General features: G+C 48.8%; 16 protein-coding genes, 1 non-coding gene and 1 pseudogene across 32 annotated transcripts; 9 read left to right on the plus strand and 9 right to left on the minus strand.

Annotated features, from left to right (window-relative positions):
* Window positions 1–7,309: 7,309 nt before the first annotated feature.
* Window positions 7,310–13,027, minus strand: WFDC10B (WAP four-disulfide core domain 10B). Its single transcript, XM_012467200.2, is given in 4 exon segments — window positions 7,310–7,609; window positions 8,883–9,037; window positions 11,181–11,321; window positions 12,966–13,027. Coding segments are annotated over 2 exon segments (222 nt in total). The 5' UTR covers window positions 8,974–9,037; window positions 11,181–11,321; window positions 12,966–13,027; the 3' UTR covers window positions 7,310–7,478.
* On the plus strand, window positions 11,197–17,750 carry WFDC13 (WAP four-disulfide core domain 13). Its single transcript, XM_064382902.1, has 3 exons — window positions 11,197–11,284; window positions 13,513–13,663; window positions 17,741–17,750. The coding sequence occupies exons 1-3, from the start codon at window positions 11,197–11,199 to the stop codon at window positions 17,748–17,750; spliced, it is 249 nt and encodes an 82-aa protein (XP_064238972.1).
* A 14,002-nt stretch (window positions 17,751–31,752) lies between these two features.
* Window positions 31,753–49,109, minus strand: WFDC3 (WAP four-disulfide core domain 3). 2 transcript variants are annotated; one of them, XM_012467176.2, is made up of 6 exons: window positions 48,922–49,109; window positions 45,893–45,969; window positions 45,218–45,346; window positions 44,416–44,562; window positions 32,885–33,070; window positions 31,753–31,985 (listed from the first exon to the last, which is right to left on the minus strand). In XM_012467176.2, the coding sequence occupies exons 1-6, from the start codon at window positions 48,930–48,932 to the stop codon at window positions 31,969–31,971; spliced, it is 567 nt and encodes a 188-aa protein (XP_012322599.2). In that variant the 5' UTR covers window positions 48,933–49,109; the 3' UTR covers window positions 31,753–31,968. The 2 variants fall into 2 exon arrangements, with proteins under 2 accessions (XP_012322599.2, XP_064238545.1); XM_064382475.1 differs by lacking the exons at window positions 44,416–44,562; window positions 48,922–49,109 and adding an exon at window positions 47,925–48,253.
* On the plus strand, window positions 36,221–36,345 carry LOC135277133 (U6atac minor spliceosomal RNA). Its single transcript, XR_010344732.1, has one exon. It is a non-coding gene; the product is annotated as a U6atac minor spliceosomal RNA (small nuclear RNA).
* A 58-nt stretch (window positions 49,110–49,167) lies between the features above and the next one.
* DNTTIP1 (deoxynucleotidyltransferase terminal interacting protein 1) lies at window positions 49,168–68,057 on the plus strand. Its single transcript, XM_012467298.2, has 13 exons — window positions 49,168–49,323; window positions 49,906–49,976; window positions 51,139–51,235; window positions 53,792–53,890; window positions 58,806–58,874; window positions 59,136–59,192; window positions 59,759–59,817; window positions 61,369–61,414; window positions 63,386–63,444; window positions 63,547–63,607; window positions 66,442–66,513; window positions 67,519–67,574; window positions 67,688–68,057. The coding sequence occupies exons 1-13, from the start codon at window positions 49,219–49,221 to the stop codon at window positions 67,824–67,826; spliced, it is 990 nt and encodes a 329-aa protein (XP_012322721.2). The 5' UTR covers window positions 49,168–49,218; the 3' UTR covers window positions 67,827–68,057.
* Window positions 68,058–69,639: 1,582 nt separating this feature from the next.
* UBE2C (ubiquitin conjugating enzyme E2 C) lies at window positions 69,640–73,763 on the plus strand. Its single transcript, XM_012467300.2, has 6 exons — window positions 69,640–69,755; window positions 70,228–70,255; window positions 71,054–71,140; window positions 71,897–72,101; window positions 72,213–72,272; window positions 73,507–73,763. The coding sequence occupies exons 1-6, from the start codon at window positions 69,655–69,657 to the stop codon at window positions 73,563–73,565; spliced, it is 540 nt and encodes a 179-aa protein (XP_012322723.1). The 5' UTR covers window positions 69,640–69,654; the 3' UTR covers window positions 73,566–73,763.
* A 7,371-nt stretch (window positions 73,764–81,134) lies between these two features.
* TNNC2 (troponin C2, fast skeletal type) lies at window positions 81,135–85,509 on the minus strand. Its single transcript, XM_012467303.3, has 6 exons — window positions 85,400–85,509; window positions 82,985–83,036; window positions 82,707–82,850; window positions 82,504–82,618; window positions 82,207–82,343; window positions 81,135–81,300 (listed from the first exon to the last, which is right to left on the minus strand). Exons 1-6 carry the CDS (start codon window positions 85,400–85,402, stop codon window positions 81,269–81,271), a joined length of 483 nt encoding a protein of 160 aa, XP_012322726.1. The 5' UTR covers window positions 85,403–85,509; the 3' UTR covers window positions 81,135–81,268.
* Window positions 85,510–93,001: 7,492 nt separating this feature from the next.
* On the plus strand, window positions 93,002–99,944 carry SNX21 (sorting nexin family member 21). Of its 2 annotated transcripts, XM_012467314.1 has the most exons (4): window positions 93,002–93,016; window positions 93,276–93,546; window positions 94,027–94,184; window positions 98,847–99,944. In XM_012467314.1, exons 2-4 carry the CDS (start codon window positions 93,282–93,284, stop codon window positions 99,519–99,521), a joined length of 1,098 nt encoding a protein of 365 aa, XP_012322737.1. In that variant the 5' UTR covers window positions 93,002–93,016; window positions 93,276–93,281; the 3' UTR covers window positions 99,522–99,944. The 2 variants fall into 2 exon arrangements, with proteins under 2 accessions (XP_012322737.1, XP_012322736.1); XM_012467313.3 differs by lacking the exon at window positions 93,002–93,016 and having other exon boundaries at window positions 93,282–93,546.
* Window positions 99,941–116,500, minus strand: ACOT8 (acyl-CoA thioesterase 8). 2 transcript variants are annotated; one of them, XM_012467316.2, is made up of 6 exons: window positions 116,284–116,500; window positions 114,546–114,682; window positions 107,318–107,543; window positions 102,812–102,969; window positions 102,059–102,253; window positions 99,941–100,175 (listed from the first exon to the last, which is right to left on the minus strand). In XM_012467316.2, the coding sequence occupies exons 1-6, from the start codon at window positions 116,409–116,411 to the stop codon at window positions 100,057–100,059; spliced, it is 963 nt and encodes a 320-aa protein (XP_012322739.1). In that variant the 5' UTR covers window positions 116,412–116,500; the 3' UTR covers window positions 99,941–100,056. The 2 variants fall into 2 exon arrangements, with proteins under 2 accessions (XP_012322739.1, XP_064238547.1); XM_064382477.1 differs by lacking the exon at window positions 114,546–114,682 and having other exon boundaries at window positions 116,284–116,482.
* ZSWIM3 (zinc finger SWIM-type containing 3) lies at window positions 115,442–134,895 on the plus strand. The gene is made up of 2 exons (XM_012467304.3): window positions 115,442–117,076; window positions 132,088–134,895. The coding sequence occupies exons 1-2, from the start codon at window positions 116,922–116,924 to the stop codon at window positions 134,021–134,023; spliced, it is 2,091 nt and encodes a 696-aa protein (XP_012322727.1). The 5' UTR covers window positions 115,442–116,921; the 3' UTR covers window positions 134,024–134,895.
* On the minus strand, window positions 132,038–142,946 carry SPATA25 (spermatogenesis associated 25). The gene is made up of 2 exons (XM_012467320.2): window positions 141,969–142,946; window positions 132,038–141,582 (listed from the first exon to the last, which is right to left on the minus strand). The coding sequence occupies exons 1-2, from the start codon at window positions 142,021–142,023 to the stop codon at window positions 140,960–140,962; spliced, it is 678 nt and encodes a 225-aa protein (XP_012322743.2). The 5' UTR covers window positions 142,024–142,946; the 3' UTR covers window positions 132,038–140,959.
* On the plus strand, window positions 136,260–140,009 carry ZSWIM1 (zinc finger SWIM-type containing 1). 3 transcript variants are annotated; one of them, XM_012467312.2, is made up of 2 exons: window positions 136,260–136,496; window positions 137,613–140,009. In XM_012467312.2, the coding sequence occupies exon 2, from the start codon at window positions 137,761–137,763 to the stop codon at window positions 139,129–139,131; it is 1,371 nt and encodes a 456-aa protein (XP_012322735.1). In that variant the 5' UTR covers window positions 136,260–136,496; window positions 137,613–137,760; the 3' UTR covers window positions 139,132–140,009. The 3 variants fall into 3 exon arrangements, with proteins under 3 accessions (XP_012322735.1, XP_012322734.1, XP_012322733.1); XM_012467311.3 differs by having other exon boundaries at window positions 136,294–136,349; window positions 137,511–140,009; XM_012467310.2 differs by having other exon boundaries at window positions 136,303–136,349.
* Window positions 142,947–143,052: 106 nt separating the features above from the next.
* Window positions 143,053–146,288, minus strand: NEURL2 (neuralized E3 ubiquitin protein ligase 2). 2 transcript variants are annotated; one of them, XM_012467318.2, is made up of 2 exons: window positions 145,302–146,288; window positions 143,053–143,295 (listed from the first exon to the last, which is right to left on the minus strand). In XM_012467318.2, exons 1-2 carry the CDS (start codon window positions 146,047–146,049, stop codon window positions 143,180–143,182), a joined length of 864 nt encoding a protein of 287 aa, XP_012322741.2. In that variant the 5' UTR covers window positions 146,050–146,288; the 3' UTR covers window positions 143,053–143,179. The 2 variants fall into 2 exon arrangements, with proteins under 2 accessions (XP_012322741.2, XP_012322742.2); XM_012467319.2 differs by having other exon boundaries at window positions 143,053–143,309.
* A 49-nt stretch (window positions 146,289–146,337) lies between these two features.
* CTSA (cathepsin A) lies at window positions 146,338–153,176 on the plus strand. Its single transcript, XM_012467309.2, has 15 exons — window positions 146,338–146,440; window positions 146,630–146,811; window positions 146,963–147,074; window positions 147,310–147,360; window positions 147,443–147,529; window positions 147,768–147,923; window positions 148,258–148,349; window positions 149,352–149,436; window positions 149,991–150,082; window positions 150,163–150,241; window positions 150,333–150,472; window positions 151,355–151,430; window positions 152,101–152,190; window positions 152,386–152,490; window positions 152,747–153,176. The coding sequence occupies exons 1-15, from the start codon at window positions 146,387–146,389 to the stop codon at window positions 152,828–152,830; spliced, it is 1,485 nt and encodes a 494-aa protein (XP_012322732.2). The 5' UTR covers window positions 146,338–146,386; the 3' UTR covers window positions 152,831–153,176.
* On the minus strand, window positions 153,107–181,549 carry PLTP (phospholipid transfer protein). 4 transcript variants are annotated; one of them, XM_012467307.3, is made up of 16 exons: window positions 181,355–181,549; window positions 168,289–168,517; window positions 168,092–168,191; window positions 166,563–166,691; window positions 166,138–166,293; window positions 164,757–164,820; window positions 164,608–164,671; window positions 162,930–163,021; window positions 160,957–161,133; window positions 160,815–160,874; window positions 157,231–157,395; window positions 157,058–157,125; window positions 154,135–154,177; window positions 153,971–154,034; window positions 153,811–153,887; window positions 153,107–153,402 (listed from the first exon to the last, which is right to left on the minus strand). In XM_012467307.3, the coding sequence occupies exons 2-16, from the start codon at window positions 168,446–168,448 to the stop codon at window positions 153,280–153,282; spliced, it is 1,542 nt and encodes a 513-aa protein (XP_012322730.1). In that variant the 5' UTR covers window positions 168,449–168,517; window positions 181,355–181,549; the 3' UTR covers window positions 153,107–153,279. The 4 variants fall into 4 exon arrangements, with proteins under 4 accessions (XP_012322730.1, XP_012322729.1, XP_012322728.1 ...); XM_012467306.3 differs by lacking the exon at window positions 181,355–181,549 and adding an exon at window positions 169,015–169,085; XM_012467305.2 differs by lacking the exon at window positions 181,355–181,549 and having other exon boundaries at window positions 168,289–168,704.
* An 8,755-nt stretch (window positions 181,550–190,304) lies between these two features.
* On the plus strand, window positions 190,305–203,211 carry PCIF1 (phosphorylated CTD interacting factor 1). 4 transcript variants are annotated; one of them, XM_064382481.1, is made up of 18 exons: window positions 190,320–190,426; window positions 191,961–192,098; window positions 193,327–193,494; window positions 194,855–194,997; window positions 195,089–195,213; window positions 196,335–196,472; window positions 196,667–196,797; window positions 196,913–197,067; window positions 198,291–198,438; window positions 198,534–198,617; window positions 198,857–198,956; window positions 200,056–200,218; window positions 200,889–201,061; window positions 201,206–201,292; window positions 201,377–201,561; window positions 202,255–202,348; window positions 202,444–202,619; window positions 202,719–203,211. In XM_064382481.1, exons 4-18 carry the CDS (start codon window positions 194,874–194,876, stop codon window positions 202,948–202,950), a joined length of 2,115 nt encoding a protein of 704 aa, XP_064238551.1. In that variant the 5' UTR covers window positions 190,320–190,426; window positions 191,961–192,098; window positions 193,327–193,494; window positions 194,855–194,873; the 3' UTR covers window positions 202,951–203,211. The 4 variants fall into 4 exon arrangements, with proteins under 4 accessions (XP_012322752.1, XP_064238551.1, XP_012322754.1 ...); XM_012467329.2 differs by lacking the exon at window positions 191,961–192,098 and having other exon boundaries at window positions 190,305–190,426; XM_012467330.1 differs by lacking the exons at window positions 190,320–190,426; window positions 191,961–192,098 and adding an exon at window positions 190,941–191,062.
* Window positions 203,212–203,839: 628 nt separating this feature from the next.
* ZNF335 (zinc finger protein 335) lies at window positions 203,840–229,748 on the minus strand. Of its 4 annotated transcripts, none has more exons than XM_064382479.1 (28): window positions 229,680–229,748; window positions 228,766–229,016; window positions 227,003–227,243; window positions 225,472–225,549; window positions 224,913–225,218; window positions 224,673–224,810; window positions 222,609–222,755; window positions 220,525–220,777; window positions 220,263–220,440; window positions 218,843–218,955; window positions 217,643–217,661; window positions 217,393–217,509; window positions 217,228–217,304; window positions 216,987–217,147; window positions 215,723–215,952; window positions 213,485–213,578; window positions 213,236–213,330; window positions 208,531–208,790; window positions 207,440–207,551; window positions 206,985–207,359; window positions 205,618–205,760; window positions 205,387–205,541; window positions 205,136–205,239; window positions 204,974–205,051; window positions 204,668–204,751; window positions 204,516–204,581; window positions 204,352–204,433; window positions 203,840–204,262 (listed from the first exon to the last, which is right to left on the minus strand). In XM_064382479.1, the coding sequence occupies exons 2-28, from the start codon at window positions 228,964–228,966 to the stop codon at window positions 204,135–204,137; spliced, it is 4,035 nt and encodes a 1,344-aa protein (XP_064238549.1). In that variant the 5' UTR covers window positions 228,967–229,016; window positions 229,680–229,748; the 3' UTR covers window positions 203,840–204,134. The 4 variants fall into 4 exon arrangements, with proteins under 4 accessions (XP_064238549.1, XP_064238550.1, XP_064238548.1 ...); XM_064382480.1 differs by having other exon boundaries at window positions 203,840–204,259; window positions 224,673–224,813; XM_064382478.1 differs by having other exon boundaries at window positions 224,673–224,813.
* Window positions 229,749–233,268: 3,520 nt separating this feature from the next.
* LOC105727367 (ferritin light chain-like) lies at window positions 233,269–235,805 on the minus strand (annotated as a pseudogene).
* Window positions 235,806–259,946: the final 24,141 nt, after the last annotated feature.

Below are 259,946 nucleotides of genomic sequence, written 5' to 3' on the forward strand. Positions count from 1 at the left end.
AAGTGGGTTAAGCTATATTATTGGAAATAATTTCAAAGTTGCAGGGGTAAGAATAGTACAAAGATGATCTGCATACCATTTACCCAGATTCACATATTTGCTCTCTCTCTCTCTCTCTCATGTTTTTTGAACAATTCAAGAGTAAGTTTTATTTATCATGGCCCTCATTTTTAAATATTTCCATTAGTACTTCTTAACAACCTGAGCATTATCTTACATGATCATACTACGGTTATCAACTTTGTTAAATTTAACCTTGATAAAACATACTTTTATCTATTCTACCATGAGTATTAAATTTTATTAATTCACCCAATAATGTCCTTTGTCTTTTATAAAATTCAAATTTTGGAAGAATACAGCCAGCATTTTCTTCGAACTGAATAGTCCTCATTTGGAGTTTATCTGAGATTTCCTTAGGATTAGATATAAGTTATGTATTCTTGGTGGGAATAGCATGTAGGTGATACTGTGTCCTCAGGATATCACATGTGGAGGCACACAATGTCCATCCATGTTATCTCTGCCTCAGTTTCTCCATTTGAACAACATAAACAACAATTTATTCCATAGAGGGATAGTGTTGGCATGATACGGGGGCATGATTTGGACAGGGAACCCATCCAAGCAAAACAAAGATGAAAGCTTTTACAGGTTCACACTTCCAGTCCCAGGACGCTGACCCCCACCTACCTTTGAAGATGTCGGAGTTGGAGGTGCTGATACCTATTTGGCTGGTGGCTCTTCTTCTTTGCCCCTAGGAATGTGGAGCCCCTACACAATGGGCATGTGGTGAGCAGAACAAACCAATTATGCAGATCTTAGTCATGCTTCTGGTTGTGGCAGATCTGTATGTTCTGTCCCAAACCATAAGCTGGGTACATACCGAACATTGTCCCTGAATTCCTAAGTACTTTCTTCTTTTTGCTGCAGGCAATATAGATAGAGACAGAACACCATGGACCTGCAGAAGCCTCTCCTCCCCTAACACACACAGAAGTCTGGGTGATTGTGGAGTGGAAGGAGGAGCTACGTATCTATTTTTCTCTAACATTGTGTGAGGATCTTCATAAAGTCTCATCCATATTTATATTAACTTCTCATTGCTAGCATCAGCCTAATACCACCTTGATAAGATTGCTGATAGCAATCTCTTGTGACTTTTGTAAGGAAAAGAGAGATCTCCTCTAAGAGGGCTTAGAAATTTTCACATAACATGTAGATTTTAAATATGTAAACTTAAACTATACTCAAATCCTACCTCCCAAGTAGTCTAGGAAAGTCACTAACCATGTCTGTGCCTCAATTCCCTCATTTTTAAAGTGAGAATAGCAGCACTTTCTTCATAGGATTTTTATGAGGATTCCATGAATTACTTTGTGTTAGGCTCTGAAAGCCAGTGTCTGGCATATAGGCAGTGCTATGTATGGTTTGTTAAACAAACCAATAAAACACTTATTGAAGTATCCAGAATCACCCAGTTGAACACCAAAGTCACTGTGAGTCAAATATTTAACATGTATTAATTAATACTCTCAATGACCCTGTGAGTTTAGTGCTAAATATTTATATTTTGCAGATGCAGAAACTGAAGCACAGAGGAGCTAACAACTTGCCCAAGGCCACACACCCAATAAGTGGTAGACACAAGATTTGAAAGGAAGTGAGTCCAGAGCCAGGTATGACAGATGGTGAAGACCCCAGCTTCTCCTGGACCTCAGAGCCAAGATACACCTTGGGCTTATTCCCATCGCCAAAAGCACTCTCTCCAGGTACCCTTACAGTGCTAGCAGAGGGGCATAATGGGAAGGGAAATTCCAGGGGCTGAGCTGACTATGAGAGCCTCTGAGTAAGTCTTGACTGGGTCTGGGAATATTCCCAGAGTTGTTTGGTTGGGATGAGAAAGTGGGAAAGTGGGAAAGAAGCAAAGCCTGTGGAATGCCCTAACATTTTCTTCTCCAGCTCTATTTCCTTGCCTCTTCCCACTTTAAACATACTCCTGGCCTTGGCCTCTTCATGGGACCCCTTATCACTTTATCTCATTTACTTCTCTCTGTAGAAAAAAAAAAAAAGGTTTCTTTTCAGGATGTAATTTTTTGCTCTGGTATTAATAAAAGAGCAACTCATGCTTAATGCATAAATCTTGTAAAAATATGAAAATGACAAATTTTAAAATCACTGTTAATCTTGTCAACCTATGCTAACGCTTATGCAGATATTCTAGGGGACTTTTTCTTGTGTATATATATGTTTTTAAATAGTGAATAATCCTGTAACTATTTTTAAGTCTAATATTTATGATATGTATTTTCCTGTATTCCTAAAAAGATTTTCAAAAAACAGCAATGGCAGACTACCTCAATAGTGGTGGACTGCCTCGGTAATGGTGGATGCCCCTCCCCAACAGAGCTGGACTGTCTAGGGTTTAGCTGTGCTTGCTGTGAAACTCTCAATCCAGAGCGTTTCAGATTGCTGTTTTTTTGTGGGGGTGGGACCAGCCAAGTCTGATCACCTGGCTCCCTGCCTCAGAGCCCTTTTTTTGTTGTTTTTTCAGTTGAATGGGTGACTCTGTCTCCCAGGTGTTCCAGTCGCCTGTTGAAAAGGCGCCAGGATCTCTGTGATTTCCCATGCAGCGACCCACTGCACTGGCTGAAACAGTCGCAGGGAGATTCATGGTACTTTTTTGCCCAGGAATCTGCTGGCCTGTCTCCGTTTCAGTCCCCTTTTTTATCAGTTGAATGGACGACTCTGTCTCCCAGGAGCTCCAATTGCCAGTTAAAACGGTGCCCAGACCCGTGTATTTTGTGCGGAGACCCACCGCGCTGGCCAAAACAGCCCACTGGTGACCCGTGGTGCTCCTCCGTCTGGGAATCTCCTGGTCTGTGGGCAATAAAAATCTGTCTGGAAATGCAGTGTCCACTCACCCTCTGTGCTTTTGCTGGGAGCTGCAATCCTGAGCTGCTCCTAATCAGCCATCTTGGATCCATTGGACATGGTGGCAGGTGCCTGCAATCCCAGCTACTTGGGAGGCTGAGGCAGGAGAATTACTTGAACCCAGGAGGTGGAGGTTGCAGTGAGCTGAGATCAAACCACTGCACTCTAGCCTGGGGAGACAAGAGTGAGACTGAGTCTTAAAAAAAAGAAAAAATGAGATCATGGCCTTTGCCACATGGATGGAGCTAGAGGCCATTATCCTAAGCAAATTAAGCAGGAACAGAAAACCAAATACCGCACATTCTCACACAAGTGGGAGCTAACCATTGAGTACACATGGACACAAAGAAGGGAACACTAGACACTGGGACCTATTTTAGGGTGGAAGTTGGGAGAAGGGTCAGATTGAAAAACTATCTATCATGAATTATGCTTATTATCTGGATGACTAAATTGTCTGTACACCAAACTTTCACAACACACAATTTATCCATCTAATAAACCTGCATATGTACCCCTTGAGCCTAAAATAAAAGTTGGAAAGAAAGAAGAAAAAGAAGAAAAATACTTTATTGCTAAAAATGTTAATGATCATCTGAACCTTCAGTAAGTCAATATCTTTTTGTTAGTGTAACGCCTTGCCTCAATGTTGTTGGCTGCTGACTCATCAGGGTGGCGGCTGCTGAAAGTTAGGTAGCTGCTGAAATTTCTTAAAATAAGACAACAATGAAGTTTGCCACATTGATTGACTGCCCTTCACGAACGATTGTGCTGTAGCATGCAATGTTGTTTGATAGCATTTTGCTCACAGTAGAACTTCTTTCAAAATTAGAGTCAGTCCTCTCAAATCCTTTCATTGTTTTATCAATTAAGTTTATGTGATATTCTAAATCATTCGCTGTCATTTCAACAGTTCATTTTCTTTCTCAGCATGCTTACCAGGGGAAGTTTGTATCTTAATAAACCACATTCTTTGCTCATCCATTCAGGTTTTATCATGAGATTGCAGCAATTCAATCACATCTTCAGGCTCAACTAACTCTAGTTCTCTTGTTGTTTCCACCACAGCCACTGAAAGCCATTTACTCCACTGAAGCCTTACACCCCTCAAAGTGATCCATGAGCATTGGAATCAATTTCTTCCAAACTCCTATTAGTGTTGATATTTTGACCTCCTCCTATCAATCATGAATGTTCTTAATGGCATCTAGAATGGTGAATTATTTCCAGAAGGTTTTCAACTTATTTTGCCCAGATCCATCAGCAAAATCGCTATCTATGGCATCTATGGCCTTATAAAATGTATTTTTTAAATAATAAGACTGAAAGTCAAAACTGCCCCTTGCTCTAGGAGCTGAAGAATGGACATTGTGTGAGCGGGCATGAAAACATTAATCTTCTTGCACATCTCCGTCAGAGCTCATGAGTGACCAGGCACATTGTCAATGTGCAGTAATGTTTGAATGGAAACTTCTTTTCTGGGCAGTAGGCCTCAAAAGTGGCCTTAATATAAATCATGATGTAAATCATGGACTTAATATAAATCATGTGCTATCATCCAGGCTTAGTTGTTTCATTTCTAGAATGCAGGCAGAATAGATTTAGTATAATTCTGAAGGGACCACGGATTTTCAGAATGGTAGATGAGAATTGGCTTCAACTCAAGGTCACCAGCTCCACCAGCCCATAACAAAAGAGTTGTCCTGTGCTCTCTAGCTATGAAAGTTCTAGATGCCATCTTCTTCCAACAGAAGGCTGCTTCCTCTACATTGAACAGCCGTTGTTTAATGTAGACACCTTCATCGCTTATCTTAACTAGATCCTCTGGGTAACTTGCTGCAGTTTCTACATAATCGCTTGCTACTTCACCTTGCTCTTTTATTTTATGGGGATGGCTCCTCATGAACCGACCATTGCTAACTTTTCTTCTGCAGCTTCCTCACCTCTCAGCCTCAATAAAATTGAAGGGAGTTATAGTCTTTCTCTGGATTAGGCTTTAAGAGAATGTTGTGGGTGGTCTGACATTCTATTCAGACCACTAAAACTTTCTTCATATTAGCAATAAGGCTGTTTTTACTTCTTATCATTCATGTGTCCACTGGAGTAGCCGTTTTGATTTCATTCAAGAACTTTTCCTTTGCATTCCCAACTTGGCTAACTGATGCAAACGACCTAGTTTTCAGCCTGTCTCAGCTTTCAACATGCCTTCTTCACTAAGCTTTATCATTTCTAGCTTTTGATTTCAAGTGAGAGATGTGTGACTCTTCCTTTCATTTGAACACTTGGAGACCAGTACAAGGTTATTAATTGGCCTAATTTCAATATTGCTGGGTCTCAGATAATACGAAGGCCTAAGAAGAGGGAGAGAGACGGGGAAAGAGCTGGCCAGTGGAGCAGTCAGAACACATACATTTATCAATTATGCTCATCATCTTATACAGGCACAGTTCATAGTGCCCCAAAACAATTACATTCACATGGAAAAGCAGCATGGTCTGGGAGACAGAAAGAGAACAAATAATGCAAAAGCAGTGGCAACCATAAGACTATGTGTTTGCTCTCAAACAGAACAGGCCTCATCTGTGATTCTTTTCAGGCTAGAACTTGACATTTTGGAGATCCAAATTTTGGAAGAATTTGCATTGGCTTCTTCCTCTGCCTCCAAGATGTTCACGTTCTTCTAAGGGGCCTCACTACCGTACTCTACATAATATGAGGGCACATAGATGTTTTCATACAAGACAGAGCACACAGTCATAACCAAATGGGCACTCCTTTCAGCTGTGAGTTCCCTGGGGCATTGTGAGCTGTCCAGAGAGCTCTCTGGAACACAGGTCAGGGCACCAGTGATTAGAAGAAAGCAGGGCAACTGCTTCCAGTAAAATTCATAGTCTCTGATGCTTACGCCAGTGACAGGGAATAGGTCAACCGGACACCCAAGGCATGTCCACATGGTACAGTGCACTGAACTTGAATGGGGGAGGTTATTCTCTATGTGGTCCCTAACAGGTAAATTTGCCTCTCTAAATAGTGTCTCCTAGCCATGTTTGGAGATGGCCTGAGGTAATGCTTGCTAAGGGAGACTATCCGAAGAAGCACCAAATAAATCTCTTGGAGACCATCCCCCTACAGCCCACCTACCTCTGGTGATGTCTATGATGGTGGTTGGTCATGATCTCTTTTCTAATATGCCCTTGTCCAAGAGAAGCTTTTGGCAGAGGTGAAGATGAGCCTGAAAAAAACCCGGAGCTCAGTGATGCCTCTGAGGTGGATCACGGCCTCTGGTCTGATGGGAAAATTTTCTTCACTGATGTCTCTTTCATTGAATGGCCCAGCAAGAAGCACTAGACTGGAGCATAACACTGCACACCTGCCTCTGGGCATGACCTGTCCACTTGAAACCTCTTCACATTTGACACATAAGTGGCCAAACCCAAGATCATTTCAGAAGAGTTGTGATTGCATAGAGTAAGAAAGAGTCTCTACCGCAGTGATTAATTTCCACCAACTCACAGTAGAATGATAGACAAGACCCACAGCCACTCTATGCCAATTACTCCTTAGCAACAGCAGCATGGGCAACATGTTTCCCACTGCTTGGACTTCCTCTTGATCAAAAGAAAAGAGAATGAGCCCCTAAGAAAGAGGGCTTGGGAAAGATAGGGACTATTCAGTTAATGGAAGGTGCTGGAGTGTCAGATCCTGAGACCCAAATTGGGTCCCATCAAAGGAGTAGCCATGTTGGTGGGTGCTGGATAGGAGGAGCTTTGGGGTTGGTGTAGGCACTCACTCTCACTTGGATGCCTCTGGTCTCAGGTAATGGAGAGAAGTGAGCAAAAAGGGAGCCTAGAGGAAACACCCTCTTCCAGCCACATCATATCCTCTCACTCTCTTGCAGTCTTAAGCATGTCACTGGCCTTCCTGGGATTCATTATCCTCATTGTCAGAGACAGTAATCTGAACCTCAGAAAGAGATTGGGGAATATGAGGTGGGGGTGCCCCAAGGCTAAGGAGAGCAAAGCAGTGCTTTGGGGTCTCCCACTCTTTACCTCGGGTTCTAACCACCACCCATCTCATGCTTAATGGGTCCTTCTGACTCCAAGGTGAAAAATATTCTCCTTAGCATAGGGAGATGCTGCGCACGAGAATTTTCTCCCCCTGGGGGTACTGGTTAAATGAGCAAAACAGCAAGGGGCTGAGACTCCTGAGGGCTGGCAGGGATTCATGGACCACAGAGGGAGAAGGAGGGTAGAGAAGCATGATCAGGGAGAGAAATCAAAGACCAAGACCCGAGAAGAAAGGGGCATCTGTGGGGGCTACAGTGGGCTCTCAATAATCACCTGTAGTGGCAGCAAAAGAGGCAGGATCCCTGGGTATTTGTTCTGGTTTATTTGACCGGGACAAGGAGTTCAGGCAGGAGTGGGGGCGATATTCATGTTGAGTTCTTGTGCTGGTGATTTGAGGTCCTTGTGCTTTGGATGTGGGCACAGTCTCGGATAGAAGGGTGCAGGGAGCAGAATGCACATCCCAGCCCACTCTCCTACTCACAGGATGCTCATGCAAACGTTCCCGCAGAAGGCTGAACAGCATATGTTATCTGCTTCACACTTTTGGAAATAAGAACAGTGGTGGATACATAGATCTATGCTGGGTTGCTTCTTACAGATCTTGATTCCTGAAATGGTGCAGGAGCAGTCAGTGAAACCATGCACCTACAGAACACCCTTCTCAAGCTTGAAGCTCCTCCAAGGCAGAACCAAGCCTCCCACCCCTCCCCCGCCATGACTCTCCTGAACTTTTCAGGGAACTTCCTTCTAGCCCATCCTAGTGATTGGTAGTATCTTTATTTTTTTATTTATTTATTTATTTTTTTTTAGACAGAATCTCTTTCTGTCATCCAGGCTGGAGTGCAGTGACGCGATTTCGGCTCACTGCAACCTCAGCTCACTGCAACCTCTGCCTCCCGGATTCAAGCGATTCTCCTGCCTCAGCCTCCCAAATAGTTGGGATTATAGCACCATACCTGGCTAATTTTTGTATTTTTTTTAGTAGAGACGGGGCTTCACCATGTTGCTCAGGCTGGTTTCAAACTGCTGACCTCATAATCTGCCCACCTCGGCCTTCCAAAGTGCTGGAATTACAGGCATGAACCACTGCACCTGGCAGTAATTGGTAGTATCTTAAATCCTGTCTCCCCACCCTGCCATCTCACCCCAGTAGACCTCAATACCTGGGCTTCCTGGACCCTCTTCATACATGTGCATTCAGAACTCTGTCTCCCTATTAATCATGGCCTTGGTGAAGTCACTCCCACAGAATCTACAGTCTGACCCTGAGAGCTCAAAGAAGCCTGAGACATTTCCAAACCCTCCCTTATTCTCCAGAATTTGCAGAGTCCAGAAAAGAAGATGAACTTGCCTCTCATCCCTCTCTCTCCTCTTCTCACTGTCACTGTCCCTAATATCCCTTCCCACCACCCCCTGGCCCCTTTGATGATAACCTTAACTTTGTTCTGTATACTCCAACTTTTCATTGCTGTATGTCCTTTTTACCCTACACTTATACCCATTTCTACACCTACACCTAGCCTCATAACCACTTCTAGATGTTTACTCCTCACAAATGTGCATAAATCAAAGAATAATTGTCCTGCTTTTCCATCGGATTCTCAGCCCTGACTCACCTTTCACTATGAGATCTACCATTTGTCTCTAAGTATTGGGAATGAACAAAAGATGTAGGTTCCCCCTTCATTCCCATTACTATTTCTAGGGCCAGCTAAGGGACTGGAGGGCCATAGTTTGGAACAGCCCAGAGTCTGCACAGCATTGCGGTCAGAGCTAGATATGCAGAAAGGTTCCAACTCCTAGGTCCTACTCAGACTGAACACAGCTCCTCCATTCCCCCTACCCAACTGCCCCTCACCCATCCAGCAGCCCATCACCTACTCTGCATCCTCTTCTTGTCGCAGTATCCTCCCTGGGCCTACAGCAGCAACACACAAAGAACCAGGACAGGCAGCAGTGTCTGGAATGGCATGACTCTGACCAGAGCGTGAGCCCTAAGTCTGGCCAGGCAGTCACAGGCTTCCCTGCAGAGTTGCCTGTGGAGAAGGAAAGAAAGAAGGAATGATCCTCAGCTCCTCGCTGCCTCCACTGGCCAAGTCAGGGCAGAGCAAGAGTCCTTGCTTCCTGCCTTTGCCTTCTCCTGGCTCTGTCCTTCTTCATGTGGGATAGGGCTTCTGCAGGAAGGATGCCTCCTCCTCCCACATAACCAGTCCTGTGTTCTTGCTAACAGAGCTTTCCTTTTCTGTTAAAAGGAAAACTTTTATATCTTCTAATTACAAAATATATATAAATAAATATATCTGCTAATTACAAAATTCTTTACAGGAAAAAAGAAAAGAAAAAATATAATTTTTAAAAAGGCCCTTGGAATTAACCCATATTTTATTGCATTATCTTTTAGTTCCCCTGTATATTTAATGTAAATAATCTTTAATTTTCTCATTTTTGAATCCCTATCTTTTGTTGCCTACCTTCTGCCACTTTTATTTAGTCATGCAAATATTTACAAAGTCATTATTTCTCAAAAAGAAACGACATGATTTTTCTTCTTTTTTTCTTTTTTGGTGAAGGTAGCTACAGGAAGCCACTCCAATTTCCATAGTTGTGAAGTCAGACATTATAACATGAGCCCTTTTAAGAAGTGGCTATTTGCACATAATAGATGTGTTCATTATAAATTCTTCTTTTTTTTTCTTTTTAAGACAGAGTGTCACTCTGTCACCCAGGTTGGAGTGCAGTGGCACGATCTTGGCTCACTATAACCTCCACCTCCTGGGTTCAAGCAATTCGTGCCTCAGCCTCCTGAGTAGCTGGGATTACAGGCACGTGCCATCACACTCAGATGATTTTTTGTATTTTTAGTAGAGATGGGGTTCTGCCTTGTTGGCCAGGCTGGTCTCAAACTCCTGACCTCAAGTGATCCACCCCTCTAAGCCTCCCAAATTACAGGTGTGAGCCTGGGATTACAGGTGTGAGCCACCACACTCGGCCTAATTATAAATTATTTTTATCAATTCATTACACAAAACTCTATATGATTGAGCTATATTTTTGATATTATTTTAAGTTCCAGGGTAAATGTGCAGGATGTGCAGCTTTGTTGCATAGGTAAACATGTGCCATGATGGTTTGCCGCACCTATCAACCCATCATCTATGTATCAAGCCCAGCATGCATTAGCTGTTTTTCCTGATGCTCTCCCTCCCCTGACAAGCCCAGGGTGTGTTGTTTCCCTCCCTGTGTCCACGTTCGGCTCCCACTTATAAGTGAGAAGATGGGGTGTTTGGTTTTCTGTTCCTGTCTTAGTTTGCCAAGGATAATAGCTTCCAGCTCCATCCATGTCCCTGCAAAGAACATGGTCTTATTCCTTTTATGGCTGCATAGTACTCCATGGTGTATATGTGCCACATTTTCTTTATCCAGTCTATCATTGATGGGCATTTGGGTTGATTTCATGTCTTTGCTATTGTAAATAGTGCTGCAATGAACATATGTATGCATGTGTCTTTATAATAAAGGAATTAATTGAAAAGTTATGATAGCATTTCCTTTTAAAACTTCACAGTGATTCACACCTGTAATCCCAAAACTTTGAGAGGCTGAGACGGGCATATCACCTGAGGTCGGGAGTTCATGACTAGCCTGGCTAACATAGTGAAACCCCATCTCTACTAAAATTACAAAAATTAGCCAGATATGGTGGTGCATACCTACTAATCCCAGCTACTCAAGAGGCTGAGGCATGAGAATTGCTTGAACCCAGGAGGAGGAGGCTGCAGTGAGCTGACATTGAGCCACTACACTTCAGCCCGGGTGACAGAGTAAGACTCCTTCTCAAAAAAAAAAAAAAATTCAAGCTTCTGTGAATAAATATAACAAAGACATATACAATTTCCACAGGGAAAAATTATAAAAAGTGTTAAGGGACATGAATAAGATCTAGATACAGATGAGAGAGATAGCAAGATCAAGATTAGGGGGATACAGGGGATATGAAAACACTACGGCCCTGGAGTGGGTGTGATTGGGAGGTGCTTGGATTTCTGCCCTGCCTTTTTGATTGGAGTACACAGTGAAAGGCTAGTAGTCACAGCAGGCCTCTACTTTGCCCTTTCTCTCTCTTCTCCTCACAGCAGTGCCTGGTCAAACCCAGCAAGACTTGGCCCAGAACTTACTCACCTGGCCCACTGGCACCATGAATCCCGTGCTGCTTCTCCAGTTCCTGGTGGTGTTCTGCCTAGCACTGCCGCTGGTGCCTGGGAGTCTCAAGCAGCGTTTTCTGAGTAGGTGCTGGGTCTGGGCCAGGGAGGGAAGTAACACCTGTTGACAGGAGAGGATCTGAGGGCTGATAGTCTGTCACACCTCTTGGAAAAATACTGTCATGTTGAAGGGCCCAAGCTTTATTGTTGGCAAGATCTAGGTTTGAATCCCTGCTCTGTTGCTTACTGAGTGACCTTGGGCAAAGTATCTGGCCCTTAGGTTTTTATCCTTATAATGGATACGATTATATGGGGATAGTTGGAGGAGAACAAATAATGCATGCAGGCATAGCTCACTCTTACTAGACCATGGTAAATGCTCAGTAATATTAAATGCTGTAAATGTGATCAGTATTATCATCCAGCTTAGTCTTGCTTCCCGTGGCTCCTTCACGGATGCTTGGACTCCCTTTTCAAGCATTAAAACAGAGAGGCAATGACATTGGTAGAACTCATGCTGGAATCTACATAACCTTGGCCTTGGAGGATGTTTTGGAAGTTAGGGGAAAAACGGCTTGCATTTTATTCCACATTTTCAAACTCCAGAGGTACTGCACAATTACCAGTAATTCGCATCAATGGGACAGTGTAGAGTCCATCTCAGTAGCCACCACAGCCCAGCTCAACTCAAAAGAGCTCTGGCTATAGTAATGTTGACCTCAACCAATACCAAATGGGAAAAGAACTGTTATTCATCATACAACCACTCTCCTATGAGGAAAACATCTTCAGAATACTGGGGCTCAGAAGAGGGATATGTGTGGTCGCTCATGTGTCTGGGGAGGCTAGGCCCTGCTTTAGAAGTTTCAGAAAGGGCATGCAGGTTTGTAGGACTAAGAGGGACTAAGCAAGCTTCAAGAAAATAGGAATGCACAGGTAGAGTTAATTGGAGAATCAGAATTTGAGGAAAGTCACAAAGAGGCTTTCTAAGACTGGTAAGTGATGTGAGTGAAGTTGGGACCAGATACCCAGAAAAGGGGTCAAAACTTGAAAAAGGCAACCTCTCTGAGATCTCTGGATCATGGTGTCTATCCCTAAACTGTTCTACTGAGCCCCAAGCTCTTCAAAGTGTGGACTAGTTCCTTGCAGTGCCCCAGCTACAGGATAGCTGAGAGGCAGGGTTGAGTACCAGTTATTGGTCTCTGTTAAATTGTCAACAGTTTGGACCTCAGCTTCTTTTACCCTAATTCTGGTGCCATTTGCTGCTACAATTATAGTCATAACCTCTTTCTTCCTTCATTCCTTTCAAATCATAATATCCTATAGATTCCCTTCTAATTACAAATATCTGCATAGAAATAGACCCACAGATGGACAATAGAATGTCCTACTTTTGACTTTTGCCCCCAAAGAAAGGGCAAGTCACAGGTACAAAAATTAGGACCTGGAAGGGCTTAGAGAAAGGGGTTAGTGGGGCCCATCCTTAGAGTTCAGGAATAGAAAGGAGACTGTGGGTTGTGGTCTTAGGGAAGAAACTCCCAGGGCAGGTACGTCTTAGCTTTGAACTGAAATACTTGAGGGTAGGGGAGGAAATAGGAAGGCAACATAAAGATGCTTATTCTCCTCTAACAGTAGAAAGTGGGGCATCCTGGTGCTCTGGCCTCCTGATCGGGAGACATCGAGGAAGAAAATGAAGCTGAATCTTTGAACCCCATTCTGAATCTCCACCCTTCTTACCATGAAAGAAGTCACTCCCAGAACTTACTTGTGAATTGGGTCCCAGCTCTCTGATCCAGTAACTTCAGTTTACTGCGTGGTCTTCATCCTTTGCCAAAACTTATCTTTCTTTCATTCATTCTTCCTATACACAAATAACCCACGTTAGGTTAACCTAAGGGTAAACTATGTTGTTAATGAGAAGCTCTCTGACTTGCTGAAGACCACACGATGAGTCAGTGCAGAATGATTGTACAAACCTCTTTCTTGTTCACCATATACACCATTAATATCATTGATAGGGACCCAACCATGGCCCTATGGGGACTTGGCATCTGACCTACAAGGATGATGAATGACCAGTGGGTGCAGGGTTCTGCCAAACTCTATTCTTGATAAAAAAATATCCATGCCCTGCTTCCCTGCTCAGAACTCAGAGGAAGGCAGCAGCTGAGGACAAAACTTGATGCCACAACCCTGGAACCATGCAAGGCAGATGAGGGTGGCAGGTTTCCTGGCAGTTCCCTGGGCTTTCTGAGTTCTGAACATTACTCCAGCCTGTTGGTGAGACCCGTCTCTTACTTGTTGTGTTCCAGAGTACATCTTGGAACCTCCACCCTGCGTATCAGAACCTGAAAACTGTACTCAATGGTGTGCATCCCAGGAAGATTGCCAGAAAGGATTTCGTTGCTGTTCATCCTTCTGTGGGCTGGTCTGTTCATTAGGTACATTTCAAAAGCCTAACAGGTAAGAGACATCTCATATCCAGGCCTGATCCTAGAGGTGCTGGTGGGAGCCCAACAGAAGAGTCTCTTACTAGCAACTGCTGGATCTCTCCTTTTTTTCTCCCTTGGTGGCCATGTTGGCAACATGCCCCTTCTCTTGACCAGGGATAATTTCCATAAAAGTCCTGATTACAAAAGCCCTCCTCTTCCAATCACCACATCCCATTACTGTATCTGTGAATCTCTGCCTCTGCCTCTCTGAATACACCCACAATGACTTTATCCACAAATATTCCCCGACCCAGAATCTACCCTTATCCCAGGGACACTTTACATGCAAGTATCACCAAAATCCAAAAGCAAATTTTGCTTTACACTTTTGCTTGCCCTTCCTTCGCAAGACACCATCCTTTGGCCACCAGTGTTCTTAGGCTCTGGAGATCCAGCCCAAGGGAAGTTTTGCTTAATTGTTCAGACATTAACACTAGCCCCAAGCCTGCTAAATGGAGTGTGCTCCCAGGGCAGAGAAAGAACATGAGGGTGCTGATGAGACATATGGTGTCCTTTTTTTTTTAAGATGGGGTTTCACTCTTGTCACCAAGGCTGGAGTGCAGTGGCCCGATCTCGGCTCACTGCAACCTCTGCCTCCCAGGTTCAAGGGATTCTCCTGCCTCAGCCTCCCAAGTAGCTGGGATTACAGGTGCCCACCACCACACCCAGCTAATTTTTGTATTTTGGGTAGAGATGGGATTTCACCATGCTGGCCAGGCTGGTCTCGAACTCCTGACCTCAGGTGATCCACCTGCCCTGGCCCTCCAAAGTGCTGGGGTTATAGGTGTAAGCCACTGCACCTGGCCAAGACATATGGTTTTTAATCCCATCTTGCAATGTGACTTTCTATGACATTAAGTAAGACAATTAACCTCTTTTTTACTCTCTTTTTCTCATGAGTAAAATAAGGACTCTTGTTTTTTCCTGTTTGCAAGCCCCAAATGAAGTTTCAAAAGACCCACTTTGGAAGCCTCAACCACGAGCCTCTTGGAAGCCTGGCAGTCTTGTTCGTTGCTGTATTCCCTACCACAAGCAGAATACCCAGCATATGAGTTAATGTGCGGAGTGATTAAGCATGGGCTCAAACCTGAGCTCAAATCCTGGTTCTACCACTTCTTAGCTGAGTGACCTTAGACAAATTAATTAACCTCTCCCTGGTTAATTAACCTCATCTTTAAGACTGGAACAACAATAGCGAGGTTAAAATAGACGATCCATGTAAGCTTTAAACATTACTTGCCAACATAATTGCTGTGAATTTTGGTGATTAGCCAACCACTTCTCTTTGAAGACACTAGCCCCTGCAATTAAATTCCACATCTTTCAATGCTCTACATTGGGATGCAGAAGCGTAAATATGACTCTTTGGTGTCAGCGAGTTTTTTGAGATTCTGTCTTCCCTATGGCAAGAGAACTGAGCTTCGTGGTCTAATATTCATGGTGGAAGTAATTGAAAGAAAAAATTATATCTCTAAAAACAAAACTTCACCAGTTAATATTTGAAAATATTTTTCTTCTACAGAAACAAATGCAAGCACTCAGAAGTCATCACACCTGACAATTGAGGCACGTTTCCTAGAGCATTTTGTAAGTAAGGGGTTTGGTCTGGTCTTCCTCGTGTGAGATTCCCAGGGATGCTCACTTTCTTCCTCTAGCCTCACCAGGAGCACCGCATTCCCACAAGGTCAAAACGAACACTCATTGTCTGATTGCCTCTTCCTCCATCATTCCCCTCCAAGGGCTATCTTTGCACTCCCTAGGTCAGGGTTCAGTCCAGCATGAATTCTGCAACACAGAGCAATCTAATGAGCCAAGTCATGGCCCAAGGGGAACCAGGGCACTCAGATCTGAGGCTTTGTCAGGAAACAAGCTCTTCCAGCATCTGGGTCTGGTTGACAGCGCCCTGGGCAGGGAATCAAGCTGAGCCCTTCACACTCTGTGAGACTTTGGTCTTCTCACTGTACCCCCCGAGACAGTCACCTCCCTCATGTGAAAGATGAAGAAAGCATCATACCTCAGGGTATTGGGAGGACAGCACAATGCCATGTGGATGGAAGAACTTGGTCTCTGCAAAAGTTAGAAATCGTCAGCAACTCACAGGGTCACTCATTCTGGGTTCCAGTTCTTTCTCTTAAAAAAGAGGGAGTGAGAATCATCTTTGTTATTTTACTGATGTTGCAAGAATGGTGAACAAAATGGAGTCCTGTGGAATTCGACCACCAAAAAAATAAGAGTATTCATAAGTTGGTGGAGTTCATTTCAGAGTATTTGGTAAAAAAAAAAAAAAAAAAAAAAAAAAAAATTAGAAGCTTAGGGTCTTCTTTTTTCTTCTTCTTCTTCTTCTTAAGACGGAGTTTTGCTCTTGTTGCCCAGGCTGGAGCGCAATGACATGATCTCGGCTCACCGCAACCTCCAACTCCCAGGTTCAAGCAATTCTCCTGCCTCAGCATCCTGAGTAGCTGGGATTACAGGCATGCACTACCATGCCCAGATAATCTTTTGTATTTTTAGTAGAGGCAGGGTTTCTCCATGTTGTTCAGGCTGGTCTCAAACTCCTGACCTCAGGTGATCTGCCCCCCCCCACCTTGGCCTCCCAAAGGGCTTGGATTACAGGCATAAGCCACCATATCCAGCCAAGCTTAGGGTCTTCTAATGGTCCTTCTGATGTCTCCAGATGTTCCAAATTGGAATGGTGGTCTTTCAGCTCAGTCCTTTCATTAACCCTATATAAAGGAGCCTGATAAATAGTAGCAGGTAGAGGCCAGAGGAGCAGTTTAGACGCATGAGCACTTGCCCAGGCTCTAGTGAGCCTACCATGGTCCTGATGAGCTCCCACTCATGCTTCCAGGTTTCTATTAAATTAAACTTTCCATGGAATCTTCACCAGTTCACTCCAGACAGAATTGGTCCCTCTCTGTCTTTTGCAGTGCCCTATCTTTGACCTACCATAACCTTATCAGACTTTCTTATAATTGTTTGAGTTAGTATTTCCTTTGTTCAGAGGATAAGTCCCATTAAAGCACAAACTGTGTGTGATTTCTTTGCCACAGAACCCTAGCACCTAGCACCATGCCTTGCACATAGTAAGGATACAATTCAGACTTTTCAAATAGGGATGAGAAGAGGCTGGCAAAAAGTAGATTAATTCTAACATTTGATAAGTTTTTCCTACAAAGAAAATCTTCATTGAACAGTCCAAAGTCCCTCAAATATCAGCTGCCTACTATTTTTTAAAACTATATTTACTTATGAAAACTTACAATATGCAAAAAAATAAGCAAAATAAGAAAGGCTGATAGTATCCATTCACATGGGGTAATAGCTCTGTATTAGGGTTAAGGGTCCTAGCTACTTTGGGACTCAGTCCAGCTCTGGCCTGCTGACCTGGTGATGCTGGGCATCTCCTAAGTCCTAAGAGCCCCAATCTGTCCACCTGTAAAATGGAGATGGAAAATATCTAACCCTTAGCTGTGTCACCAAGATGCAATGAAATGGCACATGCAAAGCACACATAAGGTTGCTGGCGGAGAGTCTAAGAAGAACATGTTATTATCCACGTCTTGCCAGTCCTTCCTTTATCCAAAATTTTTGTTTTATAAAGGGATCACCGTGTAAACTCTACCTTAAACTCTGGTTGGTTGTTTGGTTGGTTGCTTTTTAATTTCTCTGAGTCAGTGATCAGTGAACACTGCTCTTGTTTTAAGTTAATTCAGTGTTTGCTGATCTTCAAAATATATTTTTCAGAGAGAACAAGGCATAGTTACCCAAAGTACTGCATCCTTGAAAGATAACGTGATTAAATCTCATGACAAAAGATTGACTAATTTAACAGAGATCAAATTTCCAGTGAGTGACTGTGGAAGACTTTGCTTCCCTCTGCAAATCTCATATGAACGTTACCAACCTGGAAATGCGTGGTCACCTGGTCCCACAATTCCACTTTTCTTCCCATTGCACCCCCTCTAAATGAACTTTTCCCAAGATAAAATTATCACAAGTCCATACGTTGCCTTCTCTTTAATGACACCCTTCTAATCTGACTCCCCAGTGACCCCTAGTCCAGAGCAGAAAAAACTGTTCAGAAAAATCTATAGACACTTTGACTACCAGAAACTGACCATATATGGTTCAAGCTGACCTGAGTGAGGCAGGTCTCTTACATACAGGTTGGCTATCGCTGTTTTAATAATTGAGTTTGATCTATCCAATACTGTAGGCGCTGATCACAAAAGGCTATTTAAATGTTAATTCATAGGAATTACAATAAAATAAAATATTCAATTAGTTCCTTAGCCTTACTTTCCATTTCAAGTGTTTAATAACTACATGTGGTTAGTAGCTACCATGTTACACATTATAAACATAGAACACAGAAAGTTCTAATGGAAAGCATAGGTTTAAGCTACATAATGCTGATGTCTAAAAAATGATGGCTAATTAAAGGTTATCATGACAGAGGACACCCTCTATGACAGCCTCATGTTAGGCTCCAGGAAAAGTTTTTGGAGTGATTTCTTTAAGTGGTTCCTAAGCATAGCCTGACAACACACAATTTAATGACAGTAGTTCTCTAGAGACCCAACAGAATGTCATTCATGGATGTTTAAAGAATCCAGAAGAATAATGGACTAATTATTCTCCCTTCCCCACAGGCCCCTACAATGTTTTCTCTTGGTTCACCTTTTGGAAGATACTGAGAAGCAAGAAATTTGAGGCCCAATATCTAACTTGCAAATCGTTTTTGAGCTTGGTGGTAAAGGCTAATCTACCATAAAACTCTTTAAGTTTAAGCTTTAGGTCAACACTTGCAAGAGCCCCTTCTAAAATTCAGCACAGTTTCCTCCTGGGATGAGGAAAGGAAGCAGAAACCCCCCTTTGGCTTAGAGACAAGCAGCACTGTTCCAGTCCAGGGACACTATCTGTGCCCTGGTAGTGGTCTTTTTTTTTTTTTTTTTTTTTTTTTTTGAGATGGAATCTCGCTCTGTCATCCAGGTTAGAGTGCAGTGGCGCGATCTCGGCTCACTGCAACCTCCACCTCCCAGGTTCAAGCGATTCTTATACCTCAGCCTCCCGAGTAGCTGAAATTACAGGCACCTGCCACCACACTCAGTTAATTTTTGTATTTTTTTAGTAGAGACAGGGTTTTGCCATGTTGGCCAGGCTGGTCTCAAACTCCTGACCTCAGGTGATCCGCCAGCCTCGGCCTCCCAAAGTACTAGGATTGCAGGCATAAGCCACCGTTTCCAGCCCTGGTGGTGGTCTTAACAACCTACCACATCAATATCTGGACAACCCTCACTGATTACCCACCCTTCGTTGCACTCATCAGGCTAATTGATCCCATATTTAACCTCAAGGAGAAATATCAACCAGAGACTACATGGCAACCTCCCTGGGGCCAGCCTTCAAGGCTTCATGGCCATATCATGAACCCAGGACAGGCACAGTAGGGGTGGTGAGGACCTGATAGAGCCAGATCAGTGACTAAGAGGCTGCAATAAAGGGCCATGAAATCAAAATCAAAGGACTAGAACTCTCCAAGATCTTCCCCCAGACATGTAGCACCACCTGAGCCAGAAACTGCAAAAGACATGACAGATGTGGCATTACTGATAAGTTATGGAAATGGAAATAATCTTTCCTAAGCTATCAATAATAACTTTAACTTTTTGTTCAACCATGCTAGAGCAAACACTGAATTATCCTTCTGTTCTCTATACAGAAATGATATAAAAATCATAGTCATAAGAAGAGACAATCAAAAATAATCAGCCACAAAATGTTAAAAAGGTATTATAAAGGTATTTAAAATAATAATAATAAAGTGTTTTATTTTTCTGGGATTCATGATATTTGATGTATTTGTAAGCTTTTGTAAGTTTCTAATTTGTTGCAATTTCTTTTTCATTTCAAATAAATATTCACTTACATGCCTAATTTTGTATCTGTAGTTCTGCATTATTTTTCTAAAACAAGGTATCCATAATTGTACAAGCATCAAGCTCCACAAAGCCTGAGCTTTTCTCTGCTTGGCTCCATTACTTCCAACTCTGTACCTGTGAGCCTTGTGTTCCTCTTTAGGAAAACAGCATAAGCAATTGTTCTTCATTTTCACAGGATGATACAAAAAGATCAAATAATATAGTGAGCATAAAAATATGTTGTATGCCCTGTGACAGAAATGTGATTTGTTATGATTATTGTTAACATTCTGAGGACTTACAGTTAGGTATACAAGCCATGTACCTCTATATAATAAAGGCCATATATAACAAGCCCATAGCTAACATCATACTCAATAATGAAAATCTAAAAGCTTTGCCTCTAAGATCAGGAATAAGACAAGGATCTCCACTCTCACCACTTCTATTCAACAAAATACTTGAAATCCTATCCAGAGCAATTAAGCAAGAAAAATAAAAGGCATCCAAATATGAAAGGAGAAGGAAACAGAGACAATAGGAAAATTGTCTCTGTTTATAGATGGCATCTTGCGTATATAAAACTCTAAAGCCTCAGTAACAAAAATAACTGTTAGAACTAGTAAACAAACTCAACAAAGGTTCAGGATAAAATAATATACAAAAATCAGTTGCATTTCTGTACACTAACAACAAACTATCCATAAAAGATATCAAGAAAAATAATTCCACTTATAATAGCATCAAAAAGAATAAAATTAAATATAACCAAGGAGATGAAGGATCTGTACACTAAAAACTATAGAATATTGATAAAAGAAATTATATGTGACACAAAAAAATGAAAAGATAACCCGTGTTCATGAGTTGGAAAAAATTAATATTGTTAAAATGTTCATAATACCCAAAGTATGCTACAGATTCAATACAATCGCTACCAAAATTCCAATGACATTTTTCACAGAAATAAAAAAAATCCTAAAATTCTTATAAGCCACAAAAGACACTGAATAGCTAAAGAAATTCTGAGCAAAAAGAACAAAGCTGGAAGCACCACAATTCCTGATTTTAAACTATATTGCAAAATTACAGTAATTCAAACAGTATGGTACCAGCATAAAAAAAGACACATATAGCAACAAAACAGAATAGAGAGCGCAGAATTAAACCCATGCATATATAGTTAACTAACTTCCAACAAAGGCGCAAAGAATACACAATGGGGAAAGAATAATCTTTTCAGTAAAGGAACTTGGAAAACTTACACCATACACAAAAATCAATTCAAAATAGATTAAAGACTTAAACATAAGACCTGAAACTGTAAAACTCTTAGAATAAAACACAGGGACAAAGTTTCATTGATCTGGACAATGATTTTTTTTATTTGAAACCAAAAGCACAAGAGAAAAAATTTGAAGAAATAGGGGCCAAGTGCAGTGGCTCATGCCTATAATCCTAGCACTTTAGGAGGCTGAGGCAGGTGAATCATGAGGTCAAGAGTTCGAGACCAGCCTGGCCAACATGATGAAACCCTGTTTCTACTAAAAACACAAAAATTAGCTGGGCATGGTGGCACATGCCTGTAATCTCAGCTACTCAGGAGGCCGTGGCAAGAGAACTGCTTGAACCAGGGGGTTGGAGGTTGCAGTGAGCAGAGATCATGCCACTGGACTCCAGCCTGGATGACAGGACGAGATTCCATTTCAAAAAAAAAAAGAAGTAGAAGGAATAGGAAACCATTAAGCAAGTTTACAAAGTAGTAACAATCTCCTAAAACAGAAAATATGAAGTCCACATGATTTTCAGAAAAGTTCAATCAAATCTTCAGGAATAAGCCATTTCAATCTTATATGAAATCATCCAGAGACTAGAAATGACTATTCATGAATTCAGTCTTTGAGGCTAATATAGTCTTAGTGCTCAAACCAAATAAGGAGAGCATGAGAAATGAAAATTACCAGCCAATCTAACTCACAAACATATGTAGAAAAATCTTATACAGTGTATTAGCAAACTAAATTCAGTAGTATATAAACAGATTATTTAGCATAAGCAACGTTATCCCAGAAATACAAGAGTAAAAATGAGAAGAATCTATAAATACAATTCACTGTATAACAGTTTAAAAGCCATGTGATTATCCCAACAGATGCAAAAAATAATTTTACAAAATTCAAATTTTGATAGTTTACATTTTCAACCCACTGGGAATATAAGAGAATATCCTTAACAAGATAAAATACAGGTATTTAAAAAAACTCTACAGTATACATCATGCTTAAAGGTGAAACTATTAGAAGCATTCCCTTAAAATCTGCAAAAAAGACAGGGATGACCAGTACACTGCTTTTATTCCACAATATACGAAAGATTCTAGCTAAAAATAGAAATTTAAAGCATTCATAATTGGAATAGAAGGCACAAAACCATCATTAGTCACAGATGATAACCGTGCCTATTTTTGTAGAAGGCAAGGAGAACCACATACAAATTATTTAGAAATAACAAGAGAATATAGGAAGATGATTGGATGTAAGATTAATATGTAACATGAATTGCATTTTTGTACACCAGAAAAAAATTGAAAGAAACTTAGTGTTTAAAGATACCATTTAAGATGGCCAATTAGAGGCAGCTGCAGTCACAGCACTTGTGCAGACGAAGGAGAGAAGCAAGTGAATTCACCACCTTCGTCTGAAGTACCCAGGTTCTCCCACTGGGACTGACTAGGCAATCAGCTCAACCCACAGAGACGGAAGAAAAGCAGGGTGGGGCGATAGCCCACCGGGAGCAACATGGAGCCAAAGGAACCCCAACCCCCAACCAAGGGAGGCAGTGAGTGATTGTGAGACCCTGCCTGGGAAACCACACTTCTCCCACAGATCTTTGCAACTCGCAGATCAGGAGATCCCCTCATGAGCCTACACTACCAGCACCTTGGATTCAACACACAGAGCTGTGTGGACTCTCAGTAGAGCAGTCACTCCAGCACACACAGAAGCATTACATACTCCGGCCCTGGGATCCCCAACAAGGGGGCAGATCCATCTGTACATTCCCCTAGGAAGGGGACTGAATCCAGGGAGCCAAGCAGCATCATTCTGCAGGCCCCACTTCCACAGCACCTCTTAAGTTGGGACCTGCTGGCTTGGAGTTCCTGCCACAGTGGCAGTAGGCTGAGTCTGCTTGAGACTGGAGGGAGTTCCAGGGCCTGGGGGGAGGAGCGGCTGCCATTTCTGCAGTTTGGTCAGCTCAGTATTTCAGCCTGCCAGCTCTGGACAGTTCAGGCAGTCTGGACTAGTCCTCTTCTATGCAGCACATCTGCTTTGTCAGATTGTGCCAGACGGCTTCTTTAAGCAGGACCCTGATCCATTCCTCCTCACTGGGTGGGGCCTCCCTGCTGGAAGCCCTCAGTCACTCCAGCCAGGCTTATATGGACAGAATTCTGATCTCACCCTAGAATGGAGCTCCTAGGGGGAAAAGTGGCCACCATCTCTGCAGTTGAGTTGAATCGGCTGTTCCAGCCTGCCAGCTCTGGAGAGTCTAGGTGGTCCAGACAAGGGAGGGTCCCCACCAACACAGCACACCTGCTCTATCAAAAAGCAGCCAGGCTGCTTCTGTAAGCAGATCCCTGATCCCATTTCTCCTGACTAGGTGAGACCTCCCAACAGGGATCTCCAGACACCTCCTATAGAAGCATTCAGGCCAGCAACAGGTCAGTACCCCACTGGGATGGAGCTTCCAGAGGAGAAGCGGTCTTTGCTGTTTTGCAGCCTTCACTGGTGATACCTAAGTTACAGGAAAAGTCAAGGCAGCTAGGGTCTGGAGTGGACCCCTAGAAAACCACAGCAGCCCTACAGGTGCTAACAGTCAGTGGCCTGACTGTTAAAAGAAAAACAAACAGAAAACAACAACAAAGACCCCACACAAAAAAAAAACCCCACTCAAAGGTCAGCAACCTCAGAAAATCTAAGGTAGTTAAGCCCACAAATAAGAGAAAAAAATCAATGCAAAAATCCTGAAAACTCAAAAAGCAAGAGTGCCTCTTCTCTTCCAAATGACCACCACACCTTTCTAGCAATGGCACAGAACTGGGCTGAGGCTGAGATGGCTGAATTGACAGAAGAACACTTCAGAAGGTGGGTAATAATGAACTTTGCTGAACTAAAGGAGAATATTGTAACTCAATGCAAAGAAGCCAGGAATCATGATAAAACAACACAGGAGCTAATAACCAGAGCAGCCAGTGTAGAGAGGAACGTAACTGACCTGACAAAGCTGTAAAATACAACATGAGAACTTCACAATTGCAATCACTAGTATCAATAGCAAAATAAACCAAGCAGAGGAAAGAATCTCAGAGCCTGAAGACTATCTTTCTGAAATAATACAAGCAGACAAGAGTAGAGAAGAATGAATGAAAAGCAATGAATACAAACTCTGAGAACTATGGGACTATGTAAAAAGATTGAACCAGCCAGGCATGGGCTCATGCCTGTAATCCTAAGACATTGGGAGGCTGAGGTGGGTGGATTGCCTGAGGTCAAGTTCAAGACTAGCCTGGCCAACATGGTGAAACCCTGTCTCTACTAAAAATACAAAAATTAACTGGGCATGGTGGCAGGTGCCTGTAATCCCAGCTACTCTGGAGGCTGAGGCAGGAGAATCGCTTGAACCCGGGGCATGGAGGTTGCAGTGAGCTGAGATTGTGCCACTTTACTCCAGCCTGGGCATAAGAGTGAAACTCCATCTCAAAAAAAAAAAAAAACCTTAACCTGTGACTGATTGGGGTACCTGAAAGAGATGGAGACAATGGAGTCAAGTTGGAAAACATACTTCAGAATATCATCCAGGAGAACTTTCCCAATCTAGCAAGACAGGCCAATATTCAAATTCAGGAAATGCAGAGAAACCCACTAAGACACTCCATGAGAAGATCAACCCCAAGAAACATAATTATCAGATTCCCCAAGGTCAAAATGAAAGAAAAATGTTAAAGGCAGCCAGAAAGTAAGGCCAAGTCACCTTCAAAGGGAAGTCCATCAGACTAACAGTGAATCTTTCAGCAGAAACCCTACAAGCCAGAAGAGATTGGGGGCCAATATTCAACATTCTTAAAGAAAAGAATTTCCAACCCAGGATTTCATAGCTGGCCAAACTAAGCTTCATAAGCAAAGGAGAAATAACATTCTTTTCAGACAAGCAAATGCTGAGAGAATTCAACGCCACCAGGCCTGTCTTGCAAGAGCTCCTTGCAAGGAGGGAAGGAAGCACTAAATATGGAAAGGAAAAATCACACTTCCAGTTACTACAAAAACACACTGAAGTACACAGACCACTGACACTATGAAGCAACCATATAAACAAGTCTGCAAAATAACCAGCTAGCATCATGATGACAGGATCAAATTCACACATAACAATACTAACCTTAATTGTGAATGGTTAAATGCCCCAATTAAAAGACACAGAGTGGCAAGCTGGATAAAGAGCCAAGACCCTTCAGTGTGCTGTCTTCAAGAGACTTATCTCACATGCAAAGACACACATAGGTTCAAAATAAAGGGATGGAGAAAAATTTACCAGGCAAATGGAAAACAGAAAAAAGCAGGGTTGCAATCCTAGTTTCTGAGAAATCAGACTTTAAACCAACAAAGATTTTAAAAGGACAAAGAAGGACACTATATAATGGTAAAGGGCTCAATTCAAGAAGAGCTAACTACCCCAAATATATGAACCCAATACAGGAGCACCCAGATTCATAAAACAAGTTCTTTTTTAAAAAATTATTATTAATATTATTATTATTATTATTATACTTTTAAGTTCTGGAGTACATGTGCAGATCTTGTAGGATTGTTACATAGGTACACATGCCATGGTGGTTTGCTACCTACATCGCCCTGTCACCTATATTAGGTATTTCTCCTAATGTTATCCCTCCCCTTAAAAATACCCTCCTTTTTTTTTTTTTTTTTTTTTTTTTGAGACAGAATCTTGCTTTATCGCCCAGGCTGGAGTGCAATGATGCAATCTCAACTCACTGCAACCTTCACCTCCCAGGTTCAAGCAATTCTCCTGCTTCAGCCTCTTAAGTAGCTGGGATTACAGGCACATGCCACCATGCTCAGTTAATTTTTATATTTTCAGTAGAGATGGGGTTTCCCCATGTTGGTCAGGCTGGTCTTGAACTCCTGACCTCATGATTTTTGGATAACTTGATAAACTGACTAAAATTTATATGAAAAGGCAAAATCCTAAGTTAAACAAAGTTCAAGAGATTAAGTGTGGCTTTGGAGTGGGGATATACAGTGGAGTGAAATAAAGAGCTCAGAAGCAACCCACATAATTAAGCAAAGTTATTTTGCAGGTGAATAGAAGAGGAACTCATTAATAAATGGGTCTGGGACCATTGAGAAATGAAAAAGGATCCTTATGTTATACCTTACCAAAATATCAACATCAGGTGGATTTAGAGGTAAATGTAAGCCAAAATTTCAAAACTTTTAGAAGAAAACAAATCCAAGATGTCCCCAAGTTCCTAGATAACATAGTGCAGTGTGACTAAGAACAAAAACTCTGAAGCCAAGTTCAAATCTTGTCTCTACCACATAATAAATGAGTGACCTTGTTCATGTAACCCAACCTCTGTCTCCATTTCATCTATAAATGATGGTAATAATTGTCCCTACTTCACAGGATATATATGATGAAGTATATACAAATTACTTAAAAATAGCACCTGGGTCGGGGCACAGTGGCTCACACCTGTAATCCCCAAACTTTGGGAGGCCAAGGCAGGTGGAGCACCTGAGGTCAGGAGTTCAAGACCAACCTGGCCTTGAACTCCAGCCTGGTGAAACCCCATCTCTACTAAACATGCAAAAAAATTAGCCAGGCGTGGTGGCGCATGCCTGTAATCCCAGCTACCTGGGAGGCTGAGGCAGAGAATCGCTTGAACCTGGGAGGCGGAGGTTGCAGTGAGCCAAGATCATGCCATTGCACTCCAGCCTGGGTAACAAGAGCGAAACTCCATCTCAAAAAAAAAAAAAAGAAAGAAAGAAAATAAAAATTGAAAAGAAAAAAATAAAAATCTCTTCACCATCTTTCAGATAGCAATTTTTTTCATTGCTTCCTCAGTGTAAGCAAATATTCTTTTACATCATCCTCTCTTCTTTGAACTTTTCTGTACTGTTTGAATATCTCAATAATGATTATGCATCCTATTTTTAAAACAACAACAAACTAAAAAATAAAAAGGAAAAAGAGGAAGGTGAGGAGGAGAAAAAGAATAACAAAAAAGACTTGTGATCCTAAGCATATAAACGGCTCTGAAATTTCAGGAAAGCTGAAAAAGAAAAACAAGAGAGAGGTAAAGGAAGAATGATCATTTATAATATTACTAAATTGGGCCAGACACGGTGGCTCACACCTGTAATCCCAGTACTTTGGGAGGCCAAGACAGGTGGATCACCTGAGGTCAGGCATTCAACACCAGCCTGGCCAACATGGTGAAACCCTGTCTCTACTAAAAATACAAAAATTAGGCATGGTGGCGGGCCCCTGTAATCCCAGCAACTCAGGACGCTGAGGCCAGCGAATTGTTTGAAACCAGGAGGCAGAGGTTGCAGTGAGCTGAGATGTTGCCTTTGCACTCCAGCCTAGATGACAAGAGCAAAACTCCATCTCAAAAAAAAAAAAAAAAAAAGGATTACTAAATTGGATTACATATCTTTAGAGTTGGTGGGATTTTCGTGAACCTCTAATTCAGAGATCCCCAAATCAGACCACACATTAGAATTCCCTGAGGGCTTTTTTTAAATATTGCTCTGAATAAACAAACAAGCCACTGCCTTGGCCCACACCATCTTTGACCTACTGAATCAAAATATTTGGAACGGGATTTGGGATCTGTACATTGACCAGCCCACTCGAGGATCTAAAACCAGCCCCTGGCAACCACTAATCTACTTTCTGTCTCTATGGATTTGCCTATTGTAGATGTTTCATATAAATGGAATTATGTAAGATCTGGCCTTTTGTGACTGGCTTCTTTCACTTAGCATGTTTTCAAGGTCTATTCATGTTTTAGAATGAATCGGTACTTCATTCCTTTTCGTGGCTGAATTAATATTTCATTCATTGCTATACCACCTTTTGACTCTCCATTCACCAGTTGATAGGTATTTGAGTTGCTTCCACCTGTTGGCTATTGTCAGTAGTATTTCTATGAACATTTGTGCACAAGTTTTTGCTTGAACATGTGGGGTTTTTGTTTATTTGTTTGTTTTTGGCTTGAGGTTGTTGGTTTTTTTTCAGAGATAGGGTCTGTTTGTCACCAGGCAGGAGTGCAGTAGCACCCTCTCAGCTCACTGCTGCCTTGTATTCCTGGGCTCAAGTAATCCTCCCACCTCAGCCCCTTAAGTAGCTAGAATTACAGGTATGGTGCCACCACACCCTGGTAATTTTTTAAATTTTTCTGTAAAGACAAGGGTCTCACTATGTCGCCCAGGCTGGTGTCAAACTCACATTTTTAAGTGATCCTCCCACCCCCGCTTCCTAAAGTACTGGAGTTACAGGTGTCGGGCATCACACCTGGCCACTGGACACCTGTTTTTAGTTCTTTTGGGTATATACCTAAGAGTGAAATTGCTGGGTCATATGGTAATTCCACATTTAACTTTTTGAAAAACCACAACTTTTGTAGGGTTTGGTTTGGTTTTTTGAGATGGGGTCTCATTCTGTTGCCCAGACCAGAGTGCAGTCATGATCACAGATCATTAGAGTCACGATCTAATCCCAGCATTTTGGGAGGCCAAGGCAGGTGGATCACTTGAGGCCAGGAGTTCGAGACCAGCCTGGGCAACTTGGTGAAACCCTGTCTCTACAAGAAATACAAAGTTTAGCTGGGCTTGGTGGTGCACACCTATAGTCCCAGCTACTTAGGAGGCTGAGGCAGGAGGATCGCTTGAACCTGGGAGGTCAAGGCTGCAGTGAGCCATGATTGCACCAGTGCACTCCAGCCTGGGAGATAGACTGAGACCCTGTCACAAAAAACAACAAAAAATAAAATACTACAAAACAAGTTGCATGAAAATGAAAGTCACTAAACCAAGAGTAAAAAAAGGTGGGAGGACAAGTAATAAAAGAGGATGGCGAGAAGGATCAATTTTGTCAGAAAAACTGAGTAACAACAGCTAACATTTATTGAGTGTGTGCTTTGTGTCAGGCTCTGCTAAGTGCTTTTTTTATAATCTTTTTTTTTTTGAGACGGACTCTCACTCTGTGGCCTAGGCTGGAGTGCAGTGGCGTGATCTCCACTCACTGCAGCCTCCAAATCCTGGATTCAAGCGATTCTCCTGCCTCGGCCTCCTGAATAGCTGGGACTACAGGCACCCGCCACCACACCCAGCTAATTTTTGTATTTTTAGTAGAGACAAGGTTTCACCATGTTGGCCAGGCTGGTCTCAAACTCCTGGCCCCAGGTGTTCCACCCACCTCCGACTCCCAAAGTGCTGAGATTACAGGCATGAGCCACCGCACCCAGCCAGTGCTTTCTTTATAATTGACTCTTCACAGCAATACTGTGAGGTAGGTGGTGTGGTAATGTTATTAGCCCCATATGCACAGAGCTAATAAGCAGCAGAAGGGTATAGATTCAGATCCAGGCCTCACTCCAAAACCTGAGCTCTCGGCACCCTGGTAGCCAATGCAAAGATGGAAACGTCGGCTCTAGAAAGCCCCTACCACAGAGGCTGGCAAGACAGATGATGCCCAGTAAGTTATTTCCCTGTCTATTCTCACATTAACTTAAAGAGAGAAACTTTGTCTTGATCTTGAGCTTCACAAGATTGGACCCTGTGGCTTTGTACAAGAAACACTAATAGTGGTAATGTCCCCCAGATCAATGTTACCAGAAATGAAGCAGCATGCCCATGATATGAAAACAGAGAGCATAATGTTAGGGTCTTAATTTATTAAGTGCAGTTCAGTCGGGATCCAGGAGCTCAGACAGTAGATAGCAAGCTTTCACTTTACCTTTTATTTATTTATTTTTTGAATACAGAGTCTCACTCTGTCACCCAGGCTGGAGTGCAGTGGTGTGATCTTGGCTCACTGCAACCTCCAGCAATTCTCCTGCCTTAGGTTCCTGAGCAGCTGGGATTACAGCCACGTGCCACCACGCCTGGCTAATTTTCGTTTAGTAGAGATGGGGATTCACCATGTTGGTCAGGGTGGTCTCGAACTCCTGACCTCGCGATCCGTCCACCTCGGCCTCCTGAAGTGCGAGATTACAGGTGTGAGCCTCCATGCCTGGTCCTCACTTTACCTTTTAGTCTCTTACCTGGAAATGGTCTATGACAGACGACTGCTGCCCTCTGATGGTCAGAGCATGAAGCACCCAGCAGTCACGTGGAGGCCTCTTCTTTGCTTATATGGCTGACTCTGTAGGAAGCTGGGCTTCTCCACACAATCCCTTGACGAGGCTTAGCTTGTATACAGAAGAGAAGACATCTCTCCCAACTCAAGAGCAACTCACTTCGAGGATACACTCTGGGCCTCCTGTCTTCCTCACCCCACATACGCCACTTAACAACATCATGTGCTGAGGGAGCAGTGGAGGCTGCAGGGACCCGTGGTCCTGCTGGGGCCAAAGGCACACGTGGAGTCTGAGATTTCTACAACCAGATGGTCAAGGAATGGGGTGGAGAAGCGGGGAGCTGCGTGGTTCTGATCAAAGAACGGGTCTTTCTCAGCCTACACTGGAGGACTGGAGACAGCCCCAGACATTCCTGCCCACAATGAGGAACCTGAGGAGCAGGGCGGGGGAGGAGGGTGGCTTTTCAACGTGGTCAGAGGCTAATTTCAGAGTACAAGATGAGGGAGTAGGATCAAGGTCCATTGAGACCTGCTCCTGGGTCATTTCAACCCCACGACTACGCTCAAATGGACTTAAACCCTGAGGAAGGAAAGGTTCTAACAGTTTCTCTAGTTTAGGGTACAACAGTAGAGAAAGCTGCCCAGGAAGAGCTGGGGATGGGGGAGAGGCCTGGGAATCTGGCCCCAGCTCAGCCTTTGACCTCCAGCTTTCAAATTTAACCCTTCAAGACTCTCCCCTCTCTCTCTCTCAGCCTCCCAAGTAGCTGTGATTACAGGCACACACCACCATGCCTGGATTTTTAGTAGAGACAGGGTTTCACCAGGTTGGCCAGGCTGGTCTCATACTCCTGACCTCAAGTGATCCTCCCGCCTCAGCCTCCCAAAGTGCTGGGATTACAAGCGTGAGCCACTGTGCCCGGCCACCGCTGAGTTTGTGTGCCTTCTCCCCCTTGTTTTCATACTGGCATGTGAAATTCTGGTTTCTACCTAGTTCAGAACATTCATCTCTTTTGAGTAGAGTAGACGTATGTCAATGTTGCCTGGTCTGAAAAAGAGTGGCTGGCATGAGCCTCGCAGTGGCCATCCCGGGGCACCCATGGCTCCAAGATCATGTTGCAGGGAACTGGGAAGGGCCAGTGTCTGTGTGATGGGCTGCTCAATGTTTTGGCAGATCCCTCCTCCACTGTTTTATCATTTTGTTGTTTATTTAAAAACTCAATACATGCACATAGTTTTTAAAAACTCAGTATGTTATCACACAACCACATCCAGCTAATTTGTGTATTTTTAGTAGAGACTGGGTTTCTACTACTTGGCACAGCTACTCAGAAGGCTGAGGCATGAGAACTGCTTGAACCTGGGAGGTGGAGGTTGCAGTGAGCCAAGATCATGCCACTGTACTCCAGCCTGGGCAACAGAACGAGACTATGTCTCAAAAAAAAAAAAGAAACTATCCACTCACCCCTGTCCCACCCTCAACCGACATTCTCCAGTAAAGAAAGAAGTTCAGCAGTTCTAAAAAAGGCTGACCTCCACCCCACCAGGGCTTGAGAAAGACATCTACAGCAGGTCACTCTTAGTTTACTTTCCACCCATCTCTCCCCTAGCCACACCCAACCAACACTCATTTTCAGTGTTCTCAGAAAGAACAGATTACTCATCTGTCCTAAATATGTAAATCATGTAATCCCACACGCGTGCTCATACCCTCTAGCTCTCCCGTATCATCTGAGCCCTCAAACAGCACAGACAAGAGGTCAGCACCAGCCTTTATTGGGAAAGAGAAGCACCACATACCCAATGCCCAATCCAGGGCTGTTTCCCATGCTCTGGGCAGCAGCAGGAGGAGAAGCAGAGCAGAGAGGGCCATGAGTGCCCCTGGAAATGTCACAAGCCCCAGGATGTCACCCTCTCTTGACTGCCAGGAACAGCTTCCAGAGTTACCAAAGAAGCTTCAGACAAATCAGCACAGCTAGGGCACCAGGATCTCTGCAAGTAGAAGAAATATCAAGTCACAGCTGTGCCCTCCTGGCTTCAGTTACCCAACGTGTTTCCCCTCCACCCTAGGAAAGCTTGGCCTATATTGTTCTCAGAAGTCTTACATGGCTCCTTGCTTTCCAGACAATCCAATCCCAACTAACACTGCAGGCTCTTATTATTCATATGTCAATCTTATATCTTCTGTTAAAAAAAAAAAAAAAACTGGAGATATGGCCGGGCGCAGTGGCTCACGCCTGTAATCCTAGCACTTTGGGAGGCCGAGGGGGGCAGATCACCTGAAGTCAAGTGTTCAAGACCAGCCTGGCCAACATGGTGAAACCCCGTCTCTACTAAAAATACAAAAGTCAGCCAGGCATGGTGGCAGGCACCTGTAATCCCAGCTACTCAGGAGGCTGAGGCAGAAGAATCGCTTGAAACCAGGAGGCAGAGGTTGCAGTGAGCTGAGATAGTGCCATTGCACTCCAGGCCTGGGTGACAAGAGAAAACTCCATGTCAAAAAAAAAAAACCTCAAGATATGTCTGTGCCTTTTTCCACCCTGCCCCCACTTCTCCCAAACATATCACACACATTCCGACTGTGTTCCTTTGCCAGCAGTCACCAGATTACCTGTCTGGCATGTTCCTGTGCTATCCTCACTTTGTCACATCTGCCTAGGCTTAAGGACCTCAATCAAATCCTACCTTTCCCACAAAGACCTTACCAGGGAGCCACACCTGGGAACAGGTGTCAGCCTGTACTGTTTATATGAGGGTTCTCATTTGTGACATAGGTTCTTTCTCTCCAGCTAGACTTTTCCTGGCCTTCTGAAGTCCCTTCCCAGTACCTAGGCCAGTGCTTTGCACACAACAGTTGTCTATTATTGTTGATGACAATGGGCAGTACTCACTTAATTCAGAATCAGACCTCACAGTCCAGTTGGGGTTCATGGTCGGTTTTGGGGGCAGGACTGGTGGGGCACAGAAGCGGCCACAGCCTGACTTGCAACACTTTTCTCCAGCTTGACAATTCTCATCCATCACACAGCCGACAATGCACAGGCCCACCAGAACTTTCGGACAATCACCGTCCCGCCCTGTGGGAACAACAGGCACAGGTAAAGGGACAGGACATCAGCTCTGCCATCTCCATGTTCCCATCTAAAACTTAGACACAGAGGCTCCAGGTCATTCAACCCCTGACCCTAACTAGACCCAACTCAACTGGCTGGAAACCATGGAGTTGGAGGATCTGAGAATCTTCAGGAACCCAAGAGACCTCTGAGCCCACAGTTTTCAAATGGTACCCCAAAGGGAGTTCCCAAGGGGTAACTTGGGGATTGACACCTCTGCAGGTTTGGGGTGGGGTGGGTGGAAGTATGTCAGGGGCAAGGCTCCCAGACCACCACCCTCTCCCCTTCTGCTTGGGATTCACAGAGTCACTTCCTCACGGTGACCTCCTCTGCCACCCTAGACAGGGTTTGATATCCCCCGCTTTGTTCTCCTGTAGCACCCTGTATGCTTCCTCTCATCAAACTTTACGGTAATTCATTAATTCCCTTTATGGTAATTCCTTATTTAAAAGGAATATGTCTATCTTCCCTGATAGGCTATAAGCTACATAAGGACAAGAGGCTGTCCCTAGCCTTGAGCATTGCCCGGGAATCTAAAGGGACTAAGATAGCACCAGGGTCAGTGATTCTTTAATGGAGAAGGCAGTGCCTGGCACTCAAAGTATTTGTTTTTTTAAAATGTTGAAGAAACAAAGGAATTGGAACAGGAATGCTTTTATCCATTTATATATATGTTTCTAACTAAGATTTTATTTGGGGTAGGGGAGAAGCTTTTTGTTAAAAATTAGATCTGAAAATCAATGATCTTGGGCAACTCCCTCATTTTACAGATAAAGAAATTTGGGCTAGGAAAGAGAGGTTTGCAAGGCTGGGTGTGGTGGCTCACGCCTGTAATCCCAGCACTTTGGGAGGCCAAGGCGGGCAGATCACCTGAAGTTGGGAGTTCGAGACCAACCTGACCAACATGGAGAAACCCCGTCTCTACTAAAAATACAAAATTAGCTGGGCATGGTGGTACATGTCTGTAATCCCAGCTACTAGGGAGGCTGATAAGGCAGGAGAATCACTTGAACCTGGAAGGTGGAGGTTGTACTCCAGCCTGGGCAACAAGAGTGAAACTCTGTCTCAAACAAAAAAAAAAAAAAAAAAAAGAGGAGTTTGCTTACCCAAGGTCACAGAGCAAAATGAGCAAAACCTCAGTAGGATCAAGATCATAAGCCACACTGCCTGTCTTCTAGCCCAAGTTCCTTCTGCCCCACAGTGTCTTCCCCTAGTTCTTTTAATGTCCACAGAGTTCCCTTGGCCCCAGAAGGAGAGATTGCTTTGTGTTGAGGGACTAGAGGGACAGGAAGAATAAGAACCCTAGCTCCTCCCAGGAAGGGAAAGAGAAGTACTCTTCTCAGGAAATACTCAAGGATTTCTTCCCAAAAGAGCCAACATACCTCCCTAAATGTCTCCGAGGCAGGTGTGGCCACAGCCGGTGCTGCAGCATTTATGCCCCGGGGACAGGATGCATCCCCATCACACAACTCCTCACAGGGAAGGGGGTTGGCAGGACATTCACCAACAAACTCTGCTACAGAATCAAAGCATTGGAACCCAGAGATGCTCAAGGCCACAGTATGAAACACGTTTTTCATTGTGTCCCATGTGCATGTTTATATATAGTTATATATTTATAAACATACATTATTACAGACATAATGTACATATTTATGTGTATCATATATCTACAATACATTCTGAATTTTTTTATTATACTTTAAGTTCTGGGGTACATGTGCAGAACGTGCAGGTTTGTTACATAGGTACACACGTGCTATGGTGGTTTGCTGCATCCATCCCCCCGTCAGCATTCTGAATTTTTTAAGACATAGTCTCACTGTGTTGCCCAGGCTAACGTGCAGTGGCACAATCATAGCTCATTGCAGCCTCAAACTCCTGCACTCAAGGGATCCTCCCACCACAGCCTCCTGAATGGCTAGAACTACAGGCACATGCCACCATGCCTGGCTAATGTTATTTATTTATTGTGTAGAGACAGGGTCTCACTGTATTGCCCAAGCTAAAGTGCAGTGGCACAGTCATAGTTCATTGCCGCCTCAAACTCCAGGGCTCAAGGGATCCTCCTGCCTCAGCCTCCTGAGTGGCTAGGACTACAGGCATACGCCACCATGCATGGCTAATTTTGTTTATTTCGTAGAGACGGAGTCTCACTATGATCTCAGGCTGATCTCTAACTCCTGGTTCAAGAGATCCTCCCACCTGAGCCTCCCAAAGTGCCAGGATTACCAGCGTGAGCCACCACACCAAGCCCACCCTGATGTTTTATATTCTATTTCTTATTTTCCCTAATTACTAAATTGCTTTCAGGACTCACAGTTTGCAAAACACCATTCAGGCCTAGCCCACTGTGGCAAACGTTCTCCCTGAATTCTCCCTGTGGCAGACATCTACACTGGTGGTCTCCAATGAACTATATCTCCTGGGATTCATGCCCTTCCATGCCTACTCTGGGCTTGACCATATGACTAACTTTGACAAATGGGACATTAGCAAATGTGATGTAAGCAGAGGCTTGATAAGCACCTGTATACTGGGGCTTGTCCACTCAGAATCCTTCCTCTTGGAAACCAGCTGCCATGTTATAAAGCAGCTTGAACTACGCTATGGGATGATGAGATGCCCCATGGAGACAGAACCTACAAGAGAGGTCATCCTGGACACTGTGGCTCCAGTTGAGCTCCCTGCTGAGCTCCCTGAATGTAGCTAAATGACTGACCACAGCTACATCATGTGGGTATATGAACTACCCAGCCAAGCACAGGCAACATACACAACTGTGAGAAAGAATAACTATATTGCTTTAAGCCATGAAGTTTGGGGATGGTTTGTCATGCAGCAATAGATACCTGATACCAAGTTTATTCTGAGAGGCAACAGGTCCTGCTAAAATGATTTGCTTCCCTATATTCTTTTGCAACTAGGGGTGCAAAACAAGGACATAAACTGGGAAAGCTCTGTATTCCTGACACAAGGAATACCCCTTTCAAACTGCTCCCTCACTTCTTTCTTCTTCCAGTCCAAAGACAAATATTACATGGAGAGGCAGAGCAGCCTTCTTTCAATGAGGAGGCAACTTAGCACAATGAAATAGTCAAGAACTACAAAGGAGTGTTGTATGAAAGGAGAGAAGTTAGCACTCCCCTCCACAAGGATGGAAGAGGCCCTTGGGCCTGACAACACACACACGGTTAAAGCGCTGCCACTTACTTTGTGGCATCTAACCATCATCGTTTTTTTTAAATAAATAAATAATAAAAATAAAATTACAAAAAAAAAAAAAAGAATTGCAAAGTAGAAGAAGGGAAATAGTTTCATCCTTAGCATCTTGGAGCCACCATCCCCAGCCTTAGGACTTCTTGTTACATGAGAAAAACCCCTACATGATTAATTTTCTGTTGTGTGCAGCCAAACACATTCCCTATGAAGACGATCAAACTCAGAGAAGGCTTTTGCCTGGAACTACAGAGTGAGTCAGCAGGAGGGCAGGACAACACTCAGCCTCTTGATTTGCAGTAAAGTACTTTTTCTATTACGCTATCCTTAAAACATACAGGCAACTGGCCAGGGCCCCAGGCGCAGGCACACCCAAAGAAGGCCACATCCAAACCAAACCGACTCACCGTGACTCATTCATCTTAGTGTTTATTTCAAGTTTCTTAAGAGAAAGGTGACAAGCAATTAAAGATTTCACAGGAAACCACGGCAAGACTGGCCCAATGCCTCTGAGTAGGAACAGGTAAGTATGATTGCATACAGCTGGCTCTGGGAAGTCTGCCATGATGGAAAAAGCAAGTATTGGAATCCAAGGAGAATACATGCAGCTAAACAACCAAGCCATCATAACCCTGTATCCTGGGATTTTCCTGAACAGCCCGTATTTCAAATATCCTGTGCTATTGTGAGATTACATCAAAACTATGTGTCCTGATTTTTGACTCGGAAAATGTGGTCACAGTAACCACCAAATCCATCTCCCTGTACCTCCCCACCCGCTTGACAAACACTGAAATCCATTTAACGAGGAACAAAAGCCTTCTATCCCACAGTTGAGAAGGCTAAGCGTAAAAATCTCCCTGGTGGAAAAACCTGGAGACATAAACTTCTCATGGAATTATGCCATGTGCCCTAGAAATTGAGAGCACCATACTTCCCAGATTGCACCCTTTTGCTGAGCTTGGCCCTGAGATGACCAATGCCAGGAGCTCTTGGCTACTCTCTGCCCTCATCCTCAAAACCGGGCATAGAGCACTTACCTCTATCCTTTTCCAGGCCAGACTTCTTGGAGGTCTGGAGGGTCATAGCATCTCCCTTTTGACCAGTGCCCAGCACCGCCACCCAGCCTGACACCCTGCCCTACACAAGAACCCCTGCCACACAATCCGTTTCTCTCAGCTCTAACACCTGGAATTAATGGGGCCTTACTACCTCCAAGCCTGGGTGACATCTTGCTTTGTCACCCAGCCTGGGGTACAGTGATGCAGTCGTGGCTCGCTGCAGCCTCAAACTCTCGAACTCCTGGGCTCAAGCAATCCCCCTGCCTCAATCTCCTGAGGAGCTAAACTATAGGCACACACCACCAGCCCCGGCTAATTATTTTTATTTTTTGTAGAGACGGGGTCTCACGATGTTGACCAGGCTGGTTTTGACCTTCTGACCTCCAGCAAGCCTCCTGTCTCAGCCTCCCAAAGTGCTGAGGTTACAGGCATGAGCTACCCATTCCTGGCCCTTTGTACCTCTTGATACTCACCTGAAATCTGGTTGGTCCTTTTCCTATCCCCATAGACTTACAAAAACCTGGTGGATGCCATTCTTTCAGCCAGGATCCTCTGTCTTTCACTCTCCTGGCTTTGCCATGATAGGTAAGCTCAGTTCCTCATAAGACATGTTCCCCAATCACCTCACAATTAGCTTACCAGGAATCAGAAAGAGAAATAGGAATGGTAGCCAGAATGGGGATGGCAGTTCCCCACCCTCTATCTATACCCATCCCAAGACCCCAACCTATCACCAAAAAAGTAGTGAAGCTGAAGCCCAGGAAATACTCACTCGCAGTCTGTCCTGCTGCCTCAGCTCCAACCTGCCACTATGTCTGAGAGAAAGATACCAGTTGCTGTTGGTAAAGTAAAATTTCAGCACTTCTTAACCCAAGAAGGGCCCTCTGAGCTAACAAACTTACTCCTTTCTCTTGCAAAGAGAGAGACAGACAACCAGAGAGAGCAATTGGCCTGAGGTCAATGGTAGCAGAACTGAGTCACAAATCCCCAGCTCTGACATAAGGTCTCATGCCCTTTAAACCACATCATGGGCCCAGCACAGTGGCTCACGCCTGTAATCCCAGCACTTTGGGAGGCTGAGGTGAAACATTTGAGGTCAGGAGTTCAAAATCAATCTGGCCAACATGGGGAAACCCTGTCGCTACTAAAAATACAAAAAAATTAGCCGGGTGTGGTGGTGGGTGCCTGTAATCCCAGCTACTGGGGAGGCTGAGGCAGGAGAATCGCTTGAACCTGGGATATAGAGGTTGTAGTGAGCCAAGATCATGCCACTGCCCTCCAGCCTGGGTGACAGAGTGAGACTCCATCACACACACACACACACACGATGATCCCCTACACTGCAGCAAGGATCACACGAAAACAAACCAAGAAGCACTGGGACTCACTCCGCTCAGTTCTGCCAAAAGAGAAGACCCAGTGGTAGATAGTTGTAGGAGTTGGGAAAAGTTATCCACCAGTGTGTAGGGAGTCCTTAAGACCACTTACTTTCAGGTTCAGGGATTCATTTGCGGGACTCAGTGTATAGTCATACCCACAGCTATGATTTATTACAGCAAAGGGGTACAAAGAAAAATCATCAAAGGGAAAAGACCAGAGGAAATCAGGTGCAGATTTTCCAGAGTCCTCCCAGTAGAGTCACAGGATGTACTTAATTCTTCCAGCTTGGAATTGTGACATGTATGAAGTGTTTTCTACCAGGGAAATTCATTAGAGACTCACTGTGAAAGGTCTATATTGGGGACTGGTCACGTAAGCACCTTCTGCCTAGCATGTACCAAGATTCCAGACTCTCAGAAGGAAAGCAGACGTGCAGCCTAAACCACAATGTTTGCACAAACAGTTTAGGCACAGTGAGCCACTCTTATCAGTTAGGGTAGTACAGACACCCCCAAAATCCAACTTCCCGGAAGCCAGCCAAGGGCCAACCTTGCCAGCAAGCCTTTTTTAAGAATAGCAGTCTCAGGCCTGCTATGTTAACTCTTTTCTGTACAACTGCAGTGAGGTTTTAGAAAAAGGTCAGCCAGACACACAGGGAGGCCATCAACCCACATTAAAAGATAATACATATGTGATAATACGCAAAACAGAGGGTCACAGGGGCTCTGGAGTGGTCAGGTTTCACACAGTGAGGAGGTGAGCCATGAGGGAGCCCAAGACAACTCTCAGGCCCGAATCAGAATCTTCACTCCAAAACCTCTTCCCCCCAGGTTATCCCTGTCTGAGTAAAGAGCACCGCCATCACCCAGCTGCTCAAGCTGAATATCTACCACCATTCTTGATAGCCCCTCTCCCTCAATGCCTACAGCCACTTACTTCTTCACCCGGTCCCATCAATTCTACCTTCACAAACACGTAAGCCTTCCATTTTTCTATGTCTGCATTATCTCCACCCCAGCCTAAGCCCCGATCATCTCTCCCAGCCTGCCACAATAGCCTCTTACTGGTCTTCCATCTTCTACACTTGCCCCATCCATTCTTCACATATTGGCAGAGTGGTCTTTTTAAAATGAAAACTGGACAAGGCATCTCCTGCTTTTAAAACCCCTCGAAGTCTTCCTATTGCACTTTATTAGAATAAAGCCTAAAAGAGAAGCCCTGAAGACCCCCCAAAGTCTGGCCCCTGCCTACCTCTCTAACCTCAAATGAAAGCAGCCTCCTTCTCTTTTCTTCCATCATCTTCATAGCATTCATCACATCTTGTGGTTATTATGTATTTGTTTTCTTGATTATTTCCTGTCTGTCACACCATGAGCAAGTCCCAGGGGGACAAGAACCATGGCTGCCCTGCTCACCACTGCAGACCCACATGCCAGGTAGGGTAGCCACACTCAATATATAGTGAATACATGAATAAGTGAGTGAGTAAACAGACAGGTCAGGCATCAGATAGGTGGGGAAATGGAGAATGGGTGGACCAGAACACAGAGGTACTTGGCATGACTATATGAGCTCTTGAGCATTATCTGGCAGTCTGCAGACTTTTTAAAATGCATTTCTGGCCGGGCACAGTGGTGTGTGCCTGTAGTCCCAGTTTCTCAGGGGGCTAAGGCGGAAGGATCACCTGAGCCCAGGAGGTTGAGGCTGCAGTGAGCCAAGATCATGCCACTGCACTCCAGCCCGGGTGATAGAGCGAGACCTTGTCCCCAGTAAATAAATAAATAAAATGTATTTCTTCCCAACTGCATTATCACTCTAGGAGCTATAAATATCCTTATCCCCATTTTACAGATCATAAAAGTGAGGTTCAGAGAGATGAAAGGACTTGCCTAAGGCCACACAGCAAGCAAGCAAAAGAGCCAGGATTCAGACCCATGTTTGGAGTAGAACAGCCTCATGAGAGCAGGACCCAACATCGGCCCTTGTCCTCAGGCAACCTGATTGGCCCTTCACTTTGCCAAACAGACCAGCACTGGCTATGATAAACCTCTGGCAATGTCAGAACTTAAGGAAAGCAGAAATTTTTCATAGCCCTGGAAGGACAGCTTCCTGTAGAGTTAGGTACAACAACCAGTCCTGCTGGGTGAGTGGCCCAGCCCTCCCATAGGGCTGGAGCTGTAGAAAGTAGTTCACTGCCAATGCAGTAGCCAGTATCACCTCCCTCCAGGCTAGGAACCCTGCTCCGCCCTGCAGGCTCTGGGACATCTGTGGGATGCCACTATTATAGCCTGCCTGCCAAGCTCCAATGGAAAAGGAAGCCCTATCTGGGCTGGCCAGGAGCTAGAGCAGCTCACAAGGTACTGTGCCTGGGTGCCAACCTCACCCTTAGCCCCTACTATTCAGCCATCAGCTTCAAACACTGGGAATATTGTACCAAGCTCTACAAGCCAGCAGTCAGTGACCTGCCTGAGCCAGATTCCCAGGCTGGTTCCAGAGCTGGGCCTCAAGAGTCCTGGCAAGGAGAACAACCTTCCATTCTCTCTAATGGGCAGGCTGCCCAAGATAGCTGCCTACGCCAGGCACAGACAGACCCAATGGGTACTGGCAAGGGGCCTCCTACCTAGGGAGGTTTGACTGGAAGGAAAAAGGTTGTCACATGTTATAGAGTTTCAGGGTCTCAGAGAGGAGGTGATCAGGGGAAAAGAAAACCATCCTGGTTTTGGATAAAGGGGCTGGTTGAAATTGTACTCCTGCCGGGCACAGTGGCTTACGCCTATAATCCCAACACTTTGGGAGGCCAAGGTGGGTGGATCACCTGAGGTCTGGAGTTCGAGACCAGCCTCAGCAACATGCTGAAACGCCGTCTCTACTAAATACAAAAAAACTAGCTGGTCACAGTGGCACATGCCTGTAATCCCAGCTACTTGAGGGGCTGGGGCAGGAGAATAGCTTGAATCTGGGAGGCAGAGGTTGCAGTGAGCCGAGACTGCACTATTGCACTCCAGCCTGAGCAACAACAGCAAAACTCAGTCTCAAAAAAAAAAAAAAAAAAGAAAAAGAAATTGTACTCCTGACCCTGCCCACTTAGGAGGTAAGAGGAAGAAAGTTAATATATACTGAGGGCCAAATACTTTATACACTTTGAATAATTACAGCAAGTCTCCGAGGTTTATTCTTTCCACCTTACAGAGAAAGGAACTAAGGCTCAAAAAGCAGAAGAGACTTGCACAGGGACCTGCTGGCCAGTAACTGGCAAACCTCAGGATTGAACCCAGGCCTCCGATAACCCAAGCCTAGGATTTTCCACTCTAGCATGCCATCACACACACTCAGATGAGAGAATGGTTCCAGTTCCTTTAGAAAACACAATGAGAGACATTCAAAACAGCAGAGAAGAAAGTAAAATACCTAGGCATAAATTTATGAAGAAATATTTTAACACTATAAAACACCCTGAAATATGCGAAATACACTTGATCAACAGGAAGATGTAAGGACTGAACGTAGGCCGGGCACAGTGGCTCATGCCTGTAATCCCAGCATTTCGGGAGCCAAGGTGGGCAGATCACCTAAGGTCAGGAGTTCGAGATAAGCCTGGCCAACATGGCAAAACCCCATCTCTACTAAAAATACAAAAATTAGCTGAGTGTGGTGGCACATGCCTGTAATCACAGCTACTCAGGAGACTGAGGCACAAGAATCACTTGAACGTGGCAGCAGAGGTTGCAGTGAGCCAAGATCACGCCACTGCACTACTCCAGACTGGGCAACAGAGCGAGAACCTGTCTCAAAAAAAAAAAATTGAACATTTCAGTACCATAAAACAGGTTGAATATATATATTCAACTTTATAATACCAGCAGTTCTCCTTAAGCTAGTTTAATTTATATATCTAACATCACTCCAGTGAACGTAGTCTTGGTATTTGGGAGTGAAGGAAGAAAAATAGACAATATTATAATAAAATATATTTGGAAGCACAAATAAGCAAAAGTAGCCATGAAAATCATGAAACAAGAGGAAAATAGGAAGGGGTTAGACACAGAAGACACGTCATCAATTTCTAACAGGTTTTAGGGGACTCTCAAGGGAATGGAGAAGGAATAGAGCAGAGAGCCCTGTCACTTCTACCTCCAAATTTTCTCAATTGTGTCACCTTTCTCCATCCCCACTGCTACCTCCCTAGTCTCACCGGTCTACATCCTCACCTGGCTTCATTCTCTCCCTCCCAATTCTACTCTAACCTTCCTAGCTTTCTTTCCATCTCTCAAATACAGCAAGCTCTGCACGTGCTTCTCTCTCTCTCTTCCTGGAATGTCTATCACACCCTTTACCCGGCTAACTTCAACTCCCCCTCCAGGTTGCAGCTTAAGTGTCACTCCAAACATACCATCCTCAACCACCCAATCCAATGTGAGTTCTTGGCCAGGCATGGTGGCTCATGCCAGGCTTTGGGAGGCCGAGACGTGGATCACTTGAGGCCACGAGTGTGAGACCAATATAGCCAACAGGGTGAAACCCCATCTCTCCTAAAAACACAAAAATTAGCCAGGCAGAGTGGCACGTGCCTGTAATCCCAGCTACTCAGGAGACTGAGGCAGGAGAACTGCTTGAGCCCGTAGCAGTGACCCAAGATCGTGCCACTGCACTCCAGCCTGGGCAAGAGAGCAAGACTCTGTCTCAAAAAATAAAAATACAAATAAAAGTGAGTTCTCCCCTTTACTCTGTCTCTCAGCACCCTTTAATTTTCCTTCCCTGTGCTTATCAGAGTTTGAAATTATATATTTATTTACATGCTTATTTGTTAAATCTCTTTCTCTCCCATGAGACTATGAGCTCCATGAAGGCACGCATGGGATCTACCTTGTTCGCCACAATATACCGGGAACCCATCACTGGATCTGGCAAACAGTAAACATTCAATAAATACTTGTTGAAGAAATGAATGTATAAATTGAGAATTAGGTCACTGGGACTCTGCAAAAGGGAGAATGAATCTCTTTCAAATACCTCTCTACCAGGACCAGAATGAAAAATAATCCGTTTCCCACAGGAGATGGCCCCACTGTGTGTGTACACTGGGACATAAGAATCTCAGGAGCAAGCGCCCTGTGCAGTGGCTCACGCCTGTAATCCCAGCACTGTGGGAGGCCGAGGTGGGTGGATCACAAGGTCAGGAGTTCAAGGCCAGCCTGACCAACGTGGTGAAACCCCGTCTCTTTTAAAAAAAAAAGAAGAATCTCAGGAGCAAATGAGTAGGGAAATGTGTGCCGCCTTCCATAGGCATCAAGATTCTTCTTTCTTTTTATTCCTATCTCTATAGATTCTTAGCCTAAGATTTTAACAGAGAATATCACAACTAACTATGGGAACTGGGAATTACCCAACAGCTTTCAAAGCAGCCTGCAAATGATGGTAAGCCAAGGCTGCCCTCTGGCACCCTCCTCTGCGTGCCCAGGCCACATATCCCAAATCATCATGGCTTGTATACCCTTTGTATATCTTTTTTTCTAAGTTCTCAGAATACAGCAGGCACTTTGAAAACACTTGTGTATTCAAAGCAAAGTAAAATCAACAAGTCGATATGTGCATATTTGAGAAAGAAACAAGCAGACCAAACAGAAAACCTGTGGGGACAGGGCTTCTTACCCAGCTTCCGTTTAGAGACTGGGACTACACAGCTCTTGCTGCAGCCAAACGTGCAGCATTTCTTTACACCTGGACATGTCTCATCAGTGATGCACCATTTCAAGAAGGATTGTTTCCGAATAACCCTAGAGCAATCTCTTTTCCTCCCTGTAGCAAAAAGGGAGACAGCCAAGAAAAGAGAAATAACAGCCACAAGCACAGCAGAAGGGAAAAACAGAAAAAGGAAGCCCTGAGCTTCATTTTAGCCTCTGACCCTGGTGCTAAGGCAAAGACACAATAATAACAACGATGGTAACAGTAAACATTTACTGTAACATTTACTGATGTTTACCTCGTGCCATGAACATCTCATTTGATCCTCACAATTATCCCCATTTTATAGATGAAGAAACTGAGGCTAAAAGCTTAAGGTTTACAAAGAGCTAAGGCTTATTTAAGGCTTAAAAAGGTCTGCTTGGCTCTAGGGTCTACTCTCTTAAGGATTATCTTTTTTTTTTTTTTGTCTTAATCATTATCTTAAACAGGCTTCTCTTTACAACTCTTCCCTCCAGCCTTCACAGGAACTTTGAGTCCAAAGTAAAAGATATAGATAATCATTGATGTATTCTTTCTTGATGGAAGGCAAAGAACTGGGGGCACTGAATAATTAATGGAGGAGGGACCCTAAAAGAGTAAAGAAGAAGTACTCTAGGCAAGCTAGACTTCAAGAGGCAACCTAAGAGGTGGGAAGCTCTCTGCTTCTGTCTATCCCAGAAGCAAGGTCAGAGAGTACAGCCAGACTTTACCCTTCATGCCAACATACCCTTAGGAATGTCTCGGCAGATCCGACCACAGCCTGTGGTGCAGCACTTCTGCCCAGCCGGACATGATGCATCGCCCTGGCACAGCTCTTTGCACGGGTTCTTATCAGGAGGGCATTCTCCCTCTTTCACTGCAAAAGATATATGAGTGTGGGGTAACTACCCAGGCCTCAGAAAATGGGGAATGGAGGCCAAACTATTTCAAGGACATTCAGCCCCTCCAGACATCTCTATCCAAAGTATTTCTGCACCACTACACTCTAGCCTGGGTGACAGAATGAAACCCTGTCTCTAAAAAAAAGAAAAATTCTGGAACCACCTTCCCCTCCCAGCACACAACTACTAACATACATCCACCACTACTAAAGGAGCAGCTATCCTGCAGATAATGAGAGAGAAAGGTTGGCATGATCCTGTTCTCATTTAATGAGTTCTAAGGAAAAGCTAGAACCTCTAGTAAGCCCAACTAGAAGTCCTATCTCCTCGTCCAGAGAGGGTAAAGAAAGCCAGGAAGAACTACCCAGGCCACCCTGAGAATCTGTTCATCCAGTCCTGTCCTACAGATGATCATCTCCACCTATGAGCAACCTTGCTCTGGGAGAAGGCTGGGGATGACTTCTCCTCTCCTCTAGTCACTTTCTGCTACTGTTGGCCAGGGATCCCAAATGATAGCTCACCGTGTTCTCCTGCAGTTATCCAGGATTCCAGGGACCCAAGAGCAAGAAGAAAGAGGCAGCCTAACATCATGATGATGCTGAGAGTTGGGATGAGAGCTCAGTTCAGGCCAGAGGTGTACACCTTGCCCGGAGTATCAGCTGAGGTACGGGCAGAACTAGGGATGGCCCCAAACCCAGACCCAAAGCCTTCCCTTTCGCAATACGCCCCAAGAATGTCTTCTCCTGACGAGAAGAAGGATTGGCTGCGGAGTGTGGGAAAATTCCTGGCACTACCAAAGGGCACATGTGATGGGAGGATCACACTCTATAAGCAATATGCACAACACTCCTGGATCATTAGGAACCTAGTGGGTAGCTGGAAAAATGGAGGGATGGCCACTGGAATAAGAATTAAAGAGAGCCCCAAAGGGCACTGGAAGGACACAGCTTCAGCCCAAATGACAGAGGGAGAAACTAAACACGATACTTAAGAAAATAGTCAAAGCTGATAACATAACCAAGCATAATAAAACTGTGGCTCCTATTCATCCTAGCAACCTAGAAAAGACAGAATGGAACAGACCACTCAGAAACTATCAGAGGCCGAGCTACGCAGATCACCTGAGGTCAGGAGTTCGAGACCAGCCTGGCCAACATGGTGAAACCCTGTCTCTACTAAAAATACAAAAATCAGCTGGCTGTGGTGGTGCATGCCTGTAATCCTAGCTACTTGGGAGGCTAAGGCAGGAGAATCGCTTGAACCCAGGAGACAGAGGTTGCAGTGAGCGGAGATTGTGCCACTGCACTCTAGCTTGGGTGACAGAGCGAGACTCTGTCTCAAAAAAAAAAAAAGAAAGAAACTATTGAAAACCTACAGAAAAGCAGTAGTTGAGTTTGTTAAGAACTAATGTAAAAGCACCAAACACCTGCATCTTTGTCCCTCTAGCCCACACAGGCCATTCTTGGACTGTATGAAGGCTAGCTGGCAGAATCCAAGAGAACAGTTGCTATGTCTGACTCAAATAGACCGCCCACACATACCTCCTTTTTCTTTTTCCTCTATTTCTTTTTCTTTATCTGTCCTGCTCATGCATTTGGTCAGCTGTGACACCTAATGGTATCCACTGGCACTGCTTAGTCCTATGGATAGAGGATATTCAAGGTACAAGGTAAGAAACCTCCTTAGTAGGGCCAAAAAGTTTGAAGCCAGGAAGTTGCCTTTATTGTTATAAGGCTGATGTGGCCCTGGAGATAATTAACATTTGATGATGACCTAACATGCGCCTAATATGCTTTTTGTTTTGAGACAGAGTCTCCCTCTGTCACCCAGGCTGGAGTGCAGTGGCCCGATCTCAGCTCACTGCAACCTCTGCCTCCCAGGTTCCAGCAATTCTTGTACGTCAGGCTCCCAAGTAGCTGGGACTACAGGCACCCAACATTACCCCTGGCTAATTTTTGTAGTTTTAGTAGAGATGGGGTTTCACTATGTTGGCCAGGCTGGTCTTGAACTCCACCCACCTTGGCCTCCCAAAGTGCTGGGATTACAGGCATGAGCCACCATACCTAGCCTGTATTATATATTTTAATCCTCATGCTTATCTTGCAGAGGTAAGAAAATGGATTCAGAGGAGCTAAGAAAAAATGCCCATAAGTGGTAGCCACTGGAATTTCATAATAGTAACTACAGACAGCATTGTTTGAGGGTTTACTCATGCTAGTTTTAAACACTTTACATGAGTTAACTCACTAATCCTCACTGCAACCCTATAAATTAGATGCTGTTATCCCCATTTTACAGTTGGGAAAAGAAGGCACAGAGAGTTTAAGAACTGTGGGTCACACAGCTAGTAAGTGGTGAAACAGAGGCAAGCAGTCCAATTCCATAGCCAGTCCAATAGCTAATTTTCTTAACCACCATACTATACCAAATTTTAACCCAGATATTTCTAACTGCAAGACTCATGCAATTTCCACTACTCTTGTATTGTGACCTGGGAAGAGTAACAGGCTCTACCACCATAAATGGATCCAATTATATTCAGGGATGTCTTACCTCTGAGACAGAGCTAAGGGAACCTCTGGAGAACTCCACCTTGTTAACTCCCTGCATCCCCAGCCCATCCCAGAATCACCTCTCTGGGGAGAGAGGCTCAGATCTTTGAGACTGGTCAACACACAGCCTTCATTCTGGTGCGTTCAGACACAAGAGGCAGCCACTGGGGTCGAAGCCTGGAGAGACCCAGTAAGTGTTTTGGGATGGCACAGACTGGATGCCCCTTTGTTGAGTGCCCCAATCTTCGCATTAGGCCCACTCCAATGTTGGAGGCTGAGGGTCCAGAATATTAAAATCTTTTTTTTTTTTTTGAGATGGAGTTTTTTGCTCTTGTTACCCAGGCTGGAGTGCAATGGCGCGATCTCGGCTCACCGCAACCTCCGCCTCCCGGGTTCAGGCAATTCTCCTGCCTCAGCCTCCTGAGTAGCTGGGACTACAGGCACGCGCCACCATGCCCAGCTAATTTTTTGTATTTTTAGTAGAGACGGGGTTTCACCATGTTGACCAGGATGGTCTCGATCTCTTGACCTCGTGATCCACCCGCCTCGGCCTCCCAAAGTGCTGGGATTACAGGCGTGAGCCACCGCGCCCGGCCCTTAAAATCTTTTTTTTTTTTTTCACTCTGTCGTCCAGGCTGGAGTGCAAAGCCGCGATCTCGGCTCATTGCAAACTCCGCCTCCCGGATTCAAGAGATTCTCCTGCCTCAGCCTCCCAAGTAGCTGGGATTACAGGTGCGTGCCACCACGCCCGGCTAATTTTTGTATTTTTAGTAGAGACAGGGTTTCGCCATATTGGCCAAGCTGGTCCGAACTCCTGACCTCAAGTGATCTTCCCGCCTCGGCCTCCCAAAGGGCTGAAATTACAGGCGTGAGCCACCGCGCCTGGCAGAGCATATTAAAATCTAGTTTTCAAAAACTGAACTGCAGGCGCCACTGTACCAAACGCTTCCCTCTGCTCCCCAACCCCAGCCTACAGAAACCTGCTCTCCTCCTCCTACCCCGCAGTCATCCACCGGCCTTGGCCCAGCGGGGAACATCCCTTGACTGAACCGCCACTGAACACCCACACTCCACAATTGAGGCGCAGCCCTCGCGGGAGGAAGCCCCAACGACCTCCACGAACAAGGCATCTAAATATCACTGTCCCCAGCAAGGGGCGGTGGCCCGATTCCCATGGTAACCCGGAGCTCCCGCGTCGCGCTTCCGGGCAGACGAGCAGCGCGCTCCAGTGACGTCACAGAGCCACCTTCCGGCCGGTGGTACAGTTGAGCGAAGTAGTAGGGGCCGGGGGCGCCATGGGAGCCACTGGCGACGCCGAGCAGCCGCGGGGACCCAGCGGGACCGAGCGAGGCGGCTTGGAGCTGGGGGATGCGGGCGGAGCGGGGCAGCTGGTTCTCACGGTGAGGGCGCCCCGGGGGAGGCCTGGGCTTGGGCCGGGCAGGGCCTCAGGGCTCCTGGGACCCTGGTCCGCGGGCGAGAGAACTCGGCGGCTGGAGCTGCAGAGGGGGTTGGCGTTTTCGCAGCCCGACGACCTGGATTCAAATTCTGGTGCCGCCCTCCTAGCTAGGTGACGTGGGCCAGTTCTGTCAACCCCTTGAGCCCCGGGATCCTCTTCTATAAAATGGAGATGATTAGTACCTGTCTCATAAAGTTGTGGGATGGGAAGATAAAGGCGGATACGGCGCCCAGCACATCACCTGGCACAGAGTTGACGCACGGTATACACTGCTTCCCTTCCTCCTGCCGTGCCAGAAAGGCGGGATAGGGACTTTTAAGGCAGGAAACTTCCTTTGTTCCTCTTTTCTGGCGCGCAAGGGGGAGGCCTTCCAACTATCATCCTCCCCCGCTACCCCAAGATGGGAGAGATGGTGTCGAATCTGAGAAGCAGGGATGTCTAGGTTTAACTTCATACCCACCCTCCACTTCCACCCCATCCCAGTGTCACCAACCGCAGTGACATTTGTTCCCTTGGCCCCCCACAGAGCCCTTGGAACATAATGATAAAGCACCGGCAGGTGCAGCGGAGGGGCCGCCGCTCACAAATGACGACAAGGTAAGGCTGGCCCTGCATGGGACTTATATCCCAGCCACTGGCTTACATGGCAGCTTTGGGATCCCCAGTGCACAAGGCTATGGAAATCTACAGCCAGTAAAAAGAACACAAGACCTTCTGTAACTCTGTGTGTGATCTTGAGCTAGTCAATTCACTTCCTTCTCTGAACTCAGGTACAAAATGGGGAAGGGCGCAAGACATGGGTTGTGGAGTAAACAATACCTAAGATCCCTCATATTCACTGGCTCTGTGGTTGAGGACTCTAAAGAGATCAGATAGCATGGAGTTTAAGAGCACAGGCTCTGGAGTCAGACAACTGTGTTCTTGTGCAGACTCTGATGAGCCCCTATTTTCTTAACTGTAAGAGTGATTAATAGTATCTGTCTCAGAAAAGGGAGAGAGCACAAGATGGACCTTTGGGATGCTGGTAGTGGTGAAATGGATGTTCACTATAATTACTCATTAAAGTGTATAGACTTTTCTGTATTATATTTCATAAAAACACTTTGATGGCCAGGCTCAGTGGCTCACACCTGTAATCCTAGCACTTCGGGAGGCCGAGGCGGATGAATCACCTGAGGTCAGGAGTTCAAGACCAGCTTGACCAACATGGTGAAAAACCCCGTCTCTACTAAAAATACAAAAATTAGCCGAGCATGGTGGCACACACCTGGAATCCCAGATGCTCAGGAGGCTGAGGCAGGAGAATTGCTTGAACCCAGGAGGCAAACGTTGCAGTGAGCCAAAACCACACTGCACTCCAGCCTGGGCGACAGGGTGAAACTCCATATCAAAAAAAAAAAAAAACACTTTGAAAATAATACCCACGGCTGGGCACAGTAGCTCACGCCTGTAATCCCAGCACTTTGGGAGGCCAAAGTGGGTGGATGGTGACCAACTGACCACCTGACCAACATGGTGAAACTCCATCTCTTAAAAAAAAAAAAAGAAAGAAAGAAAATAATACCCACTTCATAGAGTTATTATGAGAATGAAATAAAGTCATGCCTCTGTGATTTGCACAAAATCAGAGCATGTAGCTAGTTTTCAATAAAAGCTGTCTAGTATTGTCAAAGGATTCTATGTCCAAAATTGACTGGGCAGACTGGGAAAGAATATGTTTGGGACATGCCCCCTCACCCTGTCTCCCTCCTAAATGCAGTTTCACAGATCCTGCCATCTCCATGGATCTGCTTCGTGCTGTCTTGCAGCCTAGCATCAATGAGGAGATCCAGGCTGTCTTCAACAAGTACATGAAGGTGAGAGGGACACAGGATAAAAGAATAACAAAGGAGGCCGGGCACAGTGGCTCATGCCTGTATCCTAGCACCTAGGGAGGCTAAGGTGGGCAGATCACCTGAGGTTAGGAGCTCAGCTTGACCAACGTGGAGAAACCCTGTCTCTACTAAAAATACAAAATTAGCTGGGTGTGGTGGCACATAGCTGTAATCCCAGCTACTCGGGAGGCTGAGGCAGGAGAATTGCTTGAACCTGGGAGGCAGAAATTGCAGTGAGCTGAGATTGTGCCATTGCACTCCAGCCTGAGCAACAAGAACAAAACTCCATCTCAAAAGAAGAAAAAAAAAGTATTTATTGAGTGACTACCATACTACCAGGCACTATTCTAGGCACTGGGGATGTAGCAGTGAATAAACAGATACTCTCTGTAAACAGTGACAACAAGGTAAGGATGACCCTGCATGGGACCTATATCCCAGCCACTGGCTTGCATAGCAGCTTTGGGATCCTCAGTGCACAAGGCTATGGAGATCTACAGACAGTAGGAAGAATACAGGACTGGGAAAGAGGAGACTCTGAGCTTCAAGTGATCATCCCACCTCAGCCTCCCAAGTAGCTGGGATTATAAGTGTGCATCACCACACCTGGCTAATTTTTTTGTATTTTTAGTAGAGACAGGGTTTCACCATGTTGGCCAGGCTGGTCTCAAACTCCTGACCTAAAGTGATCCTCCCTCCTCGGCCTCCCAAAGAGCTGGGATTACAGGCGTGAGCCACTGCACCTGGCCTACTTGACATACTTTGGTCGTGTCTCTAAGTCAGTACATAATAGTTCCCCCCAATTCCTTTGTAATAGTGGCAAAGGAGTCTATTTGATGGACTAGCTTCCATAAGCTACCCCCTAGAATATTCAGAATGTTTTGTTTTTCTCTATGACAAACAATACTACAATGAACACTCCGTGAATGTACATCTTTGTTTACTTGTGAGGGTATTGCTGTGGGATAAATTCCCAGAGATGGAATTGGTGGGTATATGCAAAAACCTATCTTTCTGTCAAGAAAATTGCTCTCTAGAAAAGTTATACCAGCCTGGTGCAGTGGCTCATGCCTGTAATCCCAGCACTTGGGGAGGCCGAGGCAGGCGGATCATGCAGTCAGGAGATCAAGACCAGCCTGGCCAACATGGTAAAACCCCATCTCTACTAAAAATACAAAAATGAGCTGGGTATGGTGGCCCATGCCTGTAATCCCAGCTCCTCAGGAGGCTGAGGCATGAGAATCACTTGAACTCAGGAGGCAGAGGTTGCAGTGAGGCGAGATTGCACCGTGATTGATTTCATTCTCGAATCCTGAGATAGCTTATACTTACCATATGTCCATTACACTGCCCACCTCACAGGCTGGTTGTAAAGTACCTAAACTGTTTTAACTGGCTTTCAGTTAGTTGATATTGAACACCAGTATTGATCTCCAATTTTTAGGTTTTCTTTTTAAATTAAACTCATCTGATCATTTACTTTGGCCTGAAGTTTTAAGACCTTCCTCTTAAAACTCTTGAAGTTTCTAATCCAGTCCATTAGCACTCTTCTCCTTGGTTTGATGTTAACAACAGAGGCATTTAACCTTGCTAAATATGAAATGGCAGTACATTCCCATAATTGTCTCTCACAACAGAAGTACTGGGTTTAGGTTCCAGAATTTTCCTATACCCCAGAGAGAACTGACACTTCTTCTAGGCATTACTTGGCTAGACATTTTTTAGAGATGACTGTAAGAGTACGTTCTCAGGTGCCTCGCAGCTGTGTTTGGGACCTCATCACCTTCTCATGTATTCAGGCTCAAACTCTCCTGCTTACCCAGCAGAGAAACTTTTTTTCCTTCCCTTTTCACAGCCAACTGGGGTTGCAGACCTCCTGCTGCCCTTGTCAGGTCTCACTCCTCTCCATCCCATAAATGTTAATTTCAGACTGGGCAGTCAGAATTCAGTTAGGACTTTCTGCTATCTTAATATCTTCTGGCCTACCCTGGCCTATTCACTTCAGACACAGGCATTCTTTTTTTCTTCTACAGAAGTAATATATGTAAATTATAAAAAGCAAGAGGATATAGATAATCCAAGAGAAGAAAACAGTCACCTACAATATCCCCTCTGTTACTTCAGTATATAGCTCTAGGATTCTTTTGTCTCTGTGTTTGCTTGTGCTGTATTACATTAAAAGGCTCATATTTACCAAACTATTCTACAACCTCCTTTCTTCACTTTGAGGTATATCATGAATACCTTTACATGTCAAAACTATATTCTCTTACATCATCTTTATTGTGATTTTTAATATTTGCATAGCATTTCATGGTGTGGATATGCCATCATTTATTTAAGCTAATTTAGACATTTAGGTTATTCTTTGAAGAGCCTAAAATGTGAATCTAAATCTGACCAATTCCAAAGCCTGGCTCATAATCACTTTTTCCTTCTGTATGAGGCTAGGATAAAAGCTTGTCTTATATTCCGTTTCCTTTAGGTCGATGTGCATTAACAGGGCTTCTGACCTTGTCCTCTGTTGTACTGCCCTAGTTCTTCCAGAAAGCAGCACTCAACGTGCGAGACAATGTTGGGGAAGAGGTGGATGCCGAGCAGCTGATCCAGGAGGCCTGTCGGAGCTGCCTGGAGCAGGTGAGACCAAGGGGGTCAAGAGATGCAGGCACAAGGTTTAGCTCTCAAGCCTCTGACAAGAAATGTGATCTTAGGCCAGGCGTGGTGGCTTACACCTGTAATCCCAGCACTTTGGAAGGTCAAGGTTGGCAGATCACTCAAAGCCAGGAGTTCGAGACCAGCTTGGGCAACATGGGGAAACCCCATCTCTACAAAAAATATGAAAATTAGCTGGGCGTGATGGTGCACACCTGTAATCCTAGCTACTTGGGATGCTGAGGCACTTGAATCCCTTGAACCTGGGCGGCAGAGGTTGCAGTGAGCCGACATGCCACCACTATACTCCAGCCTGGGTGACAGTGCAAGACTGTGTCTTAAAAAATAAAAATAAAAAAAAGAAGGCTTGCCTGCGATGGCTCACACCTGTAATCCCAACACTTTTGGAGGCCAAGGTGGGTGGATCACCTGAGGTTGGGAGTTCAAGACCAGCCTGACCAACATGGAGAAACCCTGTCTCTACTAAAAATACAAAATTAGCCAGGTGTGGTGGCACATATCTATAATCCCAGCTACTCCTGAAGCAGGAGAATTGCTTGAACCCAGGAGGTGGAGGTTGCGGTGAGCTGAGATCACACCATTGCACTCCAGCCTGGGCAACAAGAATGAAACTTCAAAAAAAAAGAAATGTGATCTCATCGTCAGTGGTATTTTTGGGGAACGCCCAACAAGCCACATATCTAGATAGGCTTGAGGCTGTTGCTGACAAACAAGGGAAGGGAAGTAGCTACTATATGTCAGGTACCAGGATAAATGCATTATTTTTTTATGTCTCAGAAGAAACCGTGTACAGAAGATACCTTTTAATTCCTATTTTATAGATGAAGAAATTGTGGCTTAGCAAACTCATAGAAGATAAGAGTAGAATGGCAGTAGCTGGAGGGGAGAATAGGAGGATAATCAGAGGGTACAAACTTTTAGCTATAAGACGAACAATGACCACATGTCTCTCTTGTTGTTTGAAATTTGCTGAGACCATAGATCTTAAGTGTCCACACACACAAAATGGTAGCAGTGGATGTGTTAATTGATTTCACTGTGGTAATCATTTCACTGTGTATATCAGTTCATCACATTGTACACCTTGAATATATACCATTTCTGTTTATCAATTATACCTCAATAAAGCTAGAAAAACTTTTAAAACGCAAGCAAAAAAAAAAAGAAATGGCTTAAGACACACAGTAATTAGAATAGCTAAGATCTGTCTCATCTCTGCGAGTACTTGGTGGATCGAGTCATTACTGTTTGGTATCATGGGGACGAGCACCGTGCTGCCTCCCTGCCTCTCTGGTGTGGTCTGGAGGTATGACATCAGGTCTATAAATTACTGCTCCCAAGAGAGTAGAGAAGCTGTTTACATGTGTCAGCTGCTGTTATTAATAGAAATTGTTAGCATCACCCTTTTATAGGGAGACATCAGGAAAGGTCGCCAGTAGTCGCTGGCTCACTTTCTCTCCTCCCGTTCATTCTGTTCACTTTGTTTTCACTTCAGTACCCACTACTTCACTGCAACCCCTCTTGTCAGGGTCACTAGTAACCTCCCATGTTGTCAAACCCTGTGGTCCCTTACTGTCCGTAACTTAGCTTCACAGTGACATTTGTCACAGTGGATCATTTCGTGTTTCTTGGAACACTCCTCTGTTTGCTCCAACTTCATTGCCTACTCTTCTCCATCACCCCCTCCCAACCTCTGACTGTTGGTGCCTTCCCAAGTTCAATCCTCAAACCCTTTCTCTTACATGGTTCACTGTTTTCATAGGTGTTTTCATCTAGTCCTGTGGTTTTGAAGCCAATTCAGCTGCTCATAATTGACACATTTATATCTCAGTCCAGAGCTATATTCACTGTTACCAGTTCCAGCCATCTCACAGCAGCCAGACTGATCTCTGTAAAGATGAATTAGATCATGTCACTCTACCGTTTTTTTTTTTTAATGGAGTTTCGCTCTGTAGCCCAGGCTGGAGTGCAATGGCATGATCTTGGCTCACTGCAACCTCTGCCTCCCAGGTTCAAGCGATTCTCTTGCCTCAGCCTCCCAAGGAGCTGAGATTATAGGCATGTGCCACTATGCCCAGCTAATTTTGTATTTTCAGGAGAGACGGGGTTTCTCCATGTTGGTCAGGCTGGTCTCAAACTCCTGACCTCCAGTGATCCACCCGCCTCAGCCTTCCAAAGTGCTGGGATTACAGGGGTGAGCCATCGTGCCCGACCGTCACTCCCCTTTTTAAAACTCTTCAGTGACTTTCCTGTTGCAGGCAGAATAAAGTCCTAATGCCTTACTGTGACCCACAGAGCCCTACCTGGATCAGCTTCTGCCTGTTTTTTTAACTTCATCTCACCTCCCTTTTATTGACTATACTATAGCTGTTCTGAACTCCTTTCTGGTCCTCTAAACAAGCTCAGGCCATTTCGCTTGCTGTTCTTAGTACCTGGAGTAATCTACCCTTAACTCTATATAGCTGGCTCCTTCTTCATATCTTAAATATCAGAGAGGTCTTCTCCCTGCACTCCTACCTCTGCTTAAATCTTGTTCACCACTGTATTCCCAGCCTTGGAATGTGGCTTTTAGTATGTGTACTGAGTTTGCTGAATTATTGACTAAATGAATGAACAAATGATAAATGAACAAACTTCCTGTTCTAATAGAACTTACAGCCTAGTTAACAGACAGGTATGAATTAGATTACCACACAAATGTATGCACAGTTACATATTGAGACTTGTTCACTCTGAAAAGGGACAAAGTTTGGAGAAGAGCATGAATGCAATTATGGATTAGCAGCTTTGGGCCATCCAAGCATAGACGTGGCGCAGACTATTTGGTATATAAGTCTAGAGCTCAGACGATAACCTTTTGTCTACAGCTGAAGACTTTAAAAATTATGGAGTCATGGTTTATAGATATTAATTGAAGCTGTGAGAATTTCTAGATGAGAGCCAATAGAATATGTAATGAGAGACGATAGGGGAAAAGAACCAGACTGAGAAGGAAAACCCAGCGAAGAAGGCTAAGACTGGTCAGAGAAGTAGGAGGAACACAAGGAAGTGTGTAGAAAAGAGTGCTTCCAGAAGGGGGAGCCCTCAGCGCAGTCAAATGCCACTGGCAGAGGTCAGATGAACCCAATTCTCCACCTGGCTGCAAGGCCCCTGCTCATGCACCATCTCCCCTCTGCCCATTCCATCTTGTTCTTCCTCAAATGAGCGAGGGGTTCCCACCTTCGGGCTTCTGCACTCCTCCCTGCTGCTGAAACGCTTCTGCCCGGCTTTTTTTTACAGCCTCCTTCACACCTCAACTCAGAGGCCACCTTCTGAGCAAGCCTTCCCTGGCTACTCCCTCAAAGTAGCCCTCCCACTCCGGTGTTTCTCTGTCACATCTGTCTGGGTTTTCTTTTTTTTCTCACAGCATCTATCATGATCCACAATTACCATGTTTGTTTCTGTGCTTATTATCCAGGTCACCTACAGAATATAAGCTCCACAAAAGCTTGTCCTAGTTAACTGCTGTGTCCACAGCACTTAGGTCCTAGGTACTCAATATTTATTAAAAGAAAGACAGCAGGCTAGGCGCAGAGGCTCACGTCTGTAATCCCAACACTTTGGGAGTCCAAGGTGAGTAGATCAGAAGGTCAGAAGTTTGAAACCAGCCTGGCCAACATGGTAAAACCCCACCTCTACTAAAAATACCAAAAAAAAAAAAAAAAAAAAAATAGCCGGGCATGGTGGCATGCCTATAATCCCAAGCTACTCAGGAGGCTGAGATAGGAGAATTGCTTGAACCTGGGAGGCAGAGGTTGGTTGCAGTGAGCCACCACTGCACTCCAGCCTGGGCAACAGAGCAAGACTTTGTCTTGGAAAAAAAAAACAAAACAGCAGATTATTGAGGAATATGTGTGTATTTAGTTTGAAAAAGCATATAGTATGTATTTATGTGGGACAAGCAAGGAAGAATTTACATTGAAACATTAACAGTTGTTTATTTTGCTTTTTTACATTTTTAAATTTTTTCAGCTATGGTCATTCCTTAAATTTTTTTTTTAAAATAGATTTCTATTTCTATGCATTTAAATGTACACATACATGGCCAGGTGCAGTGACTCATGCCTGTAATCACAGCACTTTGGGAGGCCAAGGCAGGTGGATCACCTGAGGTCGAAAGTTCGAGCTCAGCCTGGCCAACGTGGTAAAACCTCGTCTCTACTAAAAATACAAAAATTAACTGAGCGTGGTGGTGGGCACCTGTAATCCCAGCTACTTGGGGCACTGAGGCAGGAGAAGTGCTTGAACCCAGGAAGTAGGGGTTGCAGTGAGCCGAGATCACACCATTACACTCCAGCCTGGGCGACAAGAGCAAAACTCCATCTCAAAAAAAAAAAAAAATATATATATATATATATATATATATACATTTTTAAAAAACATACACACACACATACACACACACATATATTTATGTCTTTGTATTAACCACAGAAGAGTTTTAACCCAGTCTGGAGTTATGTCTATAAAAATTGAAGCAGGGAGCCAGGCATTGTGGCTCATGCCTGTAATCCAAGCACTTTGGAAGTGGGCAGATCACTTGATGTCAGGAGTTTGAGACCAGCCTGGCCAACATGGTGAAATCCCGTCTTTTCTAAAAATACAAAAATTAGCTGGGTGTGGTGACACATGCCTGTAGTCCCAGCTACTTTGGAGGCTGAGGCATGAGAATCACTTGAACCCAGGAGATGGAGGTTGCAGTGAGCCAAGGTAGTGCTGCTGCACTCCAACCCGGGCAACAGAGTGAGACTTTGTCTCCAAATAAAAAAAGAGGGAAGTAGATAGGGTATGCTTACCCACGAAAACAGTAACTGGTAACACTTGCTCTTTTTCCCTTCAGGCTAAACTACTGTTTTCAGATGGAGAAAAAGTAGTACCCAAATTGACCCATGAGCTTCCAGGAATAAAGGTCAGAGTCACTGTGTTCTGGAGTATTGGAGGGGGAGGTCCTTCAGGCTGGGAAGCAAGTGAAATATGTGGGTCCAGGGAGGTCTCAGGTACCTTCCATTTGTAGGACCAGGTCCAAACGGCATCATGCTAGGTGGGCTTCTGGGCCTGGGTCAGAGCAGGGCTGGAGGGCTGTAGTCCAGGACTCTGTCTTCTGCAACTCCAGCAGACCTGCAGCTCCCAGGCATTGGCCTTCTGCTAACTCCCTTCCATTTTGTTTTAGCGTGGCCGGCAGGCAGAAGAAGAATGTGCCCATCGAGGAAGCCCCCTTCCTAAAAAGGTAAACCATTTCCTTGTTTCATTTTCTGGCTGAAAAAGGCTCTTCAGGCCAGGCGTGGTGTGGCTCATGCCTATAATCCCAACACTTTGGGAGGCCAAACTGGGGAGGATCACTTGAGCCCAGGAGTTTTGAGACCCGTCCCGGTAACATAGTGAGACCCTGTCTCTACAACAAAATAAATTAGCCAGGCATGCTGGCACATGCCTGTTGTCCTAGCTACATAAGAGGCTGCAGTGGGAGGATCACTGAGCCCAGGAGTTCAAGGCTGCCGTGAGATATGATCATCCCGCTGCGCTCCAGGCTGAGTGACAGAGGAAGACCCTGTCTCTCAAAAAGGGCTCTTCACCGATAAAAGAAAAAAATGGCTCTTCACTCCACAAAGTACTGGACTTCCTCAAAGCCTTTTTGAGCCTTCCTGGGCATGAGAGGCAGTTTTTCTCCCTGACCCTGTCAAATATCATTTGATCTCTTTGGAAAACCATCTCTACCAAGTGACCCCGGACCTGCCCACAGGGTATGGGGAGTAACCCCAGGGGCAGGCCTCTGACAGCTGTTCTTTGTGGCAGAGGAAAGGACGGCCTCCTGGACACATCCTGTCAAGCGACCGGGCAGCCGCCGGCATGGCGTGAGTAGGGACCAACAGTGTGGTGAGACCCTAAGGGAGCAGATGGAGAGAGGGGTCCTGAAGGAAAAGAGGCCAGGGTTCTGTGCCTGGCAAAATCAGATCCATCCGCTTAAGTCATCGTGGAGGGGGGTTACCCTGGTTTGAGGGGTGAGGACGGAGGGTAGCGAGGAGGAAATTGTTTTATCCCCTGAACAGCCTGGCCCAGTTTGATTAAACACCAGAGGTTTGTCATTGTTAGCATATATTGAATGCTTATGACTGATCTAAATGCCTTACGTACTTTACCTTTTAATCTTTATAACCACCCTCTAAAGAAGATATCATTAATTTTTCAGATAAAGAACAGACTCAGAGGCCGGGCATGGTGGCTTATGCCTGTAATCCCAGCACTTTGGGAGGCCAAGGCGGGTGGATCACGAGGTCAGGTGTTCAAGACCATCCTGGCCAAGATGGTGAAACCCCGTCTCTACTAAAAATACAAAAATCAGCTGGGTGTGGTAGCAGGTGCCTGTAATCCCAGCTACTTAGGAGGCTGAGGCAGAGAATTGCTTGAACCAGGGAGGCAGAGGTTGCAGTGAGCCAAGATTGTGCCCTTGCACTCCAGCCTAGGCGAGAGTGAGACTCCATCTCAAAAAAAAAAGAACAGACTCAGAGAATTACTTGCCTGGTGTCATATAGTTATTACCTCCAAAATGGTCATTTTCAAATATATATATATATATATTTTTAGACCTGTTTTAGGTTCACAGCAAAATTGAAAGGAAGGTACAGACATATCCCATATACTCCCTGCCCCTACACATGCACAGCCTCCCCCATTACCAACACCAGGCACCTGAGTGGTACATTTGATGAAGCTGCTTTGACTCATCTTGATCCTCAGGGTGCATAGTTTCCATGAGGGTTCACTCTTGGTGTTGTACATGAACGTAGACAACTGCATAGTGGCATGCGTCCACCATTCCAATATCACACAGAGCGCTTTCAGGGCCCTGAAAATCCTCCATGCTCTACATGTTCATCCCTCCTTCCCCCTCAACCCACCCTCCAGCCCCACTTTCTAAAAACTTTTGAAGCAGCAGAATCTTTTTCAAACAAAACTTTTCATGGAAGCCGAATATTTAAATCAAATCAAGCCACACTGGTCCGGTTCAGGGCCTTGGGGTTCGTTTGAAACCACTGGCTTAGTAGATGGGATAGTATTCACTGTCATACCTTAGACGTGTCTCCTACATGAAGCAGTTTTATTTCTCACAAACACAAGATAGGTAGGGCAGTTGCTGCTTTTGTCTCTTTTGACAGATGAGAAAACTGCCACTCATAGGTTCTTGGAGTTGCTCACGCCACTGTATAAGAGCAGAGCTAGTGCTAGAATAGCTTCCAGTCCAGTGCTTTTTTTCCCTTTGCTCCTCCTCTAATGTGTCACCACGAAGGAGGATGCCCAGGGCTAAAGTGAGAGTGTGTGAGGAACTCCTACCATCACCAGCAAGCCTGCATTCAGTCCTAGGTCTCACCTTGGAGAATTCACCTTTATTCTTTCCTTCCAAGCAGATGGAAACCAAAATCCTGTGAACCAATTCGCCGGGAAGGTCCTAAGGTATGATTATGTGAGCATGGCGGTGACCACTATCCCAGGAGATAGTCCCACTATCTCTGGGACCCACCACGAGGGAAAGGGGCAGAGGGCGAAGGATGCATGCACACCATTCCAGAGCCATCTTCCCCTCTCCACCTCCAGCCACACTGGCTCAGAGAGGATCCTATGTAGGAACTGGTATTAGAGCCAGAACAAAGAGAGGCCTTGAATCTTTGCTGAAGCCTTCTCCTTGTAAGAGCTAGTGGTTACTAACACTTATTCAATGCTTATTATGCAACAGTCAGTGCCCTAAATCTTTTGTGTAGACTATCTAATTTAATCGATTCTGTGAACCATTCTATAAATGAGGAGTCTCCTTTTCTGCCAACTTCCCTGTGGTCAGAAATTATTTTATTCAGTTGTGTTATACACTTACTGCACTTGAGACTTGCCCAGAGTCACATGGCTCGTAAGTGATTGAGCCAAGTCTCAAACCCAAGACCCATTGACACCAGATTCTGTGCTTCTAACCATTAGCCTCTGTTGCCTCCAGAGCAGTTGTTTGCAAACTGTTGTAGCAGTGAGATCCTTTCTTAAATAAAATCATCTATGGAACTCCAATAATGTTGATACAGCAGCCCTGTCCTCACTGAGGCTGTGTCCAGTAGCTGCTGTCCACCTCTTGTCTTCTGGCCCTCTCTGCTTTCACACACTGGTAATCATGCCTTTCTTCTAAAACTCTATTCGCTTAGAATAATGATCCTGCATTCCCTGAATCTTTGTGTCTGTCTCTAAACATCCCTTCTTTCTCATGCGTTCTTCCTCAGCAGTGACTTATGTAAATGGATGTTCCCCAGACTTCTCTCCTTGGCCCACTGCTCCATCTAAAGTAACTCTCTGGATAATCTAAATCATGCACTCATGGTTTCAGGAACCAGTATGTTCTAAAACTCACATACCTCTTTGTCCATCCCATGCCTCTCTTTCTACTTTAAAACTTGTATATCCTACTATCTGCTTGACCACTCTGCTGGAGGTTCCATAAGCATTTCAGACTCAGCATATCCAAACATGAAATCAGAATCTTTCCTGACAGCCCTTATCTTAATCATCTTTGCCTCCTCCTTTTCTCACCTCCCAACATCCACTCGAGTCCTGGACAATTCTTCCTTTTAAACATACTGCAGTTCCTATTTCCTTCTCTTCATCCTTACTTCTGTCCTAGCTCAGGCCATTAGCAGCTTTCCAACTGCTTTATCACAGCGGCCTCTCAACTGCTCTCCCTGCCTATTGTCTTGCCCCTTCAAATCCCTAGAAGACTAAGCTATCTTTAAAGTAAATCTGACTCTCACTCCCTATTTAGAGGCCTTCAGTAATTCCCCAATGTCTACAGAAGAAATAAAATGCAGTCCCCTCAACATAATCTCACAGGACCTCCAGCTCCTCTGGGTTTCCCTCTCCAGCCCCATCAATTGCTACTCCCTAATTTGTACTCTGTTAGCAACACAGAGTTACTAGTAGTTTCTCCAGCATGCCAAGCTGACTCTCTCTCATGCCAAGCTGTCTTTGTGCATGCTGCCGCCTGTCTGGAATTGCCTTTTCCTCACCTCCTTTACCCCAACTTGTGCTCACCCTTTCAGAATTAACTTGGGAAATGCCTCTCTAAGGAAGCCTTCCTGGCTGCACCCTCCCTTTGGCAGCCCTCAGACTCTGCACTCACCTGTGTCATTGCCTCATCGCATCATGGTATAATTATCTGTACATATGTCTGTGGTGCCCTAGAAAATGGAGACTGTCTCTTATTCATCTCTTTATCCCCAGTATCTAGCATAGACAGGGCCTAGCATATTGTGAGTACTCAGGGTCTGGAGTAAACTGTTGATTGAATAATAGATAAGGATAAGCGTGAGAAAAGGGCAGGGGGAGGAGTGTTTCTGTCCTGCCCACTAGTTTAAACTTCACCCTCACCAGCTTCTCTATTTTTTTCCATAGTGGGACCCAGCTCGCCTGAATGAATCTACCACCTTTGTGTTGGGATCTCGAGCCAACAAGTAAGTTTAAGAGCTTTGGCACTGGTAGAGGAAACAGCTCAGGAGTTCACTAGTAGGAACTGCACTTTCTAGAATCTTTACCACTTGGCTTTTACTTTTCAGGGCCCTGGGGATGGGAGGCACCAGAGGGAGAATCTACATCAAGCACCCTCACCTCTTTAAGGTAGGTGAGGGCTGGGAGGAAAGCAGGCCATGGATTGGGAGTAGTTTGGGAACTCCACATGGCACAGAGAAGCTTAGAACAAACACTGATCTGGGAGTCAGGACATCTGGGTTCTAGTTGCACCTCTGCCATTCACTTTTACCTTTCATGATTTACTCAGCACCTCTGTGCCTCAGTAATAACAGCTACTTTCCCTGCATGTTTATTGGATCCTAAACACAGTTTTAAATACCACACTTACATTATCTTAAAAAATAAGTATTGCCATCCTTATTTCACAAATTCAAAACAATCAGAGGTTGAGAAAGGCTGAGTGACTTGCCCACAGTTATTCAGCTAGAAGTGGTGAGTCAGGATTCAAACCCAGGTCTGTCTTCACCAAAGCCCAAGCTCTTAACCACTACTATATTTGGCTGTCTGTAAAACAGAGTTTCGAGTAAGGCAGGGTCCTTTGCCTTTTCAAAGAGGGGACTCCTGAGAGCAGCTATGTTTTTTGATCCCCACTGTTTGAGGGAATAATAAAGGAAGTCATAAACTCACTCACCCTCTTAGATGATTTTGTATTTTATCGGTTCACAACAGCATCGAAGTAGATTAGGAAAATAGCAGTACATGTGTGTTCCACACATGGTTTTTTGCACGTCTACATAAAGCTTGGCACCCCTTGCCAGAACTCCACAGCCCCTGTGGGATCCCAGAATCACAGCTTTCTCTGCCACATTCTGTGCAAGTTTTCAAGTTCTTTGAAAGGCATACCTGCTCAGTCTTCTCCAGTCTGATATCCTCGCATCCCAACACTTAACAGTTTGCCCAGTGGCTCCTTCTTTGTTTGCCTCTCTTGATGTCGTCACTCTTGCTATTCCCTTTACCTGGGTGGCTTCCTCTCCCACCCTTATCTGCCTGACTATTCTTTAAGATCTACCTCCTCCAAGAGCTTTCTTTGTATCATCCCCAAAATCAATACGCTCTTGGACCTACTTTGAATTCCCATTTCAGCATGGTTAAAAATATGGCTTCGGGCCTCATTCCATTACTGGCTGCGTGAGCTTGAACAAATGGCTCCACATTGCTTTTTCCTTTTTTTAACTAGCTCAAGTCTGGGAATTGATCCACATTTCTAAGTCTGTTTTTGTCCTTTATAAGATGCAAACAGTGATAGACCGAGGTTAATTGAGTGTAGTAAAGCACTTAGCATAATGCTTGGCACATAGTAAGGGCTCAATAAATGTTAATTATTATTAGCATAATTTCCCAACTCTAAAATCCACCATTTGTAATAAACTCCCAACTCACACTCTCATTACCAGTGGTTATTACCTCTCATTTTAATCTTTCCAGTCCAATAACTGGAGAGAAAATTTTTTTTGTTGTTTCACTTTACAATTCTCTCTCTTTTTTTTTTTTAATGGGACAGAGTCTCCCTCTGTTGCCCAGGCTGGAGTGCTGTGATGTGATCTCAGTTGATTGCAGCCTCCGTCTCCCAGGTTCAAGCAATTCTTCTGCCTCAGCCTCCCAAGTAGCTGGGATTACAGGGTTGTGCCACCACACCCACCTAATTTTTTTTTTTTTTAAAGACAGGGTTTCACCATGTTGGTCGGGCTGGTCTTGAACTCCTGACCTCAGGTGATCCGCCCGCCTTGGCCTCCAAAGTGCTTGGATTACAGGCGTGAGCCACCACGCCCAGCCTATAATTTTTATATTTTTAGTAGAGATGGGTTTTCACCATATTGGCCAGGCTGATCTCGAACTTCTGACTTCAAATGATCAACATCCTTGGCCTCCCAAAGTGCTGGGATTACAGACATGAGCCACTGCTCCTGGCCCAACTTTACAATTCTCTATTTGTGATCATAAGTATCTTTTCAGTCATTTAGAATATATGTGTATTTCTTCTGTAAGCTGCCTGTTATATCTTTGGCCCATTTTTCTGTCCTTCAGAAGATGTTATTCAAATATTTTTCATTTTTAAACTTTTTGATTATAGAAATAATATATAAACCCATTCTTGTAAAAAGATTCAGACAATACACAGGAGGTAATAGAGACCAAAACACAGTTTCTCAGCCAGGTGCAAAGAAACCCAGCCTAGAAGGCAGAATTTAAGCCTTATTTGGGCCAAGCATGGTGGCTCATGCCTGTAATCCCAACACTTTGGGAGGCTGAGACAGGTGGATCACTTGAGGCCAGGAGTTCAAAACCAGCCTGGCCAACGTGGCGAAACCCCGTCTCTACTAAAAATACAAAAATCAGCCAGGTGTGGTAGCACACACCTGTAATCCCAGCCACTCAGGAGGCTAAGGCAGAAGAACAGCTTGAACCCAGGAAGTGGAGATTGCAGTGAGCCACGATAGTGCCACTGCACTCGAGCCTGGACAACAGAGTGAGACTGTGTCTTAATAAATAAACAAACAAACCTTATTTGTAACTCCAAAACTGGGTTCTTAACCATGATGCTATTCTGCGTCTGACAATACCTGAGGTGTCCTAATTTTTGTTTTATTATCGTCACCATAATAATCACAGACATGATAAGCCACCTCAGATCACTTTTTAAAAGACGAAGCTCTAAAATAATAGTTATCAGTCCCACCAGTTGCTAGGGTGCTTTGTTTTGACAGAGGGACTGGGGATTGGCTCTGGGAATTGGGTCCCCTGGTCTGCCCTCTGGGCTTGGCTCGGCTTGCTCTGAAGAGATTAATGAGCCCTCTACATCCACCACGCTAGGAGACAAGGACTTTTGGTAAGGACTGCTCAAAGGGCAAGAGTATGCTCTAGGACCAAATGAGAAAACCCCTTACCTGAGGCTAATGCTCCTACAACTTCATCCCTTACAGTATGCAGCTGACCCCCAGGACAAGCACTGGCTGGCTGAGCAACATCACATGCGGGCAACAGGGGGCAAGATGGTAAGCATTATTCACATGTGCCATTGCCAGGGACCCACCCCACCTGGGAACCAGGATTCTGGCTGTGGGTGACAGCTTACCTCCAAATCCGACTCCCAAAGCCTGACCAATGTGAGAAGAGAGACTTATAAGGCCCATTGCTTCATGCTGAAGAGCACATTGTAATCCTCAGGTTCCCTTCCCTGTTCCTAGGTCTCCCTCCGCCCCCTCACCCTCTCACCATGTTCTCCATGTTGGTCACGCTGGTCTAGAACTCCCGACTTCAGGTGATCCTCCCACCTCAGCCTCCCAAAGTGCTGGGATTGCAGGCATGAGCCACCGCACCCAGCCCCACAGAAGGCTTTCTAATGTAACAAACATCTCTTCTTATATGTTAACGTTCACAAAAGGGACCTCACCCACTGTAGATCGAGGCATTGTGACAAAGCATTTCTACAGGCCCCAGTACAATACAGGCCAGTTATTAGACAGCAGGGCAGTTATCATGTTTTCCATTTTGCTATGAAGTTCTAAACCAAGTTATCTTTGTCCTCAGAGGGAACATATGGTTTCCTCTTCCTGATTTCCTGTTTCCATGTATATTTTGCTGACATTCTTTGCCATTTTGTCATAACCAACCTTGGGTCCTTTTACACACTTGATCTTAACCAAACGGTGGAGGAGCAATGGTGGGTCCCTTTTTTTCCCTTTATTTTTTTTATTTTTATTTTTTTAATTTTTTTACCACACCATTCAAGAGAGAAATGGGTCCTTTTTTAAAAGAGGAGGCTATAAATAAGTCACCATTCCCTACTCTCCCACCCATAAAGCATCTACTTTAGTAAAAGATTGTCTCAAGGAGCCATTCCCATCTCTCCCCACTTACTCTTCCTTACTAAATTGCAAACCACATCCCCCTCTTCCACCTAGTAGCAGGCCTTACATTAAGCAGATGTTTAATGAAGTGTTACTGAGTTGGAGTGAAATGAATCAGGCAGTGACCACTCTCCCTTGCTTCTGCCCCAGGCCTACCTCCTCATTGAGGAGGACATCCGGGACCTTGCTGCCAGTGATGACTACAGGTAAAACCAGTGGGCCTCTTGCCCCTTCTCCCCCTGCCTCAAAGTAGCCCCTAGGATGAGGCAGGACCTACATCCTCACTTCCCCCAACTTCCTTCTTCATTGTCTGTTCCAGAGGATGCCTGGACCTGAAGCTAGAAGAATTGAAATCCTTTGTCCTACCCTCCTGGATGGTGGAGAAGATGAGAAAATATATGGAGACACTACGGACAGAGAATGAGCATCGTGCTGTTGAAGCACCACCACAGACTTAAGCCGGGTCCCCTGGCCACACTTGGCAACCCTTCTTCAAAGCCCTCTTCCTCACATGGCTAAGGCCACCACTGGGACTGCTCCTAGATAGATCTCAGTGGCATTAATTTGTACCTGAGCAAGTTTGTAGTGACTCACTGCACAGCACCCCTAGACTGGCATGTGGTTCTTTATTTGTAAAGTTATTGGGATAAGGAGCAATTAAACAGTTTGTAATAAACACAGATGGTGAATCTGCTGTGCCCTCTGTCTTGCGGGAACTGACAGAACATCAAGGGCCCTAGAAGTGGGTGTAGGAAAAAGACAAGATAACCTCACCCATAACAGTATAGACCCAGGCTTGATGAAACCAAGCGGGGAGTACAGGTACCTTGCCCCTCTTTCCTGTCCCGGTTTGTAGTTTCTTTACCCAGCTAATGTAAGGACATGGCAGAATGTGATGGCTAATCCTGTGGGGTTTGACGACAGACCATATGAACAATAGAGTTGGGTTTTATTGCTCCCATTTTACGGGTTAAGATACTAAAGGATCTGCCCCAAGGTCACACAATACCCGTTGGAGAGGTAAGATATACAGGATATGAACCTGTGTTATTGAGGTTTTTGTTCGTTTGTTTGTTTGTTTGGAGACAGGGTCTTGCTCTGTCGCCCAGGCTAGAGTGAAGCCTCTGCCTCAAGTGATTCTCCCGCCTCAGCCTTGCCAGTAGCTAGGACTAGAGGCTTCTGCCACCTCACCAGCCTATTCTTTTTTTTTTTTTTTTTTTTTGAGACGTAGTTTCGCTCTTGTTACCCAGGCTGGAGTGCAATGGCACAATCCCGGCTCACCGCAACCTCCACCTCCTGGGTTCAGGCAATTCTCCTGCCTCAGCCTCCTGAGTAGCTGGGATTACAGGCACGCGACCCCATGCCCAGCTAATTTTTTGTATTTTTAGTAGAGACGGGGTTTCACCATGTTGACCAGGATGGTCTCGATCTCTTGACCTCGTGATCCACCCGCCTCGGCCTCCCAAAGTGCTGGGATTACAGGCGTGAGCCATCACACCCGGCCCTTTTTTTTCCTCTTAAGTAGAGACAGGTCTACCCATGTTGCCCAGGCTCGTCTCAAACTCCTGGGTTCAAGTGATCCTCCTGCCTGGGCCTTCCAAAGTGTTGGGATTACAGGCATGAGCCACTGTGTCCCAGCCTGAACCAATGTTGTCTTTTTTTTTTTTCTGTCAACTGCGGAGATGTATGAACCTACGTTTTCTAATAGGGAGCTTGCTGTTCTGGCCATCAGCCTCTAGTTTTTCCCCTCGCTGGGATTTTCAGATACTCAGGACCCAGCAAAGGTGCCCAGGCGATTATACAGTGGGGAGGAGCAGAGGTTTCTGGTTTGGGGGAAGGGTACCAGTGCGGCAGGATTGGAGGCACTCCCTTCCCGAGGTAGATGGGATCAAGGCTGGGCGTGCTGGATGTTCCCAAGCTGAGTAAGGCTTGTAGCCTTAAGGAGAGTTCATCCCACGTGGACGTTTTCTTGGCCCTTTAATGGTCAGCGTTTTCCAAAGGTCACCAATCCGCTACGGATTCGTTAGTTAATGGCAGCCTCGTCTACCAATCGGCTGTCAGAAGCGGCATCCTGCCGCCCAATACTGGTGCGCCAGTGGGTAGGTCTAGTAGTGACGCAGCGACAGAGCGCCCCAGCGCGTCCCATTGGCTGGATCAAACCCAAGCGAGCCACTGATTGGTCGATGCCCACAGAGGGTTACAATTCAAACGCGGGCGGGTGGGCCTGCAGCCCTGCAGTTGCAGTCGTGTTCTCCGAGTTCTTGTCTCTCTGCCAGCGCCGCCCGGATGGCCTCCCAAAACCGCGACCCAGCCGCCACTAGCGTCGCTGCCGCCCGTAAAGGAGCCGAGCCGAGCGGGGGCGCCGCTCGGGGCCCCGTGGGCAAAAGGTGAGTGATGCGGGGTACCACTCGCCGGGCCTGCCATGCCCTAGGCATTAGGACCCAGAGCAAAGATTTCTAGGACCCCCCCAACCTCCTTCTGGAGCAAGAGATAGGCGGGTGCAGGAGAACACGCCAGGAACTCGGGGCCTGGCATTCCCCTGGGCATGGGTGCCGAGGGCGGAGACTTCCAGGACTCCCACCTCCTTGCGCGGGTGAGTTTGGGAGATGGGGGACACACCAGGAGTTCAGATCGCTCTTTGAGGTTCTCCCTAAGGAGGATGGGAGGGTAGGTGCGCTGCCAGGTTCCTTCCCTGAGTGGGCTTAAATGAAGGCAGCGCAAACACGCTCGTGACTTGGCGGGGACAGGGGAAGGGAGAAGTTGACGGCTCCGCCTGAGAGATTCAGGTGGGAGGAGATGTACCATCTAGAGCCCTGGCCCATCCAGACTCTCAGGTAACCCGCAATGCTCTTTTTGCAGGCTACAGCAGGAGCTGATGACCCTAATGGTGAGTGACTAAGTGCCCGGAACCCCAGCCGACTGATCCACCCTTCCACCCAATTATCAGTAGCCTCCTTTCCTACATCAGCTTTTTTGCTAGACATAGGAATAAAAAGATGAATGTAATTTGCTCCCTTCTGGGAAGAAGTTCATGCACCCCACCTTCACCGTTTCTTCCTCCCAATTCCATCCCCCTACATGAAGTTATCTCTAAAGCACTTAACTGAAGTCATACAAGATCCTCCCTGTCCAATGTGTGCCTACTTCCCAGCCCCAACCAAGTTTACCCACACCCAACTTCCCACCCTTCTTGGTATTTCTAGCCTGTGAATGTGGTTGCTTTACTTTGGATAAGAGTGTGATGAGATTAAGGGGAGACCAGGTGCGGTGGCTCAAGCCTGTCATCCCAACACTTTGGGAGGCCAAGGTGGGCGGATCACTTGAGGTCAGGAGTTTTAGACCAGCCTGGCCAACATTGCAAAATCCCGTCTCTACTAAAAATATAAAAATTAGCCATGTATGATGATGCATACCTGTAATTCCAGCTACTTGGGAGGTTTCGGCACTAGAATAGCTTGAACCTGGGAGGCGGAGGTTGCAGTGAGCCAAGATCGTGCCACTGTACTCCATTCTGGACGAAAGAGCAAGTGTGTGTGTGTGTGTGTGTGTGTGTATTTTGGTAGAGATGGGGTAACCCCATTTATATCATATATATATATGAGATTAAGGAGAAAGGTCTCACCCACTGACTTTTGCTATGCCCCAAAGTGTACTCCACACTCCAGCAAATGTGTTTCCTCCCCAGATGTCTGGCGATAAAGGGATTTCTGCCTTCCCTGAATCAGACAACCTTTTCAAATGGGTAGGGACCATCCATGGAGCAGCTGGAACAGTAAGTGTAGGGCTGGGTTGGGTGAGTGTGGCTTTGCGGAGTCTGGGGAAAGGTGGGAGGTGAGATCCAAGTGGGAGCTCTGCTTAAAGCCTTTGGCGGGGCAAGACACAACCCCTGTGACGTTCACATTCTCTGAGTCATGTGGTCTTGTTCTTTTCCCCTGTGCAATAAGAGGGTGGGTTTAAAGCAGGGCTGTTTATAGGTGGCCAGACAGTAAGGAAATGGACGAAGTGAGGACTTTAGCCAGTAGGAGGGCACAGATCTCCAGAAGGCAGCTTCCCATTGCTGCAGATCAGGTTTAAGATGAGTCAGAAGTCCAAATCTGTGCCAAATATCCAATTTTTACATATTAGCAACTAATATTCTAATTGAACTAAAGCACAGGATGCCAATTTACATCTCTTAGACTGAAGAATCACTGATGTCTCCACCAGATAAGAGGAAAGATCAGGCCAGGCACAGTGGCTCACGCCTGTAATCCCAGCACGTTGGGAGACTGAGGCAGGCAGACTGCATGAGCCCAGCAGTTTGAGACCGGCCTGGGCAACATGGTGAAACCCTGTCTCTAAAATTAAAATTTAAATTTAAAAAATTATTTTAAAGGTAGGGGAGCATCAGAACCAGCTCAACAGTTTGTCTACTGTCCACTCCCAGAGAAACTCAAGGCTCCAGCAAGCCCCTTATGTGAGGCTTGGGTTGGGATATAAGGCTACTGCTGGAGCTTACTCTGCGTCTGTCTGTTTCTCCAAATGCCAGGTATATGAAGACCTGAGGTATAAGCTCTCGCTAGAGTTCCCCAGTGGCTACCCTTACAATGCACCCACAGTGAAGTTCCTCACACCCTGCTACCACCCCAATGTGGACACCCAGGGTAACATATGCCTGGACATCCTGAAGGACAAGTGGTCTGCCCTGTATGACGTCAGGACCATTCTGCTCTCCATCCAGAGCCTGCTAGGAGGTGACTTTAGAGACCACCCTCTTCCCCTCCCATGCAACCTGGGAGTCTGTCAGGACTCCCCAGGGTCAGCATGTTCTACCTCCTTGACCTTCTCTTTCTCCCCACCCATAGAACCCAACATCGATAGTCCCTTGAACACGCATGCTGCCGAGCTCTGGAAAAACCCCACAGGTGAGTCCTCTGTCCTCAAGCACAGGATGATCCCTCCCCCAACTGTCAAAGGCTCCCTCGAACAAACGGAGCCCAGTGACTTGGTTGGGGGAGGGCGGTGTGTTGGTGGCAGCCCACTTGTGCTTCTGCCCCAGTGTTCCTATTTGCTATAAAACAGCAATTATTTTATAGCAAAATAAAACATTTCATCTCTAAATAATTTGGGGAAATTATTGGGGAGGCCAAGGCAGGAGGATAGCTTGAGGCCAGGAGTTTGAGGTCACAGCGGACTATGATCACAACACTACTCTCCAGCCTAGACAACAGAGTGAGACCCTGTCTCAAAAGGAGGAAGGTGGGATTAACCCCTTCCGTATTAATGCAGGTTAAGAGGTTGCTTAGTAGATTGCCTGGCCTGTTCCCTCCAGTCTCACTGGAAGCAAGCCCTTCCAGAGAGCAGCCTGGGTGGGCAGCAGACGGAGAATGCCAGGCTGGGAAACCCACCCCTCCTCAGCCTCCTCCCACCTTTGCATCCCTGGTCAAGCTGCCCTCTTGCTCACCTTAATTAAGTCATTCTGGGCCAGCCAGGCACAGTGGCTCATGCCTATAATGCCAGCACTTGGGGAGGCCAAGGCAGGTGGATCACATGTGGTCAGGAGTTTGAGACCCGCTGGCCAACACGGTGAAACCTCCTCTCTACTAAATACAAAAAAGTTAACCGAGTGTGGTGTTGGGCACCTGTAGTCCCAGCTACTCAGGAGGCTGAGGCAGGAGAATCACTTGAATCTAGGAAGCAGAGGTTGCAGGGAGTGGACATCATGCTAGTACACTCCAGTTTGGTCGACAGAGTGAGACTCTGTCTCAGTAATAATAGTAATTAACAATAGGCCAGGTGCGATGGCTCATGCCTGTAATCCCAGCACTTTGGGAGGCTGAGGCCAGTGGACTGCCTGAGCTCAGGAGTTTGAGACCAGCCTGGGAAACACGGTAAAATCCCGTCTCTACTAAAAAATACAAAAAATCAGCCAGGCGTGGTGGTATGCACCTGTAATCCTAGCTACTTAGGAGGCTGAGACAGGAGAATTGCTTGAACCTGGGAGGTGGAGGTTGCAGTGAGCCGAGATCACATCACTGTACTCCAGCCTGGGCAACAGAGCAAGACTCAGTCTCAAAAAAAAGAAAAAAAAAATTAAAAATAGTAAAAATAACTCATCCTGTCTCCATCACTCACTGAGACCTGCCTGTTCTCTTCCAGCTTTTAAGAAGTACTTGCAAGAAACCTACTCAAAGCAGGTCACCAGCCAGGAGCCCTGACCCAGGCTGCCCCGCCTGTCCTTGTGTCATCTTTTTCATTTTTCCTTAGATGGTCTGTCCTTTTTGTGATTTCTGTGTAGGACTCTGTATCTTGAGCTGTGGTATTATTTTTGTTTTGTTTTGTCTTTTAAATTAAGCCTTGGTTGAGCCCTTGTGATGTAAATTAAATAAATGCATTTTGGTCATTTTTTTAGACAAGTCGTGCCTTGCAGTTACACTAGGGTTGGAGGTACTCAGGGTAAGCAGTTGGGACTTAAGGATGTGGGGCCGAGCAGTGGGGTGACAAGGATTCATTCCCTTGTACCTTAGTTATTTTATGACTCCGCATCTGTTTCTTCAGCTATAAAATGAGTGTCAAAATAATGCCTCTGTCTATGCCATTGGTGATGTGTACTGGCAATGCTAGTGAATGTTGGAGCTCCCCCAGCTGTGTTGCAAATGAGGCTGAGCCAGGCCTTAGGCTGAAACCCACTCCTGTAGCTGTAGAGGGAACAAGCGTGTGTGTTGAGGAGGATCAGCCACCCATGTTCTGCCCTGAAGAAGAATCCTCAGGTCACCCTAAGCAGGTCCAGGGCCTGGGGAGACAGCCAGGAAAAAAGGCCCTTCACTTTGTAGGACTCTGAAGGCTGACCTCTGGTCTCCAGGAATTAGCCCAGGTCCCCTGTGGAGCTCCACCTCCAAGGGGGCACATTCGCCTCCTGCTGCATATCCACCAGCAAGCCCCCAACCCCTTGGGCTGCCTCTTTCCCCTGGCCTGACGAAGTCTCCAGCCTTTGAACCCATAGGAGGAAACACCCCTGCTGACCAGCTGGGTTCCTGCACGGGTAGGCAGGGGAAAGAGTAGGCTGACATGATAGGGCCCCCCGCCCCCTCCCCCAAAGCCCTTCAGGAGGATCTCCAAGGTAGAGGTCATTACCCAGATGTGCTCCAATCTTACACCCAACTCCTTCAGGTCTGTTAGCTGGTTGCTTGTGCAGGCCTGAGGAGTGGGTATTGGGATGGGAAGTTGGGTTCCTTCATGTCTACAGTTGTGCTCTTAGCTCTCTCCTCTTAGGCCTTTTAATCTAACGTGCATACAAAAAACACTTGGGATCTTGTAAAATTAAAATCTTTTCAGTAGGTCTGAAATGGAGCCTAAGGTTCGGTCAGTTTATTTTAGTTTCTAAATAGTAGTTTCCAAGTGATGTCATTGCTGCAGTCTGATTAAGAATAAAACTTAGAGCAATGGGCTGGGCGCGGTGGCTTGCACCTGTAATCCCAGCACTTTGGGAGGCCGAGGCAGGCAGATTACCTGAGGTTGAGGGTTCAAGACCAGCCTGACCAACGTGGAGAAACCCTGTCTCTACTAAAAATACAAAAATAAACCAGGCATGGTAGTACATGCCTGTAATCCCAGCTACTCGGGAGGCTGAGGCAAGAGTATCACTTGAACCCAGGAGGTGGAGGTTGCGATGAGCCAAGATTGCACCATCGCATTCTAGCCTGGGCAACAAGAATGAAACTCTGTCTCAAAAAAACAAAAAAAAGTTAGAGCAATGTTCTTAGAATTGGTCCTTCCAGCAGCATCAGCATCACCTGGAACTTGTTAGGCAAATTCTTGACCCCAAACTGCCCTCCCGGTTTTGAGGCTCTCCCAAGTTTGAAAATCGCCAGGTTAGCGGATACTGGAGAAAAGCAGAGCTCAGAACCTGGCACTAAATTGGTTAATAAATGCTGGCCAGGGCCAGGTATGGTGGCTCGCTGCCTGTAATCCTAGCACTTTGGGAGATGGAGGCAGGAGGATTGCTTGAGTTTAGGAGTTCAAGCCCAGCCTGGGCAACACAGTAAGACCCCTTCTCAAATAATAAATTTTAAAAGAAAAATAAATAAATGCTGGCCAGGCATGGTGGTTCACATCACCAGTCCCAACATCTTGGGAGGCCAAGCGGGGAGGATCACTTGGGGCCAGGAATTCAAGGTTACAGTAAGCTATGATTGTAGCACTGCACTCCAGCCTAGGCAGCAGAGTAAGACCTTATCTCTAAAAGAAATGTTTCAAATGGTAACTGGTGGATGTGTTTTTGTCTGCCATGTGGTCCTTGATCATGGTGTTTGGCACCCTACATGGCCACATGGCCTACCTTGGCCCAGTCACAGGTCTAAACTGTAGCTCAGATCCAATCAGTGTTCTCTGGAATTAATCAGTGGTAAAGTTATTTTATTAATGGCACTGCTAAAAGAGAAGGGAGTCAGTTTCAGCTGCTGGGGGAGCCTGCTGCAGATGGAAGAAAGCCAAGCAGAGACAAATAGCTGGGACTGGGAGAGATCAACTGAGACTCTGGCCTCCAGCTCATGCTTTGGCATCCCAGTTCCATGAAGCAACAAATCCCTTTTTGGTTTAAGTCCATTTGATTTAGATTTCTGGCACTTGCAACAAGAAGAAGCCTGGTCAGAAAGCATTTGAATTTCTGATTATGATTCCCATTTTATTGAATTCCTTCAAGATAAAGGCCCTCTGCTTGGGGCTGGGGACAAAACTGAAAAGGACACAGCCCTTAAAGAGGCTGGAGTTTAGGGGATAGACAGGCCTATCAATCAACACAGGGAATAAGTGCCACACAGTGATTAAGAGCTCAGACCAGGGCCTGCGCAGTGGCTCACGCCTGTAATCCCAGCACTTTGGGAGGCCAAGGTGGGATCACCTGAGATGAGGAGTTTGAGACCAGCCTGACCAACACGGTGAAACCCCGTCTCTACTAAAAATCCAAAAAAAATGGCCAGGCATGGTGCGGGTGCCTGTAATCCCAGCTACTCTGGAGGCAGGAGAATCGCTTAAACCTGGGCAGCAGAGATAGTAGTGAGCCAAGATCGCCCATTGCACCACTCCTGCCTGGGCAACAAGATCAAGACTCCGTCTCAAAAAAAAAGAGCTCAGACCAGGTGGGTAGAACTGTTTCAGATCCTGGCTCCACCTTCATGTTGCCCGTAAACACACAGGCAGTTACATTTAACCTCTCCATAAAATGAAAATAATACTAGTACCTACCTCATAAGACAGTGGAAGGACCTTAGAACAATGCCTGGCACATAATAAGCATTCAATTAATGGTGCTGAACTCACATGCTATGAAAGTTCATAGGTGGGGCATCTAATAGAATAGGAGGGTTAGGGAAAGGTTTTTGGAGAAGGAAATTGAGCCCTAAGGGAGATACACATTCATTTGATAGCAAGAAGTTCAGGAGTATGGTAAGGAGAGGAATACAGAGCTGGGCACGGTGGCTCACACCTGTAATCCCAGCATTTTGCGAGGCTGAGGAGAGCAGGTCACCTGAGGTATGGAGTTCAAGACCATGCTGGCCAACACGGTGAAAACCCATCTCTACTAAAAATAGAAAAACTAGCCGGGCGTGCTGGCAGGCACCTGTAGTCCCAGCTACTCAGAAGGCTGAGGAAGGAGAATCTCTTGAACCCAGCAGGAGGAGGTTGCAGTGAGCCAAGATCGTGCCACTGTGCTACAGCCTGGGTGACAAGTGTGAAATTCTAGCTCAAAAAAAAAAAAAAGAGAGAGAGGACTACAGGATGGGGAAGTCGCATAGATGTCAGGTCATGATGGGCTGGAAGGCCATATTAAGATACTTGGGCTAGCCTGGGTAACAAAGTGAGACCCCATCTCTACAAAAAATAAAATAACCAGGGGCTAAGGGGACAGGATCACTTGCACCTAGGAGTTTGAGGCTGCAGTAAGCTATGATTGTGCCACTGCACTTCAGCCTGTGTGATAGGGAGACTCAGTCTCTGAAAAAAAAAAAAAGCAAACTTGGGCTTTATCTTGAGGCAACAGCAAGCTAATGAAGCCTTGAGCAGGGCAGTGACATGATCCGATTTGTTTTAATCAACATCTCCTTGGCTATGTATGGTCTGGGGAGCGAATGGCAGGAAGGAGATAACTCCTGTTATCAAGAGTCAGGCAAGCAATGGTGCTGACCTGAGTTATACTAATGGGCATGGAGAGGAGGGATGGAGTGGCAAGGAGACAGTAGTCGGGGGTAGTCAGTAAGCAGAGGTGGAGAAGGAGCACCAGAATTTCTGACTTGGGCCCTCAGGCCCTCCTGTGATAGAAAACATAGGAGGCTGGGCATGGTGGCTCACGCCTGTAATCTCAGCACTTTGGGAGGCCGAAGCAGGCGGATCACGAGGTCAGGAGATCGAGACCATCCTGGCTAACACAGTGAAACCCCGTGTCTACTAAAAATACAAAAAATTAGCCAGGTGTGGTGGCACGCACCTGTAGTCCCAGCTACTCGGGAGGCTGAGGCAGGAGAATCGCTTGAAACTGGGAGGCAGAGGTTACAGTGAGCCGAGATCGCGCCACTGCACTCCAGCCTGGGCAACAGAGCGAGACTCGGTCTCAAAAACAACAAAAGAAAAAAGAAAAGAAAACACAGGAGGACAAGATGGAGGGGGAGGGGAACTCATCAGATTAGGACTGGACAAGCCTGAAGTGCGCAAGACATCCAGATAGGGCCAGGCATGGTGGTTCACACCTGTAATCACAGCACTTTGGGAGGCTGAAGTGGGCAGATTGCTTGAGTGCAGGTGTTCAAGACCAGCCTGGGCAACATGGTGAAACTCCATCTATTTTATTATCTTATTTTCTTTTATTTATTTTTTTAAGACAGAGTCTCACTGTCACCCAGGCTGGAGTGCAGTGGTGCAATCTTGGCTCAATGCAACCTCCACCTCTTGGGTACCAGTGATTCTCCTGCCTCAGCCTCTCTAGTAGCTAAGATTACAAGCATGCGCCCAGCTAATTTTTATATTTTTAGTAGAGGGGGTTTTTTCCATGTTGGCCAGGTTGGTCTCAAACTCCTGGCCTCAAGTGATCCACCTGCCTCGGCCTCCCAAAGTGCTGGGATTACAGCCATGAGCCACGACCTCTATCTCTACTTGAAAATATGTGTATATTTCAAAAAAACAAAAAAGATATCCAGGTAGAACCAATAACAGGTAGATGGCATCAGAGTTAAAAGCCTTGCTCCTGTGCACACCACACAGCACATAGCAATACCACCTAGGTTATTATCTAGGTGCCTATGTACTTCACCTCCCTAGGCCTGAGTTTTCCGACTATAAAATGGGGCTGATAACAGCATCTGCCTCTAGGGATGTTAAGTGAGTGAATGAGACAATGTCTGTAAGCCACAGTACACAGCAGGCACTCAATAAATAGTAACGATTACCAAACACCAGCACTGATCCTGGCTGGAAATAAAAACGGAAGAACATAGGAATGGGACAAAAAGGCCAGGCGCAGTGGCTCACGCCTGTAATCCCAGCACTTTGGGAGGCCGAGGCGGGTGGATCACGAGGTCAAGAGATCGAGACCATCCTGGTCAACATGGTGAAACCCCGTCTCTACTAAAAATACAAAAACAATTAGCTGGGCGTGGTGGCGCGTGCCTGTAATCTCAGCTACTCAGGAGGCTGAGGCAGGAAGAATTGCCTGAACCCAGGAGGCAGAGGTTGCGGTGAGCCGAGATCACGCCATTGAACTCCAGCCTGGGTAACAAGAGCGAAACTCCGACTCAAAAAAAAAAAAAAAAAAAAAGGAATGGGACAAGAAAAGGAAGAAGAGAAAAAGACAGATGGAGAGGAAGAACTAAAGCAATGAGTCAGGTGACAACAGAGGCTGGGTGCAGTGGCTCAGACCTATAATCCCAACACTTTGGGAGGCCGAGGTGAGATGATCCCTTGAGCTCAGGAGTTTGCAACCAGCCTGGGGAACATAGTGAGACCCCATCTCTGCTAAAAATTAAAACAACTAGTTGGGGAGTCTGGGGATCACACGTCTGTAGTCCCAGCTACTCAGGAGGCTAAGACAGGAGGATCGCTTGAGCCCAGAAGGTCAAGGCTGCAGTGAGCTGTGATCACTTACTGCACTCCAGCCTGGGCAACAGAGCAAGACCCTGTCTCATTTAAAAAACCAAACAGAAGGCCAGGCATGGTGGCTCAGGCCTATGATCCCAGCACTTTGGGAGACCTAGGCAGGCAGATCACCTAAGGTCAGCAGTTCAAGACCAGCCTGGCCAACATGGTGAAACCTGGTCTCTACTAAAAATACAAAAATTAGCCAGGCATGGCACAGGTGCCTGTAATCCCAGCTGCTCAGGAAGCTGAGGCAGGAGAATCGCTTGAACCCAGGAGGTGGAGGTTGCAGTGAGCCGAGATCGTGCCACTGCACTCCAGCCTGGGTGACAAAAGCAAAACTCTGTTTCAAAAAAAAAAAAGCTTGCTATGTTCCAGGCACTGCTGTGAGCACTTTGTACACACTAACTTCTCACGACCTGAGTGTACTATCATTATCCCCATTTTACAGATGAGGAAACTGAGGAACAGAGTGGTTTAGTTTGTCACAGGCAGTGAGCACTCACACTCAGGCAGTCTGACTCTAAAGCTAAACTACCCCCTACACTTAATCAGCTGTGATCTGATACCCATTGTATACAAATCGCTATGGGAGCAAATAGCCAGTGAGGGCAGGGTTCAAGGGAGGAGATGGTATCTGAACTGGGTCTTGTAGGTTGAAGAATCTGCCAGCTTATAAGAAGGACAAGGGCATTCCAGAGAGGGCAAACAGCATGTGTAAAGTCCCAAGGGCTTGAAAATGTACCCCGCATCCATATCAGGAATAAATTGCCCAGAGTGGCTGCAGTCCTATGAGGACTATGGGAAGGAAGGGAGGGAGGGAGGAAGGGAGGGAGGAAAGGAGGGAGGGAAGGAATTTGGATCTCATTCTAGAAGCAGTGAGGAGCCTTGAAGTACTTTCAACAGGGCAGTGGCCAGGTCAGATATTTTAGCTCCCTGGTGCTAATGGCCCTCTGTAGAGCACACTGGCAGAGACCAGGTGGAGGCAGGGATCTGGGGTCAAATGATGAGATCAGAATCTCCTTTGTGGATACCTCCACCCTCCCCTACCACCACCAGCAGGAAGCCAGGAGTAAGCACTTGGAAGAACAGAGGAAGTAGGAGGTCAAGCAGAAACAATGCTGCCTGGCATGGATGAGCACCTACTTCCCCTCTCCCTAGCTAGGGAGCCTGCAGAAGGTGGCAGCTACAATACCCAAGACCAAAATGTTCCAGAAAAGATGGACGTGGGGAAGTGGGGAAGTGAGGGAGCTCCCCTGCTCCTCCCCTCTGATGGGGGTAGCTTCCTGCCACCCCCTCACCCTACCGGCCCTCTGGAGACCCCTCCGAAGTCCGCTGGCTCACCCTGACTCAGCTCCAAGCACCTGTGGCCTCCTGTCCGCCACCATCCAGCCACCACTGCGGCCGGTCCTCCAAGTTGCCCACGCCCGCGCTAGCTGTCGGGAGGCTGCCGGGAACACTCAGAGCGCATTGGTGATGCCCGGTCTTGGGCACTCACAGCCGCTGCCTTGGGCTCTGGGACCCAGCTCCCTTCCACATCCCACTGCTTCGACCGTTTCTCCCGGGGATCCCCGAGGGTGCTCCGGGTGGTACCAGCTGGGATGGCGCCCTGGACCGCAGCCCTTGAGACCCGCTGTCCCTGGTTCTCCTCTCATTCAGGCAAGTTTTGGAACATTTGCTTTTATTCCTTCCAGACAAAGACCCACAAAGGGCTGCACTTCCCTGGTGGGGACCCGGTGGAGCGGAGTCTCCCAGGCCTTAGGGATGCGCGATCTTGGTAGAGGCGACTGTCCACTCCTTATTGCACACCCTCCATCATCTTCAGGAACTCTGTGGGAAAGCAGAGGGAGAGGGTCACAGGTCCCACCTGGGGATGCAAAGGCTCAGGCCAGGGCTCCAGCCATTCAGAGGGGATGACTTTTTTGTTTGTTTTGAGACACAGTCTAGCTCTGTCGCCCAGGCTGGAGTGCAGTGGCACAATCTCGGCTCACTGCAACCTCTGCCTCCCAGGTTCAAGCGATTCTCCTGCCTCAGCCTTCCGAGTAGCTGGGACTATAGGTGCATGCCACCACGCCTGGCTAATTTTTTGTATTTTTAGTAGAGATGGGGTTTCACCATGTTAGCCAGGATGGTCTCGATCTCCTGACCTTGTGATCCACCCACCTCTGCCTCCCAAACTGCTGGGATTACAGGCGTGAGCCACTGCACCCGGTCTTGTTTTCTGCTTTTGTTGAGACAGGGTCTCACTCTGTTGCCAAGGTCTGTCGCCAAGGCCTGTCACCCAGGCTACAGTGCAGTGGCACAATCATAGCTCACTGCAGCCTGGACCTCCTGGGCTCAAGTGATCCTCCCACCTCAGCCCCTGGAGCAACTGGGATCACAGGCGTGCCACCACGCCTGGCTTTTTATTTTATTTTTTGTAAAGACAGGGTCTCATTATGTTGCCCAGGCTGGTCTCAAACTCCCGTCCTCAAGCAATCCTCCCGGCTCGTCCTCCCAACGTGCTAGGATTTTACAGGCCTGAGCCACCGCGCCCTGCTGCCTGGTCATTAATTGATAAACTGCACAGAGTCGTGGAGCGCTTCTATACCAACCCCCAGGAGACTAGGAGGAACTTGGTGAGGTTACGCCCAGCCCCGCCCACAAGGCCAAAGACAGCGCACTGGAGCCAGCGGCACCAGTACCCGCCGCCCCCGTGGCTCCCACCCTCTCTTCCCAAGCTGCCGCGGCCCTCACCGTCAAAGTCAATGCGGCCGTCGTTGTTCTTGTCCCCGTCTTTCATCAGAGATTCGATCTCCTCGTCCGTCACGTGCTCCCCAGAGGCCCTGAAAATCTCAGCCAGCTCCTCCGCGTCAATGTAGCCGTCTGCGTTCCTTCGAGTCCGAGGGATATGGGAGGGCTCAGGACCGGGGCGAGCTGCCCTGGTTACGCTCGACGCCCCGTCCCCACACCCCCAACCCGGGAACCTTCCGGCGCCACCGGTCGGGCTCTGACTGCTCAGCCCCTCCCTCGGCTCCCAGGCCCCCATTGCACCTGTCGAAGATGCGGAAGCACTCGGCCAGCTCCTCCTCGCTCTTCCCCTTCGCGTCCTCTTTCATCTGGCGCACCATCATGACCAAGAACTCCTCGAAGTCAATGGTGCCGCTTCCTGCGGGGAGCAGGTGGTGGACTGAGCCTGAGCCCGGCCGCCGCTGCCTCTCCCCACCATCCCCTGCCTCCGAGGGCCAGCCGCTCACCGTCCTCATCCACCTCCTCGATGATGGCGTCCAGCTCCTCCTTGGTGGGTGTCTGGCCCAGCATCCTCATCACGGTGCCCAACTCCTTGACGCTGATGTCCCCACCACCATCAGCATCAAACATGTCAAAGGCAGCCTTGAACTCTGCAAGGGAGAGCAGAGGGCAGAGGTGAGGCCGGCTGGACTGTCAGCCTCACACCTACCCCCCAACCCTGCCTGGAGGCCAACATGTTCCCAGCACACATCCACCCCGCCCCCAGCCTGCCGGCCTCACTCACCAGCGATCATCTCCTCGCTGAGGTAGGACCGGGCCTCAGCCTGCTGGTCCGTCTGCAGGAGACACAGAGAAAAAGTCAGCTGAAGAGGCAACCCTAGAGAAGCTCCTCACCTCTACCCCATTCACCCCAACCCCCACTCTGCCAGCGCCCCTTGGTCCTCCAGAAGAACAACTTCAAACTGGTCACATATTTGTGTGCCCCCATAGCACCCAATCAGTTTTGTTTTGTTCAGAAGACAAGGTCTCGCTGTGTCACACAGGCTGGAGATGTAGTATGATCACAACTCACTGCAGCCTTGACTTCCTGGTCTCAAGCGATCCTCCTGCCTCAGCCTCCTAAGTAGCTGGGACTAGTGTACACCATGCCTGGCTAATTTTTTAAATTTTTGGTAGCGATGGGGTCCGACTATATTGCCCAAGCTGGTTTAGAACTCCTGGGCTCAAGTGATCCTCCTGCCTCAGCCTCCCAAAGTGCTAGGATTATAGGCTTGAACTACTGTGTCCAGCTTCTGACCCCCGTTTTTTGTTTTTAGAGACGGAGTCTCACCCTGTGACCCAGGCTGGAGTGCAATGGCGGAATCTCGGCTCACTGAAACCTCTACCTCCCAGGTTCAAGCAATTCTCCTGCCTCAGCCTCCTAAGTAGCTGGGATTACAGGTGTGTACCATCATGCCCAGTTGATTTTTGTATTTTTAGTAGAGGCAGGGTTTCACCATGTTGGCCAGGATGGTCTCGAACTCCTGACCTCACGTGATCTGCTCATCTCAGCTTCCCAAAGTGCTGGGAGCCACCATGCCCAGCCTGACACCAGTTTTGAGAAAAAGAGAGGAGACAGCAAATTAAGCCCAAGGCCTTCTCACTTGTCAATTGAAGGCCAAGTCAGGAATCCCCCCAGTGACCTTAGGCAAGTCACTTAGCATGCCTTCATCTCTTCTCTGTAGCTTTTCAGGGATGAGATATCAGGGGTGTGAAAGGGCTTTGTAAAGGGCTAGCACCATTCCAGCACTATTTTCCAGTTTTCTCTAGCTCCTAATGGTGCCCAGTACTTTAATAGTTGCTCAATAAAATATTTGTTCTCAGATAAATAATAATGCAACACAAGCCGCGCACAATGGCTCACCCTGTAATCCCAGCACTTTGGGAGGCTGAGGCGGGTGGATCACGAGGTCAGGAGTTTGAGACCAGCCTGGCCAACATAGTGAAACCCCGTCTCTACTAAAATTACACAGAATTAGCCGAACGTGGTGGCGGGCACCTGTAATCCCAACTACTCAGGAGGCTGAGGCCGGAGAATCACTTGAACCTGGGAGTCAGAGGTTGCAATGAGCTGACAGCACGCCATTGCACTCCAGCCCTGTCGACAGTGTGAGACTCCAACTCAAAAAAAACAAAAAAGGACACAAAGTTATTGAGCACTTGCTGCATGTCAGGCCACAGATCAGGCACTGAGACCACCAAGAAGAGACAGAGGATACATCTTCCTGCCCCTCAGAGAACTGGCGGAGTCGGAGATCAGCTTCCTTCTTAGGATTCAGTCATCGGAGAAAAGGCCCCTCATATTGGGCAGAATGTGAGGGAGGCCTTGACATGAAAGTGAGATTTCTGTGGGGGTTTCCAGGTCATATCCAAGCCAGGCCATCTGGGTCGGAGGCTTTGGGCTGAAGCTGGCAGTAAGGATGGGGTGAGGCTTCCAAGGAGCTCTTCAGCCGGCTGGCCACCGGCCCTCCTCCTTCTCCCCCTCCTTCCTCTCTTCCTCTTTCCCTGTGCCAGGAGGGCAGGCTATTTTTAGTCAGGCATGGGCAACAGCAGCTGGCCTCTGGGATCTAGTTACTCCTTGAGGTGAAGTGAGGAGGGGGCTCTCAGACGAAAACCACAGCTCCAACTCAGAACCCCCTCTAGGAGAGCAGAGTTTCTCTAACTCTGGTCTGTTATCTTCTGTCTCTTCCCATCGTCCTCAGGGGTCCCGGAGCCCTGCATCTGAGCAGGCCCCACACCCTGCAGGCCTCTCGTCTTCTGGAGGAGCTTTTCTTCTCTCCATGATGTTAGGAGGGTTTGGCCAGGAGTCTGGCTCACCCCTGCCACTGGCTTGCTGGGTGACTCACTCTGACTCTCCAGGGTCCCCACTATGTGAAGGAAACAAGCTAAGAGCTCTTCACAGGTCTATGAATGACAGTGCTGGAAGTTTCCAAAGGTGCATAGGCAGTTAGCAAGCCTTGACCATCAATCTCTGGAACACCCCAGCCCTCCCCTTCCAAGAAAAGTCAAAGACCTTCCTCCAAGACACCTGGGTTCCAGGAACCTCCATGCTCCAACCTCAGACATCCAAGTTACTGCCCCACAGAGCACTCAGGCCTGGCCTCAAAGACGTCCAGAGTGTTCCCGCGAGTGAAGCCGCAAAGTCCCCTCTTGTCCTTACCATGGTTGCTGGTGTCCGGGTCTCCTCTGCTGTAGGTCGCCTCCTTTGCACTCCACCACCCAAAGATGCCCTGGCCTGCTCTAGCCCCTGGGATTTGTAGGGGCACCCTCCCCTCCCACCTCCCTGCTCCCCAGCACTGGATACCCTGCCCAATCAGATCCTGGGGTCAGCGAGCACCACCCCCCCAACAGTCCGAACCCATTACCTAATTTAGCCAAGGGCCCTTGCAGAGAAATTTAAGCCTCTGAGCAGGTGGCAGGCCTTGACGTCCTAGATTCTTGTGAGGAAAGCCCGCCCTGTTCCATCGCCTTGGAGTCCCCCTGCTCTCCCCGCCTCCCCGGGGAAGCACACTGGCTCCAAGATGGTAAGGACAATCAGAATAGTAAAGAGTGAGGCAGCATGATGAAATGGGGAAAGTACAAGCCTTGAAGTCCAAAACCCAACATTCAAGGCCAGCCTCTGCGAGCTGGGTGACCTTGGGCAGGTAGCAATGCCTCTCTGAGCCATTTCCTCATCTGTAGGATGGACCTCTCTGTGGGGTCTCCCTCACAGAGAAACCACGGTAAATGGGAACCCAGGTATAACTGACCTAGCTTGTGCGAGGTATACAGGGTTAGTGCTTGGCAAAAGGAATGTCCTGTCTTTGAACCATGGTGAGGGGTAGGGGATAGAAGGAGGAGAAAGTGACAGCTAGGCCACTGTTTACTGAACCTCCACGACGTGCCACACACTGTGCTAAGCATTTTAACATGATCTCACTAGTGCTCCTCCTATGAGATAGCAACTATTATTATCCCCATTTGACTGCAGAGCTTTGTAAATCATAAAGGTCTATACTCACTCTGTCACCAAGGCTAGTGTGCAATGGTGCTGTTACAGCTCACTGCAGCCTCAATCTCCTGGGCTCAAGTGATCCTCCCACCTCAGCCTCCCGAGTAGCTGGGACTAGAGGTGCACCACCATCCCTGGTTTTTTTTGTTGTTGTCTGTTTTGTTTTGTTTTGTTTTGTTTTGTTTTTGTATTTTTTGTAGAGATGGGGTTTCACCACGTTGACCAGGCTGGTCTCGAACTCCTGGGCTGAAGGGATCCTTCCACTTTGGCCTCCCAAACTGCTAGAATTACAGTTATGAGACACCATGCCCACCCATGTTGATGATTCTTCTTTTTCTTCATATTATTTTTTGAGATGGAGTCTCGCTCTGTCGCCAGGCTGGAGTGCAGTGGTGCGATCTCAGCTCACTTCAACCTCTGCCTCCCGAGTTCAAGCAATTTCCCTGCCTCAGCCTCCCGAATAGCCGGGACTACAGGCGTGTGTCACCACACCCAGCTAATTTTTTGTATTTTAGTAGAGACGGGGTTTCACCATGTTGGCCAGGATGGTCTCCATCTCCTGACTTCTTGATCTGCCCACCTTGGCCTCCCAAAGTGCTGGGATTATAAGCGTGAGCCACCGCGCCTAGCCCAGATGATTCTTATTATTAATTCTGACTGGAGGGAAGTTGGGACACAGTCCTCTGGGTACCTGTGCAGATGGAAAAGTGTATGGAGGGATGGAGGAGAGGAGGATGTACATTTGGAGGAGAAATGATCATTGAAAGCAAAGATCCCTCTTTCAAAGTTACCTTCTCCAGGGAAAGAGTGTTTGGATTCACTTTTTGGGGTGATGAGTAGGCAGGGAAAGTTTCTTTAAGTGGTAAAAGGGCAGCTGGTCCCTTCCTAGAGCTCAGTGAAGAAATCTGGTCGTCTGGGGAGTAAAGGGGTGGGCAGATCAAGTCCAGAGGGAGCCCACCCTCAGAATCCACGAGGTGCAGACTGGGCACTGGGGAGTAAGGCAAGGCTTGTGGACAGTGGCTACGTCGACAGAAAGAGCACCAAGATAACGATAGCAGGCTCTGGGGCCAGGAAAGCGGGGCTGGACACCAAGGAAGACAGATGGACAGTGGCAACTGGACTGCCCCCTTCCCCTATATATAGACATTCCCAAGGAAAGTTCGGCAGGGCCATGCCAAGCTAAACAAGGCCTCCCCAGGCAGGCAGGGAGCCAAAGGGTGAGACCCATGGGATTCCAATTCCAATTTGGTTATTTTTGCTTTTTGGGTTTTGTTTTGTTTTGTTTTTGAAACAGAGTCTCACTCTGTCACCCAGCCTGGAGTGCAGTGGCACAATCTTGGCTTACTGCAACCTCCACCTCCTGGGTTCAAGTGATTCTCGTACCTCAGCCTTCTGAGTAGCCAGGATTACAGACACATACCACCACACCTGGCTAATTTTTTTTTTTTTTTTTTTTTTTTTGAGACGAAATCTTGCTCTCGTTGCCCAGGCTGGAATGCAATGGTGCGATCTCAGCTCACCACATCTGCCTCTCAGGTTCAAGTGATTCTCCTGCCTCAGCCTCCCAGGTGGCTGGGATTATAGGCATGTGCCACCACGCCCGGTTAATTTTGTATTTTACGTAGAAACGGTGTTTCTCCATGTTGTTCAGGCTGGTCTCGAACTCCCAACCTCAGGTGATCCACCCGCCTTTGCCTCCCAAAGTGCTGGGATTACAGGCATGAGCCAATGCGCCCAGCCAATTTTTGTATTTTTCATAGAGACAAGGGTTCATCATGTTGGCCAGGCTGGTCTCGAACTCCTGACCTCACTCAAGTGATCCTCCAGCCTCCCAAATTCCTGAATGTGGCCAAGCAAGGTCCCACTGGCCCTTCTAATCTCCCTCCTCCTCCCCTCTGCATTGTGTTGCTGTCTGTTCTGGTCAGACTTTAAAATACTGCTCTAAACACCACCTTTTATGAACCTTCAGGCCTTTGCATGTGTTTTTTTCTGCCAGAAACTCCCATATTCCCTCTCTTCATCTGTCTACTTCCCTATCATCTTTCTCAGCTCTAGCATCACTTCCTAGGAGATCCTTCCTCCCGTATGTCCAGGCCAGGGAGTCCAAGGTGGTCTCGAGTGGTTTCCTCAATCATAGCACTGAGCACGCCTTATGATCACCACCCATTCTATGTTTCACAGACCATCACATTTTCCAGTACTCAGCACTTGCCACATAGCAGGTGTTCAACAGATATTATATTCTATAACAGATATATATCTATACGGGCCGGGCATGGTGGCTCACACCTGTAATCCCAGCACTTTGGGAGGCCAAGGCAGGCACATCACCTGAGGTCAGGAGTTGGAGACCAACTTGACCAAAATGGAGAAACCCTGTCTCTACTAAAAATACGAAATTAGCTGGGTGTGGTGGCACATGCCTATAATCCCAGCTACTCGGGAGGCTGAAGCAGGAGAATCACTTGAACCTGGGAAGTGGAGGTTGCAGTGAGCTGAGATCGTGCCATTGCACTCCAGCCTGGGCAACAAGAATGAAACTCCATCTCGAAAAAAGAAAAGAAAAGGAAAAGAATAACTGAACTGGATGATATTTAGTTCCATATAAGGGGGAACTTCCTAATAGTCATGGTTGAACAAAAATGGGAACAGGCGGCCTCAGAAGGTAATGAGCTCCCTGTCGCTGAGTATATGCAAGCAGTCGATAGATGACCATTTCTCAGGGATGCTGCAGGAGATATCCATACAGAGTTTAAAAATGGGAACAGTGGGCCGGGCGCGGTGGCTCAAGCCTGTAATCCCAGCACTTTGGGAGGCCGAGGCGGGTGGATCACGAGGTCAAGAGATCGAGACCATCCTGGTCAACATGGTGAAACCCCGTCTCTACTAATACAAAAAATTAGCTGGGCACGGTGGCGCGTGCCTGTAATCCCAGCTACTCAGGAGGCTGAGGCAGGAGAATTGCCTGAACCCAGGAGGCGGAGATTGCGGTGAGCCGAGATCGCGCCATTGCGCTCCAGCCTGGGTATCAAGAGCGAAACTCCGTCTCAAAAAAAAAAAAAAAAAAAAAAAAAAAAAAAAAAAAAAAAAAAAAAAAAAAAAAAAAAAAATGGGAACAGTGGCTCACATTTGTAATCCTAGCACTTTGGGAGGCGAGACCCTGTCTCCAATAAGAAAATAAATAAATAAAACAAAGAATGGTGGATGGTGGCTCATGCTTGTAATCCCAGCACCTTGGGAGGCAGAAGTAGGAGGATCTCTTGAGGTCAGGAGTTCAAGATCAGCCTGGGCAACATGAAACCCCACCTTTACAAAAAATAAAATATTAGCCAGGCATGGTGGCACATATCTGTAGTCCCAGCTACTTGTGAAGTAGGAGAATCACTTGAGCCCAGCAGTTTGAGGCTGTAGTGAGCTATGATCGCACCACTGCACTCCAGCCTGACCAACAGAGCAAGACTCTGTCTCTAAAAAAGGAAGAAGAGACCAGGCGCAGTGGCTCATGCCTGTAATCCCAGCACTTTGGGAGGCCAAGGCAGGCAGATCATTTGAGGTCAGGAGTTCGAGACCAGCCTGGCCAATATGGGGAAACCCCGTCTCTACTAAAAATCCAATAATTAGCCAGGCCTGGTGGCACTTGCCTGTAATTCCAGCTACTAGGGAGGCTGAGGCAGGAAAATCACTTGAACCTGGGAGGTAGAGGTTGCAATGAGCTGAGATTGTGCCACTGCACTCCAGCCTGGGTAATGGAGTGAAACTCTGTCTCAAAAATAAAAATAAAAATAAGGCTGGGCGCAGTGGCTCATGCCTGTAATACCAACACTTTGGGAGGCTGAGGCAGGCGGATCATGAGGTCAGGAGTTCTGGACATGCCTGACCAACATGGAGAAACCCTGTCTCTACTAAAAATACAAAAATTAGCTAGGTGTGGTGGCCGGCACCTGTAATCCCAGCTACTTGGGAGGCTGAGGCAAGAGAATCGCAGGTTGCAGTGAGCCCAGATTGCACTACTGCACTCCAGCCTGGGTGACAGGGCAAGACTTTGTCTCAAATAAATAAATAAATATAAATAAATTAAAAAGGAAGAAGAAATAAGCAGAAGGAGGAAGAAGGAAGAAAAAAGAAGAAGAAATAATAATAATAATGGAGAATGCAAGACCTTGAGATCTCCTAGTTCTGACCGTTTTTGTATGCCTGGCATAATCCTTCCCCTCACTAAGCCTCAGACTACCTATCTGTAAAATGGAGGTGACAGGCCAGATTTCTGAGGGGCCCTCCTGCTCTAACAACCCATGGTTTGATGAAAATCAGCTTTGTGCCCAGATATGTAAGTGAGCTATGATCGCACTTCGTATATGTAAGGCATATACGAAAGGACAAGTTAAATTTTAACCAATGGTTGGTGAATGAGTGAGTGTTGAATGAATGAATGAAGTGTGTTTTTTTGTTGTTGTTCCAATATCTTGCCCATAAGCCGAATGAAGGGGTAATTTGAGGTGTGAAATTGTGTAAACTGGCCAGGCATGGTGGCTTACGCCTGTAATCCCAGCACTTTGGGAGGCAGAGGCAGGTGGATCACTTGAGGCCAGGAGTTCAAAACCAGCCCGGCCAATATGGTGAAACCCCATCTTTACTAAAAATACAAAAATTAGTTAGGCATGGTGGTGCATGCCTGTAGTCCCAGCTACTCAGGAGAGTGAGGCAGGAGAATTGCTTGAACCTGGGAGGTGGAGGTTGCAGTGAGCTGAGACTGCATCACAGTACTCTAGCCTAGACAACAGAGCAAGACTCCATCTCCCTCCCTAAAAAAAAAAAAAAAAAGAAGAAAAAAAAAGAAAAGAAAGAAAAAAGGAAATTGCGCAAACTTAGGTTTAAATCCCAGCCTCTCTATTTCCGAGATGTGGATCTTGGGGAAGTCACTTTGCCTCGGTTTCTTCATCTTGAAAATGGGCCATTACTGTCCAGTTACAGCTTCTTCCCCAGGATGCTGTGAGGGTGAGATGTGACAGTATATAAAGTGCCTAGAGCAGGTTGTAGGAGACAGTGGACCCTCAGAAAATAAGAACCCCAGCCTTTCTGCTCACATGGAGGCAGGGAGCTGAAATACCTTCTACTTATTCAAAGGCATTTCCCCCCACCCCTCTCTCCTGTGCCACTCAGAAAGGGTAGGAGCTACTTTGGAGACATTTTGGTTTTATTTTTTGTATTGTATAACTATCAACATCTGCCCTAACAACTGATATCTAGGCTTTTTGACAGGAAGCCACAATAACTTTTTCTCGACCTGAAGCTGCCCTGAGAATAAAAGATAAAACAAAGCTGGGGGTCGGGCTCGGTTGCTCACTCCTCTGCATCTTCTCTGATGTCTCGGGCTCGGTTGCCTGTAATCCCAGTACTTTGGGAGGCCGAGGCAGGCAGATAACCTGAGGTCGGGAGTTTGAGACCAGCCTGACCAACATGGAGAAACCCCATCTCTACTAAAAATACAAAAATTAGCCGGGTATGGTGGCACATGCCTTAATCCCAGCTAGATCACGCCATTGCACTCCAGCCTGGGCACTAAGAGCAAAACTCCATCTCAAAAAAAAAAAAAAAAAGCTGAGGAGCCGCTGAGATGATCAGGCCTGCTGCACGGGAAAAGGACAGTATGCAGCAGGGGACCTGGGCTCCAGGCCCCATACTCAGAGACCTCTGGGTCGGGGCGGTGTCTCAGGCCCATAATCCCAGCCTTTACGGAGCCAGAGGCAGATGGATCTTTTGAGCCCAGGAATTCAAGACCAGCCTGGGCAATATAGCCAAATCCCATCTCTACAAAAAATACAAAAATTAGCCTGTAGTCCTAGCGAGGTGGGAGGGATGACCTGAGCCCAATGAGGCAGAGGTTGTAGTAAGCCGAAATGGTGCCACTGCACTCCAGCCTAGGTGACAGAGACTCCATCTCAAAAGAGAAAGAGAGAGAGAGAGAAAGAAAGAAAAAGAAAGAAGAAACAGAAAGAAAGAAGGAAGGAAGGAAGGAAAGAAAGAGGAAGGCAGGCAGGCAGGCAGGCCTCTAGCAAGCTGTGTGGCTTTAACCAAGTAACTCACCCTCTTTGGGCCTCAGTTTCCCCGTTTGCCTACTTCCCATGTGTGAGGTTCAAATGAGATTGTGCAAGCCTGCGAACACTGTAGAAACAATAATCATTTTGTAAGTGATCATTTCGTCAGCCCTTGCTGTATGTCAGGCACTGGATGAGGGTTCTTACAAGAGCTGCAAAATTAGTTTTAGCAGTATTGTTTCTGTTTTATAGATGAGAAAACCTAGGCTCAGCGAGGTCAGAGTCCAACCCAAATCATGCATCTTCTCCTGGCCTTCGTTTTCTTACGGGAGACATGGCCTCCCTAATACCGCATAATTACTTTGTGAAGTTCAAGAGCGTTGGGTGGAAATGAGTGTGGCAGATTGGAGCTGACGTGGGTCTCGGAAAGGGTGGGAGGACTCAAGGAGGGTACGCGCCTGGCCGAATTGGGATGATTCTGCGGCAGGCCTGGGACTCCCTCAGGCCGACCCAGGCTTCCCAAGTCCCTCCTGGAGCCAAGGGCCTGGGATTCTCGGGCGGCTCCGGCGAGCGGGCGGGGCAGGAGGCGGGGCGGCGGCAGGAAGCGGCCGGAGCGGCGCTGGGAGCGGCCTGTGCCCGGCGGAGACCCGCAGAGCCCCGCAGAGCCCGGCCGGCCTCCCTGGGCTGCGCGGGGCTGCACCGGGACCGCTGGGGCGCGGTGCGCTCCTGAGTGCACCGTGGGACTCAGGAGGTAGAGGCGCGCGAGGCGGCTCAAGAGACGTCGGGAGGGTCCCGAGCCCCTCCAGGGAGGAAGGCGGTCCTAGGCTGAGTGGGTGGGGGGAAAGCGACGCGGGCTGGGTCCCCTGGTTCGCAGGACAGCGGGCTGCCAGGGGGCGGGGCCTCACCGCGCCCCTCCCTCTCCGTTCCGGGCCCCGCCCCTCCTCCAGCGCCGGGCGGGGGTCCTCCTCCTCCTCCGGGACCCAGGATCCAGCGTGGTGCGCTCCCCCCAGGGTGCCATGGCCTCCCGGCTCCTGCACCGGCTGCGGCACGCCTTGGCCGGCGACGGCCCCGGGGAGGCGGCGGCGGCCAGGCCAGAGGCCGAGCAGTTCCCTGAGAGCTCAGAGCTGGAGGACGACGACGCCGAGGGCCTGTCCTCCCGACTCAGCGGCACCCTCAGCTTCACCAGCGCCGAGGACGATGAGGACGACGAGGACGAGGACGACGAGGAGACTGGCCCCGACCCGCTGCCCCCTGGGGACAGGACGTCAGGAGAAGACGCAGGCGAGTGCGGGAGGACGGAGGCGGGAACCCTGGGGCTCGGTTAGGCCTCCATCCTAGCCGCGTTCCCAGAGCATCCAGGGCGCTGAGTTGATCCAGCTGAAACTCCCACACTTAAAGCGCCTGGGCCACCTCTTGGCTGAGTGACCTTGAGAGAGTCTTAACACCCTTCTGAGCCAAGTTTTCCCTTGTGTCAAGTGGGAGAACTCACTCTCGTCTCAGAGTTGCTGCGGGCATTAAATGTACAGGGCCTGGAATCCGAATAGAAATGGTGTGCTAGCGATATTTTGAAGGTGGAGCTTTTAATTTATCCCCTACTGTCTACCAGGAATGGTGTGTGGCTCCTTGGTGCCTCTCTGCCCCTCAGTTTCCATTTTTGTAAAATGGGGATAAGTCCTGCCTCACATTGGGAGGACGGGTGAGGTCATGGCAGTGGTTGATATTGACCCTGGTCCATTGATGTGACTGGTCATGTGTCTGCAGAACGGAGCCCCCCACCTGATGGGCAGCGGGGCAGTCAGCTTTTGGCGCGGCAGTTGCAAGATTTCTGGAAGAAGTCCCGGAACACCCTGGCACCCCAGCGGCTGCTCTTCGAAGTGACCAGCGCCACCGTTGTCAAGGACCCACCCTCCAAGTACGTGGTGAGTGAGGGTCCAGGATCCCTGGGCTGTGAGTCTAGAAGTATGGCTACGAGCAAGTAGGAAAGACTCCCAACTTCCTGAGGGGTCTATATAGTTGTAAATGGCTACCTCATTTTACAAATGGGGAAACTGAGGTCAGAAAGGGGAGGTAACTTGAGCAAATCCTCATGTAAATGACGTAGTTTCCTTGAGACTGAGTAAAGTGGGGATTAAGGACCTTCCTCTTATCCTGGTTTTAAGACTAAGAGAACTGATGTGTGCGCTTCCCCACCTAGCCCACAAGTTTTCGCAAATTATAGCAAGATGTGAGATACAGAGACAGATGTTATCTGGGTCAAACTTGAAATCCCAGTTGCATGGGTTGGTGGTTAAGGAAATAGGCTTTCGATCCAGACCAACTTTGACTCCCACTTATTTCCAGTTGTTTGACTCTGGGTGAGTTTAACCTTGGTGATCTTCCGTTTCCTCATTATAGCAATGGGGAAAACACAGAGGATTACAGCAGGGGTTAAATGAGACAGTGGACAAAAAGCCCTTAGCAGTGTGCCTGGCATTAGGTACAATTAAATGGTAGCTATGTCATTATTATTTAACTTTGGGTTGTAAATGTCTTGTCTGTCATCTAGGGCCTGCTGTGTCCTTGTAAGGCAGGTGAATCAATTCTCAAGGACCCCACTCTGTACAGAATAGTCTTGTCCTAAGGGCTAGACTTAGGGGGTGGGTGGAGGTTAGGGTGAAGAGCAGTGTTGGCGAGGGCCTTGGAGTCCCTTGCTGTTTTCCTTGCTGTTGGGAGACTGACTTGGAGAATGAGGTCTGCCAGGTCCTGCTCCTTTAATGCTGGCAGCAACTCCTGCTCTGGTCACTTTTCAGGCCAGGCCTGAAAGCCAGCTAAGCTGGCCACTCCTATCAGTGGCAGCCCTCCATCTCTCACTCCTCTCCTCTTCATCACCCTTCTCCACCTCTGACTCAGCAGGAGGGGGCCTGGAGCCCAGTCCCACATCTGGGCCTCTCCACCCTTCTCTGTTGCTGTTAGTAAGCAAGGGCCACACCCATGGGGTGACTACTCCAATTTCAGCAGGGACCGATTCTGATTATTTAGTCTTTTAAAAAAAAGTTTGAGACAGGGTCTCACTCTGTCATCCAGGTTGGAGTCCAGTGGTGCAGTCACAGCTCACTGCAACCTCCAACTGAGCTCAAGCGACCTCCCACTTCAGCCTCCCAAGTAGCTAGGACTACAGGTGTGCACCACCACATGTGGCCAATGATGAAGTCTGAAGTGGCAAAAAGGTCTCAGAACTCTGGGGTGGGCGAGGTTTCATACACAGGAAGGGGACACCAAGGAACGATTCAGAGGCAGAGAGGAATGGGGGTGACTCTGGGTACCTGGATGGGAAGGGGATGAAGGGGATGACAAGATAGAGCAGGATGGCCAAGTGTTCCCCATTTAACATGTGATGTGAAGAGCACAGGCTTTGGAATCAGATCAACCTGGGTTTAAATCCCAGCTGGGCTGTTTTCCAGCTGTGTGACTTAGAGCAAGTCATTGAGCCTGCTTCCTCAGCTGTCAGAGATAAGGACACCTTCCTTGCAGTGCTGTCGTGATGATTAAATGAAAGCATAGATGTAAAAAGTGCTTGGTACAGCAGGAGGCACAGGGTAAGTGCTCGGGTAATGGAACTACTATCATTATCACCCATCTGGCTGCATGTTACAAGGATCAATGAGAAAATGGATACAAAATGTAAACTAGATGAACATAAAGGCTTATAGACCAGTGTGTCTTGAAGAAAACTGGTGTCCTAAAGTGTGTCTTGCAGAAAACTGGTTCCCTGGAATGTTAATAGCTGTTTCTAAATAAAGGTTTTGTAGGCAGTATGTTTTGAGAATGCAGTTAAATGAGAACATAGTAAGTTTTTTTATTATTAAACTTCTTAAGCCTTAATATTAATGCACACTGTGAATCTTCAGGAGGACAGAGTAGACAGACCTAACAGACCAGGGGTGGCTAGAATATTGTAAATTCACAGAACAAATGTGAGAGAAAAATCTGGATTTGGTGTTAGGGTGCCTTTAACATCTAACACTTGCTAACTCTCCTTTGAAACCTGTTGGCTCAGCATTATTATAGGTTAATCCATATTCAGGTTCTCAGACCCGGGAGGTGGGGAGCTTAGTGATCATCTTGTTCAGTGTTTTCCCAAACCTCAGTCATTCCAGTACCTCCCTGATACTTGTCCTGTCTAAAATGCTACTTGTGCCCTTTTCTTCTTAACATTTTTCTTTAAATGAACCTATTTTCTTCTTTTTATTGAGACAGAGTCTCACTCTGTTGTCCAGGCTGGAATCTCGGCTCACTACAACATCTGCCTCCTGGGTTCAAGCAGTCCTCCCACCTCAGCCTCCTGAGTAGCTGGGATTACAGGTGCCCACCATCACACCTGGCTAATTTTTGCATTTTTAGTTGAGATGGGGTTTCACTCTTGGCCAGGCTGGTCTTGAATCCCTGACCTCAAGTGATCTGCCCTCCTCAGCCTCCCAAAATGTTGGGATTACAGGTGTGAGCCACTGTACCTGGCCAAACCTATTTTTTTCTTAAATGAAGTTTGTTTATTTTATTGAGATGGAGTCTTGCTGTCGCCTAGGCTGGAGTGCAGTGGTGCCATGGTAGCTCACTGCAGCCTCGAACTCCTGTTCTTATATGATCCTGCCTCAGCCTCCTGAGTAGCTGGGACCACAAGTACCCAGCTAATTCTTTTTTTTTTTTTTTTTTTTTTTTGTAGAGACAGGGTCTTGCCATGTTGCCCAGGCTAGTCTCGAACTCCTGGCCTTAAGCAGTCCTCCTGCCTTAGCCTCCCAAAGTACTGGGATTACAAGTATGAGCCACACCACTGTGCCCATCCTTTAAATAAGTTTAAAAGACAACTTCATAGAACTACTGTATGTGGAAAGCCTCACTTGCCACAAAGAGAAGCTAGCTATAAAAATAAAAGTAGTGAAAATGAAATATCATTAAATCTTGCCTAAATGCTGTTGCCTGAAAGAGGCCCTGACCTGAGATCCACTTTCTGGCTCTTTTTTTTTCTTCTTTTTTTATTTTATTTATTTGTTTATTTTTAAAGACAGGGTTTCACCATGTTGGCCAGGCTGGTGAACTCCTGACCTCAGGTGATCCGGCCGCCTTGGCCTCCCAAAGTGCTGAGATTACAGGTGTGAGCCACCACACCTGGCCTCTGGCTCTTTTCTAAAAATGGAGATGAGAAGTGTTAGAGAAGTACTTTTTTTTTTTTTTTTTTTTTGAGATGGAATTTCACTCTTGTTGCCCAGGCTGGAGTGCAATGGTGTGATCTCAGCTCACTGCAACCTCTGCCCCCCAGGTTCAAGCAAATTCTCCTGCCTCAGCCTCCCAAGTAGCTGGGATTACAGGCATGCACCACTGTGCCCAACTAATTTTGTATTTTTAGTAGAGACAGTATTTTTCTCCATGTCGGTCAGGCTGGTCTTGAACCCCCAACCTCAGGTGATCCTCCCGCCTCGGCCTCCCAAAGTGCTGGGATTACTGGTGTAAGCCACTGCACCTGGCCCAAGAAGTACTTTTTAAAAACCAAACTGAGAGCTTCTCAATATGTAGTCAGAAAGATTAAAATAGACTTAGGCTGGGTGCAGTGTTCATGCCTGCATTCTCAGCACTTTGGGAAGCCAAGGTGGGAAGATTGCTTGAGGCCAGGAGTTCGAGGACAGCATGGGCAACATAGCGAGACACCGCCCATCTCTACAAAAAGAAAAAAAAAAATTTTAAATAACTGGGTGTGGTGGTGCATGCTGGTAGTCCTAGCTACTCAGGAGATTGAGGCTGCAGTAAGCTATAATCATACCACTGCACTCTAACCTAGCCAACAGAGTGAGACTCGGTCTCAAAAAAAAAAAGAAATTAAAAGGTGAACCACCTCCTGATTCTGATGCAGTGATATGTACTCTAGTACACATCACCCAAAAACCTCAGGTACCAAAACTTGTATATGTCCCATCTTTGGACAAACACTGGCCTGACCAAGCACTTCCTTTACTAGAAACAGAAGTGGACCCAGAGGGAGACTGCCTTGCTGAGGTCACACAGGGAGGAAGTAGCTGACCTGGGGTGGAACGTGAGTCCTAGGCCAGTATACTTTTCACAGTTATGGCAACTGGGGCTGTCTGCAGACCTGTCCTCTGGGTCTAGTTTGGAAGAGCCTGACCAGGGATGTGGAGGCCAGGTGTCCAAAGTGGAACAAGCTCCAAGCTGGTCCTAAAGGTTGGCTTGGAGGTCCAAGAGATTGGCTTGGGTTTCAGCTCATGTCTGGTTTTCCAGCGGGGGCTGTCAGAAGAACTAACTTGCCCCTATGGGAAGGGAGTACAAAGGGGACAAAAGGGGTACCAGCCCCGGGCACTGAAGCTCATCTCTGTCTTTCTCTCTTCTTGCTGCCTTGGGCCTGGGTAATTTCAGACAAACCTCAGGTAAGATGGGACTGGGCTCCCCCGCCACTGTGACAGCAGCTCCCGCCCTCCTGGGTGCTGTCCCAGGGGTGAAGGGAAGAGGTGGGGAAGCACAGCTGGAAGTGTAGGGGATGGTAAGGGAAGGGGTCCATGGATGACTTGCATTTGCCCTGACACCCACCCTCCCTGCAGCTCTACACCCTCGCCGTGATAGGCCCAGGGCCGCCAGATCGCCAGCCAGCCCAGATCTCTCGCCGCTACTCGGACTTTGAGCGGCTGCACCGAAACCTGCAGCGGCAATTCCGGGGCCCCATGGCTGCCATCTCATTCCCCCGAAAGCGCCTGCGCCGTAATTTTACTGCAGAGACCATTGCCCGCCGTAGCCGGGCCTTTGAGCAGTTTCTGGGTCACCTGCAGGCAGTGCCGGAGCTGCGCCATGCCCCGGACCTGCAGGACTTCTTCGTGCTGCCGGAGCTGCGGCGGGCACAGAGCCTCACCTGTACTGGCCTCTATCGTGAGGCTCTGGCACTCTGGGCCAATGCCTGGCAGCTGCAAGCCCAGCTGGGCACCTCCTCTGGCCCAGACCGCCCCCTGCTGACCCTGGCTGGGCTGGCTGTGTGCCACCAGGAGCTGGAGAACCCCGGGGAGGCCCGGGCTTGCTGTGAGAAGGCCCTGCAGCTGCTGGGGGACAAAAGCCTCCACCCTTTGCTGGCACCCTTTCTGGAGGCCCATGTCCGGCTCTCCTGGCACCTGGGCCTGGACAAACGTCAATCAGAGGCTCGGCTCCAAGCCCTGCAGGAGGCAGGCCTTACCCCCACACCACCCCCGAGTCTGAAAGAATTGCTCATCAAGGAGGTGCTGGACTAATCTAGGACGCTTGCCTATATTTAAGGCCACTATGAGGAGAGGGGCTGCCCCAGAATGCAGGGGAAGGACCTGATGAGGACAGAATAGCTGGGAGATTGCAGGGGGTGCTGGGAGCCCCTAGAAGTTCCAAAAGAGAATGTGAAGCAGATCAAGGAAACTTACTTCTGTTGAGCTGGGCTCAGGATGAGCTTTGGCTGGGGTTGCCCTAGGATAGTACAGGGAAGAAGTCTGACACAGCCTCTCCAGCTTATAAACAAACAGCTGGGGGGCTGTGGCACAGTTCAGGGGGCAATGTTCCCTTGTTGGTTGGCCCCCAAGCCGGTGAGGACTCCTGGCTGAAGGTCAGGTACTCTGCCCCTGGAGTTGAGGGAGGAAGGCAAGGCTGCAGGTCTGGCCCAGGGGAATTAAAAGCCAGCCACTTCAGTGGTATCCGTCTCTTTATTGGATGTGAGGGCCAGCAGGACTGTAACTCCTGTCTCAGAAATGGTGGTAGACAGGAGGTTATTGAACCCCTAGGCCAAGCTGGTACCTCTGGCTACAGCTTGCTCTCTGAAACCGGGGGCTTCACTCGGATCACACCCTCTTGGGCACAGGTCACAGCTAGGACTCCATCCCGACGCCACAGTCGCCCATGGACCAGCCCCCGAGAGCCACCTGTGGGTGAGGTGAAGGGTAAGGATGGCCTCTCTACTTTAGAACAGTCAAATGCACTTCTTTGTTTTTTTCTGAGACGGAGTCTCACCATGTTGCCCAGGCTGGTCTCAAACTCCTGGGTTCAAGGGATCCTCCCACCTCAGCCTCCTGAGCAGCTGGGATTACAGGCACATATCACCATGCCCGACCTGCAAGTGGACTTCTTGAAAAGGGTCTGGCCCAGGACAGGGCTGCCCAACACAAGGATACACTGAGTGTTGTGGCTGCTCCAAATGCCCCTTCATGAGCTTAGGGACAGTCATTGAGGAGTAACGCCACCCACAGGAACCCTGCTTGACATTTTAAAAGCACTTTCACACATTTGCTCACTTCCTCAAAAAAATCACAAAGGGAGGAGCTCTGAGAACAGTCTCCTTCAACAGCTTGGCCAAGCAGAACTGCTGTACCTCTGGCCACTTGTGTTAGGAAACCTATCGGCTCCCTGTATAATAAATCAAGCCAGGTCCTCCAAGTGGTAATTCATGAAAAATACCCCTATTACCACCACCAAGGGGAAGAAGGGGCTCAGCAGAGAGGACCTGGGGCCATGAGGTCTGGCCTCTTCCCTCCCCACCTGAAGATTCTTTCCTTGCTGGCTTGGGGCCTGAGTTTGATGTTTATGAGGGATGATTGCTGGTTTCCCTTACACATAGCAGAGCTCACTCTGTCTCGTAGTAGCCAAGAGAAGCAGTTATGTGTTGTCCAGTTTTCCAGACCATGACTGAAATCCAGAGGGGGTCAGGAATTTGGCCCCAGGCTGAAGCCAAATATGAACCCATGTCCTCACTTCAAGGTTATCAGTCTTGGACTGTGATGCTGTTGATACTTGAGAGTACCCCTTATCTGAGTATAAAGAGTCCATAAGTAAGTTTTGTCCTTGGCTTATCAAGCAAAGCTTTTTTTTTTTTTTTTTGAGACGGAGTTTCGCTCTTGTTACCCAGGCTGGAGTGCAATGGCGCGATCTTGGCTCACCGCAACCTCCGCCTCCTGGGTTCAGGCAATTCTCCTGCCTCAGCCTCCTGAGTAGCTGGGATTACAGGCACGCGCCACCATGCCCAGCTAATTTTTTGTATTTTTAGTAGAGATAGGGTTTCACCATGTTGACCAGGATGGTCTCGATCTCTTGACCTAGTGATCCACCCGCCTCAGCCTCCCAAAATGCTGGGATTACAGGCGTGAGCCACCGCGCCCGGCAGCTTTTCTTCATTTGAAATGTACTCCCTTGGAAAGGAGGTCAGGGTTCTCAAGCTAGACATTAATGAATGAGTCTCATTTCTCTCTCTCCCCTACGAGGAATGTCCTAGCAGTGAGGCCCTTAGAGACCACTGAATGCCCTGACCCCCATCAGGTTAATCAGAATAACTTAGAGAACTGAAAAATACAGTTTCCTGGACCTTATCCAAGACCTACTGAGTCAGAATCTTGAGGGTGGAATCAGAATCTATTTTGAAAAAGCTTCCCCAAATGGCTGGCTGATGGGCTGCCGGGTTTGGATACCACTGCTGTAATGTAACCTTTTGTTTAGATGGGGAAACTGAGGCTCAGACAAAAGATGTGATTTGCCCAATGTCATACAGAGAATCGGAAGTGGTTCTGGGACTAGAACTAGGTCCCTGAGTTAAAGTGAATCACATTCCCAGCATGTTCTAGAAATTTAGAGCAGAGCTGGTATCCTGGCCTCACCCTCTCATTTTGAAGATGAAGATGCCCAAGCCTAGGAGGGAAGGAAAGGAGGTGACCTGTGCAGCGCACACAGGAAGTCGGGGAAAGTCAGCATCACCCAAGAAAGCAGGCTCCCTGCCATCCAAGGTCAGTGCCCTTGTCCCACACGGCCCCACACTCACCAGCCCAGGGGCTCTCGCACTCATAGAGCATCCAGTGGTCAGCTCGGAAGGGGGCGTGGAACCACATGGAATGGTCCAACGAGACCATGAAGTGCACCTTGTGCTGGCACTGGTGAGGCAGCATGGCAGTGCCCAAGAAGGCATAGTCGGAGATGTAGGCGGCCACGCAGCAGTGCATCTTCATGTCACCCTCACCTGCAACAGGTCCCCATCAGCCCCGGGCTCCTGGGCTTTCCAGCTCAGGACCTGCAGGGAGGTAGGGGAAAAGGGACTCCCGTGTGTGGATGTGCAGACTGGTTGCTGCACAAGAGCACTTAGCCTACAGTCTGTGTGTGTGTGTGTGTGTGTGTGTGACAGGGGATAAGCGAGATGGGGACATGGGGAGGACAGGGGTGAGCAAGGACTGAAATCCAGTCTTCATTACCCAGGTCTCCCACACTGGGCCCCCAAAGTGGTGTCTTCCTCCAATTTGCACAGAGGCACTTTACGGTTATCAGCAGAGCTGGACAACAACCCCAGCGAGGTGCCTTGCCTTCCCCAGAAAGGCCTGGTGTTGGGATTATAGTCACCTCCACATTCTCCCCATGCAAAGGGCTGAGAGGGCCCAGTGAGAAGCTGAGCCAACTTCCTCATCATGCAGATAAGGAAACAGGCCCAGAGAAGGGAATAATGTGCCCAAGGCCACACAGCAAATGAGTGGCAGGCCTAGACCCCTTGGAGAGTGGTTTCCTCCCATCTGTGGGGTCCTCTTACCTATGTAGCCCTGGGCTCGCACCCAGAACATCTGTTTGGGCTCCATTCTCTGCAGCTGGCTCAGGGTGGGTGGGTTTACAGGCTTGATCTCAATGGGCACCTCCTGAGCAGCAATTTTGTTGAGCAACACTGGGTACCTCTTTTGGAGGTTAGGGTCTCTGAAAGTAAAGGGGAGAGGGACAGGGTGAGACCGAGGAAGAGAGGAAGTCTCATCTGCATCGCTCTTCTGACTCCCCTCATTCCTCCACAGGGACTCCTGATATCCCCAAAGCTCCCCTCCCCTCATGGCAGGCCAGATAGTGCAGGGTTTGAATCCCTTCTTTGCCATTTATGAGCCATGTGGTCTTGTGCTAATTAGTAATCTCTCTGAGTCTATTTTCCCATCTGCAAAATGTGGATAATGATAGTAACCTACTTCCTAACCAACACTGCAAAGACAAGATCAACGCATCATAGTAATAAGGCATACCCTATAATATGCACTGTTGAAAGCATTGTGCATCCAACAGTATTCCTCACAACAACCCTGTGAAAGAGGTACTATATTATCACCCCCTTTTAATCACTGAAAGAAGCACAGAGTCCATGTAGTTTGCTTAAAAATTGGAGAAGACAGGATTTAGACTCAGGCAATCGCGGTCCACAGTATGATTTTTTAAATTTTTATTTACTTTTTTTGAGACAGTCTCTGTTGCCCAGGCTGGAGTGAAGTGGCACAATCTCGGCTCACCACAACCTCCACCTCCTGGGCTCAATTGATTCTCCTACCTCAGCCTCCCGAGTAGCTGGGACTACAAGTGTGTGCCACCATGCCCAGCTGATTTTTGTATTTTTAGTAGAGATGGGGTTTCACCATGCTGGCCAGGCTGGTTTCAAATTCCTGACCTCGTGATCCGCCCGCCTCAGCCTCCCAAAGTGCTGGGATCACAGGCATGAGCCACTGCGTCCAGCTTATTTTTTATTTTTTTTAGAGACAGGGTCATCTCACCCAGGACAGAGTGCAGTGGTGCAGTCAGCTCACTGCAGTCTCCAACTCCTGGGCTCAAGCCATCCTCTTGCCTTGGCCTCCCAAGTAGCTGGGACTAGAGGTATACGCCACTGTGCCTAGATAATATTTTTACTTTTTTTTGTAGAGATGGGGTCTCTTTATGTTGCCCAGGCTGGTCTCAAAATCCTGGCCTCAAGTGATCCTTCTACCTCGGCCTCCCAAAGTGCTGTGATTAAAGGAATGAGCCTCTGTGCCCAGTTACTTCATTATTCTAAACACTCAAGAAATGGGCTGCCTGACTCGGCCTGAGTTACCTAACCCTACACAGTAGGGAACATTGTGTTCCCCCAGGGGGAGAAGCCCATTCCACAGAATTCTCTTCAATACAGTGACAAGCACCCATAGTGCTCTGCACAGGTACTGCCATTTTCACCCCCATCCGCTAGAGTGCTGCCCAATAGAACCTTCTGCGATGATGGAATGCCTATATGCACTGCCTACAATGGTAGTCACTAGCCACACCTGAAACGTGGCTAATGCAATTGTTCTATTTTTTTTTTTTTTTAGATGGAGTCTCACTCTGTTGCCTAGTCTGGAGTGCAGTGGCTCAATCTCAACTCACTGCAACCTCTGCCTCCCAGGTCCAGCTGATTCTCCTGCCTCAGCCTCCTAACTGGGTTTACAGGAACATGCCACTACTCCTGGCTAATTTTTGTGTGTGTGTGTATTTTTAATAGAGATGGGGGTTTCACCATGTTGGCCAGGCTGGTCTTGAACACCTGACCTTCAGTGATCCGCCTGCCTCAGCCTCCCAAAGTGCTGGGATTACAGGCGTAAGCCACTGCACCTGGCCCTATTTAATTTTAATTAACGTAATATAGCCACAAGTGGCTAGAGACTACCTTACCGAACAGCACAGATCTCAATTCAGGGTCCTTTAACAATGCCTTCCTTTCATTTCAGCAAACATTTGTCAAATTGCAACCACACACCAGGCCCTGTGTTTTTCCTGTTAATAGTGATATAACTACAATTTACTGCCATTGTGCTAGTTAGTACTAGCACACTAAATGCCTTATCTCTCATCTCACTGAATCCTCACAGTAGCCTTATGAGGTAGGAATATGATTAGCACCATTTTATAATTGAGAGTACTGGCTCGGAGTGGGAAAGCAACTTGTCCAAATTCGCACAGCTAGTAGGGACAAAGTCTAGAATTGAATCCAGGCCTTTCAGGTTCCCAAACCCACATCCATTCCATCATACCCTGTTGCCTTCCCAGTGTCTAGTACGAGAATAGAGACCCTCTCTCCTTATGATACAGCTAAGAAGTAAGCAAGGGCCAGGCGCGGTGGTCACGCCTGCAATCCCAACACTTTGGGAGGCCGAGGCGGGTGGATCCCAAGGTCAAGAGATCGAGACCATCCTGGTCAACATGGTGAAACCCCGTCTCTACTAAAAATACAAAAAATTAGCTGGGCATGGTGGCGCGTGCCTGTAATCCCAGCTACTCGGGAGGCTGAGGCAGGAGAATTGCCTGAACCCAGGAGGCGGAGGTTGCGGTGAGCCGAGATCGCGCCATTGCACTCCAGCCTGGGTAACAAAAGCGAAACTCCGTCTCAAAAAAAAAAAAAAAAGAAGTAAGCAGGGCAGAAATGAGCATTCCCATTTTTTAGGAAAAGAAACTAGGGCCCTGAGAGGCTGGGGAATTGGGCAATGTCCCACAGCAGGTGAGCATTAACAAAGGCACAGCCCTGGCTAGAATCCATGTCTGTCCTGTGTCTGGACCCAGAGCTTTCCCTTGCAGTAGCATTTTTCAAACGTTATTAGATGTGATCCAAATAAATATATTTTACCAAGTATTCCAAATATCTAACATGCTCCCTGGTGGTCTAATGGTTAGGGGAAAACGCATATTTGTATTTTTGTATGTATGTTTTATATACATAAAAACGTGGCCGGGCTCGGTGGCTCATACCTGTAATCCCAGCACTCTGGGAGGCCAAGGTGGGCAGATCACTTGAGGTCAGGAGTTCAAGACCAGCCTGGCCACCATGGCAAAACCCCATCTCTACTAAAAAAAAAAATACAAAAATTAGCTGGGCATAGTGGCATGTATATATGTGTGTGTGTATATATACACACACACACATATATGTCTCAGCCTGTAATCGTAGCTACTCAGGAGGCTGAGGCATGAGAATTGCTTGAACCCAGGAGGCAGAGGTTTCAGTGAGCCAAGATTGTGTCACTGCACTGCACTCCAGCCTGGGCAACAGAGCAAGACTCCATCTCAAAAAAAAAAAAAAAAAATGCACTAAGGCAAAGACAGTGACCAATCAAACATAGGCCATAGCTCTGCTGCAGAGTCCTAGAGGACACTCACTCCTGGCGCACATTAAGTCCTAAGCTGCTAGACCAGGGGCCTGAGGGCAGAGAGGGAATCACTTAGGGGACTGGGGATTTTATATATATATCCCCAGTCCCCTAAGCCTTGGGAGGCCGAGGCAGGTGGATCACCTGAGGTCAAGAGTTTGAGACCAGCCTGACTAACATGGAGAAACACCATCTCTACTAAAAATACAAAATTAGCCAGGTGTGGTGGTGGGTGCCTGTAATCCCAGCTACTTGGGAGGCTGAGGTGGGAGGATCGCTTGAGCCTAGGAGATGGAGGCTGCAGTGAGCTGAGATTGAATCACTGCACTCCAGCCTGGGCAACAAGAGCAAGACTCTGTCTCAAATTATATATACATATATACATACATATATATGTGTGTGTGTATATTTTATATATATATATATGGAGAGAGAGAGACGTGTGTGTGTATACACACACACACACACATATATTTTTTGAGACGGAGTCTTGCCCTTGTTGCCCAGCCTGGAGTGCAATGACGCAATCTCAGCTCACTGCAGCCTCTGCCTCCCAGCCTCAAGCCATCCTCCTGCCTCCCCGTCCCGAGTAGCTGGGACTACAGGCATGTGCTCCCATGCCTGCTAATTTTTGTATTTTTTGTAGAGATAGGGTTTCACCATGTAGCCCAGGCTGGTCTTGAACTCCTGGACTCAAGTGATCTTCCCCCTTGGGCTTTCCAAAGTGTTATGATTACAGGCACGAGCCACCGTACCCAGCCTTAGCCTTATTTTATTTTTAAATTAGAGATGGAGTCTTGCTATGTTAGCCAGGCTAGTGTCTAACTCCTGGTCTCAAGCAATCCTCCTGCCTTGGCCTCCCAAAGTGCTGGGGTCATAGGTGTAAGCCACCACACCCAGCCAAGCCCTTCATTTTATACCATGACCCAATATAGACACATATCAGAAACACACACAACTGAACCTCAAGTTTCACAAAAGGATTCCTGCCCTTAATACATACATATTATTCACTCCAATATCTTCTTTTCTAGTCTATATTTTTTAAATGCTGGTCAAGATCCACTAAACAATTCCATGACCCACAAAAAGATAGCAGCTATATTTTGAAAAATCTGCCCTGGAGCCTCCAGGTCTCTCACCTTAAATACTGGTCAATGAGGGCCTCAGAGTCAAGCAGCTCTTCTGGCGGTGGCACTGTGGGCATGGAGAACTGGTGCTGCAGGGGGCTGGGCTGGGCCTGCTGGAAGGAGGCCTGGCAGATGAAGATGGGCTTCCCATGTTGCACGGCCTTCACAGAGCGCACCGAGAAGCTCGACCCTGTTCGCGTCCGCTCCACCTGGTACAGTACTGGCACCTTTGGGTCCCCTGCAGTGGGCACAAGGGCACAGTGGATCCACAGGTACCATCATCATCACAACACCTGACAGGCACTCTGCTACTCATCTTCCATCCCATTTCAGCTTGGTAACTACTAACTGAGGTCTGCTAAAGTCCAGGCACTAGGGATACAGAGAGACCACCAGGTCCTGTCATCAAGCTGCTTCTGTGCAGGTGGAGCTCCTCTCTAATAGCACAAACAGCAGAGACATTGATAGATTCCCTGCATTCAAATCCTGGCTCTGCCACTCACCAGCTGTGTGACCCTTCACTTCTCTGAGCAACGTGCTCATTTACAAACTGGGGATCATCATGGTACTCATACCTTACAGGATTTGAATGATAATTAAATGAGTCCATAGTTGTAAAGTGTTTAGAATAATATCTGGCAAATACTGAGGGCTCTATAAGCATTTGTAAAATAAAAATTAATACTCCTTGCTTCTGTCTTGCTCTATCTGTGCTTGGGATCTTGTCATCAGTCCCAAACCATTATTCCAGATCAGTAGACCTAGCCTGCTGCCTGTTTACTGTTCCCTTTGCTGTTGTTCTTTTTGGAGAACAAACAAAGGCTATTTATTCAAAGCTTGCTTTTTGTTGTTGTTGTTGGTTTTTGAGATGGAGTCTTGCTCTGTCACCCAGACTGGAGTGCAGTGGTGTGATCTTGGCTCACTGCAACCTCCACCTCCCAGGTTCAAGCGATTCTCATGCCTCAGACTTCTGAGTGTCTGGGACTACAGGCGTGCACTACCACCAGCTAAATTTATTTATTTATTTATTTATTTTTATTTTTTTGAGACAGAGTTTCACTCGGCTGCCCAGGCCAAAGTGCAGTGGTGCCATCTGGGCTCACTGCAACCTCCACCTCCCGGGTTCAAGCAATACTTGCATCTCAACCTCCCAAGTAGCTGGGACTACAGGCGTGTGCCACCACGTCCAGCTAATTTTTGTATTTTTAGTAAAGATGGGGTTTCACCATGTTGCCCAGGCTGGTCTTTAACTCCTGACCTCAAGTGATCCACCCACCTTTCCCTCCCAAAGTGCTAGGATTACAGGCATGAGCCACTGCACCCAGCCAGTCAGAGCTTGTCATTAGCAGGAAGTCAACCACCATCACTTGCTTTTGGTAGAGACTCAGAGGCAGGCAAAGGAATGGGAAAGCTCTGTATGGGAAATACAGGCTCCAGAGATGCCCTGATTGGAGGCTATTGGCACAGGGAAGCTGTAGGTGGGCTAACTAGAAGCGGGACATCCAGCTGGGCGCAGTAGCTCACGCCTGTAATCCCAGAACTTTGGGAGGCCGAGGTGAGTGGATCACCTGAGGCCAGGAGTTTGAGACCATCCTGGCCAACATGGCAAAACCCCGTCTCTACTAAAAATACAAAAAATTAGCTGAGCATGGTGGCATGCACCTGTAATCCCAGCTACTCAGGAGGCTGAGGCAGGAGAATCGCTTGAATCTGGGAGATGGAAGCTGCAGTGAGCCATGATTGAACCATTGCACTCCAGCCTGGGTAAAAGAGCAAAACTTCATCCCAAAAAAAAAAAAAAAGCAGCAGGACATCCTATGTGATTGGTTAGGAGTGCATATTTGACTTTCTAGAGTTGGTCCTAAGTTGGAAGCAGGGGCAAAAATTAGGGAAGCTGTCAGTTATTAATCAAGTCCTGGCTCTGAGGGCCAACTGTTATAGTGGTCATTATTTGGCTTGCTGGACTGGTTGGTAAAGATAGTGGTCTGAGCTGGGTGCAGTGGCTCACACCTGTAATCCCAGCACTTTGGGAGGCTGAGGTGGGTAGATCATGAGGTCAAGAGTTCTAGACCAGCCTGGTCAACATGGTCAGCCCCTATCTCTACTAAAAATACAAAAAAAAAAAAAAAAAATTAGCCAGGCACGGTGGCAGGTGCCTGTAATCCCAATTACTCCGGAGACTGAGGAGGAGAATCACTTGAACCCAGGAGGCGGAGGTTGCGGTGAGCCGAGATCGCGCCATTGCACTCCAGCCTGGGTAACGAGTGAAACTCCATCTCAAAAAAAAAAAAAATTAATTAATTAATTAATTAATTTAAAAAATATAGTGGTCTGACTTGTGGATAGTAGGCTGGCTTCCTTTGCTGGTTGCTGCTATTGTGGATCAGAGTTCTGTTTGTTTTTTTGTTTTTTTTTGAGATGGAGTTTCACTCTTGTCGCCCAGGCTGGAGCGCAGTGATACGATCTCAGCTCACTGCAACCTCTGCCTCCCAGGTTCAAACAATTCTCCTGCCTCAGCCTCCCAGGTAGCTGGGACTACAGGTGTGCACCACCATCCCCCGATGAGTTTTGTATTCTTAATAGAGATGGGGTTTCACCATGTTGGCCAGGATGGTCTCGATCTCTTGACCTTGTGATCCACCTACCTCGGCCTCTCAAAGTGGTGGGATTACAGGCATGAGCCACTGCACCTGGCCTCAGAGTTCTGTTTTCATACATGGTCTAGCCACTGGCTGTTTGTATATTCAGCCTCTCCCAGGCAAGGGCTGCTGTCAGTCAGTCACTTCATGCCTGATGTATATGGAACCCTTTGGTCCTTCACTGTCAGGTGTCTCTGCTCCAAAGCAGAGTGGAAGGGCCTGGGCAACACAGGGAGACCCTGTCTCTACAAAAAATAAGAAATAAAAATTAGCTGGACATGGTGGCATGTTCCTATGGCCCCAGCTAATCAAGAGGCTGAGGCGGAAGCATCACTTGAGGCCAGGAGATCAAGGCTGCAGTGAACCATGACCGCGTCACTGTGCTCCAGCCTGGGTGACAGAGCAAGACCTTGTCTCAAAAACAACAACAAGAAGAACACCACCACCAGAGTAGAAGGCACTGGCCAGGGATAAGGCAGCCAACAACAAGCAGGTGAGGGAAGATTTGGAGAGGGAGCTTCCTGGTTTCCCTGAAGTTCTCACTTTGTCTGAGTCAGGCTGACCTTGGGGAACCCTGACATCTGGACCATGAAACATCTTGGGGATGACTTTCAACCTTCAGATGAAAGAAGCAGGTCTAGAGAACTGTTGCTTCCTCCACCCTGATCCAAACAGGGAGTCAAGTAGGCACCAGGGCTCAATCAACAGCAATAAACATCACTGTCTGAAGCCAACTGGCTTGCTCAGCTGTCTGTTATCAGGCACTGCCACAAGTAGGGCTTTTATCAGAATGGGAGCTCCTCAAGGTCAAAGATGTCTGAGGAGGGCTTACCAAGAGTCCAAACACCAGAGATAGCTACTTGTGCAGTCTGATTTCAGACACTGGAAGGAAGTCTCCCCTCCCTACCACCAAATTTGAGGGGAAAAACAAAAAAACCTCTAATCCAATCCTTGGTCTGTAGGGAAGCTAAAGTGCAGATTCCCTAGGAGGATCACAGAACCTTCAGTACCCTGGTACCTTTCAGTGTGAATGAGTTCCAGCCCTATTCTTGAAAATTATTATATGAAGAGAGCAGGTACGCCCTGAGGCATATTGAAGGAAGGGAACTAACCATTATGAAGTGATGCAAGGTGCCAGACAGCATTAGGCATGGGGGTATGTTTCCTCATGTTGGTCTCACAATAACTATGCAGAACCACTCTTACCCCCACTGTACAGATGAGGAAACTGCTGCCTTAAAATACAATTTTTTGTAATAAAGTCATGCTCATTTGTTTTCATATTGTCTATAGTTGCTTTCATTGGCAAAACCTGAAATATTTACTATCCAGCCCTTTCTAGAAAGTTTGCTGATCTTGTTTTGAATTCTTCAAGCTCTAAATTTGCCTCTGTAGAGAAAAACTAAAAACAAAACAAAATCCCAATTAATTAACATTCTTTCCTGGGCTTTTGGAAAAAGAACTGATATGATAAATGACCAAGGACCAACCCTCCCCCTCCCCTATAACATCCTTTCTTTAAAAATATAGTTAAGCTGGGTGTGGCTCATAATCCCAGCACTTTGGGAAGCTGAGGCGGGTGGACCACCTGAGGTCAGTTCAAGACCAGCCTGACCAACATGATGAAACCCCATCTCTACTAAAAACACAAACATTAGCTGGGCATGGTGGCACACACCTCTAATCCCAGCTACTTGGGAGGCTGAAGTAGAAGAATCACTTGAACCCGGGAGGCACAGGTTGCAGTGGGCTGAGATCACGCCATTGCACTCCAGCCTGGGCAACGAGAGTGAAATGCTGTCTTAAATTTTAAAAAAGGCCTGGCCCGGTGGCTCACACCTGTAATCCCAGCTCTTTAGGGGACCGAAGTAGGCGGATCATGAGGTCAGGAGATCAAGACCATCCTGGCCAACATGGCGAAACCCCATCTCTACTTAAAACACAAACACACACACACACACACACACACACACACACACACACACACAAAATTAGCGGGGCGTGGTGGCATGCACCTGTAGTCTCCACTTCTCAGGAGGCTGAGGCAGGAGAATTGATTGAACCTGGGAGGCAGAGGTTGCAGAAAGCTGAGATGGCACTTCCACCTGGCCATCAGAATGTGACTCCGTCTCAAAAAAAAAAAAAGATGTTTAAAAGAGATGGGGTTTCACCATGTTGGCCAGGCTGATTTTGAACTCCTGACCTCAGGTGATCTACCTGCCTTGGCCTCCCAAATTGCTGTGAGCCACTGTGCCTGGCAAAGAAACATCATTGGTTTTAATCTCTCATACAGCTGGCAGAGTCATATCACAAATTGCTAAGAGAGCTCTCCTTTTTGCCTTGCAGCCAGCAATCTCAGAACTAAATGTTGTATGAAACTGCAGTATGTCTTAGCCAAATTTTTTGACATGGATGATTTCTCCCAAATCCCCTGTTACTACCAGCCTGATGTCCTTTGACTTTTAATATTCTCATAATAGCTACCAATTATTTTAGTTATCTTGCAGCCTTTCAAGACACAGGCAGGGGCACAAATAATTATTATTATTATTTTTTTTTTATAGAGACGCAGTCTCACTCTATCGCCCAGGCTGGAGTGCAGTGGCACAATCTCAGCTCATTGCAACCTCGGCCTCCCGAGTTCAAGCAATTCTCCTACCTCAGCCTCTGAGTAGCTGGGACTACAAGCGCACGTCACTACGCCCAGCTAATTTTTTGTATTTTAGTAGAGATGGGGGTTTCACCGTGTTGCCCAGGCTGGTCTTGAACTCCTGAGCTCAGGCAATCGGCCTGCCTCGGCCTCCCAAAGTGTTAGGATTACAGGCATGAGCCACTGAACCCAACCAAATAATTATTAATTTTGAATTGGTAGCTTGGACATGGCTCATTTCATGCTGCTCCTAGATGAAGCATTTCCAAGAAAGAGGATCTTTACCCCAGAACCTGGGTTGAGTACCCTGGCAGCTTTCTCATGGTTTAGAATTATCGCCCAAGAGTTTGAGAGAAGCAAAGAAATAGGAAAGAGTTTGGCACTTCAAGACACATAAACCAGGTTCAAATCCTGGCTCTGCCTCCCTGGGCACTGTGGGAGCTGGTTCCAAACCTCTTCAGGTCCTTAGGTAAGAATGATGGCAGGAATGCCTGCCACCCATGTTTACTTATGAAGCCCAAACAAGATAATGCACACAACTATGCCCTGTATCATGCAAATTTTAATTATTCCCGTAAGTTAATCATCAAAAACTAATAATATTTATGGAAAACTAGATCATGCCAAGCCCTGAACTAGGTAACTTTACCTGCAAAGACTCACAGAATTCTTCCATCACAGGACAAAGAGATTCAGAGTTCAAGTCATGCTACCACCCCCACAGAACAAAACAGCCAGGTATTTCACTAGGCTAGAAGGATTACAATATCGAAAGGCTGGTACTTATAACCAAATTAAAGAAACAAAGCACATATTTACTCCCAACTAGTGTAAAGATGAGAACCTGGTTGAGGCCATGGTAAGTATTCAAATACTTTATAGCAGTGACTGGGGGAAGGGTACCAAGCAATACTCCCCAGGGATGAGGAGTAAGGGACATGGGGCAGTATGAAAAAGTTTATTTACTATTACAGGGATAACTTTCATATTTATTAAATGAAGGGGGAAACCCTACTATTTTCTTAATACAAATCACATACAGTAAGGGTCCACAAACTCTTCTCAGCTGAGGATCCACACAGAACACAGTGATTGTTAAAACTGGGGCATCTGCTCTAGGGGTGAGAGGGAAGGAGAGAAAATGGTGAGTTTTTTTTTTAAGCATAGGTTTTGCTTTTATTTTCCATTGATTGATTGATTGATTGATTGATTGACTGAGACAAGGTCTCGATTTGTTGCCTAGGTTGGACTTGAACTCCTGGGTTCCAACTATCCTCCCCCTCGGCCTCCTAAGATGCTGGGATTATAGGTATGAGCCCCCACACATAGGTTTTAAGTGATTTTCTTTATTGACCCCAGAGCTATAAGAAGCTGTGAAGATCATCCCACTAAAATACCCCTGGTCCTGCCCGCCTCCATTTCACAGGTGAAGTAAAGCAAGCCTTAGGGCAGGGAGCTAACCTCACTCAAGGCCGCGTGGTAAAGCGGAAGCTAGGCCCTACATCTTTGGTTTGTTTTTATTGACCCTATGCTCAGTTGACAAAAGAAGCCTTAGATCCCTTGATTCTCAGGCTGGTGCCCTCTTCTCCAAGCCAAGCTGCCCTACCTCCCCACCTCTAGCAGAGGTTACAGCACCCTAAGAACCTAGCACAGCACTTGGCATCAGGAGCTATGTTAAGAATGAAAGAACAAAAATCCAACAGGGAGCAGTTAGGTGACAGTCTTGTGTCATTAAGAGCCAGATATCAGGTACCCAGTGAGTCCCAGCAGGTGTGAGTTCCAAGGCTCTTTGTTAGCCCCAGACCTTGTTCCACTCTAGAGACTTCTTAGTGTCCTCCACCCCTCCTCTTGTCTTCCAGTCTCCCTCTCTTTCTTTTAACCTCAGCCCCCAAGGCCAGAAATGGCTGCTGGGCCACCAGGGCTGGGTTGGGGCAGGAAGTAGGGGGTTTACCTGCCCGAACAAAGTAGCAGTGCAGGGAGTGCACGTGGACGTCTTCACTCACAGACTTGGCTGCAGCCACCAGGGCCTGGCCCACGATCTGACCCCCAAACAGTCTCTTGGAGGCCGGTACCCAGTAATGCCTTCCTCTGTAGGGAAAGGGGGAAAGAGGGAAAGACTTGGAACTGGGCCAAATTCTACTACCCTTGATGAGCCTCTAGCACATGATCTCTTCACCTTATTGGGATTTAAGATCCCTTTGAGAATATGGTAAAAGCCACAGACCCTTTCCCCAGGCAAACATCCTTCTGCATAAAAATCCTCTGGGCCAGGCCCAGTGGTTCACACCTGTAATCCCAACACTTTGTGAGGCTGAGGCAGGTGGATCATTTGAGGTCAGGAGTTCAAGACCAGCTTGGCCAACATGGTGAAAACCAGTCTCTACTAAAAATACAAAAATTAGCTGGGTGTGGTGGCATGCACCTGTAGTCCCAGCAACTCAGGAGGCTGAGGCAGGAGAATCACTTGAACCCGGGAGGCAGAGGTTGCAGTGAGCCGAGATCACACTCCAGCCTGGGTGACAGAGCAAGACTCTGTCTCAAAAAATAAAATTAAATAAATTATAAATAAATAAGTAATATGAGCCCTCAGACATCAAGTCTAACTCCTTCAGTGTACAGATGAGAAAACTGCAGCTTGGCCCCAGAGATGAAAATGCTTGTGTAGTATATAGGCCCACTGGAAGCTGAAGAATTATGTCTCCAGCCTCCCACTTCCCAGCCTTTTGGCATTTTCCATAACAATGAATTACAAACAGCAATCCACCTGGCAGGTGGCTCTTGCCTGTAATCAATCCCAGCACTTTGGGAGGCTGAGGTAGGAGGATCACTTGAGCCCATGAGTTCAAAACCAGCCTGGGCTCCAAAATGGGGCCTCATGTCTAAAAAATAAAAAAGTTAGCTGGGCATGGTGGCACCCACTTGTGGTCCCAGCTACAAGGGAGGCTGAGACAGAAGGGTCGCTTGGGCCAGGGAGGTTGAGGCTGCAGTGAGCAATGTTCGTGCCACTGCACTCCAGCCTGAGTGACAGGGCCAGATCTTGTCTTCAAAAACAAAAATAAATAGCCCTCCAAGAAGTTACTTATAATTCCGTAAACCGAAGGCAGGGAGATCAAAGTAAGATAACTTCCAATAAAGCCAGAAGCAGCCTTGGTCAAAGCTGTTAGAAACCCTTGCAGTCAAGAACTTCAATGATGCTGGGAAGGAAACATGCTCAAGCCTCAGGATGAGTAATGAGATGCCAGATGCCAGACCCACCAAATGGTACTGGGGGAGGGATATTGCGAGAAGAAAAGGATACTGAAGACGCAAGATGCTGCATCGTTTGTTTTAAGCCTGATTGATCAGCTGTGTGCCCTTGGGCAAATCACTGCCCTCTCTGGGCTAGTTTCCCCGGTGAAGGCTTAGGGCAGGCTGACGAGTAGGCTCTCTCAGGTCACCACTGTATTTGCTCAGATCTCCAGGATTTCCTAGAAATGGGACTGCGCAGACCTCGCGGTGCGGAGAGGAAGGGAGGAAGCCAGGGTAGCGAGAACAGCTCTGTAGGGGGAGAGTTCTCTCCTAATTGCGGCAGAGCGTGCATCCCACGCAGAGCCATCCTAGTCCCGGAGCCAGCGGCCCCGGGAGGCGGCAGTCGAGACCAAAAGTCTCTGCCCTAAAGGAGAGGATGCTGGGCAGGAGCTGCCAGCTACCTGAAGAGATCCTCGTCCAGCGGCTCGAGGTTGAGCACGCTCGTGACCAAGACGCTACGGAGGTCCCCAGGGGGATCGCCGCGACCGCCACAGCCCTGCCCATCTTCTGGGGTCTGCGGGGATGACATCTTGTTCAATGTTGCCGGCCCTGCACACCCGCTGCGCGGAACACGCCGGAGACAAACACAGAACCTGGCGCTTCCGGCCGACTGCTTTAGTAACCGGAATTCTCCTGCAGACCTCTGGAAGGTGGAATCTAGGTTATGATTGGTCAGAGCTCCTGTCAGTCTTCTGGTGGGTGTGGCCCTCTTTCTCTAACAATTGGAGAAAATGAATGCCAATATGCGTATCCTGTGTGTGACTGGATGCGTCGGTGACGGGGCGGAACCTCGGGACTAGATAATATGGACTGAGTGTCATTTCCCCTGTCAGATAGCAAAGAAACCCCCTTCCTCTTGTAATGCGGTCAGTCCTAGGACTCCTCCTGAGTTCCAAAATAGGCCACCCAGTTGGGGCGGACCCTTAAGGCGTTCTGGGCCCACGACAGCCTGTAAACCCTCATAGTGTGACCTTTGACCCCTGGTGTGATATTGGGCCCGGGTTGGGACCAGCCCTTAGTGTGGGTTGTGGGGGCAGCCATGGAGCTGGGCAGCTGCTTCAAGACCTATGAGGACTTCAAGGAGTGCTTCAACGCCTACAAAAGGGAGAACAGGTGCTCCTTCATTCTCAGGGACTGCGTCTCCGTCCGCTTCCACAACCTCAACCATGGCACCTCCATCCGCGAGGACATCCTGTAAGGGCGGGCAGGGCGGGGTGGGGCGGGGCAGGAGGGTGGGGAGGAGGCTGGACCTCCGGAGGGCTGCCTGGAGGAGGAGGGGATGCACTGGCAGGCATTGGTCTGCGTGGCCATTCATTCAACAGGCACTCACTGAGCACCTGCTGTGTGCCTTGTGAAGAGAGCTAAGCCTCCACGGCCATCGCTTTTTGACCACCCACTTCACTTTCACTCCATTCACAGGCTTTTCTGGAATTTATAACTGCAATTTCTCCCATATTGTTTTGAGAAGCTGCAGTAACCCAAACACAAAGTATGACCTTCATAAACGGATAAAAACACCTTGGCGATAATTTCCTTCTTCAGTCTCCTCCTTACAAAACGGTCACGTGGTCATTTGAATGTTCATTCATTCGTTCATTCATTCATTCATTCAGTTTTTAGTTCTTACATATTTTTTGAAACAGGGTCTCTGTCCCCCAAACTAGAGTGCAGTGGCACGATCATAACTCACTGAAGCCTTCAACTGCTGGGCTCAAGCGATCCTCCCACCTCGGCCTCCCAAGTAGTGGGACTAGAGGCGCATGCCACCATGCCTGGCTAATTTTTTTATTTTTGTAGAGACTGGGTCTTGTTACGTTGGCCAGGCTGTTCCCAGACTCCTGGACTCAAGCGATCTTTCAGCATCTCAAAGTATCGGGATTACAGGCATGAGCCACAGCGCTGGCCTATTCATTCATTTTGTAAATGGTTTTTGAGCTCCTTATATTAACCGTTTTTCAAACACTTTCCATGTGCCAGGAAGTGTTCTCTGCTTTATGCATGCATTACCCTGCAGGGCTTTTTTTCAGAATTGTAGATAAATGTTATTTTTTCCCATTTGACAGATGAGAAGTCAGCCTTAGATAAGACAGAGGTTGAAAACTCAAATGCCTTCAGGGTTTAGGTGAAACTGCCTATGTAAGAAAGTTTTAACTTTGAACATTACTTTAAGAAAAAGAATGATGAAATAGCAACCCACACCAGGTCTTTGTGCTAGGGACGACAGAAGTGTGAATTGGGCAAAATGGAGAGCAGATGCCATCTAATCAGCTCCAGCTGATTGCTGCCATGTGAAAATAAAGATCTAGTGTTGCCAGAATTTTGGTCAAGAGTTGTCAGAAATCCATACTTTATGTGTATTTTTCCATTAAAAAAAATTGAAAAAAAAAAAAAAAATTGAATATCGCCGGGCATGGTGGCTGACGCCTGTAATCCTAGCACTTTGGGAGGCGGAGGTGGGCATATCACGAAGTCAGGAGTTCGAGACCAGTCTGATCAATATTGTGAAACCCCATCTCTAAAAAAAAAATAAGTAAAAATATAAAAATTGATCTTTCTGAACCACAGTTCTTAAGTTAAAAAAAAAAAAGAAAATAGAGAAAATAAAGATTGAATATTCCTTTTTTTTTTTTTTTGAGACGGAGTTTCGCTCTTGTTACCCAGGCTGGAGTGCAATGGCGCGATCTCGGTTCACCGCAACCTCCGCCTCCTGGGTTCAGGCAATTCTTCTGCCTCAGCCTCCTGAGTAGCTGGGATTACAGGCACGCGCCACCATGCCCAGCTAATTTTTTGTATTTTTAGTAGAGACGGGGTTTCACCATGTTGACCAGGATGGTCTCAATTTCTTGACCTCGTGATCCACCTGCCTCAGCCTCCCAAAGTGCTGGGATTGCAGGTGTGAGCCACGGCGCCCGACCCTGAATATCTATTCAAATTTTAACTCAGAGCATGTGGGCCAACTCAGAGTTAAAGCATACCTGAGTTTGAGATTTAGATTGAGATGCTTGGCTAAAGCTCCTCAATTAGAAAGCCAGGCTATATTCTTTCCACTATTCTGAAGTCCAGTGCTATGCTGGGTATAGATGACATAAAGATGAATAAGTGTTCAAACTCTCCCCAGGGAGCTAGAATAAACTTGAACTCAAGAAAACTTGCATGTGATAAATGCTTTAAAAGGAATGTGAAAAAAAAAAAAAAAAAGACTGGGCACGGTGGCTCACCCCTATAATCCCAGCTCTTTGGGAGGCTGAGGCGGGTGGATCACGAGGTCAGGAGTTCGAGACCAGCCTGGCCAATATGGTGAAACCCCATCTCTACTAAAAAAAAAAAAAATTAGCAGGGCGTGTTGGCATGCGACTGCAGTCCGAGCTACTCAGGAGGCTGAGGCAAGAGAATCACTTGAACCCGGGAGGTGGAGGTTGCAGTGAGCCGAGATCACACCACTGCACTCCAGCCTGGGTGACAGAGTGCGACTCCATCTCAAAAAACAAAAGAAAAAAGAGGAAATGTACAGAGAAAGAAGTGACAAATGACTGGGAGGTGGGGAAAGTCTTCTCACTGGAATTAATGGTTTCTCTGGGCTGTGAATGAATGTAGAATGCTAGAGTAGAATTGTGGTTGATTACTGAGTAGCATGGAGGCATTTGACCAGAAGTTGTTGTGCAGAATGACCCGCAGGAGCAAAGATAAGGATACATGAAAGAAAGTGGCATGTTAGAGAAGCAGTGAGCTATCCCATGTTTGGCAGGAGGTGAAGTCACTTGTAGTCTAAGGGTCTTTAGATACCATTGTGAGGTGTTTGGACCTTGTCCTTTATGGGTAGGATCTTGCTAAGTAATGAGAGGAATACAAAATAATAATAATAATAACAATTGCTCCTAAACACCCTTCAGGAAGACCATCCCCAGTGTCTAGCCACAGTGTGGTCCATAGCAGACATTAAATAATTATTGAATGAGTGAGTTATTAAGTGCTAACAATGTGATTCAGGGAAATAGGTACTGTAGGAACTCAGAAGAGAATAGTCACTGCAAGCTAGAGTCGTAAGAGTGAAAGGGAGGCTTGAGCTGGGTCCCCAAAGATGGAGAGCTGTCAGAGGTGTATTGGTTTTCTATTTGCCACTCTAGCAAATTACGAGTTTTTAGTGGTGCAAAGCAACACAAATTTATTATCTTAGAGTTATTTAGGTTAGAAGTCAGACACAGGACTTACCAGGCTAAATCAAGATGTCTGCAGGGCTGCATTTCTTTCTGGAGTCCCTGGGGAAGAATCCCTTTCCTTTCCTTTGCCACCTCCTCGAGGCTGTCCAACACACCTTGGCTCGTGGCCCCCTTCCTCCAGCTTCAAAGCCAGTAGTAGCAGGTTGAGTCATCACATCATTCTGACCTTGCTTCTGTCATCACGTCTCTGACTCCCTCTTTTGCCTCCCTCTTCCACTTTTAAGGATCCTCGTGATTGTATTGGGCCCACCCAGATAATCCCGGATAATTTCCCTATTTTCAAGTCAGCTGATAGCAACCTTAATTCTATCTGCAACCTAATTCTCCTTTGCTATGTAACCTAACATATTCACAGATTCTAGGATTAGGACAAGGACATCTTCAAGGGAACATTCTGCCTGCCACAAAAAGATCAATATCCTGGAGGGAAAAATGGTGTGAGTCAGTGCAGATATAAACATGATGTGCTTCTATTAGAAAACAGTGATGGGCCAGGCACCATGGCTCATACCTGTAATCCTAATACTTTGGGAGGCTGAGACAGGAAGATTGCTTGAAACCAAGAGTTCGAGACCAGCCTGGGCAAGAAAACAAGATCCCTGTCTCCACAAAAAAATTTAAAAATTAGGAGCCAGGCGTGGTGGCTTACACCTATAATCCCAGCACTTTGGTAGGCTAAGGCAGACAGAGGACTTGAGGCCAGTAGTTCTAGACCAGCCTGGGCAACATACCAAAACCCCATCTCTACAAAAAGTAGCCAGGCATAGTGGTGTGTGCCTGTAGTACCAGCTACTCTGGAAGCTGAGGCAGGGGAATTGCTTGAGCCCAGGAGTTGCAGGCTGCAGTGAGCTATGATGACACCACTGTACACTGCACTCTAGCCTGAGCAACAGAGTAAGATCCTGTCTCAAAAAGAAAAAAAGGGGGGCGCAAGCATATACAAAAGCCATGAGGAGACACCTGCTTAGCTAGAAGGAAGGATTTACGCTGGAGCAGCAGGAAAGGAAATTGGAAGATTTGATAATCAGATTGGTGGGTTGGGGTTTGTTTTGTTTGTTTTAAGAGACAAGGTCTCACTCTACTGCCCAGGCTAAAGTACAGTGGGAGGATCATAGTTCACCGTAACCTTGAAATCCTGGCCTCAAGTAATCGTACTACCTCAGCCTCCCAAGTAGCTAGGACTACAGGCATGTACCCTCATGCCAGGCTAATTTTTTAAAAAAAACTTTGTTAGAGATAGGATCTTGCTATGTTGCCCAGGCTGATTTCAAACTCCTGGTCTCAAGCTATCCTCCTGCCTTGGCCTCCCAAAGTGCTGTGATTACAGATGTGAGCCACTGTGCTGGACCTATTTTTGTTTTTGAAGGTGAACAATTTTAAAACTGTTTTTGGGCCAGGTGCAATTCAAACACTTGAACCCAGGAGGCAGAGGTTGCAGTGAGATGAGATCATGCCATTGCACTCCAGCCTGGGCAACACAGTGAGACTCTGTCTCAAAATAAAATAAATAAACAAAGAGTGTTTTTGTTTTCAAGTAATTAACATAATCAAATTGTTTTTCAAACAGTATAGAAGGAACTAAAAGGGTCACTTCCACTGCATTTTTAAAATCTATTTATTTCATTTTTATTCATTCATTTATTTATTTATTTTGAGATGGAGTCTTCCTCTGTCACTCAGGCTGGAGTGCAGTGGCGCGATCTCGGCTCACTACAACCTCTGCCTCCCAGGTTCAAGTGATTCTCCTGCCTCAGTCTCTCAAGTAGGTAGGACCATAGGCTTGCACCACCATGCCTGGCTAATTGTTACATTTTTAGGAGAGGCAGGGTTTTGCCATGTTGGTTAGACTGGTGTCGAACTCCTGACCTCAAGTGATCTACCTGTCTCAGCCTCCCAAAGGGCTGGGATTACAGCTGGGAGCCACCGCACCCAGCCTATTTATTTATTTATTTTTATTTTTGTAGAGACGAGGTCTTACTATGTTGCCTCAGCTGATACTGAACTCCTAGGCTCAAGTGATTCTCCCTCCTCAGTCTCCCAAAATTCTAGGATTACAGGCATGAGCCGCAGAGCCCAGCCCACTGCATTACATAGAGGCAATCAGCGTTACTTTCCTGAGAGACACTGAGGCTGAACAAACATGTCTTGTATATGTATATGCATCTTTTTGTTGTTTTAACACAGGTGGCAGCATACTATTTAGACATAGCCTTCTGTACCTGGCTTTTCTGACTTATCAATATATCTTGAAAATTATTTCACTATATGGGCAGTTTAATTGATTTTATTTTCGTGGTTTCCTTGATTTTTTTTTTCAGTTGTTTACTGAAAATTTGCTTCATGCTAGTGTCTGGAGAGACGTTGTTGAAAAAGATAAATTGAATCTCTACTCTTGTGGAGATAAACACTAATCTATAATCACAGAAATAATAACTTCTTTAAAGTGGTAGTAGAGCTCCAAAGGACAAACTCAGGGTGCTGTGTGGAAAGGTGATGGTGACACTTACTCTGGTTGTCAGGAACAGGGTAGCGGTGCTGGTTGACACCCTAAACCAATGCAGGCTCTTGCTCAGAAAAAAGCTGTCAGCCCTGAGATTTTGCAGCTACTTTACAAAGCACATTCACCTTTATTACCTGACCTGGTTCTCTGAATAGCTTTGTCCAAGAGGCAAATTTTGTTGTTCCCATTAAATTAGTTAATACATGTAAAGTGCTTACACAGTGCTTTGTAGATAACAAATAGTCCATAAATAGTGTATTATTTTGCAGATGGGGAGACAGAGCCAGGAGAAGTCAAACATTAAGAGACAAATAGTTTAGGGCCAGGCGTGGTGGTTCATGCCTGTAATCCCAGCAATTTGGGAGGCCAGGGTAGACAGATCACCAGAGGTCAGGAGTTCGAGACCAGCCAGGCCAACATGGTAAAACCCTGTCTTTACTAAAAATACAAAAATTAGCCAGGCATGGTGGTGCACACCTGTAATCTGAGCCACTCGGGAAACTGAGGCAGGAGAATCACTTGAACCCAGGAAGGGGAGATTACAGTGAGCTAACACCACTGCACACCAGCCTGAGCAACAGAGCGAGACTCTGTCTCAAAACAACAACAAAAAGAACTGAAGATTAGACCCAGCCTATTTACTGACAGAGCTCTTAACTGTTGTACTTAGCCACTGGGCTCTAATAGCTTTCTAATGTCACTTGTTAATTTTTCCCTTAACAAACTTGTAGTAAGAGGCTGAGTGTTTACCATGGGCCAGGAGTACAAAGATGAGTAAATTGTAGTCTCCAACCCTGAGGACAATAGTGGACTGAGATAGCTTAGGAAGTGGTGAATTCATGAGCAGCACAGGTCTTTAGCAGAGACGAGTTGACTGCTGGTTGTGATGTTATAAGGACATTCTTGAATCCTTTAATGCACACTGGCTCTGTGCAGAGCTCAGTGTCTTGGGCTTTTTGAGTGATATGGGGATGTCTTGGAGGACTGGAGGGTAGGTGGGGGGAATGTTTTTAGGAGGTAATTTAGTACATGTTTCTGCAGCCAAATACACATACTACTGGGTGGTCAGCTGAGATGATATTAAGCAAAGTGAAGCAAGTGAACTAATTTAAAGAAAACCATTTGCAAATGGATGTGGTGGCTCATGCCTGTAATCCCAGGAGTTTGAGACCAGCCGGACCAACATGGTGAAACCATCTCTACTAGAAATATACAAATTAGCTGGGTGTGATGGTGGACCTCTGTAATCCCAGCTACTCAGGGAGCTGAGGCAGGAGGATCGCTTGAACCCGGCAGAGGTTGCAGTGAGCTAAGATTGCGCCACTGCACTCCAGCTTGGGTGACAGAGCAAGACTCCATCTCAAAAAAAAAATGAAAATAATAGTGCAAATATTATATGGGTGGTTAGGCAGATGTAAAGGTCACTGGCAATTCTTTTTCTAGAAAAGCTGGCCTAACGGTTAAAAGGAAGAGCTCTGGAGTAAAAGAGACGGCCTTTGCTCTTGATCTGGGGCAAAACTTAACCTCCTGACACAGTTCATCATTTACAAAATGAGAAGGATGTGGCGATAAGAAAATTCAGGCTAAGGGCAGTGGCTCACAGGCCTGTGATCCCAGCACTTGGGAGACCAAGCTGGAAGGATTGCTTGAGCCCAGGAGTTCGAGACCAGCCTGGGGGCAACATGGCAAGACCCCACTTCTACAAAAAATAAAATAAATTAAACTGGTTGTGGTGGCATGCTCTTGTGGTCCCAGATACTCAGGAGGCTGAGGCTGGAGGATTACTTGAGCCCAGGAGTTTGAAGATACAGTGAGCCATGTTTTCACCACTGCACTCTAACCTGAGTAGCAGAGCCAGACCCTGCCTCAAAAAGGAAAAAAAATAAAAAGAGAAAGAAAGAAAAAAAAGAAAAGGAAAATGCATGTAACAGCTAAAACAGTGCTCAGTAAATGTTTACTGAAGCTGTAACTATAGCATATAATAGAAAGTAGTCATTATTTGAAAGAGAGTCAAAGAAATGTGCTGTGGGTATTACCACTAAATGACCAAAAGTTCATATCAAAAATAAAATCAGATCAAGTTAGAAAAATTTTTATTATGCACACAAAAGAACAGTTGGAGATTGGTAAGCTCCAGTCACTGTAGTGAGGGCAGTGTTAATAAAGCCTAAGGGAGGAAGTATTTTGACCTTTTTTGTGATTGGCTGTTATACATTAACATCTGTTTACAGCCAGCAGAGCTGTTCACACTGTTTTGTCTATAACCGATTCCTTTAATTTTACTGAATCATGCTGACAAGGATGTAAAGCTTTGTGTTTTGTTTACGATTGATTAGAGCTAGCATTTCAGGGACTCAGGATATCTTAAATTCTGGCTATGTGGCTGTGGGCAGTTGGCCTTGGAGTATATCTAAATGTGGCCTTCATTTTCATTTTTCTTGAACAGTGCTATCAACTGGGAAGAGTCTGTGACTTTGTGCTCAGTTTCCCCCACTCACATTTTTATGTCGGTTGTTTTTCTTTTTGTTATACCATTTAGAGGATTGATGTTTCTTAAACGATGAAGAACTCAGGTGTCTTTCTCCATTGCTGTTCAGGTTAACAGCCTCCATTTGTAAACACTTTGTGGGAGCTCATTCCCTTCTATGCTAGGAACTTGACAGGCATTGTCTCGTTTAATCCTACCGCGCCTTTGGCAGGACCCTTGTTATCAGAGTTTTCATTATCCAAGTATCCATAGTCACAAGGCTATATAGAAAAGCAAAACTCATCACACAAAAATCTTGCTAACTACTTACAAAATTAGTCACTACTTAACCATCCCTCTGTATCCCTGCCAGTCCCATTAACATGTTTGGTAGTCAATTTCTGGCTGATGAAGAAATTCCATAAGCCTCAAGATAATGCAAATGCAAATAAAACTGACTGCAGACTGAAATGGCACATCTCTCAAAAGTTGCAGGACTAGGTGAAATCCCTGAAAGTGATGATAGTAAACTTTCAGCCTTATACCAGTTAACAAAGGAAGAAGGGAAATCAACAAGGACAATGAGATGATAGAAACTTGAAAAGTAGAGGATTTGCCTAGCAAAAAATTAAATTAAGCCCTTGGGAAACTTAGTAAAGCTCAGAAACAGAAATATTTTGGCAAAACCATCCTTTGTATGTTGCAAAAGTGAGACAGGAAATGAAGTATGGTGTTTGGGATTTTTTTTTTTTTTTTTTTTTTTGAGACAGAGTCTCGCTCTCTTGCCCAGGCTGGAGTGCAGTGGCACGATCTCGGCTCTGCAACCTCAGTCTCCTGAGTAGCGGAGATTACAGCATGTGCCACCGCATCCAGATAATTTTTGTATTTTTAGTAGAGATAGGGTTTCACCATGTTGTCCCATGTAACCCCAGCTACTTGGGAAGCTGAGGCAGGAGAATCGCTTGAATCTGGGAGGCAGGGGTTGCTATGAGCCGAGATCATGCCACTGCACTTCAGCCTGGGCAACAAGAGTGAAACGCCGTCTCAAAAAAAAAAGAAAAGAAATGTTTCTGGGTATGTTTTTGGCTGCAATTAGCTGAAAACCCTGACTCAAAATGGCTTATAAATTGCAGATACTTGGAAGCCCAGAGGTGGGCCTCCAAAGATCATTGTCTCAATGGCCTGGACTCTGCATCTTTCCACTCTGCCATGTTCAGGTCTCAGCTTTGTCCTTAGGAAGGCTCCCCACATGGCACAAATGCAGGAGTCACATCCAGAAGAAAAAGCTTTTCTTTCTGGGGCACAGTGGCTCATGCCTGTAATCCCAGCACTTTGGGAGGCCAAGGTGGGTAGATCATGAGGTCAGGAGTTCGAGACCAGCCTGGCCAACATAGTGAAACCCCGCCTCTACTAAAAATACAAAAATTAGCTGGGCCTGGTGGCATGTGCCTGTAGTCCCAGCTACTCGGGAGGCTGAGGCAGGAGAATCGCTTGAACCCTGGAGGCGGAGGTTGCAATGAGCTGAGATTGCACCACTGCACTCCAGCCTGGGCAACATAGTGAGACTTCGTCTCAAAAAAAAAAAAAAGCCTTCCTTGATTTCCTGCTGATTGCCTATCAAGTTTCTTTGCCCGGAATTGGGCCAATATCCATGCCCATTCCTAATAAGATTACCTTAATTGGCTTAGACTAGCCCTGAAGCACATAGCTGTGTGGGGGAGGAACGATAACTGAAGAAAATAGGAAGGAAGGGACAGAGGATGTTGAGTCGGCAACCAACAATTCCTGTCATAGCCTTTTAAATTAATTCACTTTAAGTGGTACTGATTATTCATATTGTTATTTCCATACACACATAGATAAGAAATTAGGGGCTTGGAGGAAGTGAAGTAACTTGTCCAAGGTCATACAGCTAAGTGGAATTTCTTTTTCTTTTTCTTTTTTTTAACTTTTTTGAGACAGTCTCACTCTGTCGCCCAGGCTGGAGTGCAGTAGCATGATCTTGACTCACTGCAACCTCTGCCTCCCAGGTTCAAGCAATTCTCCTGCCTCAGCCACCCAAGTATCTGGGATGCCAGGTGTGCACCACCATGCCCGACTAATTTTTTGTATTTTTAGTAGAGACAGGGTTTCTCCATGTTGGCCAGACTGGTCTTGAACTCTTGGCTTCAAGTGATCCACCCGCCTCTGCCTCCCAAAATGCTGGGATTACAGGCATAAGCCACAGCGCCCAGCTACTGGAATTCATGATGCAAACTGTTCTTGTTTGCATCATGAATTCCAAACTTAATGGGTGCTAAGTTGAAGTTATTTTTTTCTGTTTCCCTTAATCTTCTATTGAGATATAACATGCATTGAAGCACAGAAATCTTTGGAAAGAACTCATTGAGCACCATAGTTTTATTCATCTGAACTTATTTCTGTTTCCCTGGTAAAGGCATAAACTCCCTTCAAGGTGGGGACAAGATTTTATTATATTTTTCTGAATCTCCTTTAGTGCTTATATCTAAGAGCACTTAACCAGGATCTGGAAGGAGTCAGCCAGTCTTGCTTCCTTCCAATCTACTCTGTAGGTGTTTATGTTTTTCTATTGTAACTACAGAGGTAAAGGAGCCAGTGGTGTCCCCAGTGTCTGGCACTGTGCCTGGCACATACCAGATGCTCTGTGAATGCACCTGTATGAATGACTGATGCATAAAAAGTTCTTTCTATAACATAAACAGTGTAGTAGGAAGATCAATTCTAAGAATTCTCTTAGAAGACTTGGCTTCTAGTCCTAGCACTATTACTCTTACTGACTACAACTTTGGACAAGTCATTTGTTTAATTTCAAACATTTACTGAGTTCTTTATACCAAACACTATACAAGTTGTTCAAAAGGCTACACAGATGGATAGTCTCTACTCTCAAAGTCTAGTCAGGGGAGAGATTACACAGGAGTGAAACTCCATCTCTACTAAAAAAAAAAAGGAAAAAGAAAAAAATTAGCCAGCCATGGTGGCAGGCACCTGTAATCCCAGCTACTCAGGAGGCTGAGGCAGGAGAATGGCTTGAACCTGGGAGGCAGAGGTTGCAGTGAGACGACATCACGCCACTTGCACTCCAGCCTAGGCAACAGAGCAAATCTCTGTCTCAAAAAAATTAAAAAGAACAGTATATTTAGAGATCCTTAAGAAAGTTTTGAACCTAACCAATGTGTTGGGAGTCAAGATGAGGAGGGTGAAAATGGGAATTCAGAGAAAGGAGAAATATTTTGAAGGAAGACAGGCAGCATAATGATTAAGGAGTCAGACTGCAGACAAGCAAGCAGTACAAATCCCACGTCCCCAGGTCTTAGCTGGAGGATTAAATCTCAGATTCTCATCCTTGAGAACCTCTTTAAGCTTTTTTTCCCATCTGTAAAATTAGATGATAATAGAATCCTTTTCCTAGTATAAAATGATGCACATTAGGGGCTTAATATAGCCTGATATATAATAAATTCTCCATACACATAGCAGTGGAAGGGAAGAATTAAAAGACTTGTTAACATACTGAATGTAGGTGAGAAAGAAGAATCATAAAGAACATCCAGTTTCCCACCCTGGGAGGGGCAGACATAAATGGAGCCAGGAATGGTACAAAAAGCTTTGTGGTTGACACTCACTAGTATCTTTCTTTGGAATAGCTCAACAAATGTTCACTAAGTGCACATAAAGTCAATATAACTTGATGAGCTAGAGTTACACACCTTAGCTAGGCTAAGATGTTGAGTCAGCAGAAGGGTAGTGCCCAATTAAAGGCTGGAGGAAGGCTTCCTAGAAAAGATAATGGGTGCAGGTAGTCCTGAAGGATGAGCAAGCTTTGAGAGGAGGGAAGACAGGAAAGGAATTACAGACAAAGGGGCAAACATGCACAAAGGTGAGACAGAGCATGGTGAATACACAAAGTTATAGGCATTTCTAGGACACAAAAAGCAAGATGATGGAAACAAGGCTGGAGAGACAGGCAGAGATCAAACAGTGGTCACCCCTGGCTGGCCTCACTATACTACTGGAATTCTCCAGCCCTTCCTGGCCCAGAGCTAGAGCTGGCACTACCCCCACACTGGGCGCACTATAGGCACAGACACTCTCAGCCCCAAGCCCCTCCGCCCTGTTACTGTGAGACTCACACATCCTGTTTTCCTAAGTTTTCCCCACAGGGTGAGCAAACTGGACCAACTGGATTAGAGTATTTGAAAAAGTGCCGGTGGGGCTTCTAGGCTATGCCACGTCAGGCCAGGGGTGAGATTTTTTTCCCCTCCCCTGGTCTTTGGGCTGGGGCACTCCCTGAGGAGGCAGGGGTGTGACCCTTCCCACCCACTGGTGGTCCATGATTCATTCATCCAGTACATCATCCATAAGCACCTGCTGAAGGCACAGCATTGTGTTAGATGCTTGGACTACCCTGAGGAATAACAATTCCGACACTTGAGGACATCCCCATCCAACTGGAAAGGCACTGGATAAACATCTAAGAAAATGTCACAAGGCATAAAAGCTGTGATAATAACAGCTAACTTGTATTTAGCATAAACAAAGGGCTGAGCCAATCTCTGGACTAAATATTTTGCCTGTGGCTCATTTAATCTTAATAACAACCCTAATGAGATTATCTCACTTTATGATGAGGACACTGTACACAGAGAGGTGATTGACTTGCCTAAGGTTGAACAGCTTATGAGTAGTAGAGCCAACATTCAAATCCAGTCAGCCTCCAGTGACCCCTCTTTAGCCACTAGGTATAAGTGCCACCCAGAGAATCTGCTAAACCTTATAAATAAATGCTATGAATTCAGGGGCAGGAGCAATTACTATGACTTCAGGGTATCCACAAAGACTTTCTAAGAAGGGGGACCTGATTTGGGCCTTGAAACTGGCTGAATAGAGATAGGAAAAGAACAGATACTCAATTTAACTGACCCTGTCTTTTGAGTCATCACTTTCAGCCTAGAATGATGAAGCTAGAAAAGACTAAATATCAGCTAGCCCATTGGCTATCAAATTTTCTTAGGATGTGGACATTTTTCTTTAAATGAAACGTGAGCAGAAGCCAGGGGCAGTGGCTCATGCCTGTAATCACTTCTACTTGGGAGGCTAAGGTGCGGGGATTGCTCAAGCCCAGAAGTTTGACCCCAGCCTGGGCAACAGCAAGACCTTGTCTCAAAAAAGAAAGCGGCCGAGCACGGTGCCTCAAACCTGTAATCCCAGCACTTTGGGAGGCTGAGGTGGGCAGATCACTTGAGGTCAGGGATTCGAGACCAGCCTGGCCAACATGGAGAAACTCTGTCTCTACTGAAAATACAACAATTAGCCAGGTGCAGTTCTGCAGGCCTGTAGTCCCAGCTACTCAGGAGGCTGAGGCCGGAGAATCATTTGAACCCTGGAGGCGGAGGTTTCAGTGAGCCGAGATCATATCACTGCACTCCAGCCTGGGTGACAAAGCGAGACTTTGTCTCAAAAAAAAAAAAAAAGAAAGAAAGATGAGCATTAATCTTGTCTCTTCAAGAGGAGGACCAAATATACTCTAACCTCAAAAGGCCCTGAAAAGTTCAGTTGAGAACCACTGATCTAGTCCAATGTCCTTGGAACCTCACTTTTATCTTTGCTATCTCGAGAAGGAAGAGACAGTAGTAGTTCCCAAAAGACACAAATGATGGGGACATTTTAAACAGGGAGTAACCAGCTGAGCATTCTGCTGCTGCCTCTTGTCTATTTCCTTGTGTCCTGCCTCAGCATGAATTGTGGGCAGCTACAGATGGCAACAGAGAGAATGGAGTTGGGGCTTAGAAGTGCTGTAGAGGCATATGAAGGGAGCTGTAGTTGGAGAGGCTCTTAAAGAGCTGACTACTTTGGGACTGGAGAGTTAATGTAAATCTCTTCTTGGTTCATAGGAATTTGTTGCTGTTATTGTTTTTTCCCCATGATACAACCCTCAGGAGATCCTGAGAACACATGCCCTGATTTGGGGGTTTTTTTAATTTAAAAAATTTTTTTTTTTTTTTTTTTTTGAGGCAGAGTTTCGCTCGTTACCCAGGCTGGAGTGCAATGGCGCGATCTCGGCTCACCGCAACCTCCGCCTCCTGGGTTCAGGCAATTCTCCTGCCTCAGCCTCCTGAGTAGCTGGGATTACAGGCATGCGCCACCATGCCCAGCTAATTTTTTTGTTTTAGTAGAGACGGGGTTTCGCCATGTTGACCAGGATGGTCTCGATCTCTTGACCTCGTGATCCACCTGCCTTGGCCTCCCAAAGTGCTGGGATTACAGGCTTGAGCCACCGCGCCCGGCCTAAAATTTTTTTTTAATTAGAGACAGTCTCTCACTGTTTTACTCAGGCTGATCTCAAGCAGTCCTCCTACCTTGGCCTCCTAGAGTGCTGGGATTACAGGCATACGTTACAGTACCCAGCTTTCCTTCTTTCCTTAATTCTATTAATATATAAATCCTTTACTTTAAAAAAAAAAAAAAGAGATAGGGTCTTGCTCTGTTGCTTAGGTTGGAGTGCAGTGGCACAAGCATAGCAAACAGCAGCCTCAAACTCCTGAGCTCAAGCAGTCCTCCAGCCTCAGCCTCCCGAGTAGCTGGGACCACAGCTGGTAACTACTACACTTAGCCCTGTGGGGTTTTTTTCTGTTTGTTTTTTTTGAGATAGGGTCTCCCTCTGTTGCCCGGGCTGGAGTGCAGTGGCATGAACATGGCTTACTGCAGGCTTGACCTCCCAGGCTCAAGCAATCCTCCTTCTTCAGCTTCCTGATTAGCTGGGACCACAGGAACATGCCACCACTCCTGCTGATTTTTAATTTTTTTGTAGAGCCAGGGTCTCGCCATCTTGCCCAGGTTGGTCCCAAGCTCCTGGGCTCAAGTGATCCTCCCACTCGGCCTCCCAGAATGCTAGGGTTCTAGGCATTAGCCACTGCACCCGGCCCCCTTCAGGGTCTTATCTTTGTAAGTGGTGGGGGGCAGTCAACACCTTTCTCATTGTCACCACTACCTTCCCTAGGTATGTGCAGGTGAAATTTGTCTGTATTCGGACCCAGTCAAACAGGAAGAGAACGCGGGAGGCAGACATGTGCCCAGCATACTTGCTCCTAAAGTACAACGAGAGACTAGATAGACTGTTTATCAGTGAACTAAACACACAGCACATACATGGTGACTCTAAAGTGGCTAGTCCTTCAGAAGACACCACTGGCAAATCTCAAAAGACAATGTGCCTGCAGAGACTCCAGCTTGTGCAGCCCACAACCAAAAAAGACCTTGACACTGCCGAGAAGTCCCTGGTTGAGCCATCGTTTTGCCTAGATAAGGTACAAGTGTCCTCAAAGCCAGAGCAGGAAGGCATCACTCCTTCCGACCTGGCCAAGATAGCAAAAGTGATGAAGAACTTCCTTAAGGTAGATGAGGGTTCCATGGCTTCCTTCAGTGTGGGTGACAGCCAAGACCTGGACCGGCTCAGCTTCCAGAGCAGTAAGATGAGTGACCTATTCATCCGCTTCCCAGAGAATCTCTTGCTACACCGGGTGGAGAACACCCAGGGCCACATCCTCTATGCTTTCTTGGTGGAGAACAAGGAACGAGAAAGTCGAGTGGTGCACTTTGCTGTGCTCAAGGCCGAGACAGCCACCTCCGTGGCCAAGATGCTGAGCATCTTCACAGAGTTCAACTCCGATTGGCCCAAGGTCAAGGTGGTCTTTGTGGACCCTTCATTCCATCACCGGGCTATCCTGCAGGAGATCTTTCCTGCAGCTCGCATCCTCCTTTCCATCTACCACACAACCCGACTCTTAGAGAAGAAGTTGCGTCGTAGCTCAGCAAATCTATCCTTTAAAAGGCTCATGAAGGAAGCCCTGCGGGAGGCTGTGTTTGTCACTTCCGAAGCCAGCCTGAAAAATCTCTGCCAGATGTCCCAGGCCCTGCTAGATGAGGATCTCTTCAACTTCCTGCAGGCCCACTGGTTCACCTGTGAACTGCTATGGTACATGCACGTTAGGAAGGGCCTGCTTGCATGTAACACCTATATGGACAGCCTAGACATTGTCACCAGCAAGGTGTCAAGCCTCTTTCGGGAACAGCAGTCCCTGCTGGACTGCATCCTCTGCTTTGTGGATTACATAGACTTCTTTAATACCAAAGGCTTGAAGAATTTGCCCACAGCTCCTCCCAAGTTAAAGAGAGCTCGGCCAGCAAGCATGCCACTGAAGTCCAAGAAGGCTTTTGGAATCTGTGGAGGGAGCCTCAACAGGCTCCCTGTAGAAGAGACCAAGCCAGACCCACAGCAGGTGCATGTGCAGCAGCAGTCACAGGTGCCGCCCTCGCAGATTGGCATGCTAGACACCTTGCACCAGAGTGGCTCTGAACTAGCCTACAAGCTGTGCCACAATGAGTGGGAGGTGGTACAGAACTCCACCCACCTGGTGGACATGGCTGGCTCCTCCGTGGACGTTCAGCTACTAGAGGACTCTCACCAGGTTAGCAAAGATGGCTGTAGCTGCAGCTGTTCCTTTCAGCAGTGGTACCACCTGCCATGCCGACACATTTTGGCTCTGCTGCACACCAGCCAGCAGCCAGTTGGGGAAGCCATGGTGTGCCGCCGGTGGCAAAAGAAGTACCAGCACCTCCTTGGGCCCAATGGGGAGCTCCAGGATCATGATGCAGTTGCAAACACAGGCCAGCCTGAGAAGCAAGGACGGAACGACATGATTCAGGACCTGAGCAGGGAGTTAGCAAACCTGCTCATGCAGACTGATGGGCCAGAGCTGGAAGAACGCTACTCCACCCTGCGCAAGATTGTGGATATCTGGGCTGACCCTTCCCAGCCATCTGAGTTCCTTCAGCAGCCAGGAGACTTTAAGGACGTGGGCCGCCTGCCTTTCCTCTGGGAAAAGCAAGAAGAGGAGGAGGGATTCCCTCCTGCTGCAGCTGTGATGCATTATTGAAGTACTTTAGCTAAGGCATTGGACCACAAACACTTCTCCTTGGAAGTGTGAGAGTTTAAAGTGGGCAGGACATGCTAGGGGTCAGCATTTTAGCCAATGTCTTCCTAGGTAGGGTGAGGAATATTGTTACAGTAGAGAGGAGAGGAACTCCACTGTGTGACAGTCCTTTCAATCTGCCCCTTTGCAGCCCTGCCTTTGGCATTCCTTGGGAGCCTCATTCGTTGTTCAAGGCCAAAGTTATCTCTGTGCTGCAAGGTCACCCTCTTCCTCCCCTAACCCCTGAGATCAGATCTGATTTGCCCTGCAAAAAATGAATCCCTGCCTCAGAATAGGGTGAGACAAAATAGGTCTGGAAAAAGGGCCTGTTTTCAGGGACAAAGGGAATGAGGGTGATCTTTGGCTGTTGCTGCTCTTTGTGAAGAATCTGTTATTTGTAACTTTTTATTCATATTAAATAAAATTGTTTTTAATAAAATCAAATAAGCAAGGGAAATGTGTTCTGCTTGATGAGGGAAGGAAGAGGAATTGCATAGCAATAGGACTCGACTTTACTGTCAGGAAGTGAGTGCTCTAGGGTGGATTTATTAATTTTGAAGAAAATTGAGGTTGGGTGCAATGGCTCATGCCTATAATAACAACACTTTGGGATGTAGAGATGGGCAAATCACCTGAAGTCAAGAGTTCAAGACCAGCCTGGCCAACATGGAGAAACCCTGTCTTTACTAAAAATACAAAAATTAGTCGGCGTGGTGGTGTGCCTATAATCCCAGCTACTTTTGTGAGGCTGAGTCAGGGGAATCACTTGAACCCAGGAGGCAGAGGTTGCAGTGAGCCGAGATCACAGTGAGCCAAGATCACGCCACTGCACTCCAGCCTGGGTGACAGAGTAAGACTCAGGAAGAAAAGGGAGGGAGGGAGGGAGGGAGGGAAAGAAAATTGAGTGTTAGCAACCTAATGGGGTTGTGGAGCCAAATAGAACCTGATGCCTCACATTCAAGGATTTAGCAATCTGCCTCTTACTTTGCCCCCTTCCTACAACCAAGCCTTCAAGGTTGATTTCAGGTTGCCTTATATTCTAGCGGGAAGAGGCCAAATAGACTAGGGGTGGGTGGGAAGAAACCTGAATCTTAGACTTGACTACCAGCAACTTGCTGGGGAACTGTGGGCAATTTCTTTGACCCGTTTCCTCTGTAAAAATTAGCATGTTGGCCTGTCCTAATTCCAAATTTCCCCTCTAGGTTTACATAACCAACTTTTTTGGGGGGATAGAGTTTCACTCTTGTTTCCCAGGCTGGAGTACAATGGCACAATCTGGGCTCACTGCAACCTCCGCCTCCCGGCTTCAAGTGATTCTCCTGCCTCAGCCCCCTGAGTAGCTGAGATTACAAGCATGCACCACCATGCCCAGCTAATTTTTTTTATTTAGTAGAGATGGGGTTTCACCATGTTGGTCGAGCTGGTCTTGAACTTCTGATCTCAGGTGATCCACACGCCTCGGCCTCCCAAAGCGCTGGGATTACATGTGTGACCTATCGCGCCCAGCCTATTAACATTTTCGATGTATAAGTGCCAACACTGATTTGGTGTTGCTAGTTGGTAATCTTAATCCTCCAAGGCCTGGTAAACACCTAGTTTTCTAAGTCTGCCATCTTCAAGGGAACTGAGGAAAAGAGACCAGTCAGTTGGCTTTTGCGCTAGTGTAGTAGGACCTTAAATAAGTCATGGCGCCATTCTGTAGAATACTGGAGGGGGTTGGGCTAGAGAAAACCAAGTTTTGGCTTGTTTAAGGGGATCTGGATTTCCTCAACTCTAAGAGTTGGACTCCCCATCCCCAAAGGAGCGCCATAGAGTCTGAGACCTGGAACTCAGTTTCTCCATAAGGTAGAACGCACTTTATGACTGCATATGCACCATTTCCTAAACCCAGGGGCTTTAGAATTTGACCAAAAAAACCCCAAAATCGTAAAACTGCTATTTATTTTCCTTTTCATTTTCTGCCCTTGAGGGAGTTTCCATAGTAACGTGCCCTTCCAGTCGTGGAGAGAGGCTGCAGAGTTCCAGCCTCAAAGATGAGCTCTCCCAGACGCCAAATATCATTAGGCTCTCATTGGTTACCGCCAGCCGAGCCCCTCGTAACCCTGGCAATACAGCCCGCCCACGAATCGTCGCGCTACGATTGGTCCGTAGCACTAAAGCCTGAAGGCGAATTCCTCAGACATTGGTACGAGTCACTGCGATGCTGATGCCGTGGTTGGTGAGTTTGGAGGTCAGTCAGAGTCGGAGGCAGGGTCAAATAGAGAGAAATGGCGACGGAGCTAGGCTGTGGGTGAGTGATTCCTGAAGGGATGTAAGTGTGAGACAGCGGATCTCTGCGATCAGCCGTCACACAACTCCCAAAGGGGTGGGAGGAAGGTTGTCTTATCCGGCTTCAGCCGGACTCTGGGAACGTCAGACATCCACATCTCCCACCCAGGTTAGAGGTGAGAGGTCAAAGGCCGTATTCCCTCACTGTTGGTTTTTGGAACCCAGGTACTGTGGGCAGTAGTCAGGATCCCGAACCAAAGACTCTACTTTCAGCTACTTACAGAGTAATGGTAGGCAAGTCACTTAGCTTCTTTGAGCCTTAGTTTATCATCTGTAAAATGAGGACAGTAACTCGGTCTGGGGCCAAATAGAGAAAACACTGGAATAGAGCATTGCTGCTAAAAGAGGGATATAGTAAAGGCTGGGAAGCTATGCACATTTGTTAGCCCCATTCTATGGTGGAAGGGATTGAGGCTCAGAGAGGGTCACTGACTTGCCCAAGATCACCCAGCAAGTTTGGAACAATTGCAGTTCTCTTGTATATAGCAGGACCAAAGGAAAGAATGGATGCCAATCACTTATAAATGTAAAACAATATTTTTATGTTGTTTGTTTGAGATGGAGTTTCGCTGTCACCTAGAGCTGGAGTGCAGTGGCATAATCTCAGCTCACTGCAACCTCCACCTCCTGAGTTCAAGCGAGTCTCCTGCCTCAGCCTCCCAAGTAGCTGGGACTACAGGCATTGGCCACCACGTCCAGCTAATTTTTTTATTTTTTTATTTTTTTACTTTTAGTAGAGATGGGGTTTCACCATGTTGGCCAGGCTAGTCTCAAACTCCTGACTTCAAGTGATCCGCCCACCTCCACCTCCCAGAGTGCTGGTATTACAGACATGAGCCACTGTGCCTGGCTGGAATGCTATTTTTTTTTGAAGGCCATATGCAGCTCTGGCCATACTATTTAAATCCCCTGGATCCATATCTTTCCATAGCTAACTTCCTATCATTTAGATCTCAGCTCCAATATCATCCTTCTCTCCTGAGAGGCTTTCCCTTACCACCTTAAAGTATTCCTCCCTTCCCCGTTTACTCTCTGACATGTTACTCAGGCTTGTGGTCTTTGTAACCTTCATTATTGGATATATCTTTGCTTATATATGTGTTTATTGTCTATCTCCCCCTAGAACAGTGCTGACACATAGTAAATGTTCAGCAAATATTGTCTGGATGAATAATTGAAGAGCCAAGTTCCTGTTGTCTCCTTAAACCTCTGTTCCTCTCCATAGGCCCATCTTTGGAAAAAGATCTGGGAACAATTGTCTAGTCTCAAGGCTCAACTTACTTGGAGCTTGAGAGACTCAAAGCCTCATGGACAGCTGCCCTGCAGAGACAGTATTTTGACCTTGGCATTTGGACATCTCCCATCCCCCCTCCATGGCCCTGACAATGCTGAATGGGCTCCTGATTAAGGACTCAAGCCCACCGATGCTGCTGCACCAGGTTAGCAAGACTGCCCAGTTAGATACCTTCAACTACCAGAGCTGCTTTATGCAGAGTGTCTTTGACCATTTCCCTGAGATCTTATTTATCCACCGGACCTATAACCCAAGGGGTAAGGTCTTATATACCTTCCTGGTGGACGGACCTCGGGTGCAGCTGGAGGGTCATCTTGCCCGAGCAGTCTACTTTGCCATCCCTGCCAAGGAGGACACTGAAGGCCTGGCCCAGATATTCCAGGTATTCAAGAAGTTTAACCCAGCATGGGAGAGAGTCTGTACCATCCTGGTGGATCCTCATTTCCTTCCACTGCCCACTCTAGCCATGGAGTTCCCCGCAGCTGAGGTCCTGCTCTCAGCCTTCCACATTTGTAAGTTCCTCCAGGGCAAGTTCTATCAGCTGTCCCTTGAACGGCCCGTGGAAAAGCTGCTCCTGACCTCCCTGCAGAGCACAATGTGCTCAGCTACAGCAAGCAACCTGAGAAAGTTGTATACACTCCTGAGCAACTGCATCCCCCCAGCCAAGCTGCCTGAGCTCCACTCACACTGGCTGCTCAACGACCGCATCTGGCTGGCGCACCGCTGGAGAAGCCGAGCCGAGAGCAGCCGCTACTTCCAGAGCCTCGAGGTCACCACCCGCATCCTCAGCCAGTTCTTTGGCACCACCCCATCTGAGAAACAAGGTATGGCTTCTCTGTTCCATTACATGCAGCAGAACTCTGCAGACAAGGCAAACTTCAACCAGGGCCTGTGTGCCCAGAATGATCATGCCCTCTCAGACACCATCCCTGAAAGCCCCAAAGTGGAGCAGCTGGTGGAATCCCACATCCAGCACTCCCTTAATGCCATCTGCACAGGACCAGCAGCCCAGCTCTGCCTGGGCGAGCTTGCTGTAGTCCAGAAATCCACACACCTCATTGGCTCTGGCTCAGAAAAGATGAACATACAAATCCTGGAAGACACCCACAAGGTACAGCCCCAGCCCCCTGCCAGCTGCAGCTGCTACTTTAACCAGGCCTTCCACCTTCCCTGCCGCCACATCCTAGCCATGCTCAGTGCCCGCCACCAGGTGCTCCAGCCCGACATGCTGCCAGCTCAGTGGACGGCAGGCTGCGCCACCAGTCTAGACAGCATCCTGGGCAGCAAATGGAGTGAGACCTTGGATAAGCACCTGGCAGTGACTCACCTCACCGAGGAGGTGGGTCAGTTGTTGCAGCACTGCAGCAAGGAGGAGTTTGAGAGGAGGTACAACACTCTGCGGGAACTGGCCGACAGCTGGATTGGACCTTATGAGCAGGTCCAACTCTGATTATTCTCAGCCCCCAGAGATGCTCGTGCACCTGTGCACACTCACATCTGCCCCTATACACACATACACACATAGTTACACTGTTGTACTTCCATGGTCCCTCCTTCCAGAATAAGGACAAGGTTCAAGGGTCTTCTCATCTAGCATGGCCTGCTACGTAGCATGTGTCTAGCTCCATGAGACAGGAGTCAGCAAATCTTATCTGTAAAGGGCCCGATAGTAAATAGTTTACTCTGTTGGCCACATACAGTCTGTGATGTACATTCTTGGTTTTAACATTTTCATAAGGTAAAACCATTCTTAGCTCAAAGGCCTTATAAAAACTGGCAAGCTGGCTGGGCGTGGTGGCACATGCCTGTAATCCCAGCACTTTTGGTGGCCGAAGTGGGCAGATCATTTGAGGTAAGGAGTTCAAGACCATCCTGGCTAACATGGCGAAACCGTCTCTCTCCTAAAAATACTAAAATTAGCCAGGCATGGTGGTGGGCGCCTGTAATCCCAGCTGCCCAGGAGGCTGAGGCAGGAGAATCGCTTGAACCTGGAAGGCAGAGGTTGCAGTGAGCCAAGATTCTGTTGCCACTGCACTCCAGCCTGAGAGGGTGAGACTCAGTCTAAAAAAAAAAAAAAAGAAAAAAACAGGCAACCCCCTGGTCTAAGATTAGAGATAAGACATCAGGTGGTAAGGTTGAGGGTTGGGGCTTGGTAGCAGTTGCCCCAGTCATGAGATGACTAACCTGACCCATCTCCTTTGAGTGAGCTGGGCTGGGAGGCTTCCTACAGGGAAAGAGGCCCCTCTAGGGAGCTGGCTCAGCCAGGCTCCCTGAACTTTTTTCCTTGTCCCATCCTGGGGTCAATAAAACTGAATGTTTCATATGCTAGTACTTGTCTAGTTTTTCTTTTTTCCATAGCAGATAGTTTAGGGTATATTATAGAAAGAATAGACTTTAGAGTGTTATACAACATGTGAATCCTGGTTGGTTCCTTCCCTGCTTATTTTTTGTGCCTGGTTCTGCCTTTTACTAGCTATGAGACTTATTAGGGTAAGTCACCTCTCTAAACCTCAACTTGATTATCTATAAAAATGGGGATCTGGGATCTTCACAGGGTAAGTTTACAGAGCAGGTGTACCTAGTGGGTACTCAATTAAGTATTAATTTTCTTTTCTTGCCTGTGGTCCTATGACCTGCCTTCAGCATGCTGGGAAATTTAAGGCAAGAGGAGAATTCACATGCCTAGGACTTAATATGAAATTCTGGGCAGGCCAGGCATGGTGGCTCACGCCTATAATCCCAGCACGTTGGAAGGCCAAAGGAGGCAGATCGGAGCATCCTAGCAACATGGCAAAACCTTCTCTACAAAAAACACAAAAATTAGCTGGATGTGGCACATGCCTGTAATCCCAGCTACTCAGAAAGGCTGAGGAGGTGGGAAGATCACTTGAGCCCAGGAGGTTGAGGCTGCAGTAAGCTGTGATCGTGCCACTGCACTCCAGCCTGGGTGACAGAGTGAGACCCTGTCTCAAAAAAAAAAAAAAAAAAATTCTGATCAAATCTTCAAAACAACATAAAAGCAGCCTCAACTCTCCAAGCAGGGGCCCCCATCTCAGGTAATTTCAATTGTATCTACCTGACAAAACCTATCTCCTGTCTTTGTGGTAACTAGAGATACTTTCTAAGGTATGGAAGTCCCTAATGAAGGACTGGAATTTGTCAGAATGGCTGAACCACCTGCTCTATCCCCATCCCTGCCATAGGCTCTTCTCCCAAGCCTGTCTCCCCAAGAACCATACAGAGCAGCCACCCTACATATCTGGTGCTATTTCATCCAGCTACAAGCAGGAGCCAGGAGGCTTGGATCTCAATAGGGGTACCTTCCCAGAGGCTGTGTGGGCATGCGCCTGCTCCCACCACGCCCCCTCCCCAGCACCCTCTGGCTCTGGATGGGCCATCATGAAAGCTTGAGCGGCCCAGATCAGGTCCTCTTCCCGCGCACCTGGGACAGGCACTGTGGGGATGCCGGCGATCATCATAGCGAGGGTGAGGATGCAGATGTCAGGCTGGGAGCTGGCCTCCTTCCCCATTGCCTCAAAGGGTACTGGCAGAACCCCTGGTGGCAGCCCACACAGCAGCAGGGGCCCAGGCCTGCTGGGGCCACCAAGGTCGGGGGCTTTGCTTCTGAAGGAGCCATTCTCCCGGCCCAAGCTCTGCAGTTGTCTTGCGTGCGGGAATTTGTGGCAGTATTGGCTGTATTCCTTCCTCCATAGTGTCTCCCAGGTAGTCCCCCCAGGGCAGCCCCTGGCTTGTGGCATTGCCAAGGCTGGGCCCCAGGCCTGGGCAGTAGGTGCCACCTGCTTAGTTTTCTGGCTCACTGGGCCAATTCCACCAGAGGCCACCACCGCTGGCTCTACAGGACTACAGAGGCCAAGGGACAAGCCTGGAGAAGCAGCCCCACCTGCAGAGACAGGAATGAAATGTAAAGTTATTCTCGGTCTCTTTGAGGAGGGGGCCCTGAGGGGCAGGGCATGAGAGTAGAGTTTGGGGGCATAACTGAGACCAGCCCCAGCGGACTGTCTAGAGGCTGGGCACTAGGTGTTACTCATACCCACACTCCCCGTCCCCAGCACAGAGTAGGTGATGGCAAGTGTTTGCTGAACGAATACTGAGCAGGCAGGTAGTTATTGATTGGCAAGCACGTTTAGAGTGGCTTTTCTTCTAAAAGAACTGATTCTAGGGCCAGCCCCTAAATGCCCAGTGGAACCGCCACCTCCATAGAGCCAGAAAGCAGCTTCTTAGGAGAAGCTACAGCACTCCATCCAATCACAGGTGCCCCCCACTCACCTTGGCCAGAAGACGGAGGACCTGGATGAGTTTGTGGAGTCCTGAAGTAGGACATGGCTGCCCCAAAGCCCCTGTTTGTGAGGGAATAGTGATCTGCCTCCTGTCCTCCCTTCTTCACCCTTCTAGAATGTCACCTCATAGACCCTCCCTGTACACTCGGAACCCACCTTACAGCATTGACCTGTTCCTTCTAGAACCTGAGTATGACAATAGGATAAGGTCAAAAGAGCAGCGGACCAAGCTGGGTGTTCTAGGTTCTTGCCCTTAACCCTGGACAAGTCACCTGCATAGTTTTGTTCCTTGATATCCTCATCTGTAAAGTGGGTCTGATGACTACCACTACCTTATTAGGAGTTTTGAGGATGAAATGAGATCATTTGTGTCGAAGTAAATGACCAGAGATGGAAATACAGGAGCCTTGCATGAGACCTGGGGTCAGACCCAGGTATTGGTATTTTTCTTTTTCTTTTTTTGAGATGGAGTCTCACTCTGTTGCCTAGGCTGGAAGGCTGGAGGGCAGTGGCAAGACCTCAGTTCACTGCAACCTCCACCTCCTGGGTTCATGTGATTCTCCTGCCTCAGCCTCCTGAGAAGCTGCGACTAGGCACCCGCCACCATGCCTGGCTAACCTTTGTATTTTTAATAGAGACAGGGTTTCACCATGTTGGCCAGGCTGGTCTCAAACTACTGACCTCAAGTGATCCACCCACCTAGGCCTCCCAAAGTGCTGGGATTACAGGCCAGGTATTGGTATTTTTCAAAGTTCCTCAAGTGATTATGATATATGACAAAGTTGGAACTGCTATTCCAGGAACATGCTTCTCAGCCCTGGCAACACATGAGATCTTGAGAAGCTGTTATGAAAAACAATGTCTAGGCCTAATTTCCCAACAAATAAAATACAAATCCCTAGAGATGGGCTGTGGAACACCAGCACTCTTTACGTATCCCAAAATGACTCTAACGAGCAGCCATCCTAGGGACCACTAGTCTAGATGGTATCTAAAATGCTCTCTTGCGCTGACCTGCAGTGATTCTAAAAGAAGTGCCTCTCATAGGCTGTAGGGGCAAGGAGACCTTCCAGTGATCAAGATGTCAGCATCAGCTGTTTATTTCTGGTCCTGCCTGGCAGCAGCGTGGCCAACTTCAGACCAGCCAGCGACAGGTCTGGGGCCCCAGGATGCAGTCCTGCTCCAGTGCGCTGCAGGTCTTCACTCATATTTGCAGAAATCCTTAAGTTCTTTGGGCAGGTGGAGCCCATCAATGGCCAGCCGGTGCACCAGGCTCCGCTGTATCACTAGGCGGCACAGAGTTTGCAGGGACGGCACTGTGGGAAGAAAGCTGTGAAAGGCAAACTGAACTGGAAGGTGGGTCTGAGGCCAAGACACAGAAGATCTAGGTCTTGGTCCCCACTTTGCCATTAAATGTGGGCAAGTCCTTACTGCTCTCTGGGCCCAGCCTGCTTCATGGGGCTGAGAGAAGCACGTCTTCCCAAGAGCTATTACAGTGCTGCAGCCCTGTGTATACCATAGCACTTAGCACAATCCCTTCCCAGTTCACTTAGCAGCTTCTGGGGACAGGGGTAGTGTCTGATTTGCCTGTGCAACTGCAGCCTCCAGCACAGCCCTGGCACAGAGAGGGTTCTGGTTCATTGAATTCATGAAATGTGATCAGAGGTATAACTAAAATTCTTACCAGGGCTATAGTGAACCATACCTCAGCATTAAGAAGCTCTCAGTCTGGGCTTTGTGATGCCTCTAAGCCAATATGCCCAAGTCTATGAGCATGTTTCTTTCTTTCTTTGTTTTTTTTTTATTTTTATTTTTTTTATTTAAAGAGGGAGGGTTGGCCTGGGTGCAGTTGCTTATGACTGTAATCCCAGCACTTTGAGAGGATGAGGCAGGCGGATCACGAGGTCAAGAGTTCAAGACCAGCCTGGTCAACATGGTGAAACCCTGTCTCTACTAAGAATGCAAAAATTAGCCAGGCATGGTGACACATGCCTATAATCTCAGCTACTTGGGAGGCTGAGTCAGAAGAATTGCTTGAACTCAGGAAGTAGAGGTTGCAGTGAGCTGAGATTGCACAACTACTGCACTCCAGCCTGGGTGACAGAGCAAGACATCTCAGACCAAAAAAAAAAAAGAGAGAGAGAGAGGGTCTTGCTCTGTTACCCAGGCTGAAGTGCAGTGGTCATAGCTCACTGCAGTTTTCAATTCTTGGGCTCAAGTGATTCTCCTGCCTTAGCCTCCCAAATAGCTGGGACTACAGGCATATGCCACCATACCCAGATAATTATTTAATTTTTTGTAGAGATGGGGTCTCACTTTGTTGCCTAGCCTTGATCATGTTTCTTTCTTTCTTTTTTGAGACAGAGTCTCGCTCTGTTGCCTAGGCTGGAGTGCACTGGTGAGATCCTGGCTCACTGCAACCTCCACCTCCAGGTTCAAGTGATTTGCCTGCCTCAGCCTCCCGAGTAGCTGCGATTACAGGTGCACATCACCACGCCCAGCTAATGTTTGTATTTTTAGTAGAGAGGGGGTTTCACCATGTTGGCCAGGCTGATCTCGAACTCCTGACCTCAAGTGATCACTGGTGAGATCCTGACTCACTGCAACCTCCACCTCAAGGTTCAAGCATTCTCCTGCCTCAGCCTCCCAAAGCGCTGGGATTACAGGTGTGTGCCACCATGCCCAGCCAAACATGTTTGTAAGAAAAGGGCAAACAATTCTCAAAGAGGCCCCTAATATCTAAAATTGGTTTAGAATCCCTGACCTAAGTGAATACAGGTAACACTGTCAAAACTAAAAGAGAACTTGTAGGACATCTTAATCAGCCAAGATGGGTACCAAGGCCCAAAGCCAGGTAGGGGCTTGTGCAAGAGCACAAGTATACGTGCAACTTGAAGCTAGATTCTCCCACTCCTTTTTTTTTTTTTTTTTGAGACGGAGCCTTGTTCTGCTCCCCAGGCTGGAGTGCAGTGGTGTGATCTAGGCCCACTGCAACCTCTGGCTCCCCGGGTTCAAGCGATTCTCCTACTTCAGCCTCCTGTACAGGCACCTGCCACCACGCCTCGCTAATTTTTGTATATTAAACAGAAACAGGGTTTCACCGTGTTGGCAAAGCTGGTCTGGAACCCCTGACCTCAGGTGATCCGCCCACCTCAGCCTCCCAACGTGCTGGAATTACAGGCTTGAGCCACCGCGCCTGGCCGATTCTCCCCCTCTTAAACTAGTGCCGGACAGACCAAGGCCTAGCAAGTTGGCTAGGGAGCCCTAGCAGATTCCTGTCCCCACACTGAGCCAGGAGGGGTCGCTGCCCAGGGATACCTACAGCCATACTCGAGCTGGACAAGGCGCACGCTCTTGGTGGAAGCAAACACGTCCACCACTGCGTAGAGGGGCTGCGCAGCTGGCAGCCCCCGCGCGCTCGGGCCCATGTCCTCGCCGTTGATGACAATGTGCATGTCGGCCGTGCCATCCGGGCGCGGGCAGAAGAGGATGCCCAGGCGGCTACGGCGCGCGGTCGGAGGCAGCACGTTCAGCTCATAGAGCTGGTCCAAGAGGTGGCTGTAGAGCCCTGGCCGGCTCCGGCCCACCAGGCGGTCCCGGGGAATGCGAAACTGCTCAATGCACAGATATGGTTCCACCAGGAGGGCCGGAGGTCGGCTAGGGGCCGCTGCCTCCGCCTCCGCCTCCGGGCTGTCCTCCCGGGGCACGCGGTTGTGGTGGCGCGTGATGGCGAAGACCCAGGTGTGGCCCAGGTTGACCAGGTCGGGCAGAGAAAACTCGGGCACGGCAGCCAGTCTGGCGGGGTCCAGCGCAGTCAGGCCGAGACGCAGATGTCCGCACCAGCCCAGCTCTTTCTCCTCGATCTCGACCAGGAAGACCTGTCCCGGGGCCAGCGGCTCGCGGCTGAAACACACGCCGTGGGCGAAGCTCTCCACGCGTGTGGCCCGCGTCCCAGAGGGGTCCACGCGGATGTTGGCACCGTGCACCCGATGGAAGCGGGTGGGAGGGGGCTCCGGGCGCACCGGTCCCCAGAATGCACCCGAATCCACGGGCTCGGAGGCGGCAGCCATCTTCCAGCCATGAGGCAGGCCAGCGGGCGCCCGGGGCTATTTTGGGCGCCGGGCTCGGACGGTGACCGCAAGGGGACCTTGTAAGGCATTTCCCCCGTGGCTGCCTTCCCCGAGCTTCTGCCCAGGGGTCCTAGCGCCGCTCGCTCAGCCATCCCGCCTAGAACTTGGCCGTCCACACCAGGATCATCTGATCGCGTGCGACCGGGCTACGACCCGCGAGGCCCGCAGACCTTGACCCGGCATTGACCGCCACCGCCCCCCAGGCCCGTAGGCACCAAAGTAGGGGCCGGAGGAAGACTGTCACGTGGCGCCGGAGCTCACGTGACTCGGAGTACACATGACTCCCAGTCCCCGGGCGCCTCCAGGAGAGGAAGGACGCGGGGGAGCAGAGGTGAGCTGGCACCGGAGGCTGGAGGGGTTCCCCGAGCCCGGGATCGGTGCGCGGTGGAGGAGGCTCGCGGGTGGGAGCTGGCGCTGGGGCCGAGGCTTCCCTTGCGGAGGCACCGCCAGCTCCTTCCCGGGGACTGCTGCGCAGAAGCGCTGAGAAGCGAGTCCACAGCCCCTCTGCTGCCTCCCGCAGATGATCCGAGCCTCGCCGCCGCCGCTGTTCCTGCTGCTGCTGCTTGTGTCTTGGGCGCCCCTAAGCGAGGCAGCCCCCGACCAGGACGAGATCCAGTTCCTTCCCGGGCTGGCCAAACAGCCATCTTTCCGCCAGTTCTCCGGCTACCTCAAAGGCTCCGGCTCCAAGCACCTCCACTACTGGTCTGCCGCCCTGTCTCTGGGCGGGATTGGGAGGAGAGATGATGGAGGAGGGGTGGGGGTAGTTCTGCAGACCCCTGAGGATGCCTGGGAGCCCGAAGGGCTGGAAAGGGCCCCTCCACCTGTGCCAACCCTGCCCTGACACCCCTCCCAGGTTTGTGGAGTCCCAGAAGGATCCCGAGAACAGCCCTGTGGTGCTTTGGCTCAATGGGGGTCCCGGCTGCAGCTCCCTAGATGGGCTCCTCACAGAGCATGGCCCCTTCCTGGTGAGCGGACAGCAGCAGGAAAGCACAGTTTCCAAAGCAAAAGGCTGGGGAAAGGGAGGAAGGGACTTTGTGATTTTCCAAAAAGTTTTCCTTGCTCCTGAGCATCGAGATTTTCCTCTGTGCCTTTGGCTTTGCTGCCTGTACCTCTGAGGGGTTTTGCCCACATGTAAAGTGCCTGTCATAGTGGCCCTTTCCCTCCACCATGGGACTTACTCAACCATCTCTTCCTCCTCAGATCCAGCCAGATGGTGTCACCCTGGAGTACAACCCCTATTCTTGGAACCTGGTATAGCTGGAGCTGTGGGTCCTGTGGGGGTGTCTGGGCACTTGGATGGGGTGGCGGTTAGCTCATTTTTCCCTCCCCTTAGATTGCCAATGTGTTATACCTGGAGTCCCCAGCTGGAGTGGGCTTCTCCTACTCTGATGAGAAAGTTTATGCAACCAATGACACTGAGGTGAGTCCTGTGCCTGCCCACCTGCCCCAGGCTTCCCGGTCCTCCATACATGGCCTGATGCTGAGAGAAATAGAGCATGGCCTTGGAGTCCACTTTTAGCTCTGTCCTATGTGGTATAGTGGCCAAGTCACTTCCTCTTACACAGACAGGGTGGATTGATGTCATTATCGCTGAGGTTCTTTCCAGTCCAGATACCAAAGCTTCCTGATTACGTTCTGTCTTGCTTTCCCATCCCCAGGTCGCCCAGAGCAACTTTGAGGCCCTTCAAGATTTCTTTCGCCTCTTTCCGGAGTACAAGAACAACAAACTTTTCCTGACCGGAGAGAGCTATGCTGGCATCTACATCCCCACCCTGGCCGTGCTGGTCATGCAGGACCCCAGCATGAACCTTCAGGTGCAGGGCGGCTGCAGGAGGGAAGGGAGGCACCTTGTGACCGTGGCCTTGCAGTTAGCAAGGTCAGAGTGGTCAGCATCCCCATCCAACCCAGTTTCCTGCATAACCTCCCTGCCGCGGCTGCCCTAGGTCTGTCTGTGTGCCTCCCATAGCAGGAAACTCACCTGTCAGGCTGCCAGCTCTGTCCTTTGCATTGAGTGGCCTCCCACCCCCACCCACCCCCACAAACCATCCTGGGTTTCAGCTTCCGGATTGCTGAAGGTCTGGGTGTTAGGTGAGGGAGGCTCCTCCTCCTCGTCCTCCACCTGAGCTGAGCACCCTGGATTTTTCACAGGGGCTGGCTGTGGGCAATGGACTCTCCTCCTATGAGCAGAATGACAACTCCCTGGTCTACTTTGCCTACTACCATGGCCTTCTGGGGAACAGGTATGGGATAGGGCAGTTGGGCAATCTCTAGGGTGGGGCAGGTTACATGATCTTGGGTCTGTCCTCCAGGCACATGATATGCCAGGCCCATCCCAGGCTTATGAGCAGCAAGTGGGTTGCAGAAAGAACTTAGTAGTGCCGAAAGATCAAAGAATAGAGATCAGATTTTCTTTTACTTTCTTTCTTTCTTTTTTTTTTTTTTTGAGACAGAGTCTTACTCTGTCACCCAGGCTGGAGTGCAGTGGCACGATCTTGGCTCACTGAAATCTACACCTCCCAGGTTCAAGTGATTCTCGTGCCTCAGCCTCCCTAAGCAGTTGGGACTACCACTGCTCGCACCACCACGCCTGCCTAATTTTTTGTATTTTTAGTAGAGATGGGGTTTTGCCATGTTGGCCAGGCTGGACTCGAACTCCTGGCCTCAAGTGATCTGCCCACCTTGGCTTCCCAAAGTGCTGGGATTACAGGCATGAGCCACAATGCCCAGCCAGAGATCAGATTTTTTTTTTTTTTTGAGACGGAGTTTCGCTCTTGTTACCCAGGCTGGAGTGCAATGGCGCGATCTCGGCTCACCGCAACCTCCGCCTCCTGAGTTCAGGCAATTCTCCTGCCTCAGCCTCCTGAGTAGCTGGGATTACAGGCACGCGCCACCATGCCCAGCTAATTTTTTGTATTTTTAGTAGAGACGGGGTTTCACCATGTTGACCGGGATGGTCTCAATCTCTTGACCGCCTCGGCCTCCCAAAGTGCTGGGATTACAGGCTTGAGCCACCGCGCCCGGCCCTCAGAGATCAGATTTTAAAGGAACTAAGGAGGCCTGTTTGTATGACCCTGGGGCACCTCTTTGGGAGCTAGCTTAGGTGATGTACAGACCACACCCCGTGATATCTTTCCTAGTCCCCTAGGGTCAGGGAGGTTGGTGGGAGGTGGGGGATATGCTCGCCTCCTCTGCCTTCCTCTTCCCACCAGAGGCTGATGTAGTTTTCCTCTCATCTCCTGCAGACTCTGGTCTTCTCTCCAGACCCACTGCTGCTCTCAAAACAAGTGTAACTTCTATGACAACAAAGACCCGGAATGCGTGACCAATGTGAGGTTCTGCCGTCACTTTGCATCAGCGCTGCCATCCCTAATCCTGAGAACAGGACCACATTCCCTCCTTGGGGACTCCTTGTTCTCCATCCCTCATTGCTTTCTTGTCTTGCACCTTTAAGCAATTTAGCGTTCCCTGGGACATGTGTCTAAGTGTGTATTCCCACCACCCACACCTCCTATGGTGGCAAATCCCATAACCTCCATGAGGGAGATAGGACTCCTTCACGTTTATGGAACACCTGCACTGTGACAGGCATTGTGCTGAACTGTGTCTGTGTAGATTATTTAAGCTTCAAGATTCCCCCTGAAAGATCATACTACCCACATGAATTTGAAATCACTGTCTGAAGTCACAGTGTTAGGAGACAGTGACACTAGGATTTGGACCCAGGTCTGGGAAGATTCCTGCCACTGAGCCTCAGTTTCCCTAAAAAAAAGTGGGTGAAGGGTGAAGAGGTGAAATACAAGAGCAATACATCTTGGGACAACTTGGTGGGTCGTGGAGGGACCGGGGATCTGGAAAGCATGGTGGCTTGGTGTGTATTGCAGCTTCAGGAAGTGTCCCGCATCGTGGGCAACTCCGGCCTCAACATCTACAACCTCTATGCCCCATGTGCTGGAGGGGTGCCGAGCCATTTTAGGTAGGTGCTGCCAGGTGCCCCTGGGGCCCACCCCAGCCCCATCTGGAGGCTCCACACTCATCCCCCAACCTCACATGCAGGTATGAGAAGGACACTCTTGTGGTCCAGGATTTGGGCAACATCTTCACTCTCCTGCCAATCAAGCGGACGTGGCATCAGGTGTGCAAGGGCATGGGCTTCCTCCTGGTGAAGTGAGGGTCGGGGGAGAGGCAGGGAGCAGAGGCTCTGACCCTCTGTCGGTGCCCTCCAGGCACTGCTGCGTTCAGGGAATCAAGTGCGCATGGACCCCCCCTGCACCAACACCACAGCTGCGTCCACCTACCTCAACAACCCGTACGTGCGGAAGGCCCTCCACATCCCGGAGCAGCTGCCCCAATGGGACATGTGCAAGTGAGGCTCCATGGCCACCCGTGACTTGGGTGGCTTAAGGGTGTCGGCACGTTCCCAGGGATCTTCTGTCTCAAGCAGTCCTCTCTCCTTGGCCTCCCAAAGTGCTGAGATTACAGGCATGAGCCCCCACACCTGGCCATCACATTGGTCATTAACAATATTACTTCCAGCTGGGTGCAGTTTCTCACGCCTGTAATCCCAGCACTTTAGGGGGCTGAGGCAGGCGGATCACCTGAGGTCAGGAGTTCAAGACCAGCCTAACCAACATGGTGAAACCCTGTCTCTACTAAAAATACAAAAATTAGCGGGGTGTGGTGGTGGCTGCCTGTAATGCCAGCTATTCGGGAGGCTGAGGCAGGAGAATCACTTGAACCTGGGAGGTGGAGGTTGCAGTGAGCCGAGATCGTGCCACTGCACTCCAGCCTGGGCAACAAGAGTGAAACTCTGTCTCAAAAAACAACAACAACAAACTATTACTTCCATGTCCAATTTCCTGTGACCTCCAACAAGTAAAAGGGTGACACTAGTCCCAGCAGGGGCTGCTCAGGTCCATTTTGATTGTTCAGTGGCCACACTCTCCCCTGTTATATGCTGTGACTCTCACACCTGCTGGCCCCTAGACACTAAATGCCAGTTGCATCCCAGTCCTCGTAACAACCGGAACATGTCCTGGTACATTTCTAAATGGGGGTGAGTTGAGGCTCTCTGAATCCCAGCCCATCATCCAGGGCAGTCCTAGAGAGGGTGACCCCCCAAAAAGGGGAGTGGAGCCCAGCTGTCTGCCTCCTGGGTTGAAGCTTGGAGATAGGAGAGGAGGTTTGATCTGTTGACTACTTTTTGCCCCTACCTGGTCTTCCTGGGGCCTGCTCGTGTTCCTGGCAGCTTCCTGGTAAACCTACAGTACCGCCGTCTCTACCGAAGCATGAACTCCCAGTATCTGAAGCTGCTTAGCTCACAGGTGAGTGGGGACAGCACAGCTGGATCCACCAGCAGCCTTAGGACCCCAGAGTGGCACAGCAAGCTGGATGCCCCTTTAGACTTCCCGTCAGGACGGGGGAAGCTGAAACTCTAAAAGGCAAAGCCCAGGGTCTTGTGATTTGTGGAGTCAGGATTTGAACCTGGGTTTGTCCCCGCCCATGCCACCCTGCTATAGAAGGTGTGCACCAGCCAAAGAGCCTTAAGGGTGAGAAGAGCTTCATTCATGCCAAAAACAGGCCAACAGAGGTCCAGGGTGGGAGGAGACCTTGTCCAAGTTCGTGTAGGAGGCACTGGCAGGGCCAAGTTAGGAGTAGGTTCTGTCCAGCACAGTGGTTAACAGCATGGGCTCTGGAGTCACATGGCCTGGGTGCGAGTCCCTTACTAGCCACATAATCTTGGGCAAATTTCTTAAATATCATGAACCTCAGGTTGCCCATCTGTAAAATGGGGATAATGATGATATCTACCTTCAAAGGTAAAACATTTAGCAGAACACTGGACATGCAGTAAGTCATCAGAAACCATGAGAATTCCCTGGTTCGTGCTATCTAGCTCATCCCCTTGAACTCCCTGAGGAGTAGGCCTCCAACTAGGGAAGAGCTGGGGCCTGGGCTTCTTCCACCCCTCATTTTTACCCCATCCTGCTTTAGAAATACCAGATCCTGTTATATAATGGAGATGTAGACATGGCCTGCAATTTCATGGGAGATGAGTGGTTTGTGGATTCCCTCAACCAGAAGGTAAGGCAGAGATTCCTGGCCCTGGGATAGGGGCTGCTGTGGAGGTTGAGGGTGGGTATGCCTGGGAGTGGCCGGCTGGTTGCCTGGCTGTGGTCCACAGAGGGCAAGTGGAGGAATTCCCAACCCCGAGGTCTTGCTGGCAGCTGTGAGCAAGGATGCAGCTGCCGTAGGCTGATGTCTTTCCTGGTGGGGCAGATGGAGGTGCAGCGCCGGCCCTGGTTAGTGAAGTATGGGGACAGCGGGGAGCAGATTGCCGGCTTCGTGAAGGAGTTCTCCCACATTGCCTTTCTCACTATCAAGGTAGGGCCCGAGCCAGCTGAGAGATAACTGGGCCAGAGGCGAAGGAGCAGGGCCCACCCGTCCTTTCCCTCCGGCTGCCTTTTATGCTGGGTCATGGGTCACCATCCAGCCCCTGTATGGGCAAGATTTTTTTGAAGAGGGGTGGGGAGGGTTCTGGGAAGAATAAAGGGCTTGGGATGAAGGAAGCCCCCGCGGGTGAGCAGTTATATGAGGAGGAGGGAATGGGGGTCAGGATCTCACAAACGTTGCTCCTCAGGGCGCCGGACACATGGTCCCCACTGACAAGCCCCTCGCTGCCTTTACCATGTTCTCCCGCTTCCTGAACAAGCAGCCATACTGATGACCATGGCAACCAGCTTCCCCACGGCCTGCTGCAGCTCCTCCTAGCCTCTCCTAGCCTCTCCTGCCAGGAGAGTCCTCTTGTAAGCAAAGTGCCCCTGCAGGGCAGGTTCTGCCTCTGGGACTCCCATAGACAGCCTGGGGGCAGGTTAGCACTTCATTCCTGCAGTAGTTCCTGAATGGGGTGGCCTGGCCCCCTCTCTGCCTAAAGAATGCCCTTTATGATGCACTGATCCCATCCCAGGAACCCAACAGAGCTCAGGACAGCCCACAGGGATGTGGTGGATGGACTATAATTGATGGATTCACTGATTATGGAATTAAATTGGGTACAGCTTCAAACCTCATCTTCTCTGTGGCACTGGGGTTAGAGGGGCCACTATAGGATACGAATGTGGGGGAAGAGGGGTTGGAGTCCTGAATGACAGCTGCCAGTTGGGGTTCGAGGACTCAGATGGCTGCTGTGGAGGATGGGGGGACAGTGGATGCCTTGACATCAGCAGGTCGGTTCTTCTCAATCACTTCTCGCAGCCCTTTGGCAAAGTGGAGATCAGCCCCAATGGTGAGGAAGCCCTGTGCAGGGGACAGAGAGGGGAGTCTCATTTATTCATTCAGTTACTGAGGCCAGTTTAAAGATGAAAGACACAGAGTCTTTGTCCTTCAGGGGCTCAATCTAATGGATAATTCCTTGTCAAGGTGCTAAAATGAGGCTTTAGGACTATAGACTATGGGTATCAAGGAGGGCTTCTTGGAGGAGGTGACCTCTGAGCTAAGACCTGAAAGATTAGTAGGTATTGGGATAGGAGAAGAGTGCTCCAAGGAGAAGTTACAGTGTGTGCAAAGGCTTTTAGGAGTCTTAAGATTAAAATGGGAGCTGGGGACTGGTAAGGGAGGAGCTGGGGTCAGTTGGTGGAGGGCACTGGGGAGCTATAGAGAGAGGGGAAGGCCCTGCCCTCCTTCCCCATCCCACCTCCCACTCACCGCATGGTTCTTCACCACCTCACGCACAAAGTTGATGCCCTCAGGTAGTGGGATCTGCACCCCACGCCAGGTCCGCTCTGTGGGTGGGAGCACCCGGCTCAGTCTGGGTCTGCCCAGCTCAGCCCTCCTTCTTTCCTCTGTCCTCACTCCCCAGCCTTACCATTGAGCATGGGCATCACCCCAATCTGCAGCAAGGTCTTCAGAGGGGCCTGTAGTGGGATCAGCTGGGAGGGGAGGGGGAAACAGGGCAGCGATTGGGGGGTGGGCTTGCCTTTACCTGCCCACCTTGACTCCAGCCCAGCCCACCCACCCTTCCCCACTCACAGCCAGCGATTCCAGTGCAGACTGGTTGGAATAGATTCGAAACCTGTGGGAGAGAAAGCCCTGTGGGCATGAAGCCTGGAAGCTCCCCTTCCTCAGGCCACCAGGCCTACCTGCCAGAGGTGCATGAGTTGCAGGCTCAGATGCCCCACCTAGGCACCTTTCCAGGTGCTACAACTTTCCAGGTGTCCCCGGGCCAGTCACTGCTCCCTCTTGGGTATCCTTTTCTCCAAGTCTGCTACTGTTTATTTATTGAGCACTTCTAATGTTCCACACTTCTGCTGGTAGCTTTGCAGGTGTTATTTATTTAACAAAACTCAGATTGCTTAGTTCCTGTCAGACACTAAGCATATTTATTTTCTTTTTCTTTTCTTTTCTTTCTTTCTTTCTTTCTTTTTTTTTTTTTTTTTTTTTTTTTGAGGCAGGGTCTCACTGTATTGCCCAGGCTGGAAGGTAGTGGTGCAATTTCAGCTCGCTGCGGCTTTGACCTCCAGGGCTCAGGTCAGCCTCCCACCTCAGGTTCCCAGGTACCTGGGACCACAGGCATGCATCACCATGACAGGCTAACTTTTAAATTTTCTTTTTTCTTTTCTTTTTTTTTTTTTTCTGTTTTTGAGATGGAGTTTCACTCTGTCACCCAGGCTGGGTCAGTGGCACGATCTCGACTCACTGCAATCTCCGCCTCGATTCTCCTGCCTCAGCCTCATGAGTAGCTGGGATTACAGGTGCCCACAACCACACCCAGCTAATTTTTTGTACTTTTAGTAGAGACGGGGTTGGCCAGGCTGGTCTCGAACTCCTGACCTCAGGTGATCTGCCCACCTCGGCATCCCAAAGTGCTGGGATTACAGGCATGAGCCACCACGCCCGGCAACTTTTAAATTTTTTTGTAGAGACAGGATCTCACTTTGTAGCTCAGGCTGGTATTGAACTGGCCTCAAGTGATCTACCCACCTCAGTCTCCCAAAGTGTTGAGATTACAGGTGTGAGCCCCTGCGCCCAGCCAACATGTTTAAAAAGTTAATATTAGTAAAATATTTTAAAATACAGTACCAACTGGTTTAGTCCTTATAACAAGCCTAAGGAGTAGGCACTATTAGGATTTGCACTTTATAGATGAGGAAAATGAGGCCCCGCAAGGTTAAGTATGCCTGAAGTCACACAGCTGGGAAGTGTCAGAACCTGCCTCTAGAACCTGGGGTCCTACATTATCTCCTGTAGTCCTAGAACAGCACTGTCGAGTCGGGTTTTCTATGAAATGTTTTGTATCTGCACTGTCCACTGCGATAGTCACTAGCCACATGTGGCTAATGAAATGTGGCTTAGTGCAGCTGGAAAACTATTTTGTTTTTTGTTTCATTGAGACACAGTCTCACTCTTATCGCCCAGGCTGGAGTGCAGTGGCGTGATCTCGGCTCACTGCAACTTCCGCCTCCTGGGTTCAAGTGATTCTCCTGCCTCAGCCTCCCGAGTAGCTGGGACTACAGGCACATGCCACCATGCCCAGCTAATTTTTTTTTTTTTTTTGAGACGGAGTTTCTCTCTTGTTACCCAGGCTGGAGTGCAATGGCGCGATCTCGGCTCACTGCAACCTCCGCCTCCTGGGTTCAGGCAATTCTCCTGCCTCAGCCTCCTGAGTAGCTGGGATTACAGGCACGCGCCACCATGCCCAGCTAATTTTTTGTATTTTTAGTAGAGACAGGGTTTAACCATGTTAGCCAGGATGGTCTCGATCTCCTGACCTCATGATCCACCCGCCTCAGCCTCCCAAAGTGTTGGGATTACAGGCGTGAGCCATGACACCCAGCCAAAGCTATTTAATTGTAATTAATTTAAATGTAAATAGTCACATGTGGCTAGTATCTACCATATTGGACAGCACAGCCCTAGAAGGCAGATGCTACTTTTACCTGTACTAAACACACGGAGAAAATGAGGCCTAGAAAGATGGAATGGGCTGGGTATGGTGGCTCATGCCTGTAATCACAGCACTTTGGGAGGCTAAGGTGGGAAGATCACTTGAGCCCAGGAATTGGAGACCAACCTGGGCAACAAAGTGAGACCCTGTCTCTACAAAAATATAAAATAGTCAGGCATGGTAGTGCACACATGTAGTCTCAGTTACTTGGGAGGCGGAGGCTGTGGCTAGAGGATCACTTGAGCCCAGGAGGTTAAGGCTGCAGTGAGCTATGACTGCACCACTGCAATCCAGCCTGGGCAACAGAGTGAGACCCTGTCTCAAAAATAAATAAATACAGTAAAAATAAAAGAATAAGGCCGAGTGCAGTGGCTCACGCCTGTAATCCCAGCACTTTGGGAGGCCAGGGCAGGTGGATCACTTGAGGTCAGGAGTTCCAGACCAGCCTGACCAACATGGTGAAACCCTGTCTCTACTAAAAATGCAAAAATTAGCTGGGTGTGGTGGTGCACGCCTGTAATCCCAGCTACTTGGGAGGCTGAGACAGGAGAATTGCCTGAACCAGGGAGGTGGAGGTTGCAGTAAGTCAAGATCTCACCATTGCACTTCAGCCTGAGCAACAAGAGCAAAACTCCATCTCGTGGGGGGAAAAAAAAGGAATAACATTTTTAAAAAAGAAAGATAAAATGGCCTCAAGGTGACAAAGCTGTGTTGTGCTGAGGTTTTTGTCAAAACCCATGTTCTGATCTTTGCTGCGTGACTGTGGCCATGTTATTTAACCTTGTGGACCCATTTGCTCATCTCTCATAATACCTGCCCTGCCTGCCTCTGGGATGTGTGAGAATGCGGAGGAGTTAGGCTTTACCAAAGCACTTTTGCGTGCATTAACAAAGACAGACCCCAGCTCTCAGTGGCTTATAGGTATGACTGAATTTTAGCTCCAACATCCCAGTGGACAGGTGTGATTGTCCCCAAGACACTGAGGTGCAGGGAGGTGTGCCTGCCTACCTGCGCAGGTCCAGCTGCGTGCGCAGGGCCTTCCCCCGGAGAGCCATCTTGGCGCTGAGACGGGCATCCTTCAGGAACATGGGGAGGAGGATGTTACTGACCCGAAAAATCAGTGACCCACAGCCCATTTCTCCCTGACCCCTGGCCAGCAGCCCCCACTCTGGGATCCGCACCATAGTCATGCTGGACAGCTGGACCTCAGGTTGGTCTGGTGGGACCAGGGCAATGGTGACGCTGGCAGTGACGGAGATGGTGGTCCCAGCGGGCTTGATGGTGCAGCGTGGTGGGGCCAGAACACGCAGCTCCAGCTTCAGCGGGGAGTCAATCACTGCTGGGCTCTGGGGGTGGGCAGCAGGGGCGGGTCAAGTCCCCACTGTTTCCTGTAGAGCCCCCAGGGAAGAAGGGGAAGGAAGGCAGGTGCAGCTTCTGCCCTCTGGGGACCTGGGGACTCAGATACTGCAAATACAGTGACAGCTCTGGCTTCCAAAACCCTCAGAGCCGCATCTAGACTTAATGCCTTTGCCACACAAAGGAACAGGAATGTATTCTTCTCTTCTGCTTCCTAAATACATCTCAATATTCAGGTCCATCTCCAATCCAGACTCTTCATGGATGTCCTTTTTGCATTAGTATCTCAGCCCCTGGCCATATCTTTTTTTTTTTTTGATACAGAGTCTCACTCTGTTGCCCAGGCTGGAGTGGAGTGGTGCGATCTCGGCTCACTGCAACTCTGTCTCCGGGTTCAGGTGATTCTGTCGCCTCAGCCTCCCATGTAGCTGGGATTACAGGTGCCTGCCACCACACCTAGCTATTTTGTGTTTTTAGTAGAGATGAGGTTTCACCATGTTGGCCAGGCTGGTCTCAAACTCCTGACTTTGGGTGATTCACCCACGTCGGCCTCTCAAAGTGCTGGGATTACAGGTGTAAGCCACCGCGCCCAGCCCCCTTGCTGTATCTTGTTGCTCTCTCCTTTTTTTTTGATACGGGGTCTCTGTATCAGGCTGGAGTGCAGTGGCATGATCATGGCTCACTGCAGCCTCAACATCCTCAGCTCAAGCGATCCTGCCACATCAGCCTCCTGAGCAGCTGAGACCACAGGTTCATGCCACCACACCAGGCTTATTTTTGTACCTTTTTTTTTTTTTTTTTTTGTAGAGATGGGGTTTGGCCATGTTACCCAGGCTGGTCTCAAACTCCTGGGCTCAAGAGATCTGCCAGCTTCAGCCTCCCAGAGTGTTGGGATTAGAGGTGTGAGCCACCGTGCCCAGCCATATCTTCTTTCTCTAAACTGCTATGCTTTCTTCTATAGGCAGTGTATGAATACTATAAGATGCAACTGCCTAATCTTCACCAAACATGATTCTAAACACTGTGTATGTGTTGGCTCCTTTAAACCTCATAACAAACACTTGAGGCAGGTATTATTACTGTCAATTTTGTTGTTTGCAGGGGGAAAACCCTGCAAGAGCCAAGGCGAGGGTCTGAAGCCTCAGCATGTTCTCATATAAATATAGAAAAGAATTAGAGATATAGTTAAATAGTTATTCCTGTATATATAAATAATCACATAGCTATTTATATGTAATCATAAATATTTACATATATAATCTTTAATCTTACTAATAAGTCTCAGGTCATGAAGTATGGGACTGAAGAGGCATTGGAAAAGAGGTGACCCTAAGGCAAGATGCCCTAAGCCCTCTGTCACGCCCGCATAAGGACTGCTGGAGGGTGCCTCGGCTATGCGGCAGCGGCAGCGCTGGGAAAGCGCCCGCTGTTTAGCCTGGCCAAGACGTCTCCTTCCTTGGGGGAGTGAGGAGAAAACTTCGCTCTCCCAAGCTCTAGTGGCAGGCCTGATGGCTGTCAGGGAGACCCACAGACATCCAGGGACTTAACTGTCTCTCTGTGGTGCTGTGCTTCAATGGTCACATTCCATAGCTACTTTTAAGTTCTGCTTCTGCACCTGGTTCCTCTTTTTCTTTGAAGATAAGAATTAGTAATAGTAACATAAATCTTAGTGACCTTATTTCTTTACAAGTATGAAAAAAGTGCTGACGCCTTAGGTTTTCTCCTTGCCTTGGCTTCTTCAAAGTCTTGGGCCCCTGTCTTCAAGACACGTGATTTACCTGACCCTATCACTGACCACCATTACCTCAGCCTACCTGCCCTGCCCCCTGCTGTGTACTCAATAAAAGTCAGAGCGTCCAGGGACTCAGGGCCACTGCCGGCTTCTGCACCCCCTGGGCCCAAACTCTCTTTTCTCTCTCTCTGTGTCTTGTGTCTTTTATTTCCACAGTTTCTCATTCCACACCAGCAGAGAGGGACTCACGGGACCCTGTAGGGCTGGACTCTATAGTTGTCGTTTATTTTTTTTTTAATTTATTTTTCAGGCTGGGTGCCGTGGCATAAGAATCGCTTGAACCTGGCAGGCAGAAGTTGCGGTGGGCCAAAATTGCGCCACTGCACTCCACCCTGGGTGACAGAGTGAGACTCTGTCCCCCCTCCAAAAAAGATCTGACTAAAAATTTATTTTTCAATAGGGATAGGGTCTCACTGTATAGCCCAGGCTGATCTCAAACTCTTGGGCTCAAACAGTTTTCCCACCTTGGCCTCTCAAAATGCTCAGAGTATAGGCATGAGCCATCACGCCCAGCCCTATTCCCATTTTCGAGATGGGGAAATTGAGGCACAGGGATGTTAATTAACTTGTAGAGCTTATGTAGTTACTCAGTTCCAGAACTGGGCTTGAAGCCCAGGCAGTCTGATAACAGAAACCCTGCCCTTAATTGCTTAGCCATAAATTTGATGATGACAATGACTGAATCATTTCTTCTAAAATGTGTAACTCTGTTGGGCGTGGTGCGTGGCTCACACCTGTAATTCCAGCACTTTGGGAGGTCAAGATGGGTGAATCACTTGAGCCTAGGAGTTCAAGGCCAGCCTGAGCAACATGGCAAAACTCTGTCTCAACAAAATATAAAAATTAGCGGGCCGTGGTGGCACGAGTCTGTGGTCTCATCTACTCACTCGAGGCCGAAGCAAGAAGATGGCTTGAGCCCCGGAGACAGAAGTTGCAGTGAGCCTAGATTGTGCCACTGCATTCCAACTTGGGCGACAGAGTGAGACTCTGTCTCAAACAATAATGTATAACTCTCACTCCCTTCCCCCATAAACAAAAGAATATGTTAATTGGCTGGGCACGGTGGCTCAAGCCTGTAATTCCAGCACTTTGGGAGGCCGAGGCGGGTGGATCACGAGGTCAAGAGATCGAGACCATCCTGGTCAACATGGTGAAACCCCGTCTCTACTAAAAATACAAAAAATTAGCTGGGCACGGTGGTGCGTGCCTGTAATCCCAGCTACTCAGGAGGCTGAGGCAGGAGAATTGCCTGAACCCAGGAGGCAGAGGTTGCGGTGAGCCGAGATCGCGCCATTGCACTCCAGCCTGGGTAATGAGCGAAACTCCGTCTCAAAAAAAAAAAAAAGGATATGTTAATTATTCTTAAAGCCCCCATACTTGCAAAGCTTGAGTTCTTTCTAATCCTCAGCAACTCTGCGAAGGAGACAGGGCAAGAAGGAGCAGGAAGGAACAGCTTCCTTCACAGATGGGAATGGTCATGACAAGGCGACGGGGACTGACCGTAGACAAGAGACCAGGCCCCTGTCTGTGTGGCTGCCACTGGGATCCCCACCTGGACCCCTCCCTGGTCTCACTGGCATGCAAGTGGCCCTATCCCTGCCCCTCGCCAGCACTCACCAGCAGGACAATGCTCCCAAAGTAGCTGGCCCTCAGCAGCATGTCCAGGTCATGGGGCACCTGAACAGGGGAATCAGGAGTGAGAGAGTGGGCTCTGTCACAGACCCCCTCTTGCCCATCCCACAAACAGGCCCTGGCATACCTTGTCCCCCACCAGCAACAGCTGCAGGGCCCCTGCCCGGAAGTAGCTCTCCATGGCAGAGTCGAAGAAGAACTCAGAGAAGGCCACATACACCATCCGCTCCTCCTCCTGGAGCTGGGGCTCCACCGCCAGGTTGGGGAGGCTCCAGTTCTTTTCTGTCAGGGGGAAGAAGGCCCCCTGGGGTGGGGCGCTCAGGGTCAGGGTCGAGGCAGACTGGGCCGGCACCTGAACTGACAGCAGATACCTCTTGGCCCTGTGCTAGGCATTGTGGGGGGATGGCGGAAACCCAGCTGCTGTTCTTGGGGGACTCACAAGCACATCTCTTGTTTTTTTTGTGTGTTTGTTTGTTTATTTGGTTTTTGAGAGTCTCACACTGTCACCCAGGCTGGAGTGCAATGACGCTATTTTGGCTCACTGCAACCTCCATCTCCCGGGTTCACATGATTCTCCTGCCTCAGCCTCTCGAGTAGCTGGGATTACAGGCACATACCACCACACCTGGCTAATTTTTTGTATTTTTAGTAGAGACAGGGTTTCACTATGTTGGCCAGACTGGTCTCAAACTTCTGACCTCGTGATCCACACACCTCGGCCTCCCAAAGTACTGGGATTATAGGCGTGAGCCACTGTGCCAGGCCAACAAGCACATCTTTTAAAAGGCATTGGAAGGAGGACACCTGCTACAAGGTAGGGGGAGCCCGTCAGACTGGAGGCGGGAGGGTCACGAAAGGTTTCATAGAAGAGGTGACATCTGAGTGGGCCTTGAAAGCTAGAGGCAGTAACGACAGCTACTGTTTACATATACTGTGCAGACTCATCATGCTTCTGTGCCAAGTTCTCTAAGCTGTTTACGTAGATCTACTCTAATCTGCATAGCAATGTATGCTTTCTTACCAGATTATTTCCATTACACATTACACAGACACTGAAAAGTTATGCTTAGGGCCATGCAGCCAGTCAGTGGCAGAGCTAGGATTTGAACTTTACAGGTGTTCTTTTTCTTTTTCTGTAGAGATGGGGTCTCACTATGATGCCCAAACTGGTCTCAAACTCCTGGGCTCAAGCAATCCTCTCACCTTGGCCTCCCAAAGTATTGGATTACAGGCATGAACCACTGCACCCAGCTGATTCTAGCTCCCGAGTCTGCACTCTGAAACTGCTATACTCCTCTGGGAGACCAAAGGTAGTGTCTACACAAGAGCTATGTGGCCTTGGGCAAGTGATGTCACCTCTACAAGTCAGTCTCCACATCCCTAAAATTAGAATGATGTTACTACCTGAGTCACAGAGTTGTGAGAGGATGAAATGAGATTATTTGCGTAGAGATTTGTGTCCAACTCCTTCAGGGGAGCTGGGGAAAGGCCATGCATGAGCAAAGGCCCTGAGGTGGGAATTGAGGGGTCAATTTGGGGGAAATTGACCCCAAAGAAACAGGATAAGATTTAAAAGATGGGGCCAGGCAGGATGCAGTGGCTAACACCTGTAATCCCAGCACTTTGGGAGGCTGAAGTGGGTGGATCACCTGAGGTCAAGAGTTTGATGCCAGCCTGTCCAACATGGTGAAACCCCCGTATCTACTAAAAATACAAAAATTAGCTGGGCATGGTGGTGCACACCTGTAGTCCCAGCTACTCGGGAGGCTGAGGCAGGAGAATTGCTTGAACCCGGGATGCAGAGGTTGCAGTGAGCCCAGATCGCACCATTGTACTCCAACCTGGGCAACAAGAGCAAAACTCCACAGTCTCAAAAAAAAAAAAAAAAAAAAAAAAGGTGGGGCCAGGTAAGATTAACAGGGCTCCAATGCCAGACCCAGGAGACTGAACCTAATTCTGTAATAATAGGTGGCCATAGCATTCTCAGTAATGAGAGTCGGTTCATCAGAACTGTGCTGTAGGAAGTAAAATCATGCAATCTAGCAGAGAAAGAGGTCTCGTTAGGAGGTCAGAGGTTATACACCAGCCCAAGCAGCTCACCCGGAAATCCATGTCCAGGTTGCTGGTGGAAGCCACAGGATCCTTCATGAGGGAGTAGTCAATGCCAACGAGGTCATCCACAGAACTGCGCACTGCAGGAAGGGGCTCAAGTCACTCACAGCTGTGTGATGTGGGACAAGATGCTTAACCTCTCTGGGCTCAGAGTCCCACCCATAAAATGATGATACATCCATCCTTCATAGGGTTGTCATGAGGGTCATAGTTTTTTGTTTTTTTTTTTTGAGACAGAGTCTTGCTCCATTGCCAGGTGCCAGGCTGGAGTGCAGTGGCACAATCTCGGCTTACTGCAACCTCTGCCTCCCGGGTTCAAGCAATTCTCCTGCCTCAGCCTCCCGAGTAGCTGGGACTACAGGCATGCACCACCATGCCAAGCTAATTTTTGTATTTTTAGTAGAGATGGGGTTTCACCATGTTGGCCAGGATGGTCTTGATCTCTGCGTCAAATTAGTTTTATGGGAAAGCACTTAGGGCCTGGTGTGTAGTAAGTGCTCATTTTTTAAATTATTTATTTATTTTTTATTTTTTTATTTTATTTTTTTTAATTTTTTTTTTGAGACGGAGTTTGGCTCTTGTTACCCAGGCTGGAGTGCAATGGTGCGATCTCGGCTCACCGCAACCTCCGCCTCCTGCGTTCAGGCAATTCTCCTGCCTCAGCCTCCTGAGTAGCTGGGATTACAGGCACGTGCCACTATGCCCAGCTAATTTTTTGTATTTTTAGTAGAGACGGGGTTTCATCATGTTGACCAGGATGGTCTCGATCTCTTGACCTCGTGATCCACCCGCTTCGGCCTCCCAAAGTGCTGGGATTACAGGCTTGAGCCACTGCGCCCGGCCAGTAAGTGCTCATTAATGTTATTCTTATTACTACTTCTACTACAGAGGTTTCATCAAATCACTAAACAAGACGGCATGGGGGGCCAGACATGGTGGCTATGCCTATAATCCCAGCTCTTTGGGAGGCCAAGGTGGGCAGATCACCTGAGGTCAGGAGTTCGAGACCAGCCTGGTCCAACATGGTGAAACCCTGTCTCTGCTAAAAATACAAAAATTAGCCAGGCATGGTGGTAGGTGCCTGTAAGCCCAGCTACTCAGGAGGCTGGGGCAGGGGAATTACTTGAACCCAGGAGGCGGAGGCTGCAGTGAGCCGAGATTACACCACTGTACTCCAGCCTGGGTGACAGAGCAAGACTCCATCTCAAAAAAAAAAAAAAAAGGGATGAGGTTCCTTTCCCTTGGTTTCTCCTACCTCCTCCTTCCCTTCTCATGCCTGTGTGTGGGTGTGATGGGACAATATCTTTGCCCCACAGGAGACAGAGGTCATGGCTTAGAAAAAGGGAATTTATGTTAATTGAGCACCTATTAGGTTCTAGGTGATGAAGACTAATGGGATGCCAGTTATCAGCACGCACATATTGAGGACCTTGACAGCTATTCTCAGATAACCCTCACAGCAACCCCAGGAGGAGGTACTGCCAGCCAAGTGAGTAAACAAGCACTTTGCCCAGAGAGAAAACAGCACTTACCCAAAATCACACAGCAAGTCAGCTCCAGAGGCCACATTTGAACCCAGGACTGTTCAACAGCAGGGCTTGGAAGGGGCCTGCTCTGAGGTGCTGCATGACAGCTGCACACCTGGCCTCACCCCCCACCAACTCACCAGGCATGGTGTCCAGGAGGGAGTTTAGCAGGACCGTCCCTGCATGGTAGAGTACGGGGCAGATCTGCGAGGTAGGGGTCAGAGTCAGGGCCTTCTCAAAGTGAGAGAATGCCCACCCTTGCCACCCCACAACCTGCTGCTGCCCACACCTGCTGGTTGAGGAGGAAGCGCATCCCTGAGGTGATGAACGTGGAGAGAAACTCATACACCTTCCTGCGAGGAGAGGAGAGGCTGGGTGAGCCCAGAACCTGCCCCTGCCCCAGTCCAGGTCCAGGTCCAGGAGGAATCAGTGACCAGGGAAATAGTGGCAGTGGGAGTCCTCAGCTTCAGCCTAAATAACAGCTTCTCCATGAAGGTTTTCCAAGAACCAGGCCCAAATTCCCTCTTCAGCCTGATTCTCAAGACCTCCCGACCCACTCACTGCTCCCACCAGCCAAATGAATCCACCCACAGTGCCTCAAACCCGCTCTGAGCATCCCCACATCCGTCCCTTCCACCCTCTGCATTCCTACCCTGTAATTCCCCATCTGAGCTCGATGCTTCCTCTTCCAGGCAGTCTTCCCAGATTCCCCTCCTCTGAATCCCCAAAGCATTTTCTTAGTCCCTCTCTCCATGCCCTGACCACAAGTGTTTTTTACTCCAGATGGACTCTGAGCTCCTTCCTGCATTCTCAGAGCCTGGCATATACTTTGATGAATAAATAATACTGTCAGTGTACTAGCACCAGGTGATAATCCACCATGTTCTTTCCCCCACCCTCTTCCAGAACAAGAACCATATCTCCTTCTCAGCAGGAAAAATTAAAAAATAGGCCAGGCACAGTGGCTCACACCTGTAATTTCAGCCCTTTGGGAGGCCGAGGCGGGCGGATCATCTGAGGTCAGGAGTTTGAGACCAGCCTGGCCAATATGGTGAAACCCTGTCTCTACTAAAAATACAAAAAAAAGTAGCTGGGCATGGTGGTGCATCCCTGTAGTCCCAGCTACTTAGGAGGCTGAGGCAGGAGAATTGCCTGAACCCAGGAGGTAGAGGTTGCAGTGAGCTAACATTGTGCCACTGCATTCCAGCCTGGGCAACAGAGTGAGACTCCATCTCAAAAAAAAAAAAAAAAATATATATATATATATATATATATATTATTTTTGTTATAATTATTTAGAGATACCAATTGAGAATCCAGTACATGGCCAACTGTGCATATTAGTCCTCACAATTACTCTTATCTAAGTGGCCAGCACTTAAATATGCACTTATCATATGCCAAGTGCTGTTCTACATATTTTTACATGTACCAACACAATGCTGGCAATGAGCTTATAAAATAGGCTTTACTATTATCCCCATGTTACCAATGAGGATATCAAGGCACCGAGCTTCAGTGACTTGCCCAAGTTCACACAGCCAGGAAGTGACAGAGCTGAGCTTTGGACCCAGTTGGTCTGATTCCCAAGCCTGTGCACTTCGCATTTCGCTAGGCAGATGAGCTGTGGGGCTCAAAAGGGGTGAGCTGGGGTTGGGGATGGGGCTTACTTGAAGGTTCCACCGAAGGCTGCATGCATTCTGGAGATAGAAGCCTGGCAGGAGACATTGGACACTTTCATCCGGCCAGCGGGATCCCGGGAGAGCTCCAGACCAGTGCGGATGGACACACCCTCAGCTGAGGCGTTGATGTAGCCCCCATCACAGCTGCCAAGGGGGTTAATATTCACTCCAGGTAGGAGCTTAATTAGTCCTCAGTGCCCCCATGCATCACGATACCTCTTAGTAAGGTTTCACTTCCTTCCATACATCCTACCAAACCCTCCAATTAACTCTCATGAAGTGGGTATGCTTGTTCCTATTGTACAGATGAAGAAACTAAAACTCAGGAAGGCTAAGGGGGTTGCCCACAGCCCCACAGCACCTCCGGCCCTCCTGACCCACCCTCCACTCCCCTGAGGGTGCTGGGTCCTTACAAGAACCAGTAGAGCAGCTGTCTCCGGAACTGTAGCCCCAAGGAGGCATTGGTGATTTGTAGCATCAGTTCCTGCTGTGGCTGGAAATCGAGCTCGGAGGATGTCAGCTGCAGCTCTGTGACCTTCACCCTACAGGTGACCTCAGGGTCAGATCCAGGGCCAAGTAGAGAGAACTCCACCCAACCACAGGAAATGTGTCTGCTCCTCTTTCAAGTCCAGGCTTGGAGAAGTGAGAGTGGGTGGAATGAATTCTTCCATTGTCCCTCAAGTACCCAACTTAGACTTGGGGGGCTCAAAGTTGAACTTGGGTGGCGGAGAGATGAGGTCTTCCTGATCCAGGTGTTAAAAATGAGCTTAACCCCATCGCTTAGAAGTCTTGTTTGCTTGTTTGCTGGGCAAGGTAGCTCATGCCTGTAATCCCAGCACTTTGGGAGGCCGAGGCGGGCAGGTCACTTGAGGTCAGAAGTTTGAGACCAGCCTGGCCAACATGGTGAAACCCCCGTATCTATTAAAAATACAAAAAGTAGCTGGGCGTGGTGGCATGAGCCTATAGTCCCAGCTACTCTGGAGGCTCAGGCAGGAGAATCACTTGAACTCAAGATGCAGAGATTGCAGTGAGCCGAGATCTTGCCACTGCACTCTAGCCGGGGCAATAGAGCAAGACTCCCTCTCAAAAAAAGAAAAAGTCTTGTTTGCTTGCCCCACCTCCCCTCCCACACCCTGGGGTTGCTAGACTCGGTCTTTTTAACTTTTATTTATTTATTTATTTATTTTGAGATAGAATCTCTCTCTGAAGCCCAGGCTGGAGTGCCATGGCATGATCTCGGCTCACTGCAACCTCCGCCTCCTGAGTTCAAGTGATTCTTCTGCCTCAGCCTCCCAAGTAGCTGGGATTGCAGGCGCCCACCACCACGCTTGGCTAATTTTTGCATTTTTAGTAGAGACGAGGTTTCACCATGCTGTTCAGGCTGGTTTTGAACTCTTCACCTCAGGTGATCCACTTGCCTCAGCCTCACCAAAGTGCTAGGATTACAGGCATGAGCCACCGCGCCCAGCCTAGACCCGGTCTTTTAATAGAGGAGTCTGTTCACTTTGCCTCCATCACCTAAGCTCCGCCCCTTATCTCTTAGTCCCCTCATCCTAAACCAAACGCAGAGCCTTCAGTTACCCCACCCATCCCATTAGCTCCACCCCGTGCCCAAGACTCCACTCTTATCCATTGGCAAGTTCCTTGACTCCACCTATCTGGTGCTCTTCGGCCACGCCTCACATCCACGGGTTCTGCTGCCTTCTTCTTGGCCCCACCTACCTTCTCCAGGCCACGCCCATCTGCCTGGTCCCGCCTATGATGGCTGGCTAGGCCTTTATCTTTTCGGCCCCATCCGGTTTCTTAAGTCGTCGTGCCTCATCGACTTGGCCACGCCCCCCTCCCACTCAGCCTCCAGTCTCCCGAGACCCCGAGATTTCCCGGGCCTCGCCTCCACCGCCGAGGCCCCGCCCCGGATTGCGAGGCCCCGCCTCCCACTTACTCAGAGATGTTGTAGTAGAAGTGGCCCTCTTTGCCCCGCAGGTCCGGAATGGTGATGGTCTCCAGTTCTTGCTCCAGAAAACGCAGTCCCTCCTGCTTCACTGAGGCAGAAGCGAGACCCTTAGCTCCCACTCACACTGTTGGGGCGACCCTACCCCCGTCCTTTCCCGTCCGTCCCTGTCTGTCCCTGCGCCTTACCCAGCTCCAGCGCCTTGGAGGTGACGCGGATCTTGCAGCCTGGGAGCTCTGCGTGAGCGCCTACCAGCAGCGCCAGGAAGAGGGCCCCGTAGAGGGCCATGGCGAGCGGGCCTGTGGGTGGGGTGGGGTCGCAGGAGTTATCTGAGCGGTGTAAACCCATTCCTTGGACGTCCAACCATAAGTGCAGACTGGCCTGGATCGTTACCCTCCAGATAACTCTTCGGGGAACCTGGAACCAATAATCTTGTCTCCATTTGGCAGATATGGAAACTGAGGCTCAGAGAGGCGATGCGACTTGAGCTGTGGCTCCCAAAGGATTTGAGACACGGGGGAGGGGACGTCCCCAGTTCCCTCGTGCTACCGCCGCGTGATGAGTTTGGACCTCCAGGGGACCAGCCCCCACACCCCCAACAACCTCCCCTTTCCTTTAGCAGTGGGCCCGCGCAGGCTTGCACGTTGCCATGGCAACGACTGCACGCGCATTCCTGGAGGGTGGCTTGCGGTCTCCTAGGCCTCGCGCCCGGGGAGGAGAGCGGGTGGCCGATCAGGCCGTGGTCTCTCGGGTCTCCCGGCTCCCTCAGGTCCTAAATCTCTCCCATCAGATATTCTGCCTGGTGTCCCCAGTGTCAGCGCCCTCCTTCAGCGGCTATCCTCCCCACCCTGGCTTCAGTGCCCACGCGGCTCGGCGAGGAACTGGGGACGGGATGGGGACGCGCCCCAACTCACTCAGCGGTGGAGCTGGGGGGCGGCGCGGTCACGTGGGGTGGCGGGCAGCTCAGGGGATCCGAGCGACGGGGTCTGGCGGGCAGGGCTGTTCCAGCCGCTTTTATAAAGCCGGGCCTCCCCGACCCCTCCTCCCCCGGGGGCTGGGAGGGGACGGGGCGGGTCGCTGGCAGCCGGGTGAGGGAAAAAGGCTGTACAGAGCCCCGTGACAAGCCCAGCCGCTGTCTGGACAAGTGGGAGACCCAAGCCCAGGGAGAGGGAAGAAAGTGCAGGAGTCGGCCCACTCAGCCCCAACAATCCTGCTTTGCTGAGACCTTGGTTCAAATTACAATAACCCATGTCTTCCTGGCACGACCTTGGGCAAGTCACTTCACTTGGGTCACTGACCCTCAGTTTCTTCCTTCGCTAAATGTGCACGATGATAGGAACTACCTCTTAGGCCTTTATTGCAACCAGGTCCAGGCACAATGTCAAGGCACATTTTTTCCTTTCCTGACACCCATAATCATCTCAGGACCTCCTTGCGTGGCTTTGCTATAGGTCCCACCCATCTGTCTCTGTGTCATCACCCGGAGACCTTAAGGTCCCAGAGACCTTTCCCACTTGGGAAAGCAAATCTAGGCAAGTGCTATCAGCCAAGGAACATACCACACCAGCAACTGGAATCACCCTAGAGGAGGAAGGTTTGCCATTTCTCAGGGCTGGGGGATTTTTTTTTATTTTTTGAGATGGAGTTTCGCTCTGTCACCCAGGCTGTAGTGCAGTGGCGTGATCTCGGCTCACTGCAACCTCTGCCTCCCAGAGAGAGGTTGCTTTGACTTCCCAAAGTGCTGGGATTACTTACAGGTGTGAGCCACTGCACCTGGCCCTTTTTTTTTAAACAAAAAATTATTATTTTATTTATTTAAGACAGGGTCTCACTATGACAGGCTGATCTCTAACTCCTGGGCTCAAGCGATCCTTCCACCTCAGCCTCCTGAGTAGCTGGGACTGCAGGCACCCACCACCACGCCCAGCTAATTTTTCTAATCTATCTATCTTTCTTTTTTTTTTTTTTTTTTGAGACGGAGTTTTCCTCTTGTTCCCAGGCTGGAGTGCAATGGCGCGATCTCGGCTCACCGCAACCTCTGCCTCCTGGGTTCAGGCAATTCTCCTGCCTCAGCCTCCTTCTAATCTATCTTTCTTTCTCTCTCTTTCTTTTTCTTTTTCCTTTCTTTTTTTCTTTCTTTCCTTCCTTCTTTCCTTCTTTCTTTCCTTTTTTTTTTTTTTTGAGAGAGTTTCCATCACCCAGCCTGGAGTGCAATGGTGCAATCTTGGCTCACTGCAACATCTGTTTCCCAGGTTCAAGTGATTCTCCTGCCTCAGCCTCCTGAGTAGATGGGATTACAGGCACATGCCACTATGCCTGGCTAATTTTTGCATTTCAAGTAGAGACCAGGTTTCACCATGTTGGTCAGGCTGGTCTTGAACTCCTGACCTCGTGATCTGCCCGCCTTGGACTCCCAAAGTGCTGGGATTACAGGCATGAGCCACCTCGCCCAGCTAATTTTTGTATTTTTATTAGAGGCGAGGTTTCACCATATTGGTCGGGCTGATCTCGAATTCGAACTCCTGACCTCAGGTGATCCACTGGTAGATTTTTTAATGAACCCTTGGAGCAAGGTGCTCTGCAGAGCCCGCACACCCTACTCCCACTCCCACCTGCATCTACCGCTTACAGGGTTCCCAGACCCTGGGACAGGACACAGAGTGGGTGCTTGCCACCTTTTGTTGCCAAATAGATGAAGGAAAAGGGAAGCAATAATCATGTCCATTAAGCATGTATTTAGCTCCAAGTACTCTTCTGGGAAGGATGACCAACTTGTCCTGATTTGCCTAGGACTTTCTTCATTGTGGTTTTTTTTTTTTTTTCTGATATAATCCACAGAGTCATAAAAATAGTTCCATTTCCTTTTTTCAATTTAATTAATTAATTTTTTTGAGACAGTCTTGCTCATTCACCCAGGCTGCAGTGCAGTGGTGCAATCTTGGCTCACTGCAACCTCTGCCTCCTGGATTCAAGTGATTCTCCTGCCTCAGCCTCCCAAGTAGCTGGGACTACAGGCGTGTGCCACCATGCCCGGCTAATTTTTGTATTTTTAGTGGAAATGAGTTTTCGCCATTTGGCCAGGCTGGTCTTGAACTCCTGGCCTCAAATGATCCACCAGCCTCAGCCTCTCAAAGTGCTAGGATTACAGGCATGAGCCACCATGCCCAGCCTATTTATTTTTTTAGAGACAGAGTCTTGCTCTGTTGCCCAGGCTGGAGTGCAGTGCTATGGTCATGGCTCACTGCATTCTTGACCTTCCAGGCTCGAATGATCTTCCCACCTCAGTCTCCCCACTAGCTGGAACCACAAGTATTGTGCCACCATGCCTGGGGTTTTGTTTTGTTTTGTTTTGAGACAGGGTCTCACTCTATTGCCCAGGCTGGAGTGCAGTGGTGCAATCACAGCTCACTGAAGCCTCGACCTCTTGGGCTCAAGCGATCTTCCCACCTCAGCCTCCTGAGTAACTGTGACTACAGGCATGTGGTACCACATCCAGCTAAGTTTTGTATTTTTTGTAGAGACAAGGTCTCACCATGTTGCCCAGGCTGTTCTTAAACTCCTGAACTCAAGTGAACTTCTTGTCTTGGGCTCCCAAAATGCTGAGATTACAGGAGTAAGCCATACTCCCAGCCATCCCCAGTTTGAAACTGTTCCTGGGAACCCACCCAGTCCCTGGCAAACCTTACAGCTGGTCATCCAAATTCTAGGTAATTTATTTAACCTTAATGACCTATCAAATTGGCACTATTATGAACCCTCTTTAGCGGGAACCAGAGGTTGAAGCAATTCTGTGGCTGCTATTAGGGAATCCATATACTGTTCATGGAAGAGTGGAAATGGTTGTTTTTTTTTTTTTTTTTTTTGAGACGGAGTCTTGCTTGTTGCCCAGACTTGAGTGCCATGGCACAATCTTGGCTCACTGCAACCTCTGCCTCTCAGGTTCCGGCAATTCTCCTGCCTCAGCCTCCCGAGTAGCTGGGACTACAGGTATGCGACACCACACCCAGCTAAGTTTTGTATTTTCTAGTAGAGACGGGTTTCACTATATTGGCCAAACTGGTCTCAAACTCATGACTTCATGATCTGTCCACCTCAGCCTCCCAAAGTGCTGGGATTACAGGTGTGAGCCACTGCGCCCAGCCTGGAAGGTGGTTTTTATAGCATGGTAGTTATGTGTTTAGACTCTTGTGTCTGACAGACAAGAGTTTTACATCCCAGGTTGTCAGTTCTTAGGTGTATGACCTTGACCCTTTGCTTAAGCGCTCAGAGCTTCAATTTCCTCATCCTAAAATGGAAACAATTTAAGGTTACTGCAAGAACAAATGGGCATGGTACATGGCACACCATTAGTACCAAATAAATGCTAGCTATCAGGCCAGGCGCGGTAGCTCATGCCTGTAATCCCAACACTTTGGGAAGCCGAGGTGGGTGGATCACCTAAGGTTGGGAGTTTGAGACCAGCCTGACCAACATGAAGAAACCCTATTTCTACTAAAAGTACAAAATTAGCCGGGCGTGGTGGCACATGCCTGTAATCCCAACTACTTGGGAGGTTGAGGCAGGATAATTGCTTGAACCCAGGAGGTAGAGGTTGCAGTGAGCCAAGATCTCACCATTGCACTGTAGCCTGGGCAGCAAGAGCAAAACTCTGTCTCAAAAAAAAAAAAAAACAAAAAAACAAAAACCTAGCTATCATACTTAAGGGCACATACCACAAGCAAACAAAGCAGAAAAGGTGTAGAAGGAGAACAGAGAAAGTATTAAGAGTATCCAGAGGAGGAAGTATCTGTGTTCCTTTTAACTCCAGTAACCTTGCTAGAGCCTGGGTCAAGCAGAAAACTTGGTGGATGTTAGTTTGTTTTTTTGGTTTTTTTTGAGGCGGAGTCTCACTCTCACCCAGGCTGGAGTGCAGTGGCATGATCTCAGCTCACTGCAAACTCCACTTCCCAAGTTCAAGTGATTCTCTTGCCTCAGCCTCCCGAGTAGCTGGGACTAGAGGCTCCTGCCACCATGCTCAGCTAATGTTTGTATTTTTGGAGACACGGTTTCTCCATGTTGTCCAGGTTGGTCTCGAACTCCTGACCTCAGGTGATCCGCCTGCCTTGGCCTCCCAAAGTGCTGGGATTACAGGTGTGAGCTGTTGAGAAGTGTTACATTGTTGAGAAATGCTAAGTGTATGATTGCTGAGAAATGCTGAGTGAATGATAGAATATATTGTTTGCTAGGAAGAACTATAGCAAGGAAAACCTAGCCCCCCTCCCCACGCCAAGTAGAAAACTATTTGGGGTATTCTAAAGTTGACAGGACAATATATAAATATCATACACCAGTTAAAACAATTCTTTAAGCGCGGGACATCTGACCCTGCCCCCGTGGCTCTCTCGTGGAGAATATTTTTTAGTTTGTCTGTAATCAGTGGTAAGTGAGCACCAGCTGCCTACTTGGTAAATTTTTGTGTTTTGAGAAAATATCGAACACCTGTTTGTTAATAATCATCACCTGTTCAGAGAGAATAAATGTGTGGGTCAGAGCCTGCTTGAGGCCTTCAGCTTGGAATGCTGTCAGCCCTTTGAGGCTCTCAGCTCGTAAGGCTGCTGGTCCCTTGGATAATCCCACTTGGTTGTTCTATCTGGGGGGGGTGTCTGCCTCTCAATTCCTTCAGTGCCGCCTGGTCTCTACGGCCGAGCTGGTCTCGGTAGTGAGCCACTGCACCTGGTCATTTTTTTTTTTTTGAGATGGAGTTTTGCTTGTGTTGCCCCGGCTGGAGTACAATGCACGATCTTGGCTCACCACAACTTCCACCTCCTGGGTTCAAGCTATTCACCTGCCTCAGCCTCCTGAGTAGCTGGGATCACAGGTGTGCACCACCATGCCCAGCTAGTTTTGTATTTTTAGGAGACAGGATTTCACCATGTTGCCCGGGCTGGTCTCAAACTCCTGGTCTCAGGTGATCTGACTGCCTTGGCCTCCCAAAGTGCTAGGATTACAGGCGTGAGCCACCACACCTGGCCTTTTTCTTTTTTAACAAAATTATTATTTATTTAAGACAGGGTCTCACTGTGTGCCCAGGCTGATCTCCGATTCCTGGGATCAAGCGATCCTCCTACCTCAGCCTTGCAAGTAGTTGGGACTACAGGTAAGCACCACCATGCCTGGCAGCTTTCTCTCTTTTTCATTTTTTTCCTCTTTTTTTGAGACAGGGTCTCATTCTGTTGCCCAGACTGCAGTGTAGTGATGTAGTTATAGCTTACTGCAGCCTCAACCTCCCCAGGCCCAGGTGATCCTCTCACCTCAGCCTCCTGAGTAGCTGAGACAACAGGTATGTGCCACCATGCCCAGCCAATTTTTGTAGTTTTCGTAGAGATGAGGTTTCACCATGTTGCCCAGGCTGGCCTTAAACTCCTGAGCTCAAGAGATCTGGCTGCCTCAGCCTCTCAAAGTGCTGGTGTTACACCGCATCTGGCCTTTCCTCTCGTTTTCTTCATTTTCTTTTTCTTTTGTTTCTGTTTTTGTTTTTGAGACAAAGTCTCACTCTGTTGCCCAGGCTGAAGTGCAATGGCAGGATCTCGGCTCACTGCAACCTCCGCCTCCTGGGTTCCAAGCGGTTCTTCTGCCTCAGCCTCCCGAGTAGCTGGGATAACAGGCACCTGCTACCATGCTTGGCTACTTTTGTATTTTTAGTAGAGACTGGGTTTCACCATGTTGGCCAGGGTGGTCTCGAACTCCTGACCTCAGGTGATCTGCCTGCTTCAGTCTCCCAGAGTTCTGGGATTACAGGTGTGAGCCACTATGTCCAGCCTTCCTCTCGTTTTCTTAGCCGAAATATTTCTCGCTATGTTGCCCATGCTGGTCTTAATCTCTTGGCCTCGAAAGATACTCCCGTCTTGGCTTCCCAAAATACTTGTATTATAGGCGAGAGCCACTGCTCCTGGCCTCACTCTTCCTGGCTTTGAAGAGTGAAGGAGAGGCTTCCCAGCACTCAAAGGAATGGGAAAGAAATGCTTTTCTAGCTCCAGTTGTGTACCCAGATGAATGCGGGCTTCATCTTTGTATCATTTTTATCTCTTGCACGGTCTTGTCCCAAGCAATTCACTGGCCAGTGGCCTAACCCCTCTGGGTCTCAGTTTCCTCATCTGTAAAATGAGGATAATCCAAGTACCTCCCTCTCAGGATTGCTTGTGAGGATTAAATGAGTTAATGCATTGAAAGGGTTTAATAAGTACTTGGCATTTTCTAAGGGCTCAAAAAATGTCAGCTACGATCATTAGCGTTATCAGCCATCAGTGGCTTTTCATTGCACTGGAACAGACTCCTGCCTGCATACTCTGACTCCCCGGCGTATGATAGGGCCTCCTTTCTCTGTCTCACCTTTAGCCTCTCTTGTCCTTTGCATTCGCCTCTGGCCACACTGGATTTTCTGTTCCTTGAATACGCAAGTTCTTCTTGCTCAGGGCTTTTGCATTTGCTGTTCCCTCTACCTAGAAGCTTTTCCACCTGATGTTCCTTGTCATTTTGTCTCAGTTTATTTTATTATTTATTTATTGAGCTCGCTCTTCGTCTCAATAAAGTTGCCCAGGCTGGAGTGCAGTGGTGTGATCTTGGCTCACTGCAACCTTCACCTCCCAGGTTCAAGGGATTCTCCTGCCTCAGCCTCCTGATTAGCTGGGATTACAGGCATGCACCACCACAGCCAGCTAATTTTCTATTTTTAGTAGAGATGGGGTTTCACATGTTGGCCAGGCTGGTTTCGAACTCCTGAACACAAGTGATCTGTCCACCTCGGCCTCCCAAAGCACTGGGATTACAGGGTGGACTACAGGTGTGAACCACTGCACCCAGTGTTTTGTCTTAGTTTAAATGGTGCTTTTTCAGAGAGGCCTTCCCTTCCTGCCTATCTAGCAGTTGCTCTCAATCATATCAGCCTGTTTTTTTTTTTTTTTTATAGGTCTTAATACTATTGAATATTTTCTTTCTTATTTGTTGTCTGTCCCCATGAGAGCTGGAATTTTGTTCAGCCCTGTGTCCAAGAACCATGCCTGGCACACAGTAGGTATTGAATAAATATTTACTGAGTGAATGAACTAGTTTGGAACCCTTGAATGTCCCTGGGCAGCAGGCGATCCCTGTGCCATCCCAGATCCTTTGTCACCTCCTGCACCACGTTAGCCTCCGTTCAACTGACCCTAAACACGGCCCTGACCGGCCAGACATGGTGGTTCATACCTGTAATCCCAGCACTTTGGGAGGCCGAGGCAGGTGGATCACCTGAGGTCAAGAGTTTGAGACCAGCCTGACCAACATGGTGAAACACCATCTCTACTAAAAATACAAAATTAGCCAGGTTTGGAAACGCAGCCTATAATCCCAGCTACTTGGGAGGCTGAGGCAGGAGAATCACTTGAACCCAGGAGGCAGAGTTTGCAGTGAGCCAAGATCATGCCATTGCACTCCAGCTTGGGCAACAAGAGCGGAAACTCCATCTCTAAATAAATAAATAAATACAGCCCTGACCTGCGCTGGGGGAGAAGGTATAGTTATCGGCCTTGAATCCAGGGCCTCGCCCACCCTTTATTACATGGATTTCCCCTTTCCTCTAAAACATATGGTGCACACAACCCTCACACTTAAGAGTGATGTCGGCAGGTGTGCAGCGTGGGATGGGCTCTGGCAGCCTCATCAATTCCTCATCGCTGGGCTTGAGGCATGGAGAGATCCAAATCCCCAAATCCCTTCCTACTTTCACTCCTGGTTTTGTTGTTGTCTTTTAAGGCAAAGTCTTGCTCTGCCTCCTAAGCTGGAGTGCAGAGGCACAATCTTGGCTCATTGCAATCTTGACCTCCTGGACTCAAGTGATCCTCCTACCTCAGCCTCCTGAGTAGCAGGGACTACAGGCACGCACCATCACAGCCGACTAATGTTTGTAATTTTTTTGTAGAGATGAGGTCTCACTATGTTACTCAGGCTGGTCTCCCTCTCTTGGCCTCAAGGAATCCTCCCACTTCGCCCTCTGAAAGTGTTGGGATTCCTGGTATGAGCCACTGTGACCCTGGCTTTGAAGAGTGAAGGAGAGGCTTCCCAGCACTCAGAGGGACAGGAAAGAAAGAAATGACTTTCCAGCTTCAGTTGTGTACCCAGCACAGCAACACTGGTAAAAAGCCAGGATAGCAAAGTGCTTTGGATCCACAGAGGCTTGGTTCAAATCCTGCTTCTGCCTTTTTCTAGAACAAATGTCAGCAAGCTGTTCCTGTAAAGGCTAATGAGTACATATTTTAGGCTTTTCACGCCCTGTGGTCTCTATTGCAGCTGCTCAGTCCTACTCTTTAGTATAAAGCAGCCATAAACACTATCAGTCTGGGAGCTGCAGTTAGCACACTGGCCGTAGTTCACCAACCCCTGTTCCAGAGGAAATGAAAAATTCCTTTCTCGTCTGGGCATGGTGGCTCATGCCTGTAATTACAGCACTTTGGGAAGCTGAGGCAGGAGGATTGCTTAAGCCCAGGAGGTTGGGGGTATAGTGAGCTATGATTGTGCCACTGTACTCCAGCCTGGGTGACAGAGCAGGATCCTGTCTCTTAAAAAAAAGGAAAAAAGAACACTTGGCCAGGCACGGTGGTTCATGCCTGTAATCCCAGCACTTTGGGAGGCTGAGGTGGGTGGATCACCTGAGGTCAGGAGTTCAAGACTAGCCTGGCCAACATGGTGAAACCCTGTCTCTGCTAAAAAAAAATACAAAAAATTAGCCAGGCATGGTGGTGGGCACCTGTAATCCCAGCTACTTGGGAGGCTGAGACAGGAGAATCACTTGAACTCAGGAGGCGGAGGTTACAGTGAGCCGAGATCGCACCATTGCACTCCAGCCTGGACAACAAGAGTGAAATTCTCTCTCAAAACACAAAAAAACAAACCCACACTTTTTGAAACTCAGTTTCCACATCTGTAAAATAGGATGATCTAGTGCCCGCCTACTTCCTAGGTGGCAGTGAGGATTTAAAATAATAAAGTATACAAAGTGCTGAACCTAGGACTCGGCGGGGGTGGGGCACGGGGGTTCTCACTTTGTTGCCCAGGCGGGTCTAGAATTCCTGGGCTCGAGTGATCCTCTCACCTTGGTCTCTCAAAGTTCTGGGATTACAGGCATGAGGCATGAGCCACTGTGCCTGGCCTGATTATTAGTATTAATAGTTGCTTAACAGGCTGGGCACAGTGGCTCACGCCTGTAATCCCAGTACTTTGGGAGGCTGAGGCAGGCGGATCACAAGGTCAAGAGATTGAGACCATCCTGGCCAACATGGTGAAACCCCATCTCTACTAAAAATACAAGAATTAGCCGGGCGTGGTGGTGCGTGCCTGTAATCCCAGCTACTCAGGAGACTGAGGCAGGAGAATCCCTTGAACCCGGGAGGCAGAGGTTGCAGTGAGCCGAGATTGGGCCACTGCACTCCAGGCTAGGCAACAGAGCGAGACTCCATCTCAAAAAAAAAAAAAAAAAAAAGTTGCTTAACAAACAGAAAGGTTTTTGTTTTTTTTTTCGATAGGGTCTTACTCTGTTACTCAGGCTGGAAGGCAGTGGCATGATCATGGCTCACTGAAGCCTCATCCTCCCTGGGTTCAGGTAATTTTCCTTCCATCTCAGCCTCCCAAGTAGCTGGAACTATAGGGATGTGCCACCATGCCCAGCTAACTTTTAAAAAAATTTTGTAGAGATAGGATCTCACTATGTAGATGACTGATCTCAAACTCCTTCCCTCAAGTGATCTGCCAGCCTTGGCCTCCCTAAGTGTTGGGATTACACCCATGAGCCACCACACTTGGCCAGAAAGCGCTTCCAAATATTAACTCACTTACACTTCATAACATCCTACAAGATAGGTAGCATCACCCCCAGTTTACAGATAAGGAAATTGAGGCTCAGCAGTTATTAGCTAAGTCAGTCTGGCCTCAGAGCCCATGCTTTTTTAACCAGGCCTCTCTCTCTTTTTCATTATCCCATTTAACCCTCACAGCAATTCTTTGAGACAGCTATTACTGCCCCCGTTTTGCAGATTTGGAAACTGAGGTTCAGTACAAGGAAGTAACTGGTCCAAGTAAGTAAACATGGGCTCCACTGATCACGGGAGGCCAAGCTGGATCGCTGCCCAACATGTCAACATGCGCTGACCTGGCTCCCTCCTCCCTCGCTGGGTCTCCAGCTGTGTTTTCTTTGGATCTCTGCATGGCTTGGAGAAGCTGCATCAGCCCGTCTCCTCCCCTGCCCACTCCCCACCCCCAACGCCCACCCAAGCTACCTCTCAGGAAGTGACCCCCTTCTTCTCACTCTGCCTTAGCTCATGGGCACTGCAGCTCCTGTGCCTGTGTTGGTCAGCATGGGCATGCCTGGGGACATGTGACGGGGGACCCAGTTGGAATGAGAGGGGGAGTATCTGAGGAGGACAGATCTCAGGCCAGGAAGACCCTGATTACATCTCTCTAAACAGGCGAAAGGATCATCTGTTTCCAGAATGCAGCTGGATGTTTAAAGGAATCTGAAGGACTGGGGCTTGCTGAGTTGAGTCAGGGCAAAACTGTGGAGTGGCTTTTTGTGATTTCTAAAGCTGGGAGACCTGTTGTTTTCTTCTTTCTTTTCCATTTCCTCCTTGAAGACCAGTTCCCTTTCTGTGTGAAGAACAGGCCACCTGGTGTCTGAAGTCACTTCCAGATTTGAAACTCAAGGATTCTAAGGTTCCTTACAAGGTGGTGCTTTCCCAAGGTCCTAGATCCTGGGTCATTGCATTCCCACACCTGGTGCCTCTCCATTGGGGCTTGGATGCAACTTTGGGCAGCTCGCTCTTTCTCTCTGGCTTCCCTTTTCTTCATATCCCTCCCTCCTTCCCAGTTCCTAAGCCTCTGTCAGCTTAGGCTGACTGACTCATGGGGCCCTCTTTCTGTGGTCCTCTAAGCCTCATAACTGTCTGTGCTTTCATTGTACTCCACATGGGCTTTCCAGCCTCTGCCTGTTTTGAGAAAGAGATGGAGGATCCACAACAGTGCTGTCTAGATGTTTGAATTTCATAAGCCAGTCATAACACTTCAAAGTAAGTAAAGGGAGGGGGCCCCAAAGGTAGGGATTTTTTCCTTTGATAATAAGGGATAGGCCACCATCTTCAGCCTAAGCTTGTCCCTTTTCTGCAGGGCCTGCTGAAATGTTACAAGCAGCAGCCAACATAATCCAACTTGAATTTTTCCAGGTGCCCTAATACTACCGTCTTTGGAGTCCCCACATAACCCAGGCTTTGGTCTAACAAGGACTGCCAACACATAGCCAGGAATCATGAGGATGTCACTGCCCTTTGGCCGCCTTCCTCTCCTCCACCCAGCTAGATCCATATTTTAGCTCCCCTCCAACCCTGGGAAGTACCAAATCCTGCTCCTTTTCCAAGCTTCTCCATCACAGGTCATGGCACCAGCTTTACCCAGTGATCAAGTCAAAAATATAGGAGTCATCCTTGACTTTTTTTTTTTTTTATACCCCACGTCAGCAAACACCGGTGTCTCTAACTCCAAAAGATGCCCCACCTTATGCCTGTAATCAAAGCACTTTGGGAGAATGAGGCGGGAGGATCACTTGAGCCTAGGGGTTCAAGACCAGCCTGGGCAACATAGTGAGACTTTGTTTGTACAAAAAATAATTAGCCAGGTTTGGTGACACGTACCAGTAGTCCCAACTACTTTGGAGGCTGAGGTGAGAGGATTGCTTGAGCCCAGGAGGTCAAGGCTGCAGTGAGCTGTGATTGTGCCGTTGCATTCCTGCCTGGGTGCTAGAGCAAGACTCTGCCTTAAAAAAAAAAAAAAAGATACCCCACATCTGTACAGTTCCCTCCATCAGCACCAACACTGCTCCACGCCATTTTCATTGATTACTGGGACAACCTCCCTCATTTCCCTGTAAGTCTAGTCTCTCTGCATCAATTTAAGTTATATTTTAAAAAGTGGGAATCATAGAATTTTTCTACCCTGCTCAGCATCCTCTCCATCACACTCAAAATAAAACCCAGACTCTGGCCACGCCCCCTGGAAACACTGCAGGTGATCTAGCCCCTGCCTACCTTCCTCTCCAAGCCTGTCTTCTCCCACTGTTGGGAACACACCACGCATGCCTCAGGCTTTCCGTAATTCTTTTCTCCACCAGACACATCATCCCACACACATACCCGTGCAGAATTACTCAGATCCCTACTCAAATGTCACCCCCACAGAGAGGCCCCTCTGTGTCATTACCTGTTGTTCTGTTTGTTTAATTCTTTATTGCCTGTTTCTTCCAGTAGACTGTAAGCTCCCCGGGGCGGGGACAGGAGCCTGCCACTCTTATTCATGGCCGTATGTCCAGTGCCCAGCCCCAGCACAGGGTCTGGTACACAGAAAGTGCTAAATAGATGTTTGTTGAATTCAAGAATGGGGTGTTATTATCATCCTTAGACCCTTCAAAAGGAGCAGCTTTTATGGTGCACTCTGTGGCCCTGATCTAATCCCCGGCTGAGCCTCTAAGCTCTGTGCTTCCTGCTGGTACCACCCATTTTCTTGCATTTATCTGGAATTATCTGGAGCTGGTCTGCAGCCAAGAATGTTGTACTTACCTATTCTTTCCAGAGAACTGAGAGATGCCTAAGGTCATGGGAGGTATCCCCATAGGATCTCAGTGGGCTGAGCAGAAATCGGGACTCCTTGACCTAACCCACCCTCAGGCCCCTTCTAACCTTCCAGCAGGATGGTCTACTCTGGGACCCTGCATGTGCCTTCTTGTGGGGCTGTCTTGTCTCCCACCTATGTGTTTCCTGGTGTGGGAGAGGCTGCTGGCCAGCTGGAGCTCCCTCTCAGTGCCCTGGAGGACACAACTTCAGACTTGAAGTTAGATCACCGGTTCCCAACCCTTTTGCACATTAGTAGCTTTTAAAATCAGGAGGTTTCTGTTTGGTTTTGAATACCCATGCCTGGGCTCCAGTCCCCAAGCTTCTGGTTTAATGGGTTTGGGATGGAGCCAGGGAATTGGTGGGTGTTTTTTGTAAAAAGTTCTGTAGTATGACATAATAATAATAATAATAATAATAATAATAATAAAGGCCAGGCGTGGTGGCTCACGCCTGTAATCCAAGCACTTTGGAGGCCAAGGCGGGCGGATCACCTGAGGTCGGGAGTTCAAGACCAGCCTGACCAACACAGTGAAACCCCGTCTTAAAAAAAAAAAAGACTAATACTCACAAGGGTCACAGAGAAACTAGCACCCTCATATGTTGTTGGTAGAAATGTAAAATGGTACCGCTGCTTTGGAAAATAGTTTGGCAGTTTCTTTAAAAGTTGAACACAGTCCGGGGTGGTGGCTCATGCCTGTAATCCCAGCACTTTGGGAGGCTGAGGTGGGCAAATCATCTGAGGTCAGGAGTTTGAGACCAGCCTGGCCAACGTGGTAAAAGCGCGACTCTACTAAAAATTAAAAAATTAGCTGGGTGTGGTTGCGGGCACCTGTAATCCCGGCTACTCAGAAGGCTGAGGCAGGATTGCTTGAACTCAGGAGGTGGAGGTTGCAGTGAGCCAAGATGATGTCACTGCACTCCAAACTGGGCGACAGAGCAAGACTCTGTCTCAAAAAAAAAAACAAAAACACAAATTTACCACACAGCAATTTTGCTCCAAAGAGTCTACCCAGAAAAAATAAAAATGTATGCACTTGTACGCGAATGTTGATAGTAGTGTTATTCATAATAGCCAAAAGGTGGAAGCAATCCAACTATCAATTGGTAAACAAATAGAATGTGGTGTATCTGTATAATGCAACATTATTCAGCAATAAAAAAAGAATGAACTACTGATATATGCCGCAAAATGGATGAAGCTCAAAAACATAATGCAAAGTGAAAGATGCAAGCTGTAAAAGACTACATCTTGTGTGATTCTATTTATATGAAATGTCCAGAAAAGGCAGCTCTATAGAGACAGAAAGCAGGCCAGTGGTTACTAGGGGCTGACAGTGGGAACAGGAACTGACTGCAAACAAGCCCAAGAGATCTTTTAGGGTAATGGAAATGCTCTAAAACAGAACTGTGGTGACTACTATATACATTTACTAAAAAAAATCATTGAATTGCATATTTATTAACTAATTATTATTTAGTAGAGACAAGATCTTGTCCAGATTGGTTTCTAACTCGTGGGCTCAAGCAGTCCTCCTGCCTTAGCCTCCTAAAGTGCTGAAATTATAGGTGTGAGCCATTGTGCCTGGCCAGAATTATTTATTTATTTATTTATTTATTTATTGAGATGGAGTCTCACCCAGGTTGGAGTGTGATGTCGGCTCACTGCAACCTCCACCTCCTTAGTTCAAGCGATTCTCCTGTCTCAGCCTCCCCAGCAGCTGGGATTACAGGCACCCACCACCACGCCCAGCTAATTTTTGTATATATATATATACATTTTTTTTTTTGAGAAGGAGGTTCCCTGTTGTTGCCCAGGCTGGAGTGCAATACGCAATTTCAGCTCACTGCAATCTCCACCTCCCGGGTTCAAGGGATTCTCCTGCCTCAGGATCCCGAGTAGCTGGGATTACAGGCATACACCACCATGCCCAGCTAATTTTGTATTTTTAGTAGAGATGGCATTTCACCGTGTTGGTCAGGCTGGTCTCAAACTCCTGGCCTCAGGTGATCTGCCCGCCTCAGCCTCCAAAAGTGCTGGGATTACAGGTGTGAGGCACTGCACCCGGCCTAATTTTTGTATTTTTAGTAGAGATGGGGTTTCACCATGTTGGCCAGGCTGGTCCAACTCCTGACCTTAGGTGATCGACGGTCTTGGCCTCCCAAAGTGCCGGAATTACAGGTGTGACAGAGTTATATACGTAAAACAGGTAAGTCTTGTAGTCTGTAAATTATACCTTAATAATGTTGTTAAAAAAAAAAAGATTTTCCTAGCTCAGGTTGAGATCTCTGGGTTAGATGTGTCCTGGGAACCCTGCTGGGACCCAGGCTTAGTGGGGTGTCCTATTTCTCTTCTTTCTAGGTCAGTTTTCTGTGATCTCAGACTTTTCAGGAAGCTACTAGCTGTAGCTCTTGTTTTTTTTTTTCGGAGAAGTCTGGAATTCTGCAGACTCAGCTCATATGGGAGTAAACATCCTGGCTCTTGGCCACTCTGCCTGTAGTGCAAAAAGGAGCATCACAGGGAATGGGTGGGAGAGTGGAGGGGACCACCACAGGTGGCCCCACCCCTATCCTGATATGAACAAATGCCACCTGGGATGCTGAGCACTAACCCAGAACAAAGGGCTGAATCTGGACTCCGAGGCCCTGGTAAGATCTGCACCTCTCTAGCTCCCTGGCTGTGCTCAGGTTGACCAACTCTCCAAACACATCATCCTCGCTGCTTTTTTTTTTTTTTTTTTTTTGAGAAGGAATCTCGCTCTGTTGCCCAGGCTGGAGTGCAATAGCACTATCTCAGCTCACTGCAACTCCCGCCTCCCGAGTTCAAGCGATTCTCCTGCCTCAGCCTCCGGAGTAGCTAGGATTATAGGCGCCTGCCACCATGCCCAGCTAATTTTTTTTTTATATCGCACTAGTTCATTATTTTTTTCTTCTTCTTCTTCTTTTTTTTTTTTATAATGCCCAGCTAACTTTATGTATTTTTAGTAGAGTTTCACTATGTTGACCAGGCTGGTCTTGAACTCCTGACCTCATGATCCACCTGCCCAGCCTCCCAAAGTGCTGGGATTACAAGCGTGAGCCACCGCGCCCGGCCTCATACCATCCCTTTCTATACCTCCAGGCCTTGCACAGGCTGTGCCCTCCCCTTTTCCTCACCTACCTGGAATATCTGTTCTTCCAACAAGAGTCAACTTATTGCTATCTCCTCTGAAGCCTTCTCCTTTGTGTGTCCTCCGCCCCCTGCCCCTGCCATCCCTCCAGAGCCCTTATCTCCCTGTGGCAGAGGGTTTATATGTCTGCCTCCCACACTGCTGTGTGGGCTCCCTGAAGACAGACCGTGTGTCTGTCTATCTGATTTATTGCTTATTCTCAAGACTTTAGGACAGGCCGAGGGAAGAAATGGCGGAAACAGTACACCACATCAGATGCTTCCAGGGCCAGGAAGACCAAGGGAAACGCCCCATTTCTCTCAACTATTCTTGGCCTAAATAGCTTCTCTCATCTGGTCCCAGAATGGCCCAAGAGCCACTCCCTGTGGGAACCACAGTTGGGGTGGAAGCCTCCTTTCCACAGCTTTCCTGGGGCCAGGCCCACTTCGCTTAAAAACTGCCTTTGCATAATTTAAACCTCAAGGTAGGGTCTATGGGCAGCTCAAGCCCAGCCCAGGTGGGGGCAACCGGAGTGGAATCCTGGTTGCCAGGACCTCGGGATGAAATGTGTGCTTCCCTCTTGGCAGCTTCTTGCTGTAGTGGCGGAGAACAGGGGGGTTAAGCCATGTGGACACCTGAGTTGGTTGTTTATGTTTCTGCTTTAGTGTGGAGGCTGGGCTTGGTCCTGAGTTGAGGCGGGAATTCTCAGAGACCCTGGCAGCTAGTGACCAGCCAGGAGTGGTGACATAATTTTCAGGGCTAGGGTTGGACGTGGTGGCTCATGCCTGTAATCCCAGCATTTTGGGAGGCCAAGGTAGGTGCATCACCTGAGGTCGGGTGTGTGAGACCATCCTCGACAACATGGTGAAACCCCGTCTCTACTAAAAACACAAAAATTACCCGGACCCAGTGGCACACACCTATAGTCCCAGCTACTGGGGAGGCTGACGCAAGAGAATCGCTTGAACCTCGGAGGCAGAGGTTCCAGTGAGCTGAGATTTTGCCACTGCACTCCAGCCTGGGCAACAGAGCAAGACTCCATCTCAAAAAACAATATTCAGGGCTCAGTGCAAAATGAAAATGTGGGACTTTTGTTCAAAAATTAAGATTTTTAAGATGGTGACAGCAGAACATTAAACCAAACACAGACCTTTTTATTATTTTTATTTTCATTTAATTTTTATTTTTTGAGACAGGGTCTGCAGTACAGTGGTGCAATCATGGCTCACTACAGCCTTGAATTCCTGGACTCAAGCAGTCACCCCCTGCCTCAGCCTCCCAAGTAGCTAGGACTGCAGGAGCAGCAGTATGCCTAGCTAATTTTGTGTGTGTGTTTTTTTTTTGTTTTGTTTTTTGTAGGTATGGGGCTCTGTGTTGCGCTGGGATTACAGGCATGAGCCACCATATCAGTAAGCATAAGCCTTTCTAAATCTACGCAGCCAGCCCTGGTACCAGATAGAATTGAAGCAGAAGTATTCCTTGAGGCCAGGAGTTTGAGACCAGCCTGGGCAACATAGTGAGATCTTGTCTCTACAAAAGTTTATTTAAAAAAATCAGGAGTGGTGGTGTGCTTCTGTAGTCCCAGCCATTTAGGGGGTTGAGGTGAGAGGATCACTTGAGCCAAGGAGGTCAAGGCTGCAGTGAGCCTGGGTACAAAAAGAGACTCAGGCTCAAAAACAAACAAAACAAAGAAACTAAAAACACAAAGGATCTGGGTCATGAGAGAACCTGGCATATTTAGGGAAATTATTAAGTAGTTCGTGGTAGCTGGGACTGGATCAAGAAGAGATGGTTTAAAAGTCCAGATCATGAATAAAATGAATGTGTGTAAAGTGCTTGACACTGTGCATAGTAAATGTTCTGCCGTGGTAGCTCACTATAATTCTTCTTTTGTAACCCAAATTAAGGGTTTGGGATTTTGTCCTGTAGTCAATGGGGGGACATTCAAGAGTTTTAAGCCCAGAGTGACTTGATATTTGCCATATAGCCAGATCCCTGTGGCCCCATGGTAGATTATGAACTAGAAGAAAAGCAAGGCTGGAGGATGAGAAGGCCAGTTTGGAAATTAATAGGTATGGCCAGGCATACCAGTGGCTCATGCCTGTAATCCTAGCATTTTAAGGAAGCGGAGGTGGGAGAATTGCTTGAGCCCAGAAGTTAGAGACAGCCTGGGCAACATAGTGACTATTAAAAAAAAAAAAAAAAAAAAAAAAAGGGCCATCTCTATTAAAAAAAAAAAAGGGCTGGGTGTGGTGGTCACACCTGTAATCTTACCATTTTGGGAGGCTGAGGAAGGTGGATCACCTGAGGTCAGGAGTTCAAGACCAGCCTGGCCAACATAGTGAAACTCTGTCTCTACTAAAAATACAAAAATTAGCCAGGCGTGGTGGCGCGTGCCTGTAATCCCAGCTACCCAGGAGGCTGAGGCAGAACTGCTAGAATTCAGGAGGCGCAGGCTGCAGTGAGCCAAGAGTGTGCCAGTGCACTCCAGACCATGTGACACAGCAAGACTCTGTCTCAAAAAAAAAAAAAAAAAAAGGCCACGGTGGCTCACACCTGTAAGCCCAGCACTTTGGGAAGCCAAAGGCGGGCAGATCACTTGAGGTCGGGAGTTTGAGACCAACCTGGCCAACATGGAGAAATCCTGTCTCTACTAAAAATATAAAATTAGTTGGGTGTGGTGGTGGGTGCTTGTAATCCCAGCTACTCAGGAGGCAGAGTCAGGAGAATAGCTTGAATCTGGGAGGCGGAGGTTGCATCGAGCTGAGATCATGCCACTGCACTGCAGCCTAGGTAACAGAGGCAGACTCAATAAATAAATAAATAGATAAATAAATAAGTAAAGCCAAGCACGGTGGCTCACACCTGTAATCCCAGCACTTTGGGAGGCCGAGGTGGGCAGATCACTTCAGGTCAGGAGTTCGAGACCAGCCTGGCCAACATGGAGAAACCCTGTCTCTACTAAAAATACAAAAATTAGCTGGATGTGGTGGTGGGTGCCTGTAATCCCAGCTACTCAGGAGGCTGAGGCAGGAGAATCACTTGAACCGGGGAGGTGGAGGTTGTGGGGAGGTGGAGGTTGCAGCGAGCTGAATGCTACTGCACTCCAGTCTGGATGACAGCATGAGACTCCGTCTAAAAAATTTAATAAAAATAAAAATAATTAAAAAAAAAATTGGCTGGGTGTGGTGGCTTATGCCTATAATCCCAGCACTTCTGGGGGCCAAGGTGGGCGGATCACCTGAGGTCAGGAGTTTGAGACCAGCCTGGCCAACATGGTGAAACCCCATCTCTACTAAATACAAAAAAAAATTAGCCGGGCGTAGTGGTGCATGCCTGTAGTCCCAGCTACTTGGGAGGCTGAGGCAGGAGAATCACTTGAACTTGGGAGGCGGAGGTTGCAGTGAGCCGAGATGATGCCACTGCACTCCAGCCTGGGCGACAGAGCAAGATTTCGTCTTAAGAAAGAAAAAAAGGGTAACAATCACTACATGGTTTTTACACTTTAGTGTAAGGAAGGACTAGCTGAGGACCTTGGAAAACTTGGCATTCCGTAGGTCAAGAGTGACCATGTAATTTATTGTCCAAAGCACGACTTTTTTTGAGATGGAGTCTCGCTCTGTCACCCAGGCGGAGTGCAGTGGCACGATCTCGGCTCACTGCAACTTCTGCCTCCTGGGTTCAAGCGATTCTCCTGCCTCAGCCTTCCAAGTAGCTGAGATTACAGATGCGCACCACCAGGCCCGGCTAATTTTTTGTATTTTTAGTAGAGACGGGGTTTCGCCGTGTTGGCCAGGCTGATCTTGAATTTCTGACCTCAGGTGATCCACTCACCTCAGCCTTCCAAACTGCTGGGATTATTGGGGTGAGCCACAACGCCTGGCCCCAAAGGAAGGCACTTCTGAGAAAAGAAGCAATATTAGTAATTATGCCAGGGCAGCAGGCATAAATCAAGACTGGCCCCTGCCCTTCCAAATCTGAGACAGAGCCCAGGAGTACGGTTTTCCTTCAAGCCTCTTATCCGAACTGGAAGCTGTGCCGGTTCGGATAAGAGGGCAGGAACTGCTGTACCTCTAAGCTGGCTTATTTCTGGAAGGCTCAGATCTACTTGGAGCAATGTTGACACGCCTGTGAAATGATCACGGCTAACACTGATTCAGCACTTAGGAAGCGCCAGGTATTGTGCTGAGGACTTTATATGCATTACCTGAGTTAATTATCACCAAACCTTTATGAGGTAGGTGGATTTATTATTTTCCACCGAGGAAACTAAAATTTAAATTGGTTAATTCCTTCAAGGTGGAGGAGTTGGGGATTAAAATCAGATGAGGATCTGAACCCTCGTTCTCAATTACTCGTATCAGTGCCTTCGTTTGTCTTGAGCCTCCCCCGGCCCGCCCCGACGCTGCATGCAGCCGGGACCAGACGCCTAAGAGGCTGCCCAGCCGGGGCACCTGCAGCCTCTGGCTCCACACAAGCGCCGGTCTGACAGCAGGTGGCAAGCTTGTCCTCTTCTCAAACTAGCACTGGAAGGGCGGCTTACTGGAGAGGCCAGAAGTGGGTGGAGCTACTATTCTGACGCCTGCAGGCCCCTACCAAAAAGAATCCTGCAGAGAGCCGAAGGAGGAGCACCTCACAGCTGCCAGTTCCCTGCCAGGCTACCCTCCGTAGCCGGTTTTAAGGCTCAGTGAGGCTTTGAACTGCAACTAATGGCCACAGATATGTCAGTGTTGGAAAGGCCCTATGATGCATTTAGTTGATTTCCCATCTTTGCCCAAAATCATCTCTATTACATGCCCCCCCAAGGCTAGTTTAAGTTCCTTCTACTCAAGAGCATTTACAGCTTGGGCTCGATGTGCATGTAGCCCGGGCATGGGGCAGGGCTGCATAACATTCCGACACCAGGCAGCACAGAGGCCTAGAGAAGGCACGAGACTGACCGGAAGTGGCAGAGCCGCGCGGGTGCCAGGACCCAGGTCTCTGCTACGTACGGAGCCTGCGTCACTAGGACTCCTCCCCTGGGCTGACCGCAGAGCCAGAGACCCCAGCAGGTTCTAAGACGGCCCCACGCCCCCTAGTGCGCACGCTCAGTCCAACCCCGCTGCGCACCGCCCACCAAGAGTATCCGGCTCCTGCAGGTGTGCCCGCGGGGGAAACTGAGGCGGGGGCGTGCCAGTGAATTCCTTCCTTCCTCAGTCCACCCCCAGGCCTACAAAACTGTCTCCCCCTCCTCAGTGCCCCAAGGAACAGCAGGGGCAGGGACAGGACGGATGGGAGGAAGGGGAGGGGGCCGAAAGCAAGCTGGGTGCTACAAGACAGCAGACCCTGCCACACTCAAGATGGCGGCGAGGCCGTGGCGAGGTCCCTCAGAGGCGGTACCAGCGCATGCGCAGCGCGGAGTCCCGACCCGGGACACAAGATGGCGGCAGCGGCGCTGGGGAGGGCGAGGCGGAGGCGGCAAAACGGGCGGTCGAGCAGAACGTGTAGCCGCGTCCCCTCGAGTCCGCTCCAGGCAGGTAAGAGTCCCAGGAAGCCATGGTCCCGCAGCGAGCCGCGCCAGAGTCCGGGGATCCGAAGCCGAGCGGTGGCGGCCCCTCCGGCGCTTTCTGCTCGGGGCTGCCGCTTGCCCCGGCTCTGTTGCCGCCGCCATCTTAGACCCGCGGGTGGGCAGACGCGCCGGTGGCCGAGGTGAGGGAGGTGGGCCCAGAGAGCCCGAGCGGAGCGGCCTCTAGAGCCCCTCCGCTGCTGCCGCCGCCACCGCCTTTGTGTCGGGCTCCGATTCTGAGTCGCCTCAGCCCGGGGGCGGGAGCGCGCGGCGGGGCGGGGGGCGGAGCCCGGGAGATGGGCCGGCGCGCGCGCGCCAAACAGCCCACCCCCACTGGGGTGCGGCGGGGTGGGGGGTGGGGGGTGGTAGGTGCGCGCGCGGGCGCTGACGTTCGCCCCTCCTCGCCTTCGCGCGCTCTAGCGCCTGCGCACTTTGTTAGCCCTTTGACTCCGCCCTACTTGGCCGGAGAATTCTGACTGGTACATTGCGGAGATGGTCCCGCCCCTCCTTCCTCCAATCCCGGACTCGGACTCTGGCTTCTGGTGGGTTCCTCCGGTTGCGCAGATACAGTTGTTTATCCTTGAACATCGGTGATTCTCAAGCTTCGGTATGCATGGGGGTCGGGAAGCCACAGGATAAATAAAAACCTTATCTAAGAGCAGTTATGTCTTACTGAGAGCGCACAATACTGGACTCTACGCATAGCGATCGAGTGATTCCGGTTTATAAGCCGGAAAGCAGAAGAAGGGCCCCGAATCCGGGTCTGTCCAACTCCAGGGTCACATGGGAAATTAAAAATCGTTTTAATCGCAAAAAATGGGTAAATTTTTTCAAATCGCGTGAAAAAATGAGTCATCCTGTTTCCAGTCACTCTTAGGGTGCGTTTTAAAAATACTAATTCTTGTGTGCCTCCCCTCCGTATTTCTGGCTCCTGATATGTGCAGTGAGGCACAGGAGTCTGAAAATATGTATGTATATTTTACAAACTCCGAGATGATTCTGATGCACAGCTGGCTCTGGAAATGCTGCAGTGTCCCCATTCGGCCTCACACTAAACTGTGCCGCTTGTGCGTAATCTGCAAAGTTCATCTACCCGGTGCATCAATACCACAGGGTTTTGGGAAAAATATTTTTCAATAAAGGCAAGCAAGATATGTCACATAATGTGTTTGCATGTTTTTATTTTTTGCAAGACATTATTCAGAGCGTGTCTTTCACTTGCTGTGGGAGGCTTGCGATTGTGCTCCCAGATCAATGATATGTATGTATGTTGATTTTTCTCTGGTCTAAGGGTACTTTATTTTTTATTTATTTATTTATTTTTTTGAGACAGAGTCTCACTCTGTCACCAGGCGTCAGGCTGGAGTGCAGTGGCGCGACCTCGGCTCACTGCAACCTCCGCCTCCCGGGTTCAAGCAATTCTCCCGCCTCAGCTTCCTGAGTAGCTGGGACTACAGGCGCGCACCACCACGCCCACCTAATTTTTTTTTTTTTTGTATTTTTAGTAGAGACGGGGTTTCACTATGTTGGCCAGGATGGTCTCGAACTCTTGACCTCGTGATCCACCCGCCTCCGCCTCCCAAAGTGCTGGGATTACAGGAGTGAGCCACCGCGCCCGGCCAGTGTACTTTATTTTTTAAGAGGTAAGGTCTTGCCCTGTCACCCAGGCTGAAGCACAGTGGCATGAACATACCTCACTGTAGCCTCGAACTCCTGGGCCCAGGTGACCCTTGCACTTCAACTTCCTGAGTAGCTGGGATTGGAGGTGCAATTTTTTTTTTTTTATTTGGGCTGGGCGCACTGGTTTATGCCTGTAATCCCAGCACTTTGGGAGGCTGGGTGGATCACTTGAGGCAGCTGGATCACTTGAGGTCAGGACGGCCTGGCCAACATGGTGAAACCCTGTCTCTACTAAAAATACAAAAAATTAGCCAGGTGTGGTTCTGCACGAAAGTAATCCCTGCTATTCGGGAGGCTGAGACAGGAGAATCGCTTGAACCCAGGAGGTGGAGGTTGCAATGAGTCGACATTGTGCCGTGCACTCCAGCCTGGGCGACAGAGCAAGACTCCCATCTCAAAAAATAAAAAAATTTAAAAAACAGGTTGGGCGCGGTGGCTCACGCCTGTAATCCCAGCACTTTGGGAGGCCGAGGCGGGTGGATCACGAGGTCAAGAGATCAAGACCATCCCGGTCAACATGGTGAAACCCCGTCTCTACTAAATATACAAAAAATTAGCTGGGCACGGTGGCGCGTGCCTGTAATCCCAGCTGCTCAGGAGGCTGAGGCAGGAGAATTGCCTGAACCCAGGAGGCGCAGGTTGCGATGAGCTGAGATCGTGCCATTGCACTCCAGCCTGGGTAACAAGAGCGAAACTCCGTCTCAAAAAAAAAAAAAAAATTTAAAAAACAAAAAACCGACCAAGTAAAAAACTTTATTTGTTGTAGAGCTGGGGTCTCACTATGTTGCTGAGGCAACTTCTGGCCTCAAGAAATCCTCCCACCCCAGTTCCCAAGTTGCTGGAGCCACTGTGCCCAGCCTAAGGGTGCTTGAGTTGGCAGGACTGCTTATAGAGTTTGTGGGGCTCAGTGTAGAGAATGAAAATGTGGGCTTCTTTTTAAAAAGTTATTAAAAATGTTATGACAGTGACTGCAGAGCTTTAAACCAAACTCAGGGCTTTCCTGAATGTGGGCCATGAAAGCCAACCTATTGGTAACATTTTCATCCCCGGTGTTTCTTCATCCCCATTCCTGGTGTGTCCTGCCCTGTCCTGGAGGCTCCCAACTTGCTCTTTGTTTTTGCCCCTCTTGTTGTCCCTGCTCTGCAGCATCCCACAGGTCTGTGACTCTCCATTTTCCTATTTGCTCTCCAGCTGCTGATGCAAGGAATCCCCTGGGCCCCCGTCCACTCCACTGCTGACCAGCCCATCCGCCTGTGCTGAGTCTTCCTGCAGGCCTTTCCTCGCCTCTGTGGGACCCTGTGGGGGTCCATCCGGCTGGAGAAGAAAACCCTCTCATGCTAGCATTGCAGACCTCAGAGGGTGAGAGAAAGGGGGGACTTCAGTGTTGAAACCTGTGGGCTCAGTCCCCAGGGCACCAGGAATTCTTCCTTCCCTGAGAATTAAGGCAGCTTTGTTTTTTTCTTACCTTGGTCAGTGGTTCTCAACCTTTCTGTTATCAAGGCCCTTATTGTTGTACATGTGTCCTGTTGCCCCCTGCATTTTTATCTGCCAAACTGTACCACTGGAGGAACCATTCACTTTTCCCTTTCTCAAATAACAAAGACTACTGTGACGGAGTGTGCAATAAAATCAATGTCCCAATGATTTCTATGATGTCTTCACAACTAATCAGAGCTTCTGATCAGCATGAAATAATCATTGTGACCACAATGAGTTGATAAAATGTCAGCATGAAAAGATAACTGATGTTTAAGCCTGCCTTGTGGTCTTGTGGATAAAAGTTTGATGTCTTTTGGGTGGTGTGACCTACTGAAAACAGTTCTATCTCAGCCCCCAGGTGTCTGACAGCCCCAGGCCAGAAGCACCTGAGGCTCATGCTGGGTTTGCTTTGGGTGGGGGAGGAGGGAATACAGATCTGAAGGAACTGGCCTCCCAGCTGGTTCTTACAGTAAATATCCACCTGGGGATTATGAAGGGCTGAATTAGATAGTTCTCGGTTGCATTGGTTCTTTTAGCAACAGATTGCTTCCTGCTGCGTAGTGTAAAATAAGGTGGCCAATTAGATTCCGTGCCCTTCCCTAGTGTGCTTTGTTCCTTTTAGATTTTACTGGATGGGAGCGTAAAATCCCATCTCCTCCTGAGAGTTGTTACTATTCCTTCTTGTAGGAATCGCTTCTTAAGGGCAGATCCTGTTCGGTCTTGTTTGCTGCTCTTGCTGCTTTGTAAATATTTACAGAATCAATAGTGCTCCTGTTGGGTTCAGGTCCTGTGTTGAGCCCTGCAGAGAGCTGAATTGGACCAATTCCTATTCCTGGAAGTTCTAACAGTTTAGTGGAGAGAGAAACTCAGATGATAGACCAGACCATCTGAGTGAGTGCTACGACAGAGTTGTTCACGGCCCTGAGGAGGGGCTCTGACCACTTGGCCTGGGGAGGGGAGAGTCAAGGAAGGCTTCCTGAAGGATGTGAACCCCGTAGCAAGCCAGGCAGAGAAGAAGGGGAGGGGCATTTTAGGCAGAGGAAGCAGCAGGAGTGCACCCATTGAACAGCTGTAATTGCAATTAGATCCCAGGGTTGCTGCTGTGGCACCATGCTGGCCCTTTAGGATAGGACCCTATTGGATTTCTCCATATCCGTGGGTGGTCACTGGGGCCCCTGGGTGGATTGTAATTGGCGGGTGAGGGGTTGGAGCTGACACTCTTCGGTCCTCTGTGTGGCAGGTCCTGTGTGGGTTCGGAGATGGCCAATGAGAATCACGGCAGCCCCCGGGAGGAAGCGTCCCTGCTGAGTCACTCTCCGGGCACCTCCAATCAGAGCCAGCCCTGTTCTCCAAAGCCAATCCGCCCGGTGCAGGACCTCCCAGGTACTGAGGGGAAGAAGGAGTGGGGTGGTGGGGTAGGAAGGGCACCCTGGGAGCAGCCCTGACCCTGGTTGGGCCCCATGCCTGTTTGCAGAGGAGCTGGTGCACGCAGGCTGGGAGAAGTGCTGGAGCCGGAGGGAGAATCGTCCCTACTACTTCAACCGATTCACCAACCAGTCCCTGTGGGAGATGCCCGTGCTGGGGCAACACGATGTGATTGTGAGTGCCAGCCTAGGGTGGGGGTCTTAGAGTGGCCTCTGGCACCTGGGCCTTCCCCAGATGTACCCTGAACAGTTGTTCAGTGCCCAGCCCTGTGCTGGCACTTGCAGATACAATGACAAGCAAGACAGACACAGTCCCTGCCCTCATGGAACCTACACTCAGATAGGGTAGACTGACAGGTAAACATGGTTGTGCAGCTGCTGCACAATGGGCACTGTGCAATGATGCAAGAATGAACAACACAGACTTGCTCCCTGCCATCGCACAGCACCCACAGGCTGCTAGGAGACCGTGCAGTTACAGTTGTGGTCCTCGTATGAGGAATAGTGTTAGACTACATCGGGATCCTGACCTACTCTGGGGAAGGCAAGGAGACAGGAAAAGCTCTGAGAGTGAGTGTTTAAGGCGAGCGGGTTAGCAAGTGAGTGGGGAGGAAAAGAACATTTTAGGATCTGACATGTCAGTGTGACGGGAAGTACAGGCATGTGCTGTCTGATGGGAACATGGGCTTTTGGGTTCATCTCAGCTGGGGCAGCATTTCTTTACTAGGCACAGTCGAGACAGTTGGCGTCTTCGTTTTGCAGGTGAAGACATTGAGGTTCACAGATGGGGAACAGCTGGCCCAAGACCTCAGTTAGTAGTAGGCAGAGCAGGATGCACAGCTGATGTGAGTTTAGGCCCACACCACTCACCACCATACATTCTCTCGGCGTTACCAAGAGTCCCATCTGCAGGGCCTTGCTTTTCACAATAAGCAGTTTTGAGTTTTTCCTTTATTCCTTTCACTCTGTTCTTAAGGAAAATAATGTGTAATGAGCACTGATCTCATGCCAGATGCCCTGTTAAGCAAGTCATATTCACTGACTCATTTAATCTCAGTGGTGATGTAGGGCTTAGCACGGCCATTCTGAAAGTAAGAAAACAGGAAGGGTAGTAGCACACCCAGTCACAGTTGCAAGTCACAGGCAGAACTGGAGCCATGTTCTCTGCCTGTATCCCAGCCCCTCTGCTCTTCTCTAAGGAGTAGGAGCAGGGGTGGGAGGGCATGAGGATTCAATGTCCTGGGGGCCCTTAAGCCACTGGCCCTGGTTGCAACTCTGCTGGTCTCCCTCCACCAGTCGGACCCTTTGGGGCTGAATGCGACCCCACTGCCCCAAGACTCAAGCTTGGTGGAAACCCCCCCGGCTGAGAACAAGCCCAGAAAGCGGCAGCTCTCAGAAGAGCAGCCAAGCGGCAATGGTGTGAAGAAGCCCAAGGTGAGTGTCTGCAGCCAGGAACCATCTGCTGAGCGGCCAGCTCAGACGGGAAGCCCACAGGCTCCCTGCAGGGGTCGGGCATCAGCAGGCTGGCCAGGAGGGGGGCCCGGGACACGGTTCACTAGGTGTGCACTGTTGGATGGAGCCTCTCTGGTAAATCTCCTGACCTGACACCTTTGTGACTTTCGCTACAGATTGAAATCCCCATGACACCCACGGGCCAGTCGGTGCCCAGCTCCCCCAGTGTCCCAGGAACCCCAACGCTGAAGATGTGGGGTACGTCCCCTGAAGATAAACAGCAGGCAGCTCTCCTCCGACCCACTGAGTGAGTTCCTGCTGATTGGCTTGGGGGCACCCATTGCTAATGGCAGCCTGTCCGGGACCGTAGGGTGTGGCATGGGTGGGCAGGGCATCCTCATCACTCCTCTCTCTGCTCCAAGGGTCTACTGGGACCTGGACATCCAGACCAATGCTGTCATCAAGCACCGAGGGCCTTCAGAGGTGTTGCCCCCACACCCTGAAGTGGAGCTGCTCCGCTCTCAGCTCATCTTGAAGCTTCGACAGCACTACCGAGAGCTGTGCCAGCAGCGAGAGGGTACCTGCCTCCGGGCCACGGCCTCCTTTATTTTCACCCACCTTTAGCAAGAGCCAGGCTTGGCCAGGCCAGCTTGGGGATGGCGGAGTGGGGGCCAGTGGTGAGCCATGATCATGCCACTGCATTCCAGCCTGAGTGACAAAGCAAGACCCTGTTTCAAAAAAACAAGAGTATCTATACCTTAAGATTATCACAAGGAGTAAGTGAAATAGATAAGTATTTTTTTTTTTTAATTAATTAATTTTTTTTTTTTTTAAAGACGAAGTTTCACCATGTTGGTTGGGCTGGTCTTAAACTCCCGACTTCAGGTGATCCACCCGCCTTGGCCTCCAAAGTGCTTGGATTACAGGTGTGAGCCACCATGCCCGGCCATGGATAAGTATTAAATAAAATTTAGTTTTTAATTTTTTAAAGAGGATCTTGCTGTGTTGCCCAGGTATGTCTTGAAATTCTGGGCTCAAGCCATCTGCTTGCCTTGGCCTCCCATAGTGCTGGGATTACAGGTGTGAGCCACTATGCCTGGCCTAGTTTCTAATTCTTTTTTTTTTTTTAAGACAGGGTTTCACCATGTTGGCCAGTCGGGTCTTGAACTGCTGACCTGGTGATCCACCCGCCTTGGCCTCCCAAAGTGCTGGGATTACAGGCGTGAGCTACCGCGCCCAGCCTCCAATTCTTATGATTAGTAAATAAACCTGTTTAACTTTGCTCAAATACATAATGCTCTGGCCTCTCCCCTCTTTTTTTTTTTACATTATGTAATATTTTCTATTCTTTTCTTTTGAGACAAAGTCTCGCTCTGTCACCCAGGTTGGAGTGCAATGGTGCGACCACAGCTCACTGCAGCTTCAACCACCTGGGTTTAAGTGATCTTCCCACCTCCCCCTTGAGTAGCTGAGATGCCCAGCTAATTTTTTTTTTTTTTTTTTGTAGAAACAGGGTCTCACTCTGTTGCCCACGCTGGTCTTGAACTCCTGGGCTCAAGCGATCCTTCTACCTTAGTCTTCCAAAGTGCTGAGGTTACAGGTGTGAGCCACTACACCTGGCTACTTACTAACACTATAAAACTAGTGATTTTTAGAACCTATTTTGGGAAATGCAGCCTAGAAGCTTCTGAAGTGGGACTGTCTTGCTCACTGCTGAATGCGGTGCTTCCTGTATGTGCCAAGCTCCAAGTGGGACTGCTTGACTAAATCCAGGCCTTCAGCAGCTCTCCTGTCCTCCAGGCATTGAGCCTCCACGGGAGTCTTTCAACCGCTGGATGTTGGAGCGCAAGGTGGTGGACAAAGGCTCTGACCCCCTATTGCCCAGCAACTGCGAACCAATCGTGTCACCTTCCATGTTTCGTGAAATCATGAACGACATTCCCATCAGGTACAGCCCCACAGCTGGGAATGACCCTGGGCCATTTGGTTTCTGTGCCCAGTCATGTATAGAAGGTCTCTAACTCTGCCCACTCTCTAATGCAGGTTATCCCGAATCAAGTTCCGGGAGGAAGCCAAGCGCCTGCTCTTTAAATATGCAGAGGCCGCCAGGCGGCTCATCGAGTCCAGGTTTGCCTCTGTTTCCTGCCCCAGGAAAGATGGGTCTGTGATCAAAGTGGGAGGTTGTAAGCCATCTGGCCCAGTCTCATGCAGGGCTGTCATTGCTCTTGGTGGCAGAAGTGGGGCCAGCTCCCAAAGGCAGAACAAGGGCTGCAATGTAAGCCTAGGGCTTGATGTCCAGCAAGCCAATGAAGTGGGATGAGGAGGGTGGAGCCAAGCCATTCCTTTCTTCCGCCCTTCACTGGCAGGAGTGCATCCCCCGACAGTAGGAAGGTGGTCAAATGGAATGTGGAAGACACCTTTAGCTGGCTTCGGAAGGACCACTCAGCCTCCAAGGAGGACTACATGGTGAGTGGGCCCCTGGGTGAGGAGGCCAGTTTTAGGGCTCTGTGGCCACTTTCTCTAGGAAGCCTACTCTGCCTGTCCAGGCTGGGCCAGGCCTCCCCCAGTGGCCTCTTCTTGTGCAGTACAGCAGACCTTTGATGTTCATTAGTCCCCAGACTCATGACTGGGGAGATGTTTTTCTAGGCTCCTGGCTTTCTCCCAAAGAACATTTCCGTTAACAATCTTAATGGAATCTTATGCTTGGCCACACACCACAGGTAGCTGCCTTTCAACCTAATAAATGTTCAGCATCTCCCTTGAGTAGAGTTTTGGAAACAGATTGACAGCCTGCTTTTTCTTGAGTGTGTGTGTTCATATCATAGTTAAGAACTGCCATCAGATTCAATTCCCTACTCTTAATGTGTCGAAAACAATTCTGTTTTCTGGCCAAAACCTATCACTTCTTAAACCTCTCCACCAGCACTAGCAATGGGCTTTCTTTTCAGGACCATATTTCACAAGAGACAAGGTTTCGCACTTCACGATAGTAACTGTGTACTTGACACGTAGAGAGTGACAAAGGTAGGTGTACTCACTAGCCAGAGTGACTCATTCTCACTCTTCAGTTTTACACGTGTGATTCAGCAAAATTACAAGTCCCGACAGTCATCTTTGCAAGTAGCTAAAAGCTCAAATCTCACTGCAGCAGCCAAGCACCCTGTTTCGTAATCGTCTTTCCCCAGTAGACTGCAAACGCTGTAAGCTGGGACCGTGCTGGTTTGTCTGGTTTTCCAGTAATTATCATGGGATCTGGCAGTGTAACCCCAACAAAAGCTACTGGCATTTATTGTACAATTACTGTATGCCAGGCACTTGGTAAGCCCTTAAGGGAAATGATCACATTTAATATTCAAACTGCCCTGTTAGATATCTTGTGTCCCCTTGACACCTGAGGAATAAGATTCAGAGAAGCCAGGGGATTTGTCCAAGTGACACAGCTAGTCAGTAGCAGAGCTGGTTCAAAACAAGGACCGCTGGACTCCAACAGCCCTGTGCTTACCTGCTAGCCCAGCTGAACCCCTTTGGCCTCCACTAATGCCCTGATCTAGAATGTCTCCTCCAGGATCGCCTGGAGCACCTGCGGAGGCAGTGTGGCCCCCATGTCTCGGCTGCAGCCAAGGACTCCGTGGAAGGCATCTGTAGTAAGATCTACCACATCTCCCTGGAGTACGTCAAACGGATCCGAGAGAAGCACCTTGCCATCCTCAAGGAAAACAACATCTCAGGTAGGGGAAAGGTGGAGCCGGAGGGCAGCTGTGATGCCATCAGCCCTGTGCCCTGATGGAAGGGGCAAATGAGGCTGAGCCTCAAGGCCAGGGACTGGTTTGGGGCAGAACCTGCTGTGTCCTTTGGCTGGACTTCTCTGGGAAACAGGGAGAAGTGATGAAGATGGTGGTGGTGAAAGGCTGGGAGCTGTAGTTAGGTGTACCTGAGTTTACATCCGTTCTCTGCAAGCCTCACCTTCCCCAGACTGAAGTATAGCACCTGGTGGTAGGATTGTGTGAGTACTCACAAGTAACTCAAATCGCTAGGCCCAGAAAGATCCCCAAATAAGGGATCATCACTATTACGATGATGGCAGTGCAGTTCTTGTACTTCTGCCGGACAGCAGGACCCCTAGCCCTGAGCCTACTTGCCTACCAGCCCCAAGGCATGACAGATGGGGGCCTGCTTCAGTACTGAGCGTGTTGACACAGGCCACCAGTCTCTGCCCCAGCCATTTGCTTGGCTGGTTTCTTTTTATGGCTTTTTCTTCTCTTTTTACTGAACTGGGCAACAATATACTGATGTATGGGATGAGACTTCCCTCTCTCTCGGTGCAAAGCATGTGGCACACAGCAGCTGCAGCGTGAGAATGAGCAGTGCGATCCCTCACTGCTCTCTCCCTGCCCACAGAGGAGGTGGAGGCCTCTGAGGTGGAGCCCCGCCTAGTGTACTGTTACCCAGTCCGGCTGGCGGTGTCTGCACCCCCCATGCCCAGTGTGGAGATGCACATGGAGAACAACGTGGTCTGCATCCGGTATAAGGGAGAGATGGTCAAGGTCAGCCGCAACTACTTCAGCAAGCTGGTAAGAGCTGTGGGGAGGAAGGCCTTAGCTGATGGATGAGTTGGGGCCTGGGATCTTTGCTGGGCAGAGTCTCCAGCAAGAGGCCAGTGATGAGGACATGAGGGAGCACTGCTGAAGGCCACTCCTCTCTGTCCTACCCCACAGTGGCTCCTTTACCGCTATAGCTGCATTGATGACTCTGCCTTTGAGAGGTTCCTTCCCCGGGTTTGGTGTCTTCTCCGACGGTACCAGGTACAGGCCTGGGGCAGCAGGGAGGGCTCCCCCGGAGGGAACAGAGAGGCTGAGCCCCAGGCGCTGACTGTGGCTACTCCGCAGATGATGTTCGGCGTGGGCCTCTACGAGGGGACTGGCCTGCAGGGATCACTGCCTGTGCACGTCTTTGAGGCCCTCCACCGCCTCTTCGGCGTCAGCTTCGAGTGCTTTGCCTCACCTCTCAACTGCTACTTCCGCCAGTACTGTTCTGCCTTCCCCGACACAGATGGCTACTTTGGCTCCCGTGGGTGAGAGCCAGGGGCTACCCTTTACCCAGGCCAGGGAGGTGCTCTCCAGAGCACAGGGCCCACCTTAGCCGACTGCTTCCTGAGCTTTAGTGTCAGGCAGGCTTGGGTGGAGTCCCTGCCTCCACCTCTTACCAAATATGTGACCTTGGACATGTTGCTTAACTTCTGGGATCCTGAGCTTTTCTGGCTCTGGGCAGGCATGTGACACCCCTAAGCCGGCCTGTGGGTTTCTCAGTGAGTCAGCTCAGGGTAGAATAGGAACACATGGTCCCAGGCCCTGAGAGGAGTGAGAAATGGGGCCACAGACTTCAGAGGCCTTACAAACTAGGGGTGCAGGTGAGCAGACGAGAGAAGGTAATGCTGTCTCCAGGAGGAAGAATGGCCAGGAGCTCCAGAGGTCCAGAGCTCAGCAGCTGGGGATCTTGGGTGCAGCTTCTGCTATGGTGGTGGCAGGCTCAGAACTGGATCCCAATTCCAGCTTGGTGAACACGGGCATCCCAGCCTGAGCCTCACTCACTGTCCTCATCCATTCAGTGGAGATGATCATGCCTTATGCTGCAATTAATTAGGGTGAATGCTGGCCTCTGGCCAGGCCATCTCTTCAGTGTGGTTGCCTAGGGTTGGGGATGGTACCTGTTTCTGGTTGAGGGACTGGGTCCTGATGGGACTTAGAATGCTCACTCCTGTCCCCAGGCCCTGCCTAGACTTTGCTCCACTGAGTGGTTCATTTGAGGCCAACCCTCCCTTCTGCGAGGAGCTCATGGATGCCATGGTCTCTCACTTTGAGGTGGGTACACTGCGAGGGTGAGGGGTGGGCAACAGGCAGGATTGCCAGCAACCTGGGAGGCAGCCCTGACACCCACCCTGTGTCCCCTCCCACAGAAACTGCTTGAGGGCTCACTGGAGCCCCTATCCTTCATCGTGTTCATCCCTGAGTGGCGGGAACCCCCCACACCAGCTCTCACCCGCATGGAGCAGAGCCGCTTCAAACGCCACCAGCTGGTCCTGCCTGCCTTTGAGCATGAGTACCGCAGTGGTTCCCAGCACATCTGCAAGAAGTGGGTGCCAGGGAGGGCAGGGGAAAGAGGCTGGGCTGGTCAGGCTGGGCTGACCAGGCCAGGCCCAGCCCCACCCTGAGCCGATGCCTTTGCCCACAGGGAGGAAATGCACTACAAGGCCGTCCACAACACGGCCGTGCTCTTCCTACAGAACGACCCTGGCTTTGCCAAGTGGGGGCCAACGCCTGAACGGCTGCAGGAGCTGAGCGCTGCCTACCGGCAGTCAGGCCGAAGCCACAGCTCTGGTTCTTCCTCCTCATCCTCCTCGGAGGCCAAGGACCGGGACTTGGGCCGTGAGCAGGGCCCCAGCCGCGAGCCTCACCCCACTTAACATACCCTGCGGGGAGGAGGAGCCCCAGGAGTGCTGGTCTGGACTGCTGGGACTTGGGGCACCTAGGGTGGCAGCGAGACCCTGGCTGTCACTGATAGTATGGAGATTTTGGCTTTGCCAAGGCTCCCCTCCCTGCCCATCCCCAGCTCACCTCAGACTCCAAGTCCCGTGTATATAAGTCCTGATGCCTTCCCAACCCCACCCCTCACCCTGTTCCCACCTTGTTTCATTTGTAAAAGGAAATACAGAAACCCCCCCAAGGATGTGTGAGGGTCTTGAGGGCAGAGAAGGCTTAGGCAGCTGGAGCTACTTCTGGGACCACACTCCCTTTCCTCCAAGCATCTCCTTTTCATGGCCCCTGAGGTCTCACACAGCTGGGTCCTTGGTGGCCTCTGCCTGTGCTCAGCAGGTCTGAAGAGTCCAAGGCCCTGCATCCCCTAGTTCCAACCCCCCCCAGCAGGGCCTGTATGAATACTCCTGGGGATCAGAGCATGGGGAGCTGTGCCTTTCCCCAACCTGAAAGTCAGACTCTAGCTGGCCTTGGATCCCCACAATGAGTGGTCAGCTGGGTGTCCTTCACAGTTGAGGCTCAGGAGAGCAGCCTCAGAGCTACCAGGGCCTTGGTGCTGTGCTGCCCTCTGAGGAGGGCCTATAGGCACAAAGCACATGCTCCCTAGGGCCCAGGGAGGAAGCAGGTCTGAAGGTGCTGGCTGGGGCTCTCGCTGGCTCAGCCGCCTCTCGTTGCCAGGCCTCTGCAGCAAGGGTCTGCCCTGCTGGTGGATCACCGGACTTAACGGAGGCAGGGCAGGGCATGCTGTGGAGCCAGACAACCTCTACCTCACAGCACCTGGCCTGGTTCAGGCTGCAGCAGAAAGCAGACAAAGTAAGCTGGTCAGGACTGGACTCTAGTCCCTTTATTGAGACTGAGAGACCAGTGGGTCTATCCAAACAAAAATAAATTTCTCTCTCAAAGCCTGCCCGCAGGCTGGGGCACCCAGTACATCCTGGCTGGGGCCCATGGCTGCCGTTAACCCCAACACAACAGATCTGGCTCCCTAGGAATGACAGGATGCTGGCTATCCAGTATCTAGAGATCCTAAATGAAGAGGGAGGTGACTCCTGGTGGTCCCCTACCCCCAGGAGGGCTGGCCTCAAATCCATGATCTGTGTTGGGCCCTCAGGGCTCAGTCATCGGCCAGGGTGATGACGTCGTATTCGATGCCCTGGTGCTGCAGCTGCTGAATGTGTTCAGGCACTGCCTCCTCTGTGCCAAACAGGCCCTGGGCTTGAGCCATGGCAGCATCAGCCACTGCTGCCAGAGGAGGGGAAAGTATGGTGAGCTGGAGGCTCAGGAGCTGGGCCTGAACCCAGCCCCATGCTCCTCAGGGTCCAGCTCCATACCTGTGACAGCTGAGTGTGCTGCGGCCTCAAGTTGAGCCTGTGTGACTAGCTGCTGGCCTGGGGACACAGGCACATATTGGATCTGGAGGGGAGAAGCTGATAAGATGCTGGCCTGGAAAAACCCTGCCTGTGCCCCAGGTCTCCCTGTCCCCCCAGGGCCCTACCTGGGACTCCTGAAGGAATGGGGCTCCTTGTTCATACTGGATGTGTGTGATCTGGCCCTCCTGTACCTGCAGAGAGGAAGCCAATCTGTGATCCTGGAAAGAGGTCATGCAGCCCTTTGCCACACCCTACCCTCATCCCAGGCCTGACTTACCTGGATGTGATGGCCCTCGGGGACCACAACGTATTCCTGGGGGAGCAGGTGCTGCACACCATCCTGGGAGATGATGTATTGCACCTGTGGGAGGAGGGTGGCAAGGAGGCAGGTGCTGAGGCCCCACCCACCAGGAGCTCAGCTAAGAAGGCAGAGTGGAAGACCAGGGACCCCACCAGCAACAATGCAGTTGTTGGCAAGCATGGACCCCAGGAGGGGTGGCTTGGGAAGTATCACTCCTCCCTGAGGTGGGTTCTTGGGAGGGAGGGTAGGCAGTCACAGCTGAGGGGATCAACAGTAGCTTACCTGGTTGTCGGAGGTTACCAGGTGCTGTACGGTCTGGCCATCTGCTGTGGTGATCTCTTGGATGTAGGTGGCTTCCTCCTGCCAGGACCAAGTCAACTCTAGCCTCAGTTCTCTACCCCAATCCCTGCCTGTCACTGACCAGAGGGCCCCCAACCCTCTTACCTGATTGGTCACTGTCTGTTCCTGGGCGACAATGATGTGTTCCTGGCCCAGTGCCTGCTGCAGCCGCTCTGGGCCCAGGACCCCGTGACTGGACTGGAGTGCAGCTGGGCAGAAAGGAGAGGAGGCTCACCTGGGGTCCAGGAAAACCTTCAATGCCCCAACCTCTACTGTGCCCAGAGGTGCTTTTTGGGGCAGTGGACCAAGTCTGGATCTCCCCTGGTGCCCACCCTGTGGCCCCAGGGGTAGCTCACTGTGCAGGGTGGCCAGTGTTTCATCATCACTGTTGAGAATGATGGTCTGGGTTGGGGTCTGGGTAGGGGCCCGGGCTGTAGGAGTTCCTGACTTCCTCCCATCAGGACTGTGCAGTCGCTGGATGTGGAACTTGAGGTGCCCGTTACGGTTGAAACTGGGGATGAAAGGTGGCTCAGGTTAGCTCCCCCATACATGCCCAGCAGTCTCCACCCACTGGTATCTGGCCTCACCGCTGCCCGCAGAGGTGGCATGCAAAAGGCTTCTCCTTGGTGTGAGTCAGCATGTGCCGCCGCAGGTCCTTCTTGTTCTTGGAGGCAAAGCTGCATTGGCTACACTGGTGGGGCCGCAGGCTTGAGTGCTGCGCCATGTGTGCCTGCAAAGAGGGCCGAGTTGGGGGCACAGCTGGGTCAGGATAGATGGCAGTAAACTGCCAGGTCCCTGCCAACAGCTGGTCAGGGAACTAGGCAAAGTGGACCTGCGAAAATCAAAATCCTGGGTGTTAACAAGAAGCTGGGTAGAAAGGCCAAGCCAGATCAACATCTGGTGCTGCTGTGTCCTAAGAGTGAAAGGCTACAGATTCCATCATCATTAGGTCAGTTGGAAAATCTCAGTTTACCTATATGTAACTTACAGGTGTGGATGAAGGGACCTGTGCAGGGCCCATCAAGCCCTGATATTCTAGGGCTGAGGCCTGCTTCACGGGGCCTCCGTCTCTGTATCTGGAGAGAGGGGCCCTAGGCCCTGCTTCCCTCTAACCTCTGGGGAGGATGCACTGCATGACAGGATATGAAAACTGGAAATCCTCAGGCAAACAGGGAGGCCCCAAGCTGGGCTGTGAACCTGCCCCAGGACCTGCCTACTTGCCTTCTTCATACTGGCTCCCTAACTGCCTTGAACCTGTGCCCTCAGTATTCTAGATCAGTGGTCCCCAACCTTTTTGGCACCAGGGACTGGTTTTATGGGAGATAATTTTTTCACGGCACGTGCAGGGTGACGGTTTTGGAATGAAACTGCAGCTCAAGATCATCAGGCATTAGTTAGATTCTTCTATGGAGTGTGCGACCTACATCCCTTGTATGCACAGTTCAGCGAGGCTGTGCTCCTATGAGCCTCAAACGCAGCTGCTATGACAGGAAGTGGAGCTCAGGCAGTAATGTGTGCTCACCTGCTGTGTGGCCTGGTTCTTAACAGGCCATGGATGTGGACCAGGGGTTGGGGACCCCTGTTCTAGACGTTCAAGCCTCCCTAGCTATGCCTCTGTCACACACCTCTGTGTCTTTGCTCCTAGAGGCCCAGCTCAGCCATCCCTCCTGTGGCATTTTCCCCAGCACGCCCAAGTTCAAATGACTTGCTCTCTGCCGTGCACCCTTGGTTCACACTCGGGACACTGTCTGGCATCAGTTACGTTGTGTCTGGTTTGCCTCCCCACCAGACCAAGTTTGCTGAGAGCTGGGACCTTGCTGAGTCATCTCTGACCCATCTCATCCCCTCAGAGGGGACCAGAGGATCTCACTTGAAAGGGCACTTATTAAAGCGTTTGTTATACAAACAAGTGGCCCAATGAATGACAGCAGAAACACAGGCAGCCAGCACCTACCCGGACCTCAGGCCACTGGCGGGCACTGAAGGGGCAGTCGGGGCACTTGAAGGCACCAGGCCCAGCGTGGGCCCGCTTGTGACTCTCCATCTCAGCTCTGCCAGGGAAGGCCTCAGCACAGATCTTGCAGGAAAACTTCTTTGATGCTGCAGTGCCTGCAGATGGTGGTGAGGCGGGCACTGCTGGGCCCAGGGCTTTGCTGGCTGCAGGAGGTGGGGAGGCAGAGCTCTGGGGGTCCCCTATCCGGTGGGTCTTGGCTGGAGATGGGGGCTCAGGGCCGTCTCTGGGCAGCCCCCCACACTGCAGTAGGGGCCATTTGGCACCAGAGGCCAGGGCATCTGGACTTGGGAAGGAGATGGAGCCATCTGCAGAGAGCTGTGGAGAGATGGAGCATGAGGTGCTGAGAAGGGGAGGGAGGTGGGGGATGGAGGGGGGCTGGCCTCCCCAAACCTCACCTCGATGTGGTGCAACTGGGTACCATCAGCAGCCATGATGTAGTGGGTGCCAGCTTCTTTTAGGGGGTCAGTCACAACCACAGCCTGGGCTGCCTCCCCGGGGGGCTCCTCGCTGTGGGCACAGAGAAGGCTCTAGGAGAAGATAGAGGGCCACAGGAGCCCCCTTCCCCAAGCAACAGGCATCAACTGAGGAGTGACTGTCACCACAGATGGACTCAAATCAGAAGTTCAACTGTGGCTCTGCCCTGTTACCAAATGGCCCTCTATTATCTCTTCTGTAAATGATTACAAGTCAGGCATAAGTCCTCAAAAACTGGTAATCCCTGTCCTCCTTGGTAAATGCGGTGAGGTGAGGGGCACACAGTGAGGCAGAGGAGTCCAGCCCAAGTCTGGCCAAGTCAAGCAGGACAGGGCGAACAGGCCAACCGGTAGCAAACAGTGAATCCGCCACCAGGAGCTAGTGGAAGAGGCAGGGCTGATAAGGACCTCCCGCCCAGGTGCTGGCCAAGGGCACAGGCCCAGGGACCCTGACTCCCAGCCCATCTGAACAATTTGACACTTGGATTCAGGACTTCCTCAGATGGCCTAAGAGTTTAGTGAACACGAACATGCCTGCCCAAGCTAATTCATTGTAGAGAAGCCAAGTGCAGGTGCCAGGCCTCAAAATGTTGGCAAAAAAAGACTGAGCTTGCTCAGAATGTCAGAACAGGAGAACACCGGGATCATCCAAGCCAAAGAGTCCTTGGGCATGGGAACCAAAGGATCAGGGCCCAAATCTCACCTACCGTGTGTCTGATTTCAGGTCAGTTACTTAACCTCCCTAGTCCATTTCCTCATTTGTAAAACAAGGAAAACCTGGATCTCATGGGAATGGTTTAGGTACCATCACAAGTGCCAAGTGCTTGGAATATCTAAGTGGCCAAAAAATGGTAGCTCTTGACCTTCTGAGAAAAGTAGACTCCACCACCAATCACTTTATGTGTATTGGGATTTTTGCCTCCTGCCAACTAGGCTTGGGTGGGGCCCAAAATTGGACTGATGCGCCACACCTACCAAGAGCTGAAAGCAGCCTTGCAGGCAGCAGGTCTCACCTGTAAGGTGTGCCAGGAGCTGATGTCCCCTCCTCCATAGGGGGTGCTGTGATAACGCTATAGCCAGTCCCACTAAATGGACCAGATGCCAAGGTGATCTGTGGTAGGTCAGGAGGGCCTAGCTGGCTCTCGGCCGCTGTACCACCCCCCGACTCTGCCACATGGAGGGTGACCACCTGTGGAGTGGTACCTTCAGGGGAGGGCTGCCCACCAGGGGATGGTAACCCCGCTTCCATGTCCTCTGACTTCACCACGGCCACCTGCAACGGCACCAGGGGGGCAAGATGGGCAGCATCTGTGGCAGAGGAGTGGGTACGCAAGACCCCCTCCCATCTCAGTGCCCCCAGATGTACCCACACACACTTGTCAGACCAGTGCTGCCACCACTCATTTGTATAACTCAAGTTCTTTCTAAAATACACTCTGGCTTCCCAAATCTCAATCAGCAACTGGCAACAGACCAACAGGAATAGGGTAGAGCAATTTTGCCCCCCACAAACACTTGGCAATGTCTGGAGACACTTCTTGTCACAACAGGCAGGGGAGGGTACTGGCACGTAGCAGGGGAGGCCAGGTGTGCTGTTGAACATCCCATGATGTACAGGACCGCCGCACCACGCAACAGTATCTGCCCCAACACGTCAATAGCGCTGCAGTCAAGAAATACTGGGGACAAGTGACAAATCACTTAGAAAAAAGAGCTCCAGCATACATTGTATTCCTCAGTTGGCTTCATAAAACTAAATAAAAGAAAATTAGGTAAGTATTTTAGAATTGGAATGGGGAAATTTTTCTATTCATGACAGGGAAAGATAAAATCTAGAGCAAAACTAACCATAAAATGAAGTCAGAAAATGAAAAATTGGGGTGGGGAGATATTTAACAACTCAGAGATAAAAGGTGGACTTCCCTCATATGGAGTTCCTGCAAAGCAATAACTAAAAACTAACAACTTAACAAAAAAACAGATACAGGATACAAACAGGTACTTTAGAAAAGGGATAAAATGGTCTCTGAACATAGAGAAGTTCAACCTCATTTGCAGTCACACAATTAAGTTTGTTTTTGAGATGGTATTGCTCAGGCTGGAGTACAATGGTGTGATCGCAGCTCATTGTAGCCTCCACCTCCTGGGCTCAAGCGATCCTCTCACCTCTGCCTCTCAAGTAGCTAGGCTACGGGCATGTACCGCCACACCTGGCTAATTTTTTTTTTTAAGAGACAGGGTTTCACCATGTTGCCCAGGCTGGTCTCGAACTCTTGGGCTCAGGCAATTCTCCTGCCTTGGCCTCCCAAAGTGGTGAAACCTCATCCCTACTAAAAATACAAAAATTAGCCAGGCATGGTGGCAAGTGCCTGTAATCCCAGCTACTCGACAGGCTGAGGCAGGAGAATTGCTTGAACCCAGGAGGTGGAGGTTGCAGAAAGCTGAGATCACGCCACTGCACTCTAGCCTGGCAACATAGCAAGACTCCGTCTCAAAAAACAAAAAACCCTACGAAAATGTTGGCTGTGCATGGCGGCTTACACCTGTAATCCTAGCACTTTGGGACGCTGAGGTAGGCCCATCACTTGAGGTCAGGAGTTCAAAACCAGCCTGGCCAACATGGTGAAATCCTGTCTCTACTATACAAAAAATTAGCTGGGTGTGGTGGCATGCACCTGTAATCCCAGCAAATCAGAAGGGTGAGGCAGAAGAATCACTTGAACCCAGAAGGCAGAGATTGCAGTGAGCTGAGATCAGACCACTGCACTCCAGCCTGGGCGACAAAGTGAGAATCTGACTCAAAAAAATAAAAAACTGTTTATGAGCACTGAAAATATATGTACACTGAAGCACTGCTTGAATTAATAAAAAAAAAAGAACTCAACCAATAAAGGACTGCCTAACTATAGCTGAGAACATCCATGTGATGGAATGATACAGAGATGCAAGATGGAGATCTTAGGAGAATGAGGGTAACTGCAGGTGCTGGCCAGGCCGTGCATCACACGCTGTTACTTTTTGTTTTTTTTCTGAGATGGAGTCTCACTCTGTCACCAGCCAGGAGTGCAAAGGCACGATCTGGCTCACTGCAACCTCCACCTCCCGGGTTCAAGCAATTCCCCTGCCTCAGCCTCCTGAGTAGCTGGGACTACAGGCACATGCCACCATGCCCGGGTAATTTTTGTATTTTTAGAAGAGATGGGATTTCACCATGCTGACCAGGATGGTCTCGATCTCTTGACCTTGTGATCCACCCACCTCAGCCTCCCAGATTACAGGTGTGACCCACCACGCCCAACCTATTTTTTAAGGAGCAAAGGTCTAGGTGTTAGTATGTGGGGAGAAATGCCAAGTTAGTATGTGGGGAGAAATGCCAAGAATTGTACCTTGTACTATGTAGGGGGGAAGCCCCAAGTGCCATGGCAAGTGTCTGAAACCTCAGCCTGTTCCCATGTAAATACTGATTTAGAAAAGAATTAGAAATGTAGGCACATAGTTTTTCCCTTATATAATTGTATATAATCTTATAGTTACTTATAATCATAAAGATACATACTTAATATAACCTTTAATTTTACTAATGACTATCGGGGTATGAAGCATGGAACTGAGGTGACATTGTAAACAAAGCGATCCTAAGGCAAAATGCTCTAAGCCCTCTGTCACGCCTGCATAAGGGCTGCTGGAGGGCGCCTTGGCTGTGCGGCAGCGCCAGCGCTGTGCAAGTGCCCGCTGTTTAGCCTGCTAGGGAAGGAGATGTCCAAAATGGCCGAGACATCTCCATCCTGGGGAAGTTAGGAGAAAACTCCGCTTCTCCAAGCTTTTGTGACAAGGCCTGATGTCTGTCAGGGAGGCCCACAGACATCCGGGGGCTTAACTGTCTCTATGTGATGCTGTGCTTCAGTGGTCACATCCCATGTCTACTCTCACACCCTGCTTCTGCGCCTGGTTTCTCTTTTTCTTAAAAGATAAGAATTAATAATAGTAATATAATCTTAGCATCCTTGACATTTCTAACAGACATACGAAGAGCGCTGACGCATTAGGTTTTCTCCTCGCCTCGGCTACTTGGGCCCCCTATCTTCAAGCCACGTGATTTACCTGACCCTATCACTGACCACCATTTGTCACCCTACCTTCCCTGCCCACTGCTTTGTACTCAATGAAAGTCAGAGTGTCCAGGCACTCGGGGCCACTGCAGGTCTCCGCGTGTTGGTTGGCAGTGGACCCCCGAGCCCAAACTCTCTTTTCTCTACCTCTGTGTCTGTGTCTTTTATTTCTAGCTTCCTGTCTCCGCGCCAGCAGGAAGGGGCTCACAGAACCCTACAGGGCTGCACCCTATAGTACTAAAACACTTCCTAATGTTCATTCTGTTTCTTTTATAAGCATGTGCTTTTGTGAGCAGAAAAACTCTACCACATGAGACTGGCATGGGAACAGGAGACATATCAATAGAACAGAACTGAAGTCTAGAAACAGACTCCTACATATTTGAGAATCTAGTATATAGTAAGTAGGACACTTCAAACCACAGGGGAAGAGATACCATTGAACATACCGCATTGAATGACTCTGGGGAAAAAAAATAAATCCCTACATTTCTGCATACACCAGAAATAAATTCCAGGTGGAGTAAGGTTTAAGTTTAAAAAATAAAATCCTAAGAAAAAAATATAAATGAATATTTATGTCACCTTGGGGTACAAGTTGGGGGAGTCTTTGTAGGGATGATACCAAAGGCAAAACTATAAAAGATTGATAAATTTTCCTATCTAAAAATGCAAAACTTCTATACACCCCCTAATTGCCACGAACTAAACTCTATATAAAGATTTCTGGAATCTGTCATCTTAAAAACACACTCTGCATTTTCTCACGAGGCTGGGAAACAGGAGAGGCTGATAAACTTCCCCCTGCCTTGGAGACCAGGCCAGATGTGAGCGGGGGTGGGGAGGGGCATGAATCAAGACCCCAGGAACTTGAGAGAGTGATCTGATCTAGAGGAAGCCCTGGGTGTCTGCAGGCTGTAGGTGGTGTCCTGGAATGAGGGCGCTCTTGTAGATGGAAAGCTAGTTCAGACCCATGTGGGGGTACCCACAGGCACATGGTGGCTCCAGAGGTAGGAGGAAGACCAAACAAGAACAGAGCCCTGGCAGGGCCTGGTGGCTCACACCGGTAATCCCAGCACTTTGGGAGGCCGAGATGCGTGGATTGCCTGAGCTTGGGATTTCCAGACCAGCCTGGGCAATGTGGCAAAACCCTGTCTCTACTAAAAATACAAAACATTAGCTGGGCGTTTGTTGTCCCAGCTACTCAGGAGGCTGAGGCACGAGAATCACTTGAACCTGGGAGGCAGAGGTTGCAATGAGGCAAGATCGTACCACTGCACTCCAGCCTGGGTGACAGAGTGAGACTCCATCTTTAAAAAAAAAAAACAAAAAAAATAGAGCCCTACTAGATGCCACAGGGGCAGTGCTTACTCGCTCCAGCTGGCAGAGGTCTCGGTGACTGGAGAATGGATGGGAGACCCTTCGGCCTCCCTGGCACAGCCTCTTCCTGTGTTTGCCCGTGGGACTTCAGCAATCTGTCTCCTCTACTACTGAGTAGCTCCCAAGGGTGGGGCAGCTCTGATTCACTGTCCCCTCTAGTTCCTGTGTCCAGTGCAGGGCTGGGCACCTGCAGTAGCTGGGAAGGGGAGCAGGTTTCAAGGCAGCTCACCTGCAGGGCTGTGCCCTCCAGTTCCCGCTGAGCGCTCATGTTCAGCAGAAGATCCAAGGCTGTCTGTGTGGCCATTGCGGTCGACTCCTCAGCTCCTGGGTGGGGTGGGACCTAAGCCTGACAAAGTGCTAGAAAACCGGCACCCAATACCACCCCCTCCCCATCTTCCAGCCCCCACCAACACGACCTGCCCCTGCCCCACTCAGAGCTCCTACCCTCCGTGAGCTCCTACCCTCCCACAGAGCTCACCTTGCTGGTAGATGATGGTGGCGCCACCCAGGGTGTCAGGACAGAGCAGTGAGGGAGCCTCAGATGACTGGAAAGGTGTCGCCTCTGGGGGTATCTATGGCATGGAGATATGGCCACACCTGAGAGGGGCTGACCCAGATTCAAGTGCCATTTATCAAGTGCCTCCGATCTACCAGGCATTTTACATCTGTTGGCCCATTTCATCTTCATAAGATTTTCATTTTTTTTGAGACAGAGTCTCTCTCTGTCATGCAGGCTGATGTGCAGTGGCGTGTGGGTAACCCCCCACATGGGCACCGAGACAAGGAGGTGGGCTGTGTGCAACAGGTGTCGTGCGTAATAATTCTAATCTAGGGGCTGGAGACTTCAAAGGATTCTTATAGAAAGATACTGTAAAGCAATGCAGTGGGAGCTGACAGACTTGTGCTCTGTTTTATGGGAGGATGATTTGAGCTAGTACAGAAGCGAGAAAAGGCTGACAGAGTGTACAGCCACCATGACCCAGTCACACCAGAGGGATTCTTCTCCCTCAGTTATTTGCAGGATCTCAGGCCTGAGGCCTACTTTCCACAGGAACTGGATGCAAGGTACTACAACTCCTTTTTCAGGAGGAGAGGCTCTTGCTCCAAGCCTGCCATACAGCGTATGCCCTTTCAGGCAGGGACGCCACACCTGGGTCTTTTGTTCTTGTCCTGGTCTGGCTGTTTCCCCACATACTGCTTCCGCTTTGTGACTGCTCTAGGCATTCCTCATGCTACAAACTACTATATGGTTATATAGAAGGATTATATAAATCAGCACTAAATGTGTTGGTACAGCTGACTACAATACTTATATGATTATATAGAAATATTATATGGAACTAAGTACTGCAGATATAAGTACTAAGTGATTATATAAGCTAGGTATATGTAAGCAGTAAGTTATACTTTAGGCACTAATTCTATAAACTGATACATGATTATATATAAAGGATTATATAAAGGAAATAACTGAGTAATAACACTATAAGATATTCTTCAGGCACTAATTGTGCCTGGGGCTTGCACAGCTCTCCTTCCTTGGTGCCCATGTAGGGGGTTACCCACAGTGGCACAATCTTAGCTCGCTACAACCTCTGCCCCCTGGGTTCAAGTGACTCTTGTATCTAAGCCTCCTGAATAGCTGGGATTACGGGTGCCCACCATGAGGCCCAGCTAATTTTTATATTTTTAGTAGAGACGGGGTTTCGCCACGTTGGCCAGGCTGGTTTCGAACTCCTGACTTCAAATGATCCATCTGCCTCGGCATCCCAAAGTGCTGGGATTACAGGCGTGAGTCACTGCACCCAGCCCATAACCACTTTTCAAAATATACCAGCTCATTACTACAGATGAAGCAACTAAGGCTCAGAGAGGTGAAGTGGCTGGCCAAGAATCCCACTCCTAATACATAGCAGGGTGAGGACTTGAACCCATGACTGTGTGATTCCAGGGCCTGTGATCTACCAGCACGTCATGTGGTCCATCTTTCTGGGGATACTGTGTCAGCTCACACAGCAGAGACGGCTAGCTACCTATCCTGAGTCCATCCTCCTCTTCTATCCTCCTCTTCCTTCTTGCTAACAGAACTCTGATTTTCATCAGGGTGGCAATGTACCCAGCTCCAAGACTACATTTCTCAGCCTCTCTTGCAGCTAGGTAAAGTGTGGCCACACGACTAAGCAACGATCTTCAGGTGAAGTTCATGAGGAAGATCGATAGATGGCAGGTATCCTTTTTGTCTCTCCCCCATCCCTTCCTCCTGCTTCCTGACCAGGATGTGGCTGGGAAGGCTGGTGTTCCTGCAGCTATACCGGACCATGAAGCAACTAGAAAGATGAAAGTCATATGCCTAAGAGGACTGGGCAAGGATACTGACAGCTTATTCCCTTATGACTGTATAGTCATCGCATCAGCCCTAGACTGCTGAACTGTGAAGTTCTTGTATAAGAGAGAATAAAAAACCGTGATCACAGTGAAGTTACTGGTATTTCCATTCTCTATTAGCAGCACTAGAAAGCCACCCTTACTCTAAGCTTAGGGCTAGCATGTGTGTGACTCAGCAAGTCTTTACTACAGTCTTGAGAGGCAGGGGGCAGGGATCATTTTATTGCACCTCAATGTGCAAATGACGCTGGGGCTGGGAGAAGCGGCCTCACTGTCATCCTGACTCATGCTCGCAAGCTCCTCTGTCTGCTGCCTGCTCAGCAGAGCTTACCTCAGGTCCTGGGGAGCTGGGAGGTGGTTCGGGGGCTGCACTGTGCTGCTGCTTCAGCTCCTCAATCTGCTGCAGGGAGAAGAAGGGGCGACGGCGGGAGGGGGGCTCCTCAGGGTGGCGCCGCCCCCATTCCTCAAAGCTGCTTGCGTGTCGACACCGTACGTGCAGGCGGAGATTCTTCTTGTGCCGTGTGCTGAAGTGGCAGTACTCACAGGCGAAGGGCTTGGCCCCTGGAGGCACAAGTTGGGGCATGCTTAAGTCTGCCCACCCCTAGCCGACCCCTCTAGGAGTCCTTTCTCGATGCTAAGGATCTCTCCAGCTGACTCACTTCCAGCGATTCATTCCCATATGTAGGCAAACACGTGCTGCTGTTCATTCTGGTAGCCCAGAACAAAAATGAGACAGGGCCGCCCTCTGCACTCAACAGCCTTCCCGTGCGTGCCTATTTGCAAGGTCATGTGACTACACCCTCCTCCTATGGGTCATCACAGGACTCTGGCTAAGGGAACCCCTAGCTTCTTTTCTCTAATCGCCCCTAGTGTGCTGACCAGAGAGCTAGGCATCAAAGAACCAATGTTTGCAGTGCAGCACCTGTGGGCCAAGCAAATGCCGCTGTTTCTGCAGCTTCATCTGCCAAGGCAGGGCCTAGGAGAGCCTCCTCTCCAGCCCCAGTGCCAGCACACACAGGGCTCGAGGAACGAATGCAACTTACTTCTGTCACAATCATGTGGAAGGCACTTCTGATTCCATTTCTTTTTTTTTTTTTTTTTTGAGATGGAGTCTTGCTCTGTCACCTGGCTGTAGTGCACTGGCACAATCTCAGCTCACTGCAACCTCCACCTCCCAGGTTCAAGCGATTCTCCTATGTGCCACCACGCCCAGCTAATTTTTATATTTTTAGTAGAGATAGGTTTTCACCATATTGGCCAGGATGGTCTCAATCTCGACCTCATGATCTGCTCACCTCAGCCTCCCAAAGTGCTGGGATTACAGATGTGAGCCATGATTCCCCCATTTCATAAATATGGAAGGCTCAGAAAGGGCACCAACTAGCCCAGAGCCATCCAGAGAACAACAGGTCGAGCGGGAACCCAGGCTCAGGTTAAGATGAATATGCCCATGGGAAATTCTCTTTACACCTGAAGGACTTGGGCTGTTCTGTGGCTGGGGCTGTTGAGGGGGAAGAGGATGAAAGCTAAGCTTCTGGTCAGGGGTACAGGGAGCTGAGGGCTGGTGAGTGGGGCTGAGGTGTGCCCAGCCTGACCTGTGTGCTTGACAGCCACATGGGACAGCAGGAAGTCCTCTCGGAAGGTGCGGTAGGGACAAAAGCTGCATTTGAAGGGCTTGTCACTGACGTGGGACAGCTGGTGGTTCAGCAGTGCCTTCTTATCTTCACAAACGAACTCGCAGAACTCACACTTGAACCTGGAGGTGGTTAAGGGGAGAGAAGCTCAGTGATGAGCTGGGGACTGCTCCTGTCCCAAGGGGCCTCCAAGAGGACGTACCTGCGGTTGGCGACAGCCTGGATGTGCGTAAGCAGGTGCATTTTGAAGGTGTAGCGCTTCTTAAAGGACTTTCCACACTGTGATGGGGAGCAGTGAGATGGCAATCACCCTCCATCACCCAGGAGGGAAGGCCCTCCTCCCAGCCCCACCCCGGCCCCCACCCACCTTGTCACACATGTGGGGCTTCTCAGTGCTGTGTGTCTTCATGTGCTGCGTGAGTCTTTTCTGCATGGGGTACACACGGCCACACACAGGGCAGGGAAAAGAGCTCAGCTTTGGAGTCTGGGAAGACATAAGAAGGGGCCAGATGGAGAGAGAAGGGGAGGAGGGAGGATAAAACCTCCCGTCTTGCCCTCACCCCTATAAACAACCCCCCGGGGCAGGCTCCCTTCCCAGGCCAGCACCCCAGACTCACCGGATCTGGCCTCTTCTTCCTGGGGGGGAAAAGGCCAAGGAGTTAGACCAGAGCTTCCCCAAGCCCACCCTAGACCCTCTCACACTGAACAGACCCAGGACCCGCTCTGAGCCTACTCCCTGCCGAGGCCCCTTTCTCTTAGAACAGTGCTTCCCCAGCTGGAGTGCACTGGGGAAAATGCTAAGAGGCAGCCTGTAAATAACACATTCTGCACTCAAATGTATTTGTGAAATGGTACATTCTCTCTCTCAATCACAAAATGTTATTTGCATATTAAAGGTTCTAAGGATCAACTGAGGCCAGGAGTTTGAAACCAGCCTGGGCAACAGCAAGACAGTGTCTCTATAAAAAAAAAAAACAACTAATATATAATAAAAAATTAGCCGGGTATGGTAGTAAGCGCCTGTAGTCTCAGCTACTCGGAGGGCTGAGGCAGGAAGATTGCTGAAGCCTGGGAGGTCAAGGCTGCAGTGAACTGTAATTGTGGTACTCCACTCCAGCCTGGGTGACAGAGTGAGACTCTGTCAATCAATCAGTCAATAAAGGCGCTAAGAAATCCTGCAGGAAAGAGATGTTGAACAGCTCTGTAAGCTGGTGATCCTACGCTAATCTTACTTGGCCACAGAACCCTTTTTTTTTTTTCATTTTAAAAAAAGAAGCCTGCAAGCATCTTGAGCTGGCTTTTCCACACACACAGCTGGAGCTGCTGTCCCAGTGGGCCTCTGTCTCCAACCTCTGTGCACACACCACCCCTCATGAAGGTAACTCCTTCCTGAAGCTCCAGATCTAATTCTAATCCTGTGAGCAATCATCAGGCGCCTAAGGACTTTTGTTTCTATGTCTCAGGTGCACTCCCAGCCTGTGAGAGATGAGTAGGACTTGCAGTCTGGAAGATCTTGGATTATTTACTGAACTTCAGGTACACAATTTCCTTTAGTCCCCTCAACAACTGTCCCCACCTGATGAGAAACTAAAGCTTACAAGAGGTAAGAGGCTGAATTGGGGACCTCAAGGCCCTGGTACTGCCCTGTTCTAAGCCAGATGATCTGCAGTGAACCGCCTTTCTGCTCATGTCTGCAATGTGCAACAAATGGGGCTGGCTCAGAGCAGGCGCTGGATAAGTGGGAACCGTGGTTATCCTGGGCCTCCACTTCCCCACCCAACCTGGCCTCTCTTGCCCGGGCCCTACCCACCACTGACCGGTCCCGGCTATGCACAGCTGCATGCCTGATGACGTCCTTCCGGTAGACACTGGTGTAGCTGCACTCATCACACTTGTAGGGCTTGCTGCCCACATGGTTGAACATGTGCTCCTGAGAGACAGACAAAAGGATGGAGGGCTGGGCCTCCTCTCCCATCTCCACTCCACCACGCCTGTGGCCACAGCCTTAGGGTTGCTGCGGGAGCCGCTCACAGAACACAGGCGTGTAGACGACACACCCTGATGAACAGGTCAAAGCCTGGGAGGGCCCAGGGACTATCCCCAGCGAGAGCACCCACTCTGTGCCAGGCTCTGTGCTGGCTCACAACTTGATAAAGGAGGAACTTGAGTCTCAGGGTGGAGGGACCTTATGATGGCACAGCTTGGAGCTGAAGCTAGGCAGCATGGTGCCATAGCCTGTACCTCTCCCACTGTGCCATGGGACATCCTCTCTGCAGAACCCAGAGAACAGCCCACAGCACAGCATGCACAGAACGCAGGGGCTCGCGCTGACCACCATGCCTGAAAGTACCCTCTCCCACAGCTGCCAACTTGCACACTGGCCAGGCCGAGTCACAGTTTCCCGGGTCAGTAAAATGGGACTATCGACACCCAAACCTCACTGGGCTGCAAAAGGATTTAATTATCCAGGTACTGCATAAAAGGCTCAGGGCTGCTGCAGGCCACGTTAGCTTTGGGTTAAGGAGAAAAAAGAACACTTTTCTTTTTTTTTTTGAGGGGGGGGGACAGAGTTTCGCTCTTGTCACCCAGGCTAGAGTGCAATGGCGCGATCTCAGCTAACCACAACCTCTGCCTCCTGAGTTCAAGCGATTCTCCTGCCTCAGCCTCCTGAGTAGCTGGGATTACAGACATATGCCACCATGCCCAGATAATTTTGTAATTTTAGTAGAAACAGGGTTTCTCCATGTGGGTCAGGCTGGTCTCAAACTCCCGACCTCAGGTGATCCGCCCGCCTCAGCCGCTTCCTGAAGTGCTGGGATTACAGGCATGAGTCACCATGCCTAGTCTAAAAGGAACACTTCTGGAGACACATGACTGCCATCTGCTGGAAATCTTTCTAACACATGGAATCAGATGAAAGCAGTTTTATGGCATCTGTGGTGGCAAACAAGCTAATCTGTGACATCCACACCAGCACTCTTGAAGACACGCTGCCGCTGTGCCCTGAGCAGCCTGCAGAAACACCCGCGGCAGCTCCCCAGCCCCTCCCTACATTCCCGCAGGGTCAAAGGAGCTGGGTGTCCTTCAGTGCGCCAGTGAGCCAGGACACGCATTCTGAAGAGCAGGAGAGGGTGACCCAGGATGCTGTGTGACTCCGTTCTCCCTCGGTGGCCCCAGTTGGCCTCTGCTTGCCTTCTTCACCCTCCCACGAGCCCCAAGCCTCTTTGGCTGCCGCACCTTGAGCGAGGACCAGCGACGGGAGCGATAGCTGCACTGCAGGCACTTGAAGAGCTGGGGATCACCGGCCTCGTGGGAGTTGACGTGGAAGCGCAGGTCCTCGTGGGACAGAAAGCGAGAGCCACAGATGCGGCACAGGAAGGGCCTCAAAAGTGGTTTGGGTGACTTGTAATAGTACCTGCAGGAGGAGGGTGTGGGGGAACATCTGGTGGGGCTGGGGTTTAACCACACTCCTCCCGACCCTGACCTCTGCTCCACATACTTGCGGTATTTCTTGCCTAGGAAGCGCCTGGAAGGTCGACCTCGGCGCCGGGGCGGAGTGTCATGCTCATCTGGACAGGAGCGGGCTGCATTCTCTGCATCTGACTGGCTCACACCTGCTTCCACAGGGGTCCTGCTTGCCTTGCCCATGGCCACCAGGTGTCCCGGGCCTGAGGAGCTGGGAGCTTCGGGATCCTGCGGCTCTGGAGGGCTCAGGCCACTCTGGGAACTCACTAGAGGCTCTCCTTCCACACCTGCCATGGACACGCCAGGTCAAAGCCAGCCACTGACAACCAGGACAGATGTGGACAGGTGGGCCAGAGGCCAGCCAAAATTTCCTCGCACCCCCTCATCACAGACCACTGATGGGTGCATGGAGTCACATGACACAGACAGCCTATGGCAGAGGGCAGTGTGGATACCACCTGCCAACACAGCCGACATTCAGTCAGCACAGTAGGACCTAGCCTGGATTAGAGCAACAGTGAGAACTGGGACCTCCCAGTCAGGAGACCTGGGTTCCAGGCTTGGTTCTGTCACCGACATGCTGTGTACCCACAGGCAAAACCATTCTTCTTCCGGAGTCTCATTTGCCCCATTTGTCCAAGGGAGGCCAGAATGGTGGCTTTGGTGATCTCACAGAACATTCTAAGGCTTGGAAAGCAATAGCAGTGCTCTAACACTGCCATTCCCTAGGGAGGTCAGGCGGCTGGAGGGCTGACCTGACCTGGAGAGGGAAGGAAGGAGAAGACTTGACTCATGCTTGCAAACTCTTTGAAGTTTGAATGATCTAAATCTGTTACCTCTTCAGAAACATCAACAGGCTGGGCTCATGCCCGTAATCCCAGCACTTTGGGAGGCCGAGGTGGGTGGATCACGAGGTCAGGAGTTCAAGACCAGCCTGACCAACATGGTGAAACCCTGTCTCTACTAAAAATACAAAAATTAACTGGGCGTGGTTGCACACACCTGTAATCCTAGCTACTCAGGAGGCTGAGGCAGGAGAATTGCCTGAACCTGGGAGGCGGAGGTTGTAGTGAGCCAAGATTGTGTCACTGCACTCCAGCCTGGGCTACAGAGTGAGACTTTGTCTCAAAAAAAAACAAAAAATCAACAATATTTAAATATTAAATATGTCCTAGAAAAATTAACACCACCACAGATAATGCTGGTAATGCTGTTTCTTGACTGGGTTACACACAGGTGCTTGGTTACACAGGTGTGTGCACCTTGTGAAAACTCACTGACCTGCACAGAGTATGTGTAACTTTCCATACACATGCCTCAGCAAAAAGGCCTTTTTGAAATAGAGATTAAAGAATACAATAGGCCAGGTGCGGTGGCTCATGCCCAGCACTTTGGGAGGCTGAGGTGGGCAGATCACCTAAGGTCAGGAAGGAGTTCGAGACCAGCCTGGCCAACATGGGTGAAACCCGTCTCTACTAAAAATACAAAAAGTAGCCAGGTGTGGTGGTGAGTGCCTGTAATCCCAGCTACTCGGGAGGCTAAGGCCTGGGAGGCAGAGGTTGTAGTGAACTGAGATCATGACGCTGTACTCCAGCCTGAGCAAGAGCAAAACTCCGTCTCAAAAAAAAAAAGAATACAACGGTTCTTCAACCACAAACAGCTGCCACTGTACTCTTTTGTGTGCATTTGGCCCTTAAGCAGATTTAAGCTCCAAGTCACACAGACTGAAGGCGGCAGAGCTGGTGCTCACACCACAGCTGGGTCCTTCCTGTCCCCAGCCAGTAACGCTCTCAACCAGGGATCCTCTGACAGTCCCAGGCCTCAGACTTATTCCTCTGTTCTCGTTTCAGTAGTATTTAAAACTTATTCGTTCAGTGGTAAAGACCCAAATTTATCTTTTGCTATGACAAATTGTGGTGAAAGGCATTTCCGTAAAGCTGAGTTTCCTGAGCTTGGGTCTTTGAGGGCTTTCCCCTTTCCCAGGAAGCCTACAGGTGACCCAGTGTGGGACGGCTGTCCTGCAAGGCACACTCAAGTCCCCAGAACTCCACAGCAGCAAGCAGGGAGTGAGGCCACTCCTGACTCACCCACACGAGCCCCTCCCAAGACCAAGCTCACCATCTGGGAGGTCTGAGATCTCCAGACGGGGCAGCTTCCGGGGACGACCAGGTCTTCTTCGGGGCCTTGGGGTACTGGGGGTGGGGCGCTGGAGCCGAAGCTGCCGGCCTCGGGGTTCATCCTCAGCTGGATTATAGTCGCTATCCTCTGTGCCGGGCGGGGGGGGCGGGCAGTAAAGATGGTGAACAGCCGCAGGACCCACCCTTTCAGCCTTGACCCCTTGCCCAGCTCACTTCCCCATCCCTGCCTACTTCCTCCAAGCCCACAGTGATGCTTCCTCCAGAAAGTCCTCCTGGTCTCCCTGGCTGACTCTGAGTGTTGCTGCCCTGGGATCCTGAAGTTCTTTCTCTGCACCCTTCCTGGCACCTACTACTGGCTCATAAAGCACCTTCATGTGAATAGGGAAAAGGCAGCCCTTCCTCCACACACTGTATAGCCATTGTTAGAAAGAAGTTTAAATAAACATTGAATCTCCAAACTCTATGACTGCCCTAACCAAAACAGCAGTCACCAGCCATAGTGGCTATTAAGCACCTGAAATATGCCTAGTCCAAACTGAGATACAATTATGTATAAAATAATGAATTTCAAAAAATCGGTATTAAAAAACTCACTAATAATTGTTATAATCGAGCATGGCAGTTCACATCTGTAATCCCAGCACTTGGGAAGGCTGAGGTGGGAGGATTGTTTGAGACCAGCCTGGGCAACACAGCGAGACCATTTCCTCTTTTCTTTTCTCCTTTCCTTTTTCCTTTCCCCTTCCTTCCCCTTCCCCTTCCCTTTTCCCTTTTTCCTTCCCTTCCCCCTTCCCCTTCCTTTTCTTTTCTTTCTCTCCCTCCCTCTTTTTTTTCCGAGACAGAGTCTTGCTCTGTCGCCCAGTCTGGAGTGTAGTGGAGCGATGTTGACTCTGTAACCTCTGCTTCCTGGATTCAAATGATTCTTCTCCCTCAGCTTCCCAAGTAGTTGGGATTACAGGTGCCCACCACCACACTCAGCTAATTTTTTTGTATTTTTAGTAGAGCCAGGGTTTCACCATGTTGGCCAGGCTGGTCTCAAACTCCTGACCTCAAGTGATCCACCCGTCTTAGCCTCCCAAAGTGCTGGGATTATAGGCATGAGCCACCATGCCCAGCATTTCTTTCTTTTTTTTTTTTTGAGGGTCTCACTCTGTCACCCAGGCTGGAGTGCAGTGGCACAATTACAGCTCACTGCAGCATTGACCTCCTGGGCTCAAGTGATCCTCTCAAGTAGCTGAGACTACAGGCATATACCACAAAGGGCTAATTTTTTTTTTTTTTTTTGAGACGGAGTTTCACTCTTGTTACCCAGTCTGGAGTGCAATGGCGTGATCTCGGCTCACCGCAACCTCCGCCTCCTGGGTTCAAGCAATTCTCCTGCCTCAGCCTCCCGAGTAGCTGGGACTACAGGCGCGCACCACCATGCCCAGCTAATTTTTTTTTATTTTTGTAGAGACAGGGTTTCACCTTGTTGACCAGGATGGTCTCAATCTCTTGACCTCGTGATCCACCTGCTTCAGCCTCCCAAAGTGCTGGGATTATAGGCATGAGCCACCGCGCCCGGCCAGGGCTAATTTTTGTATTTTTCGTGGAGACGGGGTTTTGCCACATTGCTCAGGCTGGGAGACCCTGTTTCTACAAAAATTAAAAAATTATCCAGGCTTGCTGGCAGGCACTTGTAGCCCTAGTTACTCAGGAAGCTGAGATGAGAAGATGGCTTAAATTCGAGGTAACATTGAGCAACAATCATGACACTACACTCCAGCCTTAACGAGAGAACCTTCTCTCGTATCTTTACTTGTATTCTATTTCTGTGGGACAAATGTGAACAGGGCCCCCTGTGCTCTTTTGCAGTGTGCAGCCTGCACAACTGCACACAAAGGTCCTCGTCCTGGAGCACAACCTTCTCTGTCTTATACTGGAGGGACCTGTGATGTGTCTGTGCCAGTTCCTCTTTCCTGGCCCTCCAAGTGGCCAGCAGGAGCTCAGTGAGTGTGTGTAGATGGACGTAGGGATGGTGGGCCTAGGAACCATGGTGGCCTACCCTCCAGGTCATCAATGGCTCCAGCATCTACAATGTCGTCATCGTCCTCCTCCTCTGGTCCCTCTTCCTCTTGGGTCTTGGTGGAGGTGCTCCACTTCCGTAGACGTTCTTTTTTACCAACTCCTGCTGCAGCTGCTGCTACTGGGGGTGGGGGGAGGGTAAGACAAGCTTGCCTTGCCTGGCTGCCAGCACCCCACCCCGACCCATGCAGTCCAAGCAGGTAGGCTGCAGGTGATGCACCTGGACGGAAGTGGCGCTCCCGCATGTGGCGCAGCAGTGTGGCCTTGGTGCTGCTCCGGTACTGGCACATCTTGCACTTGAACTGCTGCACCACCACCACCTCCATCATGGCCTCCAGGCTCTGCAGGTCCGGTTCTTCAGCACCAGAGGCTGGGAGCAGCTGCACCGGGGAGCTGGGCCTACCCTGTGCCTCCTCAGGTGGCTCCAGGCATGTGGATGTGGACGTGGGGCCGTCGGCCAGGGCCTCAATGGCTGCCAGGCTATGGGCCAAGGTGGAACTGGACATTGGTGATGTCATGGGGGCTCCTGGGGGCGGGAGGCAGTTAGAGGAGGTTAAATGGAGGGCAGCACTGGCCATGAGCTGTAGCTACCCTTTCCAGGCGGGCCCAGGGAGCACAGAACCAAATTCCCGACCAGAGGCCACCCCGTTAGTAGGAAAACTAAGGCCCAGAGCAGTGGATACCGTGCCAGGGCCACACAGGGAATTTGTGGCCGAGCCTGTCCTCACCTATCCCCCTGCCCGCTACAGGCCTCCGTGAGTCTGGTGCCCATGTCTTACCATCATCTGGGCCCTGCAGGACCAGGTACCGTGTGGTCTCGGTCCCACCATCCTCGGCACTGGTCACAGTAATGCAGCCTGGACAGAGATGGGGAAGGGTCACACCTCCCGGGGAGGGGTTCTCAGCAACAGGCCCACCCCCAGGGGCTCTACTCTGGCCTGTGAGCAGGGCTGGTCCACATTCATTCTGGCTCCCATGTGTGACTGCAAATCAGCTGTGTCACCCCTGAGCCTCAGCTGACTCCCTTGGCAGGCTGTCTGGAGGTCTGGGTACGTGCTCTCTCAGCCGCTGGCCCACACTTACACAGGGTGCCACAGCTACTCCAGCTGTCTGGGCTTCGACCACCAAACCTGAAAAGTCCTTCCTCTCCAAACTTCTCAAGGTAAAGGACCAGCTCCTGCAACACTTTCTTAGGGTTGGCTTCCCAGACTATCCCAGGGCTTTTTCAGGTGCTATGGCCTCTATAAATGTCATTAATAAAAAGTGGGTACGGCACCATGCACCACAGCTCATGCCTGTGATCCCAATACTTTGGGAGGCTGAGGCAGGAGAACTGCTTGAACCCAGGAGTTCAAGAGTAGCCTGGCTCCAACTCAGCAAAACCCCACCTCTGAAAAAAACAATAAAAAAATAAAGAGAGAAAAAAAATTTTTTTAATAAGCCTGGTATGGTGGCATGCACCTATAATCCCAGCTACCTGGGAGGCAGAGGCAGAATATCCCTTGAGCCTAGGAGTCTGAGGTTGCAGTGCACTATCATTGCACCACTGCACTCCAGCCTGGGTGACACAGCTCTGGAGTCAGACTGTCTAAGCTCATGGCCTGACATGCCACACTGCTTGCTGGTGACAGTGGGTAAGTTATGCATGTCCTCAGTGCCTCAGATTTCTCATCTGGACTGTGAGCATAACAACACCCTCTACCTTTTGGGGTTACTGGGAGGATTAAATGAGCTATTGTATGTAAAGTTTAGAACAGTCCCAGGAACAAGGTAAGCAATAATAGTCTCTATTATTTATTGAGAGCTTTGGCCAGGTGCGGTGGCTCACGCGTGTAATCCCAGCATTTTGGGAGGCCAAGGCAGGTGGATCACGAGGTCAAGAGATCGAGACCATCCTTGCCGACGTGGTGAAACCCTGTCTCTACTAAAAATACAAAAATTAGGTGGGTGTGGTGACATGCGCCTGTAGTCCCAGCTACTCAGGAGACTGAGGCAGAAGAATTGCTAGAACCTAGGAGGCAGAGGTTGCAGTGAGCCGAGATTGCGTCACTGCACTCCACCATGGGTGACAGGGCAAGACTCTGTCACACACACAAAAAAGAGTCTGTCATATGCCAGGTGCCATGCTGAGAATTTTACCATGTTGTCTCATTAAATCCTTATTTACCGTCAGGAGACAGGGGTGACTGTTCCCACTCTGTGCACTGTGCATGGGAAAGTAATCTGCCTGAGTTCACACAGCTGAGGCGGGCACAGCTGGCTGCCGGACACTGCAGGGAAACCCCTGTGGGGCTCCTCTGCCTGACTCACTCTGCATGAGGTCGGGCCCAATGGTGGACTCGATGATCTTGTCGATGGCTGAGCCCAGGTCCGAGGAGGAAGCTGTGCAGTCAGACACCAGCATGTTGGGGTCTGGGAGTACACTGGAGTGCACAAGTGCTGGGGGACCTCCTGTCACCCCTGCCACTGGCCCACGGGACACAGACGATGAATCAGGGAGGTAGCCATTAGGCAGGGGGTCTGCACTTGAGCTGCTCTCGGACACCTCCTCCTGAGGGGCATGAAACAGGGAAGGAAGTAGTTTAGCAGCCAGGTATGCGGCAGGGCAGCCTGCCAGCTCCCACTTGCTAGACAGAGCTCTCTGGCCCAAGAACATGGTCAGTGGAGCCACTCATGCCCTCAGCCCCACTGAGGACCAATGGGAGAGGCCCTCCAGTCACAGAGCCCCCCAAGAAAAAGTCACCATGTCCCTGGATCTCATCAGGGCCTACCTCAAAGTAAGGGAAGGGACTCCTTTGCAGTCTACACCACAGCCAGGGGGAGCTATTTTCACTGGGCTTTTGCATAACTCATTCCCTCTGCCTGAAACTCTTCCCAGCCATCACTACGGCTCTCACCCAGCCTTCTCACCACCATTTAGCTGGTACCTCTTCAAGGAAGTCAACGCTGACTCCAAGACCAAGTCAGGACTTCTTTGCCCTCAGTGCTGCAGCTGCCTATGTCCCCAGCACCACACCACTGTGGTTCACTGTGCCTTGTAACGGTCTCCATGCCAGACTGTGCCGTCCACAAGGGCCTGGACCAAACTTGTCTTTTCCCCTGCTGTGTCTCCAGGGCCCAGCACATGCTGAGCACATGGTAGGCCCTGTCTCTGCTGAACTAATGAAACCCCAGGACCCCAAAGTGAGGATCACTGACTGCCGTGTACTTCTATCACATGACATACTGAATACAATTATTATCTTGCAGATAAAAATGGCTAATACTTATTGAGCGCTTATAGTGCACTGAGCACTGCTTTAATTATTAGCTTTGCATATGTTAATTCATTCCACCATTTCATCCTCACAAAAACTCTATGAGGCAGGTATATTTATCATTTCCACTTTACAGACAAGGAAACAGAGCTAGAAGTTGGGTAGCTTGCTCAAGATCTCACAGCTAGGAAGTGGCAGAGCCAGGAGGAGATGGTATACAAAATGTTTGCAAGAGAATGTCTGGTGGGAGCTCACAATCAAGCACCCTTGAAAGTAATCGCGACTGAGGCTCAGTTAACTGGAGGCAGGACTCAGACTTAACCCAGGACACCTGCCTTTTTTTTTTTTTTTTTTTTTTTTTTTTTTTGATAGAGATGAGGTCTCGTTATGTTGCCCAAGCTGGCCCCCAACTCCTGGGCTCAAGTGATCCTCCCACCTTAGCCTTCCAAAGTGCTGGGATTACAGGCAATGAGCTACCACGCCTAGCCTGGACATCTGCCTCTCAAAGAGTGAGGCAGGGCTGTGGGTAGTACAGTAGCTAAGACCACAGCCTAGATTTGAATCCTGGCTCTGTCTGAACTCTGAGCCTCGGCTTTCTTTTTTGTAAGATGTGGGGGGAAATGGTATGTGTCTTAGAAGGTAGGAAGCTGAAATGAGAATATCCATTTTAGGGGCTTGGCATGGTGCCTGGCTCACAGTAAACCAGAAACAACAAGTATTAGCTATAAACAGGCCTTGCAGACTGTTTCCTCTTGCTACCAGGCACTGCTGCTGGCGGTCCTTGCCTCCACCCACGCCGTCCAGCCCGGTCCATACCTGAGAGCGGCTGCCACTGTCCGAGCTTTGCCCCACGCGAGAGTCGTCGGCCTCTGCCTGGCCCGGGGCAGTCGCGGCGTCGCTGCTGTCGGCGGACACGGCTTCCGAGGTGCCCACACCCAGGCCGCTCTCGGAGGGCTCCTCGGGCCGGCCAGGCCCAGGGGCCGCGTCGCTGCTACTCTCCACCTCGTTCTCCTCCATCGGATCGGCGGGCTGCCTGACAGGGGAGAGCAGGGTCTGGGGACTTCACTCTGTGAAGAGAGGGGACTGGGGCTGGAACAAGTGGGCCACCTCCCCAGCCCTGGCAACCACAGGCCACCCAGCTGCACCCCTGCGCCCATTTTGCAGACGCAAAGACTGAGTCTCCGACGGGGCGGGGCTTCCTGGTGTATTGCGAAGGGAGCTTGGGAAATACTGGACGGAGAAGGTGTGCTTCCCAGGCTAAGGCCCTTCCCTGTGAGGGTGGTCAATGGCTGGTAATCTTGACTCTTTTCCTCGCCCCCACGACTCTCGTGGAGGGTTTCGCTGTGTAAGCCCCTTCCGGGCTCAGTGGTTCAGCCCTTCGGCCCCCGAGTCCCTCCGGGTGCAGGGTCGGTGGTACAGGCCGCTGGCCCCCTGGGTCAGTGGTTCGCTCCCCCACGGTTCCCCTGCGGTGGGGGCTGACAGCGACGGTCTCGGGGCTTGGCGACTCGGGGCTGTCCCCGGCGCTGCCTGTGCTCCAGGCCCGACGCCATCTTGTGGCGGCACCGGATTTCCGCTCAGGCAAGTGCGAGAGCGACTAAAGGGCCTGGGACCCCGGGGCCCTGGTTCGGACAGCCCCGCCAGCCCGGGACCTCGCCTCCGGGTATCACCGCAGTGTGACCTCACTCTACGGCTGGGTACGGTGGGGCTGCCTGACTCTACCCGAAGCTCACCCGAGTCTTTCGTAGTCACGTTCCTCTTTGACTCCGGCATCGATGAGGTCGCCATTCTCTTTCCCCCACTGCGGAGGAACCCATCGGCCTACTGTAGGCCGGAACTACTTCCCCTGCTGGTCCCGGGAAAGATACAGTTTCAGTGTTCCGGAAGATCTCTCCGAGGCCTCAAAGCCATAATCGGGTCCGAAGAGACTCTGGGATTTTATATGTCGCCTAGTATTTGGGAGCAGGCCCAATATGGATTGGGGACTATTTTCTCTCTTGGCGGAGTGTTACATAGGACGTGACTGTGACGTCACGCTGGGTCCCTTCCCTGGGCCGCAGGGTTGGGCGCGGCGAATGCCGGCCTCGCGCTCTTGGGGCGGGGCTCCGGTGGGGGCGGGGCTCCCGATGACTTGGCCACGGCCCTCCTACGACAGCCCGGAAGAGCGTGCGGCTGCCGGCGGCTTTGGCTTGGCTAAAGAGGAATTCATGTTTTCAGTCATTTTATCTGACTCTACCTATTAGCGCGCTTCTGCAGCCCAGTCGAGCTCTGCCCGTTAGGTTTGATGTGCTCTGATGGGCAGGGGATGTATAATTATTGTACAGACAGGAAAATTGAGGTCTGGGTATGGGAAGGGCTGGTCCAAAATCACATCTAATAAGGGACTCAGGAGCCAAGTACGGATCGGGAGTCGGGGAAATGGAGAAAAGTTAATGTTTGTCCCTTAGGTTTGTATACATATTTGTTAACATTAATAGAGCTGAGGCTGGGCGCTGTGGCTCACGCCTGTAATTCCAACACTTTGGGAGGCCAAGGCGGGAGAATGGCTTGGTCCCAGAAGTTCCAAACCAGCCTGAGCAAGAGAGTGAGACCCCGTCTCTACAAAAAGTTAAGAAGCCCGGCATGGTGGCGCATGCCTGTAATCCCAGTTGTTCGGGAGGCCTAGGTGGGAGGATCGTTTGAGTCTGGGAGGTTGAGGCTGCAGTGAGCCATGGTCACACCACTGCACTTCAGCCTGGGCGACAGTGAGACCCTTTTTCAAAAAATAAATAAATAAATACTAGTCAACTACCTATCCTTTAAAAGTGGAGAAAAAAAAAATCTAATTAAAAGTCAGCTGTGCTGGGCGCGGTGGCTCACACCTATAATCCTAGCACTTTGGGAGGCCGAGGTGGGTGGATCACCTGAGGTAAGGACTTCAAGACCAGCCTGACCATCATGGTGAAACCCCATCTTTAAAAAAATAAAAATAAAAATAAAATAATAAATAAAGTCAGCTGCCCTTAAGATATGTCTTTCCTCTGGAATGCCCGAAATTCACCTTCTGTTTAAGCATTTTTTTTTAGCAGTTTGCAGTGGAAGAGCACAAGAGAGGGAGTAAGGTGCTCTGGGTTTTGTCCCTAAGTCTCTGTAGTTTAAGCTATTTTCCTTAATTGAAAGATATAAATTTTTTGGGAAAAAAATCTCAACTCCTAAGGAGGCCGGGCGCAGTGGCTCACGCCTGTAATCCCAGCACTTTGGGAGGCCAAGGCCAGTGGATCACCTGAGATCAGGAGTTCGAGAGCAGCCTGGCCAACATGGTGAAACTCTGTCTCTATTAAAAATACAAAAATTTGCTGGTTGTAATGGCACACGCCTGTAGTCCCAGCTACTCAAGAGGCTGAGGCAGGAGAATTGTTTGAACCCCGGAGGTGGAGGTTGGAGTGAGCTGAGATCACACCATTGCATTCCAGCCTGGACGACAAGAGTGAAACTCCATCTCAAAAAAATAAAAATAAAAAAGAATAAATAAATAAAATTAATAACAAGGACCAAGGGTGCTTTGAGCTGTTATTTTTATGCACCTGTGTATGAGGGGATTTATCTGGTTTTTAGGTAAAGTTTTCTTTCTTAGGTTTCCCTCTTGGGTTGAGGGAATAGAACAGGAGGTCTCTGGATAGGGTAGGACCCTCATCCCCTATCCCTTGCAACCAGCAGGATCAGGCCCCGGGGCAGCTCTGAAGAGCTAGGTCAGCACTGGCATGCTGACAGGTTGGTTTTACTATTTCCAGGCAGTTTTCCCATATGGACCCCATTCCTCAACCCTACAGAGGCATCTGCCCCCCATGCCCCCCATGCCCCCCATGGCAGTAGGGTGCATCCTACATCTGACCAAGTCACTCTCCCAAGGTTGGAGTACTCAGAAGTACCCCCACAGCACCCTCATTCCCATCCCCACTGAGACTCAGGCCTCCTAAGAGGTAGAGGCTGTAGTGAACTATGACTGCACCACTGCACTCTGGCTTGGGTGACAGAGTGACACCCCGTCTATTAAAAAGAAAAGAAAGACTCAACCCTATTCTTGGCCTTGGCCACAGCATCACAAGATTGCAGAATGTTGCCAGGCGCGGTGGCTCACGCCTGTAATCCCAGCACTTTGGGAGGCCGAGGCGGGTGGATCACGAGGTCAAGAGATCGAGACCATCTTGGTCAACATGGTGAAACCCTGTCTTTACGAAAAATACAAAAAATTAGCTGGGCACTGTGGCGCGTGCCTGTAATCCCAGCTACTCAGGAGGCTGAGGCAGGAGAATTGCCTGAACCCAGGAGGCGGAGGTTGTGGTGAGCCGAGATCGCACCATTGCACTCCAGCCTGGGTAACAAGAGCAAAACTCTGTCTCAAAAAAAAAAAGATTGCAGAATGTCATGGTACAGATCGAACAGCCTCATCATGAAACCAAAGAGGAGCCCAAGGCCCAGAATGGGAAAGCTTGCAAACAGCCTGAGGTCTCCTGGCTCCTTGGAAACAACATATCAGAACCCTCCATCACAAAGACAAGCAAGCAAATCCTTGTTTTCCTCCTGCGAATCCAGAGTTTGTCCCTCCCGAGTGTGCAGTCTAGTTCTGGCCTCAGCTTTATTTTTTTGTTTTCTCTTTAAAATTTGTTTTCTCTTTTAAAAGATTGTTTATAGGCCAGGCGCTATGGCTCATGCCTGTAATCGTAGCACTTTGGGAGGCTGAGGCGGGTAGATCACTTGAGATCAGGAGTTCAAGACCAGCCTAACCGTCTTGATGAAACTGCGTCTCTACTAAAAATACAAAAATTAGCTGAGCGTGGTGGCGGGTGCCTGTAATCCCAGCTACTAGGAAGGCTGAGGCAGGAGAATCGCTTGAACCTGGGAGGCAGAGGTTGCAGTGAGCCAAGATCGTGCCATTGCGCTCCAGCCTGGGCAACAGAGCGAGACTCCACCTCAAAAATAAAATTGTTTCTAGAGATGGGGACTAGCTATTTTGCCCAGGCTGGTTTCAAACTCCATGGCCCCAGCTTAGTCAGAGAGACTTATGGAAGCAGTGAAGGGGCTCTGGGTCAGAAGGACATTACAGCGGACGATTGAGAAAAATATAGAAGAGCCAAGAGGGAAAGAGGAGGGAATATGTCAGGCAGTGTGTGTGTGTGCTTTCCTGAGTCTTGGTTTTTGTTTTTGTTTTGTTTTTTTGCTTCCAAAAAGCTTTATTTCTATTTGGTCCAAGGCTCGGAAGAAGGCTCCAGGGTAGTTAAAAAGCTGCCTAGTAGCTGATGGGAGAGGCTTAGGCAGAAGCCCTGATACTTTGAGAGGGGCCCTTCAGGCTCCCAGTTGTGCCTGAGGGTGGGTGAGCCTTTCCAAGAGAACGTCACCCAGACCAGCCTTGGGCCGGCCACTTGGGAAGGTTGGCCAAGTGGTTGCCCATCTTGATGAGTTTCACTTCCTCATCTAGGAAGAGACTCTCCAGGAAGTCATAGGGATGGAGGTCTGTGTGGGCAGAACTCAGGGCTTGAAGGTTTAAAAGGGCTTGGTTCAGATTTTTCTCCAGGGCCATGGTGGCTTCCGTGGCATCCAGGTTTTTATTTTTATTTATTTATTTTTGACACCCAGGCTAGAGGGCAGTGGCATGATCTTAGCTCACTGCAACCTCTGCCTCCCAGGTTCAAGTGATCCATCTCAGCCTCCCAAGTAGCTGGGGCTACAGGTGTGAGCCACCACACCTGGCTAATTTTTTTGTATTTTTAGTAGAGATAGGGTTTCACCATGTTGGCCAGGTTGGTCTTGAACTCCTCACCTCAACTGATTCACCTGCCTTGGCCTCCCAAAGTCCTGGGATTACATGGTGGCCTCCCAAAGAGCCACCATGTCCAGCCACATCTAGGGTCTTAACCTAACTCAGTGCAAGCCAGCTTCTGGATGTCCTGGAAGAGAGTGCGGACGCTGTGCTGATTTTGCATCTTCAAGGCACCCTTGCGCTTCTCCTCAGCCAATTCATGGAAGAAATGGCCCATACCTTCCAGAGCCACATCGTCGCAGTGTAAATAGAAGCCCAGAGAGGCAGGGCGTGGTGGCTCATGCCTGTAATCCCAGCATTTTGGGAGGCCAAGGCAGGTGGATCACAAGGTCAGGAGTTCGAGATCAGCCTGACCAACATGGTGAAACCCCTATCTCTACTAAATTTACAAATATTAGCCAGGCGTGGTGCGGCGTGCCTGTAATCCCAGCTACTCAGGAGGCTGAGGCAGGAGAATGGCTTGAACCTGGGAGGTGGAGGTTGCGGTGAGCCAAGATTGTGCCACTGCACTCCAGCCTAGGCAACAGAGAGAATCCATCTAAAAAAAAAAAAAAAAGCCCAGAGAAAGGCAGGTGAGGAGGCCTGACCAAGTGGTTCACAGCTGCCTCCACTTTGGTGGAATAATTCTGACGAATCTGGGAGCTCACAGGTTAGTAAGAAGGAGCTAACCACAAGCAATGGTGTTGGCTGGACCCGGAAGCAGGAGGTGGCTGAGAAGATGGTCCCTGAGGTTGCCAGTGGAGAGGAGATTGGAGGATGGTGAGAGGCTGGAAGAGAGGAAGTCCTGGGATCTTTTCCATCCTAACACTGTTGAAGCAAGAGACAGATCTGTGAGACTGGCCAAACCCAACTCTGCTGTGGAGCCATGGTATCTTAATATAGCAGGAGTTGTTAAATCATCTTCCACTATAGAGAGGAGACAGCTGAGACTCAGAGAGTGGAAATGACTTCTCCAAGGTCTAGCAGCCAGGAGGATGTAGCTGGTATATGGAAGCAGGTCTGCCTCATTCCATAGTAATCATACACTCAGGCCGAGGGCAGTAGCTCACGCCTGTAATCCCAACAATTTGGGAGGCTGAGGCGGGGAGGATCACTTGAGGTCAGGGGTTCAAGACCAATCTGGCCAACATGGTGAAACCCCATGTCTACCAAAATATACAAAAATTAGCCAGGCATGGTGGTACATGCCTGTAATCCCAGGTACTAGGGAGGCTGAGGCAGGAGAATTGCTTTAACCTGGGAGGTGGAGGTTGTAGTGAGTTGAAATTGCACCACTCCACTCCTATCTGGGTGACAGAGTGAGACTCCATCTCAAAAACAAACAAATAAACAAACAAACAAAATACCTTAAATTACTCTGTGCCAGTCACCATTCTAAGTGGCTTTATACATTCTTTTATTTATCCTCAAAACCACCCTATGAACCTGCGAAGTGGTTGTCATTATTATCTCCATTTAAGGAAACTGAGGCACGGAACAGTAAAAGAATCTACGTAAGTAAAGGATGAAGCTACGATTGAAAACTAAGCAATCTGGCTCTAGATTTCATACTTTTAGATTGCTGTACCATTTCTCATCATAATACCTGACTCTTAGGTGATACTTTATCTTCTCCTGAGTCAGGCTGGGTGGTTACTGTTTTCCCGTTTTACAGATGAGGACACTGAAGCCCAGAGAGAGGAAGTGACTTGCTCCAGATCACACAACAAATTTTCTGGTGTAATGGAAAGGGCTGTGAGTCCTGGCCAGATCTCCTGCAGTAGATAATAATCATACTAGCAGATGTCTTTTGTTCTTTTTTGGCTTCTTTGTTTTTTTTCAAGACAGGGTCTGGCTTTGTCACCCAGGCTGGAATGCAGTGGCGCAAACATGGCTCGCTGCAACCACCGCCTACCCAGCTCAAACAATCCTTCCACCTCAGCCTCCTAGGCAGCTGGGACTACAGGTATGCACCATTACACTCAGCTAAATTGTTTTGTATATTTTGTGGAGATGATTTTCCCCATATTACCCAGGCTCGGCGAATGTTTACTAAGCACTTACCAAGTATCAGGGGCTGCATTTGGTGTTTTGTATGCATTTTAATTTTTATTTTGAGACAGGATCTGGCTCTGTTGCCCAGGCGGGGGTGCAGTGGCAGATCTTGGCTCACTGCAGCCTGTCCTCCCAGGTTCAAATGACTCTCCTACTTCAGCCTCCCAAGCAGCTGGGACTATAGGTGCACATCTGGCTAATTTTTGTATTTCTTTTTTTGGTAGAGATGGGATTTTGCCACGTTGCCCAGGCTGGAGTGCAGTGGCGCGATTTCAGCTCACTGCAACCTCTGCCTCTCAGGCTCAGGCAATTCTCCTGCCTCAGCCTCTGAGTAGCTGCAATTACAGGCATGTACCACCATGCCAGGCCCTATATGCATTTTTAAACTACAGTCACAGCAACCAGAAATACTAGATACTCCCTGCATTCCCATGTTATCGATGAGGAACCTGAGGCCCAAGAGCAGTTGATTGTCTGATGTCATGTGCTTGATCGTCAGCAGAGCTAGGATTCAAAACCTGGTTTACTGACTCCCAGTCCAGTGCTCCTCGTGTTGCACCAGGTGCCTCAGGAGGACAGCGGGGCTGAGAGTAGGCAGCCAGCAGGTGGGTGCAAGGGTTTATCTCTACCTTCTCTTTTTGTGTCACTGTTGTCTATGGGCTTAGCTAAATCTGTTTTTAAAAACCTATTTATAGCTTAAGACTATACCACCACTTGGGATAATGAGTCCCTTAAGTTGACTCCCCATGGTGGAAATTAAGACTTCCTTTTATTTGTCCTAAATCCTTCTCTTTCACAATTGGAGGGGAATGGGATAGTGGGGAAAGGCCCAAGGACCAGAACACTTGGATTTAGAAAATAGGCTGAAGGGCTGGGTGCTGGGCTCACGCCTGTAATCCCAGCACTTTGGGAGGCCAAGGTGGGTAGATCACTGAGGTCAGGAGTTTGAGATCAGTCTGGCCAACATAGTGAAACCCTGTCTCTATTAAAAGTACAAAAATTACCTGGGCATGGTGGTGGGCACCTGTAATCCCAGCTATTTGGGAGGCTGAGGCAGGAGAACTGCTTGACTCGAGGAGGCGGAGATTGCAGTGAGCTGAGATCACGTCACTGCACTCCAGCCTGGGCCACAAAGTAAGAATCCATTAAAAAAGAAAAAAAAAAAAAAGGAAAACTGGCTGAAGTCCAAATAGTGTTTGACTGTTTGTTTGTTTTTTGAGACGGAATCTTGCTCTGTCACCGGACTGGAGTGCAGTGGCATGATGTCGGCTCACTGCAACTTCCGCCTGCCGGGTTCAAGCCATTCCCCTGCCTCAGACTCGCAAGTAGCTGGAACTACAAGCACATGTCACCATGCCCAGCTAATTTTTTTTTTTTTTTTTGGTGTATTTTTGTAGAGACAGGGTTTCACCGTGTTGGCCAGGATGGTCTCAATATTCTGACCTCATGATCCACTCGCCTCAGCCTCCCAAAGTGCTGGGATTACAGGCGTGAGCCACTGCGCCCAGCTGACTGTACATGATGGTAATTCCTGACACCAGGCAGTAGGCAGCATGTATGGAAACTTCTGATCACTACAAAGACATAAGGGGTAGGCAGGGCCTGGATTTTCATCTCCTTTAATCTGTCTTGTTTCCTGTGGTATCCCCAACATTGAGCACATTTTGCAGATACAGGCAGATAGATACTAGATAGCTATTTGTTGTATGAATGAACCAATGAACCGTCATTTTATAGACAAGGAAACAAAGACCCAAAATATCAGGGGTCTAGCCAGGAAAGCAAGACTTCTGCCAGATGATTCCAAAGAGGGAATTTAGGCCACGTGAAGTGATTCACACCTATAATCTCAGCGCTTGGGGAGCCCAGGGTGAGAGGATCACTTGAGGGCAGAGGTTTGAGACCAGTCTAGGCAACATAGTGAGACCCTTGTCTGTACAAAACAATTTTTTATTTTTTATTTATTTATTTATTTATTTTGAGACAGAGTCTTGTTCTGTTGCCAGGCATCAGGCTGGAGTGCAGTGGTGCGACCTCGGCTCACTGCAACCTCTGCCTCCCAGGTACAAGCAATTCTCCTGCCTCAGCCTCCTGAGTAGCTGGGACTACAGGCGTGTGCCACCACGCCCAGCTAATTTTTGTGTTTTAGTGGAGACGGGATTTCACTGTGTTGGCCAGGATGGTCTCGATCTCTTGACCTCGTGATCCGCCCACCTCGTCCTCCCAAAGTGTTGGGATTACAAGCGTGAGTAACCGTGCCCAGCACAAAACAATGAAAAAAAAAATTAGCTGGGCATGGTGGCATGTGCTTGTACTCCTAGCTACTGGGGAGGCTGAGGTGGGAGGACAGCTTGAGCCCAGTAATTTGAGTCTGCAGTGAGCTATGACTACGCCGCTGTTGCACTCCAGCCTGAGCAACAGAGCTAAGACCCTGTGTCTGTCTCTAAACACACACACACACACACACTCACACACACACACACACACACAACATGGGGAATTGAATGTGGAGAATTAGCTACAAAGTTGTCTTATGGGTAGAAATAGCAACCAGGGGAAGTTGAGACAAACCTGAGATTAGCAACTTCAGGAAGCTGCTACCTCCCCTAGGGCTAGAGAAGCTGGAATCACAGCAGGTCCATGTAGCAGGAGCTGAACCATGAAGGAGTCACTGCAACTGCTAACGTTCCCCCCACCCCATCCTTCCCAAGGATGAGAGAAATGGGGGAGAAAGACGCTGGCTTCTCCCTTCTTCCTCTCCCGTCTCTCACCAGGACTTCCCATTGGCTGATCCTAGCCAAAAACCAGTTGGCAAGGGAGTCCAGGAAACATGGTTTGCAGGGATTAGCCTCTGCTGTATGGAGCAGAGCAGAAGGGCAGAGAATGGATTTGAGACAAACAGAAAGTTATCTGCCCCAAATAATCCCATACCTAGGAAGGGACTGTGTTACGTATGCATTGGCAGGCAGCGCCCCTCCCTCAAGTCCATGTGACCTTTCTAGGCTCTTTATTTTTTCACGTCTGGCTTAAGCATCACCTCTTCCAAGAAGCCCTTCTTCCCAGCAGAGCTGCTACTTCCCATCAGTGTATTCCCCTAGCATGCTCTGCCTACCTCTGTCAGAACATACACCACCCGGGGGAGATGCTGCCAGTTACCTGCCAGGCTCCTCGACGGACGGAGCCTCCCAAAGCCAGTCCGGAGTTTGATTTTATTTCTCTGCTAGGCGGAAAGTGATTGTTGAATGAGTCAGCTGTTGGAAGGATAACACGGGGAAAGGAACACTAGAGTCAGAACAACTGAGGGTCCACGAGTCTCAGTTTTCTCATCTGTAAAATGGGAACTTTGAGGAGTGAGAGGGAGAATGTGTGGTAGTGCAGTTAAGCTCATAGGCTCTGGAGTCAGACCATCTGCAGCCAACCCCCAGCTCCACTTTGAGTTACTTAACACTCTACTCCTCTGTTTCTCACTTATAAACTAGGGATGACATTAATATTTCATGTGGTATCTGTAAGGATTAAATGAAACTGTGTGGAAAACAGTGCAAGTGCTTAATAAATGTGCCTAGGAGATCGAGACCATCCTGGTCAACATGGTAAAACCCCGTCTCTACTAAAAATTCAAAAATTAGCTGGGCATCGTGGCACGCGCCTGTAGTCCCAGCTACTCGGGAGGCTGAGGCAGGAGAATTGCTTGAACCCAGTAGGTGGAGGTTGCGGTGAGCTGAGATCGTGCCATTGCACTCCAGCCTGGGTAACAAGAGCGAAACTCCGTCCCAAAAATAAATAAATAAATAAATAAATGTGCCTAGTATCATTATGTGTGGTGCCTAGCCACATGCCTGAACATCGCATAGGTAAGAAATATCCTCTTACCCATGCAATATCAAACAAAAATCTCCCTTCTCTCCCCTCCCCTCCCTTCCCTTCCCTTCTTTCTTTTTCGATGGAGTCTTGCTCTTGTCACCCAGGATGGAGTGCAGTGGTGCAAGTACAGGCATGAGCCACCATGCCTGGCCTTTAATTTTTTTAATTAAAAAAAACAGAGATGGGGATTTCTCTATGTTACCCAGGCTGGTCTTGAACTCCTGGCCTCAAGCAGTCCTCCAGCCTTGGCCTCCCAAAGTGTCGGGATTACAGTGTGAGCCACTGCACCTGGCCAGGCTCTTGTCTTTCTTGTTGATCACCGTAGCCCCATTACCAAGCATAGTCACTGAAACATAGTAGGTGCTTAGTCAATCTTTTGAGGTTTTTTTTTTTTTTTGAGATGGAGTCTCGCTCTGTCTCCAGGCTAGAGTGCAGTGGCGTGCATTGCACTTGGCTCATGACAACCTCTGCCTCCTGGGTTCAACTGATTCTCCTGCCTCAGCCTCCTGAGTAGGTGGGACTACAGGCATGCACCACCACCCCAGCTAATTTTTATATTTTCAGTAGAGATGGGGTTTCACTATGTTAGCCAGGATGGTCTCCATCTCTTGACCTTGTGAACTGGCTGCCTGGGTCTCCCAAAGTGCTGGGATTACAGGTGTGAGCCACCATGCCCAGCATTTTTTTTTTTTTGAGATAGGGTCTTGGTCTGTCACTGCAGCTAGGGTACAGTGGTACAAACATGGCTCAGTGTAGCCTTGACTTCCTGGGCTCAAGCAATCCTCCCACCTCAGCCGCCCCCCACCCCAAGCAGCTGAGACCACGGGCATGCATAACCATGCCCGGCTATTTTTAAAAAATTTTTATTTTGTAGACACAAGGTCTTACCATGTTGCCTAGGCTGGTCTCTGACTCATGGACTCAAACAATCTGCCTGCCTCAATCTCCCAAAGTGCTGGGATTACAGATGTGTGCCACCACCCCGGCCTCAATCAGTCTGTATTGGGTCATAGAACAATGGCTGAGTTTCATTTGATAACACTGGTCTGCCTGTGAGTCCAGTGTCTGGTTCTGTGACCTTCCCCTCTGCCCCAGGCATCACAGAGGATGTTCGGCCTATACCACCAGCCCAGCCCTGGCACTGAGCCCTCTCACAGAGGTCAAGGGACCATGCTGGGATTAAAAGTGGGGGCTTTGGGGCCTGTGAGGAGGGGACATGCATGGAAGGAGACAAGGGTCTGGAGCAAAGGACTAGCAAAGGAATCTAACACTTATTGAGCACCTACTGTGTGCCAAGCACTGCACACACTTTACTGCATTTCATCCTTACAGCAGCCTGCAAAGATTGTTACTCCCATTTTAGAGGTGATGGAATGTATGTTCCAGGGGTGAAGGCACTCACCCACGGTCGTGCAGAAATGAAGGAGCACAGCTGGATTTGAACTCTAGACTGTCTGGCTCAACCCTGTTTTTTTGTTTTTTGTTTTTTTTGAGACAGAGTCTCATTCTGTCACCCAGGCTGGAGTGCAGTGGCACGATCTTGGCTCACTGCAACCTCTGCCTCCCTGGTTCAAGTGATTCTTCTGCCTCAGCCTCCCGAGTAGCTGAGATTACAGGGGTACACCACCATGCCCAGCTAATTTTTGTATTTTTATTAGAGACGGGGTTTCACCGTCTTGGCCAAGCTGGTTTCCAACTCCTGACCTCGTGATCTACCCGCCTTGGCCTCCCAAAGTGTTGGGATTGCAGACATGAGCCATCGCACCCAGCCCTTTTTTCTTTACTTTTCTTTCTTTCTTTTTTTTTTTTTTTTGAGACAAAGTTTCACTCTTGTTGCCCAGGCTGGAGTGCAATGGTGTGATCTCAGCTTACCACAACCTCCACCTCCCAGGTTCAAGCGATTCTCCTGCCTCAGCCTCCCTAGTAGCTGGGATTACAGGCATGCACCACTATGCCTGGCTAATTTTTTTTGTATTTTTAGTAGAGACAGGGTTTCTCCACGTTGGTCAGGCTTGTCTCAAACTCCCAACCTCAGGTGATCTGCCCACTTTGGCCTCCCAAAGTGCTGAGATCACAGGCGTGAACTATCATGCCCAGGCTCTTTTTTCTTTTCTTTTCTTTTTTTTTTTTTTTTTTGAGACAGGCTCTTGCTTGCTCTCCCAGGCTGGAGTACAGTGGCAAGATCTTAACTCACTGCAACCTCCGCCTCCTGGGTTCAAGCAAGCACATCCAGTTTATTGTTGTATTTTCAGTAGAGATAGGGTTTCACCATGTTGGCTAGGCTGGTCTTGAACTCCTGACCTCAAGTGATCCACCTGCCTAAGCCTCCCAAAGTGTTAGGATTAAGGCATGAACCGCCCAAGCCTGGCCCTCCCTGTTATTTTCACTGTACCCAAGCTGCCTCCCAGAGGAGGGAGGAGGCAGGGGAATGGAAGCTAAGCCTCAAGCCATACAGGAAGCCACGAGAGCCAGTGCTGAGGCCAGGCTCAGGCAGAGTGACAGCTTGAGACCATGACTTTGACAGCTGTGCCAAGGCTGGCCTGAAAGCAAGTGGCGGGGAAGACTAGCTGTGATTATCAAGACAAAGGATAGCCAGGGGCTGCAGCAGGGCGCTGAGGAGGTGCTGGGCCCCTAACAGAATGTCCTTGAGCCCTTATCCCAACAAAACAAGCTCTCTACTTACTTGCTCTGTGACCTTGAGCAAGTCACTCAATCATCTCAGTTGGGCGCCCTCGCTTGTCACACAGAGTCATCACACATGCTGAATTGTCAAGGGATGACATGAGACGATGCAAGGAGACAGAACTGGGTCAAGTCCAGGTGAGGGCTCAATTACCAATTAGTCTACGATCTGAGACAAGTCACTTCACCTCTCTAAGCCTCAGTCTCCGTACCTAACAAATGGGCACAGCACCTGTCACACCAGTTCTCTGTGAAGATGTAGTGACTAAAGTATGGGCTCTGGAGTAGGTTTCCCCGGGTTCAAATCATGTTCCACCACTTAAGTTGCTTGGTCTTTTCCTTTCCTTTCCCTCTTTCCTTTCCTTTTTTCTTTTCTTTCTTCCTCTTTCTTTTTCTTTCTTTCTCTCTTTTCCTACTTCCTTCCTTCCATCTTCTTTTTTTTTCAGACAGAGTCTCCCTCTGTTTCCCAGGCAGGACTGCAGTGGCACAATCTCAGCTCACTGTAACCTCCATCTCCTGGGTTCAAAGGCGATTCTCCTGCCTCAGCCTCCTGAGCAGCTGGGATTACAGGCACTCACCACCACACTTAGCTAATTTTTTGTACTTTTTTTAGTAGAGACGGGTTTTCACCATGTTGGCCAGGCTGGTCTTGAACTCCTGACCTCAACTGATCCTCCTGCCTCAGCCTCCTAAAGTGCTGGGGGTACAGGTGTGAGCCATAAAGCCCTGGCAGTTCTTTTTCTTTAAGCCCCTTCCATTCTAGGAATTGCTAGGTTATTCTGTACCTTGGTTTCCTACCCTGGAAAGAGCGGGGTGAAAGCACACTGACTTCATGGAGCTGTGATAAATGATCTGCTCAACAGGAAGAACACAAAATGGCATCTGGCACAGGTGAGCTCTCTCTCACTGAAATCATGAGCCCTGGGTCTGGCACCTACTAGTAACTAACGCTTGCTGCTTGATGGGCACCACTTTGGACACTTTACACCTTGACTGTAATCCTCAAAGCAGTCCTATGAGCTAGGTGATATGACTGTCCCCATTTTATTCATGAGGAGCTGAGTTATTCAGATGTCCAATGACTTGCCAGAGGCCACACAGCAGTCGGTGCCCAGACCAGGATTTGAGCCCTGGCAGACTCACAGTCATTTATTCATCCCTAATGAAGTCTCCACGAATGGAGCAATTAGGATGTCTACATTATGTATGAACGTGTTTTGGAACCAGAAGAGATGTAAGTGGAGAATGCCTTCAACGAACCCTAAAGGCTCGGTGAGAAGGGTGGGGTGAAAGGTTGGAGGGACCGCTCTGTTCACCTCCTGTTTTCTGCCAGCAGGGGGCGCCCGCTGCCTCCACCAGGTCTCCCAGCTCTGAACCAGGAGGCCGGGCTGAAGACCTGCCCACTGGCCCTTAAGGCGGACCTTGGAGACCACGTGCAGGAGCTGCAGAGAGTGGCGGTGTTAGCCCATGCAAAGCCAGGGGCATGCCAAGAGGGGTTTATCTCCCCAACCGGGCTGCGAAGCTGCCTCACACAGACCTCCCAAAAGATGCAGATGTTTCAGCCTCATCTGGCCCCTCCTCCCAGCAGAACCTTCTGGGTGTCTGGGCGCAGTGGCTCAGGCTTCTAATCCCAGCACTTTGGGAGGCCAGGAGTTCGAGACCAGCCTGGGCAATAGAGGGAGTCCCCGTCTCTAAAAAACATTAAAAAAAAAAAAAGTTGCTGAGTATGGTGTTGTGTGCCTGCAGTCCCAACTACTCCAGAGGCTGAGGTGGGAGGATTGCTTGAGCCTAAGAGGTTGAGGCTGCGGTGAGCTGTGATATCATACCATTGCACTCCAGCCTGGACAATAAAACGAGACCCTGTCTCAAAAAAAAAAAAAAAAAAAAAAAAAAGGAGGCCAGGTGCAGTAGCTCATGCCTGTAATTCCAGCACTTTGGTAGGCCAAGGAGGGCAGATCACTTGAGGTCAGGAGTTCAACACCAGCCTGGCCAACACGGTTATCTGTTCCTTGTGTACCCTCCAGAAATGTTTTTTTTTTGGTGGGGGGTGGTTTGAGGTCGAGTCTTATTCTGTTACCCAGGCTGGAGTGCCATGAACATTCATAATGTTGTATAACTGCCACCACTAATTTAAAAAAAAAAACACCAATTTTGATCACCACTACATTGAAAACATTTTGATCACTGCAAAATAAAACCTTGTATCCATTAAGCAAACTATCTTTATTTCCCTCACACCGCACCAGGGCCATTTATTTTATTTTGTTTTGTTGGCCTTTTTTTTTCTCTGAGACAGAGTCTCACTCTGTTGCCAGGCGCCAGGCTAGAGTGCAGTGGCATGATCTCGGCTCACTGCAACCTCCGCCTCCTGGGTTCAAGCAATTCTTCTGTCTCAGCCTCCCAAGTAGCTGGGACTACAGGCGTGCACCACCACGCCCAGCTAATTTTTGTATTTTAGTAGAGATGGGGTTTCACCATGTTGGCCAGGATGGTCTTGATCTCTTGACCTTGTGATCCGCCCGCCTCGGCCTCCCAAAGTGCTGGGATTACAGGCATGAGCCACCGTGCCCGGCTTTTTTTTTTTTTAAACATAGTCTCACTCTGTCACCCAGGCTGAAGTGCAATGATGCCATCTCAGCTCATTGCAACCTCCACCTCCCAGGTTCAAGCGATTCTCCCACTCAGCCTCCCAAGTAGCTGGGAATACAGGCACGCCCCCATCATGCCTAGAAAATTTTTGTATTTTGAGTAGAGACAGGGTTTCATGATGTTTGCCAGACTGGTCTTGAACTCCTGACCTCAGGTGATCTGCCCGCCTTGGCCTCCCAAAGTTCTAGGATTACAGATGTGAACCACCATGCTCGGCCAACCATTTGTTTTTATGTAGCCAAATTTACTGATTTTTTAATTTTTAATTTTTATTTTTGGAGGACAGAGATTTTGTTCTGTCGCGCAGGCTGGAGTGCAGTGTTGTGATCATAGCTCACTGCAGCCTCGAACTTCTGGGCTCATGCGATCCTCCTGCCTCCACCTCTTAAGTAGCTAGGACTACAGGTGCGCACTATCACAATCAGTTTATTGATCTTTCTCATAATGGCCCAAGATTTTGTGCTGTGTATGGGAGTGCTTTTCTCACTAGATTATTAAAAAGCAAAGGAGGCCAGGTACAGTGGCTCAGGCCTGTAATCTCAGCACTTTGGGAGGCTGAGGCTGGTGGATCACTTGAGGTCAGGAGTTCAAGACCAGCCTGACCAACAGGGTGAAGCCCTGTCTCTACTAAAAGTACAAAATAGCCAGGTGTGGTGGCACATGCCTGTAATCCCAGTTACTTGAGAGGCTGAGGCAGGAGAATTGCTTGAACCCAGGAGACAGAGTTTGCAGTGAGCCGAGATCATGCCACTGCACTCTAGCCTGGGCAACAAAGTGAGATTCTGTCAAAAAAAGAAAAGAAAAGAAAAGCAACAGATTTTCAAATTATTATTAATGGTCAGTGAAATCTTTTTTTTTTTTTTTTTTGAGACAGAGTTTTGCTTTTGTTGCCCAGGCTGGTTCAATGGTGTGATCTCGGCTCACTGCAACCTCTGCCTCCTGAGTTCAAGGGATTCTCCTGCCTCAGCCTCCTGAGTAGCTGGGTTACAGGAGTTGGAGGGTAGGGACCTCCATTTGCCCCCACCTGTAGCCACAACGCGAAGTCACATAGTGAGTAAGTATGCAGTTAATGGTGGTTAAAGGCAGTTTCTACTTCCAGATTATAAAAGGAAAACATCTCATATTCTCTTCTAGTCCTTTTAGAGTGTGTTTTTTAAAATTATGTGTTTTATCCATCTGGAGTTTATTTTAGTGATGGGAATGAGGTAGAGATACAGCTTTATTTTTTTCCAAGTGGCTAGCCAGTTGAACCAACACCATATTGAATAATCTGTCTTCCCCCTACTGATTTGAAATGCCACCTTTAGCATATACTCAATTCCCACATGTATTTGGGTCTATTTCTGGACTCCCTATCCTGTCCTGGTGATGGCTCTGTCTGGGATTCTATATTTTTTAAAAGCTCCCCAGGTGATTCTGATGCAGCCAGTCTGCAGATGGTGCTCATCTATGATGAGATATTTTTGTGGATTCTTAGCAATAAAGGAAAAAAAGAGTATCACAAAGTTACATTTCTTTTTGAGGGTCCTTCTTATATTTTATGATTATGCACTTACTATACTTTCGATTTTAAGATTTTAAAATAAATTAACATTGATAGTAGACGGTCATTCTGACTTCTTTTCCTCCCTCCTTCCCTTCCTTCTTTCTTTCTTTCTTTCTTTCTTTTGAGACGGAGTTTCACTCTTGTTGCCCAGGCTGGAGTGCAATGGCGTAATCTTGGCCACAACCTCCGTCTCCCAGGTTCAAGCGATTCTCCTGTCTTAGCTAAGCTCCCAAGTAGCTGAGATTAATGCCCGGCTAATTTTTTGTATTTTTAGTAGAGATGGGGTTTCACCATGTTGGCCAGGCTGGTCTCGAACTCCAGATCTCAGGTTATCTGCCTGCCTTGGCCTCCCAAAGTGCTGATATTACTGGTGTGAGCCACCGTGCCCGGCCTCTGGCTTATTTATTTCTTGTTTTTTTTTTTTTTTTTTTTTTTTTTCCTTCTTCTTCTTTTTTTGAGAAGGAGTCTCACTCTGTTGCCCAGGCTGGAGTGCAATGGCTCGATCTTGGCTCACTGCAACCTCTGCCTCCTGGTTCAAGCAATTCTCCTGCCTCAGCCTCCCGAGTAGCTGGGACTACAGGCACATGCCACCACACCAGGCTAACGTTTTTGTATTTTTAGTAGAGATGGGGTTTCACCATGTTGGCCAGGATGGTCTCGATCTCTTGACCTCATGATCCGCCCGCCTCAGCCTCCCAAAGTGCTGGGATTACAGGTGTAAGCCACCGTGCCTGGCCTGGTTTATTTATTTCTAAGCACATTTTTAAAGGAGTATAACATAGAGAACATAGAGAAATGTGCACAAACCCAAGTTTACAGTGTGATGAATTCTCGCTGACTGCACACACCTATATTAGTTTCCTGGGCTGCTATCATAGATTAACACAAACCTGGTGGCTTCAAACAACAGAACTTATTCTCCTACAGTTTGGAGGCCAGAAGTCCAAAACCAAGGTGTGGGCGGCTCTAGAGGAAAATTCTTCCTTGAGTCTTCCAGCTTCCAGCAGCTCCAGGAGTTCCCTGGCTTGTGGCAACATCATGCCAACCTCTCTGCCTCCACGGCCTGCTTCTCTTTATCTCTGTTTCACATCTCCTTCAGCCTTTCTCTCTCTCTCTCTCTTTTTTTTTTTTTTGAGGCTGACTCTTGCTCTGTTGCCCAGTCTGGAGTGCAGTGGCATGATCTCGGCTCATTGCAACCTCCACCTCCCGAGTTCAAGAAATTCTCCTGCCTCAGCCTCCCGAGTAGCTGGGATTACAGGCCCCCACTACCATATCTGGCTAATTTTTTTTTTAAAATAAATACGGGGTTTCTCCATGTTGGTCAGGCTGGTTTCAAACTCCTGACCTCAGGTGATCTGGCCACCTTGGCCTCCCAAAGTTCTGGGATTACAGGTGTGAGCCATCAGGCCGGGCCAACCTTTATCTTATAAGGACTGCAGTCATTGGATTTATGGCCCACACTAATCCAGAATGAGCTCATCTCAAGACCTTTAATTCCATCTGCAGATACCCTTTTTTCTGAATGTCATATTCAGAGGTTCCAGGCTGATACATCTTACAAGGAATGGGGAGCACAATTCAACCCATGAGATCATCCATGCCACCAACAATCCCATATCAAGAAATAGGATGAGCCGGGCGCGGTAGCTCACATCTGTAATCCCAGCGCTTTGGGAGGCTAAGGCAGGCGGATCACAAGGTCAAGAGTCGAAATCAGCCTGGCCAACGTGGTGAAACCCTGTCTCTACTAAGAATACAAAAATTAGCCAGGCATGGTGGTGAGTGCCTGTAATTCCAGCTACTTGGGAGTCTGGGGCAGGAGAATTGCTTGAACCTGGGAGGTGGAGGTTGCAGTGGGCTGAGATCATGCCATTGCACTACAGCCTGGGTGACAGAGCAAGACTCCATCTTAGTTAAAAAAAAAAATACGACATAGTTGGGTATGGTGGCTCACGCCAGTAATCCCAGCACTTTGGGAGGCTGAGGTGGAATGATCACTTGAAGCTATGGACTTTAAAACCAGCCTGAGCAACCTAGCCAGACCCCCATCCCTACAAAATATACAAAAATTAGCCATGCCTATAGTCCCAGTTACTTGGGAGGCTGAGGCAGGAGGATCCCTTGAGCCCAGGAGTTTGAGGTTGCAGGGAGCTCTGATCAAGCTATTGCACTCCAACCGACAGTGGAGACCCTGTCTCTCTCTCTCTCTCTCTCTCTCTCTCTCTCTCTCACACACACACACACACACACACACACACACACACACACACACACACACGGAAAGAAATGAAAAGAAATAGGATATCGTACAATGCCAGAAGACTTCTCCATGCTCTGCCTGGCAGTGGAGTAACCCTTATCTTCTCCTAATTTTCTTCTTCCTCTTCTTCTTCTTTTTTTTTTTTTTGAGACAGAGACTTAGTCTGTCGCCCAGTCTGGAGTGCAGTGGTGCAATCACAGTTCACTGTAACCTCAAGCTGGGCTCAAGTGATCCTCTCACCTCAGCCTCCTGAGTAGCTGAGACTATACAGACACATACCACCAAGCCCAGTGAATTTTTTTCTTTTGAGACAGAGTTTCGCTCTTGTTGCCCAGGCTGTAGTGCAATGGCGAAATCTTGGCTCACTGCAACCTCCACCTCCCAGGTTCAAGTGATTCTCCTGCTTCAGCCTCCTGAGTATCAGGGATTACAGGCATGTGCCAGCATGCCTGGCCAATTTTTTGTATTTCTAGTAGAGAAGAGGTTTCGCCATGTTGGCCAGGCTGGTCTTGAACTCCTGACCTCAGGTGATCTGCCCGCCTCGGTCTCCCAATGTGCTGGGATTACAGGTATGAGCCACTGCTTTCGGCCGAGATCTAGTTTCTTAAAGGGGTTCTGGGGCTTTAGAAGTTGCAGGACTAGCTGGGCATGGTGGCTCGTGCCTATAATCCCAGCTAATTGGGAGGCTGAGGTGGGAGGATCACTTGAATCTAGACGTTCAAGTCCAGCCTGGGCAACAAAGTGAGACCTCCTGTCTCTCTATTAAAAAAAAAAGAGAAAGTGGAGGACCCCTGAGTCAGAAGAAGCTTCTCAAGTGTCTAAGGTCAGCCTGAGTGGGGTTTTGGGGTGCTTTGTAGGGAGGAGAGGACCTCCCCTGCTCTCCTCGAAGGCTCCAGGTCTACTCTGAGCCCACACCTGCCCCAAGGCATGCTCACTGGGGTCTTCCTTGCTGAGCAGTGAGTGAGGCAATCCCTGCAAGGAAGGTGTGGTGGTTCTGGAGTGAGCCTGAACCTCAGGGCAAGAGGGGAGGACAACGTACTTCTCAGCCACTGCAGGGTGTGTGTGACCTGCCCCACCAGTGGGTGACTCAGGCTGAAACTGGACCCAGCATTCACCCTGTCTAAGCCGAGTTGGTTAGCGTCTGGAGTGCTGTCAATTGCCTTACATTTGCCCTTCAGGGAAATGCTTTTGCACTGACAGATGGGGGCCCAGATTGGAGGTTGTTAAATCTGCAAAGCCCCACTCCTCCACTTCCACACAGCACTCCTATTCACACTTCAAAACCTGACCCAGGTGGTGTTCCTGCTGAACCCTTTCCTGACCTCTGACGTCTCCCCCATGGAGTGAATAATGTTGTCTTGGAGCCAGACTGCCTGGGTATAAATACCATCTCTGCTGTTTACTAGCTATGTAACGTTGGTCAAGTTACTTAACCTCTCCGTATTTCTCTTTCTACATCTGGGAAATCGGAAAAATTATAGCACCCATTTCACTGGGTAGTTGTGGGGGTTAAATGAGTTATTATACATAAATACTTAGGACAGTGCTCGGCACACAGTATGAGCTCAAAAAGAGCTGACTAGTATTACTCTTATTATTTAGACAAAGTCTTGCTCTGTCACCCAGGCTGGAGTATGGTGGTGTGATCTTGGCTCACTGCAAACTTTGCCTCCCAGGTTTAAGCAGTTCTTGTGCCTCAACCTCCTGAATAGCTGGGGTTACAGGAGAGCACCACTGCGCCCCACTATTATTTTATTTTTTATTTTTTGTATTTTCAATAGAGATGGGAGTTTCACCATGTTGGCCAGGGTGGTCTTGAACTCCTGGCCTCAAGTGATCCTCTCACCTTGGCCTCCCAAAGTATTGGGATTACAGGCATGAGCCACTGTGCCTAGCCACTCTTATGTTTGTCTTTGTTAGATACCTAGGCTGGGCTCAGTGGCTCACGCCTATAATCCCAGCACTTTGTGAGGCTGAGGCGGGCAGATAATGAGGTCAAGAGACTGAGACCATCCTGATCAATATGGTGAAACCCTGTCTCTATTAAAAATACAAAAATCAGCTGGGCGTGGCGGTGTGTGCCTGTGGTCCCACCTATTTGGGAGGCTGAGGCAGGAGAATTGCTTGAACCCGGGAGGTGGAGGTTGCAGTGAGCTGAGATTGTGCCACTGCACTCCAGCCTGGGCGACATAGTGAGACTCTGTCTCAAAAAACAAAAACTTAAGGCTGAGTATGGTGGCTCATACCTGAAGTCCCAGCTGTTTAAGGTTACAATGTGACATGATCGTGCCACTGCACTCCAGCCTAGGTGACAGAGCAGGATCCTGTCTGTAAAAAAAAGAAAAATACCTGAGAATACAGAGAACACAGCAGCTAAGTTTCCTGCACTCATGATATGTTCTCAGCCTGTGTGGACAGATAGACAAATAAACAGGAAATTCTGTCTGAATGATGAAAAATGTCTCAATAAGGGAAGTGGTGAGTTGAGGGGAGTCATGGGAGCACAGAAGAAGGCCCCTTCCCAGGTTGGGGTGGTCAGCAGCATTTTCCTGGAAGAAATGACATCTCAGCTGAAATATAAAAGATGAATAAGATTTCACCAGGCAAAGCGGGAGGGCAGAGAGGGGAAGCGTGGGAAGGGTTTGAGGCAGTGGGGATGGATAGCGCAAAGGCTCAGAAGCCAGAGCTCTTAATGTGTTTCAAGAATTGAAGCTCAGGATGGAGCGTGGATCCTGGAGTGTGGGTGGGTGGGTGCCCTTGGCACTTACACCAGTTATTTACTGCATCTCTTTGCGACCTGTCTTCCTTCCTAGTGTGTGAGCTTCTGCAGGACAAAGCTCACATCTCCTTTAATTCCCTGCGCCCAGCACCCAGCTCAGCACTCAGCAGGAATTCAATAAATGTTTGCTGAATGGAAATGAGAAATGAGAACCCATCAGGGAGCCATCTTGGGCAACCTTTTCATTTGCTTAACCTATGAATTTGGAATTCTTTTTATCCTTGGGCTATTCTTAATAGCCAGGTTTATTTGTTTGTTCAGAATTGTCATCTGCTGTGTGTCCCAGACTTCTGTGAATGAGGTGGTTCTGTCCTGGCAAAGTCAAGTTTCTGGCCCAACAAGGTGAAACCTGATTCTTTGAGTCCCTCTTCGGATACCATTGGTATCTGTAAACTTTTTTTTTTTTTTTTTCCTGAGACGAAGTCTTGCTCTGTCACCCAGGCTGGAGTGCAGTGGCGAGATCTAGGCTCACTGCAACCTCTGCCTCCTGGGTTCAAGTGATTCTCCTGTCTCAATCTCTCCTCTCCAGTAGCTGGGATTACAGGTGCCCACCATCACACCCAGCTAATTTTTTTTTTTTTTTGTATTTTCAGTAGAGACGGGTTTTCACCATGTTAGCCAGGCTGGTTTCAAAATTCTGACCTCAGGTGATTGGTCTGCGTTGACCTCCCAAAGTGTTCACAGGTGTGAGCCAGCGTGCCTGGCCAAACTTTCTTTTTTTTGAGACAAGGTCTCCCTCTGTCTCCCAGGCTGGAGTGCATTGGTGTGATAGCGGTTCGCTGCAGCCTTGACCTCCCAGGCTCAAGTGATTCTCCCATGTGGTCCTGAGTTGCTAGGACTACAGGTGCATGCCACCATACCTGGCTAATTTTTTTGTTGTTGTGGAGACAGAGGGAGGAGGAGGGGAGTCTTGTTATCTTGCCCAGGCTAATCTCAAACGCCTGGACTCAAGCCTCCCACTTTGGCCTCCCAAAGTGTTGGGATTATGGGCATGAGCCATGATGCCTGGCCATCTGTAACCTTTCAAACTTCGCCATGCATCAGGTCACCTGGGGGATCTTGTGCCTATGAGGCAGATTCTGATTCAGTAGGTCTATGGTCTGGCCCGAGATTCCGCATTTCTGACTGGCTCCCAGGTGATGCCAATGCTGCTGGTCTGTGAATTACACTTTGAGTAGCAAGCCATTAGACAACATTGTGCCATCTTTCCTGGCCCTCTCTGCAATGATGACTGCAAACGCAGGCTCAGCAGAGCTTTGGATGCCAGGTTAAGGAGTTCAGTGTTTATTTTGGACGCACTAGGGAGCTGGGTGCTGGGTGCTAGAGGGGCTGAGCTATTGCAAAAACAGGAGAGAGGTGGCAAGGCCAAAGCTCAGGCAGAGGCAGTGGGAATGCAGAGGACGGTGGTGTCATGGGCTGATTGTGTTCCCCCCAAAATTCAATGTTGAAGCCTTTCAGAAGGTGACTGCATTTGGAGATAGGGTATTTAAGGAGGTAATTAAGTTAAAATGAGGTCACGGGAATGGGCCCTAATCCAGTATGACTGGTGTCCTTAAGAAGAGGAAATTAGGACACAGACATGCTCAGAGAAGAGGCCATGCGAAGACAAAGAAAGGAGACGGACATCTACAGACCAACAAAGGGGGCCTCAGAAGAAACCAACCCTGCCAGCACCTTGATCTAGGACCTTCGCCTCCAGAGCTAAGAGAAAATACATTGTTGTTGAAGACACCCATCTGTGGGACTTCGTTATGGCAGTCCAAGCAAGCAAATAAATACAGAAGGGATGGATTAAAGAGGACTGTCCAGGTTGTCAGTTACTTGGATGTCATTGTGGGGGGCTATCGGATTCTGTATGGGTGATTTGGAAATTGGGAAGGCCTGGAGAGAGAAGCCATGAATAGAAAGCTGGGAGAGGAGCCCAGAGGGAGGAGCAGGGCTGGGGAGGACTGGATTTGGACCAAGTTACATTGGAGGTGCCATGGGACCTTGGCAGGTGCTATCCAGGGGGCTTTAGGATACGAGGCTGGGGCTGGGCTCTCGGGTATAATCCAGCACTTTGGGAGGCCAAGGCGGGTGGATTACCTAAGGTTGGGAGTTCAGGACCAGCCTGGATAACATGGTGAAATCCCGTCTCTACTAAAAATTAAAAAAGTAGCCAGGTGTGGTGGCACATGCTTGTAATCCCAACTACTTGGGAGGCTGAGGCAGGAGAATTGCTTCAACCCAGGAGGTAGAGGTTGCAGTGAGCTGAGATTGCATCACTGCACTCCAGCCTGGCTGACAGTGGGAGACTGAAAAAAAAGAAAAAGAAAAAAAAGAAAGAACAAGAAAGAAAGAACAAAAAGAAAGAAAAGAAAAGAAAGAAAGAAAGAAAAGCAAGCAAGCAAGCAAGCTAGAGGGGGAGCCCAGAGGGAGAAACAGGGCTGGGAAGGACAGGACTTGGACCAGGTTACACTGGAGGTGCCACTGGGACCTCGGCAGGTGCAATCCAGGGGGCTTTAGGAAATGAGGCTGGTGGTGCTTTCTGTTAAAGCCAGGCACTCAGGGGGTGAGGAGAAGGAAGAGAATGGTCCTGTGTTACTGGGGACCCTGGGTTTTAAATAAGCAAAACCGTCTCAGGCTAACAAGCAAAAAGGAATGTATTGAAAAGGTTTCTGGAGGCTCAAAGCTGTGATGTGAAGGCTCAAGGCCAAGCTTGGAAGGTGAGCTGGAGTTGAGGGAGACTGGTCCGAAGTGTGCATGATCAGGAACACGTAGCAGGGCCAGCCTGGGAGGACCCTCAGGACCGCTGGGCTCTGCTCATCCCTCCATCCAGCAGTCTCCTAAGATTCAGCGATCTGGGGAGATGGCCCAAACCCAGTCACATGTCTGCATCCTTGAGGCCTGGGGGAGGATTCCAGTGGGAGGAGGCCTCTCTGTCCCTGGAAGATTAAAGACGGCTGCCCACCCTGTGATACTCCTTGTGTGGAGAATTGGGCTCTATCTCCCTCTCCTGGCCTGTGACTGTTTTGGCCAATAGAATACAGCAGATGTGACACTATGCCAGCTTCGGGCCCAGACTTTAAGGGAACTGGCAGCTTCTGCCTTGGTCTCTGGGAGCCCTGAGTCACGCCGTAAGAAGACTGACTGGAGAGACCACATGGAGATTACATGGGGAAGGGAGAAGGGCCCACTACAGCCCAGCCTTCCAGCGAGCTCTGCCAAGACCCCAGTGCTTTATATGTATTTCTTTCTTTTTCATTTTAGAGATGGGGGTCTTGCTATGTTGCCTAGGCTGGTCTCAAACTCCTGGACTCAAGTGATCCTCCCACCTTGGCCTCCCAAAGTGTTAGGATTACAGACCTGAGCCACCACACCGGCTGACCCCCAATTTTTAAAATGTACCTGGGATTTTGTTTTTATTCAGGTATGGTTAGGCCAAAAGATCAGGAGATGATTGTCATTGAAAGACAGTTGGTTACTCACAGTTCTCCAGAGGAGGGGGCATGCTATGTCACACAAGGTCACATGGGAAAGCAGCAGGGGCGGTCAGGGTGCAGAAGGAGGAAGGGGGAAGTGTGGGCCAGAGCCCTTGTTGTGGTTTTGGAGGGAAGGACTAGGCAAGGCAGGGTAGCCGAGCTGGGTGTGTTTAGGATTGGCTAGTTTGAACAATTTCCTTGGGTTCTGGGCTCTGGAGTGGTCCCTAGTTGTCTAGTACCTGAGCAGGATGATTTAGGATGGGGGCTAGCATCCTGAACTGCAGGAGCTGATAGAAGGAGGTAGGAGGTGGATGGGGGTTATGGGCTCAAGATTGGTTGGTTTGCAATGAAGAGGTGCTCCCAGGCAAGATTGCCATCTCTAGGAATTGGCTATCCCTAGGAAGGGCAGTACTTCTCTGGCGCCATAAGGCCCCTGGATATCAAAGCATCATAAAATACAGAAAAGAAAAAAAGCCTAATTAATAGACCAGGCATGGTGGCTAACACCTGTAATCCCAGCACTTGAGGCTGAAGCAGGAGGATCACTTGAGCCCAGGAGTTTGACACAAGCCTGACAACATAGTGAAACCCCATCTCTACCAAAAACAAACATAAAAAATTTGCTGGGTGTGGTGGCGCATGCCTATAGTAGCAGCTACTCAGGAGGCTGAGGCAGGAGGATTGCTTAAGCCCAGGAGTTAGGGGCTGCCGTGAGCTATGATCATGCCACTGCACTCCAGCCTGGGCGAAAGAGTGAGACTCTGACTCAAAACATAAAAAACAAAAACATGATTAATCCATCCAGGAATGAAAGAAAAACACCTTGGGCTTTCCAGTCCACACTGAGCCACCAGCTGACTCCCCCAGCTGAGGCCCCAGGCATCGCAGAGCAGAAGGAGCAGCCCTGCTGTGTTCTGTCCAAATTTCTGACCCACAGAATAGTGAGACAGAGTCACAATAAAATTGTTGTTTCATTTCAGAGCCTTTAAGTTTCAAGGCTGTTTGTCATGTAGGTGTAGATTTCTGGAGTCCCTCTATCCCCTCAAGACTCACTCATTAGCAGACTCCTTCCCAGTCTCAGAAGGGACCTGGGAAAGATAATTCCATGATCGGTTAGAGACACGACTCCCATGACCATGTAATGAGCTTTTAACTCCCATTACAAAGATGAAGAAACTGAGGTTCAGGGAGGGAAAGTCATTACCCAAGGTTACACAGTGCAAATCCAGGCCTGCCAGATTCCAGCGTCCAGCCCCTTCTACTGCACCAGCTATCACCTGGTTGGCCTCTCTTCATGGAGCCCATGGTTGAAGGTGAGAGATCCTTATGGATGGTCTCCAAGCCAGGCCCCCCATGAATCTCACCTGCCCCCTCTCCACATGCTCCTTGTGTTTTCGCACTGGAGAAATCCTGCATTGCCTCTCATCAGGAGCTGGGCTAGAACTGCTACTTCCAGACCCTGGGAAGCTTCAAGTGCTTCCCTTCCACTGGCCTTCCTGCTGCATCCATGCAGAGACGGTGCCATCTTCCCTGCATCCTAGCGCCCCTGGCTTCAGGTATATCAAAGTCCCAGCACTGTGTGAAATTCAGGTTTGAACACATCTCAGCAGGCTTTGTGAATACATTAGTTTTTATTTTCCCCTAACATGCTACAGGGGTGGAGGGAATGGGAGGGGGCACTAGAACTTAATATGCAAATGTATGCAGATCGCATCTAAATGAGGGTGTCTCAGGATTAATGGGAAGAACAGGCAATCAGAGCAGGCCCAGCCCAGCCTGCAGCCCTGGGGCTCTGCAGCAGCGCAGTAGGAAATGACTCTCCCGGGAGGGTGTCTTGGGCTCTTTTTCAGAGCGTGTTCTTTGAAGCAATGTCTCCACAGCACAGGGGAAGGAAGAGCTGCGGAAATTGGTTCTGGATACTTCCTGGCAAAATGTTCTCAATTGCTTCAACTATGTTGGGGGTGGGTGGGGGAGAGGGGGTAGAATCTCTGAACCTCTCCGTTAACACAGCCAGCAGCGGCTGTCCCTGTCAGTGATTTCTAAACCAAAGGAGCTTGCTAACATCTACTTCCAGATCATACCGATTACTAAATCAGAATCTCTTGAGAATCTTTGTATTTTAAAAGTCCCCAGCCTTAGGAAATACTGACGCAAACCAGGGGTTCTTAATCTGGAGATTCTTACAGGTTCCGGGGGCTCTGCATAGCAATGTTCTTAACCCTTCCTGCATCTTAGAATCACTGAGGCTTAAAAAAAACCCAATGCTCAGGCTGCACCCTAGACCAATTAAGTCAGAATCTGTAGGAGGGGAGGTGAAAGTCAGGCATCAGTATTCGAAAGAACATCCCAAGTGATTCCAATGTGCAGCCACATTTGAGAAGCAATGCTGAACAGGCATTCCTACGAGACACTTGTTTCACCTGTGCTCGCTTTGGGGCTATCATTAGCTGCAGGCCCACCACCTGGTGCCAGCTTCAGAAGACTCCTTCTAGGAAGGGGACCATAGTCAGAATTCGTGTGCAGCTGGTATGCACTGGCATAGCAGCATCAGTTGTAAAAATACTGAAATATGGCTGGGTGTGGTGGCTCACGCCTGTAATCCTAGTACTTTGGGAAGCTGAGGCAGGTGGATCCCTTGAGCCCAAGAGTTTGAGACCAGCCTGGGCAACCATGGCAAAACCCATTTCTATAAAAAATGCAAAAGTAGCCAGGCGCGGTGGAGTGTGCCTGTGGTCCCAGCTACTTGAGAGTCAGAGGTGGGAGGATCGCTTGAGCCTGGGAGGCACAGGTTGCAGTGAGCTGTGATCGTGCCACTGCACTCCAGCTTGGGTAACAGAGTGAGACCCTATCTCAAAAGTAAAATAAAATACTGAAATATTTTTCCATCCACTTGTAACTGGGGCTGCTTTGAACTTTTTAAGTGCCCCACTGTCCTAGCATCACCCTCCCCTTCTCCCCAGACCCCTGGACCTAATCAGTTCCTGATTGGTTAGGGCTCCTGAGGACCTGGTTGGTAAATATTTGAACATCATCCCCAGCTATAATATTATGGTGGGAAGCACCTGCTTTATATAGTCAGAAAGGGCTAGATTCCCACTTGCTTTTGGCACTAGCTGTATGACTTTTGGACAGTGGCTTCATCTCTTTGAACCTCAGTTTCCTCCTCTGAAAATGGGGTCAGATGCCCTCCCTATCAGCGTAGAGATGAAGCCGCACTAAAGCAGAGGTCTCAAACTGAGCATGCCTCAGAATCACTTGGCTGGGCTGGGTGCAGTAGCTCACGCCTGTAATCCCAGCACTTTGGGAGGCCGAGGCCAGCAGATCACCTGAGGTCAGAAGTTTGAAACCAGTCTGGCCAACATAGTGAGACCCTGTCTCTACTAAAAATACAAAAATTAGCCGGGCGTGGCCACAGGCGCCTGTAGTCCTAGTTGCTCGAGAGGCTGAGTCAGGAGAATTGCTTGAACCTGGGAGATGGAGGTTGCAGTGAGCCAAGATGGTGCCACTGCACTCCAGCCTGGGTAACAGAGCGAGACTCTGTCTCAAAAAAAAAAAAAAAATACTTTGGCTTGTTAGGACAAAGATTGCTAGGCCCCACCCAGGAGTTGCTGATTCAGTCGTTCTGGGGTGGAGGATTTACGTTTCTAACAAGTTCTCAGGTGCTGCAGAGGCTTCTGGTCCTGGGACTACAGTTTAAGAACCATTGAACTGAAAGACATATGAGAAGGTGGGCTGGGTCAAGAGTACAGGCTCAACCCAGGCTTGGAAAAGGGTCAAAATATGTGCCAGTTGCCCTGTGTGCCATACGGGCTTCTTCCTCCTCAGCCATTCCCCAGGGCTCTCTCCATCCATTTGCCAAGTAAGGACTGAGCCCCTGCCGAATGTTTAACTTTGGGTTTCTCAAAGATTAAGTCCTCTTCCCAAATCCTCTGCATTGTGAGCAGGACCAGATTTAGACCTTTAGTAGCTGTGATTATTAAAAATATGGTGCCCCTCCCATCTGTTGTCCATAGCAAAACAACACTAAACCCTGAAATGACTTTATAAAAAGAACAAAAGAGAACTGATTTTTTTTTTTCCCCATGCTGGCTACTTTGAGGAATTTTCCCCCAAATATCAAAAGCAATATTTTTATTTATTTATTGAGATGGAATCTCTGGAATCTCACTCTGACACCCAGGCTGGAGTGCAGTAGTACAATCAATCTCGGCTCACTGCAACCTCCGCCTCCTGGGTTTAAGCTATCCTCCCACCTCAGCCTTCCGAGTAACTGGGACTACAGGTGTGCTCCACCAAGCCCAGCTAATTTTTGGTTTTTTGTAGAGACAGGGTTTCACCATGTTGCCAGGCTGGTCTCGAACTCCTGGCCTCAAGCAGTCCACCGCCTCTGTCTCCGAAAGTGCTGGGATTACAGGTGTGAGCCACTGCATCCAGTCACAAACAATATTTTAAAGGTGTATGTTGGGTCTGCACCTGCTTTGCTGGGACCCAAGCATATTCTTATCCACCAGTGGGCAACTCAGTGTCAAAGGAACTGGTTCCAGGCCCACTCTCTTTCCCCTCCACTTCCATGACTCTCCCTCCACAGCACCATCCCTTCTTGTAGACAAGAACCTCTCATCTTAAATAAAACTCCGCTTGAGGCCAGGCATGGTGGCTCATGCATGTAATCTCAGCACTTTCGGAGGTGGAGGCAGTGGATTGCTTGAGGCCAGGAGTTTGAGACCAGCCTGGCAACATGGCGAAACCCTGTCTCTACAAAAAACCAAAAATTAGCTGGGCTTGGTGGAGCACACCTGTAGTCCCAGTTACTTGGAAGGCTAAGGTGGGAGGATGGCTTAAACCCAGGAGGCAGAGGTTGCAGTGAGTCTAGATCACATCACTGTACTCCAGCCTGGGTGACAGAGTGAGACCCTGCCTCAAAAAAA

The sequence above is a fragment of the Aotus nancymaae genome, unplaced genomic scaffold, assembly GCF_030222135.1.
Source record: "Aotus nancymaae isolate 86718 unplaced genomic scaffold, 86718_ANA_hifiasm-v0.15.2.pri h1tg000029l, whole genome shotgun sequence".
NCBI lineage: Eukaryota > Metazoa > Chordata > Mammalia > Primates > Aotidae > Aotus > Aotus nancymaae.

Bases quoted from the DNA above. Each gene is read 5' to 3' on its own strand.
- ZSWIM1 (XM_012467312.2), top strand. From the start codon at position 137,761: ATGGCCCTGACAATGCTGAATGGGCTCCTGATTAAGGACTCAAGCCCA.
- ACOT8 (XM_012467316.2), bottom strand. From the start codon at position 116,411: ATGTCATCCCCGCAGACCCCAGAAGATGGGCAGGGCTGTGGCGGTCGC. The intron at 107,544-114,545 runs GTAAACCCCCTA...TGCCCACTGCAG, and splicing joins CTGCTACTTTGTTCGGGCAG to GGGACCCAAAGGTGCCAGTA. The intron at 102,970-107,317 runs GTGAGAGACCTG...CTTTACTTTCAG, and splicing joins CTCATTGACCAGTATTTAAG to AGACCCTAACCTCCAAAAGA.
- PCIF1 (XM_012467329.2), top strand. From the start codon at position 194,874: ATGGCCAATGAGAATCACGGCAGCCCCCGGGAGGAAGCGTCCCTGCTG. The intron at 201,062-201,205 runs GTAAGAGCTGTG...CCTACCCCACAG, and splicing joins GCAACTACTTCAGCAAGCTG to TGGCTCCTTTACCGCTATAG. The intron at 202,620-202,718 runs GTGGGTGCCAGG...CTTTGCCCACAG, and splicing joins TCCCAGCACATCTGCAAGAA to GGAGGAAATGCACTACAAGG.
- PLTP (XM_012467307.3), bottom strand. From the start codon at position 168,448: ATGGGTTTACACCGCTCAGATAACTCCTGCGACCCCACCCCACCCACA. The intron at 157,396-160,814 runs GTGAGTGCTGGC...GCCCACCCCCAG, and splicing joins TTGGGAGCATTGTCCTGCTG to AGCCCAGCAGTGATTGACTC. The intron at 157,126-157,230 runs GTGCGGATCCCA...ATGTTCCTGAAG, and splicing joins AGCTGTCCAGCATGACTATG to GATGCCCGTCTCAGCGCCAA.
- DNTTIP1 (XM_012467298.2), top strand. From the start codon at position 49,219: ATGGGAGCCACTGGCGACGCCGAGCAGCCGCGGGGACCCAGCGGGACC. The intron at 49,324-49,905 runs GTGAGGGCGCCC...GGCCCCCCACAG, and splicing joins CGGGGCAGCTGGTTCTCACG to AGCCCTTGGAACATAATGAT. The intron at 53,891-58,805 runs GTGAGACCAAGG...TTTTCCCTTCAG, and splicing joins GTCGGAGCTGCCTGGAGCAG to GCTAAACTACTGTTTTCAGA.
- NEURL2 (XM_012467318.2), bottom strand. From the start codon at position 146,049: ATGGCTGCCGCCTCCGAGCCCGTGGATTCGGGTGCATTCTGGGGACCG. The intron at 143,296-145,301 runs GTAGGTATCCCT...TTCTTCCCACAG, and splicing joins TGTCCAGCTCGAGTATGGCT to TGCCGTCCCTGCAAACTCTG.
- WFDC3 (XM_012467176.2), bottom strand. The intron at 45,347-45,892 runs GTGAGCTATCAT...TATCTTTTGCAG, and splicing joins GATAACTGCAGGAGAACACG to TGAAAGAGGGAGAATGCCCT. The intron at 33,071-44,415 runs GTAAGAAGCCCT...TTGTTCCCACAG, and splicing joins AGTCTCTAAACGGAAGCTGG to GGCGGGACGGTGATTGTCCG.
- ZSWIM3 (XM_012467304.3), top strand. From the start codon at position 116,922: ATGGAGCTGGGCAGCTGCTTCAAGACCTATGAGGACTTCAAGGAGTGC. The intron at 117,077-132,087 runs GTAAGGGCGGGC...TACCTTCCCTAG, and splicing joins TCCATCCGCGAGGACATCCT to GTATGTGCAGGTGAAATTTG.
- SPATA25 (XM_012467320.2), bottom strand. From the start codon at position 142,023: ATGTCCTACTTCAGGACTCCACAAACTCATCCAGGTCCTCCGTCTTCT. The intron at 141,583-141,968 runs GTGAGTGGGGGG...CTGTCTCTGCAG, and splicing joins TCCTCCGTCTTCTGGCCAAG to GTGGGGCTGCTTCTCCAGGC.
- CTSA (XM_012467309.2), top strand. From the start codon at position 146,387: ATGACTCCCAGTCCCCGGGCGCCTCCAGGAGAGGAAGGACGCGGGGGA. The intron at 147,361-147,442 runs GTATAGCTGGAG...CCCTCCCCTTAG, and splicing joins ACCCCTATTCTTGGAACCTG to ATTGCCAATGTGTTATACCT. The intron at 149,437-149,990 runs GTGAGGTTCTGC...TGTGTATTGCAG, and splicing joins ACCCGGAATGCGTGACCAAT to CTTCAGGAAGTGTCCCGCAT.
- WFDC13 (XM_064382902.1), top strand. From the start codon at position 11,197: ATGAATCCCGTGCTGCTTCTCCAGTTCCTGGTGGTGTTCTGCCTAGCA. The intron at 11,285-13,512 runs GTAGGTGCTGGG...GTTGTGTTCCAG, and splicing joins TCTCAAGCAGCGTTTTCTGA to AGTACATCTTGGAACCTCCA.
- SNX21 (XM_012467314.1), top strand. From the start codon at position 93,282: ATGGCCTCCCGGCTCCTGCACCGGCTGCGGCACGCCTTGGCCGGCGAC. The intron at 93,547-94,026 runs GCGAGTGCGGGA...ATGTGTCTGCAG, and splicing joins GACGTCAGGAGAAGACGCAG to AACGGAGCCCCCCACCTGAT. The intron at 94,185-98,846 runs GTGAGTGAGGGT...CCCTCCCTGCAG, and splicing joins ACCCACCCTCCAAGTACGTG to CTCTACACCCTCGCCGTGAT.
- TNNC2 (XM_012467303.3), bottom strand. The intron at 82,619-82,706 runs GTGAGCGGCTGG...TGCTCCCCGCAG, and splicing joins CGAGGAGGTGGATGAGGACG to GAAGCGGCACCATTGACTTC. The intron at 82,344-82,503 runs GTGCAATGGGGG...TCGGACTCGAAG, and splicing joins TGCTTCCGCATCTTCGACAG to GAACGCAGACGGCTACATTG.
- UBE2C (XM_012467300.2), top strand. From the start codon at position 69,655: ATGGCCTCCCAAAACCGCGACCCAGCCGCCACTAGCGTCGCTGCCGCC. The intron at 71,141-71,896 runs GTAAGTGTAGGG...TCCAAATGCCAG, and splicing joins TCCATGGAGCAGCTGGAACA to GTATATGAAGACCTGAGGTA. The intron at 72,102-72,212 runs GTGACTTTAGAG...CCCCACCCATAG, and splicing joins CATCCAGAGCCTGCTAGGAG to AACCCAACATCGATAGTCCC.
- ZNF335 (XM_064382478.1), bottom strand. From the start codon at position 228,966: ATGGAGGAGAACGAGGTGGAGAGTAGCAGCGACGCGGCCCCTGGGCCT. The intron at 205,761-206,984 runs GTAGGTGCTGGC...CCCTCTTTGCAG, and splicing joins GCCAGTGGCCTGAGGTCCGG to GCACACATGGCGCAGCACTC. The intron at 205,052-205,135 runs GTAAGAGGGTTG...TGGTCCTGGCAG, and splicing joins AACAGACAGTGACCAATCAG to GAGGAAGCCACCTACATCCA.